Raw genomic sequence first — 244734 nt, 5'->3', positions numbered from 1 at the left:
TCTCTTGCCGATCTGTGGTGATAATGAAACACTGCAAATTCTTTTTGATAATCTGGCTTCTTTGTGTCTTAATCAAATAAATCATGTAAAAAATGCCTGTAGTCGATATCTGGACTTATTATTTTCCAATTTGACTGATGATTTTTGTGTTGTAGAAGCTTCAGATCCAATTTGGAAAAACGAGGTCTTCCACACTGCTATCGAATTCTCAATCATATGTCCTGATCAAAAACGTTTACCAGATGATTACGAGTTTATAGAGACGTTTGACTTTTTTCATGCTAACTATAATATGATTAAAACAAAATTACAAGTTGTTGATTGGCAAACAATATTCCGAGCTGAAAACTCAACAGACAATCAAGTGGAGATTTTTTACAAAATTCTTGGTAATATTCTCAATGAATACGTTCCAACAAAATTAAAGCGACGAACAAATAATAACAAAAATCCGCCATGGTTCACGAAAGAGCTTGTGCATTTAAGAAATAAAAAGCAGAAGGCACATAAAAACTGGAAAAAGAATCCATCATTAGTCACTAAGTTAGAACACCAAGAAGCCAGTAATCGACTAGCAATACGCTTAAATACTTCTTTCCAAGACTATAATATAAAAATTGAGCAAAACATAAAATCGAACCCAAGAAACTTTTTTAGATATGTCAATACAAAATTAAAAAATAATAGTTTTCCATCTCGCATGCACTTTGGCAGCATAGAAGGTCAAAATTCCGACGAAATTTGTAATCTATTCGCCGACTTTTTCCAAAATGTTTACACTAGTTTTTCCGAGCAAGATCGTGATACCTCGTTTTTTAGTTATCTCTCTGATTCAACGGTACTTACTGTAGTAGAATCAATTTCCTTTGAAGAAATATGTAAAACCATTTCTTCCTTAGACAGCACTAAAGGGCCCGGGCCTGATGGAATTCCTCCACTTCTTTTAAAAAATCTAGTAAATGAACTGAGTATGCCATTGTTTCTTCTATTTAACTCTTCATTGAAATCAGGTGTTTTTCCTCAAGTATGGAAAGAATCATTTCTTGTACCCATATTCAAGTCAGGAAAAAAATCTGACATAAACAATTACAGGGGCATAGCCATTTTATCGTGCATACCAAAACTTTTCGAAGCTATAGTGAATGCAAAAATATATAACCAAATTAAAACACTCATTACTGAAAAGCAACATGGATTTGTTAAAGGAAGATCTACAGCCACTAATTTACTCGAGTTTGTTACCTATAATATTAGCTGTATGGATCGCGGTAATTCTGTACAGGCTTTATACACGGACTTCAGTAAAGCTTTTGACAGAATTGACATCCCCATGTTAATTTTTAAATTAAATAAACAGGGTTTCAGTTCACACCTACTTAAATGGATAAGGTCCTATTTAACGAACCGCTCACAAGTTGTTAGATTTAATGGTTCACTTTCAAAAAGTATCTCCGTTACTTCTGGTGTGCCTCAAGGCTCCCATCTCGGCCCCTTATTATTTATTTTATACGTAAATGATATAACTTGTCTTCTCAAGCAGTCAAATGTGCTAATTTATGCTGATGATATGAAACTTTATATGAAAGTGAATAGCGAAGAAGACTTTAGAATCTTTCAAAACGAAGTTAATGTATTTAACAAATGGTGCATTAAAAGTCTGCTCAAACTTAACGTGGCAAAATGTTCAAATATTGTATTTACCAGAAGAAAATGTCAGTCATATGAAATTGTCAAATTGGGAGATGATCCTGTCGAGAGAGTCAACAAGATTAGAGACCTTGGAGTTATATTGGACTCAAAACTTACCTTTGTAGATCACTACAACTCAATAATCCAGAAATCAAACGGTATGTTAGCATTTATAAAACGTTTCAGTTATAATTTTAAAGACCCATACACAATAAAAACATTGTACACAGCTTATGTTAGATCTATTCTTGAGTATTGTAGCGTTGTGTGGTCGCCTTTTCAAATTTTACATAAAAACCGTTTGGAATCAGTCCAGAAACAATTTGTTCTATTCGCTTTACGAAATTTAGGATGGTCTCAGAACCAATTACCTAGCTATGAATCACGTTGCCTGCTTATAAACATGGAAACATTAAGTGTAAGAAGAGAGTTTGCTGCAATCTGTTTTGTAAACGACATAATTAATCAGCGCGTTCAGTCTGCTTATCTACTAAATCAATTAAACTTTTATTGTCCTTGCCGTCATTTAAGAACAAGAAATCTTTTCATTATAACCTCTACTCGAACTGATTATGGAAAATATAGTCCTGTTAATTGTTTAATGTATAGTTATAATAAACATTATGAGAATATAGCAGCTGAAAAAAGGTTTTTACGGTAACAGGCACCGAAGAACCTGACTTTGTAAATGTAAAGAAAAATTATTATTATTAAGCTTATTTGAACATTGTAATCTCTAGGTTTAAGTTATTATATATATGTAGCCTACACTGTTTGGCGGAATAAATAAATAAATAAATATCCCTTACGACCTTTCGGCCTTACAACCATTCGCCCTGATGACCATTCGGCCTAACATCCATTCGGCCAAATAATATTCGGCCAAATAACCTTCGACCTAATGTCCCATTCGGCCTATTGTTCTATTCGGCTGAACATCCGTCGGCCTTACAGCTTTCGGCTTCTCTCAATTCTGTGAATAAATTCTGTGTTCTCTGGCACAGATTCTGTGATTAAAAAATTGCTTAAAAGTCTGTGAAACTATAAATTTTTCTGTGATTTTGGCAGCCTTGTTCAGCATTACCATAACAATAGGGTTCAGTTAAGCGTTCTTTGAGCACGTTTTAGCTATGGTAATATTTTTCTATTGGATTTTTTAAGTTGCTTCCAATTGATGATGACTCAAATTTTTTTTTCGGAATCCTAGCAGAATCCCTTAAATGTATAGCTTAAGGAAAAAGTCAAATTCCAGATAAAAAAAAAGAACAAAACTACTGAGTAGAAAAAACCATGTTCAATCAAACAATGAATGAATGAACGAGTTCAAACAAAAGTATAAAAAACATGCTTTGGAAAAAGGCTATAGTTCAGCTACTTAATGCTCACACAAATTTTCACTTAGTGTCTATGATTTTCTTTGATTGATAATTTTTTCGGTGATTTATTTAGGACGAAATTAAAACTGCTGTTTTTTACGTTTCGGCCTACTAAGCTTCAGCCATCTTCAGAAAAAAAAACTTGTTTTGCTGCATGTTTCCAAGTTTTTTTCCGAAGATGGCTGAAGCTTAGTAGGCCGCTTTTAACATCAGCTTTCTTAGACATTAAGTGTTGTTGTTTGGTTTTGATCACCGCACTTTTCCATGGTTTTCTTTGATTGATAATTTTTTGATTTTTTGATTTATTTAGGACGAAATTAAAACCGCTGTTTTTTACGTTTCGGCCTACTGAGCTTCAGCCATCTTCAGAAAAAAAAACTTGTTTTGCTGCATGTTTCCAAGTTTTTTTTCTGAAGATGGTTCTGCAAAATTTTTAGGTAACGTTTACATGAGTAAATTTGAACTTCTATATTTATACAGGGAAATTGAGTTTTTTGTTCTGAAAATATCAACATAATTTTTGTGGAACCGAGCCTGCCAATAATGGTTTTTGAGCCAGTTTAATGAAAGTAGCTTTAAAGAAGATTTTCATTAAACAACTTTGAAGACCGTAACTTCGTATCTTATTAGGCTAAAAAGTTATTAGCCCTTGAATAGGGGTATGTCTTCTGGCATTTAAAAACAATCAATTCAACTGACATCACTGGTGGCGCCTAGCGAAGTGTTTCTTGGAAAGTATTCATGCAATATTCTGCTAGGAAGCAGCAGTGATGTCAGTTAAATTGATTGTTTTTCAATGTCAATAGACATACACCTTTTCAACGGCTGATAACTTTTATGCCTAATAACATACGAAGTTACGACAAAGTTTTTCAGCAGAAAATTTCCTTTAAAGAATTTATAAATTGGCTCAAAAACCAGGCTGGGTTCCAGAGAAGAAACAAAAATAATGTTGATTTTTCAGAACAAAAATGTCCATTTTCCCATGCAAACATAAAAATTCAAATTTTCTTATGTAAATATTACTTAAAAATTTTGCTTACAATCATGGATGAGTTTTGAATCAAAACTAAGCTTTTTAGACCCCAGGGCTAAAGAAATTCAAAAATGACCCCAAATCTACTCGGTCTAATGCAGCATCCTTATGATTTTTCCTCTTATTATTCGATACACTGCCACAAATAGTCCTCTGAAAAAACTGCGCATTGTTTTCCAAATAAGGCTGATCAAATGAATAAGCTCCGATCAATTTATTGCAGAGCGTTTTTTCAATCGAAGTGTGTGTGTAGACGTTGAAAGCGCTAATACAAAAGTTTAACAAACTTTACCGGAGAAAACAACCAAAAAGCCTTGCCAGGAATCAGTTCGTTCATTTTTTTCAGCTACATTCTACTTCTGCCGATAAAAATAACAAAAAATTGTGAAATTCAAATTGAAGCGACGGCTTGAGCTAAACGAAATGAACGGAAGCTTCGGAAATATGTTTTTTTGCAATCGAAATCCGATTTCAACCGGTTCTATTATTTTCTTGTCGGGATTTGAATGATCAGCCGTAGCCCCACGCGAGCTCAGGCTGAAGATGATTCAATCATTGGGGCCCCCATTCCGATACAGGAAATGTAAATTGTCACCTATCGGGCGCCAAGTTTCTGAACGAAAACGGCGATGTTTCACGGTTGAAGATAAATGGATAATGCTAATTACCTGCTTTGGAATATTGCTTTTTAAGCTTTTGACACCGAACCCGTTTTCGAATAAAATTCGGAAATCCAGCTTCAAAACTAATGCCAAAAAAATCGTTCTAACTTAAGAAGTTTTACTCAGCTTGCCTGACCTTTATCCTATGAAACTGTGTTCGGTACACATTAAACGATTTTTGAGATTGTGATCTTCATATTAAAACAAGATATAATTACAGTCAAGGTTCATCTGCAGATAAAAATGCATACCGTCAACTGCGGCCACATACTTTTCAACTCCAACGGCTTCTAAAAAAAATTATATCCACAGATAATCATATAGCTTGTGCATCAAAAGTTTTGAGATTGATTGGACATCAAATAGACGTAGTCAGCAGAGTTGGTGGTTTTGTCAGTTATTCTGAATTGTCTAAAAACACACGATTTGCACCTTACTTTGAAAAAAGGGTTTTTTTTTTTTTTTAATATGTCTTTATTTGTATCAATTCATCATTACATTTATATTACATTATTACATTAAATTAGGTGTTCAGCTCAATAATGAACTGTTCAGAGCCCTATAGTTAACTAGATAATAAAAAATTATTTATAAGATTTAAACTTGCTGAGCGCAATCAAGTATTTAATGTAGGAGAACATCCTGTAATGGCAAAAATATTTTAAACTTAAAACTAAACACTATCCTAAAATAAAACTAATTATAAAGAGAACGAATCTCTGCGATGGAAGACTGCATCGATTTGCCTCTGAAGTTGGAGATGATTTTGTTGGCCATCTCTTCGATCGATTCAATGCCCGCAATTCGATGAAGATCTTCGGTGCTGTGCCAAGGTGGAAGCCGCAAAATCATTTTCAGAACCTTGTTCTGAATCCTCTGGATGGCTTTTTTCCTCGTCGCGCAGCAGCTAGACCAAATCGGAACTGCATACATTATCGCTGGTCGAAACACCTGTTTGTAGATTAGGATCTTATTTCGCAGACACAACCTGGATTTCCTGTTGATGAGAGAATAAAGAGATTTAGTGTATTTATTACATTTAGATTGAATATCTTCAATGTGATTTTTAAAAGTAAGATTCCGATCAAGTGTGAGTCCCAAGTACTTCACGTGATCAGACCATTCTAATGAAACCCCATTAAAAGTTATGGAATGATTTTCATTAGGTTTTAAAAATTGAGCTCTTGGCTTATGGGGAAATAAAATAAGTTGAGTTTTGGAAGCGTTAGGAGAAATTTTCCACATTTTCAAGTAATTCAAAAAGGAATTTAGATTTTGTTGCAATCTACTGCGTACCACCCGTAAATTTCGACCTTTGGCTGAAAGCAAAGTATCATCAGCAAATAATCTTCTACCTTTTCCTTCTGGTACATCAGGAAGATCAGAAGTAAAAATATTGTATAAAATCGGCCCAAGTATACTGCCCTGAGGGATCCCAGCTCTAATGGGTGTCCTTTCAGAGCATGAATTTTGATAGCTTACTTGTAAGGTTCGGCTAGTCAAATAATTTTGAATAATTTTAGTGAGATATACAGGAAAATCAAATCGAGCTAATTTAGCTACTAAACCTTTGTGCCAAACACTGTCAAAAGCTTTTTCAATATCAAGAAGAGCAACACCAGTTGAATAACCTTCAGATTTGCTAGCGTTAATCATATTAGTTACACTCAAAAGTTGATGTGTAGTAGAATGTCCATGACGAAAACCAAATTGTTCATCAGGGAAAATAGAATTCTGATTAATGTGAATCATCATTCTATTCAAAATAACTCTCTCAAATAGTTTACTTAAAGAAGAAAGCAAACTAATTGGTCGATAACTTGAAGGCTCTGAAGCACTTTTTCCAGGTTTCAAAATTGGAGTTACTTTGGCATTTTTCCATTTATTGGGAAAATAAGCCAAGTGAAAACATTTATTGAAGATTTTAACTAAAAAATTTAAAGTGCTTTCAGGCAACTTTTTAATAAGAATATAGAAAATCCCATCTTCCCCCGGAGCTTTCATATTTTTAAATTTTTTGGAAATCAATTTAAGTTCATCAATATTTGTCTCACAGGAACTTTCAAATACATTTTGCTTAGAAAAAATATCATCAAATTCAAGGGAAATTTGAGCATCAATTGGACTAACAACGTTTAAATTAAAATCATGAGCAGACTCAAACTGTTGGGCTAATTTTTGAGCTTTTTCTGCGTTAGTTAAAAGAAGTTTAACCCCATCTTTCAAAGTAGGAATTGGCTTCTGGGGCTTTTTCAGAATTTTAGTTAATTTCCATAACGGCTTTGAGTAGGGTTTTATGTCCTCTACTGCTTTAGCAAAATTTTCATTACGGATGAAATTTAAACGACGTTTGATCTCTTTTTGAAGGTCGCAATAAATAAATTTCAAATAAGGATCCCTAGTACGTTGATATTGGCGTCGACGAATGTTTTTCAGTCGTATCAAAAACTGAAGATCATCATCAATTAAAGGTTGATTAAATTTATGTTTAACTTTAGGTATTGAAGCGGCTCTAGCATTGACTATTGAAGTTGTCAAATTTTCTACAGCCAAATCAATATCTTCTATTGCATTCAATGGAACGTTTACATCTAAATTACGTTCAATAAAATTCATATATCGCTCCCAGTTAGCCTTTTGAAAATTAAAAGTTGATTTTAAAGGGTTTTCAATGGGACTTTGGGATAAAGAAAATGTTACTGGAAGGTGGTCTGAGTCGAGGTCCGCATGAGTAACTAATTGACTACAATGCTCGCCTAAATCCGTTAGAACCAAATCAATTGTGGAGGGATTTCTAATTGAAGAAAAACAAGTATGCCCATTAGGATATTCAACAGTATAATAACCTGCAGAGCAGTCATTAAACAAAATATTCCCATTTGAATTTGATGAAATATTATTCCAAGATCGGTGTTTTGCATTAAAGTCACCAATAATAAAAAAATTAGATTTATTTCTGGTGAGTTTTTGTAAATCTCCCTTCAAAAAATTTTTCTGTTCACCGCTACATTGAAAAGGCAAATATGCGGCAACAATTATAATTTTCCCCATAGAAGTTTTTAATTCAATTCCAATTGTTTCTAAGACTTTTGTATTGAAAGAAGGAAGAAGTCTAAATTTGAGATGACTATTGATGACAATAGCTACACCCCCACCTTGTCGATCAAGTCGATCATTTCGTAAAATTTTAAAGAAAGCATTGCTTTTCAAGTTATTGTCTGGCTTTAAAAAAGTTTCAGTGATGGCAGCAATATGTATATTTTGGGTTTTTAAAAATAAAAAGAACTCATCTTGGTTAGCCAGCAAAGATCTAGCATTCCAATTCATAATATTTAAACATCTATTTGGATCCATGAGGGAATCGTAAAGTCATAATAATTTTGTTAGCATAATTAAAAGAAGTTTGGAAAGCTTCAAACATTGAATTTGCTTTCAACATAAGTTGCATCATTTCCATTAAATTTTGATGCAAAAATTTTAATTTTTCCTCAGTTATCTCACCCAAATCAACAAAATTGTTAGGATCAGAGAATGAAGGAGAAGAACAAGTATTTGAATTTCGGGGATTTTCCCAAGCCTTCGCATGAACGTTGAGACTTGGTTTTTTCCCATTTTTATTAGATAAACCTGAAGAGGGAAACCCATTTTCAACCACCTCTGAGAACGATAAACAACGAGTCTGGGGCGCAGATTCAGCACAGGTAACATTAAAATCACTTCGGGTATTACCCAGCCGTGATTCCAATGTAGGCCGAGGCTGACTGCGAACAGGCAGGTTGTTTGCCGGCCCGACGTGTGAAGACGAAAAAGAGGAAGGAGGAGAAGAAACTTTTCTGGAAACTTTGGGATTTTTCCTAGAAGCAATAATTTTTGCCCTGATGGGACAGTCTAGCGAATTCGAGGAATGATTACCTGCGCAATTTGCACACTTGAAGAATTCTGTTTTTGGTTTATCACCACCATAAAGGCATTTAGATTTTTCATGATCGAATGAGCCGCAAAGCATGCATCTGGCATTCATTCTACAATTTTTAGTGCCGTGACAAAAAGCTTGACAACGACGACATTGCGTAATATTTTGAAGGAAATTGGTTGAAGATTTTCGAAAAGGTTCGAATTTGACTCGACAATGAAACATAAGACGAGCCTTTTCAAGAATTTGCAAATTATTAACTTGATCCTTTTTAAAATGGATCAAATAAAGCTCAGGAGCAAAACCAACACTACTGATATTATTCGTGTTGGTTCTTTTCCTCATTTGAATTACTTGAATCGGAGAAAAACCTAACAAAGAATTTAATTCAGTTGTGATCTCATCCGGTGTCTGATCGCCGGTGAGACCACGAAGTACAACTTTAAAAGGACGATCACTTCTAGTATCGTACGTAAAAAATTGGTGTTTTTTATTATTCAAATAATTTAAAATTTTTTGAAAATCATTAAAAGATTCCGCCAAAATACGAGCAGTTCCCCTTCGACCGATCTGAAAAGAAATCTTCACATCCTTGACGGAAGTGACGATTTCTTTTCGAAAGGCATTGAAGTCGGGAATCATGACCGTAATTGGTGGAACCTTTTCGTTTTTAAGAGTATAAGAAGAAGAAGGTTTCTTAGTACTCTTATCAGAATTAAATATGAATATTTCCTCATCACCGATGTTATGAAGGACATCGAATGAATTGGAAATTTCAACTTTTTTGGCAGATGGCCCTGGATTAGGTTCAGCAATCCGTTTTCTTCCGGCCCTTGAGCCGGCCGAAGACTTCCCCATGCTGGAAAGAAAAGAGAAAAATATGAATAAAAGAAAATGAAAATAATTTTAGCACTGAAAAGTGCTGATTGAAAAACAGGTAAGGAAAAAATAAATAATGTAAAAATGTTCCTGCAGGTACACAGCAACGATACGATGCTCCGGCGTACGTGTTGACGGCTCAACGGTACAGATGGAAGTGATTTGAAAAAAGGGTAATGTTAACAAACGCATGATGAAAAACAATCATATTACAGCATATGAAAATGAGATCTAAAAGGTTTCTATAAGGTTCTGATCTGTACATCTGTTGCTCAAATTATTACATTTTCTATGAGTCAAAACCTTCATAAAACTAGCTCAAAATATTGTTCATCAGGTTATGTTGTGATACGGAAAACCATGTAAATAAAAAAAATAAATTCTATCAGCCATTTCCCAGATTGTCAAACGAACCGCTGATTTCTCATTGTTCACAGTTATGGTTATGGTCAGGAACGGTCGAAGCAAGATACATGAATTTTTCTGACTTCTCCTAAAATGAAAATCTCAGACCCGAATTATTGTTTTGATTATAAAATTAAAACTATTGAACCAATTATTAAAAAACACCACCACTTTAAAATTGTCCAAATATCTGCTATTAGATTCCAAGGAACAATATAAGCTTTATTATGGTCAGCACAACTTTGTTAGAGCTAAAGCATTACTCTTTATAAAACGCTTAAGCGCACATCACCAGAACTCTAATAATGGTAAAACCTGACTATTTGGCCCGGTTCTAGAAACGTCGTCATGATAATTTTTTAAATCTTCGATGAAATCATTATGGTTTAAAGTCTGCTTCATTTAATATTGGAACAAATTCTTTTGCTCATTGTGGCGCTCCTAGTGGACGGATTTCGAAACTTTTTTCACCCACGTGTCGGGAAATTCATTACCTTTCACCATGTATTTATGTCATATCACAAAACGATAGCATTTTGTAAACAACCGCCATGGAAGCCGAACGGAGAGAGCAAATTGTGCACAGTTTTCTTACGAGTACGAGTACGAGAATTTCTTCGAAACAGCAATGAATAATTTTTTAAATTTTTTTTTATGAAAGAGTTTTGCTTCAATGCTACATTTGTATGAAAAACAAATTATGAATTCGTTAATAAATGACTGAACTACACGCAATTGTTTGTGTTCCAATATTAAATGAAGCAGACTTTACATCCGTCGAACTTGGTCAGCACTTGGTCGTACAGCTTTCGAGCACGGATTCTGGCCACATTGTTCTGCTTCAGCGTCCGATTTGGCTGTTTGCTGGCTCGGAATGACCTTATTCCTTCCCGGAGACGAATTCGTCGCACCGTACTGTGAGCGGCCTGGAACTTATTGGCCAAATCGCGGTCTGAAAGATTGGGATTCCTCTTGACGGCCTTGATGACTTTCCCACGCAGTTTCCTGTCGAAAGTTCCACTCCGACGCTTCGAATGCGGCTTCCGAGCCGTCGTCAATGTTTCCTTGTACTGCTTGATAACACGCCATACGGTATTTCTGGGCATTTTAATCTGTTTAGCTAGCTTCGATGCCGACAACAATGGATTTTCAAGAAAACTGTGCACAATTTGATCTCTCCGTTCGGCTTCCATGGCGGTTGTTTACAAAATGCTATCGTTTGGTGTTATGACATAAATACATGGTGAAAGGTAATGAATTTCCCGACACGTGGGTGAAAAAAGTTTCCAAATCCGTCCACTAGGAGCGCCACAATGAGCAAAAGAATTTGTTCCAATATTAAATGAAGCAGACTTTAAATGATTAATTTGTTTTATAACAGTTTTATAAGAGCCATATAGATAGCTAAAATATAACGTTCATCTGGTAAGCCAACCAATTCCAGCCGTACGATGAGTTCCTTATTTCTGAGTTGTTAATCATTAGTACAGTGAATAAGGACAGACATTTTAGATGAAATAAATAAGGGATTGGTTATGAAGGTCCGGTGGAATGATACCACGAATTGAAGTCGAATTTGGTTGGCCAAGATGGCGATTTCCGCTTAACTTTAAAATGGTCTCAAGGACTTGAAATCGCATGAAACCACCACAATATGGCTATCGGGTGAAAGAGCTAAACTAGAAAAAGGCAAATTTGGTTATCTGACGCCATCTTTAAATCCATGATTTCGGCTTCCTCTTATTTTTAAGTGCTGTAAATCTCTAAAAATCGTATGAAACCCTTAAAATATTGGTATTATGTGAGAGGTCTAAATTTAAAAAAAAAGACGAATTTTGCTTTCTGACACCATCATGCAATCAGGGCTTAACTTTAAGAAGTCAAATTTTGCTTTTTGATGCAACCCATAATAATGACTTTCACTGATCTTTAAAATGCATTTTAAACTTAAGCGGAAGCCGCCGATTCTGCTTCTTCTTGTTTATCCCTTGCACCCAATACCCATACTATTTCAAGCTATTATCAGCATTATACAGGTTTGAAAAGAAAAGATTTCAAGATGGTGCCAGATAACGAAATTCGACTTGAACTCGTTGAGCCCTTTCTACTAATACCCATTTTTCGCTGATTTCTTGAGATTTTCAGCCATTTGCAGCATTTTTAAGATGAGCGGATGAAGCCATCTTGGATTTCATTATGGCGTCGGACAACGAAATTTGACCCCTACTCGTTTAGCCCTTTCACCCAATAGCGATGATTCATGAACTTTTCAGTCATTTAAAGCTTTGAATATAAAAGCGGAAGCCACCATCTTGGATTACTGATGGCGCCAAGCAAGATATTTTTTCTCCTACTTGTCCGTTGTTCACTCAATACTCAATTTTATTGAATAGATATTCATTCCACTTCCGGTGATTTGAAGTGTTTTAAAGATTTTTTTGATTTTACTCAAAACAACACACATGGCTTATCATAAATGTGTAAGCCTGAGCGTGTCCTGTTTTGACATCTTAATCGAGAACTGGCCTCTAATTTTATTACGATTTTAAAACCAAGCACTGTGTGCCTTTATAAAACATGCACATCTTGAAACAAACTTCTTATTTTATGTTTAATTGGAGTTTCAATAGAGCATTCAGAGCTCTCAGAGCAGTATATTTAGTAAAAGTTTTACTAGCATTTTCAGAACTACCTGAACAAAAATAGTTGAATCATGAATCAAAGCAGTTTCCATGACCAAAATAAAACAGTTATAAAACTAGTTGCATGTAAAATGCCATAATAAAACTATAATCAAACTTTCAAATGCTAGTTGGTTAAATCTTAGCTTAGAAACCAACTTTTTAATAAGCATCTGGGATGCTTCAAATTTGAGTTTTTAGTAAAATGGTCTTCAGAAAACGACCTTAACCCCAAAAAGTCCTTAAGAAATGGGTGTTTTGCATCAAAAATAATTCATTTTGTTGAAGTCGTATTGATATGGATTGATACGAATTCTAATAGATTGATAGCTTATTTTGAAATAATAAAAGCACTTGGTTTTACAGACCACAGGAGATATGAAAATTTCATTAAACTAGTTTTAATGATTTTATTACTATTTTTTCATGGGGATTAAGGAATTTTGATGAAAAAAATTGTCGTTCTGTTTAATTATATTGAATTCCGACCGATAGTGGCGAATTTATAACGAAGAAACTTATAGGGTGACCAGCATTAAATCCTAGAATTTCAATATACTGAGGACCATGGCCGTAGGAACGGGGGGGGTTTTGGGGGTTAAACCCCCCCCATGAAGGTCCAAAAATGCCAATTTTTCGCTAAACATAAAATTTGACATTTCTTATCAAATTTTGATGAACAATAGTGTAACAATCTCAACTCTGAAACCTCGAAATCTCATTCCAGGACCCCAATTCTTCAACAATTTTTCAACAAATTTCTCACTTGTTGATTGAGTAATTGAGTCCCAAATATTGAATCGCAACAAAATTAGACTAAGCCTACCAGATTGTCCGGATTTTAAACAGATTTTCTCACTCTATTTATTTGTAAAATCATACGAAAATTTCAGTTGAGTCCTTAAAATTTATATTTAGCGTCCAAATCATATTTTATACAAATTCTATCAAAATAAACATAAACAGTTTTTTGGTAGCTTAAATATGATTCTGTATCGGCCGATGTATTTCGATAAAATATCGATATCGATAAATAAATTTGCCTGCATATTGGCTGGATTTTGAGGAAAATTTTGAAAAAATTTGCCAGGTTATAATAAATTGCCTGGAATTTCCCAGCCCGAAAACTTGAGATAAAATATCTATTAAGTATCCAGTTTATTGTTTTTGTTTATAAGTTTAGATCAGTTTCAATATTTATAATTCAAACCATTTTTAAGATTTGGATTGGAAATTTTTATCCTCAATCTATATGCGGACATGAAACATGAGAAAAATTCATAAGTCCAGAATTAAAAAACATAGAAAAATTTCATCATTCACAATTTTATTTTAATTTACAAGTTCAATTACGAATTATTAATTGAAAAAAAATCATATTGAAAACCACAAATTCAGAATCAAATAAGAAATTTCTAGTTAAGGATTCTGATACTAATTTCGCTTTTTGGTTTTAAATTCATAGGATTTCTCATCTGGAATTTAGATTAAAGTTTTGAATATAGGTTCAAAATGCAGAATTCAGACTTGGAAAAAAAAAATCAAGATTGGCATTCAATTTAGCTCAAATTTAAGTTTTATAATCAGTATTTAAATAGCATTGTTAGAATTTTACTAAGGATTTAAATTGGAGGAAATGATGGAGTTTAAAATTAAATTAAATTAAAATTTTGAATTCAATCAAAATCAGTTTAGAAACCTGGTGAAAATTATAAGACCTTGATTCATTTCAAAGAATTTTTTGATGAAAAATCTAGATTTTAATTTTGAAAACTTAAATCACAGGATTTAAATTATCAAATATATGATAATTTTGAACTTGTTTTTAATCTTTAGATTTAAACTTCTGCTGAAAATTTTATTAAGCATTATTTAAATAAACTGCAGATTCTTTAAAATCAAAGATTTTAACTCAAATTTTAAATTTCAATGGAGTTTACAAGAGTAGAAAATAAACCTTATTTTACTTTTATTTCAGAATATTTGATACATTTTCACCCATGCTTACAATCGTTATGCTCGTGGTTCGAAAAAATTTGCTTGCTAATTAAAATGAGTAAAAAAAGTATCTTTCTAAATGAGCGTTCAAAATCCTTTTTTTTTTTTTTGTTTCGATTATAGTCGTTTCTATAATATTGTATCACTTGTGATTTTGATCAACGATGCAGTTGGCACACCAATCATTGAAAAACTTTCCGGAGGCAACTGACATATTTTTTAAAGCTTCATGAAAATTAATGGCAACTCCTAGAACTTGTTTTCAAAATTAAATAACTTTTAATGCAAAATAACTTCAATCAGAATGATTTATACTTAGTAAATATACATTTTTTCACTTGTACATATATTATTTAAGCAAAAATGTTCTAGGGAAAAAATTGTCATCAAAACCCCCCCCCCATGAGCTGGTTCTTCCTACGGCCCTGCTGAGGACCAAATCTAAGGTTTGTCGACTTTTACTTCACACCTTTTGTTACACTGAGCACAACTTCTCAAAAATGTTAATTTTTTTAATATTTTAAGAAATCTAATACGACACTTCAATTAACTAAAGAATTTGAAATCTGCACATTAAATCCATTTTATGTTAAAATACGACTCAGCTAATTTTTGAAATTTGTCATTGTATGTTTTATGGATTGAATAATTTATCAGCCCAGTTTTTTTAATATAAGCTTAATAGGCTTAAAAAATAATGCAAAATACTGATAAATAGGAATAAATCGCACAAAAGCTTATATGCAAAAAAATTGCATACTATATTATTTTATAAATCTTATGAATCAAGTAACTTGTTATCGAAAAATTCAATAAAATCAAGAATACAGAAGGTGATGAAACACCCATCTTCCACATTTTGAATTTTAGCTTTTGTAGTCTTTCGTATATTTGATAATTTCTTCGAAATTTCCATAAAAATTTCGAATCTATTTATTCTCACCTTCTGGTTTTTTGGTAATTTCGAAGGGGGTGACAAAAGAAGAATTTGATATTTGTTCCAGTCTTATTCAGTGAAAAAACAATAGTTTTCAATAAGAAAAGCATTGATTTATTATTTTTTCTTATATTTCCATTCATTACATATGACATCGGAATCTAAAAACTATTTTTACTTTAATTTTTTTATTTAATTAGCCCAAGTTTAGCTGTTACAGTAAAATTTCATTATTGCAACTGTAGTAGGTCACCACGGTGTACAATATAATAAGGTGATATCTTCCCGATAGTGTCGTCATTACTATCCATCTAGTGATCCTCGGTGTATGCAGCATTATCTTACGACCGCAAAACTTTTTGCCTGGCATGCTATAGACAGATAGTAATGACGTCACTTGTTTACATTCAAACGAGTTGTTTACTCGTGTAAGTAGCTTACCTTATATATTTATACCGTGGTAGGTCACGATCTTTGATAAAAAAAACGTCATCTTTTTTTGAACATTTTGTGCTTCTGCTCAATTTTCAGAAACCAAAAAATTATAATAATAGGTATATATTTTATGAAAATTGGTTAAATAGTTATAAAGAGACAGTCAAAATAGTAATCCAGGCCTAAATGACCCTAATCGGCTAGTTGTCCTCTTTTAACAGTAAACTTAGGTTAAAATGTAGCAAAAAATATATAAAAAATACCTCTGAATCAACACAACGCACAATCCATTAAACCTTGAAAGAAAACATAAGATTATTGTTTCCAATCTTGGCAAACAGTTTCGATCCAACTGTGAACCAGTGTTGGAAAATCAACAGAATTTTTTGTTTATTTATTGAGACAATTTTTGTTCTTGTCCTCTTATGATTTTTTTTTTTTTTTGCAAAACAATGGGATTCTTTAACCTAACATTCTTTAATAACGTACAGACGTTCCAAAATCACTTGTCAAAAATAATAGATCAAGCTTACTGAATCAAAGCAATCGAAAGATTCCTTTTAATTCAACCACGGTAAATGAAAAGTTCAAAGAATCTTTCGATTGCTCAAAGGCTCACAACACAACAGAGAGAACAAGCTTTAAAAAAAGTTAAATCCAAGCAAAGGAAATGCAAAAAACTAGAATTTGACAATCGCAATTTTTCGCAGTATTTTTGTAATAAAACCCATGTACGTACACATATAACTGATATAATTATGAAATTTTTCCCATTTTCGTAGGTGATGGAAAGAATTAGAGAAACATGAGGTATCAAAGAACGAACGAATATAAGCAGTAAATTTTTCGAAAATGATTCAACGTGATATTAATGGCTTATGTTCTTTCGTTCTTTGATACCTCATGTTTCTCTTATTCTTTCCATCACCTACGAAAATGTGATTATTTTCAGGTACAAAGATGTACCGAGCGATTTCATAACATCAGTATTGACGAAATTTTGATTGAAAATGTCATAAGTAAAGCGTTAACCCTGGAAAACTAACTGTTTTAATAAATCCTACAACGGCGTGTTTCTGATTAATGTTGACAATCTTTCACTCACTTTCATCGAAATTTCTTTCTTAAAAAAACAAACATACAACGATTATTTTCTAATGTTTATTTTAACTCTTTTCTTTTCTTTCAAGTTGTTAATGCTCTACAGTCTTCTCTCTAAGTTTTTGCGCCCTCGTCAAACTGTCATCTTAAGTTTACTACGGGTTTAGTTGAATGAAGGAGAATAAAAATAAGCAAACAATAAAGTTGGCAGCAACATCTTCATTAGAAATGAAGTCTAGTGAGGTTTACGCGCGTTTGTGTTACGTTTTTTTTTGTGCGTCTATTTTGAGGAAGCTGTACAAATTCGTTGACGGGATTTATTTTTTTCACGGAGGTTTTTAACACTGGCTCAGAGGATTGATACAATCGGTTGGAGTTAATTGATTAATTTGTCTTAAGATTAATAGTAAAACAGGACTTTTCTCCAGGAGGGCACCAGCCTGAGCAACACTCTCTGGTCGCTTGTCAAGGGTGGACTTTCTCCATTGAAGGCCACCAGGGCAACTGGTTGGTCTGGAAACTTCGTTTCAACTGGTTCATCGGAACTGCGGAAAGGGTCAGCGAGGCCTCCCAAAGGTAGATAAGGGTTGTTGAGAGCTACCAGCCCAGTGCGAGCTAGTTGGAGTTGTTGCTCTTGAGCTATGCTAAATAGAGGTTTTGGAACTAGATCCCCGTAGTTGAAACCATGCCCGAGATCTAGTTCGATCTTTTCCGGGAATTCTTTGTGGGGATAGTGGTGGTACTGTTCAAATTTGATTCCCTTGGTAGCTCCAACGTTGACTTCGTATACCCCCGGTTCCAGAAGCTTGATGCGATCAGAGGGTTCACCAGAACCGTAGGCTTTAAGTTCTTCAGCTTCGGTTTTGATGATGATCTGTTTAGCATCGGCCGGAACCTGAAGGATCACTTCGTAGCAAGATGAGGAAGGCTCGACGGTAGTTCCGGTACTGCCTGTTTGGATACTTACGGGTACGGATGTTCCACTGCTAGGTTGAACTACAACTTGTGGTTTCATGTGAGACGGTCGGGACATTGCGAGTACAGGCTCTGGGTCTTCCTCAATTTCATCGTAAATATCTCCTCCAGGGCCGACCGATGTTCCAAATTTGGGTGGAATGGTTGTCGAATCGGGAGTCACCGTGAGGGCTTGCTGGCTAGATATTGAAGGTTTGAACAAAGTTGTTGGGCGAGGGTGCATTGGTGGTCGTGGGGTTGTCCCGCTATAAGTTGTGGGCACGATGTTGTACTGTTGTGTCGTACGAGGAGTTGCAGGAAGACGCATGGCTTTCAGGAATTCGATACCTGGCTCACCATCTGATAAGGCATGTGCATCGGCGGCAGCTCGGAATGATCCAGGAGAAGGAACCTCTCCGGCAGATTGTTCATTATCGTTGCTGACACGTTCTGTCTCCATTGTTTCAAGTTCGGTTAAGATTTTGCCCACCGTTATTGGAGGTGATTGTTGTCTTACGCCAGGGACAATTTTTTGAACTAATGATCCCGGACTTTGCTCATCGATTATCTTCGAAGCCTGTTCAAGTTGAGCCTTTAACAACTGCTCGCTGACTGAAAAATCTTCATCATTAACCTCACCTTCTATAGAAGTTGTCGATTCGTTATTCGACATTTGACTATCGGAACGATTTTCGTCTTCAATTCCTGACTCTTCATCGGTTACTTCCTTGGAAGAACTCGTGCTTGAATCTTGCATACTATCAGCTACCGGAACAGAACTATCATCGTGAATTTGATCCATCAATGGTTTATCCATGATTTTGGAAACTCCCTCAATTTTACTTTCTCCGACTTTATTTAAATTGTTAGCGTAATGAGCATATTTGATTTTACCTCTGAAGGTTTTCACAGCATTAGGATTGTCAGGATTGATTTCATCTTCTTGATCACTTTGTTCAATATCTTGAGCCATCTGTGCGTCCATTCGTAAATTGTCCATACCCTCAGCTAACATCTCTTCATTACCTATAACCTTTTCTCCGGCAACTTCTTTGACCTTACCATTCGCTGGAGCTGAATCTTGCAGAGATCCAACGATAGATCTGTAAGCGTCGTGTAACGTAATGTCGTCGTTGATATCATCTGGACCACTTACCATAGGCAGGTGGGAATCCATTGGAACAGCATGGCCATTCGGATTGGAACTGTCTTCTTCCTTTGCAGAGTCATCCATAACCGGATTGTTGGTCTGCTCTTGGTCAGACCAAAGAGGTTCGGAATCCACGACAACGATAGGGTTTTCTTCATTCATTACGGCAGTCAACTTGTCATCTTGAAGTTGTTTCTCTGCGAAATCATCCAAGAGATCTGTGTCTGCCTTTTGGTCGTTCGAATCGTCATTCATAAGTACTTCTTCGTTATCCTTGGTAGGGTTGTCATCCAAGGCTTGCTTTGATTGCTCTAATTCTTCGGTTGGTTTCCGTTGATCATCCATTTCGATTTCAGTATTCATTTTATCTAAATCATCTTTTTCTTCGACAGGTGCTGACATTTTATCAATCGGAAATTCTTCATCAAACATTTGCTCATGTGGTTCCTTATAATGTTTTGAAGGACTTGTATTGTGTTCAATAACGAAATCACCACTGTCTGCTTCTTTGTTATCATCATTTACATTTGCGTCATGCTTGATGTCACCGACAAGTTTGGAGGAATCAATCATATCTGAACTCTGTTGTTTTTCCATATCGTCTGAATTGTTTTTCATCTCATCGTGAATCGGATAAATCATTTCAGTGCTCTTCATCCCAGTCGATTCCATCTCAGATTTTTTCTTCGGAACAAAACTAGGTTTTGCTGGAGCCTTCCTATCAGATGCATCGCCTTTGGTAGGTTCAGGTTGAACTACTGAATTACGTTCTGGCGTTTGTTTCGTTTTGTCTATATCGCTAGCCATCGATGCCTGCATCTCTTCGGCCATCTCTTTTAGAATCTTGATATCACTACTGTCCGACTGGCATTCGGTCGGGAAAAGATCCTGCAGATCAATGGGGTTATCAGCGGAGCTGCAAAAGGAACACACATATATTTTTATAACGTACACAATTCACAGTTTCTAAGATTTGAAGCATGGTTTTTTTTTAAGATTAACGAAATTATGCATCAATACTATAAATAGATTGTAACAATTTTTTATAAACACAAATCTTAGTTCTCTCCTTTCAAAAATTTAAAACATTGGAAGTCTCAAAAATTTTTAATTGATTTTGAAATGTTTTTTCTATAAACTTTCAAAAAAGCTAAAGTCTCAATATGTAGATATAATTTTTCACTGGCAGAAGTCTTGATTGGTTGGTTAACACTTTCATGAACATGACTTTTCACCTAATTTTATTTCAAAAAACTCAATCCATCCGAAAACTTATTCACCAGCATAAGCTTCTTGAAGATTCAATCTACTGGACGATTTTTCTCACACTGGATTCTGGATGGTCCGTGAGTTCTTAAACTTACGCAAAAAAAAAAATTGTTTTATTTTTTCAGTATTCAATTTATTAATATTTAAAATTATTTCCTTTTTTGCTATTATTGCTTTTATTTTTGTGCAAGGATCTGAGTAATAAAAATTAAAAATGTTCTTTAGGTGTAAAGAAAAAATATTACCATAATATGGTTTATTATGGGTAACAGTCTCTGGCACAACAATGCTTGATTATTAAATATATTGGATCCCAATTTTTACTGGAATTTTAAGAAAAGTGTATCAATCTTTTCAAATTGTATTAACCTCTGGATTTATGAAACCTTATTCGAGTATGGATGTCGAAGAAATGGAAACATTATATTGGGCAAAACATTAAATTTGCTGAATGAGAAACTTTTCTTTGATTTATACAAAAATATGGAAAATTTAATCAATGGGTATTTTGTTTGAATACTAGTTTCAAATGCATCTACTTGTCTTTCATCCATATACACAAACTAAATCTAATCTTGGACTGACGGAGCTGAGTTAGGTAGATATATTATAAAAGTATTTTAAATTTCTATTTTGTTCTTTTTAGATCATTTTTCAATTTTCAGTTGTCGTTTAGCCGATCAGCGCATTAAAGGAGATCGATAAATTTTCCTCAACATTAAGTGGTTTCATTTATCAATCGCTAATTTCCAGTTAGCGATTTAGAAAACTGATGGATAGGAACGAGTTAAAACACGTCTACTACGGAATGAAACTAGTTTCTCGGAAAGGTATTGTTTTTGGACGAAACGAGTGATTCGGGTAAGGCCATGAATCATTGTACTCTCGAAAAAAAAAATCGCATATATCTCTATCCTAGCGGATGCTCTGCAAGTGAGTTGTTCACGAAATTCGGGTAAGAGCTTCTGCAATACATTCAGATGTAATTCGTTTTTGATCAAAACTGCTTCTCAGAAAATAAAAAAAAATTCTTGATGATTTTCTTGCCACCCTGTGCCTCGTTACACTCGTGAAAAATAGAATTTCTATCGTCTTATAAACAATTAAATGATAGACGAATGGCTTAGCTCGCGTTCAAATTTATTTTACAAGCCAATTTTTAAAATAATTGCAAAAAATCGTTCCACATAATCATTTCTCGGTCGAATTTTGTTATTAAAACTACATTAGATCTCAACAATCTATGCATTTTAAGTCGTCTGGAACAAAAAAATCAATTTTCTAAATTTCATATACGATTCATAGAAAGAAATTTTTTAATGTAGTCTACGTAGCGAAAAAAAATTAATTTTAAAAGGAATTGTGAAAAAAAAATCTTAAAGGAATTCCATTGATTTTGGGACAAATAATTTCTAATGTTCTATTCCGTTGCGTTAAAGAATTTTGTACCCAAATACCTTGACATTAAGACAAATTTTTAGAATCTCTTTTTCCAAGTTTTCCAAGAATAAAATATGAATTCATTTCTGTAAAAAAAATTATTTTGAATCCAAATCATACATTTTTGTCTAGCAAGACAGGTGTAAGTTTCTACATAAGCATTTTTCAAATCCAACTCAGTTTTATTCTGTGTGTACACATTTCTCTGTGTGTATCTTAGACCTGCACTGCTTTTTGCTCCCAAATGTTTTTTCTTAAGCTTCATTTTTTGCTAACATGGCAAGCAGCTAAGAATTTCATGAAAAAAGTTATAACCATTTCAAAATAAAAAATCTGAATCCATTGAACAGTATTTAACAATGGCAGACTTTGCTTGCTAAAGCTGTTAATAAATTCATGCAACGTTTTTGCAAAGGTTATTTAAATCGATAAATTCTCTGGCAATGCAAAGCAGTTTTTTTTTAATTTTTTAATTTCATCCTACGGCTACACAGCTTTCTAATAAGCAGACAAAAACGTCAAAATTTAAAAAAATAACCCATCTCAAAGAAACATTAATATTCTTTTTTTCAAATATAGCTTTGATACCAAAATCTTGTTTTTTCTCGTTTCAAAACTAAATAGTTGTATTTCCTTAGATACAATCACTTGTTTTTCTGCCTTGAAGCTCTCATTTCTATGCACCGAGCATGGCTCTATGATAGCGTGAGCACTTCTCAACCTGCAGGTCGAGGTTCGAATCTACTAATTAAAACCAAACTTTTCTAGAATAGTTCAAGTTTGTAAAAAAAACGCATAAAAGTTTGAGTACAAATCGGGAGGCAGATCAACATTGCATACAAGTCATAAGTAAAAAAAATAATATTATAACAGAATTATATCAAGATTCGATTTTTTGATATTCATTTCTACCTATCAACAACAGAAAAAGTCCAGATTAAATTATAGCACCCTTTGATAGCATTATATCAAGATTAAAATTCAATTAGATAGGATGTTGATCACCAAAAAAGACAAAAATGTGTGTCTTGCCTTCAAGCTTTCAAGCAATGTTTGCTTTGGACCCAAGTACTTTTATGCAAGGTTAAATTGAATCCTGCCTTGCATTCAAGCTTTCATATATTGTTTAAAACTTTCACAACTTTTTAAAAGTTTGGGTATAAGGGTATAGCGTAACGGACCTATTTTGGACCGCTTTGGGAAGTGGCTATGCTATTTTCTTAAATAAAAAAGTACATGTTATAATTTTTGACTGCTTTAACCGTTCATTACGAAGATCAAGGCGTTATCTATCGAAACATATCGTGTTTGAAATGTTTTGAAAATTTCTGCAGCGCACTGCAATCTCGAAGAAATTTGCTCTGCAGTGCTAAATATTGGCCAATTGGCTTGTCTTTATGGTCAACTTTTAGAACGCAAATCTCCTTCAGGCGACCCAATGATAAGTTAAAAAAGTCTGACATCATCAACTCAGCGACATCAATTGATGCATTTTAAATTCCAAAACCTTAATGGATTTGGTAAAGCTTCAGTTCTGTAGAAAACATAGATTCAAAAATGATAAGAATATGCGAGAATTATGCGATAGTTTTAACTATCTAAAAGCAAAATTTCTTTCACTGAAAAATTAAAAAAAAAAATAGTTTTATCTTTATCTTTTGTTCTGCGAAAAAAATTAACGTTGAAGTTAATTTTTCAATTGTTTTTTGTTCTCAAAAATTGCATACGCACAAGGGGCTGAAAAACTAGATTTTGAGTACTTTTTCGCTTGTAATGTTTTCACATTTCAACATTTTTTTCCTAAGTTTAGAAACACATAAAGACTCATTGCTCATTTGAATATATTTTTTGCAAAATTTGTTCTACTATTAACTGAGATATTTCAACTGTTTCAAAAATTAAATTTATTACTTGTTGTATTGTTGTCGTTTTTTTCAACCCTTCCGGGGTTTATATTTTGTCTCTTCTTCCTAACCAAGTGTTTTTAATTCTTGAAAATCAACTCTGAATGGTTGTAAATTTTAAACCAAACCGTCAATAATGTTCCATAAAGCATTGATCTTATTAAAAGCTTGCGTATGTCCAGTTTTTTCATGTTTTTCAGCTCCTTTAAGCTGTAGCTTTTAACAACTGTTTATCAAACAGATGCCACTAATGTGGATTGTTGGATTAACGTAATTTAAAGCATAGTGCACAATTAGTAATTTAAACAGTGATTGGCTTGGTTTTATGCCGATTGAAGTGAACTTCGTCTAAAGGCGGGTTTGGGCTTTGCGAGTTGATTAAATAAAACAATGTGTAAATTCCAAATTTTATTCATTATAAGCGATTGAAACAGAGAGCGTTATTCTTTTCATATCGTCGCACAACGTCTTATTAAGTTCATGAACATTTAACAGCAAGTTCCTGGTTATGTTGAGTGGTCCAAAATACAGTGTCGGACAATAGAATAGGACCGCTCTAATGCAAAATATTCAAACCTTTAAACTGCCAATTTAAATATAATAATATGCGACACCTAGCGGCAAGCACTTATTGTGGTATGCGAACTTTGTATACTGCACTTTTGTTGCAATCAAAGCAACACGTTTGTTCTACTCGACCAGAAAGCTGTCAGAGGGTGAAAAAAGTCGCGTCATAAAATAACACCAGCTCATCGGTTCGGCTGTTCCGGCATTTTCAGCGCTCTAGATTTGAAGAAAAGGTGTTGTTTTCGATGTTGTTTGTTCATTTTCGTGTCCTGGTAAGTATTTCCCATAGAATTAATCATGTAAATCATGAAAACAAACAAAAAATAAAGATTTCCTTCTTCCTACTCTGTTTGCAGCGAAAAAGCGATGTGACGGGCACAGCACTGCACGGAGGTCCAGCGAGTGATCATCCGGAATCTGTACAAGGCTGGCAAAAGCAAACGCGAAATTGCCGACTACTTAAAAAGGTCGAAAACTTTCGTTTTCAACGCGCTTTACAGCACTGGCAAACGGGAACTGACCGGCCGCCCCCGCAAAATGACGCCGAAGGACGATTCGGCAATCAAGCGGGCCTCGCAAAAGGACCCTTTCAAAGCGTCCAAGCAGATCAGAGACGAGCTGAACTTATCTGTGAGTTTCCGGGCGGTTCAGCGACGGTTGGCGGAGGAGGGACTAGGAGGAAAAAGTCTCCGGAAGGTGCCGATGCTGACGCCAAGGCACTTGAAGGCGCGGCTGAAGAATGCGAAGGACCACTTCGATTGGGTCGGTCCGGAAAAGGAGAAACTATGGAGAAATGTGCCGTGGATGAGACCAAAGTGAACCTCATCGGCTCGGACGGAAAGAGTTGGGTCCATCGCCCACTTGGCTGTGCGTATATACAAATAAAACATTCAAACATGGAGGAGGTAGCATCATGATGTGGGGGTGCTTTTCTTGGTACGGGGTGGGTCCCTTGTACTGGATCTACCGGATTATGGGCCAGCAACTCTACGCCCAGATACTTCGGGAAGTAATGCTGCCACATGCCGAGTGGGAGATGCCCCTAAAGTGGCAGTTCCAGCAGGACAACGACCCCAAACATACCGCTAAAACGGTTAAAAAGTGGTTCCAGGATAATAAGGTAGACGTTATAGAGTGGCCAGCGCAGTCCCCTGATCTCAATCCCATAGAGAACCTATGGGAAATAGTTAAACGTAAGGTGTACACCGAAAAATGAAAAAAACAAGCAGCAGCTGTGGCAGAGAATCCAGGCGGTGTGGTACGCTATCCCGGTGAGAACGTGCCAAAAGCTGGTGGAGTCGATGCCGAACCGGGTGCGAGAAGTGATGCGTAATAAGGTTTATACCAACAAGTACTAACCCTGCAAATCGTTCACGGTATAAATTTCCTTTTTTTTTAAATTTTTTTTACCATGAATTCTTAAACGGTCCTATTTTATTTCGCGTTATTTTAGTCAGTAAGTATGCTTAAAACGCATTTTTAAATAAAGGGCAATTGTTTTAACTACAGACGATTTTAATTTCTTCGAAGAATGAATTTACAATTTGTAAATGGTTTGATGCATTTCAATGGAAACTTTTTTCTCAAAGTTTTGTCACTTTCTGTTTTGGATTGAGCAGTGATCCTATTCTATTGTTCGACACTGTAAGTCCCTAAGGAATTAAGTCGGACCTATTTTCGACATGGGCCATTAAAACTAGTTTTTTTTTTTTTGGTTCTTCGAGCTTGCAAACTAGTTTTCACGTGTTTTATCATAGCTGTGAACATGTTTGTAGTTGTTAAATTCATCACAGCTATGAATAAAAACCTTTTAAAAGTTGACTCCAATAATGTCACGTCCTCCTGAAATGTGCCTGATTCGACCCTACTGTGAAAAATCAAAACTTTATTTTCAATTTTCTCTCCCTTATCAGCTTATTTCAGTAGAATGTTAGATATGATTTGAATCATAAGAAGTAAGTTTAACTATATTTGTTTAAAATTTCCATGATTGACATGATTTATGAGAGAAATATTGGAAAAAAAAAGCCGCAAGGTGGTCCAAAATATGTACTCGGTCCAAAATAAGTCCGTTACCCTACACGGTCGATGGTATTGATGGCTGGATGGCCTCAGCCATAACCTCGAAACTTGTTTTGGATTTGGCCTCATCAGAGTTGCCAGGTTGTTTTGACAAAAATCGCTTTTTATTTCTCGAATTTTTTAACTCAATTTTCATCTATCAACATTTCCTACACATTTGATGGAACTTTGCAGATTTTAAAGAGTCTTACGTATGCAAAGATTTCATTCCAGTAGATTAAATAAATGTCAAATTTTTAAGCAGGGTATCGTTGGAAATTATGGGTTTTTATGTAGTAGTCAGTCTAAGTCAGTGACAGAGAAGCTGAAAATGTTTCATTTTACGGTTCAATCGCTACAAATTACAAGAAGTATGTGCATATTTCAAATTATTTGCTACAGGTTGTTTTCAAAAAAGAAACAATTACCATCAAGACGCCATTCACCGCCCAGATAAGCGGTTTTTCAACTTCAAACATGTGTAATAAAAAAACGACGGCAGATTTTTATTCGCTTTCTTTTCCAATACATCCCAAAACTGCTCTACTTTAAATAAAAAAATTAGTGGAATGCGAAAAATGTACGCTTTTCGAAATAATTAGCTAAACTTTTGGGTGTTCAACTGGCCCTATTACCGCCCACTCGACTTTTTCGGGTATCGATAATGTTTTCTTAAGGAAAAACTATCTGAACAACACGGAAACTGTTCTTTTTAGTATTTTCCATACAACGAGCTGTCAAAACCATATTTTGGCTCTTTAGAGAATACATTTTGTGAAATTTTTTCCGCAAATTTAGTACAAATTTTAACAAAGTGCGTTGACTGACAAAATGATGATTCCCGGCAAACAACCTCAAGTAACCGGTTATTTTCAGCGATAAAACATCATTTTCTAACATAATCAAACTAAATGCTTCTTACAATTTACACATTTGACACAATACATGCGTTAAAAACAAAGAAATTGTGCGTGACCGGTCATTAGGAACCCACACTTTTTTTTATACACCAATTACCGCCCATCACTAAACGCTTCAAAAAACAACAACTATTGAAAAAATCGAAAATTTTTTGAAGCAAATCTATTCTACGAAAATAAAACTATCGTTTCAAGTCGATTTTAGGTCCAATAGGTACTATCTAGTAAACAAAAACCCTCTTTGCCCTAGGAGTACAGTAATGCTTAGTTCGCTAACAGGCGTCGAATTCAATAATTTGACCGGAAACGAAAAACCAAATATTTTATTTCTGGCTATAGTTAGCATAATTGAGTGATGTTTTTTCAGTGAAATGGTCAAACAATGATGCCGACACAGAACACATGTCTTATATTTGGAGAAAACATCCCAGTTTTTTCAAAATACACACAAAAGGGTGATTTTGGGCGGTAAATGGTGTCTGGGCGGTGAATGGCGTCTTGATGGTACAAGTCTAAGCAAATTGAATACGGACTTGAGGAATGAAGTCACTTCTGAACATGTATAGATTTTCGTTTAATTTGTTACTTGAACTGAAATATGAAGAGGACTTTTCAAAATATTGTTAAATTTGCTTCAACTTATGATTTTCAGATGAGATTTAGAAAAATGAGTGCGAATATTGAAATTGAACCAGGCAAATTGAGGCAGGAAAAATAATTGTTTGTATCGAATGAGATATATGTGTATATATTTTTCCGAAACGACAATATCGAAGATTTTTGTATCAAAGCTATATCTGAATAAGATAATAATATTTCATTGAGATGGGGTATGAATAGAAATTTTGATATGCTCTCCTGATCGGGCATTGTAAAAAGAGATTTACAAAGCTGAATAACTTCAACAAAATCAGTTGTTTCCTTTTTATGCGACAAAACATAAATTCAAAAATAGAATTGTTTCAGATGCATGACATAGAAATGCAGAAACAATGCATATTCCGTATTATTCAAATTCATTTTCCTCATTCCCATTATTTGTCTATCTTCCGGAATCATGATTCCGATTGCTTTCCCAACTCACCCACTGCTCCTGATACTCTCCGCCAGCCGCCGTTCCGGATCTTCCATATTGACCAACCGGTAGCCCGCCTTATCGGCCAGATAATGCGTGATGAAGAGCTTTCCCTGGGGATCGACATAGCCGTAACATCCGTACATTGCGCCATCCAAGGAGCGCTGATGGTGGAACTGAGACTCGCCCTGCTTCACCGCATAGCCGTACTTGTAACGTCCTGGAACAAAAATATCAACAAAAAACAGAACGGAATTGGAAGCGAAGTCACGCTTAATGTTTACCTCCTGCAAGGAAGCTAACAAGCTTGATGAAATAACACTTACCTTCCTTGTGATTCCGTTCATTGTAGACCACGTCCGATCTCAGCTGACGACGACCGGCTGCTGACAGCACTCCGCAGGGAGCCACAATGACGACGATGATTATCTGTGGGCGGAAACGGAAACGAGACATACGAGATACCAGATGAAAATATGTTTCTGCAAATGTTTGGTAAACAGTTTAACATTTCTCGAGAAATGAATGCACCATTACGACACAAAAAAGCGGTTGAAAATAGTTATTTATGCATCATGTTGAAAAAAGGGGATTTTTTCAGCTCGAGTCGTAAAATTATTCAACGAGGATTGCCGATGGATGATAACGTCATTATTGTTATAACATCTATCTATATTCACTGTGGAATCCAACATAAAAAAGACCAGACTATACGCTTTTACTGAAGCACAATAAGATTGACCATTTTGTAAGTAGGACTAAGAATAAGCTTTTAAAACACAAATCATTACACTTTTCAAACCACACAAACTGTATGATCCCTGATGAAGGTGTTATGTGACTCCAAAACGTAGGATTAAAATAATTTTTTGAGAAAAAACTGGAATGATTTGCCGATAATAAATTCAACAAAACATTCAGTCGAAAACTCAACATAAACATTTTTATCAACTTGCACTTTTGACTCCATTCAAGAATCGCCTACTGCTATACTATTAAATTCTCTTTTCGATAGCTCCTCTTCCTATTCAAAAAAGGGCAGCATTTTAATCGCCTGCCGGTATGCAATAACAGTGCATGAAACTGACAGCTTGGTCCCGAAAACAGCAACAAAGATGATAGCGGTTAGTTCACATTCAGCCAGAGTTTGGTTCAAACTGGGGCCGGGTGTAAAACTCGTTCGATCCAATCAAACAAAATGAAACACTGTTCCATTTAAGACCCAAAATTGCTCTCTACAACCTAGTCTATAGACATTACCAATTCCATTATTTTTGTTGATGGACAGTGTCCAATCGGAGCAGGAAATTAATCTGTTTCAGGAATGTCGGAAAAGTTGTCGGTTGAGATCGTTGGAAATTTTCCGGTTCTCTACTGTTACGAGCATTGGGAAAGATTCTAGTCTGGCTGGAAGTTATTCAAGCAACGACGGTGTGGTACATTGCCTTTCGGAAAACTTTGGGTTAACAAACATTGAAGTCGTGACAGAAGAGATTTTTGCAGTAAAGGAAATGAATTACGTTCAACGAAAAGTTGAATTGCTGGCATTTATCTCAACTCATTTCAACTGTAGGTAAGAAATCAAAAACAATTAAATTATCATCTCAATCCGTACTAATATGATGAGAAAGTTAGGTTTTAATGTTTTTAAAATACCACGAGCAAATTGAAAAGGATTCAATTTGAATATGTGGAAGTTTTCACCGTAAATGGCACAGAAATAATCGAATTCTAACTGAAGGTTAGCTTCTGGTTCGAATGTTCAAACTCGAAAATGAAAACAAATGCTTGTTGGAGCGTTTATTCGGCAACCGAACTTTGTCCAACGCAGTTCATTTACATGCAGCTAGAGTTGCAGAAAATTTTCCTCAAACACGATTTACGCTAGACTTCAGAAAACGCAACGAAGCTTCCCCTAAAGTGGAGAACAAAATTTCTCGACGACACTGCCAGCAGCCGGAATTTAACAACTTCCGAAAGTTAAATCCCAATAGAAAATAGTCTGTACTTACTAGCAGAAATTGTTTGACTGATCCGGTAACTTTATTGCTAGTAGGAAATGTTGAATGGTGGTTTTTTGGGCGAACGGATAACGAAATTATGTAAATTCAGACCGGGAGACCGCAGAATGTTTCCGAATGCCTAGAGGTGAACAACAAAACAAGTCCTCCGAAGTTTGGCCCTACGTTCGTCGTCGTCGTTGTGATTTAACTTCTGAAGAATGTTGTGTATCCCAACAAATCCTCTAACCGAGACTTCTGTCTTCCACAAACGCAGAGCTTACCCATGCAAAAATGTCATCGCCCGGATTATGTTGAGAATGTGATTTATGAAGTTCAGTCGCTCTAGGAAAAAGCTTTTCGGATCTAGAATGATAAGGAAAGTCTTTCGAATCCCTATGGGGGTTTAAATTTAGATCTTGTAGCATTTGGGTATTTTTAACTTTCCTTCGATTCTACATTATGAGATATCTTCTGAAGTGCCGCTTTTAGAAGAAAACAAATGCATTCTTAATTAGTTGGTAATCTGGATGAAGGACAAAAAAATGCAAATTCAATAAGGATTAAAAATTTGAGTTTGCATTAAAAAACGACCACCCTAGTCAAAAATCTGCAGTATTCGACTTTTATTTTTGATAACCAGAATATTGAGAAGGTTTATCAATCTCATATTATGAATCCTTTATTTACCTCAAAACGCAAAACCATTAGGACAGGGACATGAATCGAAAACAAGTATTTATTTTAAGATTAATTGTCATTGTTATTGTTATAAATAACTGAAAACTGAAATGTAACAATTATCACGCTGTATGTATCCTGACATGTATAATTCTTCGTCGTACAAATATTAATAAGCTTTGTTAGTCAAGTAACAATAGAAAGATTTTCAAAAGATCAGGGGTGAATGGGGATACTTGATTTCAGGAAGAATGACCTTAATGGGTTGAATTCCTATGAAAAAAAACCCGATTTAATACACTTAACAGTGGATTGGAGCCTTTCTAACAGAGTTTAAATTATATTTGGAAATATATAAAATAATATAGAATATACATGATAGATTCCTTCCCTCTGAATCATATAAGTATGATTTCAGATATTCAAACACGAAAAATTCCAATCTCAATATAAAAAAATGATGCCTGATACGTTTTTTTGGGGAAAAGCGAACTGGTATGTAAGGAGCTCATTTTATGTATGGAAAGAATGGTATTTAAACAGTAGAATTTCCAAGATTTATAACACGCTGAAATGGTGCCGTGGTAGCAACCAGAACTTTCACGTTGCTGGTCACGGTTCGAATCTTACTGTTTTTTTATGCTTTTTTTTTACTGAATAAGTAAAACCAACTACAATATTGATGGATAGCCGTGACGCGTGCCCTAGCATGATACCTTTTTTAGAGCTCAACCATGCATAGAGGAAAAATTCCCACAAAAGGAGGGGAAAGTAATATGACTATTAAATGATTAATCTCATTCTGTAAACTAAATCTGAAATCTTATTCTGATTCTAAAGTTTGAATTTTGAGTTACAACACTTAGTCTAATATTTGAATATAAGTTCCAATTTCAAATTCCAGGTTGATCTTTAATCCAAATTCTTAATCAGAATTCTAAATCTGAATTCTCAATCTGAATTCTGAATCTGAACTCTGAATTTGAATTCTAAATCTGTATTCTGAATCTGAATTCTGAATCTGAATTCTGAATCTGAATTCTGAATCTGAATTCTGAATCTGAATTCTGAATCTGAGTTCTGAATCTGAATTCTGAATCTGAATTCTGAATCTGAATTCTGAATCTGAATTCTGAATTCTGAATCTGAATTCTGAATCTTAATTCTGAATCTGAATTCTGAATCTGAATTCTGAATCTGAATTCTGAATCTGAATTCTGAATCTGAATTCTGAATCTGAATTCTGAATCTAAATTCTGAATCTGAATTCTGAATCTGAATTCTGAATCTGAATTCTGAATCTGAATTCTGAATCTGAATTCTGAATCTGAATTCTGAATCTGAATTCTGAATCTGAATTCTGAATCTGAATTCTGAATCGGAATTCTGAATCTGAATTCTGAATCTGAATTCTGAATATGAATTCTGAATCTGAATTCTGGATCTGAATTCTGAATCTGAATTCTGAATCTGAATTCTGAATCTGAATTCTGAATCTGAATTCTGAATCTGAATTCTGAATCTGAATTCTGAATCTGAATTCTGAATCTGAATTCTGAATCTGAATTCTGAATCTGAATTCTGAATCTGAATTCTGAATCTGAATTCTGAATCTGAATTCTGAATCTGAATTCTGAATCTGAATTCTGAATCTGAATTCTTAATCTTGTAAATCTCATTTTGATTGTTTTGCATCACACGGTTTTCAACATTGAAATTTCTTTCATCCAAATTTTTTTTTATGATTTCGGATTTTACAACTTTTAATAGTATGGTTTTACCCCTAAAAGTATGCAGCAAACTTAATTTCAGAAAAATTGTGAAAAAAAGTTTTCACAAAACAAAATCGTGTTTTCATGCGTAATGATCTTTAAGTCATCGCAAATTTATCAAAAATTGTGCAAATTGGTATTCTTGGAGAAACAATTCCAGAATTGAAAATTGATAAAGTGAGGAGAAATTTTACGGATGATGAAAAGAGCGAAAGAACATTTTTGCAAGGAAAATTTATTAACGTACACCATACTTTACCTCGCAACATCCAGCTTCATCAATTTTTAATTCTGATATTCTTTCTCCATGAATCTAAATTTTTCACCGATATGCCGAAAATAAATTTACAAAAATTCTGAATCTGAATTCTGAATCTGAATTCTGATTCTGAATTCTGAATCTGAATTCTGAATCTGAATTCTGAATCTGAATTCTGATTCTGAATTCTGAATCTGAATTCTGAATCTGAATTCTGAATCTGAATTCTGAATCTGAATTCTGAATCTGAATTCTGAATCTGAATTCTGAATCTGAATTCTGAATCTGAATTCTGAATCTGAATTCTGAATCTGAATTCTGAATCTGAATTCTGAATCTGAATCTGAATTCTGAATCTGAATTCTGAATCTGAATTCTGAATCTGAATTCTGAATCTGAATTCTGAATCTGAATTCTGAATCTGAATTCTGAATCTGAATTCTGAATCTGAATTCTGAATCTGAATTCTGAATCTGAATTCTGAATCTGAATTCTGAATCTGAATTCTGAATCTGAATTCTGAATCTGAATTCTGAATCTGAATTCTGAATCTGAATTCTGAATCTGAATTCTGAATCTGAATTCTGAATCTGAATTCTGAATCTGAATTCTGAATCTGAATTCTGAATCTGAATTCTGAATCTGAATTCTGAATCTGAATTCTGAATCTGAATTCTGAATCTGAATTCTGAATCTGAATTCTGAATCTGAATTCTGAATCTGAATTCTGAATCTGAATTCTGAATCTGAATTCTGAATCTGAATTCTGAATCTGAATTCTGAATCTGAATTCTGAATCTGAATTCTTAATCTGAATTCTGAATCTGAATTCTGAATCTAAATTCTGAATCTGAATATGAGTTCTGAATCTGAATTTTGAATTCTGAATTTTGAATCCTGAATTCTGATTCCTAAACCTGTATCCTGAATTTGAAAACTGAATCTGAATTCTGCATCTGAAATTGAATCTAAATTATGTATGAGTATGTAGAAATGAAAAAAAAACATAAATTCATTCTTCAACACGAGTAAAAAAAACGAGGGTCATAAGATCTTCATATAAATTCCCCCCCAACGCAGTTTCCTGTACGGCTCTGCATTTTGTTGACACCCGGCATGGCTTTAGACACTATAATTTCATAAATGAAATTATAATGTCTATAGGCATGGCGGACTCTGAAGGAAACGCCCATCCGCCATTTGCTGCATTGAAAAGCAAGAAGTGTAAGATATAAACACTGTTGCCGTATTTGCCCCAGCAGACTGAGAAACTGCCCAGACCACGGTGCGTCTTAGTAATGCCTTTTACCTATTTGAGTTTGAGCCGCTTTCAATCAAGCGTGCCGATGGTTTATTGGATAGCGCTTGCAACTTGGGATCTGAAGGGTTTTGGTTCAATTCTCGAGTTAATAAAAATATTATTTTTTTATTTTGATTATCTTCAATTTATAAATGATTGCTGGTGCTGCTGCTTCGAGGCGCCACTAGCAACTTTTTTTTATGCCATAATAAGTATGATATGTATTTGGTAAAGAAAACGGTTTCAACTATTTTGTTTTTTTCCCGTTTTTGAAAGGGTTGTGTAGAAAAAAAAATGCATTCTTTTGAGACTAAAATCATTTTAATTGTGCAGCCCAGTTTCGCAAAAACGTTCTAGACATTTTTAAAATGGCACATACAAATCCACGGACATCAACAGAACTCGTCGAGCTGAGTCGATAGGTACCTATAAAGGTATGTCTAAGACCCATAATTAATGATCTCTCAAATCGACCGATAACCAAACCTTTCTGTTAGAAAGGCAAAAATGATGCCTGATACGTTTTTTTGGGGAAAAGCGAACTGGTATGTAAGGAGCTCATTTTATGTATGGAAAGAATGGTATTTAAACAGTAGAATTTCCAAGATTTATAACACGCTGAAATGGTGCCGTGGTAGCAACCAGAACTTTCACGTTGCTGGTCACGGTTCGAATCTTACTGTTTTTTTATGCTTTTTTTTTACTGAATAAGTAAAACCAACTACAATATTGATGGATAGCCGTGACGCGTGCCCTAGCATGATACCTTTTTTAGAGCTCAACCATGCATAGAGGAAAAATTCCCACAAAAGGAGGGGAAAGTAATATGACTATTAAATGATTAATCTCATTCTGTAAACTAAATCTGAAATCTTATTCTGATTCTAAAGTTTGAATTTTGAGTTACAACACTTAGTCTAATATTTGAATATAAGTTCCAATTTCAAATTCCAGGTTGATCTTTAATCCAAATTCTTAATCAGAATTCTAAATCTGAATTCTCAATCTGAATTCTGAATCTGAACTCTGAATTTGAATTCTAAATCTGTATTCTGAATCTGAATTCTGAATCTGAATTCTGAATCTGAATTCTGAATCTGAATTCTGAATCTGAATTCTGAATCTGAGTTCTGAATCTGAATTCTGAATCTGAATTCTGAATCTGAATTCTGAATTCTGAATCTGAATTCTGAATCTTAATTCTGAATCTGAATTCTGAATCTGAATTCTGAATCTGAATTCTGAATCTGAATTCTGAATCTGAATTCTGAATCTGAATTCTGAATCTGAATTCTGAATCTGAATTCTGAATCTAAATTCTGAATCTGAATTCTGAATCTGAATTCTGAATCTGAATTCTGAATCTGAATTCTGAATCTGAATTCTGAATCTGAATTCTGAATCTGAATTCTGAATCTGAATTCTGAATCTGAATTCTGAATCTGAATTCTGAATCGGAATTCTGAATCTGAATTCTGAATCTGAATTCTGAATATGAATTCTGAATCTGAATTCTGGATCTGAATTCTGAATCTGAATTCTGAATCTGAATTCTGAATCTGAATTCTGAATCTGAATTCTGAATCTGAATTCTGAATCTGAATTCTGAATCTGAATTCTGAATCTGAATTCTGAATCTGAATTCTGAATCTGAATTCTGAATCTGAATTCTGAATCTGAATTCTGAATCTGAATTCTGAATCTGAATTCTGAATCTGAATTCTGAATCTGAATTCTTAATCTTGTAAATCTCATTTTGATTGTTTTGCATCACACGGTTTTCAACATTGAAATTTCTTTCATCCAAATTTTTTTTTATGATTTCGGATTTTACAACTTTTAATAGTATGGTTTTACCCCTAAAAGTATGCAGCAAACTTAATTTCAGAAAAATTGTGAAAAAAAGTTTTCACAAAACAAAATCGTGTTTTCATGCGTAATGATCTTTAAGTCATCGCAAATTTATCAAAAACTGTGCAAATTGGTATTCTTGGAGAAACAATTCCAGAATTGAAAATTGATAAAGTGAGGAGAAATTTTACGGATGATGAAAAGAGCGAAAGAACATTTTTGCAAGGAAAATTTATTAACGTACACCATACTTTACCTCGCAACATCCAGCTTCATCAATTTTTAATTCTGATATTCTTTCTCCATGAATCTAAATTTTTCACCGATATGCCGAAAATAAATTTACAAAAATTCTGAATCTGAATTCTGAATCTGAATTCTGATTCTGAATTCTGAATCTGAATTCTGAATCTGAATTCTGAATCTGAATTCTGATTCTGAATTCTGAATCTGAATTCTGAATCTGAATTCTGAATCTGAATTCTGAATCTGAATTCTGAATCTGAATTCTGAATCTGAATTCTGAATCTGAATTCTGAATCTGAATTCTGAATCTGAATCTGAATTCTGAATCTGAATTCTGAATCTGAATTCTGAATCTGAATTCTGAATCTGAATTCTGAATCTGAATTCTGAATCTGAATTCTGAATCTGAATTCTGAATCTGAATTCTGAATCTGAATTCTGAATCTGAATTCTGAATCTGAATTCTGAATCTGAATTCTGAATCTGAATTCTGAATCTGAATTCTGAATCTGAATTCTGAATCTGAATTCTGAATCTGAATTCTGAATCTGAATTCTGAATCTGAATTCTGAATCTGAATTCTGAATCTGAATTCTGAATCTGAATTCTGAATCTGAATTCTGAATCTGAATTCTGAATCTGAATTCTGAATCTGAATTCTGAATCTGAATTCTGAATCTGAATTCTGAATCTGAATTCTGAATCTGAATTCTGAATCTGAATTCTGAATCTGAATTCTGAATCTGAATTCTGAATCTGAATTCTTAATCTGAATTCTGAATCTGAATTCTGAATCTAAATTCTGAATCTGAATATGAGTTCTGAATCTGAATTTTGAATTCTGAATTTTGAATCCTGAATTCTGATTCCTAAACCTGTATCCTGAATTTGAAAACTGAATCTGAATTCTGCATCTGAAATTGAATCTAAATTATGTATGAGTATGTAGAAATGAAAAAAAAAACATAAATTCATTCTTCAACACGAGTAAAAAAAACGAGGGTCATAAGATCTTCATATAAATTCCCCCCCAACGCAGTTTCCTGTACGGCTCTGCATTTTGTTGACACCCGGCATGGCTTTAGACACTATAATTTCATAAATGAAATTATAATGTCTATAGGCATGGCGGACTCTGAAGGAAACGCCCATCCGCCATTTGCTGCATTGAAAAGCAAGAAGTGTAAGATATAAACACTGTTGCCGTATTTGCCCCAGCAGACTGAGAAACTGCCCAGACCACGGTGCGTCTTAGTAATGCCTTTTACCTATTTGAGTTTGAGCCGCTTTCAATCAAGCGTGCCGATGGTTTATTGGATAGCGCTTGCAACTTGGGATCTGAAGGGTTTTGGTTCAATTCTCGAGTTAATAAAAATATTATTTTTTTATTTTGATTATCTTCAATTTATAAATGATTGCTGGTGCTGCTGCTTCGAGGCGCCACTAGCAACTTTTTTTTATGCCATAATAAGTATGATATGTATTTGGTAAAGAAAACGGTTTCAACTATTTTGTTTTTTTCCCGTTTTTGAAAGGGTTGTGTAGAAAAAAAAATGCATTCTTTTGAGACTAAAATCATTTTAATTGTGCAGCCCAGTTTCGCAAAAACGTTCTAGACATTTTTAAAATGGCACATACAAATCCACGGACATCAACAGAACTCGTCGAGCTGAGTCGATAGGTACCTATAAAGGTATGTCTAAGACCCATAATTAATGATCTCTCAAATCGACCGATAACCAAACCTTTCTGTTAGAAAGGCAAAAATGATGCCTGATACGTTTTTTTGGGGAAAAGCGAACTGGTATGTAAGGAGCTCATTTTATGTATGGAAAGAATGGTATTTAAACAGTAGAATTTCCAAGATTTATAACACGCTGAAATGGTGCCGTGGTAGCAACCAGAACTTTCACGTTGCTGGTCACGGTTCGAATCTTACTGTTTTTTTATGCTTTTTTTTTACTGAATAAGTAAAACCAACTACAATATTGATGGATAGCCGTGACGCGTGCCCTAGCATGATACCTTTTTTAGAGCTCAACCATGCATAGAGGAAAAATTCCCACAAAAGGAGGGGAAAGTAATATGACTATTAAATGATTAATCTCATTCTGTAAACTAAATCTGAAATCTTATTCTGATTCTAAAGTTTGAATTTTGAGTTACAACACTTAGTCTAATATTTGAATATAAGTTCCAATTTCAAATTCCAGGTTGATCTTTAATCCAAATTCTTAATCAGAATTCTAAATCTGAATTCTCAATCTGAATTCTGAATCTGAACTCTGAATTTGAATTCTAAATCTGTATTCTGAATCTGAATTCTGAATCTGAATTCTGAATCTGAATTCTGAATCTGAATTCTGAATCTGAATTCTGAATCTGAGTTCTGAATCTGAATTCTGAATCTGAATTCTGAATCTGAATTCTGAATTCTGAATCTGAATTCTGAATCTTAATTCTGAATCTGAATTCTGAATCTGAATTCTGAATCTGAATTCTGAATCTGAATTCTGAATCTGAATTCTGAATCTGAATTCTGAATCTAAATTCTGAATCTGAATTCTGAATCTGAATTCTGAATCTGAATTCTGAATCTGAATTCTGAATCTGAATTCTGAATCTGAATTCTGAATCTGAATTCTGAATCTGAATTCTGAATCTGAATTCTGAATCTGAATTCTGAATCGGAATTCTGAATCTGAATTCTGAATCTGAATTCTGAATATGAATTCTGAATCTGAATTCTGGATCTGAATTCTGAATCTGAATTCTGAATCTGAATTCTGAATCTGAATTCTGAATCTGAATTCTGAATCTGAATTCTGAATCTGAATTCTGAATCTGAATTCTGAATCTGAATTCTGAATCTGAATTCTGAATCTGAATTCTGAATCTGAATTCTGAATCTGAATTCTGAATCTGAATTCTGAATCTGAATTCTGAATCTGAATTCTTAATCTTGTAAATCTCATTTTGATTGTTTTGCATCACACGGTTTTCAACATTGAAATTTCTTTCATCCAAATTTTTTTTTATGATTTCGGATTTTACAACTTTTAATAGTATGGTTTTACCCCTAAAAGTATGCAGCAAACTTAATTTCAGAAAAATTGTGAAAAAAAGTTTTCACAAAACAAAATCGTGTTTTCATGCGTAATGATCTTTAAGTCATCGCAAATTTATCAAAAACTGTGCAAATTGGTATTCTTGGAGAAACAATTCCAGAATTGAAAATTGATAAAGTGAGGAGAAATTTTACGGATGATGAAAAGAGCGAAAGAACATTTTTGCAAGGAAAATTTATTAACGTACACCATACTTTACCTCGCAACATCCAGCTTCATCAATTTTTAATTCTGATATTCTTTCTCCATGAATCTAAATTTTTCACCGATATGCCGAAAATAAATTTACAAAAATTCTGAATCTGAATTCTGAATCTGAATTCTGATTCTGAATTCTGAATCTGAATTCTGAATCTGAATTCTGAATCTGAATTCTGAATCTGAATTCTGATTCTGAATTCTGAATCTGAATTCTGAATCTGAATTCTGAATCTGAATTCTGAATCTGAATTCTGAATCTGAATTCTGAATCTGAATTCTGAATCTGAATTCTGAATCTGAATTCTGAATCTGAATTCTGAATCTGAATCTGAATTCTGAATCTGAATTCTGAATCTGAATTCTGAATCTGAATTCTGAATCTGAATTCTGAATCTGAATTCTGAATCTGAATTCTGAATCTGAATTCTGAATCTGAATTCTGAATCTGAATTCTGAATCTGAATTCTGAATCTGAATTCTGAATCTGAATTCTGAATCTGAATTCTGAATCTGAATTCTGAATCTGAATTCTGAATCTGAATTCTGAATCTGAATTCTGAATCTGAATTCTGAATCTGAATTCTGAATCTGAATTCTGAATCTGAATTCTGAATCTGAATTCTGAATCTGAATTCTGAATCTGAATTCTGAATCTGAATTCTGAATCTGAATTCTGAATCTGAATTCTGAATCTGAATTCTGAATCTGAATTCTGAATCTGAATTCTGAATCTGAATTCTGAATCTGAATTCTGAATCTGAATTCTGAATCTGAATTCTGAATCTGAATTCTGAATCTGAATTCTGAATCTGAATTCTTAATCTGAATTCTGAATCTGAATTCTGAATCTAAATTCTGAATCTGAATATGAGTTCTGAATCTGAATTTTGAATTCTGAATTTTGAATCCTGAATTCTGATTCCTAAACCTGTATCCTGAATTTGAAAACTGAATCTGAATTCTGCATCTGAAATTGAATCTAAATTATGTATGAGTATGTAGAAATGAAAAAAAAACATAAATTCATTCTTCAACACGAGTAAAAAAAACGAGGGTCATAAGATCTTCATATAAATTCCCCCCCAACGCAGTTTCCTGTACGGCTCTGCATTTTGTTGACACCCGGCATGGCTTTAGACACTATAATTTCATAAATGAAATTATAATGTCTATAGGCATGGCGGACTCTGAAGGAAACGCCCATCCGCCATTTGCTGCATTGAAAAGCAAGAAGTGTAAGATATAAACACTGTTGCCGTATTTGCCCCAGCAGACTGAGAAACTGCCCAGACCACGGTGCGTCTTAGTAATGCCTTTTACCTATTTGAGTTTGAGCCGCTTTCAATCAAGCGTGCCGATGGTTTATTGGATAGCGCTTGCAACTTGGGATCTGAAGGGTTTTGGTTCAATTCTCGAGTTAATAAAAATATTATTTTTTTATTTTGATTATCTTCAATTTATAAATGATTGCTGGTGCTGCTGCTTCGAGGCGCCACTAGCAACTTTTTTTTATGCCATAATAAGTATGATATGTATTTGGTAAAGAAAACGGTTTCAACTATTTTGTTTTTTTCCCGTTTTTGAAAGGGTTGTGTAGAAAAAAAAATGCATACTTTTGAGACTAAAATCATTTTAATTGTGCAGCCCAGTTTCGCAAAAACGTTCTAGACATTTTTAAAATGGCACATACAAATCCACGGACATCAACAGAACTCGTCGAGCTGAGTCGATAGGTACCTATAAAGGTATGTCTAAGACCCATAATTAATGATCTCTCAAATCGACCGATAACCAAACCTTTCTGTTAGAAAGGCAAAAAAGAAAAAAAGGGATTCTTGATCCCCGATTCTTATTTTCATCATATCTTTCTGGGAAAATTTAACAACTAGCTAAATAGCTGTCTTTGGAAATTTCTGAGAGCCTGTAATTTCATGTTCATATGCTCCCAAAAGTATTTTCGTTAGACGAAAAAAATTGTGATATTTTTCATGTCAAAGGAGACATGCTCCTTAATTCAGGGTGCCTTGACCCTTGGCAAAAATTTAGCAAACTCCAAAGATAAATGGTCCGTTGACTATTTTTTATCATTTATAAGTTCTCATTTAACAGTTTGTAAGTATCAGTCAAAGCGAATTCTAAAAGTTTGTTTACTATACCCTAGAGTTATTGCATACTTTAAGGCGCAATTTTCTAGTTTTTAGATAAATACAGTATTTTGAGTCCTGGTTCCCAGATAATTAATAAACATTGGTTGGACAAATGTGGACAATTTCGTGATAACCAATGATCAAGATCCATTGAGAAAAAAAACATATCTTTTAGGACTTTAGGGATTTTTTTTTTTTCATTATAGAGACTTTCAGCCTCGGACTGGTTCGTCTGACTTTAGGGATCAATTAAACCCATAACATACTGTACATGTTACATACATGTTGGAAAACTTTTTCTCAAAAACGATTCTCTAACGATTGACAAATTGGGAAAAATGTTGTAAAAACTTTTTTTAAACAAGGTTTACTAGCTCATTTTTTTTATATTTGTTGAGTAACAGCATTGTTGTTTTGTTCTATTTGGCATATTTCCCTAGAACATTTGATATTTAAAAGACATTTCGGTTTCGAAATATAGTGAAGGAATCAAGTATCCTCACTCTCCCCTATCGAATTTGGGACTGTCTTTTATCTAGTGAGTATTTTATGTGCCAATGCTAATTGAAGTAAAGCGGGCCATAGACTACACAAATTGGCCTGTACAAATTCGATGATTCCGCGTCGATTGTTTGATCTATGCTCGCCCACACACTATACAAACATATTTTACGCGAACACAATTGATTTCTGGCGAAAACAGCAACAGCAACAAAAAAAAACATCTCCACCCCGGCTGGGAGAATGTTTTGTACAAAATATTTCGATCCCGACCGATTTTTCTCCAATCGTTTGGGCGCTCTTTCAAGCAGTGCCATACACTATGCAAATCGTGCTCACAGCGACAAAATTTCATCGAATTTCATCGCATTTGTACAAATGTTGTGTAGTCTGTGGCCCGCTTAATACAGTTGCCAGTGGACAGCCAAACGATACGGTTCGAATTCATGTGAGCTCCGTGCGCAGGTGTTGCTTTCGTGTTATTGGTGAAAAAGGACTGTGCGATGTTTTTTTTTGCCGCTAAGCAGGCCAGTGGGCTTCCGTGTGTGCCTGTGTTGGTGTAACCAAAGTGAACACATCTAAATAAGAGGAAGTGGTACAAGAGAGGGAGAGATATCGACATTCACGCTCTCGCACGAATGTTCGGTATGCGTATGAATAAATTCTTCGCCAGTACGAGATGGAACGGGCCCAAGCCAGCGAATGATGAACCAATTTGGTGAGATCTTTCCATATTTTTCATTTAACTAAAATTGTTGGTATTTGTGAGGCAGTAGTTTGCACTCAGTCCTCACGTGGAGAGAGGCGGGGGTTTCAGTTATCGGAATGGTGGCTAAGTATGAATTCCATCTGAATGGTTTCCAACACGTTTTGAACATTATTAAAGAAGTTCCTCTAGCATTTCGGGATTAGCTCGTGCGATGTCTGTAATCAATAATTGATATCTTGAAGTAACATGTCATAAAATAAGTTTTTAAACACTGGCTTTGTTAAGGGAATATTAACTTGGTTAACATTACTACTTAGATAACTTTTTTATTCACAATAGTTTTAGTGAAAAAGCGTACATTATTAGTGTAACTATCATGTAAGGGCTCGCGTTTGGCAACGAAATCGCACTGCAACTGATTTTTTGGTTTTATTGAGGTAGTTTTCATTCAAAGAATTCAAATGACAACAATTTGTAATTTATACAAAAATTAAGGTTGAGAAAATTTTTTTTAGTGAATAAGTATAAATTGCTTTAAACTCAAGTTAATGAGGTTTGATCATGAAAACTTGTAGCATTGTTCAATACGGATTAGTAGAATGACATTCGTGCAATTAAATTTACAGAGTTCCATTAACAGCAAGTTTTTTCAAATAGAAATAGTGTCAGGTAGCAATTTTCAATTTCCTTATTTCCAAAGCCTAATGTTTTAAAGGATATTTATTAATCATGCCTTTCAAGTATAAATAAAATTCATCTCACAATTATTATTAAATTCATCTCATCTACACCTTTAATCTCTTCATATATTATTCATCCGCCGTTATTATTCATTCATATTATATTTTTATCATTTTGATTATATTTCATATTGAATTAATTTTATATTGATTATAATTGACTACATTTAAAATTTATAAGATTTCATTTATATTGTTATATGTTTAATTATTGTAATTATATATTTACTAGAGAGAAAGCATCTGGGGATAACCCAAAGCGATTATTGCAAGCGGAGTGGAGTGCCAACCATTGTAGGTTTCTGAGGGTTGGATGCTTTCCCTCGACGAACCATCGGCCGTGGAAGCCCTAGAATTTAATTCGAAGGCCAAGCCACACAGACATAGGCTGGACCTTGCTACCGATGGGGGACCCATACATACATACATACAATGCTAATTGAAGTAATACATAAAAAAAATCTGTCTGGAAACTAAGATAATTCAAGTTCTTTAGAATCGTGGATCAAATTGACCAAATTTTCTGAATAACTTAATTTTAAAATGTTGTACAATTCATGATTCGCTTATTTTAACATACAATTCGAAGAATAAAACAACTTAAAGTGCAAACCTCGGTTTAGTTGAAAAGCTTTTAGGATGCAAAATGTGCAACTGGCTTGCAGTCAAAAAACCTGGTTATTTTTAATTATGAGATTATTTAAATTTTAAATGGTTAAATTGAACCTTGATCAAGCTTGTTTTTTAATTAAATACAGGATTAAAAACTCTTGCTGTTCTTCAATAAATTATAAACTCCAATCGTATATGTATAATTCAATCATTTCTTATCCTAGCAATCGATTCTCACGAAGGATAATTTACGAAATAATGAGAATATTTCTCGAATACGGAATGCGTATACGGAATGTTCTCTACAAAATGGTCATCTAGATTCTAACTGCTTTGTTGAAATTTTAAATTTAGGTTTGAACGGTTTCTTATGAAATGCACTATTTATCTCCAAATTTTGTTCATAACTTTTCAAATTTTGCCTGCACCACAAATTTGCATTTGCCAATTAAATGACTATGACTTGAAACATTTGACTTGAAATGGTTATCTGAGCTCTGAGTTTGTTATTTGTTCTCTGAACATTTTTCAACCCCTATTGTGTTAATACAAAACTAACTTAAACTCAAGTAGCTTGGAAAATCATGAATATTTTTAATCAAATATTCACAAACTATTCTTGAGATCAAAAGAAATTGGCACATGGTATTTAAATAATAATATCTTTTAAAATTATCTATGATAAATTTTTCCACAAGTTGCAAAAAATAATTTACAAAAAAAAGTATTTCTTAGAAAATCGCTAACATTTATGTAAATTTCAAAATTTGACCGAAATTTTTAGTTTTATTAAATAAGAAACACCATCCTGCATTTAACGATCAAAGTATGAAAGAAAATTACAAAACAAGCACTTTTTTTTGTTTCGATTATAGTCGTTTTTCCATCTTTATGGCATTCGCGACCTTATCAAGGTTGCAGTTGGCGGATCGTTATTGAAAAACTATCCGATACAACTGTGTTCGATGTTTACTCTTGGGCTCGAACTCGCGGACATCGGCTCAGGAGACAACAGACAAAACAAGCACACAAAACACCTATTACAGCTAAAATTTTCTTTAAATAATTTATAAACTGGCCCAAATCAACGGAAAATCATGTTGATTTTCGAGTACTAAATAATAAACTCATACCATTGAAGGTATATTAAATGTCTGTAAAAATCAGGAATTTTGAAACCAGGCCTAGAAAAAGTGAAATTTGATCCCAAATCTACTCAGTCCAGTGATCAGTTAGATACAGAATGGTAAACGAGTAGTCGTTTTCCAACTTTGACGATAAAAATGCATTATGTTTTTCATACGAGTATCGTCAAACATGGATATTTTTGCAATTTCTGCTCAGCTTCAAACTAAACGGCTTAATAATTAAAATTTAATTTAAATTTCCATGAAGTGATCTGCAAACCAATTCCTATGTATATGGGGTATAAGCGTGAAAATTATATATTTGAAGTTAATAATATCAAACGATTCTTCAACGATAAGCTGTAGCAGTCCAGGCCAGTTTACAATAAAACCTTAAATGTTAACCATGAAAAACAACAGGATTCACGTTGATTCCATTAATTCTTCTGTTTCTAAGAACTCAAGTCTTTTTTTAACTTTTCATCTGATAAATGATGCAAAAGCTTGTTTGCTACAATATAAATGAAGAAAAACATCCTTCGAAGCCAAAGGTTAGCGTTATTTTGAGAAAGAATGACATGGACCATCTTACCTCAATGGTGCGTCTTGAACAGTTTTCCCCTACTTCTATTGCCTAACTCCAGTAGGCGATCCATTTCTAAAACGTGCAAGGAAAATAATAAAAAGTTCAAATTTACCGAGATAGCAAGGTGAACGCTCGTGGAGGCCAAAAAAGTAACTTCCACTTCTTCGAGGTGAAGCTCACCCCACAGCCGAGATAAAGTGAGTCGAGCAGGAAAAAAATAAAATTCACCGAGAAAAAGGTGAATCCAAAAATAAGAAAACCTTACCTCTTAGCGAAGTGAAGTTCGCCTGAAACGTGCTGAATAAAAAGGTACAATTCACATAGAGAAAAGGTAAATCCAAAAAATGTTAAACTTACCTCGTAGCGAGGTTAAGTTTACCTGGATTGAGCTGTACAAAATGGTAGAATTCATATCCAAAAAAGGAAACTATTTGCCGAACCCGTTTATTGACGTTAAGATGTTTTGTCATTCAGGAACAAATTTTGCTTCGTAACCAGTATGTGAAAATCGGAACAGTACGGTAAATGTTTTCTTAGATTTCCTTTAGTTGTTCTGGCTCTCGTCATAATACTTTGCTTTTGTTACGGATTGGCCCACAGAGCTTCGAAGTGTTTTCCACGTTGTTTCGGAACAATCCCCCAATATCATTCCGGAAAAGCAGGACCTGACTGGATTAGTCGAACAGAGAAGGACATGAATGTGTTTACGAAATGCAGGAGGATTCAGCGGCCATGGTGGCTCGGAAGAACGCAGATATGATGACCGTGAAGAAGTAGGAGTTCGGCAATGTAGCAAAACGAAGATAACCCAGTCGAATTGCCACGGACCTGGCGAAGAAAGTTAGCCTGGACTTGCCTCATCAATATTTTTGTAAACACGGTAAAACATTCCTAGTTATAAGGTGAAAGTCCCTATTTATGTTATAAAAAAGTTCCTATTTATCTTTCAAAAAACGAAATTCATTCAAAAATTGATATTTAAAAACCAAACCAAGTAGCATTTACCTTTTAAACCAGTAAATAGGAAAACGGTATTATTTTTTTCCATTTTTCTAGGTGAATGCAGGAAGGGTTAAAATTCAAGTTTTTGCTTAGTGAATGAAAGAAAGGATAAAACTTTCCGGAAAGATGGATTGAAAAAAATCACCTATGCTTCTCAGTAAATTTAACCTCTTTTTTTATCATCCGAGCACATCCGAGTAACTTTAGATTACCTTTAGCGAGATACCAGTTAAAGTTTTGACGTTTTGTAATTAAGATAAAATGTAATAAAAATAGTGTAATATTTATGTGAATTTAAAATTTACATTAGGACTCTGACTTTTTCCTTCAGAGTTCTCTTAAAAATTAGGTGAACCTGTTTTTTGTCTTCTACTACACTCAAGCAAATTCTTATTATAATTTTCATAAGATTCGCCTTTTAGAGTGTCAATTTTCATACGAAATTGTTATTGAATTAAATAAAATAAAATTCTGTTCTACAGAGCTCATAAGTTTGTAGATAAAGTTTCTATCGAAAATAAAAGCGAGAAGGAATGTAGAGGTGAGATGAAAGATATGCAGAAGATGAATCAAATTTATTAAAAATGAAATAAAATAATAATGATATTCGGCAACACTGGAGATATAAAATAAAATAAAATTCTATGGCAATTGTTATTTTGGCAACACTAGTCAAAACATTTAAAACAAAGTCAGTCAGTCATTGATTTATTTTTGTGAACAACAGACGTGTCTGAGTGAATCTTCGAATTTTTTGAGATTCGTAAGAATCGTAAAATCTTGACAAAAAAATGAACACATTTAGTCCATCAGTCATTTTTAACCGTCAAAGTTGTCAAGTTATTAATTTTATTCGCCTTATTTAAAAGTTTGAATTGACCTTTTTTTTGTTAACGCTTAACATATTTGTAAACCCATTTTTTTTTCCAGCACGTTGACCGAGAAAAAAACCCAAGGTCAAAGGACCGACTGCGGCCTGACAACTTCTTTGGAACCGGGTATTGATGTGCTGCTGATGGTGACCATAATTGATGGAATTTCAAACAAATTAGCCGAAAAATAAATTGAAAGCTTTGAATATCAATTGTTTTAAATTATTGTTATCATACGAAACATATCCTGTTTTAATAAGACCCTCGTATGAAAAGCAACAACCTCTCATTGAAGTAAGTGTTAATCTGCAGAATTCAACCCTGTAATAACACAATCTTATTAGTTCAAATGATTTTTCTAATGGCGCCGTGATAACCATCAAGCGGTTGATTGAGTTTGAAAAACTCGAGTTCTTTTTGCCAATCAAAACGCAGTAGGCACAATTTTCCCGTTTGTTTGGATAACGTGCCGCTATCAAGCCTACCCCTTTTCATGTGCCATGTTACGTTTTGGAAAATGCACTTTTGGAATTTCTGCTTCTATGTGGAAGCTTTAACGTTGATTTTTTTATCATTGTTTTTCTGTCGGCATGTATAGTAAATACCTTCTAATGACAAAATTTTTGCTTAAGATTAGTTAAAAAAAATGTATAAAGGAGAGCCATTTTTCCTTTACTTTGGGTAGATGAGGGCAGAACGAGCACCCGGGGCGATGTGAGTTACGAAGAATAGTTGCGTAGTTCTTCATTCATTTTCTTTATCTTTATTGTTCCTATAGTATTAATTTTTCAAGGAAAAAAAATAAATCTTCTTTTAAATCTTACAGAAATATTTGAAAAAACCCAACTTGATTCTCACGTATCGAAAAAAAAATTTTTTTCAAGCGCCGGAAAATAAGCTTTAGGGATCGATAGATCATCTTGAAAAGTGCTAGAATTTTAGATAAAATCTAGATTAAGTTAAAAATGTAATTATTATAAATCTCCTAAGAGGACGAATGACCAAGTTGGTTAAAATCCTCTATAAATAAACAAAATAGAATAGAATAGAATAGATAGATCATCTTGAACAATAATGTACACACTGCTACATGATGTACACATTGTCCTCAATTTTTACCTTCATTTTTCACTATAATAAATTTTAAAATGCGTTTTTACTTTAACTTGTTGACTCGGGGCGAACAGAGCACTATTGATCGGGGCATCTTGAGCATTTTCTGTCGTAAAATCTAGTAGCGAACTCAATTCGATGAAGTCAATTCAATTATAGAGTTACAACTTTTCATCAGATTTCATCTGATGAGTTGGCGTAGAGGTAAGGTGTAGGAAAGGCAACTCAGAGGACTCGAGTTCGATTCCTGATCGAAACGATTTTTTTTTATTCATTTACTATTCATGATTGATTATTTTGATTGTTGCATTATACGGCTAGTCGCATAATCTGCCATACAAAGTACCTAAAAATAGTGTATGAGTTTATATAATTTTTTCGTCTTCTACAAACACACATATAATATTTTGTCGTTGCTTTGTTTGATGGATGATCATTCCAGGTGAGGTTTTTATTTTTGGAGTGGCTACTGGAGCTGGGCGATAGAAGTATGTTAACTCTTAACAACAGAATGAGCTAAAAAAAAATTATTGAACTTATCAATGACACAAAGCATGCTTCGATTAGAAATGATGTGCAATAAAATTGCCTTACATATTTGCAATCTTTCAAATTCAGTAATTATATGATGGCTCTCTGTATCATAATTTGAACCTAAAAATTACTATGTCTATGTCTTTTCAATGCAATGCAAAGTTCATTTTAATATTGGTTAAATTGGTATGGTAGCATATTTCGGTTTATTAATTATATTTAAAAAAAACTAAGTGTCTACAGTTTTGAACTCTTCCCTTAAATTATATACCTAAAAGGTTTTTCAACGAAATGGTAGATCGAATCAGGAGAAACTTCTGCATCATAAACAATCAAACTTTTTAATTGCATCATAATGTTTTACAAACTGTCTAACCCTTCATGCGTCGAGTATTGATCCAATAAATACAGTGCTATTATGGCGATACCTTACCTTGTTTAAAAATCACCGGCGATATCCACCGTTAAATTATTTCAACAAAAACATCTTCACCCCAACCGGCTTGAGAGTTCACAGATTGTAATTAAAAATTAATTTATCCCCATGATAGGGCTCTTAGAATGACCAGGCCGGAAAATTTAACCCGATCCTTCAGCAATTACCAGCCAAAATCTGTCTGTACTTACCAGCGGGAGAAAGTGCTTCATCATGACCCACTGAAACCCACTCTAGGTATCCGTGTTATGTTAATTCTAACCCCTTTTCACGGCTGCTGCTGCTTCTGCTGCTCGAATCCCACTCACTTTCCGGGTCAAAAAGTCAATCACATCACCGGCAAACAGCAAACGCGCCCACCCGAAAAAATCACAACGATCTGCTCGTCCCGGAACGTTTTGAAAAACTAAAACCCCTCCGAAAAAGTTTCCAATATTTCAAGCCGGCAGACGAGACTCAACGAAAGCAGCTAAAATCCTCACAGAGGAACACACCCATCAGAACTGGACCCCGGCCATCGGATCGTCCAGCATCTCGTGTTGTTTCCTGACCACCGCCGTGCTCCACCTGATTATGCTACCATGGGGAAAAAGGGAACCTGACAATGCCATCAACGCCGGGTGCACACCGGGCGAGGGTCACTAATTCATATGCCCGCCATCCTGGTTCCAACCCTTTCCCTGACCTTAGCTTTGGGAAATAAGCGACAGCAGAAAAAAAATCGCACATTCTAACGATAATGCCCGGTATCCACAGGTGGAAAATGCAGGAGAAAGAGATGACAAAAAATTCACGGAAACATCCCAAACATCGTACACCGGGACGCGATTAGATTAACTGAAGTAACAACAAACCTTTCTTGGATGCAAGAACACCGTGTATTGTTCAAATAATTTGGAACATAATCTATTCAGAATATCACCACACTTGTGTCAATTGTCTTTTTGAATAACTTTTATGAAATTCCAAAGTATGATTATCATGATTGACTTTGATAGGTTCCGCTTGACAATAGCCCAGTATTTCTCAATTGGGCGGAGCTCTGGCGTGTTGGGAGGGTTCTTGTCCTTGGGAATCACCTGCACGTTGTTGGCGGTACGCCGCTCCATGGCCTTTTTACCGTAATAGCAAGATGCCAAATCCAGCCAAAACAGTACGGAACAACCGTGTTTCTTCAGGAAAGGCAGCAGACGTTTATTCAAACACTCTTTCACGTAAATTTCTTGGTTGACAGTCCCGGAAGCTATGAAAATATTGCTTTTCAAGCCACAGGTACAGATGGCTTGCCAAACCAGATATTTCTTCGCGAACTTTGACAGTTTAACGTGCTTGAAAATATCTGCTACCTTTCCCCTTCCCTTTGCCGTATAAATAAAACTCCTGTCCCGGAAGCTGCTTGTAGTCGGCTTTGACGTAGGTTTCGACGTCTATTACCACGCACTCAAACTTCGTCAGCATCGTCGTGTACAGCCTCCGGGATCGCCCTTTGGCCGTCGTATTTCGTTTATCATCGCGATTTGGGGTCACTATCTTCTTGTAAGTCGATAGTCCAGCTCGTTTTTTGGCTCGATGCACGGTTGTAGACGATACACCCAGCTTATTTGCGGCATCTCGGAGAGAGGGGTTAGGGTTTAGCTTGAAACAACCGGCAACTCTTTTTGTCGTCTCTGCGGCTTTTCGATTTTCCCGCGATCCTGGCTTCCTGGCTGTCGACAAACGTTCCCAAACACTTTAATTACATTTGTAACGATTGATTTGGCAACTTTTAGCGTTTTTGCCAGCTTTGCGTGCGAGTAGCTCGAATTTTCGCGATGCGCGAACAAAATTTGATACGCCGCTCTTCTTTCTTGGACTGCGTTTTTAAAAGTAAAGAGTTAATTCCAAAACCAACACACACACACACACACACACACACACACACACACACACACACACACACACACACACACACACACACACACACACACACACACACACACACACACACACACACACACACACACACACACACACACACACACACACACACACACACACACACACACACACACACACACACACACACACACACACACACACACACACACACACACACACACACACACACACACACACACACACACACACACACACACACACACACACACACACACACACACACACACACACACACACACACACACACACACACACACACACACACACACACACACACACACACACACACACACACACACACACACACACACACACACACACACACACACACACACACACACACACACACACACACACACACACACACACACACACACACACACACACACACACACACACACACACACACACACACACACACACACACACACACACACACACACACACACACACACACACACACACACACACACACACACACACACACACACACACACACACACACACACACACACACACACACACACACACACACACACACACACACACACACACACACACACACACACACACACACACACACACACACACACACACACACACACACACACACACACACACACACACACACACACACACACACACACACACACACACACACACACACACACACACACACACACACACACACACACACACACACACACACACACACACACACACACACACACACACACACACACACACACACACACACACACACACACACATACACACACACACACACACACACACACACACACACACACACACACACATACACACACACACACACACACACACACACACACACACACACACACACACACACACACACACACACACACACACACACACACACACACACACACACACACACACACACACACACACACACACACACACACACACACACACACACACACACACACACACACACACACACACACACACACACACACACACACACACACACACACACACACACACACACACACACACACACAATAAGGGGTGTTCAGGTTTTATAAATGCAAAATTTTAAGAAATACGTCAAGTTGATATTGACCAAATTTTGACCGTATCACCCTACTCAACCCATCTCATTGAGATATTATTATCTTATTCAGATATATGTATGTAGCTTTGATATCAAAATATGCGTTATTGTCGTTTCGAAAAAAAATATATATCTCATTTGCTACAAACAAGTATTTTTTTCCCTGCCTGAATTTGCCTGCATCGAAAGTTTTTATTTGAATCCTGAAGCTCTACTTTCAATGCATCAGGCATGGTTCAGAGGTAGCTTGCGCTCCTGACTAACGGCAGGTCGAGATTCGAATCTCCTGGCTTATACCCAAATTTTTCAAAAGTTGCCCAAGTTAGAATCAATTCATGAAAGTTTGAATGCAATGCATGGTACAATGCAGCCTCGCATACAAGTAGGCTTGAGTTCAAAGCCATTGGTGATCAATATCATGATTGAGCAATAATTTTGATATGATGCTATCAAAGGGTGATATAATTTAGTTATTCTTGCAGGGACTGTATGTAACTTATATTTTGAGATATTTCAAAATCCTACGACTACTAAATTATAGGTACCTCATTTTGATTTGAAAAAAAAAATCTCATCTTAATATAATATTGTTTTTTCTCTTCTGATCGATTAGATCGATCAGATTAGGTGATAATGCAAGATATCTACTCAATAAGGATGTTTTTTAGAGTAACATATGTAGAAATACATATTCTTAAAACTTATTTTGTACGGGAGCTTCAATGTGTAGGGAAACATAGTTGCCTTAAGACATAGTTCAACGGCAAAATTGTTTTCCTTTACAAATGTAATCAAGGCTTTCATAATGAAAGATGAAGTTGGCATTTAAAATAAATTTGTTATTTATGTAGAATGAGAACATCAGTTGAAATCAATCATTTTTATGTAATGCAATAGCTTTACCAACTTGAACATTTGGCTGTTTAAGACATTGTATTGGTTTTTTGAGAATAAGCCTGAACTTGTACATCACATTGCAGAGTGGGGATTTTTAATCAAAAAAGGTACCTATTGCTGTGACGATCCCCTGAACTGTTACTAAATTTTGAAAAACTATCATTTCTGATGCAAAAAAACACGAGGAATCGAATGGTCTACACCGCTTTCTGATAAAAGGACTCCTAACGTCTCATTTGCCTGATTTCCCCTATTGTTTTGGATGTGAAGTTATAATTCCGATTATAGTCATCTACCTTGCGACCAAAACGTCATATAAACCATACTTATTTATGTAAAAACATCAGCTGAATCAATTAGTGTACTCCAATTTTTGTTTCCCCTCCGACAAGTGGCTCATTTAGCCTCTTTTCCCCTAATTTTACGATTTTTTTAAATAAATGCAGTCAAACAAAGTGTAATCCAACAAATTTTCATCATGAATGATCATTTTTGGTAGATTCATTCATATTCTAGCTTATAACGAGAGGCCCGACACGCTTCCGGTTTTAAGCAGGTGGCTTAAGCCCACTTCCGTTTGGAAGACCACCTACCCTTTCTTATCTTGCTCGGCTGATGAGACTCGGTCGCGAGTTCCTTTTGATTCCCGATTTTGGGAAAGAAGCGGAGGGGACCTTAAAAAGGGATCCGTACTTCGACCCGAAGTCGAGACAAAACCCGGGAGAAATCCGTGGAAATGGGAGTTAGCTGTTCGTTACGAAAGCAAGCTAGGGGTGCTAATCATCGGATGAGACCAAACCCCTTACCTGGATCAGAAAAGAAAGGAATCGATTGGATTCGCGGCCAATCTCCGCAGCAAAGAAACAAAAATAAATCCCGAACAACGAACAGCGTGTGACTCCCTTTCCAGTTATCCCAATCAGACTATCATATTTAGAACATTCGCATTTCGCTTACAATAATTATTTCGATTTATTGTATTTTCATGTGTGTCGTGTTGTGTTTACATTGTACTGTTTTAGGCCTAAACTATTTTTCCCTCTTTCAAACTTCTACCTAGCAGTGCATTTTGGTGGAGACGCTTGGTTTTTGGCAAAATTACTTAGCGATGTTGTGTCAAATAAATCATTTCATTTTCAACACTTCGCTTATCTGGCTCAACATAGATGGTAAAGCTGCAAAAACATAGCAGGTTGTATAACAATCGCTAGAGAATATGGGTGGGCTGATTATGACTACTCACTCAGGCTGCTAGTTGTTGGCGGGACTTGTGAAGAGTCTCGTTCCGGTCTGTCGCTCCTTTGTGGCTACCTATCGTCCTCCCGGCTGATGTTCGCTTGTCGAGGCCTATGCAGGTAGCTGAGACGGGGCGGTTGGAATCTTTTTTGTTAAAACGGTCTCCGCAGAGCAATTGCGCAGATATGTAGCGTGACTGGTTGGAAATGATGGAAAAATCCGGTGATGATTTGGCTGGTCGGCCACTCGCGGTGTAGGCGGCTGTTGTGCCGCGCTTCAAAATGGCCGGATGGAGGTTGGCCAAACTGGTGGAAGTTTATGTTGACCTTTGCTGTGGTGCGCGACGGACTCGGTGTCCGTCCTCTAGGGTGGATGCTGCGGCGAGTGTGCGACGTACCTCGTGCCTGTGGCTGATGACCGGATAACGCGTATGTCGGGGTTACATATTTGGCGGTTTTGTTGCAAATTTGCCCCACTTGGGTCTCCACTTACCTACCAATTAAATGCACCAATTAAATTTATTGCACTGCACCACTCTACGCGTCCTATCTTCTAACCTAGCACAGACTAAAGTGGAAAAGAGGGCTGATTAATGATCAGGACACCTGGTCACGGAATCACACACTGCACTTTCAATTACTTATCCGAGTAGAAGTAAACTAAGCTACTAGATCTTAACCCTTCTGATCACCGAACGTAAGTGAGCCCGGAGTCTCAATTGTCCTCTGATCGACCTGATCTAGCTTGACTTCGTAACCGGAACTACCCGATACGAACAAGTCTAATCGCGAAGTCAAGCAACTACATCCCAATTCGCGAATTCTTCGAGTAGTCCTCGTCTTCCCCTTCTGAACCCGAATTTAGAGGCCCAACTTTTGCTTCGCCAAAAATAGGTGCACAAAAGCTCCCGAAAGAGGTCATTCACCTGACGCCAAAATAAGAAAGTGGTCGGTGGCCTACAGAAGATAGCATCTAAAGTCACGTGCTTGCCGCCAGAATTGTGTCGGTCACTCAGTTGTGGTATTTAATGATCGATGAATGTTCATTTGGGGTGATGCTTCAAATGATATTTAGTGTTTGTTTCGTTCTTGTCTTTAGTTGTTTTAATAAGGGCAAAATTTCTATTGGCATGTTTGAAACCGTTGGAAATCATAATATTGAATTTATATTAGGCTGATTATTAACGTTGGGAGCAGGGCAGGTAAATGGTTACCATCAAGTAGCTGATGTCATGCGATAATGATATATTTGAAGGTATCACTGTCATGCAACACATGTCTCATATCACCGTCACATAAGATAGGATATCGCGACATTTTGAATTGAATGACATCCAAGCAGACGTGATGGTTATTTGATTTTGCTTTCTGTCAATTGTACCTTTTTTTTTTCAAGGGAGTTAAACAACCATGGTCATTCTTCTCAACCTCAATTGTACTGATCATAACATTGTTTAATGTCAAAAATACAAATGAGAAAAAAGCTTATTCCTAAAAATCTTATGCCGTTTTCGTTTTTCTCGACTAGCGCGGGGCAAAACTTTTTCTGAATAAACAAACAGAATCGTTACCCGGGACGATGCAAATATATGGTTGCTATACTCACCCTTATGTTTACCCCCAACACTGACAACTTTTACGGGGTGCAACCGCCTGCTTGAGGTTCAAATCTCGGGCAAAACTAGTGGACTTCTGAATTAATAAACGAACATAATAACAGCAGTTAGGGCAAAACTCGTGGGTAACTAGGTTGCCACTGCCAATAAACGAAAACACTATTATTCAATATTTCGATTATGATAAAAACTTTGCTTTCGAGAACATTACAACAAAAAAAAACAATCTCCACGTTCCAACGATGCACATTATTGTTTATGAATCCAATCTGATTTTTAATACTTTCGTTTAAGTGTAAATTTTTGCGGCTAGAACTTGCTGCAAAGTTCTGCAAACTTCTTGAAGGGGAGACTATCAAAGGTATAGAACTCAAACCAACATGTAAGAGGGGGTTTCGGATTTGTTATAAACGTATAATGACGTATCCATTTTTTACATTACATTATATATTACATTCTTAGAGGATTAAGGTTAGGAATTAGAAAAATTTGAAACCCCTTTACTCTGATTGTTAGCCGAAAAACGATGATGGGATCTGGAGCTGGTCGATGGCAATGAATGTAGACGAGTTGTAAACTGGGTCTTTGGTGATGATCGTTCCTAGACAGGTCAGTGGGATTGGCGTTGGTCTGGATCAGAGGTTGGTGTCTGTCGTAGCTGCAATTCCAAATTTTAATCTTTGGAACTCACGGATGGAGAACACATCTCTTCGGTCTAAAACTAGTTCAAAGACTGACTCGACCAACCGTCATCAACTCCCACCAAATTTCTCATGCACGCTTTATTGATGTAGTAGTGATACATTGTGCTGTTTCTTCAAGCTCACTACTACAAGCAATATACATATTCCGCCAATCATAAATTGAATCAAACGTGCTATTGCAGTAGTATTTCTTTGCCACAGTTCATTGCTACATATTCAACCGTTGTTCAAGTATGCGTCGTTCAAAGCATTGCCAACAAGGAATGTTAAGTCTGTTCATGATTTCATTCTCTAACATCTATCTACCACAGTGTCCTTGGAGGAGTCTTTGGAAGTCCCTGAACCGAAAACGTCTGTGGTACACTTACAGTTAGTGTAGAAGACCTTCTGATTACTGGGTCCGGTTAAAATGACAATCCGGGGACCTCTTGGACCGGATTGGGTTGGGAATGAAGCCTTTGTTTTATGCTCTACATCTATCCAAGATCTAAAATTTGAAAATCATTGTCCTTCAGCGCGATAGCTTTTGACGCTCATGCATTTTGAATGTAGCTATTATGTGTATAGCACCAAACCGAATAGCGACAGATTTACTAGCGACACTTTTTACTAGCGAGATTCATGTCACTCGAAGGTTTGTTATTCTTTGTTTCAGTCCAGTAGGCGATTTTCATGTAGTGCATAAACTTTGTTTATGTTATTTACTGTTGATTTTCCTTAGGCCACCAATCGCATACTCCAAGTCTCCTTGGAAACTCACTATACGTCGTTATGATTTTCAACGTCGCGACGTATGCGCCGTGTCGCTAGTAGGCAAAGCTGCTTCGATTATTAGCGCTCATATTTTGGTTTATATCTGCATGTATAATAAAAAATTGAAGTGGTAATCACCTGTTTTAAATAAGTATTTTATCGATACCAACCTATTTTAAGCTGCCACATTGTACGGAGTTTTTGGACACACTCTCTAAGCTGTTTTCAGTGCGTGTTTTAGGAAATCGCGATCCATATGCTCCCGGAGAAAACATTTTAGTTTTGAAAACTGACCGAAAACACCACACAAATCACCAAACTGACAAACGAACCAAACAAACGACATGTATCGCGTTTGAATGTCATGCAACAAAAATTTTTGTCAGCAACAATATAACAGAAAACATTGAATGCTTTGACCGTTTCGTTGGTGACAGGAGTGTAAAAAATATGACATTTACATATGCTACCATGTTACACTGGTTGGGAGAAATGAATGAATCGTTTGATAAAGGTAGAGAAATAAATAATGGATATTGCTTCGACTTCATGTACCCGTTACAAGCTAATCATGTCACTTTTTCGCACTAGAATGAATAGAAATGGCACAATATACCCAACTTCCCCTAGCTTTTTTAAATGTATGCATAAATTTCACTGTAAAAATCGAGCAAAATGAGACGTTAGGAGTCATTTTATCAGAAAGCGGTGTAGACTATTCGATTCCTCGTGTTTTTTTACATAAAGAATGGTTGTTTTTACAAGCGAGAAGTTCTTGCCTGAATTGGGTTCCTTTTTTGGCTCGAAAATCCCCACTGTGCATTGTTATGAATGTTCAATAATTATTGTTATGAGTACGTGAGTCTGTCAGTTAAAAACTATAGTTCAAGTTAAGGATTTTTTTTGTTGGTGATTTCAACGTTTATGTGTTCTTTATCCTCAAACCTTTATTTGTATGATTGAAATCCACTTTTAAATTATTAGTTTTCCAATAGGTATTCTTTTCAGTTCTTTTTTTCAATCCATCCGGTTTGACTAAGTAAACATACAAATCACAATACTTCTCAATCTTTCACCAAACATACGGTGTTCTAATGACAGCAACAAAGAAGACTATTTCGATATAAATATTTTTGGAAAAATGGAAAAGGCACAAAAATAATATCACCAGTTCTGGACACAAAGTGCAAAATCCTTCTTTCAGAATAACATGCTAAAAAGAAAGAAAAAAAACAAGAGGTGATTTGAATTAACGATCTGGGACCAGCAGCAGCGAGGAGTCATTCAACTGGGCCGCCGAGGCTTTGTCAGGTTGACGATAGCAGAGCTTCGTCTTTCGCTTGTTCACCCACAAATCTATGCTCGATATTTAAAGACTAACAGATGCAAACTTCCAAATCGAACGGTAGAAGCTCCATAGGCCACATTAGGAAACTTGATCAGTAACAAGAGTGTGCAAAAAAAAGAAGATAGGCGCGTATTTCGTCACCCGCTATAAAAACTGGAACTCCCGTTAGACCAACGCAAATTAGTAATATATTCCGATCCGTAGACGTAATATATCAGTCGTCAGCAAATGGCTAAATTTTTCGCTGAGAACGGGAGCTCCAATATTTTGACTCACGCGATCACTATCGGTGTAAATTTGAGCCAGCGGACATACCAAACAAAGGTAGAAACTAATGGGAAAAATTGCTGAAAACGTCCCTCGAGCATCAGTCAGAATCAGCCGGGTCACAGCATGGAATATGCTTGTATGCTAACTTTTGCATACTCGCACTGAGCTCAACCAAACCAAACCAAGCCTTCATCGGAACCGGTTTCGTTGGATGCAGTTCCTGGGACTCGAAATTGCATCGCCAAATTGCAACCTTGACCATGACAATGCGCATGAAGGGTTCTTCCAACCCGATAAAGTTTTTGGATAAGGACGGGACAGAGAAGTGCACCAAAAAAAATGATACCATTATGTCTGTCCAGAGATTCCTGGGGCTCGAAGGAATTACCGAGTCATTAGACAGATACTTTATTTTGATGCATATTTCTGGGAAAACACTAGCGTGTTAAGGGTTTGAGGTTCATTTCGAAATTATTTCAATTTTCTGATACATTCTATTTATATTTTGAACAGTTTCTACATGCTTTCTAGATATGACGCTTTCTATTATACCTTTATGAAGGAACTACCAAGCGGGAAGCCAATTTAATTTTAACGATGAACGGTGTAGAAGGAATGGAAATCCATCGCCGAATAAGTTCCGAGATTGGAAAATACCCCCATGGATGTAGCACATTGACAAAAGCTTCCATTAAATCGATTCGTCATACAGGGTTCCATGAAATAGAACGTTGGAAACATTCAAGGCGGGGAACAGGTTTCAGGCTTCTCAAACCTCCCGATCATCCCTCATGGGCGGAATCTCGATCAGTTTTGGTCCAACAGTAACATATCATGCTCGAAATGATGGACATCAGGCGACGGGTAATACACTCTCGGACGTAAACATCTACATTCATTGTCTCATTGGTCAAGAACAACTTGGAAAGCATGCAACACTCACATATGGCTTGCCAAAACATTGCCTTTTTACCATAATTTTTCGGTTAAAATTGATGCATCGGTCTCGTCAACTGTAGGCCGCAAATACTCCTTTTTCAAACTTTCACCGGTTCGCCGCCACTTTCTTGTGACCAAATCACCTTATTTCAGTCATCGCTGGTCCATGAAATGTGGTCCAGGGCCCACTTCAATCTTTTTTTTTTTCTTAAGGGATTTTAAGCTTCAGTGGCTTATTCATCCCAAATCTCTTTTTGATATTTCTTGCGGACAACTATGGCTTCTTAAGCGCTACTCTGCCCTTAAGACCTTTTTATGAAGACGATTTCGCACGGATTGTGATGTCAGTTGAATGGAAAATTCGCTTTTAATCTGTTTCGCAATTTTCGGAGCTGATAGTCCCGGTCCAGCTTTGCCTTCTTCACGATAGCTCTGTCAATTCGGCCTGAAGTCTTTGAAGGACGCCCCGATCGCTTAGCTGTTGAGATTGAACCACGCTGTTTGTACACCTGAACAATCCTAGCAACCGTATCTTTATTAAGCTGTACAATATCGGCAATATTACGGTAGCTTTTGCCGGTTTTGTGATGTTCAACAATCAAATTTTGGAAGCTGATTGGAATTTGTGCTTTTTTGGACATTTTGCCACCAAATATTTCCAATGTTGAACACGAAACACGAAACGAAAACTTCAAGAGCGCTAAATGACAGCTAGACACAATGTTTACATTCAAGAAAGCTGCAGGCTACACACTAAAACTTTGTAAAACACACTTGAATCGTAGTATCCATTTAAAGGTGGATACACTTTTTTGTGTATTTTTACCCTTTTTCATAATGGATCACATAAAACCCAGAGAAAAGATAAAAACGCCGTATTTTCAATGGCAATATCTTCTATATATATAAAAATGAATTTCTGTCTGTCTGTCTGTCTGTCTGTTCCCTATAGACTCGGAAACTACTGAACCGATTTGCGTGAAACTTGGCAGCTGGGGTTGTTGGAGGCAGGGGAAGGTTCCTATTATGGTTTGAGACCCCTCCCTCTCTCATGAAGGAGGGGGAGGGGCCTCCCAAACAAAAGACTATTTTTTGCATAACTCGAGAACCCATCAAGCAAATGGTATCGAATTTAGCATGGGGTGGTATTTGGGAACGAGGAATAGTTCTATGAATATAAGGTACCCCTCCCTCCTCTCAGTGGGGTGATAGGAAGGGGAGAGGGGGGCTACCTTACAATTTTTCATATAACTCGAAAACTAATCAAGATATTGGAACCAAATTTGTGCACGGGAAAGTTTTTGTATACGAAAAATACTTCAATTGTTATTTTATACCCCTCACTCTTTCCAGTATAAAGGGGGAGGGGCCTCTTTCATATTTTTTACATAACTCAAAAACTAATAAAGCAAATGGAACCAAATTTGGCATGAGAAGGTAGTTGGATGCGGAAAATATTTCTATGATTATTTTAGACCCCACCCTCTTTCCATTAGGGAGATATAAAGAGGGGAGGGGCCTCTTTATATAATTTTTTACATAGCTCAAAAACTAATTAAGGAAATGGAACCAAATTTGGCATCGGCGGCTATTTGGGAACGTGACATGTTCTAATGATTGTTTGAGACCCCTTCCTTCTTCCAGCGAGGAGAAAGGAAAGAAGGAGGAGAGTTTCATACAGTTTTTACCAGGCTTCATTTTGCTCATCTTGCCCAGAAGGAGACAGTGAACTTTTTCGATCCTAATAATTGTGAGGCGATTTTAAATGAGCATTTCATCATCTGCTGCTGAGAGAGCCAAGAGAATTTTTTTCTCTAACGAATGATCACTCTTCTACTGTCAGAGCACTGTTGGTTTGTGACTCTGAAAACACCTCATCAGCGCTACGTGTGATCAGTGAAATGAATTGCTCATTGAAGGCAAGGGCATAGTTTTACTATTCTCATCGCTCCTAAGAGAAAAAGAAATGCAAATTGCATATGAAATTTGGCCGTTTCACCAAATCACGTGGACAGCTTTAATGTGTGATTGAACCGTCCTCTTTCTATATGAAATTATGGAACATTGGCCCCACCAAGTGCTAAAATAAACCACAACCGAAGCATCCAGCTCTGTTCGGTCGTTGATTTCTCAGCCAGTAACTGAGAAGCTGATGAACATTTCTCCCTTCGAGAATGAAATTGGGTGACTGCGTTTTTGAAATGCTCTGCAACAAAACGTGGGCTGCTTGATCGGTTTAAGTGTGAGAAAGCATGTTTCTCTTAGGCGTTTGACAAGCAGATGAGAAAAATTGAGCAAAAATCAAGAGAATCGAAGAAGCCTGGTTTTTACTGCATAACTCAAGACTACAACAGCAAATGGAACCAAATTTGGCATGGAACGATATTTGGGTACGGTAATTGCTTCTATGAATATTTGGTATCCCTCACTCCTTCAAAGAGGTGGATGAAAGGGAGGAGAAGAGGTCTCCCTTACAGTTTTCAGTATAACTGGAGAGTTGATCGAGCAAACTGAACCATATTTGGCATGTGAGAGTATTTGAATACGAGGAATGTTTCTATTATAAATTGAAGCCCCACTTTTTTTACAGCGGAAAGATATTAATGGGGAAAGGGGGCATCCATACAATTTTTTTGCATAACTCGAGAATAAATTGAGCAAATGAAACAAAATTTGGCATCAAAAAGTATTTGAGAACGGAAAATATTTTTTCTATGTGACACAATTCCTTTCTTGCAGTAGGATGATAAAATTGGGAATATAAGAAGGGAAGAGGAAAGCTTACATTTAACTTTTTTTTACAAAATCCGAGAAAGAAAAAACTTAACTTTTTTTTTTTTTGTTTCGATTGTAGTCGTTTTACCATCTTTATGACATTCGCGACTTTAGCAACGTTACAGTTGGCGGATCGTTATTGAGAAACTTATCCGGTACAACTGTGTTCGATATTTACTCGTGGGATCGAACTCGCGGACATCGGCTGAGGAGACAACAGACTTGCCAACTGAGCTATATCACAAGCCCGAAAAAACTTAACATGGAAAATCATTTTGCTATGATTCTATGAATATCTGACACACCATCCTCCTTTCAGTGAGTAGGTACATAGAAGGAGAAAGGTGAGCCCATTACAATTTTGTTAGCATAAGTTTACAATTTATGCAAACGAAACCAACAAATGGAAATAAATATGGCATGGAAAGGTATATGTTTACAAGATATGTTTCTAAATTGTTAGACTCCTACGCTTTACAGTTTAGAGTGGGGAAGAAAGGAGGATGCTCCTAATAAATTATGTTGTAAAGCTTAAATACTTATCAACCAATGGAACTATATTTGATATAAGAGGATTTTTGGGAACGAAAAACATGTTTATTAAAGATTACAATCTCCATTCAGCAGGGGGTGAAGGGAAGGACAGGGGAGGCTCTCTTATCAGTTTTTAGCATAAATCCAGAGAAAATCAAGCAAAAACAACCATATTTTATAAGTTAGATTGTTTGCGTACGATTAATTTGAGACCCTCCTTAAAGAAGCAGATTAAAATTATCAGATCTTTAACACCAATTTATAGATCAAAATTCATAAAATTAGTTTAAGTCATCTTTGTGTTGCAATTCGAAACTCCAACTGCAGCTCTCATTTTAAATAGTTTTAAAATAATGTCAACAAAACAATAAAAGTTTGAATAATTTCTGAAAATATCATTTGTTTTGGAAAGGTGTAGCAAAGCACACCGGGTCAGCTAGTTATAAATAAACATAAAATGATAAATTGTGGAGGAACATTCATGAAATCAACTTGATTTTCAACAGAAAAACATTACAATTGTAAATTTGTGAGGTGGGTGGATAAACTTTTTTTGAATACTGTAAGTCAAAGCTCATTCTATGCTTCAGCACAACTACTTTGAAACTATCATATGGAGAAGTTGGCCCTGATCTGAACACGTATTAAAAGCTTATTCTATAAGCTATAATAAAACATCCAACAGAATAGTTTTATTCGACCTTGTGAACATAGCTTTAAGAAACCCTTCAGAGCTCTTCTAGGACTATCCATAGCTATTTTATAATCACGTCATGAAATCTAATAGGAACTTACAGGGTGACAAAAAAGTCCGGTCACACTTTTTTTGGGGTCGCCTGTAGCCTACACGTTGCATCTCTCTGGTGCCATCTATATGTCAAATGAAAGGACTAACTTTGCTGCCCAAAGTGGCAGAGTTTCGTTTCCGTGCAGTTTGTTTACATTGAGTTGTGAGCCATGGCAGAGTTAAGAACAGCTATTATCGCTGCTCGGTTGGCGCGCAGATGACGAGATTATTTTTCGGACGAGAAGCTGTTCGTTTTGGAGCAAACAGTCAATCGCCAAAATGATAGAGTTTGGAGTGTGAGCCTCAAGCAAGCTCCTGCGGACAAGTTGAACGTTTCCCGGTTCCAAAATAAGACGTCAGTGATGGTTTGGGAAGCCATTTGCAAGAGAGGTAAACTGTCTCTTATTTTTATCGATAAAGGGGTCAAAATCAACGCAGCGTACTACCTGGACACGGTTTTGAAGAAGAATGTTCTGCCTCAAGCTGAACTATTGTTTGAAGACGATTACTACTGCTTCCAGCAAGATGGCGCCACATCCCGCACCGCAAAGGTTGTTCAGGCGTGATGTGAGGAAATCTTGACCGATTTCATTTCGAAGAATGAATGGCCTCTGTTGTCTCCGGATCTGAATCCACTGGATTATTTCGTGTGAGGATATATGATGTCGAAGCTGAACGACTATAAAATAACAAATTTGGAGCAATTAAAGCGATTTGTCACGAAAATCTGGGACGAGATGCCGATGGAGCACTTGCGCGCCGCTTGCGACGACTTTCCGAGACGTCTGAAGCTGGTTCGATCAGAGAAAGGTGGTGTAATTCCGAGATATCGTCTATAAAGTATCTTCATGAGTTACTGAATAAAGCTTTGAAAGCCAGATTCAGATTTTCTTCTAATTTTTTTAAATATTGAGATTTTCCTGTGTGACCGGATTTTTTGTCACCGTGTAATTTTTAGAGCATTCTGTTCTGTTTTTTTGTTTTCTCGTGTTATTACCTACTCTCCCAGCATGTGACGATTGGTGTAGATTGTATTTGAAAAATTTTAAAAATATTTTCATTTATTTAAATCTTAGATTTCTGGTGAAATATATACGAAATAATATCAAAACATAAGCACGCCTCAAAGAACATCAAGGTTTACCACATTTTAATCATTTTTTTAATTAAAAAATATCAATTTACGGAACATAATAATTTGCTCAAATGATGCTTTTTTTTTGCATTGAAATTTATTACCTATACAACAAAAAGAAACCCCAAACATTGTCAAATTGGTTGAAAATGTCTAGGTTTCAGTATTATAATGTTATTTTCAGCAAGATTTTTATTTTTTTTGTTTCGATTATAGTCGTTTTACCATCTTTATGGCATTCGCGACTTTAAATTCAGCAACATGGCTTCAGTAATTTCGAATAAGTTTCACAACCAAAATGGCGTTTAGTATGTTTCTATTGTAAATTTCGTAATATTGGAAACAATTTCAATAAACAGCTTTATGAGAGTTTTAAGAGCGCTTGAATCACAGCTTCGTTTGACGTTTCTCTAATTGGAATACACGCTCATGATGGATTTGTCCATTTTTGAGTAAGAGAAGTTTGTCGCAATAAATGAGAACATTTCGATTTGTTGCTTGGCAAAAGGCATTCATGCAACTATTTGTTTTGTTTCCTTTTGACTGTGAGGATTGCCAATTATCTTTGAATAACAACTGTTTTGAAATAGATCATTCTTTGTCATTGAAAGCCTGGTCTCAAATCTAAATAATAAGGATTCGTATTTTCATCGTTCTAAAAAGATTTACCTTAGCCAGTATTAGTATTTGCTTATTATATTTTTTGAGGACACTAGTGAACCGTGGACCAAATAATCTATCAGTTTTTTTTTTTTTTTTGTTTCGGACTTTCAATTAAGTGGTCAATAAATGAGAACGGGTGTTGTTTGATTTACTGTTTCTGAAAGTTGCTAGTTTAAAAGTCAAAATTTATTGTAAATGAAATTATTGTCTTGATTGGATACTAGTCAGATATCAAATGTGTTTTAACATAAAATGTATCCAATCCAAGGCAATAATTTATTCGAACCAAAAAAAAATCAATCATTATAAGTTTTATACCACAGAATTCAAAAAAAGACTCAATCCGTTAGGCTTTAAGACTTCCGCATCATTCAGCAATGGTGCAATCGAATAGTGTAGCTTATGTCAACTGAGCTTATTATCGCTATTTTAAGTAGATTAAAATCTTCATTCTGACTATTTATATCATCTGAAACTTGTTGAGGCAGACGAAAGCTTTGAATGAGCATTTTCACTTGTGATGAAGCTCCATTTCTCCGTCTTTGCTGAAGAGAAGCCGATTGCTGCAGTCTTGTAGAAATTTTCTAGGGCGATTTATCCGGAAAAGATTTGTTAACTCTGGATTGAATGACGTAAATAAAGATACATTTCGCACTGAGAGACAGAGATTGATAAATAACTTTTTTGAGGACTATCCTGATGACGATTAAACTCCATTCACACTGGATTAAATTGCAATTGTAAGTCTATGGATATTGTCGTTATATGAACTACAAAAACTCATTATTATTTAACTGAAAGAGCATACTTAGAATTACTAATAAATATTATTCAATCAAGAAAAAATTAATTGTCTTATACATGCATTCTTATCGAATCACAAAAACGTTTATTCACAGTTAGTGCATATATTCGAACCCTAAGAATTCAGTGATAAATGGTGTTGAGTGATTATGCTATCTCAAAAAAAGGTGAAAAAGTTTAAGCGTGTATATATAAAAAAAATCTGTCACTTAGATTTATCATGTCTACATCCACTGTTCCAATAAAACGGTTTTTGCAACTTGGCTTGTACACTACTTTTAAAAGAAAATGGAGTGCTTTATTAAAAAAGGAACCAAAGCCATAATAAAAATTTCAAAGTATGTGTTTAATTGAAGCTTTAGCAATACTTTTGCAACTTTTATGTAACACACTTAAAATAGTGTTTTATTCAAGTTTTAGCAATACTCTTTTGAAACACACGATAAATGAAGCATTTCCTATGTTACAATAAAACCGTTTTAAAAATTGAATGCTATGGAAAAGTCTTCGTATGTTTTTCGCTGTCCTTAATGTCACCAAAAAATTTAATTAGTTTTCATTGGTTTTGATGTTTTAATAAAATAAAACATTTATCAACTCAGTTTTTTTTTTCAAATATAAACTGATTATTCAGTAAAGTCCAAGAGCTTTTAAAAAAATATCGATCATTTTTCTGTTTTTCTTATATTTTAATTCATGGCATATCAAATAGAAATCAATTATTTTTTAACTTAAAATAAATTTTCCAATTAGCTACAATTTTTTTAGCTACAATACAAAGTGAAATTTCATCATTTAAACCGGGATAGTCTTGATCTTTGTTCAAAAACGCCATCTTTGTTTCATCAATTTGTCTATTGGCTCACCTTTCAGACGCCAATAAAGTTGATTCACATTTTCACAAATCACGAAACAACGTAGATTTCAAATAACAACGGGTAAGTTCGATGCAAAAAAAAATGAAATTACGTAACAGAACTAAGCATCAGGTTCAAGATTGAAATATCTATAATTTCACAGAGCGGCATATCAATTTTTTCCAGTATCTCAAAAAAAAATTCTCAAATGTATTTTTTGAATAATCACAGATTTTGTATACGTTCTACATGTTTATCTTGTTTTGTATGATTATTTTTAGTTATTCTAAAAAGTTAAATTTAAGATAATCTTCCAAATGTTTTGTCTCGAAAAATTCGTGTAGCAGAAAAAAACCTTAAAAAAAAGTTTTTTTAGGAGTGATTTTTTTTTTTAATTCTTATTTGTTTATCTTCATTTCAATCAAATAAAAAACTATTTTGCAATTTGCCACGGATGAACTCTTAATCTATTCGGTTTATACTAAAGTAGCCTGAATTCAATTACTAGAATCTAATTTAAACTTAAAGACCCGTGAATGCTTCAAAATTTTTAAGCTGACTCATATTCATATTTCAAGAAATAATACTATTTTTTACGTTATTTCATCGGTTTGGCAGTAATTAATTTGTATTGTAATGCAAATTAATGATAAATATAGAATTATGCAAACAAAATTTTAAGATATATGATTTGATTTCAAAACAAACTAATCAATCAGTTTAAGTAATTGTCCAGAAAAATTTACGTAGAATGAAAAGTTTACTTGAGGTTTAATGCATTATGAGGCCCTCGAAACCAAAAGAGTATAAGTGCAAAAAAGCTAAATTCGGGAAAACACGCTTTTAAGTTATCATGATTAGCAATTTTCCATTCATATTTTAATGATTTTATTTTTCATGTTTCTTTCGAACGAAAAAGTATGTAGAAAAAATCGATAAATCTGAAAAGTTACGAAAGATAGTTTGAAATATGACGAATCGTTTGATATTATTAAATCAAAATCGACCATTTTTACACTTAAAACACTCCCTACCCCTTTGGCTGACATAAATTTGAATGATTTTTGAGTAAAAAGTCTTACATCAACATAAAGCCAAAAGCTAATGGTTTTTCAAAGATCCACATTATTATTTTTAAAAGAGTTCCTACAAATTTGACGAATGGTGCGTTGAGCTCGAAAATTTGGCGAAAAAGGGCGGTGAGTGGAAAAGGTTTGAAAACCACTGGTCTAGAACATCTATCTTTGAACTTTTTATGTCTAATGGAGAAGTTTCAATTCTTAAAGGTCAAAAGAGTTGCTGATAAAAAAAACGTAGATCAAGCTAATTCTGCCGCAGAATTTATAATGCACAACACTATGAAGATTCATCTAAAGAGGTTAAATCTTACACGTGATGAGAAATTTGAGCGAACTAAGATCGAAGAAGACCAGCAACAACTGAAAAATCAACTAGCCATGCGCAACGACACAACTTTTTCGAAAAATTCATAGCATAACGAAAGGCGTTTTGATTTTAAGGTATATCGATATAAATCGATATAAATAATCGCGATAATATCGAAACCTGAAACACGTGGTGCATATTTTTTAAAAGTGTTCTATAGAAGTCTCAATGACTCCTATGGTGAATTTAATCCTCTTCGGTGTAGTGAATACAGATTAAGATTGATGAAAGTGAGTATTGTATTGATTTAGAATACACTTTTACTCACTTTCATCAATCTTTATCTGAATTCACTACATTTGGAATTGTGATTAAATTAAAAGATTAAAGATGTGGATCATTTAGTAATAACAATTTATAGTGTTTTCGTTTATTAGCAGTGGCAACCTAGTTATCCACGAGTTTTGCCCTAACTGCTGTCATAGGCGATGGAAGCGCTGCCAAATTTGGTTGATGGTTTTCCATTAGTGCAAGTGGGATGCAGCTAAAATTTCATCCAACTTTTGACAGATCATACGGGTTTGTCTTAAGGAGAGAAAGAATAACTTTTCGATTCCATCGCCCATTGTGTTCGTTTGTTAATTTCGAAGTCTACCAGTTTTGCAAGAGGTTTGAACCTCAAGCAGGCGATTGCAATCCGTAAAAGTTGTCATTGTTGGGGTTGAGTATATCAACCATATACATATTTTGAAAACGGCAGTAATGATACGCCGCAATTTGAGTAACGTAGTAGCTTACCCGGTAAACTTCGTTTTACCTTTAAATAAGTAAATCGTTATACATATATAACTCGATCTACACGTCCTTAACTTCTTCGTGCTCGTGAATCAATTTTCAGGAAAATCGTTTTCAAATTGTTCGACTTGTATCCCAATTAAGTTGATTTTGTATAGGAGCCCACGTCCATGAAAAGTGAGATTCTTGAAGCTAATACACAAACCATCTCTGATCCAAAAAGCCCTCGTATACCAAATTTCACTTCATACTGACTCTCCGTTTATACGTGATGATGTTACAAAGAAAACGCCTCCATTTTTTATATTAGGTAGGTAGAAACGATGATTTTGTATGGGAGCCCCCTTCCCTTCTATGAAAAGTGAGATTCTCGAAAATATTGTACAAACCATCTCTGACCCGAAAAACTATCGGATACCAAATTTCACTTCTTTCCGATCGTCCTTTTATACGTGATGGTGTCACAAAAAAATGCCTCCATTTTTATTCATAAGATTCGAATGTGTTACGGATTTCGAAGAATAAACGTTCACACACATGTTTTCATTCAGCTCAAATTCATTTATTTCCTAGAACCTATAATAAATTATTGTATTTTCAATGCACTGACACACTTTTCGCTTTTTTATCTAAAGAGTTCCATCGCTATGAAGTTCCAGCTAAAGTTAGCAATTGATGGAATTGGAATTGAGTTTTTATAACTCGAAAAATTATTTTATGATAAAATAAGTTTGATTGAGATTTTCTTCATTTCATTTGTTTAAAGATCTACAGTGTGAGTTTGTACAATGAATTCTAAAACTGGATATGGTCGAAATGGAAGCAATGGAAGGAAGGGGTGTTTTTAAACTAAGCCAATAGGAAACCTTAAATCGATGAGTATTTTGTTCTCACATTCTTGTTCGGAGTGGAGAGGTTCAACCTTGGGTTTCTTCAATTCTCTTCACCGAACCAGTCTTACCCATGGGCGACTTGGTCGCCCCGCTTAGAGCGCTTCGATTTGCGTTTCCGCAGTCGGTTTGGAGAAAGGTTTTCCGATTAGGGGTGCCGGCGTCGTTGGTCGCCGACTTCTTAGCCGGCGGGAGCGAAGTTGTCGGGTGCGTGGTCGAGGAGCAGGTGCCGGAGGAAGCTGGAGTTGTTGCAACTGTTGCTGTTGCTGCTCAGACTCTGGTTTGTCTTGTTGAAGTTGCCAGTTGCCGTTTTCGTCTTGGACCAGTCGCTGAATTGGGAGGTCTTCGAGAGACCGACCGAGACCTTCTGGAGGTGGAGGAGCTGGCCAGTTTATGTGGGTTGGGAGCCCACTTTTCTGGGCGTGGCAGTTCGGAACGTAGATCACTGGAATGAACCCTAGATAGCCCGTTGGTTGATTGGGTTTGTTTTGATCTTGAGGACAGTTGCAGGGAACTTGAGCAACATTAGGTGGAGGAGCATAAGGATAGGGAACAAAGAAGTACGGATACTGGGAGACTGCAATCTGGTAGGGAGGATATTGGTTATTGTTTCCATTGGAAGGCGGGGGTCGATTGGGAGGTTGAACTCCACTGGCCGTGGAAGGATTTCCTGGATAGGGTGTCGTGTATTCAGGTTGTTGAGTTTGCGATGGTCCATACGGGTAATCGGTCGATGACACTAAAACGAATAGAACAATCGGTTAGCAAGTTATGTGGAAGAACTGGGTGCAGTGTGCAATTTGAACCTTGAGGGGGCCTACCAATATCTATACCACCACCACCGCCGATCGAAACGCTACCTTGCTGAGGGCCTAGGAATGGCGCATCAATACTGGCATTCGTTGCAAGCATCCCACTCACTTCGACGCCAAAATGGTCCGGTTTGTTCGATCCCACAAACGAACCACCGGACGTGCTACTTACGTTAACCGCGCCACCTGCTAAGGATTCGGTGTGATTAAGGGTGCCTGCTACAGTGACTTGACCTCCGCCAATTGAACCTTCAACAACGGTTTCGGTGGCTACCGATACGTGGCTACTATTGAAATTGTTTGATCCCGTGTGCATCCCCTGCACACCCTGTGCACCCAAGGATCCACTGCTAGTAGAGGTGTGATTATAGGAGGCACCCAAAACCGATCCGGAAGAATTGTGGCTCGTACTTGCCTGAATCCCGGTGGTCCCAATGGATCCACCGATCAGCGTTGCGCCCGAATGGGACGCCGAATTGTGGGATGACGATACCATACCATTCAATCCTGTCTGCGAAACGGTGGCCCCTACGGTTATACCACCTACGGAAAGCGTAGGCCCAACGACAACAAAAAAAAAACAAAAACGAAACAAAACAAAAGAAAGCAAACAGCAGAGAGAGAAAAGCGCATCAAAGAAGCGAACATTAGTCAAGCGGTTTTACTGAAGGATCAATAGAGTAGTCGGCAGGTATTTACCGTGTGGTCCACCTAAACTAATCGTTGCGCCAAGGCCCCCATTGCCTCCTACTTGTGGTGCGATGCCAATGTGTACTGGTGTGCGTATACGTGGCCATTTATGTGTTGGTTGAGGTGAGTTGTGGTTGTGCATTGTGGTTTTGTGTGTGTGCATGTTGTTTTGACGGTTTGTGTGCGTGGTGTAAGCGATTTATCGAATTTGGTTGTTTATGAAACAATAAAATTAGTGTTATTTTCTATATCTACGGTAGTTAACGAAACGATGTTCCTCAAGGTATAATTTTTCATTAGAAAATATGATCAGTAACGCTTACATGTTATTTGAATTACTTATGGATTTGATTAAACTCTGGATCGATTTACTTTGTATATGAGACAACCTTACCTCCAGCAGGTCGTTGAGTGGTTCCTTGATTTTGTCCCTGACCTTGCCATTGCCCTTGCCCTTGACCCTGTCCTTGGCCTTGTCCTTGACCTTGTCCTTGCCATTGTCCCTGACCTTGTCCCTGTCCTTGCTGTTGGCCTTGTCCTTGATTCTGTCCCTGCCATTGACCTTGTCCTTGGTTTTGTCCTTGGCCTTGTCCTTGACCTTGACCTTGGCCTTGTCCTTGTCCTTGCCACTGTCCTTGACCTAAAAATAGACTTTTAATAGAGAACTTTGTTAAAACATCATGTTACCTTGACCCTGTCCTTGTCCTGGTCTTTGACCTTGACCTTGTCCTTGCCACTGTCCTTGGTTTTGACCTTGACCTTGACCTAAAATTGACAAAAAAAAATTGAAATAAATGTTTTGAAATTTACTAGAAACTACGAGCTATTGCATGGTATTTCAATTCTGACCTTGTCCAGGTCTTTGACCTTGACCTTGCCATTGTCCTTGGTTTTGACCCTGACCTTGGCCTTGTCCTTGTCCTTGTCCTTGAGCTTGCCCTTGATTTTGGCCTTGTCCTTGACCTTGCCATTGTCCTTGGCCTGGAATTTAATATGGATGTAGATTGGATTGGATACAATCCATTTTAAACCAAGGGGCATGTATACCTTGTCCTTGATTTTGTCCTTGTCCAGGTCGTTGAAATTGACCTTGCCCTTGTCCCTGCCATTGGCCTTGATTCTGACCCTGATTTTGACCTTGGTTTTGTCCTTGACCTTGTCCTAAAATTTTAAACATTGGAAGCTTTAAAATATATCGAATACATAAGGTTAAATTACATACCTTGGTTTTGATTCTGATTTTGCCCTTGTCCCTGTCCCTGGCTTGGACCAGGTTTTTGACCTTGGCCTTGACCCTGCCATTGACCTTGACCTTGTCCTTGTCCTTGGCCAGGTTTTTGACCTTGGCCTTGTCCCTGACCCTGATTCTGTCCTTGTCCTAGAAGTACAACAATCAATGAGAAACAACTTCATTTTTTTTTTAATTTAATAATTTATACCTTGACCTTGGTTTTGACCTTGTCCTTGGTTTTGACCTTGCCCTTGATTCTGACCTTGGCCTTGTCCTTGATTCTGACCTTGGCCTTGTCCTTGATTCTGGCCTTGGCCTTGTCCTTGATTCTGGCCTTGGCCTTGTCCTTGATTCTGGCCTTGCCCTTGTCCTTGATTCTGACCTTGATTTTGACCCTGTCCCTGTCCTTGTCCTTGATTTTGACCCTGTCCTTGCCCTTGGCCTTGATTTTGGCCTTGACCCGGTTTCTGATGCCCCCAAGAAATTTGAACATTATGCTCGCTCATACCCAGCGGTCCCTGATGTTGTCCTTGATGCTGGAGCATGTGTTGACCGGTACCATTCTGATGACTTCCCTGATAGCTTCCCTGATGCTGACCAGAGCTAATGGGACCCTGGTGCTGACCTTGATGTTGGCCCTGATGTGATCCCTGATTAATACCTTGATGGCTACCTTGATGTTGCCCCTGATGTTGACCGGAGCCAAGTGGTCCCTGATGCTGACCCTGGTGTTGACCACCATGTTGACCCGAAGTTCCTTGATGACTACCCTGGTGCTGATTCTGATGCTCACTAGAGCTAATCGGCCCTTGGTGGGATCCCTGATTCTGACCCTGATGCGAACCTTGACTTATGCCTTGATGGCTGCCCTGATGCTGTCCTTGACCTTGACCAGAACTAATGGGACCCTGATGCTGTCCCTGATGTTGACCACCATGCTGGCCAGATGTGCCCTGATGGCTACCTTGATGCTGATTCTGATGCCCGCTCGAGCTTATCGGTCCTTGATGGGACCCTTGATGCTGACCTTGGTGAGATCCTTGATTTATGCCCTGATGACTGCCTTGATGTTGTCCTTGATGCTGTCCAGAACTTATAGGCCCTTGATGGGAACCCTGATGCTGTCCTTGATGGTGATGACCGGAATTGTTCTGCCCTTGTCCTTGGTTTTGTCCCTGTCCCTGATTCTGGCTTTGACCTTGTCCTTGTCCCTGACCTTGACTTTGATTCTGACCTTGTCCTTGTCCTTGACTTTGATTCTGACCTTGTCCTTGATTGGAACCAGGCCGTTGACCTTGCCCTTGTTCTTGATTCTGTCCTTGACCCTGGTTCTGTCCCTGACCTGGACGCTGCCCTTGTCCTTGCCCTTGGCCTTGACCTTGCCATTGGCCTTGCCATTGTCCTTGGTTTTGATTTCCACCTTGCCCATGGTTTTGTCCCTGACCAGGACGTGAACCTTGGCCTTGGCCTTGTCCTTGACCCTGCCATTGTCCCTGTCCTTGATTCTGACCTTGACCTTGACCTTGACTTTGTCCTTGACCTTGTCCTTGTCCTTGTCCTTGACCTTGTCCTTGACCTTGACTTTGTCCTTGACCTTGACCTTGTCCTTGACCTTGACCTTGCCATTGTCCTTGCCCTTGTCCTTGACCCTGGCCCTGCGTCTGACCTTGATTTTGACCTTGACCTTGCCCTTGTCCCTGTTCTGAACCAGGACGCTGCCCTTGGTTTTGTCCTTGTCCCTGAGTTTGGCTTTGATTCTGGCCCTGCCCTTGTCCTTGTCCAGGACGTTGACCCTGGCCTTGATTTTGACTCTGATTCTGTCCTTGGTTTTGACCCTGGCCTTGCCCCTGTCCAGGACGTTGACCCTGATTTGATCCACCCGAACCGCTCGGTCGTTTGGTCGTTGTCGTCGTTCCTCCGGTTGCTAAAAGATAGAATTGAAATGCACTCGCTTCGGTTGCCCCAAAAATGCACTAAAGCCTGAAAAGAGATTCGAAAATACCTTGAGGATTACCAACGCCAGTCCCACCGGAACCACCGCTGGGTCGTTGGGGTGCTGAACAGTGTAAGTGGTGCATGAAAAGTAAACAAACAAAACAAAACAAAACATTCCGCCGTGAGTCGGGTGCTGCATTTCACAAATCTAGGTGCTGATTGGGGTGCAATCCTGCCGTTCAACTAGCGCTACTTAAAAAAATCTCATCATTCATTGGGGCTTATCATTGCATACCGGACGTCGTTGGGGGTGGTGTTGTTACCGGGGGTCCATCCGGCCTTAACCCACCCGGGAACATTCCACATCCACGTGGGAGATATAGATCCTGCCAAGCAACAAATTGTCCCCGGTTGCGTACCAACTGATCCTCCTCGGATAGCGAACTAGCAAATATGATTTAAATTGTTTGTCAGAAAAGACATCAAACTGAAATTAGAGGACAAACGTTCATACTTGCTATACGTCTGTGGAGCATCGGTGAAAATTTCCACCGGACGGTTTGGTTCGACCACTCGGTAACCATGGGAATCGGCCACATAATGAGTTACGCGCAGTAGACCGTTGGGATCAATATAGCCGTAGCATCCGTACGTTACTCCGTCTGGGCCCCGGGTTTCGTGATGAAATTGACCGTTCGGGCCGACCTCGTACCCAAATTGATAGGCACCTGAAATTATAGAAGTTTTTAAAATATTTTATTTTGTTTCTCATCAAAAATCTGGATTTAACTTGAAAAAAAAATCTAATCACGTCGAGACGTTTAACCATAACCTTGAATTCCAGGACTTTACTTAGGGAGGATTCAATGTTCTTTCCTATACACATGCTCTGTAAGTAATATTGAAAGCTAGAATATGTTCCTTCAACAATTTTGTGCATAGAAAGTCGTCGTGCTAGTTTTGAATGGTGCGACGAGGTGAATGTTTTTGCTTCGAAGTTTTCCCCCCGGAGCCAGCTCATTCACCCGGGTAAAAACGACTGAAATTGACGAATAATTGAATTTGCATTTTCCCTTTTGTCGACTTGCGTCATGAAAGTTGTGCGGATAACTAGCGGGGGAGCCTTCGTGTGAAACGGTGTAACCAACTTTCTTCCAGCTTCCAATAGATTGAGAGGGTTGGCTAAAAAAAACAATGCTTTAAGGTTTTTCTTGGTTGGGCGCTTGTTGAAAGGATTTTTCCCCACTGAACCAGACATGACTGCTTTAAACCTATTAGAAAACTTCCGAGACTTACAAATTTTACGAAACTTCTAATTAAAATAGAGTTTTTTTTCCTTCCATTTAGTCCCATAGCCAGAACATAATAAATTGTTCTCCTATTTCAATTTTTCGATAATCGAAGCAGAGTTTACTGGTGTCCGGGGAAAAGTTTTCTTTTTTAAACAATAAAACCCACAGCCAGGAAATTATTCAATTGCTCGCACTCGGAAGTTCATAATAAGAATAGAAATTACTGATCAGTTTATAAGTGTCTAATTGCAATTTAATAATACTTTGAACAATTCTCCATCGTTAAAAATAATGCTTGATGTCGGACAAAAACTATCAGTTAAAAAGTTCCTTTTTTCAAAAGCACACTCAATGCATGTTTACTATAGGTAGTGTGTGCATCAACAGTTTCCAATGATCCGGAAATTGATTTTCAGATTGTTAAAAAAAAAAACATACAATACACCTACCTACATATGTATACTGGAAACGAAGCTATCAAAAACACAATATATCAAATCAACTCCCACACACATGTCAACGTTGGGAAAAATCTAGAATTACAAAGTGTTGTGTGGTAGTAAACTCACTCAATTTGAAGAATCAACTGTGAAAAATAATCAGCAAACGAATAATTGGAAAACTTATCAGCGGAAACCAACATCAGTTCGCTTTTGTATTAAGAGATTATCGTCGGACATCAATGGGTCGAATTCTTTCAATAAGATTTTTGGGCGAATGGGGAAAATAAACACTGACACTTGGCATTAAGATAGTCCGATCAATTTTTAGGGTTCTCTCTATGAACCACAGAGAATAGACGTAAAAATTTCAATGACCTTTTTGAGACAATATTAGTTTTTTGGTTAGTCCACCAGATGTCTCTAAACATACCAAAGGGAACTGTTAAAACTAAAACTGAGAAAAATAGCAAATTTTTAGTTTTGAACTGCTCATATTGATTCGAGAAAATTGTGAATGATGAAGTTTCGTTACACAAAAATATGTTAAAACTTATTCGCTATTTCTTTCTTACTTACTAAGTAGAAGTAATAAATTTTGAACAATGGGATGCAAAACTGGTACCTGAGTGTAACCCGCTTGAGATAGGTATCTGGAATCCATACTGCTGGATGAGACTGGTCTCTAAGAATGTTCCTATTTGACTTCAGGAAGTGCAAACACTTAGTCTGAAGCTGTTAGTTTTTTGAATGTCTCAGTAGTGCAAAAATAAACTAAGTGAAATTTTGTCCAGTGCCATTGATTGCATTAATCTATCAAAAAATTAAAGCCTTTTTACTTAAGAGAGGCATTGGTTTAGTTATTTATAAGTTCATAAATGATTTGGACTTTTTGAAAACTGAGCACTTGAACAGTTGATTTTAAACTTTTGAATGGCGCAATAGATATCACTATTTCAAGTTAATTTTTAGCGAACCTTTTTATGGTAGCTTTTGAAAGGAGAATGTGCAATTTGCTTTTCGGATGTACACGGATGAGCAATAGACTGAGTCGATTTGTTGTGATTTTTGAATTTCTCAAACCCTGGGGTCTAAAAAGCTTTGTTCTGGTCCAAAACTCATCCATAATTTTTTGTAGAATTTTTAAATAACGTTTACATGAGTAAATTTGAACTTTTAGATTTGTATGGGAAAATTGAATATTTTATTCTGAAAAATCAACATCGTTTTTGTTTTTTTCTGTGGAACCGAGCCAGCTGACAGTTTTTGTGCCAATTTATAAAATTCCTCAGGGAAATTTTCCGCTGAACAACTTTGTCGAAGACCATCACTTCGTATCTTATCAGGCAAAAAAGTTATTAGCTGTTTAACAGAGGTATGTCTCCTCACATTGATGAACAACATATTCAATTGATATCACTGCTGGAGCCTCGCGAAAAGTAGTCATGCAATACCTCGCTAGGCGCCCTGCAGGGATGTCAATTGAATTTATTATTTATCAATGCGAAAAGACATATTCCCATTCAACAGCTTATAACTTTGTTGCCTGATTAGATCAGGCGCGGATCTAGAGATTGCTCTTAGGGGGGGTGATTTAGTAAATTTTCAAAAAATATGGCCAAATTTTTTTTAGCAATTGGGAAAAATAAAAACTGTGACAGGAAATATGTTGATGATAAAAATTAAGAGAATTCAGCAGCATGTAAATAATGTTGAAGACAATTAAAAAAAAACTTTGTTCAAAGAATTCTGTACATCGGTTTGTGGCTGGTTTAGTCTTAGACAAAACGCAGACAAATGTTTTTTCAGTGGTATGAAGTTAAATTTACGTTTATTTATCTATAGATATAGTTGGGGATTTGGAATGATTATTTGGTTTTTTTATCAGATTAGAAATCCATAAGCAATTGAATTTGGAAAATTGTATTTTATTAATTTTCAGTCAATATGAATGTGTTGGTATCATTTAAATTTACTCAAATGGACATCTCTGGTTTTATGGTTAAAACTACGTGCTATTAATTTTGAAACTATGTCAATATTCGGATAAAAAGCCATTTACACAAGTTTCAATTATATTTAATCGAAATATTTTCTCTTTTGAGTTCCAATTTTAAACCATTCATTTCTTATCGAAAACCTTTAATATACTTATTCAACAGTTTTACATATTTTTCACTAGAAGTTCCATCAATTTAAAGACCTGAATCTCTAAAACAAATATTTAAAACACAAATTAGTAAATTGCTTATCATTATATTTAATTTTTTTTAAAGAGGTTTGCTGAATAGATTCGTCGTTTTATATATTATCGAATACTTACACCGTTTTTTTCGCTTTAAAATTCGAAAAACAAGTCTGTGGCTTAGAAACAAGATTTAACAATTGATCAGTTTTATTAACTCCACCAGTAATGTTCACTACAAAGAGCGGATAGACTTTACAAAAATATCCTGGATAGTTTTGGAAAAAACTAGCCAACTTTTGAATGTTTCCAAATGCTTTGCACTTGCGTATCGTTTTTCTTTTCCAGCACTTGGACTTTTCAAATGCTCGGAGAATGGAAACGAAAATTGTGGTGGAGGTACTCGTCTGGTTAAAATGCCTTTAAAACAGCACCTATATCTATTTCATAGACTAATGGATCTGCAGAAGATGCGAAAGTCTGATCATTCTGGAAGTCAGATAATTCTAGCCGTACATGGAACAATTATTGAAAATTTTCATCTGTGGACCCAATTAAACATTTTTTTAGAAAACTATCAAGTTTGGTAAACATGCATAAATAAGGAATCACTTTATGATAAACTTGAAAATAAATGTTGGCTTCTTTCAGGCCTTTTCAAGAAATCATTCAGAGTTAGTCACTATCAACCGACACTTCTGGTACTGGCACTTACAACAACTCTTAATATCGATTAATGAAGAAAACCAAATAATGACCAAAGCATCACCATTGCAATATTTAAGTACAGCTTTCCTTGTAAATCTTCTGTTTTTTTTTAGAAACCCCATCAAACATCTTTGACCCTCAATTTGTTTGATACCCTTTTTCTTTTCCATCTTAGAAACACTTTCTTCGCGCCAAACAATTCAGAATATTATTCCATAGCCATGAGAGTGAGAAACCAATAGTTTCACTTCAATTTGCACAAAAATCTGCTGTCATGCTTAAGAAATATCCTTAAAGAGAGAGGTGTGTAGTATGCGAGAGCTGGTGAAGCTCAAAAATGAGTTCAGTGTTTTCTCATAAATATATACAAAGAGAGATGACAGCATCAAGCAAACTGTGAACCTCTCACGATGTAACGATGTGTAAGAGCGGGACAGTAAGGTTGAAATTCAAGAATGAGAAGGTATGAACGAAATGCATGATACTGGGATGAACGAGCAACATCCATTCCTTGGTCATTCACTTAACGATTTTCGGGAAAGATAGACGCGCGGCTTTTCGAAAATATTAGTTTACCGAAGTAAGAATTGCAAAGTTACTACAAGGTGCAAGCTAAATCCTTCTTGCACGCTCGAAGCCAACACGAAATTATAAACGCGCATATTGTTTATACTCAATTCAAGCATATTTTTAAGCAGCTATAGAATTCTTACGCGCGCGTAAAAATTGTAAATGTCAATGTTAAGATATTTTGACACATGAAAAAGTTATATTTCATCTAAATTTAGTTAAAAACTGTGTGACCATTTTACTGAAGTTCTATTTTTTCCGCTTGGGGAGGGGGGTGATCACCCCCATCACCCCCTCCCCCCCCGTAGATCCGCGCATGAATTAGATACGAAGTTACGGTCTTCGACAAAGTTGTTCAGCGGAAAATTTACCTTAGGAATTTCATAAATTGGCACAAAAACTGTCAGCTGGCTCGGTTCCACAAAGAAACAAAAACGTTGTTGTTTTTTCAGTACAAAATATTCAATTTTCCCATACAAACCTAAAAGTTCAAATTTACTCATGTAAACATCATCTAAAAATTCTACAAAAAATCATGGATGGGTTTTGACCAAAACCAAGCTTTTTAGACCCCAGGGTTTGAGAAATTCAAAAATTCGAAAGATCTTGACGAGACAAAAAAATGTTACTATTGGGTCAAGAAAATCTACCGTTGGAGGAAAAGTAATGGATTGAAGAAGTTGTAAATATTATTTCGAAGAAAAGAAGTGACAAAAAAGCTTCAACTTCTTTTTTCAATCTCAAAATAAAGTTTGACAGTGGTTCAAAACATAGTTGAATTCTATAAACTTTATATAAAAAAACGGAGTTCAAAATTCGAATTCAAATTAAGCCCTTTTTCTCACTGCTAAAACCTCATCGTGAACGAAAAAGCTTTTTAGTTGATTTTCTTCATACGAGAAGCGGATCGACACAATAAAGTTTTGCTGGAACATTTGCCACTGTCCGGAAGAAACTTCGAGAAATCAGTCCAATAATATGAAAGAACATATTGTCCGGCAGTCTCACCATCTGCATAATATAAGATTTAAATGTATCTATGTTTAATTTATAAGGTTTTGTTTAGAAAAAAAATTGAAATGAAACTTATTTGATTTTGTTTTACCGACTCTTCGATCCAGAAGCCTGTAGTGGTCTTTGGAGGAATTCCCTGCACTGTTAGAGAATAAAGTCCTGGAGTTATTTTAATGCCACAATCAACCGACGGCACCGGGCGTGATGACATTATCCGACATAGGAACAACAGTAATCCTGTAATCAATCAGCAACATTCGGCCCGGGGTCGCGGTAGTTCCGGTTCCTGGGTTCGGAGTACTCCTCGATACATATAGAGGTTACAATGGGTTCCCTTTCGGTGCCCGCCGGAAATAGTTGCACGACTAGTCCCAGCTTGCGGATGTTCGGCAGCGAACGGAGGCAGTATTATTTTTTAAATTTTTTGTTGATCTTTCTTTAATGTTATCATTTTCTTTGATTGAGAAATAAACTATAAAATGCAAACGCTCGTTCAATTTCTTGCTCAAAATTCAAATTCAAAAATAAACTTTGAAAAAGCTTAATTTTGAGTTCGCCCATCGAATTTTTTAATATGCCTGTTCAAACTCAACTTTGTGAATGTCTAGCCAAAATCAAATTTACGGACTACTACCAATCTGCTGTTTTCAACCGAAATCCACTTATTTTTGAGTTTAAAAAAGGAGCGTGTAGCTGAGCATTTTGGCCACTATTTTCTTCAAAATAATGTAACTTCTTCAATCCATAACTTTTTTTTCTCCGACTTATATTTTCATGATCCCATAGTAACTTTTTCTTGTCTCATCTAGATCTATCAAGTCGTGTATTGCTCATCCGTGTATCTACATCTGAAAACCAAATTGCCCATTCTGGCCAATTTTCAAATCTTGTATTGATTTTATACTGAAAGCAACTTCTTTATTACAACATTTTTTCCCACTTGGCCCCATGGTAATTTTTTCTCGTCTCGTCAAGATTTTTCGAACCGTATATGTATTGCACATCCACGTACACCGGAAAACCAAGTTTCATACATATTTTCCAAATCTCCTTTTACACATTTTTTTGAAGATTTTTTTGATCGAGCTTGTACGTCTGTTTTTCTGTGATAATGCTTAATACACTCAAAATAAAAGCATAGTAAAATTACTAAATCCGTGGTTTAAATGAACAACACGCAACCATATTTTTGAGCCAATAATGTTTTGTTCTTGAAAATACTACGCGCATGGCTGTTGTACTATGTGTTGATTTTGGCTGCGCATAGTAATTTTGACTACGTTCATATTAAAATTGTCAATGTTATCATGAAGTCTTTTACATCGTGCATAGTAAATTAATATGTTCAATCTTCAAAATAGTATGTGTTATGATAAAAACAAGCAGATTAACATGATACGAATAGTAAAATTACCATGCAGCATGGTATGAATATCCCGTAGCATAATTGTTTTAATAATTATTGTGATATTTTGAGCCCTTTAATTAAAAATGCAATTTTTTCATATAACTTTTTTTATTTTATCACTAGTGTTTCACTAACATAACTTTTCTTCGTGTTAAACACAGTACGCCGGACTTAATCACATACGATGAGTAATTGGAATAATCTGAAAACAATTTTTTTTAAATCAATTACTGGGCATATTGATATTGTTTTTCTACACGAGTTTTTCTATATCATTTTGGCTCAAAAACGCATAGACACATACAGAATAGTACAAAAAATGTGATTCTAAGAGTATCTCATTATTTGGCATTAAGTACTGTTCAATAATTAGTTATTTTTTTAAAATCATGACTTTTGAAAATAAGTCCAAGAAGTGTTCAGATTGTTTTAAGTATTTAAAATTAAATGAATGATCTTCAAGCCTTCATTTCAAAGAAAAACTTGTTTGGGTTGAAATCAGAATGAATTTCAGTTCTAATTAACTCGATACATTCTGTTTTTAGTTTAAAATTTGTTTTATAAGTACCTGCATTATAAATAATGTTAAACAAGAAACCAATTAAATATACTTCCAGCTAAGTTTTCCTGAATTTAAAGATTAAGTACTAGATAATTATTTTTTCAACCATAATTTATCATTAAATTCATTACATTATTGAAATCCTGCGAAAAATAATTGAAATTCAAATTTAGATTTTTCAAAGTACCCATTCTTGAAAATGAGTTCAGATCTTATGTACACTGCCGGCCAAAAGTTTGGGATCACCCGCTAAAAAACATGCATTTTGATTGTTCATATTTCAGCCGTCTTAGGACATATTGCAAATCTTCTGATCTCATTTGAAAGATAATGAGCAATAGCTATTTCGGAGGTATTTTGCCCATAAATAATGTATTAGTTTTGCAGCTAAAACTTAACCTAAAGTTAGAACATTTTCAAAAAATCGCACTCAATATTCAAAACCGATCATCTTGGGATAGGGTGGACAAAAATGTCAAAATTTGAGTTGCATTAGAATCCTTATTGTAAACTTCTCAAAACACAATTAAAAAATTTTGTGCAGAAATTTAAGAATGTACTATTAATTAATAAAATAGACACTTAAGTTATCGTCCAAAAGTTTGGGATCACCCCTAGTATCCACATTATCAAAGTCATAAAATTTTCATCATTTAGCTTTAGAAAGCCTATCCCAAAGGTATCTGAATTTAATTAATCAAATTTAAGTAAAAAAAAATTATAATCAAAAATATAAACTGTAACATTGACAAATCTGATTAAAAATCTATGAAATGATTATTTTTTCATTATTTTCAAACCTTGGTCAACATCTCAATGCAATGATTTCATACGGAACTTTAAATTGAAAAAAAAAACTCTGTTGTGGTATGAGCCTACTTGGTTGAATGATTCAACTCAATCAAAACAATCGAAAGATTCCTTTTAATTCAACCACGGAATTAAAAATAATCTTTCGATTGCTTTGATTCAGGTGAAAAAAAACCCAATGGCTTCATGACAAAATTTAAATAAATTGTAAAAAAACTTTCCAAAAATGGGCAAATAAAAAGTCGCATGGTTAAGCCCCATTAAACTTTCAAATGGAAGTGATGACGAAAAATAAAATCGCATTGCTACGAAGGGGTGTTTCTCAGAAAACGTTCAAATCTTTCTATGAACCAAAGAAAGACTTCCACAATTTTTCGTTTTTCATAAATAAAAGTATTCTTTAAAAAAAAATATTCGCTAAACATTTCAAATCAATAAAAAAAACATTCAAACTATTGAAAAAAATATCAAGACTTATTGATGAAGCTATTCAATTTTGCCTGGTTTAATAACCCTAAAAAAATAAAAAAGTTAATGTACACACATGAATTCATTTGAATTAAACTTTTTTTGTTTTTGACAAAAAATGGTAGAAAAAACTATTACTCTGCAACCTGTTATTACCTTAAGTTTATTTTAATGCGGCCTGCCGAAAAAAAATTCTAACTAAAAGTGGCCCGCTGCTTCAAAAGGTTGCTCACCCTTGCTTTAAAGCAAAGTGTTGTTTGAAAACAACACTAATCAAAATCCAAATTTCTTCAAAACGTGTGGATATTTTTGAGTGCTGTATTCACAAAAAAAAATATTTTAGAGATTTAAAGAAATATGTCCATGATATTTTCATTGCGATATTGTAATGCATGTGAGAGAAGTCGTACAAAGTATGTATATGCAAAAATTGCAAAAATCAAATATAGTTTTTTTTTTCTTTTGAGAAAAGTAGTTTTTGGAAAATTGCTGTTATTTCTTCAGCTTTGCAATTTTCAAAAATTTTACTAATCTCACCTTCCTCACCTCACCTTTTTTTCCTGCTCACAAATAACAAGCTTTGCAAATTTGTAAAATTTTTTTGAAACGAATTAAGAATTCCAAATTATTTTTCAACTTTCATGGACCATAACTTTTATAACAACTTCAAACCCGTTGAGTTGGGTTATTCGAATTAAAATGTTATTATTTCACTAAATCAATAACTGCTATCCTCATTGAAAAAAAATCTTGCATTAAAAGGTTAAAACCCAATTTGTTGAACAATTATTTGGTGTAATGCTTCTAAAGAAATTCTACTCGCTCGTTTTCACCATCTTTCATTTCTTCTAACTTTCTATCCGTCTAAAAAAATCATTATCTAAAAATGTTCTTGTGAATGAGGAAATCACTTTTCACCGATAAGGCCGATAATCTAATAAACAAATATTCTCTTTTATTTCACCCATTTTAAAAACTATTTTCTAAATATTCAAAGTATCAATTTCTACAAGATTTGGGATTTTTAATTCGTTTTTAAATATCTTTTAGGGAAAACTTTAATTTTGAAATTGATATCTAAATTCTCAATAAGTATTATTTATTCTTTTCTGATATACATATATCCGATCAGCTTAAATTTTTATTGAAATTTAAATTTTCTGGGTATATTAATTTTTCAATGGTTCTTGCTGAATTCTGAATTGAAGCACCTTTAAAAATATTAAAATTATTCGCTTATCTTTCTGATGGTATTTTTTATTCCTATAAAAATGTCGTTTAGTAATGAATTTTTTTTATGATCTTCACTGATATACCATGTTTTAAGATTTGCGTCGACAAAATTAATGTGTTTTTTACATAGGTATTCATGGAAACATTTAAAGTTGTATATCAAGTTAGAGTCTAAGAAATTGTTTAAGCACACATTCACGTGAAATATTTATTTCGTCGAGAGCATTGTTTTACTTCCAATTGCTTACCCAGGTGCCAAGTTTATTTAGCTAACAATCTCATTGAAACTTTGATCCTATGTTATCATTAAACGCACAACGTCGTGAACTTTAGCAATTTGCCTTGCTGAGAAAACCTTCTCGGTCAAAAGTTGATCCCGGCCAAAATGTTTCGGCACTTATCCGGCCCGAGTAGATTAGGGAAAATTTAAAACAAAAACCTGAAATAATACTGGCATTGATTTTCAAATAATGAAATCAAAACAGAGCGTTATCCGATCAAATGTAGTCAAAATTCACTTGTTATAAAAACAAATTAAGAACAAAGTGGAAGGTAAACACCTGAAACAGTAATTTTTTTTTTTGCGAAGTACATTAGCAGCGATTAAATTGTATTTTTGAAAACCTATTCAAAAAAAAGTTTCGAATTTATTTTAACGAATTAAGCTTAAAGAAATATCCACGTTTAACGCCAAATATGTGTAAAATTACATAAATTTGATTTTCTTTTGTAAAATTTTTCAGAAAAAAAATAATAATAAATCCTGCAGTAACGTGCACTTCCCCAGATTTTGCTATGAAAAATTCAGACAAGCCCAAAAAAACGAGAAATCTTGAATTCTTACTCTAGCCTTTATTGCTTTGGGCGCTTTGCCTAGTTAAAAATAAAGAGTGATAACGTTTGTGTTTTCGCATTTTAAAAACGATTAAAAGGAAAGGCTTCAAGCAAGTTCAGTTTAAATGAACTTTTTATGTGGAATTCATCCAATTTCTCGATAAACCTCAGGGATTTTATCTCAGGCTCCAAAGAGCGACACTCAATACGCTCGATCAGTGAGTCTCTTATCCAATCCTATTTTAAAGGTGTTTTTTTTTCATTCGATTTTTTTTTCTAATATTCACCATCCGAGCAGGATTAACTTTGTTTATGGTTTTTTTGGTTGCAAAAGTTTCACATGTCACAAGTGGTTTTAAAATTGAAAAACTAATTTGCTCTTTCAAAAAGCAAACAAAGTTGTTTCGTGTCTTCAACTTCCTTTTACCTTAAAATTTCTGGGGGAAGATATTCCTTGTATGCTATTAGGGCTTGCCTTCAAGATAGTGCTATGAACCGCTGTTGTTGCTTTTACAAGACAGGTGTGACTTTTGAAAAAATAAGTAAAACACTATAACCTGCGCACAAAAGTGCTGAAATCACAATAGTCAAAAACACGTTAAACTAGTTTTTGATCAATGAGCATCAGAAGCTGCAAACGGTGTTTAACTCTAATTCAAGAATCAAGACGTCACTATCTTGATTCCTCAGGCGGTTGTGCCGACAAGTGAGTTGAAATATTGTAATCGTGTTGATTATTGACTTAACAGTGCTACCAACTCAGAAAAAGGCAGGGTCAGTTCCAATCCATTGGATAGTGATTGCTTTTTAATCGCTGGATTTTATTGATATTTAGTCACAGTATGTGGGAAAATAATATATAGAATTCAATGTTTCTGTTGACTAAGCCGGTTTGTTTGTTTTTGAAAATCTAAATTATGCAGAAAATTAGATCAATGATAAAATTTCACTAACCATCATCTGATATTCTGTTTACTCGGAAAGTTCCCACAGTTTACTAGTTGGTAATGTTTAGTGTTATCTAGCTTTCGCCCGTTTTCCCGTTGAGAAGGCCAACTTTCTCCTCATAATTGAAAAACTTTATCAACATCAGCATCCCAGGAAGGAAGCTGAAAATCCACACTCATACTCACTGGTGTTGAAATTCGCCTCATGGTACTGTGTTTTTCCTGGTTCATCAATTGCAACTAGAACTTCCTGCTGCGCGAACACGGCTCCATATAACTGGAACGTAATAATCTGGAATGAAATTAATGAAAAATATTATGAATACAATACCCTGGCTCATATCAAAATAAAAGAAGTTCTTCTGTTCGACATTTCACGTTTGCTCGCTCAACGTCTCAATAACTTGTAAAACATACTCTAGAAAGTTTCTCATCACTTATTCAAACATACGCAAACGCCAATGCAGCAATTTTCCAGGAAAATAAACCCAAAAGAAAAACTTTTCACTCACTCCCAGATACAAAGTTTCGAATAAAAAGTCACGACCGTGTGTATAGCATACATATATTCCGGAGCGTGGCAAAACGTGAGTAGAAACAGAAATTAATTTGGGTCGGAATGCCTTCTGGGACAGTTTGTTGTTGCCCGAGATCGTAATCAGCATACAGCAAAGTGAAGAAAAAAATAGAATGTTTTCATCAACACCATGCCGATGAAGACGCTCAGCTCAAAACTCATCAAAGTTAAGTGAAATTTATTCGGAATATGTCGCTCCAACTCCCGAATTATTCAGTTGTTACGGATCAGTTAATTTAGATAACTTGAACCGAAGAAAACACACTTAGCGGAACTTTCGGGAACGTAGAAAAAAAATACTGCTACAATTTTATGTAGGAATCAAAGCTGATTTATACCGATTTTTAATAAATTTTAACCTTTAATTTTGTAGCAAATACAGAGCTATAGTCAATGGAAAAAATCAATCGACAAATCAAAACCTTGAGGCAGTTCCTTGGCCTCCCAGAAGGCCCCATGCCAAATTTAAGTCTTTTTTTTTTCTAAATCCATGAAACACATTTCACGCGCTTGTACCGCTCTAAAGTGATTTATATTCGTTCGCGTATCAAAAAATCTCAAACTTGTCTATAATTTTGATAATTCAAATCAATCAAATCACACAAAACCAACGGAAAAAAGAGACATTTTTTTTTACAGATGTTTTATATGATTTTGAAAATCAATTTTTTTGTTGGAAAAAGTGGTCATATTGACAATTTTTATGAAAATAATAATTAAAATATATGGATGAATTTGTTTAGGATTTTTTAGTAGGGGAGAATGGGGTAAAGTGGGCCATGGGGAAACGTGGACCACTCTAAATATCTCAGCTGTGTGTGGTGATAAAAATCTCAATCCAACTGTCATCGTCGTCGCTTTTCGTAGGCATGTTTTTCTGTATGTTGTTGACTTATGTACGTATCATATGCTTCTTTAAAAATTTAAATAAGCACCCGCAAAATTGCATCCGTTGGAGACCTCAAGTACATAATAAAAATATGCTCATACGCTTATGATCTTCGTTTTTTCATGTTCTTTCACGTGGAAAAAGAATTTTTGATGAAACATAAATCAGTGACACAAACGCGGGAATCGTGGGCCACATTTTGTGGGGTATCTTTGGCCACCTATATTTTGGTGTTTTTATACACATTCAGAACTTAAAAAACGTTTTTCCTATCTGCAAAGATTTCTTATACCAAATAAAGAGTTGTGAAATGTATTTTGTCTATTTTTTCCAATGCGGTAGAGACGAACAAAAATCCTATATAAGGAATTTTGCCGAAATGTTCGCGAGCCAAGAATAATGAACTATTCGATCATAAACAACTCTCTTTTATATTTCCTAATCTGAAATTACTTTAAAATTACTAAAGGAATTATGAAATTTCAGTTTTGGGTCAACTGATAAACTTTGCACGTTATCTTGTCAATTTGGGTTTGGTGGCCCACGTTTCCCCACAGTTTTTCTTCTTCTTCTTCTTCTTCTTCTTCTTCTTCTTCTTCTTCTTACACCAACATGGCCAAAACATGTAGGCATCCTGGAAAATGGAAGACTTGCGTCTATAATTTTTCTTTTCAGCGTATTACCTGTTACATATTCCTATGCATTGCAGATATTACTACGGCCAGGCCAACCATGTGATGAAAACCGCGAAAGATACAGGATACAGGGGAGGAATGAAGCGTGGAGATCCCTACCAAACGCTTCATATAATATTTTGAATATATAAAGACCTAAATACGAATTTTTGTCCTTGGGGAAAGTATATATGGAATATTGATACAATAAATGCTGTTAAGAAATTAGGTAAAACTAAATAATAGTAATAAATATATAAATATTTAAAAACTAAATAAATATATAAATAAACTAGCAGACCCGGTAAACTTCGTCTTACCATGTTAAACTTTGCGTCCATTTTCAATTTTTCCTAGTTTTTTACATTTCCCTCCTTTCCCTTTACTCGAATCGTCCCGCTTAATTCTATCAAAATTAAACCTAAGAATTTTAACTCAACAGGTCTTTTAAAATCCAATTTCTGTAACTTGTTCCATAAATAACTGTATGTTGATAATATGTATGTATGTTCCATTTGCTGTATTCCATTTAGTGATTTATTCCGTTTTGTTCGAGTTCACAATAAGGTTTAAACCGAAATAAAAAGTATCTCATTTATTGGAATATATTGCTTATGAATCTTTGGACAATTTTTGAAGTGTTTTCCGAATATTTTGCCTAACGCAGCGCTGTCAGCTCCCAATTAGCTTAAGATGGTGTATTTTTTAGAGCTGAAAAAATGATTTTTTACTTACCATTTTCAAACAGCTTTTTATTTATCATCCTCATGCTTCAAAGCAGTTTGAATTAAAATCCATATTTTCACTAAAATCATTTCCAAAAATTTTCGCCTGATACTTAAATTATAGACTTTACACATTTCAACTTAAAATGTTCCCAAACAGCATTTGTCATGGCATTAAATCTAACGATTTTGTATACTGCAAATTCCTTTTTTTTTTATTCAAGCAAAAAAAGAAAATTAGTTCATTTGATTTCATTTAGGATTATGTAATATTTTTAAGATTAGAAACATTAAATTGAAATGCAGATTTTTGAAAACTTAATAGATCGAAATGAAATAATCTGTTCAGGTTTCGATGGTTTCGTGAGTTCATTTCTAAAACGAAACACAGGGGCAAATGCAAACGAATATCACCACAGTTCAACTTTCATATTTTCTGAAAAAAAAAATGATATTTTCAAAAAACTTAGTTATGTTGACAAAAAGAAATATCATTTGTCCTATTTATTGGGGCAAGTGATAACACATAGGTCTTTTTCAGATGCGTCAGTGAAAAGACTTTAAAATGAATTTAATACTTATTCTTGTTTGTCTGTTTTATCAATTTTTATTGATATATACTAAGTTTTCTCCGGAATAAATTAATGCTTGGTACTTCAATTTCACTGAATGCTGTTCAACCAAAAGACCTTGATTTACAAAGACCTTTATAATAATTTTGAATATCCGCTTCAGATTTAACACTCGGGATATCCTTTCAGGCCATTTTGGAGATAAAATTCTTGAATTATAGATGTTTCATTGCTAAATGGCGCGTTTTCACTTTTTCCACCTAAGAAATTACAGGAATTTATATACATATCTTTTTACACTCTCAGGTCATATTAAAAGTTCATCATAAAAATCTGCTGCCGCTGGAGTATCAATCACAAAAAAAACTTTTCAACAAAAAAGTGAATCAAAAGTCTCTTCTATGTAGCCAAAATATGTTAAACAAAAACATACTTTTCATGTTAAGTTCATACTTGAATTGTGTGTAAACAAACAGTAAACGTGTAAAAAGTTTTTTGATGAATGATTGAAAAAAAAAAAAAAGAGTTTATTTAATCAGATAGTTTTTTTGGGCCCAACAATTTTTAGATGCAGAAATAATGTATACATTTTTCGTAAAAGTTGAAAGTTTGCACTTGCTCTAGTTTACTTTCTTAAGGGGGGCGGTAGGGTCTAACGGGTATAAAAAAACACCATTTTCACGATTTTTTTCTAGAGCTGTCGTTCAAACAAATGTATTAACATTTTTTGCATTATACAAAGCATTGTTAAAAGAACATTTAGTAATTTTTTCGTAGAAAAATATTGAAAAATGAGCCGGTGACGGAGCACTTTCAAGGGTGCCTTTTAGAAAACACGATTTGCGGTGGACACTGTATCTCAGCACAGAATCATCTGAAGTAAAAAAATCAGAGCAAAATATTTTTAATAGATGTTTTTCTGGACCCCAACGTTTTTATATAACTTAAAAATATTTTTATGAAATTTTTGTGGCTGTTTAAAGTAAAAACTACGATTTTTCTCTTAAAAATCCGCCATTTTCACCTGTAAAATCTCCCCAAAGTAAAAAAATCAAAAAAGAAAAACGTTGGGGTCTGGTGTTTTATATGTAGAATATATGTTCCAAATTTGAAAAGAATCGGATAAGTAGTTTTCAAATGACGATGTCCACGGATAAAAATGTGCTTTCGAGAAAAACGCGTTTGAAGTTTTTGCTCTTGCTTTCTTGCAGTATTAGAGGAGATGAAGGCCTATAACTTCTACAGTTTTGCTTCAATTGACTTGAAAATTTGACACATCATTCTTGAAATGTTTTACAATAAGAAAATTAAAAAAAAAATCGATTTTTTTAAAGTGTTAGACCCTACCCCCCCCCCCCCCTTAATTAAAAATTCTTCCGGAAAATGCATATTCTCACTTTTTGTTATTGAAAAGTAGATATTTTATTGATAACTTCAACTTACGTTTGCAAAAAATCAAAAAGTTCATTCGGCCTTTAAAAACTTCAATCCTATCTAATCTATCTCAAAGAACACACTCTCGTTCAGTTTATGTGTCCAGCGTTCTAGGCGTATCGGATTATACGAAATTGAATATAAAGCTTCCCATTTCTTATTTTCAAACGTCCGTAAAGTGTCATTATTTCACATCTTTTGGCAACAATTTACTACTTAAAATTAACACGAATTAAAAATGGTGTTAATATTTGAAATCGTTCATATGGCTTTGATTCTATCGATAAAATATCAATCCGTGTCACATCTAGGTGTAATTTATTACCATGTGCTGTGTACAAATAAGCAAGGAAAAAACCCATCTATGGGTTGCATATCGTCCCCACGTGCATAAGACATATAGGTACTTGGTTGAGAAACAGGCGCCTAATTTTTAAATTTTTCCAGCGATCGATGAACAGTATGCTTTGGTTACTATTATCTTGCAACGACGTTTGCTAGCGACGCCTCGCCCATGGAGACGAAAAACAAACCCCTCGAAGAAAAGAAAATTTCTAAAAATGGTTGCATGATTTTTCAATTTCAGATTTTGGTAAAATAATTTTTTTTTTATTCGTTGGCAAAATGTCAATCTGAGTCACATCTAGGCGTCATTCATAACCATGTGCTGTACAAATGAGCTAGGAATCAAGAAGAAAAAAAATCACATCAATGCTTCATATCGCAACCACTTGCATGGAAAATTCTTGGTTAAGAAATACGCGCCAAAATATTCTCACTGATCAGTATGCTATGCTATGGTTACTATCCTCTCGCGACGTTGGCTCGCGACGCCTCGACCATGGAGACGAAAAACAAACCGCCCGGCGCCCAAAGGAAAGAAAATTTCTATCTTAAAAATGAAAGCCATGACTTTTATTTTATTCCGATTTTTACAAATTTAATTATTACGGACAATTAATGCGACTTTTTGTTATTTTTATTCAATATAAACCGATTCGCATGCCTACAGAATATTATAAAAATAATTTCATTTGAATCGTTTGAGTCATTCTGGAGGAGTAGTACTACAAACACCGTTACAAGAGAATTTTATATAATAGATAAAAATATGAATACAAAAAATAAATAACTGAATAAAGTAATAAATTGTAAACTGTAACTAAACTATAAAATATTTAATGTAATGTAAATTAATATAAAACAATGTAATATTGTACACTATAAAATAATATAACACAATATAATAAATATGTTCAATGAATTATAAAATTTAAAATAATGGAGGCATTAATTTTCGACCCTCTAGTTGGTTTTAATTCTAAAACCGAGAGACAGAGCCCCTGCATATCAACCTGTCTGTAGTTTGGATGAACGTACAGTAAAATTTTGATTGGATCTAGTTTCATATGATTACAGTAAAATACGGAGAATTCTTATAAGGTAAGTAGATAAGTTATTTTGTCTGGTGAAAAAAAAAGATAAATAAGTTTAACAAAGACTTCGTCATATATTATTCACTTCGATACTGATGCAGCTGATTTCCACACTGTAAATTCAATTTTGCATCAAGGAAGATCATTTAATTGCTAATCATAATTAATTTACAACAAACGAGATAATGCTAGAATGGATTGTTGAAATCAGATTAACATGATATCCTGGAACCTGGTATTCTATCCTCAATAATGAAAAAAATAAAAATTAATACGGCAGTGCGAATAATTATGTAGATAAAAGAATGGATTAAAATAAGAATTATCAACCAATTATTATAAAATCTACAGTTCAAAATTTCACAGCGGTGATACTTTTATTTGGAAAATCTATACAGTCTGCTACAGAAGCTGAAACGTGTAATTTTCTAGTATTAATTTTTAACATCAGTGTCACTTACTTTATCAGGTCTTCTATATATTTCATTTTAAATTGATTGAAGGTTAAAAGGCGGTTAAAGATGTGTATCTGAAAAACTATACCCAGTATATAAAAATAAACAATTTCAAATTTATGACGAAAATCTTAAATCTATCATTGAGAAGATGTCTGAACGTTATTACAATATCTCGATTTCCAAATCCCAGCTCTCTTATTTACAAAACTTGATAATAAACATTGATAACAGATGAAAAATAAACAAAACATTTAAATAAGTCATGCGGGACAAGAACCTTATAGATAATCTGGAACACGTAGATCCAATTGTTGAAAATTAAAAAAATATTTTAATCGGTAAAATACAATTATATAGAAGCTGAAACTAAGAGTATCATAAATTATTTAAGTTATTTGGCATGAAGCGAACTTAGTCTTCTTCTAAAATCCAAAATTCAGTCAAATTATGGCATTTAAAGTTAAGCTGCATGTTTTATTTATGTAAAAAAAATTAAATAATTACAATTACATTTCTATAAACCCATATTCCTACCAAACTGGATCAAATTTTTATTAGGATGAAAAGAAAAATAAAATTTGAGCCCACTCACTGTTCTCGCAGTTATAACTTCTTGAAATGCGAGAGACAAAAATATTTTTTGCAATTAAGAACATGATTTTCCTCGGGACTGCCAGCATTGACAGCATACGCTCCGTCAATTGAGTGAGTACGTTCCTCGTTCTTGAAAATATAACAAGGCGAAAGTTACGAAGAGAATAAGTTGAAACGGGCTCACCATAATTTGCTGCTTGTTATATAGTATGTGTAGAGGCGTCCATCACCTGCTGCGATCCGCGAAACGCATATTCAATTTGTTACTTCCCTTCACCTGCAACACTTCCCTACCACCACTATTCTTTTTTTGAAGTTAACTTTTTCGCTGTTTTACAAAACCGCACTGCATATGATAATTTTTAACGCCACCATATTGCATTCCCAGACGCATATAAACGAAAAGCGCTGGAATAATTTTCCACGCGGTGGCTTTGGAAACCTTCTATTCTATAACAAACACGCACAACGATCCTTCTTCAAACAGGTCAATTCACAACAAATTATGCATTTGAATTACAACAAACTTCTTTCGCCGAACTTCCTAGAGCACATTTTTCCCAACCCGATTGACCGATGCGCCATATTCACTGCATGCATATACCTACACATCAGAAAAAAAACACAAACGCGACGACTGATTTTGCGACCGTTCTCGACAAAGGCTCACACAAGACTCCGCAGTTCTAAATTCGCACAACTTGTCTAAATAAAAACACTCTTAAAATCCTATTTTTCGAATTAATTTTTCTTCCCCACAGTTTTTCAAAAACCAAATAAAATACTTTTTTTGAAAACAACCAGAACTCCGGAAATTCATGTATTAAAAAATAAACAAAAATGCCTAATGACACCTTAAAAATGTTGAAAACTTTTCCATTATTTTTTTTCTTTTTATCTTTTATAATAAAGAAGTTATGAAGCAAAGAAAAAAAGTGGCCCATGATACCCCACTCTCCCCTACGTTTTGATGCCAAAAAACACTGCTTCATTTTGTAGAAAAAGAATTTGTTTATGTCCAATGTAGTTGGTTTGAAAAGCGAACAAAAACAGTCTCAAATGAATGAATTTACGTCACAAAAAAAGGGAACTTTTTCATTTTACGAGAAAACTATGACATTTCTTTAAATAAAAAAATAAGATTTTCTTTGAAAATGATAAGACGATTCTAAAACTCTAAAATTTATAGAAATTGGTTGGAATCTAGTTGAGTTACAACAGCGCGAATGAGTGAATTCACGTCACAAAATTTGATTTTTTGTTAAATTTTATATAAAAATACGCTCTGAAAGCTGTTTTACTCTCCAGATGGTCGGATTTGTACAATTCAAGCATAATTTAGTTGATTTTTTTTAATAAGTTCATTATTTTCAAATAAAAATACAAAAAGATTGAAAAAAAAATTTTTTTTTGTGAATTTTTAAATAAAGACAGTAGTAATTTTAACATATAGTCCTTCAATATGTTGCTATTCCAGTGCCAATCAAAATAAGGAAAAAGTTAGATCCGGATACTGAAAATTTTTGATTTTAAAAGACGAAACAACAGAATATCGTTTTTAAAAGTGTACATAAAATTTGAAGGCTACAAAGAATGGTTCAGTATAACCACAGGTATAACTTTATATTCGTGACGTGAATTCAGTCAGCTACCCTGTTCTGTTTGAACTGAGTGAATTCACGTCACAACTTCAAATAAGCATAACTTCGTTCGTTGTTGTTCAATCGAAAAATTACGTACATCGAATTGTGGGTAATTGTGTTTTTTACAACTTATTTGAAGACACTGATATTCCATTTCCACAGGGAGAACAGGATATCAAAGTTGTATGTACTAAAGTCCAAAATGGTTAATTTTAGCGTGAATTCACGTCACAAAAGTAATCAATCACAACAAAACCAACTTAAATTTTACAACGACCAAATTATATTCATTTTAAAAGAAATTCAGTTTGCGACCGTTTGCTGCAATTTTTTTTTATTTTCAAGTAAATTACACAATTAACACACGACGTATTACAGGACACGACACTTAACGTTCTTACAAAACGGAAAAAGGATTCAAAAATTACCTTTTTTGTCGACCGGTTTCGGGCTCGATGTTGGCCATCTACAGGACGGTGTCCGACTGATCACACAAAGAAATTAAAAACACTTGTAGCATCCTACTATGTCGTAGTGTTTGTCGGGAGGATGGTCAAATTTATAACAATTTCCTTTTAGTAAGGGAGAAGAGTGGCGACGTAACCGGCGCCTCGTGTTCGTTCATTAGCGGATTTTCGGCCGTGCTAATGAACATTAGCTTCGTTCAATCGTAAGTAGCGATTGGTTTCGACTAGTTTCTGTCAAGTGGTCGTTGTTCAATGGGCTCATGTTTTGGTCGAAACAGATCTGGTCGTTGTTCAACGGAGCAAGTTGAAATCGGTCGAAACTAGTCGAAACCGATCCAGCTCGAAAGCAGGATTCATTTCTACCACACTAACACACATGCAGCGTGTGTGTCAGACAGAGAGCACGTTTTTGTTTCGTTTTCGCCATTTCATTTTCGTCAAGTGCTCTGGATGTTCGGATTCAGTCGGCGTTCGGTGGCGATTAAGTGCGGTTTTGGATGTTCGTTGCTGGTGGTGCTTGAGGTGGCCACCAACTCCATGACAAAATGGTAGCTAAATCAACACCGGATGCTTACAGGTAAGGTCCGATTCAAAAGTGTACAGATTTTCCGAGTTTTAATCGAATTAATTGTTTTTTTTTTTCTTTCCAGGTTGCAACCGATGGCAAAAACGTCGGGGTTTTTTTTTTGCAACAGTCCGGAAACGAACAGTTGGAATTTGAACCCGCTGCTACCGGAACAACCCCGGTGCGATCGTGGATTAGGATTGGTCATTTGGCAGTTCACTCGCCGGAAGGTTTGTTTCCAGGAATGGAACTTATCAACAAAAAGTGTTTCAAATGATGTTTAAAAAAAATAAAATAAAATCAAAATGAAGTTATTTGTGTATTTTAATGATATATCAAACATTCCCCCATTTAAAAAAAAAACAATAAATTTTGAAATTTCAGATCTGGAACTATTTTTTTCTCCGGGCTTTGCTAGAAATATTAGTAAAAATTGCAGCGGCTAACTTTTTTCTTGTTTGCTCAAATTTTAGTTAAAAAATATTGCTAAATTGATTGCTAAAATTCTAGCTGGTCAAATTTGAGCAAAATTTTGCTAATTTTCAGACTCGAAAATGTTGTGTGTAAAGGGCTTGATTTAAGAATTTGTTAACCTAAATTAAATTTTCCCGTGATCTGTTTCGGTCTGTCTAGAAATTCGTGTGTAAAACACACAAAGCACGCATTAGTATTGGTGTAAGTATGTTCAACAGACGACCTGGTTGAAATCGATCGAAGTCAATTAGAAAGAGACAGATTATCAACTGTCAAAATCCATTCCTACTTGTTTCGACCAATTTCAACCTGTTTCGACCAACTTTCATTGAACACACATATTGACTCCCATGCGTTTAAGTGTGAGGTTTTTCTAACGCATTTCTTGTACCTCACTTTTTCCCAATCTATGGCGTGATCAAGTTCTGTTGCGTGGGAAGCTACACTAGATTCGTTGATTCTTAGGTTTTCTACTGCGTTTCTATGTTCTTTTAGTCGAACTTTGAACTTGCGCCGTGTTTGGCCAACTTGTTGATAAAGGGAATGCCGTCGTGATCATGGACAAACATGATTACGACAATAGGGTCCGGAATATGATTGCAACTGGGCCATATGAGGAATACATGTTTAAAAACGGTAAGCCGAAAGACCCACTTAACATGATGATTGAAGAGGCAAACACAGTCCGGCAGAAAGTCGCTCTCTTAATGGGGGACACTAAACTGGAAAAGAAATTCCTCGTTCCGAATTCGAAAGTCGCGTCACTTTACTGCCTGCCAAAAATTCACAAAAACCCGATAGCAATGCGTCCCATTTCTTCTAATATATGCACGCCAACGGAAAAAATGGCAGCATGGTTGGTAGAAGAAATAAAAAAGTATCCAGTGAACCACGGGAAGAGCGTTAAAAACTCCGTAGAATTGGTAGAGCACCTCAAAGGATTCAAAGTGCGTCGAGGCGAAATCCTGGTTTCGTATGACGTTTCTGCACTTTTCCCAAGTGTGCCCACCTTGGACGCCCTCCGTTGTTTACGGAGACATTTGGAACGCCGCCGAGCTCCCGATGACTTAAGTAGCTATTTTAAATATTTTGAGTAAATTGCAAATTTTTCGCACACATTTAAACAAATGTTCTTTAATAAATATGAAAAATAGATTCGAATGCAACTCGAATTTTGAAATTTGGTTTGAATTTTAAGTTCGGTTTTTGAAAAATTTCCCAACATTAAGCTGAATTTAAGTCATATAAGCTCTATATTAACATTCTGTCAAATACAAACAAAGAAGGTTTTGCTCACGATCTCTTGAATGAGAGTAAAATAATTCCAATACGTCATAAGATGGCTGAGATAGGGCTGATCAAAATTTTAATGTTTTTGAGGATGTGATCCCAAACTTTTGGTCGGCAGTGTTTGAAAAATTTTGTAGCAAGCTGTTAAAGAATGTAAACACGGGTAATCATTGACTGAGCTTTAAAAATATTCAAATCCGTTCGATAAAATTTGAAAAAAAAATTGTTCTGAGTAAATTTTAAAATAATAAGTATTTTAAGTATGTTGAAAACATACTTTTGCCAGGTTTTTTCACTGTGAATTGGCGCGCCGGACCCTTAGGTAGGTACATACATATATAGGCAACATTTCCTGTTCAGACAACTGAATACAAACATATCTATAATAAAATCTATTTTTTTTTCTAAATGTGAAGTTATAAAACGTACAATATTAAATGGTATCAATAAGTAGGACTGAACTAAGAATTCAATTATAAAGAAATACATTTTCAACTGCTTTTTTGCTATTCGTTGTATCTATTGGAATACACTTATACCTCGTTATACGGCCTAGATACGTTCCAAAAAAAAAACGTCGTATAACTGTTATTCATACAAATCCATATAAATTCAATGAGATCGGTTCCAAATTGGTAAAAAAAATAACAAGCTTTACCAGAGATTGTATCCTTTTATTGCAGTTATTTGAATCTAAAATATAAACTAATCAAGTACATTCGATTGTATATTAAATAATAACAGACTTGAAAAAATTTTTTTTTAAAAAACTTCAAAATCCCATGCCTATTTAGCGAATCTCTGTGCCGAAAATGTGCTCAAAAGTCAAAAGTGTCCTGTACCTTATAAGATTGGAAAAGCAAAGTGTGGCATATAGACTCAAGCTCCCAAGTAAAATGATGCATGAACACTACATTCAAGCGAATCAAGAAAAACATTGTATGGGATCCTATTAAATAATTCATCCCAAGAAAGTATAGTGAGAAATGAACTTACTGCATCATTGAATGTCGGCTCCGATATTTTACCCAGTGCACCATCTGAGTCGTTTAGCAAACGAATGTTTATTGTAATAATCCATCTGCCACCGTCGATTCCCCAAAAACGCACTGAATTGGATGTCTTCCGTTTGGCCGGTATATTTTTATCATCCTCCTTCATCATTGATGTGAAAGGGATGAGAATGAGAGGGGAATGTTGTGGCCAGTTATTACAATAAGCTTACCAGACCGGTTTTATCCGGGTTTGTCCGGATATTTAATACAAAATTTGGGAAAAGTCCGGCCCTACCTAGTTGTCCGGATTCACTCACTCTATTTGCCAAATTTAACACACACAGAAAAAAAATGTGTTGTAAATTCTTTTTATCCTTGCGTCCAAAACGAAATTATTTGAACAAGTTTTATAAAAAAAAAGTCATGAAAGTTTTTCGGAAGCCTGATTACAATTACAATGCCACTGGTAAGTGTTGATGAACGAAATTTATTTCAAGTTTTTTTTTCCATTATTTTCGTGGAGTGATTACTGGGTTTTGACCAAATTTGCCAGGATTTTGCCCGGATTTTTGATCAACAATTTTGAAGTCAAATGCCCAGATTTTACCAGGTCCTAAGATGTAATACCTCGGATTTGTCCGGTTCGGATACGTGCTGAAAAAAATCTGGCACCCTTTTATTAGAAAACTTGTTAATGCCGGTCAAGCACAGAATCTTATACTGTTAATTCTACCTCCAAGGAAGTTCAATATTGGAGTAGAGTCTGATTTGTGGGTGAACAAATAAATTGTCAACTACGACCCATCAAACAGCTGTGCTTGTGCATTAGAAAGTATTCATTGAATTTATGGAAGAACGAAGCATATCGGTTCGATGTCAAAATTTGTAGAATGGTAAAATATCGGCAGTCCAAACAAAGCATGATAAGTCAGCGATCCTTTCTGTTCATTTTAACAATTATGACCTGCTGACACTAGGAATCACGGACGGACATGGGATCTATAATTAAAATAATGATGAATCGAACCATATTTCACACACTTGTTACCTTGGAATTCTCACGTCAACTCGTTTCGTTTCGTAGGAAAAGTAAACAAAATGATCGTGGATGGACAATCACTGCCCGTAGCAAATGAGGCACGTTCTCCCTGTTGGCATCATAAACCAGCAGCAACAATCATTATCTTACTCATTGACAAAGCTTAAAATTTGCGATAGCGGTCTCATCTTTACGGGAGGCTACAGCCTTAAATAATTGTACGGAACCTGTGTCTATGAAAGAGCAATCGCTTTGAGAGATAGAGAAGGAAATGATCGATACAACAGAAGCAGCACTAAACCAGTAGACTGAGTCGATTTGTGGTCATACTTGAATTTCTCAAGCCCTGGAGTCTGAAAAGCTTCGTTTTGATTCAAAACTCATCCAAGATTTTTTTGCAGAATTCTTAAGTAACGTTTACATGAATAAATTTGAACTCTTAGGTTTGTATGAGAAACTTGAATTTTTGTTCCTGTTTTTATGCCAAATTATTAATTCTTTGAAGGAAATTTTCCGCTGAACAACTTTGTCGAAGACCGTAACTTTTTATCTCATCAGGCAAAAAAGTTATTAGCTGTTTAACAGAGGTATGTCATTTGGCACTGAAAATCAATAAATTCAATTGACATCACTGCTGGTGCCTTGTGAAATGTTGAATAAAAAGTAGTCCTGCAATGCCTCGCTAGGCGCCGAGCAGTGATGTCAATTGAATTTATTGTTTTTCAATGCCTAAAGACATGCCCCCATTCAACATATAATAACTTATTTATCTAATAAGATACGAAATTACGGTCCTCTAAAAAGTTGTTCAAGGGAAAATTTACGTTAGAGAATTTATAAATTGGCACAAAAACCATTTGCAGGCTCGGTTTCACAGACGAAACAAAAATGATGTTAATTTTTCAGTAAAACTTATTCAATTTTCCCATACAAACCTAGAAGTTCAAATTCACTCAACTTAAAGTTGGATTACTTAAAATCATGGATGAGTTAAGAAACCAAGACGATATTGTTTACACCCCAGGGTTTGAGAAATTCAAAAATGATCCCAAATTGACTCAGCCTACTAAACCAGTGATCTTTAACAGAGTGGTAACATACAGGTGCCTTAACGATAAGTGTTTAGTAATCAGCTGGGACACATTCAAGCTAATCTGAGGGCTCCCACATAATCGGCAGCTATGCATGAAGCTTAAATGGTCATCCCAGAGTGTTATCTTCATAAAGTTCAAGTCCATAAAGCGAATCGTGCAAAAAAACTTCGTTTCTTTCCATACCTTTTCAAATAGTGCGCAAATAGACTGACTGAATAAAAAACTAGGCTCATTACTGGTTTCATCCGATCCGAACCCCAAGTTTAGAAACTGAACGCTTCTCCGAATTGGATTTGACATGTGTGATCCTTACTTGGAAACAACTTTTGCCCCGAAGCACGCTGGAGAGATAATTACAAAAAAAAATTAAAATAAGCACTTACTCTAACGAATTCGGACTCATCTTTTTATTCGATGAATGGCAAAAAAACCGTAAACCACGTCAGCTACCTGGAGACGGTGTTCTCTCTAAGTGATAAAAATAGCTTTCTTCGAATGTGGGTCGGGCTAAGTGATGCTTTCATTTTAATTTAATCTATTGCAAATGGATAAGTTTTTATGTATTTTTTTTTCCCAAAAGCTGTGCCTCAACAAGCTATGTTTGTCCAAAAATAATATTTTCTCGAGGCGGCTAGCCTAAGCTTAACAGAAATTTTTACATATAGTACTTTTGCGGGGTGACTCAAGTTGATACGATTCTTGGAACAAAAACAAGAATAAACCGAAATTTGTGGCTGGAGCATTTTGGAATAGTTCAATGGAAGCACATTCCCTAAACCAATTTAAAACCGCTATTCTATTCAGCGAATCATTTAGCCAAATTCTAAAAGTGAGCGAAAGCCGATTGCGGGATTTTCTCATCCGGTACCAGACAATTACGTGAATTACTATCTGTGGTAAAATCCAGCTTCACTACATGGGAGGGTGTATTAGTTTATTTGTGTTAACCAATCTTAGTATTTTGGGTGTAAATTACTCAAGAACTGATTCCGAACAGTATTTACATGATATCGAATGAAATGGACATTGATTTGATATATGCCACACGAGAACGTTAGACTGTTGCCGCGAAATGTTCCCAACCGGTCTCATTGAGCTATAATTAAATCGAAATATTAAACGCATACAGAATCTACATGTCTACCTTCATGCATGCAAATTTTTAATAAGCAGATTTCTCCAACCTTTAGGTGTTTTTCCTGAAATATTTTCTAAAAATGAAACTGCACCCATATTTTCATTTGAGTAACACTTAGTTAACACTAATCTATGACTCATTTACAATTTCATCCAACAACCTGCTTTGTTTTTGCCCCATTTTCTATGAAAAATTGTATCGAAATTCTGATTCAAATTTGGATTTGCAATTCATACAAAATTTGATTCATGATTTTCGAAACTCATATGCCTTTTCAATATTTGGACGCTAATTACCGGCTAGGAACAAATTAAATATACAAGAAACCATCCTTTTTTTTTCTTTTTTTTACTCTTCATTTATTGAGGGATTAACCTTTAGTTTTCACCCTTAGTATTAATATATCAATACTGGACGTTACAGAGTTTCTTAAATTTGGTCGTACAGTGCACTTTGCTTAAGGAATTTTAACACTTTCTTTGTTGTTTTTTGGTTTGTTATTCAGATTCGAAATTTTGTTTGCACTGATCACACAAAAAAAAACCTTCAAAATGGCGATCTTGAGTTTAAAACTCATAATCATCATATTTACTTGACACGAATGTCAAAGCGTTGGTAAAGTGTCACAAATAAACAAAAAAAAAATCATATTTATATTTTCATGAAGTTTCACGAGTCGGATTAAAAATAAATAATTGATATAATGAGATAAGATTGAAACAAAAAACTTCGAAATTTTAGTTTTCTAGAAATATTTTCGAACGTAGCCAGATCAGGAAATTTCGGGAACTTATTTTTTTAACCTTGCAAAAACCGGGTTATTTTGATTGAATTTAACATTCAAAAACCCGGATAATATCCGGGCAAGTCTGAGCAAATTCCAGGTAATAATCAGAAATCAATAACAAAAAAAAGTGAAAAAATATATTTGAAATTAAATTTTTGGCCGATGCACATTACCAGCGATCAATTCGTTTGAGGCATCCGGTTCGGTTTTTTTTTTGATAAAACAAACTTTAAGAAAAAAACTTCTTGGAGGTATACATTAAAACTTAATTTGAGATTTTTTTTTAATGTACCATAATTTGTGAATAAAATTCGATCAGTTTTCTCCACTATGCAGGCATGCCTCAAAAATTTCATTGCAAAACCGAGCAATTTGGAATGCTTAATCATAATTGAGTCGATTTTGGAAACAAACTTCGCTTCTAGGTTGTATTTTATATATTCTGAACTGTAATTTAGAATTAGAAACAATATTAAAATTCGAAAAAAGTTCCAAATCAAAAACTTCAATTTAGGTTTAAGATTCAGATTAACATTTAACATTCAAAATTTAGACTCAGATTGGCTTGTAAATCAAAATAAAAGTATGAAAATATATGAACTGTACTTCCTATTTTTCTATAAAGTGAAGAAAATCATTGGAAAACCCGAGAAATTTATATAGGCTAAAAGTAGGACATTTTTGACCGAAATGTTTCAATTTTGGACCTAACATCACCAAAACTTTGTGTCAATAATAATAAATCAGTTAAGATGCGAATTTTTGATTGGGACAAAATTTAGAACCTTCAATGAGCATTTTTAACCTTTTTCGGCAGCTTGGTGCAAATAAATTACAAGTAAACCCTTGAAAAGTTCTAAATACTGTGCTACTGCTAGGGCGGACTGGAAGTGAAAATGTTTAAGAAATTCAAAACATTTTGTTATCGTTGAACTGCTAAAAAGCTGTAATACTTTCTCATGACAAAATTATATTTTAAACAAATTTTAAAAAGTGAATTTGTGGATTTTTTTTCGAAAGATCAAACTTTTCAAAGATTTTTTATATCTAGATCCAAAAAAAGGCACCAGTTTAGTACCAGAACAGGGACAGTTGGAAAATTTGATCATCGTATCTTTGTAAACCTTTCTATAACGGTGAAACCTATGTTTGAAATGCTTATTGAAATTTGCAGATAAGATCATTAATGGATTTTCGGAAAGGTGTTAAATTTCAGTACATTTATGAGAAATACATGGATTCATAACAACAACCGATTAAAGGGTCCAAAGCAGGGCAACTAACCCTATGTCTTGTATCTTAACACCCTTGACAGATCTTTCTAGGATATACTGTAGGGTAGGTAGGCCTAGATCAATGTGGTGGAAAGAGAGGTGATGAGAAAGTAACGTTGCAAAAGTAGAATTAAAGTTTTTTCTTCGTAAACATAGTTACCATGACAGAAGTGACGTCACTACCGACCATTTTCGTGACGCATTTTGCCAAGGATAAATGAAGCTCCCTGACAACGACGCGTCGCGACGCAGGGCTTGTTTATGTTAATTTTTCTTTTTTCTCGCCGACGTGCAATAGCGTGCGTTCCTTTGCGCCACCTTAGTAAAAGTGTACCTCATTGGGCCTAGATATATTATCAGGAAGATTAGGAGGCCAAAGATGATTATGTCAGATGTTTTAGGTGAGCCAAACAAAAAAGACGTGAAATTTAGAAGCATCTTTTAATCAACCGGCACTCTGCAGTTTTTCAGAAGTGGGATAAGAGAACGCCCTCCAACATGGTGCTGGGAAGATTGAACGACGGAGACGATTTAAACTTCTGATCCGGAGGCACCTCAACTGGAAACTCTGGGAGGATTTTGAAACGTTCCGGATGCTCTGGTAGGAACTGAAGTTTGCAGTTTTCCAGGCACTGGCGCTGTCAAGATGGCAGGCAGTAGTGTAGCTAGAGATCGCGGATGACTTTCGGTCCTCAGCCAGATGATGCGAGGAGCATCCCAGTACAAGGTAACGGAGCTTGAAGTGACGGCGCGAAGAGTGTTAAAGTTTTGAAGCATATGACTCAATGTTAAAAATATGATTAAATTGGATACTCATTCTAAATTGTATGTGCATTTCGTATTTGTATTAATATTTTATTAAAACACAGATTGTTGGTACATCGAGGACGATGTATCTGTCAGAATGGCCGAGCTGTAGGGATCAAGTAGGCCTAGATATATTATCAGGAAGATTAGGAGGCCAAAGATGATTATGTCAGATATTTTAGGAGAGCCCAACAATAAAGACGTGAAATTTAGAAGCATCTTTTGATCAATCGGCACCCTGCAGTCAATCTGAAACCTTCGAGTAATAAACATGTAATTTGGAATCTCGTCTTTCAATCCGGTAGTCTGCATCAAAATTCTGAGGATTTCAAGAACCTGCATACAGATTTAGGACGCGGCTGAAGCTTCTGATCCAGGCAATACCTGAACTGAAAACTCTGGGAATACTAGAAACGGTTCGGATGCTCTCGTAAGAGCTGTTGAAGCATTTTTCCAGGCACTGGCGCTGTCAGGATGGCAGGCAGTGGTGGAGCCAGGAATCGCGGATGTCGTTTGCTCTTCTGCCAGACGATGCGAGGAGCATCTCAGTGTCAGTTGACGGATTCAGCAGTGGTGGTTAATCGTGAAAAAGGTTCAAGAGTGAAATAAATTTGTTTTCAGAAGCTTCAAGACAGACCTAAAACAAGTAGTATTTAGTTCGAAATTTAAGGTGTAGGCACAATGAATATGAAATCAATATGGACAAATGGTACATAGTGATCGAGGTCGATGAAAATGTTCAGGATGGCCAAGCTGTAGGAATTTTGTAAGCATGTTAGAGATTCAAGAACAAACAAGGAGGCTACGGTTAAACATTATTCATTAGATCAGAACTTTATATCGGTCACAACTGGAACATTGTCTTTCAATCTGACCGGCTTCAGTGGGATCAAGAACCAATAACCGCCTTGGAGAATGGAGATCGGGTTTCGTTAGCTGGACAATATGGACAAATTCAATTCAATTCAATGATCCGGTGATTGCAGAAAATGAATTCTGGAAGAGGATTACTGCCGTCGTCTGCTGCACAACTGTCAAGGAAGACTGAAAATGATCCGGATGTCAGTAAGAGCTGATAGTGCAGCTTATCCAGGCACTGACGTTGTCAAGGTGACAATTAGGGCTGGATGCCGTAGATCGCGGAATTGCGATGTGCCTTCAGCTTGACTAAGCAAGGAGACCCAGAAATAGCGCTGGAATAATCGATTTTCTAACCATGAAAAAGCAAAAGCAGAGAATCAACAAAAATAGAAAAAAATATTCAAAAATATAGTTCAGGAAAACGGTTTCGTTTAAGTAATGGTAGAGCAATTGATTTGATTCTATGTAAATTTGTGTAGACAATGTGAATTTCGAAAGCGAAATTATTTTTGAAATTGTGATTGAGATCTGTAGAATTTATATTTTATTTTTTTATCTTTCTAAGAAGTACCTAACACATTGAGGACAATGTTCTTGGTCAGGATGGCCGAGTTGTAGGGATCTAGTGAGCATATATGATTTTAATAAGAAGGCCTCGATTGATTGTACGACTGTAGTTCCATCATTATTGCTCAAGATGTCAAACAATAAAGTTGTATAAAACCCTAAGTCTCTCACTTATTCCGGCCCCTGCAATACCACCAATACCTAATGGCTAGCATAAGTTTACCCGATTTTTTTAGGAAGTATCCGGGCCGGACAAATCCGGGCAATTTTATATTAAAACCTGGCAAAATCCGGACATTTGATTACAAAATTGACGACCATGAATATGGGCAATATCTGGGCAAATTTTGTCAAAACCCAGAGGTTACTAAAAAAAAATCAAGAAAAAAACTGAAAAAAATGTTTCATCAAAATTCATCGACAGATTTCAAGTGCTAAAAGCTGCGACTCACAGAAATTGTACTATGTTTGCCGTGACCGGGATTCGATCTCATGACCGTTTTCTCGGAAGACTTGAATGCTCCACGCCACTAGCAGTGGCTACTAGAAAATATGTTTCCATATGCTCCATTTAGTTATGCAAAAAATGTTTGAAGCTCCCCTCCCCCATTCCTATAGTAGTTAATACCTTCCTATGCCAAATTTAGTTTCATATGCTTGATTAGTTCTCGAAAATTGTAAGGGAGTCCCAATTCCTTTCGCCTCAATGTACCCCCGGCTCCCAAATAATCATGTAATATTTCTCTTACCTAAGTATCTTCCAATGCCATATTTAGTTTCGTTTGGTTGATCAATTTTCGATTCACGTATCCAAAATGTATGGAAGCATCCTTCCCCTCTTTTTATCTCCTCAATGTAAGGAAAGAGGGGTTCTAAATAATAACAGAAAATCAAATTAGGATCCTATGGCTCGATTAGCTATAAAATTGTGGAAAAAAAGTGTTGGTAGACTATCTATGGACCCTAACCACGATGCTGCGATGGTCGATAATCGAAAACCCACGAAGCAGAAGGTCTTAAGGAAAGGCGTTAATGACGAGCGAAACAGCTGATTTTCGAACCGTAGTTCGAGAAGATAACAAAAAAAATGAAGAAAAATCCCGAAGAAAGTTCACCATTTTCCTAGTATTATATCCAGTAGTCTTAAGAGCGATTTGGCACAGGTCAAGTTAGACCCAGTTTAGTTAAGAAATTTGCCGTAAAATATATGTTTAATGTAGTTTTGTAGTAAATAAATTTCGTTTAAAGTAGTGTGTTTTTGAGCCAAATAAACGTGTACTTCTTGCTTAAATAAATGTGTGCCTAATTTGTGAAACAAGGAGTTTTACTTACCGTTACCGGAGCAGAGATTGAAACATCACAAGGGACAACCCAACACCCCCCACGGAAGACCCGACCCAACCATTAGCCCAAGGTTTGCCCCCCACCGGAGCAACTCCCCCCATACAGTCCACTGCGAGGTCCAAGCAGGGTTTGGACCGCACCCCAACATTTTGGTCCTTCGAGCCGGATCATCAGCATCGCTCAAGCAATCTCTGCAGCACACCGCCATTGGGAAAAAAAAAGGCACACATCAAAATTCATCGCACCGCCAAAACTCATCCAAATCACCGTCGCTCATTACCCGCAGCTCACAGTTGAGTTGGAAAGTCTTCGTGCTCACCATCAGCCTCCCCAGAAGCATCTAAGCTATCGCCAATTACTGATTAATTGCAGCGTTTAGCAAGGCACTTCTCAAAACACAACCCGTTCAGTGAATGTGGATCAACACTAGAACGCTTCCAATCAACTGTTGACGTTAATGGTCGGATACATTTCGGAACTTTGGAGGATTCTTCACCACAGCAGCAACTGACAACATAGATTCTTCGCCGAACCAACTGGTCTCCCAGGTAAATAAACACTTATTGGTCTATGTTCAGTTGTTGCATGGACTTCTTGATGATTACTACACCATTTGCTTCCACCTTCCTTTCGTAAACATCAACCCGTTTCTGAGCTGTATTGTTACGCCAACCAACCGAACACACACTACTAAGAGCCGAAACTACACGAATACGATCGCGCAAGATCTCCACCGTCATCACCACCACCAGTTGGGACTGGAATTAGTCACAACTACCGAGACCATCCGTGACGTCATAAACTTTTCGGAAGTTAGGACTTCTGCTGGCTACTTTGATGACGTCATCAATTCGAACCACAAAATCATCACTTCAACAATAAATCAACATCAAGTGTTGATTTTGTGGGAAATTTCACCGCCTTTACGGGATATTTTCCACTGGTTTCCGTACGAATAATCCGAGAGGTCTGGTCGAAAACGATCAAAATCATCGATCGTAAATCCATTGGAAGCCATCATCGTCCACGCAAGGTCAAGGCCATCAGCTTCCAAGATCAACAGCTGATACTCACCGGTTTGAGGGTTTCCCAGCACCATCGACTTCGTTTCACAATACACCGAGTAAGCCACACGCACGAAACTAACCTGAGAAGACGATTCCCGCCGCGCCACAACTTTTTCGGTCAGGTTAGTGAATTTATGTACTACCGCTTTAGTATATGACCGGCCGTTGCTGGACTTAGCAAATACTGATCCCTGCAAATCTTACCTTACAAACACAACTGTATGGTGCAACATATCCCAATTCGAACGAGATGTTTGAATGTGCATAATTGTGCATTTGCCTATTTATTTGTACTGCATTGGATCCGCAAGTACACCGTTCAGCAGAATTATTGGATTTTCTGCTATTTGATTTTTATGCTGCGCAATAGTTTTTTCGGTTAGGTTAGTAGAACCGTTAGTATACGTCCTGCCGAAGCTATATTGAAATACAAATACTACATCCAATCATTATCCTTGCCATAACACCCTGCTAAACTGATCAACCCGAGTCAACCCGAAATATTTTGGAAGAAACCGAGGCGCACCAGTTTTTATTTGCGTGGTTCGAGGAGCAAATTTACTCCCACGCATTTTGAGCTTCATTTTCCGGATTTTGGATACCTATACCTGTAGAGGGGCGCAACTGAATTTTCTTGAAAGTAAGTTAAGCTCTACAGAGTATATGTTCTAGTCGAAGCTTTAAGAATTTGGAAACTACAACATTATTATTTTGCCCACAACACCACTTGTCTGATCGATACCGAGGTTAATCATCAATCTTCACGCGTAAACGAGGGCTTTTTGGAAGCGTTACTCCAGGCGCTAAATTCACATCGCGCACTGCCATTCAAGTTTTGGATTGGGAGGAGCCTACCTGTAGAGGAGTGCAGTACTAAGTTTTTTAAAGTAAGTTAAGCTCTACAGTGTATGTTCCTTGCCGAAGCTAGAGTCAGAATTGAATCCTAACACCGTGCATTTTCTCCTGTGAATTTTGTGTGAGTGAACTACAACCATGGCTACGACTTCCGCGTCAAGTTTGTCATCGAAGATTCCACCGCTGCGCAATCTACAAACAAAGGTGAAGGCGTTGATGGAGATGTTTAAATCGATAACCATTTTCGCAAGCACTCTGGGGGAAGTTACTTCAGCTCAACAAATCCAGGTTAGGCTGGAGAAACTGGACGATTTATGGGATCGGATCAACGACACGCTGATCGAGGTTGAGATGCACGAAGAGTACTCGTCGAAAGAAGCAACATGTTCCAATATACGGCAGGATTTCACCACGAAGTACTACAACGCCAAGGCATCTATGTTGGAACGCATCAAGGAACTGGAAGGAGGTGCCAGTGTTCTACATTCCACCCGTATGATGGACTCGTCAATTCAACCAACCATCGAGCATGTCAGGCTACCGCAAATTAAGTTGCAAACTTTCGACGGTGACATCGACCAGTGGCTGAGCTTCCGGGACCTGTACTTATCCCTGATCCATACCAAGACGGACTTACCGGAGGTTGAGAAGTTCCACTACCTGAAGGGCTGTCTCACCGGCGAGGCGCGGGCTCTCATCGATCCGTTGGCGCTTACGAGGGCGAACTATTCAGTAGCTTGGGACATCCTTATGGCCAGGTACAACGACAGCAAGGTGTTGAAGCGCAGGCAGGTTGGAAACCTATTTAAACTTCCCAAGGTGGCTAAGGAGTCGGCCGTCGATATTCAGGCACTACTGGAAGGTTTCGAACGCGTCGTACAAACCCTGGACCAATTGGTGAAACCGGAAGAATATAAGGACCTGTTGTTGCTGGAAATGTTGTGCTCCAGACTGGATCCAATTACACGTCGTGCATGGGAAGAGCACAGTGCTCAGCAGGACCAGGACAAGGTGGTAGATTTAACCCAATTTCTCCAAACCCGCGTGAAAATATTGGCATCGCTTCCACCTAAGGCTCACGATAACAAGCAGGAAGGTTTTCAATGGCAGAAGAAACCCAACGTCGCCAGAACAAGTCACAGCGCAGCACAGATGATGGCCGGAAGTTGCATCGCTTGTCCGGAATCCCATTTGTTGTACACCTGCCCTACGTTCCTGAAGTTGAGTGCTTCCGCTCGAGACAAGCTGCTGCGACAAAATTCTCTCTGCAGAAACTGTTTTCGGCGTGGTCATCAAGCTTCGGACTGCAGATCGAACCAGGTTTGTCGCAAATGCAAGGGAAAACACCATACGCTAGTCTGCTTTCGCGGCGACAGTGCAGGAAACAACTATACTCGCCCATCGCAACCTTTCGCATCTGCTGTCAACAGTAATCAATCCGCTTCAGCAATCACCTCAGCCGCCAACTCAGGATCCGTTTCATCGAACATGGCAAGGAATCATTCCTCAACCGTTCTGTTAGCTACAGCTGTCGTCTTAGTGGAAGACGATGCAGGCAAGGTGTTCCAGGCAAGGGCTTTATTGGATTCAGGCTCCGAATGCAACTTCATGACAGAAGGGCTCTGTCAACTTATGAAGGTGTCTCGAAAACGGTCGAACATTTCTGTTCTTGGAATCGGTCAATCAAATACCACGGTCAAGCATCAGGTGTCAGCGGTCGTACGGTCAAGAACATCGGACTTTTCTCGGCCGATGGATTTCTTGTTATTACCCAAGGTTACCGCGGATCTACCGACAACAAACGTGACGGTTTCTACGTGGAAATTCCCGCAGGGCGTGGAACTAGCAGATCCAGCATTTTTCAAATCAACACCATTGGATATGGTGCTAGGAATACAGCACTTCTTTTCATTTTTCCCGAGTCAGACCAAAATTCCGTTGGGCGAAGGTTTACCCATGCTGATTGAGTCAGTGTTTGGCTGGTTGGTGACAGGTTCGGTAGAAAGTCAAGCTTCTTCGTCGCGCATCATCTGTAATACGGCCTCCAAGGTGGATCTGGATGAACTTCTTACTCGTTTTTGGTCTTGTGAGGAGATTGGGTCTCCGAACAATTATTCCCCGGAAGAGCAACGCTGCGAGGCGCAGTTTGCTCTAACCAAGTACAGAAGTTCTACTGGGCGATACACCGTTGCACTACCGAAGGACGAAAAGATATTGGCAACCATTGGCGAGTCGCGGGAGATGGCTTTCCGTCGACTTCAGTCCCTGGAACGTAGACTGGAAAAGGAACCAGAGCTACGTCAACACTACCACGGTTTTATGGCGGAATACCTGGAGCTCGGGCACATGCGCAGGGCGAATGTGGGTCCCGAGAAACGTGTTTATCTTCCTCATCACCCGGTCATAAAGCAGGCAAGCACAACAACTAAGGTGCGCGTTGTGTTTGATGCATCATCCAAAAGCAGTAGCGGTATATCCTTGAACGACGCCTTATTGGTTGGACCCGTAATCCAGGACGAGCTTCGAGCTCTCATCATGCGTTGTCGGATGAAACGAGTCATGATTATAGCGGACATAGAGAAGATGTTTCGACAGATTGGTATATGCGAAGCTGATATGCCCCTGCAAAGCATCCTTTGGAGAACGGATACGAAGAAGGAGGTTGAAACTTACGAGTTGGCAACCGTGACGTATGGCACGAAACCGGCGCCATTTCTAGCGACCAGAACGTTGAAACAGCTGGCGAGCGATGAGTACAATCGATTCCCAAGCGCATCTAAGGCGTTGGTAGATGACGTCTATATGGACGATGTTATCACAGGCACCGATACAGAGAGTGATGCTATCAAGTTGTGCGCAGAACTTATCAAATTGGCAGACAGTGGTGGTTTCCGTCTTAGGAAGTTCGCATCCAACTCAGCAGCAGCTTTAAGAGAGGTGAAAATCGAGGATCTTGCTCTCCCGCAAACCAATGAGATAAATTTGGATCCTGATCCATCGGTGAAAACATTAGGACTGGTCTGGCAGCCACATAAGGACTATTTTCGCTTCAACTTCACCATTGAACAAATTGCGGCAAAGGAAAGGTTGTCTAAACGAAAAATCCTATCAGCTATCGCTATGCTATTTGACCCCCTCGGTCTCGTAGGAGCAGTTACAACGAGTGCAAAAATTTTCATGCAGCGTTTATGGCGGCTGCAGGAGGAAGGGAAAACCCTCGGTTGGGATCATCCAGTTCCGATTGAAGTAGAGGAAGAATGGCGAAGTTTTCATGGACAGTTATCAATCCTGAATAACCTTAAAATCCAGCGATGTGCAGTTTTACCAGAGGCGGCCAATATAGAGCTGCATTTCTTCTCGGATGCGTCCGAGCGTGCGTATGGAGCGTGCGCTTACGTCAAGAGTATCGACAAACATGGAAGGTCTCTCGTATGTTTGCTAGCAGCGAAATCGAAGGTAGCACCGTTAAAATCCCAATCCATTCCGAGGCTAGAGTTGTGTGGAGCGCTTTTGTCGGCGGAATTATCTGTTAAGGTACGCGAAGCGTTGAAATTGGAGATCGACATGCATTTCTGGACAGATTCTACGTGTGTTCTTCAATGGTTGAAGGCAATTCCTGCGACGTGGTCCACTTTCGTAGCTAACCGTGTTGCGAAAATACAAACGATTACGGAAAACTGTACTTGGAGACATGTTCCTGGCTTGCAAAATCCAGCAGACCTTATCTCACGGGGTATGGACCCAAATCAGATAGAGGGATGCAGTCTTTGGTGGAAGGGCCCTGAATGGTTAGGGCAAAATCATTATCCGGAGCAGCCAGGCACCTTGGAGTCTCAAATAGCAGAAGAGGAAATTCGTCGTACCGCACATCCAACCACCAGTCGAGTATCAGACTTCAGTGAAGACTATGTCCGAAGGTTTTCGTCATTTACCAAACTAATACGCAGTACCGCTTATTGGATGCGGCTCATGCGTATTCTTAAGAAATCTGAAGAAAACTGCAAAAACTTACTAACCGTCGAAGAATTGGAACAAGCAGAATTTTCTATCATCCGCTGCATCCAGCAAGAATCATTTCCTGCTGAGTGGAAGGCGTTAATGAAAAACGAAAACGTACATCGAAGTTCACCACTTAGATGGTTTTCCCCACGAATATCATCAGAAGGACTAATTCGCGTGGGAGGCAGATTAGGAAGATCCATGGAATCGGAAAATACGAAGCACCCCATTGTGCTACCAGCTAAACACCCGTTTACTAAGATGTTATTCGAGTACTATCACATCAAGCTACTTCACGCTGGTTCTCAACTACTGCTAAGCACAGTGAGACTAAAGTATTGGCCACTTGGTGGCAGAAATGTTCCACGACAGGTTGTGCATAATTGCATGAAATGCTTTCGAGCGAAACCCAGCCCAATTGAGCAGTTTATGGGAGAACTACCTCAAGCACGTGTCACCGTAGCTCGAGCATTTCTAAGGACAGGCGTCGACTATTTTGGCCCAGTATACATTCGGCCAGCTCCAAGAAAACCAGCGGTTAAGGCATACGTGTCAGTCTTCATTTGCCTGTGTACGAAGGCTGTACATCTAGAACTCGTGTCCGATTTATCCACAGAACGTTTTCTCCAAGCTTTACGACGATTCACCGGTAGAAGAGGATACTGTTCAGACATCTATTCAGACAATGGGACAAACTTTGTCGGAGCCCGAAATTATCTGCGAGAGATCCTCAAACTGCTGCGCAACGATCACCACAAGGAAGCAGTTTCGAAGGAGTGTGCGAACAACAATATCCAATGGCACTTTATACCCCCAGGAGCACCTCACTTCGGAGGACTCTGGGAAGCAGCAGTCAGATCAGCCAAAAAACATCTTTTGAAGGTGCTAGGAGAGAACGCGGTTTCATTTGAGGACATGACTACGCTTCTGGTGCAAGTAGAAAACTGTCTCAACTCCAGACCAATTACAGCGTTAACGGATGATCCTGACAATCTCGAGCCTCTAACACCGGGGCATTTTCTTATTGGGGAACCCCTACAACAAATACCCGAGAGAGATGTTCGCGAGGTACCCTTGAATAGGTTGAACAACAATCAAACGCTGCAGAAAAGAATCCAGCACTTTTGGGATCGTTGGAGAGTTGAATACCTGACGCAACTTCAAGGGCGGTTCAAAAGATGGAAGACACCAATTGAAGTAAAGATCGGGCAGCTAGTTGTCATCAAGGATGATAACTTACCACCAAGCCGTTGGAAGATGGGACGAGTAGATCGAGTTTTTCCAGGACCTGATGGAATCGTAAGGGTCGTCACTTTGAAAACTGCAACAGGACCTTCTACGCGCCCAGTCGAAAAGCTTTGTGTTTTACCGGCGTCGTCTCAACCAGATTACCAGCAGCCTAGTTCCTCGGAGAAAGATCAGTAGCACCAACCCGTTGTGTTCGCGAGGTTTTCTTTTCTTTCTTTTCAGAAATACGAGCTATTTCAGGATGGGCCGGGATGTTGGTAGACTATCTATGGACCCTAACCACGATGCTGCGATGGTCGATAATCGAAAACCCACGAAGCAGAAGGTCTTAAGGAAAGGCGTTAATGACGAGCGAAACAGCTGATTTTCGAACCGTAGTTCGAGAAGATAACAAAAAAAATGAAGAAAAATCCCGAAGAAAGTTCACCATTTTCCTAGTATTATATCCAGTAGTCTTAAGAGCGATTTGGCACAGGTCAAGTTAGACCCAGTTTAGTTAAGAAATTTGCCGTAAAATATATGTTTAATGTAGTTTTGTAGTAAATAAATTTCGTTTAAAGTAGTGTGTTTTTGAGCCAAATAAACGTGTACTTCTTGCTTAAATAAATGTGTGCCTAATTTGTGAAACAAGGAGTTTTACTTACCGTTACCGGAGCAGAGATTGAAACATCACAAGGGACAACCCAACACCCCCCACGGAAGACCCGACCCAACCATTAGCCCAAGGTTTGCCCCCCACCGGAGCAACTCCCCCCATACAGTCCACTGCGAGGTCCAAGCAGGGTTTGGACCGCACCCCAACAAAAAGTATGGAAGTCCCTTTCCCCTATTTCTTTCCTCGCACAGGAAGAAGGTGGATACCGTGAAACGGGGTAAATTTGACCAACAATAAACTTTTCTACATTATCATCAATAACTCAGTCTGTAGTTTAAATTTTTGAAAACTGTTTTCTGAATTTGAAAGCCTATTGGTTAAGTATCAAATAGACAAAATTTGGTTAGAACTTGAAAATTTTTACCGTTAGTAAAAATCAATTTTCTCAATCTTAAAATATTTACTTTTTCCAAGGCTTGAAACAAACAGCTCTCCTGATGATATCAAAAGCATTTAGAAGCAAACGGTTTGTTTAATGTGAAAGATCAACTTTTTTTTCTTTGTATGTAAACAGTTGTAGTGCTATTTTTATAGTCCTTTAATGATAAATTTTTTATATTTAAAAAATAAGGACATTTTCCAAGAGTAAGCCCGAATTGAATAAATGGATAGAAACCCTATCAAATCGTTAAATTTGAAGAAAAAATTAGAATGAAAATAGTGGGAGGGCCTAGGGGAATGAGTGAATGTAAAAATTCATTTGTATTTTGAAGCTCAAACTTTTAAGCAATTATTAAAATTTTGCCCCTAAATGTAGGCAGCATCTTAGTTATTTTTTCGATTATAAATATTTTTAAAATAAAACGCTAAAAACCCAGATAAACTTGATAAATTAGCATATATAAATATTATGGAGGTGTTTTGTATCCTTTATGATCGAGAAAATTCGCTAAAACCGTCAGAATAGAGAATGATCAATGTCACCCCTAAGCATCATATTCTGAACAGAGACGAAAACGATTTTTTAATCATATTTAAAGTAGTCTAATAAGTTTCTGCATCCATGTTTTACGTTCATAGGAGTCCAGTACTGGTTTAAAAAATATAAAACATGCCACATTCTACTTCAGAGAAAAAATAATCGAAATATATTGAAAAAAGTGATCAATATTACCCCGGATTACGGTACCAAGATTGCCGAAAAAAATTCTGCGTTTTTGTGAAAAATAAATCTGACTTTCTGTGATTTTACCCGAAAGTTGTGTGATGATTTTCTGTTATGGTTTTTTTCATTAATTTCGTTAAAAATGCATAAAAATTTGCGTCTTCATTTCACTTAAGTTGAAAAAAATAACACTAATCTTTTAATTGCTTCCAATTACAAGATTGATAAAAAAATAATTGTTTTCGAAATTCTTTAAAAACTTCAAACATTTGTGAATATTTCTAAAATTCTGTGTTCTGTGACACAGATTTTATGATGAAAATTCGCCCGAAGTTCTGTAAAATTATAGTTTTTTTTTTCTGTGATTTTGGCAACCTTGGTGGTCTCAAACCTTCCTTGAAATACTTCACATACCAAAATATCTTCGCATACCAAATTTGATTCCATTTTTTCAATAAGTTCTAGAGTAATTCAAACATGTTACTTTGCTTACGAGACATCCATAGAGGAGGAAGGATATCAAACTATTATAGGAACCCTCCTCTGTCTTTATTATTTCAAACTCTCAAGTTTTACACAAATCGGTTCAGTAGTTTCTGATTCTATAGGGAACTGAAAAATATTAGGCAATTGTCAAGCAGAAAATGAAGAAGAATGATAGGACGACTCGAGATACAACAGAGATGAAGGGATTGCGGAATAAAATGGCCGCTTAAGTCAGCGAATAGGGTGTCCAAACTATGATGAGTGGTATACGCCGAAAAGTTCGAGATTTCATCAAAAAAGAATCGGAATATTTTTTTTCCTATCAAGTGCAATAAAAGACCTACATTTTAAGTACATAACATGTTTATTTCGTTTACATAGATTCGAGATAGACACGGATGCGTCCATATTTAAGAGAAATTATGCTTTAGTTCCCAACTTCATTCCAATTGTATTGACACGATCAACATTTCTATGACTAAAAGCAGGGGAAAACTTTGATAGGGATTTCCGTCTTCACGTTACGAACAGAACGTTCTAGAAACCTAATCCACAATTGTCTCGGACACTTTCTCAATCAGCACCGGAATTCTAGGAATCGTCAAAATTATGTACATACCAACCCAAAAATCACCCTGATGTTTGTGTCAAAACAAAAGCTCCAAATCAAACTAGGTATATCACCAAATTCCTGCCAGAAAACGAAATGGCACAAATATTCCACAGTCAGTCAGAAGAACACATTATTTCCCCGGAGGAATTTGTCAGAAAATTTAGCTCTCGAAGTAAGAACCCACGTCAAGCCACGGGATCGAATGCGGGGATGTTTGTTGTGTTGTTATGCTTTTCATGCGCTTGACTGTCAGCTGAGGAATTGATTTAGTAGTAGGTATTATTATTTCCTTCCTTATTTGCCCTCCTCACATCGGGGAAAATTTCCTTTAAACAGTGGGTTTGAGTGGGTATTAAAAGTGGTCAATGTTCGTTGGAGTTTCTTTTCTGTTTTCAGATCAAAATAATTCCATTCAACCCACTGTTCACTTGAAAGATTTCCATAGACATCATCGTCATCCAATCGATCCTGACAGCTGTTAGTAACATACCTACATACATCCACACCATCTCCAGGAAGAAAAGCTCAACAAGACTAGCGTCTCTTGTAAGGTGAATGACTTTCGGCTTTCAATCGACTCCTGCCCGGATGTTTGTAGTGAATCTCTACACCCCCACACATGATTTGAGCAAAACGAGAGCTTTTCGGGGAAAGCATTGTCATTCGTGAAAAAAAAATGATAAAAACTGAACTAGTCCAATTTAAGAGTTGTAGAATTTTCCTTGGAATGAGCAATATTGGAAAACATTTTGCTTTCTGCTGTTTTGTATGTGTCGTAGATTGGATCAGAATATAAATAAATGGACATTTTTCTTAATGGGAATTCTCAAGAAAAAAAAATCCGATTTAATACACTTGATAGTGGATTCTTACAGCCTTTCTTACAGTCTGTAAATTATGTTTGGAAACACATGATACAAAATTGTAAACAAATGATAAATTTATAAATTTTGAATTATGATTAAAGAGTTTCGAACGCAGTAAACTAAAAATGAAATTAAGAAATTAAATTTAAAAACTTTTTATAGGATAAAAGTATTTTGAAATCATCATAATTTTCATAAAAATAACATGATCCGCAACTAATTGGAGGATTTTACTGAAATCTGGAATATCCCTTATGGTCACGATTTTATGACATTATAGTCTCACTCAATTTACTCTTTTTGGAGTCACAGCAGAGATAACTTTAAAATAGAAGATGTACAAAACTAAAGATTACAATTTAAAAATAAGTTGCCTGACAATGTGTTTCAAATATTTCAACCTCTCAAGTGAAGGAAAAGAATATAGGTATTGAAAAATAATTGGGTAAAATTACAACTGCTAAAGTAAAATACGATGCGAAAACGTAGGATACAATTATCGATCGAATCAACTATAGATATAAAAAAAATTTTTGACAATTTTGACAATTTTGTCAATTTAGACAATTTTGTCAATTTTGTCAATTTTGTCAATTTTGTCTATTTTGTCAATTTTGTCAATTTTGTCAATTTTGTCAATTTTGTCAATTTTGTCAATTTTGTCAATTTTGTCAATTTTGTCAATTTTGTCAATTTTGTCAATTTTGTCAATTTCGTCAATTTTGTCAGTTTTGTCCATTTTGTCAATTTTGTCAATTTTGTCAATTTTGTCAATTTTGTCAATTTTGTCAATTTTGTCAATTTTGTCAATTTTGTCAATTTTGTCAATTTTGTCCATTTTGTCAATTTTGTCAATTTTGTCAATTTTGTCAATTTTGTCAATATTTTCAATTTTGTCAATTTCAATTTTGTCAATTTTGTCAATTTTGTCAATTTTGTCAATTTTGTCAATTTTGTCAATTTTGTCAATTTTGTCAATTTTGTCAATTTTGTCAATTTTGTCAATTTTGTCAATTTTGTCAATTTTGTCAATTTTGTCAATATTGTCAATTTTGTCAATTTTGTCAATTTTGTCAATTTTGTCAATTTTGTCAATTTTGTCAATTTTGTCAATTTTGTCAATTTTGTCAATTTTGTCAATTTTGTAGATTTTGTCAATTTTGTCAATTTTGTCAATTTGGTCAAGTTTGTCAATTTTGTCAATTTTGTCAATTTTGTCAATTTTGTCAATTTTGTCAATTTTGTCAATTTTGTCAATTTTGTCAATTTTGTCAATTTTGTCAATTTTGTCAATTTTGTCAATTTTGTCAATTTAGACAATTTTGTCAATTTTGTCAATTTTGTCAATTTTGTCAATTTTGTCAATTTTGTCAATTTTGTCAATTTTGTCAATTTAGACAATTTTGTCAATTTTGTCAATTTTGTCAATTTTGTCAATTTTGTCAATTTTGTCAATTTTGTCAATTTTGTCAATTTTGTCAATTTTGTCAATTTTGTCAATTTTGTCAATTTTGTCAATTTTGTCAATTTTGTCAATTTTGTCAATTTTGTCAATTTTGTCAATTTTGTCAATTTTGTCAATTTTGTCAATTTTGTCCATTTTGTCAATTTTGTCAATTTTGTCAATTTTGTCAATTTTGTCAATTTTGTCAATTTTGTCAATTTTGTCAATTTTGTCAATTTTGTCAATTTTGTCAATTTTGTCAATTTTGTCAATTTTGTCAATTTTGTCAATTTTGTCAATTTAGACAATTTTGTCAATTTTGTCAATTTTGTCAATTTTGTCAATTTTGTCAATTTTGTCAATTTTGTCAATTTTGTCAATTTTGTCAATTTTGTCAATTTTGTCAATTTTGTCAATTTTGTCAATTTTGTCAATTTTGTCAATTTTGTCAATTTTGTCAATTTTGTCAATTTTGTCAATTTTGTCCATTTTGTCAATTTTGTCAATTTTGTCAATTTTGTCAATTTTGTCAATATTTTCAATTTTGTCAATTTCAATTTTGTCAATTTTGCCAATTTTGTCAATTTTGTCAATTTTGTCAATTTTGTCAATTTTGTCAATTTTGTCAATTTTGTCAATTTTGTCAATTTTGTCAATTTTGTCAATTTTGTCAATTTTGTCAATTTTGTCAATTTTGTCAATTTTGTCAATATTGTCAATTTTGTCAATTTTGTCAATTTTGTCAATTTTGTCAATTTTGTCAATTTTGTCAATTTTGTCAATTTTGTCAATTTTGTCAATTTTGTCAATTTTGTCAATTTTGTAGATTTTGTCAATTTTGTCAATTTTGTCAATTTGGTCAAGTTTGTCAATTTTGTCAATTTTGTCAATTTTGTCAATTTTGTCAATTTTGTCAATTTTGTCAATTTTGTCAATTTTGTCAATTTTGTCAATTTTGTCAATTTTGTCAATTTTGTCAATTTTGTCAATTTTGTCAATTTTGTCAATTTTGTCAATTTTGTCAATTTTGTCAATTTTGTCAATTTTGTCAATTTTGTCAATTTTGTCAATTTTGTCAATTTTGTCAATTTTGTCAATTTAGACAATTTTGTCAATTTTGTCAATTTTGTCAATTTTGTCAATTTTGTCAATTTTGTCAATTTTGTCAATTTTGTCAATTTTGTCAATTTTGTCAATTTTGTCAATTTTGTCAATTTTGTCAATTTTGTCAATTTTGTCAATTTTGTCAATTTTGTCAATTTTGTCAATTTTGTCAATTTTGTCAATTTTGTCAATTTTGTCAATTTTGTCAATTTTGTCAATTTTGTCAATTTTGTCAATTTAGACAATTTTGTCAATTTTGTCAATTTTGTCAATTTTGTCAATTTTGTCAATTTTGTCAATTTTGTCAATTTTGTCAATTTTGTCAATTTTGTCAATTTTGTCAATTTTGTCAATTTTGTCAATTTTGTCAATTTTGTCAATTTTGTCAATTTTGTCAATTTTGTCAATTTTGTCAATTTTGTCAATTTTGTCAATTTTGTCAATTTTGTCAATTTTGTCAATTTTGTCAATTTTGTCAATTTTGTCAATTTTGTCAATTTTGTCAATTTTGTCAATTTTGTCAATTTTGTCAATTTTGTCAATTTTGTCAATTTTGTCAATTTTGTCAATTTTGTCAATTTTGTCAATTTTGTCAATTTTGTCAATTTTGTCAATTTTGTCAATTTTGTCAATTTAGACAATTTTGTCAATTTTGTCAATTTTGTCAATTTTGTCAATTTTGTCAATTTTGTCAATTTTGTCAATTTTGTCAATTTTGTCAATTTTGTCAATTTTGTCAATTTTGTCAATTTTGTCAATTTTGTCAATTTTGTCAATTTTGTCAATTTTGTCAATTTTGTCAATTTTGTCAATTTTGTCAATTTTGTCAATTTTGTCAATTTTGTCAATTTTGTCAATTTTGTCAATTTTGTCAATTTTGTCAATTTTGTCAATTTTGTCAATTTTGTCAATTTTGTCAATTTTGTCAATTTTGTCAATTTTGTCAATTTTGTCAATTTTGTCAATTTTGTCAATTTTGTCAATTTCGTCAATTTTGTCAGTTTTGTCCATTTTGTCAATTTTGTCAATTTTGTCAATTTTGTCAATTTTGTCAATTTTGTCAATTTTGTCAATTTTGTCAATTTTGTCAATTTTGTCAATTTTGTCAATTTTGTCAATTTTGTCAATTTTGTCAATTTTGTCAATTTTGTCAATTTTGTCAATTTTGTCAATTTTGTCAATTTTGTCAATTTTGTCAATTTTGTCAATTTTGTCAATTTTGTCAATTTTGTCAATTTTGTCAATTTTGTCAATTTTGTCAATTTTGTCAATTTTGTCAATATTGTCAATTTTGTCAATTTCAATTTTGTCAATTTTGCCAATTTTGTCAATTTTGTCAATTTTGTCAATTTTGTCAATTTTGTCAATTTTGTCAATTTTGTCAATTTGGTCAAGTTTGTCAATTTTGTCAATTTTGTCCATTTTGTCAATTTTGTCAATTTTGTCCATTTTGTCAATTTTGTCAATTTTGTCAATTTTGTCAATTTGGTCAATTTTGTCAATTTTGTCAATTTTGTCAATTTTGTCAATTTTGTCAATTTTGTCAATTTTGTCAATTTTGTCAATTTTGTCAATTTTGTCAATTTTGTCAATTTTGTCAATTTTGTCAATTTTGTCAATTTTGTCAATTGTGTCAATTTTGTCAATTTTGTCAATTTTGTCAATTTTGTCAATTTTGTCAATTTTATCAATTTTGTCAATTTTGTCAATTTTGTCAATTTTGTCAATTTTGTCAATTTTGTCAATTTTGTCAATTTTGTCAATTTTGTCAATTTTGTCAATTTTGTCAATTTTGTCAATTTTGTCAATTTTGTCAATTTTGTCAATTTTGTCAATTTTGTCAATTTTGTCAATTTTGTCAATTTTGTCAATTTTGTCAATTTTGTCAATTTTGTCAATTTTGTCAATTTTGTCAATTTTGTCAATTTTGTCAATTTTGTCAATTTTGTCAATTTTGTCAATTTTGTCAATTTTGTCAATTTTGTCAATTTTGTCAATTTTGTCAATTTTGTCAATTTTGTCAATTTTGTCAATTTTGTCAATTTTGTCAATTTTGTCAATTTTGTCAATTTTGTCAATTTTGTCAATTTTGTCAATTTTGTCAATTTTGTCAATTTTGTCAATTTTGTCAATTTTGTCAATTTTGTCAATTTTGTCAATTTTGTCAATTTTGTCAATTTTGTCAATTTTGTCAATTTTGTCAATTTTGTCAATTTTGTCAATTTTGTCAATTTTGTCAATTTTGTCAATTTGGTCAATTTTGTCAATTTTGTCAATTTTGTCAATTTTGTCAATTTTGTCAATTTTGTCAATTTGGTCAATTTTGTCAATTTTGTCAATTTTGTCAATTTTGTCAATTTTGTCAATTTTGTCAATTTGGTCAATTTTGTCAATTTTGTCAATTTTTCAACTTTTAATTTTTTCAAAATTTTGTCAAGTTTGTCATTTTTGTCAAATTTGTCAATTTTGTAACTTTTGTAAATTTTATCAATTTTGTCGATTTTGACCGTCAACACCATGTGAGAACTGTTTGGGCATTTTCGTAAATTTGTAAATATAATTATTTAAAATTGACATGAGGAGCTAGTTCGCTTTTAATCATATGCCTGTTTTCAAAAGCTTCCCAAATTATCTAAACTCTACTATGGAAGACTTGGTGCAGAGAATTGTAAATTTGATACTCAATCCAACGCACAGTGGGGAATTATGATAAAAAAAAGGTACCTATTCCAGTGACGATTGCCTAAACTGTATTAAATTCTGTAAAACTATCCTTCCTTTTTTCAAAAAAAACACCAGGAATCGAGTCATCTACACCGCTGTCTGAAAAAAATACTCTGAACGCCTCATTTTGCCCGATTGCTATTTTTTGAGTAAACAAAATGGTATATTTCCGTTCGTAAAATGCCGGCTGAACTGATCGGTGTACTCCAATTTTTTTTTACTACAAGTGGCTCAGTTTGCCTCTTTTCCCCTAATCTTAAGAAATTTCACATAGAAATGCAGTCAAACAAAGTACAATCTAACAATTTTTCACCATGAATGATCAGTTTCGGTAGATTTGTTCATCCTCAAGCTAATCTCATCGCTTTTCGCTCTAGAAAAAAAAGAAACGGCTAAATATCCCCAATTTCCCCTAGCTTTTTTTGAATTTGTGTATATATTTCACTGTAACAATCGAGCAATCCAGCTACGAAATGCAAAAACCAAATGATCTAGTGTTAAATTTTTCGCTGAATCAAGTGGTGTACACCGCTTATTGCTCGGCTCTTTTCGTCAACTTAACGCTAAGCGGTGTACATCATTCGATTCAGCAATGAATTTTTCACCTGATTCTTTCCATTCTAGTGCGAAAAAGCGACACTGCACTAACAGTGCATCATGAAATCGAGCACGAAGACAGCAAAACGTGCACTATCGGTAGTGCACCGGTGCAAACCTGAATGAAAACGAATACGGTGTAAAAAAATGTAAGAAAGTGAATTTGATTTTTTTTTAAATTATTGTACTTCAGTGTAAATAAAAACTTAAAACCCAAATTTTTTATTTAAATTCTATCTCGTCACCATCTTAAAAGGTACCGACGATTGTCATCTTAAATCGTCATCCGAATGCGACTTTTCTCACCCGCGTTGACTCCTAGAATAGGGTAAGAACTCACAAAGTTCATCCAAAGTGACGTTCCTCACCTAAAGCAACTCCTGGAATCGAGTGACTAGGATGACTCGACTATCGTCACCACACGCGCGGCGCAGAATAAGGGCCATTTTCGGTGATCACCAGTGAGCCGAGATAGAAAAAGTCCTAGACTGTCTCCAGCTCGTCGCCGTCGATCGTAACTTTTTTTAGTTATATAAATTTACATATTTTTCCGCCTCACGAATAACTAGATGAATATAATTCCTAAAATTTAAACGTTCTTCAAAGTTCTTTAAATTTTCGATTTCTCATACATATTTTAAACATTACATTTTTTTTTAATTCGAACAGTTCAATCGAAAAAGTGTTGAAAAAATCATAAAAAAACATAGTTTTGTGCCAGATGTAGATTGAGATATGAAGAATCTATTGGTTAACTTTACTCAAAATTTATGAATATGGCACTTACATCCCTCTAATACTGAGGTCCTCAGTAGTCAGACGTTGAAATGAGAAAAAAAAATCAGAACTGAAAGCATCATAATCCTTTTCCGAAAACGGTCGTGGCCCTGTGCATTCACAAAAAAATATTCCAATGGCACGTGCCACTGAAGGTTTTTAGGGAGCAGCTATTTAATCTTGACCAGTCAAATCCAAGCCCATTTAAGACTTAATGCAACCGTTCTCTTGCCCAAATAATTTCCCCCTTCTTTTGGACCTGTCATCAGCAGCAGTCTCGTTCCTTCGTTCTCGTTCCAAAAGTTGGCGCTCCCGAGAGTCACTTGACTCGACGAAGTTTAATCGGCTTCTGGTCCGTAAAGATCTATTATTTCCGAATGGCATTTAGTAGTTGCAGAAGTGAGTACGCAATGTCACTGCGTTTGCCATGGAACGGAACCATTTGATTGAATCTTTAGAATCGGTTCGAATTAAACCACACCGACCCAAGGCTATTTTCGCAGATGGAATTGCTGCTAAATACTTCACCCAATTTGACTGGCAGCTTCAACTGAACTTAATACCTACAATGAGTAGAAGTGACCCGAACCCAGACTGTGCTGGCTCCTTTCTCTATGAATTTGGGTTGACGGCTAAGACGCTACCGATTAGAACAGTGAGAACGGGGATCGGTTTGATTGGCTGCAGACGACTTTGACAATGACCGAGTGAGAATTATGCTATTTGATTTGCTCTTAAGATAGGTACGGCGGCAACGTGATTAGCAAACAAGATGCCATTCACTGGCTGAGACCGAAACGTTTGGCGATAGGTGATTAATTTTGGCAATTGCTTATTCCACCTTCAATGGCACACAATCGCTCAATAGTTTAGTTTAGAGCGGATCCAACACGTCATGTGAGTCATATGACAATGACATCGTTGATCCAGATCAAAACAGTTGCAACTTTATAGGAATATGCTAGAATGTGGTCAACACTTTCAAGCAACTGCGTGTGAAGGATGAGAAATCTGGACGACTCAGCCTGTGACTCTTCTCGGAATCATCAAACGTTCCCCATGAGCGGTTTTGTTTCGCTCGATTTGTTTATATTCGCCTTAAACATCCGGAGTGATTGCATACAGATATTAACCACCGGAAATGGGTCTCTCGCAGGCATAATCATTTCCTTGGATCATGGACGTTGCTTGAGAATATTCATCTTTTAAGTCACATTTTGAGCTGTAAGACGGTTCAAATTAATTTAAGGAATGGGAGGTGTATCCATTTGAACATCACCAGTGTTTTAGTAAACACTAGCGAATTTTCATTATATTTTCGATGAAAATTTACCAATTGCACTCAAACGACCGAGGAAGAAAACGAAACGCTTCAGAACACTCTTCGTGTTGGTCCTCCCGATCCAACGTAATTACATAAAGTGAACCTTCACTCACACACTCTTCATGTTGGTCCTTCCGATCCAACGTGAATTCCAAAGTGAACCTTCAGAACACCCTTCAGGTTAGTCCTTCCAACCTAACGTAAATTCATGAAGTGAACCTTCAAAACACTCTTCATGTTGGTCCTTCCGATCCAACGTGAATTCTTCAAGTGAACCTTCAGAACACCTTTCATGTTGGTTCTCTCGATCCAAAGAACATTCCAAGGTGAACCTTCATAACACTCTTCATGTTGGTCCTCTCGATCCAACGTAATTAGATACAATGATCCTTCAGAACACTCTTGATATTGGTCCTCCTGATCCATCGTACATTCTTCAAGTTAACCTTCAGAACACTCTTCATGTTGGTCCTCCCGAGCCAACGTAATTTCTTGAAGTGAACCCTCAGAATACCCTTCATGTTGATCCTCTCGATCCAACGTAAATTCTTAAATTGAACCTTCAGAACACTCTTCAGGTTGGTCCAACGAAAATTCTAAAAGTGAAACTTTAGAATATTCTTCAGGTTGGTCCTCCCGACCCAAAGTAAATACATGAAGTGAACATTCAGAACACTCTTCATGTCCGTCCTCTCGATTCAATGTAAATTCTTAAAGTGAACATTCAAAACACCCTTCATGTTGGTCCTCTCGATCCAACGTAATTAGATACAATGATCATTAAGAACACTCTTCATGTTGGTCCTTCCGAACCCTACAAAATTCTTCAAGTGAAACTTCAAAACACTCTTCATGTCAGTCCTCCCGATCCAACTTTCATTGTTAAAGTGAACCTTCAGAATACCCTTCATATTGGTCCTCCCGATCCAACGTATATACCAAAGTGAACCTTCAGAACACTCTTCATGTTAGCCCTCTCGATCCAACTTATATTTTGAAGGTGAACCTTCAGAACACCTTTCACGTTGGTCCTTCCATCCTAACGTAAATTCATGAAGTGAATCTTCAAAACACTCTTCTTGTTGGTACACCCGATCCAACGTGAATTTTCATCCTTCAGAACAACCTTCATGTTGGTCCTCTCGATCCAATGTACATTCCAAAGTTAACCTTCAGAACATTCTTCATGTTGGTCCTCCCGAACCCTAGTAATTTCTTGAAGTGAACCTTCAGAACACCTTTCATGTTGGTCCTTCCAATCCAACGTAAATTCCAAAGTGAACCTTCAGAACACTCTTCATGTTGGTCCTCCCGATCAAACGTAAGTTCTTCAAGTAAACCTTCAGAACACTCTTCATGTTGGTCCTCCAGATTCAACGTAATTTCTTGAAGTGAACCTTCAGAACACCCTTCATGTTGGTCCTCTCGATCCAACATAAATTCTTTTAGTGAACCTTCAGAACACTCTTCAGGTTGGTCCTCCCAATCCAACGTACATTTCAAACCGAACATTCAGAACATTGTCCATGTTGGTCTTCCTGATCCAACGTAAATTCTAAAAGTGAAACTTCAGAATACTCTTCATGTTGGTCCTCCCGACCCAACGTAAATTCTTAAAGTGAACCATCAGAACACCCTTAATGTTAGTCCTTCCGATCCAACGTGAATTCCAAAGTGAATCTTCAGAACACTCTCCATGTTGGTCCTCCCGATCCAACGTAAATTCTTCAAATAAACCTTCAGAACCCTCTTCATGTTGGTCCTCCGGATTCAACGTAATTACTTGAAGGGACCCTTCAGAACACCCTTGATGTTGGTCCTCTCGATCCAACTTAAATTCTTTTAGTGAACCTTAAGAACACTCTTCAGGTTGGTCTTCCCGATCCAACGTACAATTCAAACCGAACATTTAGAACATTGTTCATGTTGGTCTTCCTGATCCAACGTAAATTCTAAAAGTGAACCTTCAGAACACTCTTCATGTTGGTCCTTCTTATTCAACGTAAACTCCAAAGTGAACCATCAGAACACTCTTCATGTTGGTCCTCTTGATCCAACGTAATAATATACAATGATCCTTCAGAACACTCTTCATGTTGGTCCTCCCGAACCCTAGTAAATTCTTAAAGTGAACCTTCAAAACACTCTTCATGTTGATCTTCCCAATCCAACGTAAATTCTTAAAGTGAACCTTCAGAACACCCTTTATGTTGGTCCTCCCGACCCAACGTAAATTCCAAAGTGAACCTTCAGAACACTCTTCATGTTAGTCCTCTCGATCCAACTTATATTCTTAAATTGAACCTTTAGAACACCCTTCACGTTGGTCTTTCCATCTTAACGTAAATTCATGAAGTGAATCTTTAGAACACTCTTCTTGTTGGTCCTCCCGATTCCACGAGATTTTTTCATCCTTCCGAACAACCTTCATGTTGGTCCTCTCGAACCAATGTACATTCCAAAGTGTACCTTCAGAACATTCTTCATGTTGGTCCTCCCGAACCCTAGTAAATTCTTGAAGTGAACCTTCAAAACACTCTTCATGTTGGTCTTCCCGATCCAACGTAAATTCTTAAAGTGAACCTTCAGAACACCCTTTATGTTAGTCCTTCCGATCCAACGTAAATTCCAAAGTGAACCTTCAGAACACTCTTCATGTTGGTACTCCCGATCCAATGTAAATTCTTCAAGTAAACCTTCAGAATACTCTTCAGGTTGGTCCTCCCGATCCAACGTACATCCCAAACCAACTATTCAGGACATTGTTAATGTTGGTCCTCCTGATCCAATGTAAATTCTAAAAGTGAAACTTCAGAATACTCTTCATGTTGGTCCTCCCGATCCAACGTAATTACATCAAGTGAACCACCAGAGCACTCTTCATGTTCTTCCTCTCGAATCAACTCAAATTCTTTATGTGAACCTTCAAAACGCACTTCCTGTTGGTCCTCTCGATCCAACGTAATTAGATAAAATGATCCTTCAGAACACTCTTTATGTTGGCCCTCCCGATCCAAAGTAAATTCTTAAAGTGATCCTTCAAAACACCCTTCATTTTGGTCCTCCCGATCCTAATTTCATTTTTAAAGTGAACCTTCAGAACACCCTTCATGTTGGTCCTCCCGATCCAACGTATATTCCAAAGTGAACCTTCAGAACACTCATCATGTTGTACCTTTCGATCCAACGTAAATTCTTAAAATGAATCTTAAAAACACCCTTCAAGTTGTCCTCCCGATCCATCGTTAATTCCAAAATGAACCTTCCAAATACTCTTCATGTTGGTCTTCTTGATCCAACGTTAATTTATAAAGTGAACCTTCAGAACACTCTTCATGTCGGTCCTCCTGATCCAACGAAAATTCCAAAATAAACCTTCGAAACACTATTCATGTTGGTCCTCCCGATTAAAAGTAAATTCCAGAGTGAACCTTCAGAACACCCTTCGTGTTTGTCCTCCCGATCCAACGTAAATTCCATAGTGAACCTTAAAGTGAACCTTTGGAACACCCTGCGTGTTGTTCCTCCCGATCCAACGTGAATATATAAAGTGAACCTTCAAACTTCTCTTCATATTGGTCCTCCCAATCCAACCTAAATTCCAAAGTTAACCTTTAGAACACTCTTCATATAGGTCTTCCAAGTTCAACGTAATTTTCTCTATTGAACCTTCAGAAAATTCTTCCTGTGGTCTTCTCGATCCAACGTAAATTCTTAAAATGAACTTTTAGAACACTCTTCCAATTTGCATTTTTTTATGAAACATTATTATGATGATTTTTTCACAAAGTTGAATCTAGAATAACTTTTCTGATTGAATCATTTTTTGCAGTTTCTAAGACCAAATTCAATAATCTTTGCGGTTTGCCGAGACTTGATCGATTTGCTGCTCGATTGCTTCTTTTCTATATTATACATCAGAATGGTAACACTAGTTATCTGATAACTTATTAAAAAAAACCTGCCCGGCTTCGGAATCGAGCCTCGACCTTCGTGGTGACAATGGAAAGCACTACAACAAGGCCATGCCTAGATGTTGCTCTAACCAGAACTAAAACTTGAAGTGATGATATTATTTCTTAGTATTCCTGCTGGCGCACCTTCTCAACCAGAAAGCCAGCCAGCCAGGAAGAAAGCACCTCAATGCACTTTTTGTGACTTAGTAAATCCAGTTAACAGTACTTTTGTGCCATTTTTGTAATTTGAGTCCCTTACAACGTACATATATATGAAGCACTTTTGCAGCTTTCAAGTTCATCATTGAGTACATTGTATACTGGTTAGAAAATATGTAACTTTCAAAGCCTTCTTTTAAGTGAATGAATATGTTACTTTTGGTTGCTTAGGATTTTTGTCAAGACAATCTCGGTTATCGAACGTTTTTCATAGTTGGTCACACCCTTCGTTCTCAACAGCATCCGATTAACGAGTGAGTACTGTATTTGAAATTATCTTATTCTGCCATTTTTTTCAAATTATCTGAATGACATATTTTCATTTCAAATTAAATCTTTCTACCAGCTGATGTTCAAACAAAACAAATGATGTATGCCATCTTGAAAAACCTTGTATCCTAATCAAAAAAAATCCTACACACACCAAACATCGAATGCGTTTTATTGTTCCTAGCACGTGCTTCCAAGCGCGAAAAAAAACCCGCCCATCCATCCATCCATCCATTCAGCGGATCGCGCCACTATAATCCACAGCTCGTTGACATTAAACTGTGCTAATTTGCATAAACAAGCCGCATCGCGCGGTTTCTTTCCATACATACATACATAAATATGTGTGGTGTAGCCAAGTTAATAACATTGTTGGCGAAAACATATGATTCGATTCACACCATTCTCACCACAGCACAGTCATCAGTGCTGGCTGATGGAAATGCTTACGCACGTTTCATGTTTCCTCTCAACATGATAAATCGCAAGTAGCAGTTAACGTAGAAGAGCTCAACATGTGGAAGTTGCCTTCCCGAAACAGTCAAAACAAACCGCAATTGCGACGACGACGCGTCGCGGGCACTCATTCTCTCGCCCGGGCAAGACGCGTCTTTTCGCCTGAACGAATCCGTTAAAACATTGCCGCCCCAACAAACTCTGAGCTGAAGCCATGTCTCCCCAATCTCTCATATAGGCTCCCTTGCTGACGATCATTAACTATATAGGAGGCTGAGCCGGGAATGTTTGATTTAAAATGTTGATGCTTCTAGGTCGCTAGGTTAGCGGTTAAGGTGCGATTATGCTAATTTCATGCGATGGGAGCCTTTTAGGGGATGCACAGCTGAGCCTCAAATGCGTATCGCCGTATGCGTATCCGATGATTTGCACGCCAAACAAAGCGAAACGATATCGAAATCATGATGCCATTGGACGCGGAATAAATCGAAACTATACAAAATGTTCAAGCCCATCGTAACACCCACAGATGATTGTTTTATTGAAGTCAACATAAGACATGTCTTGAAAATTCATTACTAAGTGGAAACGCACAAGATAAATCATGCATGATAACTTAAACAACAACAAAATAACTTTTCTGTGATTTTCATACTATTGGATAATTCATCCCAAAAAAATGTAGTGAGAATCGAACTCACTGCAACATCTCATCTCGGCCTACCAATCCAATCTTACTCAGTGCCCAATCTGAGTCGGTTAGCAATCGATTGTTTATCGTCATAGGCTTTCTGCCACCGCTGGTGGTGTTTTACCGTAGGTTGGAATCGAAGTTTTTTTTTCTAAACCCGGTTTACATAGAGCTCGCTACATCATTCGACAATATCCTTGCAGGCTGATCCTACTGGCCATCCTGCTTTGCCTTGTGATAGGATATGGGATACGTTTTATTTGTTTTCTTTCAGACATATGCAATGCAGTTGCGCTGGGAGAACAATGCCAGTTATTAGAAAGCTTGTTAATGCCGGTAAGGTTTAGAATCTTTTAATTAGAGGTGAAATTCCAAGAAAGTTCATTATTGGAGTAGAGTCTGATTTGTGGGTGTACAAATTATGTTACCAACAGAAACGAAACGGAAACACACAACTGGCACCAATGAAGAAAAAACTGTTTTTTAGACTTTTTAAACCTCATTCAGAATCACTCTTATCGAATCTATGTAGAAGTGTTTTTTTGTTTCGATTAGAGTCGTCGAACATCTTTGTGCCATTCGCGACTATATATCAAAGATGCAGTTGACAGACAGTTATTTAAAAACTTATCCAGTACAACGGTTTTCGATGTAATCTTGGTCTAGAACTCATGGTTATCTGCAGCACAATGATGTACGCACTTGCTATCAACATTTACAAATCCCTGTTTCTTTTGTCACTTAGGAATATCAACTCAAAATATTCAGATGAACTGTAGTATTTTTGATACACTATAGAGGAAGCAGGCGAGAGTAAAAAATCTGAAATAACCGATGAAATTCTTTAGAAGGGGCTTAAAATCTATATTTTTACCATCTGGATGATGCGTAAAAACACTGAAAACAATGTTTTGGAATAATATAATGGTTTATGACTACATAGATCATTGATTCGATATGACGACAGATTTAATTACTTTGTATTCAGCATATAATTTTGGCTCATTTTCATTACACACGCACCAAGCGCCGAGGAGGCCTAGTGGATAGGCTATCGCCAGTTTGGTTTTGGTATGCCAGGCTTACAGGGTTCGATTCCCAATATCGGCAAGAAAACTTTTGGGTTCGAATCCCATAAGTTGCCGATGGTAACATGTGTTTCATTGTACAAATAATTATATGTTATCAATATTTCAGAGGGAATGCATCTGGGGTACATCTGAAGAGACTATTGCAAGCAGCACGGGTAGACGGCGGCGATTGTAGGTTTCTGAGGGTTGGATGCCTTCCTTCGACGAACCATCGGACCGTGGAAGCCCTAGAAGAAATTCGAAGGCCAAGCCACACAGCCATAGGCAGCACCTTGCTACCGATGGGTAGCATACATACAAAACGACAAATGATTTCAAATAAAAAAACACACTGGGGAAAATTGGAATGGTCCATTTTGCAACAATCATTTTTTAGTTTTTCCGATTCGGTCAAAATCATCGGCATAAAAATTACACTTTTTGAAACAAATAGGCAGTTAGATACCTAAGAATTTACGAAGGAATAACCTTAAGTCTATCCAACCAACTTAGATCATAAATGAAATATCTTTCACAATTTTGTCAATTTTTTACAGCAAGAAGTAGTCAGTATCGTAGGTTGATTTTCTTGTTCACATTGTTCACATTCTCCCCAGACATATTCCCATTCATCACTTAATAACTTCAGCAAAAAATTTCCTTAATGAATTTTATAAATTGGTACAAAAACTGTCAGCTGGCTCAGTTCCACAGAGGAAACAAAAATGATGTTTATGTTTCAGTACAAAATATTCAATTCTCCTATACAAACCTAAAAGATCAAATTTACTCATGTAAACGTTACTAAAAAATTCAAGAAAAAATCATGGATGAGTTTTGGACCAAGACGAAGCTTTTAAGAACCCAGGGTTTGAGAAATTCAAAAATGTCCCCAAATCGACTCAGTCTAGTGAACAGGCTTTAACTCTGTGAATAGTTTTTTTTTAATAATCAGTATTTAAATTTGTAGGTTTACTTACAAATTTCGGTTAAGATAGTAGGTTATCTACACAGAAAAAAATGTAATCCTACTTTACAAGTGATTTTACGTTTCCGCATCATTTTTGAAAAAATTGTGAAAAAGAGTATAGCATTTTGGCAATTGCAAAAATATTTACATGAAAATGCATGCGAAATTTGCATGCATTCAATGGGAATGCATGTTCTAGGACATTTACCTACATGAAACTGCATGTCCTCCAAGTTGTCAAAACACTTAGTTGTTTTGATTTTGTATCAGCCCAATTCCAGTGGGAATTGGATTCGGTTTTCAGCAAGGTAAGTTCCGAAATAAAATCTATCCAACTGTATGTAAATCGACGTTGTTGAATAGCTGTAACCATTCGTCACCATTTTTCGGCATCGCTAACTGAAAAATTAGCGCCACTAATTAAATCGCTAACTCATGCAAAGTTAGCGATCGCTAATTAAAACCACTAATTGTACTGAAAAAGTTATCGCTTCAACCTTGAAGCGCTTATCGCTAACTGTTACCTAACAGTATTGTACACCGAAAAATCATGTATATATTTTTTTATTTCTTGTTGGATTTACAGTACACATTTTACTATTCCTGTTTAGTGCATTTATAAGCATTAGGGCAACTGAAGCCTTGGTCCAAACAGCCAGTTTAGACCAAATTCGTTGATACATTTTTTGTGTAAATTAGACCCAAATCAGACCACGGATAAAGTTGCTCATATAAGCATTTGGATTAGTCTATAGACAGTTGTTAACTTTAGAAGTCAGATTTTTAGGTTTTAGGTGACACTTTACCATTTTGTGACACGAATGTCGAGGCTCAAGATAATGATTTAACAAATGAGTACGTAAAAAACACTTCCACACTTTACATAACAAAATTTAAAAAAAAATAACTAAAACTTCTAACAACATCACAAAATATCAATTATTTCTAAGAGCAAGTTCACTGGTGTTGGAGAAAAGTGGAAGAAATTTTGACACTCACTGCACATTTTGAAAATTTCCCCATGCAAAATCTGTGGACTTCTAGTGTTTTTACAACACGTGTTGTATTTTCGCATGCTGTGATGCAAAAATAGCAATATTTCTATCACATACGGCTGAAATAGAAACTGTGTTGTTAAAAAATACAACGCCCCAAGATCTTGAAAACATTTTTGCATGGTAAAATTTTGAAAATGTCAAAATTTCTTCCACTTTTTCCCAACACCAGTGAACTTGCTCTAACATGGATAATGGTTGTATCTCAGTTTCTTTGACTCAAATACTTTACAATCATAGTAAATATTGTATATGCAACTCAAAATCTTTAACCAGTTTTCTTAAAGCTACATTCCTGAAATGCAAAATTCTTATGCTAGGAGCCAAACGTGAATCGTTTTATTATTTCCATTCGAATTTGAAACAAAGGCCAAATTAATTATTTGTAGCTTTTGCCAATTCATTCTACGACAACAAATACTTCAATCAGTAATAATTCGTGAGTTTGAAACAAATATATAGAGTTAGCGGTCTTCAATTACCGGAACCAAAAAATAGCGAAACTTTGTAATTTGCTAGCTCGATCAAAATTTAGCGGCAAAATCAAACCCCTTACATAAACTTAGCGGACTTATTATCGATTAGCGGATTAGCGCTTTTGTGCCGAACACTGTTCGTCACTAATTTTTCACACCGATTGATTTTTTTTTTCAGAAACCATAAGAGCCAAAAGCAGCGGAAAATGTAGCCATGGAGTGGTTTGAGTTTTATAATCTGCAGTCCAATTCCCGCAGGAAGTTCGAACACTAATGGACAGGTGTAAATTTCAAACATAAAATTTGATAATAAAGTTAGAATTCCTGGTCTCACTTGTGTTTCGGAACTTATTTCGAACATTGCAATCCAAAAGGAATCTTGATTTGATGTAACAAAATCTAAACTTACAATAAACAAAGCAGGTTGATGCCATTTGGAATTTTACATGAAATATGCAGTATCATCACATGTTAAAAGTCGATTCCCTTCTACCCATGTACTTGCATGTAATGCTACGTGGATTTTTCTAACTGTGTAATTGTAGAATAACGAATGGGAGGATAACAAATTGTAGATATTTGATAATTAGAATGACAACGATTTTAGCAAACCAATGAACTTATATTAGTCCCGCACAAGTCGGAAATAACCCGCTTTTTTGTTGAATGTCCCGCCGCCGTCCCGCTTTTTCTTCAAAATGTTTCTTTTGTTTTTCATGAAAAACATTTATAAAATTCACTGACATACACTTGAAGAAATAAAACTTTATCATCAATTTAAATTCATTGTTCCAACACAAAAAAAAACTTTCGAATACGTCTTTTTTCTCAAAATAAGCAAAACTACACGAAAAATATTTCAAATATTTCTCAAAGTAATCACCAATTTTTCAGAGTTGAACATAAACAATACTGAAAAGCCCTAAAGTTAAAATAAGATGATTCAGTTAAGCGTTCTTGGAGCGTGTTCAACCAACGTAATGTAAATAACTTTGATGTGGAGAAAATATTGTTTAAGTTGCTTCAAAATGATTATAGAATCTTATTTTTCGAAAGTATCTTAGTTTAATTGCCTTGTACACATCACCTATTTCGACTCAATTGTCCAAAACATACAATGTTGGAAATTACCTTGATTTTTTTAATTTCCAAAACAAATTTGAAATATAAATATTTGTTACTGCACAAAGGTTTTTTACACGGTATTTAATCCGCCCGTTTGCATGATACAGGATACATGTTTTTTCTATCGTCTGGCGTCAAATCGCTAATCGCTAACTAGTCCGCTAATTTTTGTTGATAAATTTATTTTCTCACGGAATTTCTGGTGGAGTAACAAATCCACTAGAAGAAGTTATTCAAGCAAGAATGATGACAAATGTTATTTTCCACAAAGTGATGGAGTTTTTTTAGCTGTAAGTTCTCCAAAAATTAAGTTAAAAAAATATATACACACAAATGTAGCGGACTAACTAGCAAATAGCGTTTCAATGACGGCCTCTGCATGTAGAACTTAAAATATTTTTCTCAAATAACGTGTTTATTTGCAAGAACCCTGGGAAATAACCGTTTAAATAGAAGTCATGCAAGAAAAACTGTGCAAAATCAATCCGCATTAAAAAAAAAACCTTAGTGTTCCTTCTATGAATAGCTTTAGCTGAGGCAGGGGCGGTCCTAGAGCTGGCTCTTGGGGGGGGTGATTTTCCAAATTTTCAAAAATCAGTCAATAACGTAAATATATTGCGAAAAATGTCATTTGAAGAGTGCGAGTGGGTAGTAGGGAGGGGAAGGGGGGAGGGGCTGTGTATAGTGACTGTATATTCAAATGAGACTTTTATATTTGCTGAGCACCAAACCCACGATGGACACGTGGGTGGGGGGTTTCGAATTTAATTTTTTTTTTTGGCATTCTAACAATACCCAAAAAAAGGACAATAAATAAGCAAATTTGTAAAACCATATTTAAACCCATAATCATCACACAAACTCTAAAAAAAAGATACTGATTCGAATCAAAATAAATCAGAATCAAAATTTTAAATCAATCTTATGTTCGGTTAGTAATTAATAAATCATTCGAAATGTTGATTTTTATTTTTAATAAAAAAAAATTAAAGCAAGTATTTTCAAAACATCAGAAAGCCAGAATTTTAAGCTTTGGACATAACAATCACTGCACAGAAGGAAAAAAGATCAAATACAACACCAAATTTGATAAGAAATTAAACTCAAATTCTTACAAAAAATCAGATCAGGTGAGAATAATTGATAATAATGTAAATTATCAAGCATATTAATTTACATTTCTTTTCTTCAATTTCAATTGTAGTTTTGTTTGAAAAATTCCTCTGTAATGTCATCCATTTGAAATACTTTTCAATCACAACTTGAAATGTGAATTCTCGATGAGGAAAATATATCCATTTTGAACTTCAGAGAACTTTTTCGAAATAAGCAGATGATTAATTTAAAAATGAAAATAATTAACTCTATCAAGTTATCAAGTTATTAAGTTATCAAAGATAAAATCCTCAATTGATATTCAAATTCTACCAGTAATCATTATAAAAGGCAAGAAAAGTTAATTTTAGATTGTGTTATAACTTTATGTATTTAAAATACAACAACAATTCATCACCATTGACAAAGTACAATTTGGGAAATGGAAGAGTTCTTGAATGATCAAACACGAAACTGATCCCTTTTATTTATTTATTTATTTATTTATTAATTTGTTTATTTTTTTATCCATAAAGAATGATTTGATGACATGTGATTAAAATGCTTCTTTTAAAATTCTTCTCTCTCATTTTCAATATCCATTCATTTCTTCCTTTCTATTTGACAAGAATTTTCATAATGTTGAAATGGTCTTAGTTGTGTTCATTCAATTTTCATCGATTAGGTCGATACATAAAATTAACAAACAAAATCACGGTAATTAACTCTTCATAAATTTAAATATAATATGAAGATGAAAAAGATTTGTTTTTAACATTTGAAATGATTTTTCCTAATAAAAACGTCTTACCAAAATAATGCAAGAGATAGCATTTTGGTGTCTATGTTTTACAGATTGATTTAGTAGACTTTGGTGCGCTGAACTCGAATCTTCAACTAGATTTTGTTTATCACCTCTCGTTTTGGTAATATGGAGTTTATATGGAGTTTTAAAAAGAATCAGTTTTGAGTGAAATCAATCATTGAAAACTGATGAACTTAGTTGAAGATAACATAAAAAAACTGATTCTGAACTTGTTTATTATACTTTATTCAATTAAGGAATACTACTTTCATGATGATGAATGATCTTAAAAAAATCTACAGTGTTTAAAAGCTCTGAAAGAAAAAAAAATTCTTACATTGCTAAAGAAAGTTTAGAAAAAAAACAAATATTTTATTTCATTTAAAAATTTTGCTGAAGTCTGAAAAACGATTTGATTTCTGCTTTGAGAAATATCTTAAATTGTATGTTGTCATTATTTTTATAATCATTCGTTAAAAGTCTATTATTTAACAAAATAGGGAACAGTAAATAAACAGAAAACTTCAATAAAAAAAATTTCACAGAAGTCAAAATTACTTGCGTTCTTGCGGAAAGAAATGTGATATGAACCATTATTTCGAATTTTAATTGTAATGTTTTAAAGTTTTGTCAGAAAAGTGCAGAATTTTCTTCAATAATTTTTAACCTATTTGAAAATAATTAAGGGCACCAACATAAATCGAAATTAACTCCTTAATTATTTGCATCTAAATAAGTGTTAATTCCGTGGCCATGTGAATTTATAAAGAAATTCGAATGTGCAACATAAAAAAATATTTCATATCAGCATAAAATTTGTAATGATCCAAACAATTTTTTTATCTCAGTGATTAATCATCAAAGTTATGGATAAATTTGATTAGATATACTTCTTTAAAAAAAAAAACAATATTTCACGATCACGATGCACACTGCTTCTCCTCTCCCCTCCAAATTTCGTTTAAATTAATAAGAGGTTTATATTTAAAAAAAATTGAAATTCTAGAAGTTTGACAAACTATCTCTACATACTTATTTTGATATCCTTGTAAACAGCTTATTCATACTTTTATAAAACAATGCGAATCATTCACTGCGAACAATTGTTGACAAAAAGGTAATTTTCGTCATTTGTTTATTGAGCAGTTTAAAAATTATCAATTGAAGAACTCTTTAAAGAATCTACCTGTCGTGATTTTACGAATCTCAATTCAGAGATTCACCTTAACACGTCTGTCGCTCGCAAGAATAGATCAATGACTGACTTTGTTTTGTTTGTTTGTCAAGTGCTGCCAAAATAGCAAATGTTCTCATAGAAATTTATTTTATTTTATTCATCTACAGTGTTGCCGAATACAACTCTTATTTTATATTATTCCTAATTAAATTTGATTTATTTTCTGTATATTCTTCATCTCATCCCTACATTCCTTCTCACCTCTATTCTTAATTAAAACTTTTCACACATCAACATTTTTTTTTTCTTTAGTGCAAAATTTTATTTACCAAATATCCTCAATTTTTATTCCATATTCCACATCTTTATTCTCCATCCTACAAATTTTATTTAATTTCTGCTTATCCTTCATCACATTTCTACATTCCTTCTCAACTCTATTCTCAATAGAAACTTTTGTTTTTTTTTTAAATAAAAAATTTTATATCCCAAATATCCCTCATCTCAATTCTACATTCCATTCTCTGCAAAAGCTTTTCAAATCTTTTTTTTTTTGGCATATTCTTCATTTCATCCGAATATATTCTTCACAAAAGCCTTCCCAATTTGTGCTTTCTCTGTCGCTCTGCTTTTATTTACCAGAGCCGGAACAATCCGCAAAAAAAAACATTCTTAGCAAGAGCTTTCTCAAACTGTGCTTTCCTTGTTACTCTGTCTCTGTTTACAAGAGCCGGAATAATTCGATAGTATTCTAAGAAACAGCCTGCCCAACCAGAAGGCTTATTCAAAACAAACAATCAGCAGCAGCAGCCTTAAATATCTGTGCTTCTAACGGCAACTCCGTCTTATTTCCACCGGAAGACCAAATCAAAACAATCAGCAGCAGCAGCCTTAAATATCTGCGCTTTTCAGTGGCAACTCCGTCTTATTTCCACCGGAAGGCCAAATCAAAACAATCAGTAGCAGCAGCCTTAAATATCTGCGCTTTTCAGGGGCAATTCCGTCTTATTTCCACCGGAAGGCCAGATCAAAACAATCAGCAGCAGCAGCCTTAAATATCTGCGCTTCTAACGGCAATTTCGTCTTATTTCCATTGGAAAGCAGCCTTAAATATCTGCGCTTTTCAGGGGCAATTCCTTCTTATTTCCACCGGAAGGCCAAATCAAAACAATCAGCAGCAGCAGCCTTAAATATCTGCGCTTTTCAGGGGCAATTCCGCCTTATTTCCACCGGAAGGCCAAATCAAAACAATCAGTAGCAGCAGCCTTAAATATCTGCGCTTTTCAGGGGCAATTCCGTCTTATTTCCACCGGAAGGCCAGATCAAAACAATCAGCAGCAGCAGCCTTAAATATCTGCGCTTTTCAGGGGCAATTCCGCCTTATTTCCACCGGAAGGCCAAATCAAAACAATCAGTAGCAGCAGCCTTAAATATCTGCGCTTTTCAGGGGCAATTCCGTCTTATTTCCACCGGAAGGCCAAATCAAAACAATCAGTAGCAGCAGCCTTAAATATCTGCGCTTTTCAGGGGCAATTCCGTCTTATTTCCACCGGAAGGCCAGATCAAAACAATCAGCAGCAGCAGCCTTAAATATCTGCGCTTTTCAGGGGCAATTCCGCCTTATTTCCACCGGAAGGCCAAATCAAAACATCAGTAGCAGCAGCCTTAAATATCTGCGCTTTTCAAGGGCAATTCCGTCTTATTTCCACCGGAAGGCCAAATCAAAACAATCAGTAGCAGCAGCCTTAAATATCTGCGCTTTTCAGGGGCAATTCCGTCTTATTTTCACCGGAAGGCCAGATCAAAACAATCAGCAGCAGCAGCCTTAAATATCTGCGCTATTTGTGCTTATTCTACCAACCACGCCATTGTCGTGATTTTACGAATCTCAATTCAGAGATTCACCTTAACACGTCTGTCGCTCGCAAAAATAGATCAATGACTGACTTTGTTTTGTTTGTTTGTCAAGTGCTGCCAAAATAGCAAATGTTCTCATAGAAATTTATTTTATTTTATTCATCTACAGTGTTGCCGAATACAACTCTTATTTTATATTATTCCTAATTAAATTTGATTTATTTTCTGTATATTCTTCATCTCATCCCTACATTCCTTCTCACCTCTATTCTTAATTAAAACTTTTCACACATCAACATTTTTTTTTTCTTTAGTGCAAAATTTTATTTACCAAATATCCTCAATTTTTATTCCATATTCCACATCTTTATTCTCCATCCTACAAATTTTATTTAATTTCTGCTTATCCTTCATCACATTTCTACATTCCTTCTCAACTCTATTCTCAATAGAAACTTTTGTTTTTTTTTTAAATAAAAAATTTTATATCCCAAATATCCCTCATCTCAATTCTACATTCCATTCTCTGCAAAAGCTTTTCAAATCTTTTTTTTTTTGGCATATTCTTCATTTCATCCGAATATATTCTTCACAAAAGCCTTCCCAATTTGTGCTTTCTCTGTCGCTCTGCTTTTATTTACCAGAGCCGGAACAATCCGCAAAAAAAAACATTCTTAGCAAGAGCTTTCTCAAACTGTGCTTTCCTTGTTACTCTGTCTCTGTTTACAAGAGCCGGAATAATTCGATAGTATTCTAAGAAACAGCCTGCCCAACCAGAAGGCTTATTCAAAACAAACAATCAGCAGCAGCAGCCTTAAATATCTGTGCTTCTAACGGCAACTCCGTCTTATTTCCACCGGAAGACCAAATCAAAACAATCAGCAGCAGCAGCCTTAAATATCTGCGCTTTTCAGTGGCAACTCCGTCTTATTTCCACCGGAAGGCCAAATCAAAACAATCAGTAGCAGCAGCCTTAAATATCTGCGCTTTTCAGGGGCAATTCCGTCTTATTTCCACCGGAAGGCCAGATCAAAACAATCAGCAGCAGCAGCCTTAAATATCTGCGCTTCTAACGGCAATTTCGTCTTATTTCCATTGGAAAGCAGCCTTAAATATCTGCGCTTTTCAGGGGCAATTCCTTCTTATTTCCACCGGAAGGCCAAATCAAAACAATCAGCAGCAGCAGCCTTAAATATCTGCGCTTTTCAGGGGCAATTCCGCCTTATTTCCACCGGAAGGCCAAATCAAAACAATCAGTAGCAGCAGCCTTAAATATCTGCGCTTTTCAGGGGCAATTCCGTCTTATTTCCACCGGAAGGCCAGATCAAAACAATCAGCAGCAGCAGCCTTAAATATCTGCGCTTTTCAGGGGCAATTCCGCCTTATTTCCACCGGAAGGCCAAATCAAAACAATCAGTAGCAGCAGCCTTAAATATCTGCGCTTTTCAGGGGCAATTCCGTCTTATTTCCACCGGAAGGCCAAATCAAAACAATCAGTAGCAGCAGCCTTAAATATCTGCGCTTTTCAGGGGCAATTCCGTCTTATTTCCACCGGAAGGCCAGATCAAAACAATCAGCAGCAGCAGCCTTAAATATCTGCGCTTTTCAGGGGCAATTCCGCCTTATTTCCACCGGAAGGCCAAATCAAAACATCAGTAGCAGCAGCCTTAAATATCTGCGCTTTTCAAGGGCAATTCCGTCTTATTTCCACCGGAAGGCCAAATCAAAACAATCAGTAGCAGCAGCCTTAAATATCTGCGCTTTTCAGGGGCAATTCCGTCTTATTTTCACCGGAAGGCCAGATCAAAACAATCAGCAGCAGCAGCCTTAAATATCTGCGCTATTTGTGCTTATTCTACCAACCACGCCATTGTCGTGATTTTACGAATCTCAATTCAGAGATTCACCTTAACACGTCTGTCGCTCGCAAGAATAGATCAATGACTGACTTTGTTTTGTTTGTTTGTCAAGTGCTGCCAAAATAGCAAATGTTCTCATAGAAATTTATTTTATTTTATTCATCTACAGTGTTGCCGAATACAACTCTTATTTTATATTATTCCTAATTAAATTTGATTTATTTTCTGTATATTCTTCATCTCATCCCTACATTCCTTCTCACCTCTATTCTTAATTAAAACTTTTCACACATCAACATTTTTTTTTTCTTTAGTGCAAAATTTTATTTACCAAATATCCTCAATTTTTATTCCATATTCCACATCTTTATTCTCCATCCTACAAATTTTATTTAATTTCTGCTTATCCTTCATCACATTTCTACATTCCTTCTCAACTCTATTCTCAATAGAAACTTTTGTTTTTTTTTTAAATAAAAAATTTTATATCCCAAATATCCCTCATCTCAATTCTACATTCCATTCTCTGCAAAAGCTTTTCAAATCTTTTTTTTTTTGGCATATTCTTCATTTCATCCGAATATATTCTTCACAAAAGCCTTCCCAATTTGTGCTTTCTCTGTCGCTCTGCTTTTATTTACCAGAGCCGGAACAATCCGCAAAAAAAAACATTCTTAGCAAGAGCTTTCTCAAACTGTGCTTTCCTTGTTACTCTGTCTCTGTTTACAAGAGCCGGAATAATTCGATAGTATTCTAAGAAACAGCCTGCCCAACCAGAAGGCTTATTCAAAACAAACAATCAGCAGCAGCAGCCTTAAATATCTGTGCTTCTAACGGCAACTCCGTCTTATTTCCACCGGAAGACCAAATCAAAACAATCAGCAGCAGCAGCCTTAAATATCTGCGCTTTTCAGTGGCAACTCCGTCTTATTTCCACCGGAAGGCCAAATCAAAACAATCAGTAGCAGCAGCCTTAAATATCTGCGCTTTTCAGGGGCAATTCCGTCTTATTTCCACCGGAAGGCCAGATCAAAACAATCAGCAGCAGCAGCCTTAAATATCTGCGCTTCTAACGGCAATTTCGTCTTATTTCCATTGGAAAGCAGCCTTAAATATCTGCGCTTTTCAAGGGCAATTCCGTCTTATTTCCACCGGAAGGCCAAATCAAAACAATCAGTAGCAGCAGCCTTAAATATCTGCGCTTTTCAGGGGCAATTCCGTCTTATTTTCACCGGAAGGCCAGATCAAAACAATCAGCAGCAGCAGCCTTAAATATCTGCGCTATTTGTGCTTATTCTACCAACCACGCCATTGTCGTGATTTTACGAATCTCAATTCAGAGATTCACCTTAACACGTCTGTCGCTCGCAAGAATAGATCAATGACTGACTTTGTTTTGTTTGTTTGTCAAGTGCTGCCAAAATAGCAAATGTTCTCATAGAAATTTATTTTATTTTATTCATCTACAGTGTTGCCGAATACAACTCTTATTTTATATTATTCCTAATTAAATTTGATTTATTTTCTGTATATTCTTCATCTCATCCCTACACTACCGATATAAATGTTATTTAACAAATGAAAAATTACACACATGTGAAAAAATTCTCAAGTTATCTACTATATTTTTATATCACCGCAAAACTCTCACCAAAATTTTGTGATTCTCGTTTTTCAACAATACCTTTGGAAATCCAAACATTTATTTGAGAATGTGTTAATGATTGCTATGAAATTAAAACTGAATGTTTTATTATTTTTCTGAAGTATATTGCTGAATCGTGATTCGGAAAGGTAATTAATATAAACTGTTGTTTGCATTCTTCAATTTCTAAATAAAAATTTAATTCTGAAACAAAATAATTAAAATCAAATTCTTAGGTATGCAGCTTTCGGAACTTTATTTTTATTTGTTTTCTTTTTAATTTCAAGCTCTCATAGATTTTAAAATTTATTGGAACTGAATCGAAAGATATAGTTACAAATTTGAAACGAATGATTTTTTTTAAAAAGTGAAAAATTGTATTTTTGCTTCATGCATTCAACATTTTCAAATATCATGAAATTTAAAATGAAAAAAAAAATTAATACAGGGTTCACTTCTTATAACTGATAATATTTTCCAATGAAAAGTCCTTTTTCCGAGAAAATAGTGGAGTTATGACGGGATATTATTATCACTGGTTTTATCTCATCTGAGAAAAATTAATATTGGAGAGTGGGAAATCATGGGCCACTTTTTTTCGTTTTTCCATAACTTCTTTATTATAAAAGATAAAATGAAAATAAAAAATGGTATGGTTTTCTACATTCTCGAGGTATTTTTTTTAAATTTTTAGTAAGTTATTTTCCCCAAATTCTGGCTGTTTGAAAAAAAGCAATATTTTTTGGATTTTGAAAAATGGTGGGGAATCGTGGGCCACCAAATATAAATATGCCAGTTGGTTTGAGATTTTTATCTCAACACACATATGTGGCCCACGTTTCCCCATGGCCCACGATACCCCACTCTTCCCTACATATATATTAATACATTTGACCGATTTTTTTTTCAATTTTAGGAATAATAAATTAATAAATTCTTTTATTTAACAATCACCCCCACGGAGTGGAAAATTTTGAAAACTCCGAAGAACACCCACTAGGAAATGTTCGAACTTTTCATAGAAATTCCAGCGTTTGCGAGTATTTTGTAACGGTTTTTTGCCGCTTGGGGGGGGGGTGATCACCCCGATCACACCCCCCCCCCATAGGACCGCGCCTGAGCTGAGGGTATACGTTTAAGTGAGCAATATAATTAAGCTTTATTTAAGAGTTTCTTAAATGTCCGCTTTTTTCGGCGGTGTCCCGCTTTTTTGTCGTGAATGTCCCGCTTTTTTCTGAAAGTATCTGGCAAGCCTAACTTATGCTGTATTCGTTTTCGTTCAGTTGTGCACCGGTGCACTTGGCTGGCTTGGTAGGCGAACAACTGGCTGTCAAAATGCTTACACCCTAGCTGTAGGCACCCTGATTTTCCGAACAATAAACGTGGCGATCCGCTCAGATGGAGAACAGAAGTGCAAGAGTGTCATTTGTTTTTCATAGCATACCGTTCCGAAACTTCAGATGCATTCGACAGTTGTTTTCCTAAGCTGTTTATGTGTCCTGAAATCGTTCTGAAATTTTCAGCTGTTGAAAACACAGGACGAAATCTTCCCGGAGAAAAGATTAAGTGTATACTTTATATCTTGAGCGTAATTCAGATTTGTGAAGAATTCAACAGTATTTTTATGCTCCAAAAATTTAAGTAAATAGATATTAAAAACGCAAAAAAATTACTAGGTTTTATTTACATTATTCAAACAATTACATCTGTTGAAGTTATTGTAGTTTTAAGGCTTAAACTATTTGGTTAGAAGTAAACAAAGTTAAAATCCAACACCCTCCCAACAATCGAAGCGAAGTGATTAATGGCATCTTAAAAACTTAAAAAAAAAAACATCGTACATATATACGATCTTTAAGAATATGTATACGGTTTTAACAAAAATCGAATAGCCTCTTTTGTAGATAAATACATTGTGTTATAACAGCAAATATAAATCGAATTCCCAACAGAAATTGGGAAACAATTATCACAAAATTCTCAAAGCGATAAAATAGGTGGAATTTTTTGGGCGTTTTGACTTATTCCACAACAATATTAAGATATACGAAAGGTTCTTAAATCGTGATTTAAAAATCTAAGCACAGATTATAAAACACGTTTCTAATGGTTATTTATGTTTATTACTTCAGTTTTATTGTAAAAATCTTCATTAAAATATTATTTGTATATTTTTTAACATTGCTGGGACAACAAATACGAAATACAAATATGCGGGAAAGTCGGGTAAGACGGACACAGCGGGTAAAACGGACACTTTCAATATTTCGAGAATTACAATGTTTAGCACAAATCAAATGATGGGAATATGTTCGCCTAAGTGTATCAACACTTTCGAGAACCTTTGTTTATATATAGCAAGCAAGCTCCCATCATAGTAAACAAAACAAACCAAAACTTTGAGGATCCATTATATGATGTAATTTTCTCTCCTCATTAAATAGTTCATAACTCGAAAAATTTTCGAAAGTTTCAACCGTTTTCAAAGGTAGAGTGTTTATTAGGCTTCTTTCTAACCGTCTGGAGGAAAATCAGGGAATTTCCGTCAAAAGGCTTGAATAGCAAACGTTTTGAAAAAAAAAGTTGCTAAGGCGGGTAAGACGGACACCTCAAGGTCGGGTAAAACGGACACATAAGTTTCTCCAGGTATTTTAAATTCTTCATCGGTTTGATCCTCCATATGCCTTCAAAAGACCTTGGCGAGAGCAATTGTCGGTCGAAAAGCACTCACCGTCTCAAACAGGCCATAAAAACTGTAAAAATAGGATCTCCGGTGAAAAAAGCGCCTATAAAATATGGAATTCCGCAACCACACTGATTCGCTTCTGGACTTCGACCAGTTGGTTCCATTTTGGTTTGAAAACGTTTTCAAATACTTAACTCACAAAAATATCTACTTTTACAGCAATTTTCGCGGAAAAATGTACATTTTCTGAGCAGTGTCCGTTTTACCCGACCATTTATGAAAAGTGTGATTTGAAGGCATGTTTTAGATAGCGATAAAAACTGTCTTGATGGATGAAATTAACTTATTCCAATGGTTAATACGATAGCAAACAACCTAAACTGCCCATCTGCAAGCAAACTGCGATGAAAAAAGCAATATCTGATTTTCTATTGCGATTCTACCTTAGGGTGTCCGTCTTACCCGACTTTCCCCTACTTGAGTTTTGTTGTAAATGAGTTCCAATAACCCGGTTAACAAAAATGTAACAAATAAAGATAGTTTCCTAGTATTATTGTAAAAATAATGTGTTTTCTCAAAGAAAAACTGAAATAAAATGTTTTGTGTGCTTTATTTATTTATTATTATATTTTATATGCCGCCTACAAAGTGTTGTCCCGAATCCTACTCCGCCGCCTCACGCCACAAGCAAACAGATTCGTGGGAAGTCATCAGGCCGGCTTCATGGAGGGACGGTCTACGACGGACCAGATATTCACATTACGGCAAATCCTCCAAAAATGCCGTGAACACCAAGTCCCTACGCATCATCTATTCATCGACTTCAAAGCCGCATACGACACGATCGACCGTAACGAGCTATGGAAAATCATGGACGAGAACGGCTTTTCCGGGAAGCTTATCAGACTGATCAAGGCGACGATGGATGGAACGCAGTGCTGTGTGCGGATTTCGGGTGAATTGTCGAGTTCATTCGAATCGCGCAGGGGGCTTCGACAAGGTGATGGTCTATCCTGCATGATGTTCAACGTGGCGCTAGAAGGTGTTATTCGACGAGCGGTGGGCGAAATGCGGGGCACGATTTTCAACAGATCCAGTCAACTTATCTGCTTTGCCGATGACATTGATATAGTCGGCAGATCATCTGCGGCGGTGGAGGAGATCTACCGCAAACTGAAACGCGAAGCAGGAAGGATTGGGTTGATGATTAATACGTCCAAGACGAAGTACATGCTGGCCTGCGGATCCGAGACCGACCGAACCCGCTTGTCCAGTAATAACAAGGTCACGATCGACGGCGACGAGCTGGAGATAGTCGAAGACTTTGTCTATCTCGGCTCACTGGTGACTGCAGACAATGACACCAGCCGTGAGATCCGGAGGCGAATTATCAGCGGAAGTCGTGCCTACTATGGACTCCACAAGCAACTGCGGTCGAGAAGACTTTGCCCTCGCACGAAGTGTAACCTGTATATGACGCTTATTAGACCGGTTGTTCTCTACGGGCACGAGACATGGATATTGCTCGAGGAGGACCTGCGTACACTCGGGGTATTCGACCGACGAGTGTTAAGAACCATCTTTGGCGGCGTACAGGAGAACGGAGTGTGGAGGCGAAGGATGAACCACGAGCTCGCGCGACTCTACGGCGAACCCAGTATCCAGAAGGTGGTGAAAGCTGGCCGGATACGCTGGGCGGGACATGTTGCGAGAATGCCGGACGACTGTCCTGCAAAACAGGTGTTCGCTACGAATCCGGTAGGAACAAGACGAGCGGGGGCGCAACGAGCGAGGTGGTTAGACCAAGTGGAGCGTGATCTGGCGAACGTGGGGTGCCCGAGAAATTGGAGAACGGTTGCCATGGACCGAGTGAATTTTAGGAATTATGTTCGTCAAGTTATGTCGTGAGACGGAATACTATGTAAATAAAAAAAAAGTGTGCTTTATTTATTTGTTTAGATGATGCTTATTGATTTTGATAAAACTGTTCAACTAAACTCTTCATTAGTTGCACTGAATATTCGATATGTAAATTGAAACATTTTGTGCATTATCAAGAGTTTAAGTTTCTTCAGAATATCAGTTCAAAATGATTACAGATCTTCAAGGCTTTAAAATTCTATTTTTTTCTAGAATTTGTTTTCTTTGCATTCCACACGGACCATGATTCAATAAATTACTAAATATTAATATTATAACAATTCCTTCATTAATTCCATGGTATTTATAAATAAAATAATAATCACGGCAATTAACATTGAAAATCGTTCCCAAACAGCATAGTTAAAACGGCTTCAGATAAATTTCCTCATCCGACAGCTTAACGATCTATCAAACTTAGTTTAGTCCCATTAAAATCGCTAAAACGGAAAAGGTTTCAATCGTACTGATGCTCTGTGTGACTTGGGTTATTTATCTTTGGTTGGCCCAGCCAGACCCAGGGAGACGAAATTGGCGGACTGTTTTGTTAAAAGAACGGTCCCGGAACAATACATACGAGATGAATTGATTGATGAAAGATGGATGACGATGATGATGATGGTGGTGATGCGACATTAGAAATATGTTGGAAATCAATGGCAGCAACAGTTCGATTCTGTTACCTATCGGGATCGTTCTTTTGTCAGCTTATTGTTGTTGCAAAAAGCAATGACACGCATTCAAACGTTCGTTGTACCTAACTAATTCTGTACCTACATAGAATTACGTTCAATTGAAGGCACTGACTGGAATTTGTTGTGGCACCGAGAGACATTCTCCAATTGTTGCTCATTGCCAAACGCCAGAGGCCAACATTCGCTGGAGGGTTCAATTAAAAATCGAGCTAACTTCGAAATCGCTTGTGATTAATTGTGCTACAAAATGGAATTGAAATATTTTTAGGCAGCGACAAAAAAAAACGACAACACTTCCGTGCGTTTTTTTTTTTCTTCTTCTGTGGACTCACTCACTGTGGCGGTTCCTTATTTTCTTTAATCAACGAGCCCCCCTTTGGAAATGCCAAATCTGTTGGATAAACACTTCAGATTGCGTATTGGTAGTAGAAGAGACGTTTGCCTTGGAGAACCTAGCCAACTTGGAGATGAGCTATGAATGCGCAAACTTTAAGTTATTCAGCTATGTGGATGAATCCGTTGGAATTTGGCTTTTGAGAAAAAAAATCTACATTATTTAGGAGGGATACACAATTTGAACGATGATAAATCAATCGAATCCACTGTTTTTCGACGGGCTGGACATTCAAACTTATTCGAGTTGTTCTACTTAACTTATCGTTTTCTATAAACAACCGAAGCATTACAAAAACACTTGTTTGTGTTCGTTTATTAATAAGAATGTCTCTATTCAATACAAAAAAAGGAAATGATTATGAAATGAAATAAAATTAAAATTTCACCAAAAGCATTTCATACTGATAGCTCATAACTTTTGAGATCGCTTTTGAATTCTAGTAGATTTCATCAAAATATCTTTGCAATAATTCAAGTTATTCTTTTATCGCCCGAAAAAGTCTCACATATTTCGGCGGGCCAATTCGAATCTAATATCAGCCTGCCCTAGATCCATTAAACATCACCGAGGACAAGTTACCGAGAAATTCATGAGAGAGAAGCCTTGGTAGATAAATTGAAAGAAAACCCTACATCGATAGATTCTTTTCATTCAATATTCTTCAATCACATCCCTCCATCCATGGCAACAATCGAGAACAACTGCACTGCAGCAGCACGCAATCGGATGTCCTTGACTCGTTTTTTCGTGTAGTTAAGATACTGGTTCACTAGTTCTCAGCTCCAAAATCATACCTTTCAACCTGCCATTGTGTTTAACTAACAGCAACCAACGATGATCGATTGATTGCCGAGAAGTCTCAATTGAAGCAAAACAGCAAGAATGGGGGGCTGGGTCCCTGGTCGATATGACCCAACTTGATGACAGTCATTATAAAATAATCAAACGAGTGATTTATCGGTGCTAAGTGTTGGGTATTTGATTTGAAATCAGAACACGTTAACATTATTGGGGTATCAATTTATGAGAAGCTCTCTAGCATAGAATGTTCGAAAAAGTTTCTTCTGAGTGAACGTGTAGGTAAGAGGGTTCTTCTGAGTAAATGTAAGTTTCATAGTTATTGCATTTTTAGCTAAATCATTTCAAACTACGCAAAGAACTGCCAAATTGTGGCTCGTATAGTTCATGTGTGTAGCATAAAACTTTTCCAGGAAAGTCCTAAAATATCAATTGAAACCCCTAAGCCCTTCAACAAGAATTTTTCATTCGCTTCGTCGGATGAAGTTATTTCGGGGTGCTATTGATCTAGCATTTGAAAAAGCACTCTCTAACTTTTGGCTTTTGTTGACAGTTTCCCGCTCAAACATTTAATACTGTTGCGAATTCGATTGCTGCTCCCAGTGGGGTTTGATGAAAGTTTTCCAATAGTGTACGTTTCGATTTTTCGAGTAACCGTTTCCGTTTGCTACAGTCAGTGCAGTGGTTACATACAGTATCCTGGCGAGGTTCATTACGTTGTGAATTGTTAATGGGTTATTGTTATAAATAACTTCCAGTGAACTAAATTACGTCGATTGAAAGAGCAAAAATATTGCGTAATGTGCAATGGTGGTTTATGTGCTGTCAAAGCTTGGTTTCGGAAAAAAATCTCTATTAAACCAATTTTACATTCATTCAAACGTAATTTGAAGCAACGAAAAGGTTGTAGCCATGTAACAGATTTTTTTTTCAAGAAGTCAGAAGAAAAAGCATTAATAGTCTAAAATCAAAGAACCAATAATTTACATAAAACAACTTGAAAAAATTAAAAAGAACAAAAAATAAATCAAAATCATGGCAAATTTTCGATTGATTCAAAATCTTTCTCGGAAAAACCTTTAGATTCCAAATTAAATATTTATTGTTAATCCACACTCACACCCTATCACCTAACTCTTAACACACCTTAAACATTGAAACACCTTACAAAAAAAAGAAATGTCAAATTTAGCGGAAAATAAAGATCAGTTCGTTGTTAGATTCCGATTCGAAAGCGTCTTTTTTTAAAGTGTCCGAAAATCGCGTCGTGTCTGAACCAAGTTCAGGCAGCTTAACCAACAAAACCATTTCGCTTAAACTTTAATATTTTTTCTTCTAAATTCTCTATTTAACAATTAAAAACTTAATAATAAATTTTATTTTAAGAATAACTTTTGCTAATGTATGATGGAAAATCTTGAATGACTAAAAACTAATCATTTAGACTCTATTATGTGTTGTGAGCCTACTTGGTTGAAAAATTCTACTGAATCATACTAATCGGAAGGTTCCCTTTAATTTAACCACGGTATATGAAAAGTGCAGATACCAGTATTTCGACAGCAGCTTACTATCTTCTTCATTGATATTGATATCGAAAACGCTCAATAATAATAGAGTAAGTTGTTATCTAAATACCGGTAGCTGAACTTTTCTTATACCGAATCCTTCGATTGCTTTGATTCAATCTTTTTGAATTTCGTATTGACCCCCAAGAACCTAAATTTTTTTCACTTGAAAATTCACAGCAACTTAACATTATAAGAAAAAAAAATCCTGCGAAAATCTTAATAAATGAGAAAAATTTGTTCACAATTTTTAAACTGTGACTCAGAGATGGGTCTTGACTCAAACATTCAGTCAGCTAAACTTTTTTGTAGAGAAATGAATCCAACTGTAAGTTGGAATTTCAGGGACTAGACAAGATGAAAATTAATGTTGAAAAACATGCGAAAAAAATTCGCCTTGTCTCCCGGTAGGACTTGATTCATTTCTCTACAAAAAAGTTTAGTTGACTGAATGTTTGAGTCAAGACCCATCTCTGAGTCACACAGCGCATTTTCGGCACAAGATTTGCTAAATAGGCATTGGATTTATATAACCTCTTCTATGAGTGTATATTGTTATATAATTTTTATTGAAGATTTTCCACCAATAACTGAGATATTTCAACTTGAATGAAATGTGAATACTGTGCATGTTTTTCAGATTGTTGTCGTTGTATTCCAACCCCGTCATTAGACGGGTTTTATGTTTCATCTCTCCTACCTAACTTGAGATTGTTTTCTCAAAAAAAATCACTCCAGATTTGCGATAATCCTTAGACCTAACTGCCAATCATTTTTTTTGATCGATAAACATATGGATCAAGGATTTTTGAGGCCATGGAATTAATGATTTTTTGAAAAGTTGTTCCATTTTCGGTTTTCTAATGTTTTTAAGCTTCTCTTAGCTGTGGATTTTGACTACTGCTTATCAAATTGTTTTCATTTGTATGAATTGTTAGATTTACATATATTTTGAATCATTCTGTTCAAAAAGTAAGTAAAAATTATGATTGATATTGGTACTCTGCCGATTGGACCCCGTCTAAGCGTGGGGTTGACTACTAAAGGCTTAGTATAATTTTTTATTAAGTTGTCGAAGTTTGAAGTCTTGTTGTTTAAATTTTCTTATGTCATTTCTAAGTGTTTTGTGTTTTTCTCAGTTCCAATTTTTTGTGTGTTTCAAAACACAATTTTTATTGAATTTTATTTATCTATTTTTTGAAAAGTGTTTTTTGTACCTTTTGTCCTTTCCAGGACCTCCAGGAAGCTCTAGCTTGATATTATCAACTGTGAAATCTATGCTTTCAAATATTAATGCGTTTTGATTTTTTTTTTTTTATCTTTTTTTTTAATTTGTCATAATTGTGGAATAAAGCTTTGAAAAGTCCTAAAAAATAGTTTTGTTATTTACTTTATTTAAATGAGATTATAGCAAAGAAGTTTTAAAAAAACTGTTGCAGCTACCATTTAGGTGAAACTTTCGGAGCGAGTAACTTAATATAGCTTGAAAATAACAGTTTCACAATTCAGTGTTTTTTTTTGTAGATATGCCTGGTGCGATCATTTAGAGAATACAAAATGTTTTCATAGCTATATAAATCTAAAATAAGGCTTTAGACGTATTTAGAAAGATCTTGAATATCAGAAATTTTCAAAGGTTTTGAGAATTCATCTTTCTTTAAATAAACAAATCCCTAACTGAACAAAGCTAATTAATTTTTTTTTAGTTATTGAATTTAACGACTTTTTTAACAATTTAAAAGCTCAAACCTGTAACTTGATTTTTTTTTGTAAATTCTAATCAATCTTACAAACAACTCTTCATTCTAGAATGAAGTTAATCAAATGAATAGTTATTGAATTTCGACTATCTGAACTGAGAATCTAAGCTCTAATCTTCGATATAAAAAAGTTAATACTGACAATTTTGGATTTTTTTGTTATTATTAGATATTAATGACTTTTTTTAATTCTTGGTTAATCATAAGACATTTCTTATTAATTCTATATTTGGAATCCAAACTATTTGGAATTCAAACTTTGGATTATTTTTCTGATTAAGAAAATTGTGATTAAAATTCATTTTGATTCTGATGTTTTTGATTTTTGTAAATTGAATTTTTGTCCTGAGTTCAAATTCTGATTAACATAAAAAATTAACTCTGATTATAATCATATTTTCATCTTCTGGTGATCCTAAAATATTTATTTCTGATTTGTTGGCTACAATCCTTTAAATTCTTTTTCAAGCGATTTTATAACCTCAAAATAAAGACATCGATTTGAACTATGACTCTATATTTTTAATTTTGCCTTAATTTATTTTATATTTTTTTCTGAGTAAGTCTGTACATTTTAATTGTTTTCAGCATATTTAATGATGTATATATATTTTTTTAATTTGATGGTTTTTATCATCATAAGTAGGAAGATGACTTAGGCAACAATTTCGTTTCGTCAAGTGTCAAGTTTTGTTCGTGTGATTATTGCTCGCAAAATTTGAATTTCGAACTCTTCATTTTCCCATCATAAATGTCCTGACTTTTCACTTGAATTAATTGTAAACCCGATTTTTACTTCAACTTAGTGACTAGGAGCGAAATCAGCACCTCAAGTGAGGCAAGTCGGGGACCCTCTAGCGTATACACAAACAGCAGATTCATCTAGGAATGCTTGTAATTGTTTTTTTATTTCGCCTGTTCTTCTTTTGATTGTTGTTTCCAACAACAGTTTGTGTGTGTGTATTTGGCAGATTTAAAATTATTTCGATTACTTCTAAGGTTCCAACTACCTTATAACTTATTGGAAATGAGCTTATTTCTTCATTCTCAGCTTATTTTTTTCATTCTAATTCACTGCATTCGGCCAAGACAAAGTTGAGAATTCCTCCGAGAAATCGAGATTTTTGGCTCAGCTTCTCAGTGAAAATATTTTAGTACCTCTAATGCTCCAGGACAACTGAAAAGTTATGAAACTTACACTCAAATCATGTTTTAAAAAAAAATCATCTCGGAAATTTCATGCCAGTAGTCACCGAGAACAAGCATGTAAAACTATGGAGATTTTTCCGTTAATATTTTTTTGCGGTCTTGAAGAAAAAAGACGACTGTTGTTGCAATTATTTCAGCTTTTTATATATATCATCAAAGTGTAGTTGATTTTTTCGCATTAAACTATAAATTTAATAGACTCAACTAAAATATGCAGATTGACCTCCAGCAATCAACTATGAATATAATGGATTCATCTGTAATGGTATAATTGGTTCAAGTGTAAATATAATAAATTCAACTTCAATTGTATGATTGGTATAAGGCTTCCAACTATAAACATGATAGATTCAACTACAAACTGTTGTTTGGCTTTACGCCATCAACTATGAATATAATACTGTGCAGACATGACACTTCGAAGAAAAATCTAATTTTTTTTCGCAAAACTGCTTGCATTGCCATCTGGTGTCGACATTGCCTATTATGACAAAATGCAGCCGTGAACCGGTTAGGAAAATGTGAAACCATCATGATACCCATGAAATCATACTTTTCATAAAATAATGTAAACAAATAGATTTGGATTATTGTTGACATCATGCATCATAAGTCCAATTTACAAAGTGCTTTTTACTACTTTTTAATACCTAAAATCTTAACGGTGCTCGGAAATTTGTATTCGCGTAAGTGCTGGAAGCCATTAAAAAATTATTGAAGAAAAATACAATTCTCTAATTACCCCATTTGTGTCATACTCGTCATCTATTATCATACATCGGATTTGATTTAATGATACTCCGGTTAGAACTTTACAAAGAGTGACAATCAACTGATAAAATACGTTCACCAATGAAGACTTTTCCCTAAACACTATTTTGGTATAAGAATTTATCTTCATAAAAAAGCTATTGGACGCTGGACCTCCAAAGAATCTTTTCTTAAATTAAATAGAAAATAATTTACATGATTGTTTTTTTGTTGGTTCCGGGCAGTTGCTCAATCAACAGAATTCGGGATCAACAGGAGCTTTTTGAGTCTTATTTAGTCATGTGTCTAAAACAAAAATAAACAGCCTTACAGAATAGGTATTTGGTTGAAGTTTATTTCCACAGAAAAAAAAGTCATTTGCAGTAGGAAACTTCCTTTGTTTTTCTTTGCAAAACACCTCAGATAATAATGATATTGGAAACCGAATTATTTTGTCCCTTATTATAATCCTTATTTGCTTGAGTTGAAATATTCCTTCTTCAACTTTTGCCAATTGGACATAAAAGAAATCACGGAACTGGTTCAAACACTCGGCAGCTGTTGACGATTTTTCTTGATTCCTGCCTAAAAAAATGAGCAATCGATTGTTGAGGTATCAAAAGAAACACTGCAGCAGCACCTATCAGGTATCACCTCTTTCGTATCAAATCAGGATCCTTTTGAATGGAAGGTACATGGACACTGGAAGTGAAGTTTCTTTGGGGTTTTGGGTATTTTAAACTAAAACACTTGAAACACTTTATTATATAGATACGACGTGCTTTGTTTACTTCCAAGTTTGATGTGTTTGAGGCTCCATGGGAATATTAAAAACAAACTGCTACTATGATGCGAAAGTTCATTCATATTCATACTAGTGCACCCTGGTGGCGACATTGTCTAGCTTCGAGAAATCTTGAACCGGTTTGCAAAAACCGGAAACAGAGTGTTCCGTCTGTTTGTCTGTGATAATAGATTCACAGTACTCGTATAATTGATTCAACTGTAAATATGATAGGTTCGACTACAATTATATGATTGATTTTAGGCATTCAACTATAAATATAATAGATTCAACTCAAATCGTATGGTTGATGTTGTGCATTCAATTATAAATATAGTAGATTCAACTTTAATAGAATATATCTAGAGTTTGTTTTGATTAAGTCGTATGAACCATTATAAACAGAATGGGGTTTTAGACTGCAAACGATTGTAAAAAATGTGTTCTATGTTTATTCGATCGAAGCTTTACAACGACGCTTTATGCGATATGCTCTACGCCATTTGAACTGGTCTGACCCGTTCCACCTTCCAAGCTACGAGAAACGCTGACACCTCATTAGCCTAGACACGCTACAAGTCCGCCGAGCTGCCACACGGGCCTTGTTTATCTCCGATATCCTGGCCTCGAGAATTGACTGTCCTTCGCTTTTGGAATCCGTTAATCTAAGTGTTCGACCCCAAGGATTACGAAACCGCAATCTTCAGCTCTACACTCCTCTTCGTTCGAACAACTACGACGCTAATAGTGCACTGATCGGCGTTATCAGGGCGTTCAACCGATTTTCTGAACACTAGGATTTCGATGCATCGAGGGATTTATTCAGAAGAAAATTTTTAATAACGTTTAGAACAGTGTAGTTTGTGTAGTCTTTTTAAATTAAATTTTAATTGACGCGTTTTTTATACTATTAATCATTGGGATCAACATATGATTCGTTAATTTGTTATCTAATAAATAATTATAAATTAAAAACATGGATTCATTTAGTCATTAATTAACTTCAACAAAACAATTTGAATTTTAGACGTATAATGACTTTCTCATTTTTTAGTGAAATTTGGTTTTAACGACTTTTTGCGTAGCGCTAAATTTCCGTGCATGCAAAAGGACCTAAACAACAGTTCGGCTGATTGGTTGTTCGGTCCTTTCGTTTTTTCGAAGGAAGTACATGAAATTTTGTAAAAAAAATGCTAGTTAATCAGATGAAAAGCTGTTGTGAGAGTGTGTGAGCTGGCTTAGAAGAATGACTGGCTTAAAATTTTGCTGTGTAAGTGAGATAATATCATATTATGTGTTAATTTTTACTAGCCTACTACTTCAAATTTTTTTTTACTACAACAGATACATTCTGAACAATTTGTTAGCCCAGGACACTTTTACGCTGTACTTGCTGGATCAACTGAGATCACAGACATACGACTTAATCAAAACAAACTTTAGATATATTCGATCTCACTTTTACAAAAAAAATACAATGAAACCTTGTTGATGCCTTGTTTTGTTTCCTTAGAAAAAACAAACTCACAAAATGCTTTTATTTTGCTCTCACTGCCTTATTTAGGTATTGGTCTGCACTCTAATTCTCCTTGACTCAGATTTGAAGGAAAATAATTCAAAATGCGCCAAAACTGGGAAAACTCAAATTTTGATTAGAGCGGTAAAACTCAGAAATGAATTGTAGGGGTTTTCGCGAATTCTGAGTTGTTTTTGTTCAGGGTGGTTTAGGCTTGTTCATGGATCGACTGAATGAAAATTTATGAAATTTCAAAGCGGTTTTGAATGGAATTTCTGATTGCAAAAAGAAAAAGACGATTGTACGGTGTATTTAGAAGATGGATGCGTGCTTTTTATCCGGTTGGTTTAATTTTTACCACAAGTTAGTGCCACCGATTCATTTGACCGCATCCAGCCGGTGGAGCTTCGTGCTGTCCCACTTGGCACGCTCACCCACCAGCAAACTCTGTCTAATTTGAGCTGATCTGAAAAGACAAGAAAAAAAACACCATAGGTGAAAATGATTTACACTTCAAAATTATGAGAAAATTATACTTACAGTTGTGAATGATGGCTTCCGTAGAGATTGCTGGAAGAAAAGATAAAATTGTTCAATTTTTTATTTCCTTTCGAAACCACTTAATTTCTAATAGAAAATGTAATTAAAACTCACCTTGATTATTTCGTCAACTGTTTCCGACCATCGCATCCAAACAATCAACAATTGTTTTTGGAACTCTCTGAGTTGTTTTCATCTATTTTGTTCGAAAACGTATGCGTCTTCGCTAAGTTCCAGGCTTTGAAAGTCAATAGATGAAAACAACTCAGAATTTTGATGGATTTCAACTCAGTTGTTTTCATCTTCATACATGGTGCGACCGCTGAACCGAAATTAATCAGTCTCTGAATAATCTAAATTTACCGTGTGGTATTATCTTTTGACATATCGATGCTTCAATGAACAGTAAATTGTTCTATCATTTTGACATGAGCTATCAATTTTTGTAACTGTTTGCTATCAATTCAGGCATCCAAGTCTTTCTGGGATATAAATCATTCGCTCAAATCGTAATCGATCATTGAACAATATTCTCTATTTAAGTATTTACGAATAATTATTACCCAGAAGCAAGCTTTAAAAGGTTTTAAAAAAAAGCCCTATCAAAATTAGGATGACAATAAAAACAGTTGTTTAAACATTTTTTATCTACTCGTATTAAAATTGAACAAATATCCCCTAAAAGCGCTTGTTGATAATTTAAAAGTTTTAATGGAAGTTGATTTTTATAATACTTACTCACGAGCTTAAAACTTCAATGTAACTTTCGACTCACCTGAAATGAAAAGAAATGATAATTAAAAAATTGCGTATTTACTGTCAACTAAAATTATAAAATGTATAGTTTTCGTGGAACATAATCAGTAGGCACTAGGGAAGTACTTCATATTTAAAATACAGCAACTTGTTAGGGTCAACATAATTTTTTTTTTCAAGAGTTTATCTCTTAGGAACGATTCTGAGCCTTTTTTTAATATACACAGTGGGCCACAATTCCACCTGATAACTTTGTCATTCAAACGTACACAAATGACACCCAAGTCCCCAGAGCAGTTTGTTGACACGAATGTGGGTGCGTGTGAAAAGCTTGACGCGGAAAACCGTAGGAAATTGACTGATTTCTGTGAACAGATACCGACTTACGTACCTACTACCTACAGCATTGAAAGACTTTTGAATGGAAGCTGTCTGCGTTTGATTTGGTTCTGCTCGTTTTTCACCCTTCGTCGTCACCCACAAGTTAGCAGAATTTATTTAACTTCTATTGAAAATTATCCAAAGCGTTGGCTAGATTGGAATTAATAATCAGCTGCTTGACTGCGCTAACGTTTGTGTAAACAAGGAGTTTGGATGGAAAAGAAAATTGGAGAACCTCAAATCTGATGAGAAAAGACGACAAAGGAAAATGGTTAAATATCAATTCAAACTTACTGTTTCCAATTGTCTCAAGTTTTTGTAGGGTTCAAACAACCTTGTTTTACTACTTCGAATTTGAATAATAACATTCAACAATTTGTCAAGAAAAAAAATGATAATTTAAATCAGATCCACTGTCAAGGTTGCAACCTTTCGTAGTATGATTGTTTCCTGTGCCGGCTTCAGAGATCCCATCGGAACATGTTCCTCAACCCGAACAGAGACTAGTACATATGAACATGTTCAACACACGATTAATTTGCATACGATTTTAGCCACCGTTTTAAATCGTGACTAAGTCTGCTGCTGTATGATCTCCTTTAGCGTCATCATCACCGTCATCAGCAGCACCTCATCCCTCGCACCACTTTTGACGAGAGTGTGTGTGAGTGTGTGGTTCAAATTCGCGGAACACTTCGAGGGATACCACTAAATGCTAATTGAATAATTTGAAGATTCTCCTCGCATCATGGCCCGATAATGGCAGCAGATATTTAGGTACGAGATAGCTCCGACAACAAAGTCAAGTAGCTATACGTTTGAAGTTGATTAAAATTAGGTCTGTTTGAAGACGGATTCTGCTCCAACTAGTCAAACGAATAGGGCAATTAATTTGCAACGTGTGTGGTAAATGTATTCTCTGTTCTGATGGGTAAAGAATTTGTTTCATTTGACTAATTTGTTAGAACTTCTCACTTGAAAGCTTGTCAAGTAATCAGCGGCGCGGTTTGGGAGCATGTCAACAACGCTTTCAAGATAAAATGATTATGATTATCGGAAATCAAGGGAGTTGAAGATGATTATCTATGAATATAGGATAATTTGATATTTTTTGTATACTTTAGAGTTTCTTCAGTTACGATCTTGAAATTTAAAACCGAGCTAGAAATTGCGTCAAATTTAAATGGGCTTGTATAAGTCTCTTTTTTCTTTTTTTTTAATATGTCTTTATTCGTACCAATTCATCATTACATTTATATTACATTATTACATTAAATTAGGTGTTCAGTTCAATAATGAACTGTCCAGAGCCCTATAGTTTATTAATCACTAAAATTTATTTATTGGACTTAAATTTGCTGAGCACAATCAAGTTTTTTTTTTGTAGGAGAACATCCTGTAATGTCAAAAATATTTTAAATTTACAACTAAAAACTAAAACTATCCTAAAATTAAACTAATTGTGAATCTCTGCGATGGAAGACTGCATCGAAGTTGGAGTTGGAGTAGGAGTTCTGAAGTTGGAGATGATTTTGTTGGCCATCTCTTCGATAGATTCCTTTCCGCAATCCGATGAAGATCTTCGGTGCTGTGCCAAGGTGGAAGCCGCAAAATCATTTTCAGAACCTTGTTCTGAATCCTTTGGATGGCTTTCTTCCTCGTCGCGCAGCAGCTAGACCAAATCGGAACTGCATACATTATCGCTGGTCGGAACAGCTGTTTAAATATCAGCATCTTATTCTTTAGGCACAGTCGGGATTTCCTGTTGATGAGAGAATAAAGAGATTTAGTATATTGATTACATTTAGATTGAATATCTTCAAGTGATTTTTAAAAGTAAGATTCTGATCAAATGTGAGTCCCAAGTACTTCACGTGATCAGACCATTCTAATGAAACCCCATTAAAAGTTATGGAATGATTTTCATTAGGTTTTAAAAATTGAGCTCTTGGCTTATGGGGAAATAAAATAAGTTGAGTTTTGGAAGCGTTAGGAGAAATTTTCCACATTTTCAAGTAATTCAAAAAGGAGTTCAAATTTTGTTGCAATCTACTGCGTACCACCCGTAAATTCCGAACTTTGGCTGAAAGCGAAGTATCATCAGCAAATAATCTTCAACCTTTTCCTTCTGGTACATCAGGAAGATCAGAAGTAAAAATATTGTATAAAATTGGCCTAAGTATACTGCCCTGAGGGACACCAGCTCTAATGGGTGTCCTTTCAGAGCATGAATTTTGATAGCTTACTTGTAAGGTTTGGCTAGTGAAATTATTTTGAATAATTTTGGTGAGATATACAGGAAAATCAAATCGAGCTAATTTAGCTACTAAACTTTTGTGCCTAACACTGTCAAAAGCTTTTTCAATATCAAGAAGAGCAACACCTGTTGAACAATCTTCAGATTTGTTAGCGTTAATCATATTAGTTACACTCAAAAGTTGATGTGTAGTAGAATGTCCATGACGAAAACCAAATTGTTCATAAGGGAAAATAGAATTCTGATTAATGTGGATCATCGTTCTATTCAAAATAACTCTCTCAAATAGTTTACTTAAAGAAGGAAGCAAACGAATTGGTCTTGAAGGCTCTGAAGCACTTTTCAGGTTTCAAACTTGGCACTTTACAGGTTTCAAAATTGGAGTTACTTTGGCATTTTCCATTTATTTGGAAAATAAGCCAAGTGAAAACATTTATGGAAGATTTACACTAAAAAATTTAAAGTGCTTTCAGGCAACTTTTTAATAAGAATATAGAAAATCCCATCTTCCCCCGGGGCTTTCATATTTTTAATTTTTTTGAAAATCCATTTAAGTTCATCAATATTTGTCTTACAAGAACTTTCAAATACATTTTGTTAAGAAAGAATATTATCAAATTCAAGGGAAATTTGAGCATCAATTGAACTTACAACGTTCAAATTAAAATCATGAGCAGACTCAAATTTTTGGGCTAATTTTTGAGCTTTAACTGCATTAGTTAAAAGAAGTTTATTCCCATCTTTCAAAGTAGGAATTGGCTTCTGGGGCTTTTTCAGAATTTCAGATTATTTCAAAAATGGTTTTGAATAGGGTTTTATGTCCTCTACTGCTTTTACAAAATTTTCATTACGAATAAAATTTAAACGACGTTTGATTTTTTTTTTTTTTTGAAGGTCGCAATAAATAAATTTCAAATAAGGATCCCTAGTACGTTGATATTGGCGTCGACGAATGTTTTTCAGTCGTATCAAAAACTGAAGATCATCATCGATCAAAGGTTGATTAAATTTATGTTTAACTTTAGGTATTGAAGAGGCTTTAGCATTGAAGTTGTCAAATTTTCTGTAGCCAAATCAATATCTTCAATTGAATTCAGTGGAACGTTTACATCTAAATTACGTTCAAAAAAATTCCTATATCGCTCCCAGTCAGCTTTTTGAAAGTTAAAAGTTGATTTTAAAGGGTTTTCAATGGGACTTTGGGATAAAGAAAAAGTTACTGGAAGGTGGTCTGAATCGAGGTCCGCATGAGTAACTAATTGACTACAATGCTCGCCTAAATCCGTTAGAACCAAATCAAATGGGGAGGGATTTCTAATAGAAGAGAAACAAGTATGCTCATTAGGATATTCAACAGTTTTAACACTAGAAAGACCGCACCAGTCAAAATGACTGGTTGGACACTTTGTTTGTTGAATATCTTTTATATACTTCGCTTTAAAAATTCGCAAAAAATACGACTTTTCATGAATTTTGAATCTCTACAAAACTGTTTTTTTTTTATTCCACTAGCTCTTTCGATAAGCGAAAAAAATTTCGCCATGGACACTCGGACCGTGACCAGTCAAAATGACTGGTAAAATTCATAACCCTATAACTCAAACAAGATAATTTTTTTTCGCTTGCTTTTGGTTTCGTTTGCAATCTACATTCAAGACAATTAACCCTAGTTGATTTATGGTGGGCAGAAGTGTGTCATTCGTTATAAAATTATTGATTTTCGATGCGAAGTCATGAAGATTTGTAGAAAAAGTTCTCGGATTGGCCGCAGTGTGGCGCTTCAAGCACATAACTTCCAATTTTTTGGTCTGTTTTGTTGCTCAACTATAATCAAACTTTCTGTCAAAATTTGGCGAAATTTGATCAAGATTTGTAAAAGTTATGTTAGATTTAATACATGTCTATTCGAGTAATCGAGTAGTTTTAGGTGATAAATATGTTTTATACTAAACTAGAATGAGTTTAATAATTATGAATTGTGTACTCAGTTATTCAAATTTGAAGACATCAGCTATGAAAATGAATAACTTGAATGATATTTCAACGTGGGTGCACGGAATATTTTTTATATGTTGGTTATCTACCATGGGTTCACGGATTCACCGCAGTTTCTGCCCAAGTATGTATTCACATGTATTCTTGGATTATTAGGTTCGACAAATTTCCAATGCAAGTTCACTTACAGGTATTCCGGCACCCGTGGAAATACGTGGCCAGCTGGCAACATATTGAACATTCTTATTGAACATTATTATTATAAGAGGAAACACATCTTACCTGTCGGCAACTTATGGGGTTTGAACCCAAGAGTTTTCTTGCCGATACCGGGAATCGAACCCAGTACGCCTGGCATACCTAGACCAGACTCGCGCAAGTTTATCTGACGCTAAGATATTTCAACATGCACGGAACGGCTGTAAATACGCCGTTGTAAATTATATAGAAATAAATAGTTTTCAACTTGCTTCAGAACACAACATATTTTTGAGTTAGATATGATAGGTATTTGAAATGCAATACACCTAGGTTTTTTTTTACACGGTTTTTTTTACGCGGTTTTTTTTTACACGGCTTTTTTTACACGGTTTTCGGGAATTAACACGGTTTTTTTTTTACACGGTTTTCGCAAATTAACACGGTTTTTGAGAGAAAATATTCTAAGTCCTTTTCAAAGGAAAACACTTAGAATCTTTTTGAAGTTTTTGAAAATCTTATCTCTTAGACTAAGAACATGATACATGAGACCTGAGACCTGGGACCTGAGACCTGAGCCCTGAGACCTGAGACTTGAGACCTGAGACCTGAGACTTGAGACCTGAGACATGAGACCTGAGACATGAAAAATTAGAAATTAGACATGAGACCTGAGACCTGGAACCTGAGACAAGGGATATTAGACTTGAGACCTCAGCATGAGACATGAGACCTGAGACCTGAGACCTGAGGCATGAGACAAGAACCATGAAACATGAGACTTTAGACCTGAGACATGGGACATGAGACATGAGGCATGAGGCATAAGACATAAGACATGAGACCTGAGGCATGAGACAAGAGCCATGAAACATGAGACCTGAGACATGAGACTTTGGACCTGAGACCGGAGACAAGCTACTAGGATTAGTACCGCGAGAAATTAGTTTAGCTCCGATTTCAACATGCGACCCCTCTAGTGGAAGGGTTTGACTTGTAGGTGACGAAAAATAGTGTCGCGACTTCGCTAGTACAAGCTACTAAGATTAGTACCGCGAGAAATTAGTTAAGCTCCGATTTAGACTTGCGACCCCTCTAGTGAAAGGGGTTGACTTGAAGATGACGAAAAATAGTGTCGCGACTTCGCTAGTACAAACTACTAGTGTTAGTACCGCGAGAAATTAGTTTTGCTCCGATTTCGACTTTCGACCGGTCGAATGAAAGGGTTTGACTTGTGGGTGACTAAAAATAGTGTCGCGACTTCGCTAGTACAAACTACTAGTGTTAGTACCGCGAGAAATTAGTTAAGCTCCGATTTCAACTTGCGACCCCTCTAGTGAAAGGGTTTGACTTGTAGGTGACGAAAAATAGTGTCGCGACTTTGCTAGTACAAGCTACTAGGGTTAGTACCGCGAGAAATTAGTTAAGCTCTGATTTCAACTTGCGACCACTCTAGTGAAAGGGTTTGACTTGCAGGTGACGAAAAATAGTGTTGCGAGTTCGCTAGTTCAAGCAACTAGTGTTAGTGCCGGTAGAAATTAGATTAGCTCCGATTTCAACTTTCGACCGGTCAAGTGAAAGGGTTTGACTTGTAGGTGACGAAAAATAGTGTCGCGAGTTCGCTAGTACAAGCTACTAGTATTATTACCGGTAGAAAGAAGTTTCACTTACGATTTCCCATCTCGGTACTGGAGTTAAATGTTAATCTTAAGTTTTCAACGTAATTAATTCAGTTTGCAACGCCTAAATCGGCTTAGACGATGTATGTATTTTAAACAGAGATACCGTCTGGTGCATAATGCAACAGTTTTCAACTTCAATGGCCATTGAAAACATTATTTCCGCAGATAATCATACCGTTTGTACATAAAAAGATTCAAAGTTGATTGATTGCACATAAAATTGAGGTAGTCAGAAAAATTATTGGTTCCACTAGTTGTGATTTATTTGTAATGTCGTAACGCATGAAGCACCAATTGCAGTAGTTTTTGGCTTTGTTCGAATTAAATTTTATATTTTTGAAATCATAAATCTATTATATAAAATTCTCTTGTAACGGTGTTTGTAGTACTACTCCTCCGAAATGACAAAACGATTCGAATGAAGTTATTTTTAGAATATTCTGTAGCCATGCGAATCGGTTTATATCGAATAAAAACAACATAAAGTCGCATCAATTGTCCGTAATTATTAAATTTGTAGTTTTTTGAATGAAATGAAAGTCATGGCTTCCATTTATTCGAGATTTTTTTTTCCTTTGGGTGGTTTGTTTTTCGTCTCCAAGGTCGAGGCGTCGCGACCTGACGTCGTTAGAAGATAGTAACTATGGCATAGCATACTGATCAGTGAGAATATTTTGGCGCGTATTTCTCAACCAAGCATATTTTCAATGCAAGTGGTGGCGATATGATGCCTTGATGTGATTTTTTTTGTTCTTGATTCCTAGCTCACATGGTTATGAATGACGCCTAGATGTGACTTAGGTTGACATTTTGCTGATCGAATAAAACATATAATATTTGTTTTGCCAAAATCTGAAATTGAAAAGTCTGGCATCCATTTTTAGAGATTTTCTTTTCTTCGAGGGGTTTGTTTTTCGTCTGCATGGGCGAGGCGTCGCTAGCAAACGTCGTTACAAGATAATAGTAACCAAAGCATACTGTTCATTGATCGCTGGAAAAATTTGAAAATAAGGCGCCTATTTCTCAACTAAGTACCTATATTTCTCATGCACGTGGGGGCGATATGCAACCTAGATGTGTTTTTTTCTTGCTTATTTTATTTGTACACAGCGCATGGTAATAAATGACGCCTAGATGTGACACGGATTGATATTTTATTTTATCGATCGAATCAAAACGATTTCAAATATCAAAACCATTTTTAATTCGTGTTAATTTAAGTAGTAAATTGTTGCCAAAAATATGAACTTTGTAAAGATAAATATGAAATAATGTTATGAAACTTTGAGGACGTTTGAAAATAAGAAATTGGGAAGCTTTACATTCAATTTCGTATAATCCAATACGCCTAGAATGCTAGACACATTAACTGAACAAGAGTCTATTCTCTTCTAATTTGTTTAATTATAGAGGATTTTAATAAACTTGGCCATTCGTCCTCTCAACAAGAGTCTGTTCTTTGAAATAGATTAGATAGAATTGAAGTTTTAAAAGGCCGAATGAACTATTTGATTTTTTGCAAACGTAAATTGAAGTTATCAATAAAATAATCTACTTTTTATTCACAAAAAGTGAGGATATGCATTTTCCGGAAGAATTTCTAACTATCAACTATCAAACTAATTAAGCAAACTATCAACTTTTACAAAAAATGTATACATTATTTCTTCATCTAAAAATTGTTGGGCCCAAAAAAAATTTTGATTAAATAAACTTAACTTTTTTTTTTAAATCATTCACCAAAACTGTGTACACGTTTACTATTTGTTTACACACAATTCAAGAACAAACTTAACATGAAAAGTGTGATTTTGTTTTACATATTTTGGCTATATAGAAGAGACTTTTGATTCACTTTTTGTTGATAAGTTTTTTTGTGATTGATATTCCAGGGTCAGCAGATTTTTATGATGAACTTTTGATATGACCTGATAGTGTTAAAAATAATATTAATTCCTGTAATTTCTTAGGTGGAATAAGTGAAAACGCGCAATTCAGCTATGAAATATCTACAATTTAAGAATTTTATCTTTAAAATGGCCAGAAAGGATATCCCGAGTGATGAATCTGAAGCTGATATTCAAAATTATTATAAAGGTCTTTGTAAATCAAGGTCTTTTGGTTGAACAGCATTCAGTGAAATTGAAGTACCAAGCATTAATTTATTCCGGAGAAAAACGTAAGATATAGTAATGAAAGTTGATAAAACAGACAAACAAGAACAAGTATTAAATTCATTTTAAAGTCTTTTCACTGACGCATCTAAAAAGACCTATGTGTTTTCACTTGCCCCAATAAATGGGACAAATATAAACTTCGATATTTCTTTTCGTCAACATAACTTATATTTTTTTTGAAAATATTACTTTTTCCTGAGCATATGAAAGTTGAACTGTGGTGATATTCGTTAGGATTTGAAAGGTGTTTCGTTTTTGAAAGTTAAGATTTAAAGTAAAAAAGACACATATTTTTTATTAAGGTTTTGTTTATATGATAACTTCCAGGAAATAAAATGAACTCATGAAACCATCGTAGCCTGAACAGATTATTTATTTTCAATCTATTATATTTAAAAAAAAATCTGCTTATCAATTAAATGTTATTAAATCTTAAAAATAAAACGAAATCCTAAATGAAATCGCAGATCACCACCAACAATGTTCAGGAAATTCAGAAATCAGTACTGTTTGAATTAAAATCTTTAAAATAATGGGTGAATATATCAAAACATATGTTTTCCTCTTTTCAAAACCAATCGTTTCTTTGATTCATTGGGTTAAAGTTCAAAGGAATTCATTTGCATTTTTTGCTTGAATAAAAAAAAGGAATTAGCAATACACAAAATCACCAGATTTAATGCCATGACAAGTGCTGTTGGGAACACTTTAAGTTGAAATGTGTAAAGTCTATAACTTAAGTATCAGGCGAAACTTTTTGGAAATGATTTTGTGAAAATATGGATTTTAATTCAAACTGCTTCGAAGCATGAGGATGGTGAATAATAAGCTGTTTGAAAATGGTTAGTAAAATTTTTTTTCTTATGTGTTTCATTTCTACAGCTCTAAAAAATACACCATCCAAAGCTTATTGGGGGCTGAAAGCGCTGCGTTAGGCAAAATATTCGGGAAATACTCCAAGAATTGTCCCGATATTAAAAACAATATAACAAAACAGAATAAATCTACTGAATGGAATACAGCAAATGAAACATACATATTATCAACATACCGTTATTTATTTAACAAGTTACAAAAAATTGGATTTTAAAAGACCCGTTGAGTTTAAATTCTTTGGTTTAATTTTGATAGAATTGAGCGGGACGATTCGAGTAATGGGAAAGAAGGGAAATGTAAAGAAAACTAGGAAAAATAGAAAATGGACGCCAAATTGAACATGGTAAGACGAAGTTTACCGGGTCTGCTAGTGTTTTTATAAAAAAGCATGAGGGTTCTACAAACATTTAGGGGTGAAAAATACTGCAACAAATTCTACTAACTGAAATCATTTAAATTCATGATTGGATGGATAAAAATTTTGAAGTTATATTTTCATTAACTGCAAATTTCAAAGAATGCGATGTTTGATAAAAATTTTCGAAAATTTGTAGCATCTTGTTCAAGTTTTCAAACAATCAAAAAACGAACGGGCTCTCAGCTCTCTAGAATGATGATTTTACTCAATTTTTGACTGGGTACTGCAGTTTCTGCTTACGCGTTTTGATTTATTTTGCCAGTTATTAAAACAAAACATGATACAAAATATAAAAAATACACTTGAAATACCATTCAATTCCCCGAGTTCTCAAGAATACCCCCTGTAACCAATATCACCAACAAGTCAATCCCTTTCACTTGACGGGTCGAAAGTTGAAATCAGAGCTTAACTAATTTCTCACGGTACTAACACTAGTAGCTTATACTAGCAAACTCGCGACACTATTTTTTGTCACCTACAAGTCAAACCCTTTCACTAGAGGGGTCGCAAGTTGAAATCGGAGCTTAACTATTTTTTCGCGGAATTAACACTAGTAGCTTGTACTAGCGAACTCGCGACACTATTTTTTGTCAGCTTCAAGTCAAACCCTTTCATTTAACCGGTCAAAAGTTGAAATTGAAGCTTAACTAATTTCTACCGGTACTAACCCTAGTAGCTTGTACTAGCGAAGTCGCGACACTATTTTTCGTCACCCACAAGTCAAACCCTTTCAGTAGAGGGGTCGCAAGCTGAAATCGGAGCTAAACTAATTTCTCGCGGTACTAACCCTAGTAGCTTGTACTAGCAAACTCGCGACACTATTTTTCTTTACCTACAAGTCAAACCCTTTCACTTGACCGGTCGAAAGTTGAAATTGGAGCTTAACTAATTTTTCGCGATACTAACACTAGTAGCTTGTACTAGCGAACTCGCGACACTATTTTTCGTCATCTACAAGTCAAACCCTTTCACTAGAGGGGCCGCAAGTCTAAATCGGAGCTTAACTTATTTCTCGCGGTACTAATACTAGTAGCTTGTACTAGCGAAGTCGCGACACTATTTTTAGTCACCTACAAGTCAAACCCTTTCAATTGACCGGTCGAAAGTCGAAATCAGAGCTAAACAAATTTCTCGCGGTACTAACCCTAGTAGCTTGTACTAGCGAAGTCGCGACACTGTTTTTCTTTACCTACAAGTCAAACCCTTTCACTTGACCGGTCGAAAGTTGAAATTGGAGCTAAACTAATTTTTCGCGATACTAACACTAGTAGCTTGTACTAGCGAAGTCGCGACACTTTTTTTCGTCATCTACAAGTCAAACCCTTTCACTAGAGGGGTCGCAAGTTGAAATCGGAGCTAATCTAATTTTTCGCGGTAATAAAACTAGTAGCTTGTCTCAGGTCTAAAGTCTCATGTCTCAGGTCTAATCTTTCATGGCTCTTGTTTCATACCTCAGGTCTCATGTCTTATGTCTCATGTCTCAGGTCTCAGGTCTCAAGTCTCATATCTCATGTCTCATGTCTCATGTCTCAGGTCTCAGGTCTCATGTCTCAGGTCTCAGGTCTCAAGTGTCATGTCTTAAGTCTCATGTCTCAGGTCACATGTCCCATGTCTCAGGTCTCAGGTCTCGTGTTTTATGTCTGAGCTTTCTAGTCTCAGGTCTAATGTCCCATGTCTTTGGTCTCATTCTTCAGGTCTCAGGTCCCTGGACTTAGGTCTCAGGTGTCAGGTCTAAAGTCTCAGGTCTCATGTCTCTAGTCTACATTCTCAAGGTCAGGTCTCAAGTCTCAGGTCACAGGTCTCAGGTCTTAAGTGTCAGAACTTCAGAGCTGCAGAATTCAAATGGTCTTTTTTTACACGGTTTTCGGGAATTAACACGGTTTTTTTTTACGCGGTTTTCGGGAATTAACACGGTTTTTTTTTAAACGGTTTTTTTTACGCGGTACGTATATCAGTGTAAAAAAAAACCTTACTGTATTGGTCAATCGAAAAACTTTTAAGGAAGAACAAATCAACGTGTACATTTGACAATGTTGATTCAATGTTTTATTTTCACTGTTTTCCGTCGCACGACATAAATTGATGCATATAATTCCTAAAATTCACTCGGTCCATGGTAACCGTTTTCCAATTTCTTGGATGTTGATCAGATCTTATCAGATAAATATACGATTGCAAAAACCTGTTTTTTAATAATAAATAAATAAATTTATTATTTCAAGATATTATTGAAATATTTCTTTTCCGGGAATGAAAAAACGGAACTTAAAATTAAAATCGTTATTTAAATCATTATGACTCAACATGAAAGACATGGTTTCGACTTTGGTTTAGTTAAGATTTGTAATAATAGACTGAGTCGATTTAGGGTCATTTTTGAATTTCTCAAACCCTGGGGTCTTAAAAGTTTTGTTTTGGTCCAAAACGCATCCATGATTTTTTGCAGAATTTTTAAGTAACGCTTACATGAGTAAATTTGAACTTTTAGGTTTGTATGGGAAAATTAAATATTTTGTACTGAAAAATCAACATCATTTTTGTTTTTTCAGTGGAACCGAGCCTGCTAATGGTTTTTGTGCCAATTTATAAATTTCTCACAGAAAAATTTCCGCTGAACAACTTTGTCGAATATCATAACTTTGTATCTTTTTAGACAAAAAAGTTATTAGCTGTTTAACAGGTGTATGTATTTTTGGATTGATAAACAATGAATTCAATAAACACCACTGCTTGTGCCCCACGAAGTATGGCATGAAAAGTGGTCTTGCAATACTTCGCTAGGCACCCAGCAGTGGTGTCAATTGAATTTCTTGTTTATCAATGCCAAAAGACATACACCTGTTAAAGAGCTAATAACTTTTTTGTCTAAAAAGATACGAAGTTATGATATTCAACAAAGTTGTTCAGCGGAAATTTCCCTGTGAGAAATTTATAAATTGGCACAAAAACCATTAGCAGGCTCGGTTCCACTGAAGAAACAAAAATGATGTTGATTTTTCAGTACAAAATATTCAATTTTCCCATACAAACCTAAAAGTTAAAATTTACTCATGTAAACGTTACTTGAAAATTCTGCAAAAAATCATGGATGAGTTTTGGGCCAAAACGAAGCTTTTAAGACCCCAGGGTTTGAGAAATTCAAAAATGATCCCAAATCGACTCAGTCTATTGTAATAATGCTTTTTAAAAAATTCCAAAAAGTCCAATATTTGATTAAAACGCGGTGAATCCGTGCACCCATAGTGAAAAACCATGTACATAACACACATTTTCATTTGAATCTTTAAAAGTCTTTATTTTTTACCTTTAACATGCAAAAAAATTGATTTTGGATGAATGGCGGTGAATCCGTGCACCCATAGTAAATTGCTCTACATATATAAAAAATATGCTTCGAAACCTTCAATATCAGGTATAATTTATAGGCATCGGGTTGAAAAATTTCAGAGCGATGGATGCTAGAAAATATCTACTAAAACAAAACTGAAGTGAAACCGTGCACCCATAGTCAACACCCATAGCCATCTAAGATGACAATTAGATTGATAATGTGTTTTAATTTTTTGGGTGTTATTTGTTGGGTGCACGGTTTCCCATGGTCAATACCCATAGCCATCCAACATGTTTTTATAATTAGATTGATAATGTGTTTTAATTTTTTGATAATTATTTGACATATTCATTTTATGACATACACGCATTCGTCAACTATGCCAAAATGAGGTGATTCCGGGCACCCATGGTGAAACAATATTTCCATTTTATAATAAAAATGTTATCGAATTAATAACAAAATAATTTCAAAAGAAAAAAGTTAAAAATATTTTGATAGAAAAAATTTTCCATTTACCAGTCATTTTGACTGGTCACGGTCCGAATAGGTATATTCAATTTGCCGGTCCTTCTAGTGTTAATAACCTTCAGAGCATTCATTTAATAAAACATTCCCATTAGAGTTTGATGAAATATTCCAAGATCGGTGTTTTGCATTAAAGTCACCAATACTTAATAAAAAAATTTGATTTGTTTCCGGTGAGTTTTTGTAAATCTCTCTTCAAAAACAATTTTCTGTTCACCGCTGCATTGAAAAGCAAGTATGCGGCAACAATTTTCCCCATAGAAGTTATAATAAAATTCCAATTGTTTCTATGACTTTTGTATTGAAAGAAGGAAGAAGTCTAAATTTGAGACGACTATTGATGACAATAGCTACACCCCCACCTTGTCGATCATTTCGCAAAACTTTAAAGAAAGCATTGCTTTTCAAGTTATTGTCTGGCTTTAAAAAAGTTTCAGTGATGGCAGCAATATGTATGTTTTGAGTTTTCAAAAATAAAAAGAATTCATCTTGGTTAGCCAGCAAAGATCTAGCATTCCAATTTATAAATTTGGCCGCAGCCCGTGGCGTAGAGTATAGCCTTCCAGTCTTCTAAGCCAACGGTCATGAGATCAAATCCCGGTCACGGCATACATAGTACACTTTCTGTGGGTTGGTGGTTTTAGCATTTGTAAGATGCTAGTCATTAGCCATCATATCGTCGAAAGATGTACGCTTAGAGTTAAGTGAAAGGAATCTCTTCGAGGAAACATTAAGTTTCATTGAGATCCTGTATGTGTTTGTGTTCGTTCTTTAAAAAAAATTGATGCGAAAAAAATATTTTTTCCTCAGTAATCTCACCCAAATTAACAAAATTGTTAGGATCAGAAAATAAAGGAGAAGAACAGGTATTTGAGTTTGAATTTCTGGGACTTTCCCAAGCCTTCGCATGTACGTTGAGACTTGGATTTTTCCCACTAGTTATACCCGAAGAGATTTCGACATTTTCAACCACCTCTGAGAACATTAAACAACGAGTCTGTGGCGCTGAGTCAGCACAGGTAACATTAAAATCACTTCGAGCATGATCAAGTCAAGATTCCAATGTAGTCCGAGGATGACCGCGAACAGGCAGATTGTTTGCCGGCCTAACGTGTGAGCAGTGATGTCAACCTTCCAGATTTTGTCTGAATCTTCCAGACTTTTTGGACTTTTGTGAGACATTTTTCCAGATTTTCAGACTTCTAGACTTTTGACATTTCTTCCACACAATTCCAGACTTTTCGTTGCGAGAATGCCGGACGACTGTCCTGCAAAACAGGTGTTCGCTACGAATCCGGTAGGAACAAGACGAGCGGGGGCGCAACGAGCGAGGTGGTTAGACCAAGTGGAGCGTGATCTGGCGAAGGTGGGGTGCCCGAGAAATTGGAGAACGGTTGCCATGGACCGAGTGAATAATAGGAATTATGTTCGTCAAGTTATGTCGTAAGATGGAATACTATGTAAATAAAAAATAAATAATTCCAGACTTTTGGGTGTGGATATAAATTTTTCTCAGAAACTATGAAAATTCAAATTGATCATAATGTAATACGGCAGAAAATGATTAGATTTAATGAATAATGAAGTCAGGTTAGAGTCAGGTTACTAGAAAGTAAACAAAAAAATTCTAATATAAACGTTGTTTTTCGTAAATTAAGCAAATTTACAATTACATCACTTTTAAATTACACGTCTGCAAAATTTTACAGATGTGTAGTATCCAACTCGCACTGGAAACTCCGTTTTATATGATGCTTCTTTTTTATTATCTACATCATTGGTGATAAAATTTCACAGATTTTTTGGTAGTGTGTATTTCTCGGTTTCTTTAAACAAATGCTAATGTTTACCGAACAAACTATAAAATGACTACTAATTCTGCAACCATAATAACGATGTCTATAAGGAGACCCCATAATGCGGCAACTGTAAATACCATTGAAGCTTTCCACTTAACAGGTCATACAAAACTGGGATTTTTACAAATCTTTTAACGTTACTCCTCTTTTAAATAAACGGTCAATGGCCTTAAAAAATGTTGATATTTTTTATTGAATCGGCAAAACTAATTTCATGCGATTGAGCAAAACTTAGAAAAAATCGACAAGTAGCAACTATTCGCAGCGAATCTGAAAAAATGGCAACTTCGCTAGAACTGTTCTCGCATAAGGAAAGCTCAGTAGGCCCATGGGTTGCTACGTTTTTGCTCGTTTGAAGTGTGCGTAAAACACGCTCTCAAACCACTGGGCTATACATGGGAATTCTCTTTCTGAGTTTCTCATGTATATATCTCTCTCTTTTCATCAACATGCCCTCTAGCCTAAAATTTCAACACCTATCAAGCTTTCTGCTATTGGCGCACTAATGCCTGTTTATCCACCTTTCTTTCAAATTTCTATAAAATAAATTCTCTATAGTTTTCATTCCGCCGCACATGCCATTCAAATTATAGTCATCAAAAGATAGAAAAAAATCTTTATTTCTATATTCTGTCGTAGCTTCAAATCAAAACCCCGCTATGGAATCTCCCGAATGGAGAAACACGTCACGTCGGTCCAAAACTCGTTTAAAGACTGATTTGACCAACCGTCATCCAACTCCTACCAAATTTATTCATCCACGATTTACAAATGTAGTAGAGATTCCCGCTTTTTGTCCAAGCTCACCACTACAAGCAATTTACATTCCAACCAATCATTAATTGAACGTTGCGCTCCATCACAGTAGTTACATTGCCACAGTTCATTAACACATTCATCTACCCTCAAAGTATGCGACTTTCTAAACACTGCTGACTTTAACGTGCGGATTTTGACACCATGAACCGTGTCCTGTCTGAAGTTGACTGGTCGGACATACAAAGTTGTACTGACGTAGATGTGGCTGTTAGTACATTTGGCGCAATTTTGGATGGCGTTTTCGATGAGTCCGTACCCCTGGTGCGACCTCCTCTTCAACCCCCTTGGTCTGATTCTCACCTGAAGCGGTTGAAACAGACGCGTTCGAAATTGCTACGGAAGTTTAGTAACTCCAGGTGCCCATTCGTGAAAATCAAATTGAACGCTGCTACTAATCGGTACCGGATATACAATCGACTTTGCTATCGCCGTTATGTGGATCGTACCCAGAGTGAGCTTCGTCGCAATCCGAAAAAGTTCTGGAAACTTGTGGACTCGAAACGGAAAGAGTCCGGGCTTCCAGCTATACTTCAATTAAACAACCGTATTGCTATGTCACCTTCTGAAAAATGCCATCTTTTTGCGGCGCACTTCGCCAGTGTTTTTTCAGACGCATCGCCAACTGCCGAGCAATTAAACTCCGCCTTATCACGATTACCCATCGATGTGTTGGATCTGGATGTTTTCACCGTTAGCGAGGAAATGGTTTTAGAGGCCATAATTAATTTGAAGAACTCCACTTCAGCCGGGCAGGATGGAATACCGGCGTGTGTATTGAAAAAGTGTCGCACTTTACTGGTGGAACCTCTTACGCGTATTTTTAATCAGTCTTTAGAGCAGCATAAATTTAAAACCATCTGGAAAAAATCGTTTATGAGCCCAGTGCACAAAAAAGGTGACAAACAAGATGTTGTTAACTACCGAGGTGTCACATCGCTAGCTGCCTGTTCGAAGGTATTTGAGAGGATTGTCAACGATGTCATGTTTTCGGCCTGCCGGAACTGGATTTCTGAGAACCAGCATGGATTTTTTCCTAAACGTTCAGTAACTTCAAACCTTATGCTTTTTACATCCTTATGCATATCAAACATGGATGGCGGCAAGCAAATTGACGCGATTTATACCGATATTTCGGCGGCATTTGATTCTGTAAACCATGACATTCTACTGAAAAAATTGGTTAGGTTGGGATTTTCCGAACGATTGTGTGCGTGGATCAGAAGCTACCTAACGGATCGGCGATTGGCTGTAAAAATAGGTTCTGCTGAATCCTCGGACTTTATTCCGAAGTCTGGGGTACCCCAAGGCAGCAATCTGGGTCCTTTATTGTTTACGCTCTTTTGTAACGACATCAACTTGGTGCTGATTGGATGTGGAGTTCTCCTGTACGCGGACGACCTGAAAATATTTTTAGTCATAAACAGCCAAACTGATTGTTATGAATTGCAACGCTTCTTGGACGCAGTCGTGAATTGGTGCCGTAATAACTTACTTGTTTTGAGCGTTGCGAAGTGCTGTATTATCACGTTTGGGCGTAGGAAAAATCTTTTCATGCATAATTACGATATTCTGGGCGAGCAGTTGCAACGTGTTGAGGAGATAAAGGACATGGCATTTTGTTGGACAGTCATATGACTTTTAAGCGTCATTACTCTGTGGTACTCGAAAAGGCAAACCGAATGCTGGGATTTATTATACGTTTGAGCAAAGAATTTACTGATCCAGTGTGCTTGCGAGCTCTGTATTGCTGCCTGGTGCGATCGATTTTGGAATCTGCGAACCTAGTATGGTGGCCTTTTGAAGCTTCATGGAAAGCGCGTTTTGAAGCCATCCAACGTAGGTTCGTGCGTTACGCTCTTCGTGAGCTACCTTGGGAGAATCCTTTGAATTTACCGCCATACGCTCATCGTTGTGCCCTGCTTGGACTTCAGACGCTGTCGGATCGTCGTTGCATCGGTCAATCGCTGTTTGTGGCTAAGATACTTCGTAACGAAATTGACTGCTCCTGGCTACTTTCTCGCTGTAATATTTATGCTCCAGAAAGAACCTTGCGTTATAGAAACTGGCTCTCTCTGGAACCCAGAAACACGAGCTATGGCAGCAACGACCCTCTTCGTTCCGCAAAAATGTGCTTTTTACGTTATTATAATGTCTTCGACTTCAATGTTTCTACTCCAACTTTCAAACGCCGTATTGAATCTTGTTTAAGTGACCAATTAAGAAATTGAGAAAAGTATCATGTAATGTGCTAATAATATTAAGGAGATCATTAAGACACCTATGTCAGATGATTTTAATTCAAATAAACAAATAAACAAACAAATACACATCCTTTTGATAAAAAGGAATGTTACGTCTGTTCATTGTTTTCATTTTCGTGCATCTATCTACCACATATTCAACAACATATTCCTAGATCATTGAACCGTTGAACAAAATCAATAACCACAATGCCTTCCTGGTGTTTTCTAAAGCCAAACAGCTTGAACTTTTTTTTCAACTGTAGCAAAACTTTTCGATATTCAAATAACGGATAGATGAGCTTTTTGCTTATCCCTTAAAAAACACATGAAGCAATAGAATGTCTGGGTGGGAGGCTCAACAAGAATCTTTCATGTTCTCATGACTTGGTTTACCTTTTCGAAAAAGTGTAACAATCTAAGGCAGCGGGTTGAATCATTTTCATCTCCAAGAAAGGGTAAACTTTAACAAAAGTAGTTCTTTGTGAAATCTCGACAAGAGTTTCTTTCTTCCTTCATTTTGCCATACCATGTACCGAAGTTAACTACCACGATTGACTGTTGCTCAGCTATGAATAAAGCTGCAATATGAATGGGTATATTGAATTTTCAAAACCAAATGAAAGCAGCCAGCTCCAGACAAAGTTTGTTCGGCTGCAATAGAAACTATTCTTTCCTGAAAATTTAAATTTCATTATATTGACTTCTAAAATTACATACAAAATAAACCCTCATACTTCCAACTAAAATAAACTCTGGATGGGAAATCGTTGGGAGAGAATCAGAAACGGTAACCGAAAAGCGCAATCCTAACTGGATTTTTTTCCTCACAACTATTCTGAGATGCGGAAAAATTTTACCACTTAATACGAAAATGGTCAACGTAGAGCGAAAAACAAGCTCATATTGCACAGAATGATTACAACGAACAGAAAAACCTGCAATAGCTAGCAAGCAACGAAGAGTAATTGAAAAATGCTTGCAATTCTATAGCAATTATGCCGTATCCTTCTACGCTCCAGTTCATGAACAGGACACTCGCCAAAACGAGCTTTTCCCATTTGCATTGAATTTAATCCAACTGAGTAAGGGCTCTCGGAATTACTGCACATTACCGACTGACAGGGAGTGATGAAACTTTTTTTTTCGAAGGATTGTTTTTAGAATCTGATCAAACAATTCAATCAGGACAGGAAGGTTATAACACGAATTTTTATACATAACGACGTAAATCTTAAAGAAAATCCTAAATTCTTTTCTTCGATTTTCGACGTGAACGATTTTATTCTGTCAAATTCAAATCCTCCCGCTTCCATTCGTCATGCTTGTGAGCTGAGCAGTGGAATAATATCAACAATGGCAACGTCATGTCAGCGTATTTACACATCATCACCTGTATATCTTACATTCAACGCGCACAGGTTGAGCATTTATTCTAGGGTAGTCTGGGGCGATAGACTCTCTGGAATAACGCAAGGCTGATAATCCCACCCGACAGAATAAAAGTCGTGTTAGGCGTCAGAAAAATTCTTCAAATTCGATCTGAGTTTCAACTTTTCAAACGCAGTCCACGTAATCTTATAAGCTTCATATCCTAGAAAAGTCAGGAGCACACAATCTTTTCGCTATAACTCATCAAAAGGCGATTCAACGGGAAAACATCTCCAACTAAACCGGAACCAACGAGCACTGTTATCAAATTCCGCGAAGCTCAACTTGCCCTGCCCGGGCCGCATCTTCCGACTCTAGAGGAGTAGGAACGAATTAATGAATGGATGTGGAACAGGAAGCGCCATGCCAGCCAGGCAGCAGCAGTGGATTTATTCGAAACTATGTGCGATGATGCTTCGTGGAGCAGATAAATGTGAAGGATAAGCAGCTCAGGCAGTGGCAGTGGGAAATATTTAGAGAGAAGAAAAAAAGCTCCACCAATCTGCAGATACGTACGTTGAGTGACGTAAATATGAGCGAGGGGCTGGTTCCCAGTTTCCGTTTATCAATGGATGTAGTTTTTGTTTGTCTCTTTCAATTAGATAGAGGTACGTTGTTTGATTTCTGAAACTTTCAAGCAGTCTTTTTAATTTCTCTGAATTTAAAAGATAATAATCAGTAGCCACTACCCTAGAAATAAATGCAGACAATAATTTCAATATTAATAATTTCTATAATATAAGTTTGAATGCGTTCAGATTTTTTGTCTAAGTCCAGGAAAGGACCGAAGTTTTTTTTTTTTTTTTGACGGCAATTCGATGAAATAAAAAACACAGATAATCCTTCTAAATACTCTGCCGTCAAAGTAACGTATATACCATTTTAAGTTTTCGCCAATAAGAGTGTTTTTTCTCTTTTTCCCAATTTCCCACTTTTCGAAAATTTTCACGAAAAATGATATTGTAAACAGATAACACTCTTATAGGCGAAAACTTAAAATGGCATATTCGTCACTTCGGCATATCAGTAATGTGATGTTAGCTACTAATATTTCAAACGCGAAACAATATAAATGTTTACAAGAGTGCATCACTCAAAGAATTTGCCCTTTTCAAAACCATCATTTGCAAAAGAGTTCGTCCATACTACCTGTGTGAACGGATTAAACCAACATCGCGTGATTGATCATTAGCGTGCAGGAGGTCAGTCAGTCAGTCGGCGATCAAGCAAGAAAGCCAATAAGTGTGTGTGTGTGTTCCCCTGGTAGTTCGTGCTCCAGGTCGCCGGTGTTGCATCCGAGCTTAGGAACTCCGTACTAGTCTGCACATTTATCGACCGTGTCAGGTAAATTCTTGTAAGCTTAATTAAACAAGAAATTATAAAAAAAAATCGAGCCGAAAAAGAAAAACAAACGGTTTACGTTGAGTAAATTATCATCAAACTTGCTTAGAAATCAAACACTTTATTAATTACTCATTACGCAAAACACGTGGTAAAATGTGTTATTCAAATCCTCATTAAGCGAGAAGTAGTTGAAGCAGAAAAACTAATGAAGTCTGATGATTTTTTGAAGCTATTTGGACTGAAGTGAAAAGAAATGAAAATATGTGCGTATTTGATAAAAAAAGGATTTTTTTTTGGTAATGATCGGCTTACGGAATAATTCCGAAATAAAATTCAAAATAAAATATCAAACCAGTCGAAAGGACAGCTTGATCATGTTCACAATTTCAAGCGAGTTGAGAGGACAGCTTCAAATTGGAAGGCGAGTTGAGAGGACGGCCTGAACGTTTTAAAAACAATTATGCGAGTTGAGAGGACAGCATAAGATTTAAAGGCGAGTTTAGAGGACAGCCTGGGTTATTGATGAGAATCAAGCGAGTCTAGAGGACAGCATAGAATTGGAAGGCGAATTGAGAAGACAGCCTGAGTTATTGATGAGAAATCAAGTGAGTCGAGAGGACAGCTTGAATTCTAAAGGCGAGTTAAGGGGACAGCCTGAGTAATTGATAAAAAAACATGCGAGTTGAGAGGACATTTTGAATCGAAAGGCGAGTTGAGAGGACAGCCTGAGTAATAAATGAGAAAACAAGCGAGCTGAGAGGACAGCGTGAAATTGAAAGCTGAGTTGAGAGGACAGCTTCAAATCGAAAGGCAAGTTGAAAGGACAGTCTGGGTTATTGATGAAAATACCGAGTTTTGAGGACAGCTTGAAATCGAAAGGCAAGTTGAGAGGACAGCCTGAGTTATTGATGAGAAATCTAGCGAGTCGAGAGGATAGCATAGAATTGGAAGGCGAGTTGAGAGGACAGCCTGAGTTATTGATGAGAAATCAAGTGAGTCGAGAGGACAGCTCTAAATCGAAAGGCAAGTTGAGAGGACACCCTGAGTAATTAATGAGATAATAAGCGAGCTGAGAGGACAGTGTGAAATTGAAATGCGAGTTGAGAGGACAGCTTCAAATCGAAAGGCAAGTTGAGAGGACAGCCTTGGTTATTGATGAAAAAGCGAGTTTTGAGGACAACTTGAAATCGAAAGGCGATTTGAGATAACAGCCAGAGTCATTGATGAGAAATCTAGCGAGTCGAGAGGACAGCTTGGAATCGAAAAGCGAGTTGAGAGGACAGCCTGAGTAATTGATGAAAAAAACGAACGAGTAGAGATGACAGCCTAAGTTACCGCGAATTGAGAAGATAGCCTAGGTTACTTATCAAAGTGGAAATCAAGCGGATTGAAAGAGCAGCTTGAGATAAAAACAATCTATGAAGCATTAGACTGAGTCGATTTGGGGTCATTTTTCAATTTTTAAAACCCTGGAATCTTAAATGCTTCGTGTTGTATGATGTATGATGTATGATGTAATCTTCCATCCTATGTAGCGTGGCACAGCCCGTTTGCAGCGAACTATCGTACATCAAAATTTGATCCGAATAACCTATTTTTTAACTATAAACTGCCTTTGAGTGAACTATTCCAAGGGAGTGAAGGTACAAGTAGAGTAACTAGTACGATTCAATGGGGGTAGGGATAATTTGTCTCCACCGAAAGAACAGTTAATTGCTAAAAAATAAGAAATTCAGCCATTTTGATGCGGAATGTTCCATAGGATGTGTATAGACGAACCCGCCATCTCTCCACGACATGTTAAGAAGGTAACTGCCCAGTGCACTCTACCTTCCACATCGCTTTGATATGGTGTCCGGATGGCCCTCCCTCATCCTCTTTAAAAATGACAAAAAAATAAACCTTCTTAAAACAATTGCAGTTATTACAGGATTAAAGAAATAAGAATTTAAGGAAAAATAGGAAAATATGTGAAGAAATCCTGAACCTACTTAATGTATTGATATATTATAGAAATATCTAAAAGCTCAGCTAAAAACGATTTAAAAAAATCATAATAATTAGACTGGGATAAGTTATCATAATTCAAAAATATCAAATATTCAAAAATGTAGAGTGAATCTAATTGAGTTTTTTTTTTCATTTAATAAATATAAAACACTAAATAACTAAATCTTTCTATATGAATCAAGAGATACATTAAACTTTTGTAGTGAGCATTTCTATCAAGATTACAGTTTGAAAAAAAAAAGGTTATTTTAAACAGATGACAAACCTAATCAAATTTGTGAACCATCCTAATCATTTCATGATTCTTGTTCTAACAGCACAAAATTTACAGCTGCAATAATTTTCTGTATCTTGCACATCCTTTTTTTAATTCTTACGATAATGAGAAAACAAACAAGATAGAAGTAGAAAGGAGAAAGTGAACTTAGAAAGGTAAATTAAACGATTGGAACTGGCTCACCGGGATTTAGCTGCTATTTTTTCCATTTCTCCGAGAAAGCATTGGACACGCCGTCCAGATGGGGGATCAGCCAATTATCTACAAATTACTCTTCCATCATCACATTCACTTCCAACCAATTTCTTAACACCACTTAACAACTAATCTCAATATCATCCGTTCGGAAGGGCGCTCACACCCCACCCCCTTTCACACAAGAACATCGCAAGCGAAACCAAGTAGGCCATGCAAATTTTAAAAAACATCGAATATATATTGCGGCACACACACGCTCACGCGCAAGAAGACCGAAGGATTTTTTTGCACTCTCCTTTAACTATTCCGGGGAAAACTTCGGAAACTGTTTAAAAAATCCTTTTAACTTTCGGAAATCACACTTTATCCTCCAGAGTTCACTGGACTGACCATGAAACAATTTACACAACTCGGTACAAAAGAATAAAACAACCCACACAAGCTGGTACACAGAGCAAAACCTTAAAGAAAAAAAAACGCGTCTGCACCCGACGAATGCCAAACTCGGTCTGGAATCTTAAATGCTTCGTGTTGGTCCAAAACTCATCCATGATTTTTTGCAGAATTTTTAAGTAACGTTTTCATGAGTATGTAAATTTGGACTTTTAGGTTTGTATGGGAAAATAGAATATTTAGCACTGAAAAATCATCATCATTTTTGTTTCTTCTGTGCAACCGAGCCTGCTAATGGTTGTTGTGCCAATTTATAAATTTTTCAAAGGAAATTTTCCGCTGAACAACTTTGTCGAAGACCGTAAACTTTTATATTATTAGACAAAAATGTTATTACCTGTTTAACAGGGGTATGTCTTTTGGCATTGATAAACAATAAATTCAATTGACACCACTGCTTGTGCCCCGTGAAGTGTTGCATGAAAAGTAGTCATGCAATACCTCGCAAGGCACCTAGCAGTGGTGTCTATTGAATTTATTGCTTATCAATGCCAAAATACATACCCCTGTTAAACAGCTTATAACTTTTTTGTCTAATAATATACGAGTTTAGGGTCTTCGACAAAGTTGTTCAGCGGAAAATTTCCTTTGAAAAATTTATAAATTGGCACAAAAACCATTAGCAGGCTCGGTTTCACAGAAGAAACAAAAATGATGATTATTTTTCAGTACAAAATATTACATTTTCCCATACAAACTTAAAAGTCCAAATTTACTCACGTAAACGTTACTTAAAAATTCTGAAAAAAAATCATGAATGGGCTTTTAACCAAAACGAAGCATTTTAGACCCCAGGGTCTAGAAATTCAAAAATGAACCCAAATGGAGTCAGTCTAATGAAGCATGCAAGAGGATAGTTTCACAGAGTTGTTCATAATTCAAATGAGTCAAAAGGACAACTTGGTATTTTGAAGCGTTTTGAGAAGGCAGCTCTTCTAACTATTTATTCATCAAGCTGAGCCAACTGAACAATTGAAGAATATCAAAAATGAAGAAAACTCCTTAAAAATGGTCACAATTTTCTAGTTCTATATGAAGAAGTAGTTTTAAGAGCAATTTGGCACAGGTCAAGTTAGATTTAGTTTAGTTTAAATTTTCAGCACGTATCCGGGCCGCGCAAATTCGGCATAAAACGTGGTAGAATCCGGGTATTTGATTTCAAAATTGTCGACAAAAAATCCATGCAATATTCATCCAGGAAATTTTTAAATCGTATTTAAGGCTTTCAAAAAGCATTTCATGATTATTTTTGTAAATATTGCTCAATTAATTTTTATTTGGAAATATTTCAACACAATTTGGTTACCCGGATAAAACCGGGCAATCTGGCAACCTCATGCTAACCTAGGGTTGCCATCCGTCCCGCAAAAGCGGGACATGTCCCGCTTTTTTGTTGAATGTCCCGCTGTCCCGCTTTTTCATCAAAATGTCCCGCTTTTTTTCTTGGAAAACTTTTACAAAGTTCACTAACTTACACTTGAAAAAATCAAACTTTAGCCTCAATTTGAGTTCATTGGTTCAACACAGAAAAGATTTCCAAAACTTTTTTTTCTCAAAATAGGCAGCATTTTTCATATTTCATACAAGGCATTACTGAATAACTCTTATGTTCTTAGCATTGCAGAAAGATTTTGATTCAGTATGAAGAAAATATTGTGTGGGTTGCTTTCAAATGATTGAGTACCTTAATTTTTCGCCGGTATCTTAATTAGTATACAATGATGGAAGTTTTCTTGAGTTTTCGAATGTTTAAAACAAATTTGAAATATTTTTGTTATTACACAATGGTTTTATACACGGTATCAAATACGCCGTTGACCTGTAGGGCTTATATTCTAAAATATTTTCTCTTAAATAACGTGTTAATTCACGAGAAACGTGAAAATTAAACGTGTGTATGACAAAAACCAGGGAAAATAAAAGTCATGTAAAAAAACTGAACAAAATCATTCCGCGTGAAAAAAAACTTAGTGTACAATGAACAACTTTGGATGATGTTTGGTTATACAATCAAGCTGTTTTTAATTTTTTTAAGGAATAAAAAGTTGTTTTAAAGAGTTTTTGAAATGTCCCGCTTTTTTCGGCTGTGTCCCGCTTTTTTATCGTGAAATGTCCCGCTTTTTTCTGAAAGTATCTGGCAAGCCTATGCTAACCCCATTTTTAATACCGCACACCGTTAACTATAACCAATTAAATTTTGTTGGTCATACAATTGATTTTCAATATTATCACGATCAAATAAAATGTTGGCGTGAATTTGGCGAAACAGTAAAACATTAATTTTTATGATGAGAAATGATAATTAATCATTTCTAAAGCAATGGATATCTATATTTCTAATAATGAAAAGTTTTCGAAAAAAAAAATTTTATTTCGATTTTTTTTTCAATTGCAAGATTTTTTCTTAGAGCCAATATAAATGCCATTGAGTTTATCAATTTCTTTCAAAACGAAAATTTCACTTTAGCTTACGATCATTTACTAGGGGGTAGAGGGGTTTCCAAAAATCTTACGTAAGAAATATTATGTTATTTATCTTTCAATATCTTTGAAATACTAAAAAAATTCAGGTTCTATAAAATTTATAGAGAATCAATTCAATCCAAAAATACTAAATAACATTATTAAAAAAGATCGTTACTTTTCGCTTTTCATCTTTTCAATTGAGAAATTTATAGAAACAACAAGAAAAATGGCGCGTTGTGCCACCACGATTTGTATCCATCATATTTCAAAAATGACTTTATTCAGAAATCTTTAAAAATCAATATAATGCGCTTTAAATGATGAATTTTAAGACAGTTTTTTCAGTGATAGACACTACCAACTCTAAATTTTACAAAAGAATTACCAAAAAAAACCTTAAACTTTATCGCTTACCGCTGAATGAGTCTGAGCTTTTAAGTTAGTTGACATCGTGATTGTCGTTGAACATTTTTGTCCCAACTGTAGTAATATAGAATGGTATTTCTTTTAAAGATTTTTATGATTTTATGGTAAAAAAACATAACAATTTTTTATGGTACATTGTGCTAACCTGATCTCTCTTTTTGAAATCGGAATTTAGATTTTATATCGTTTATTCGATTGTGGAAATTTATTGAAAATTATTGTTACCCCAAACATGTCTTGAATAATGTTTTCTTTAATCGTTTATGACATTTCATCTGTTGTTTTGTATAGATTGTGCTTTTCAAATACAGTTTTTTAATTTTACTTAAAAAGTGCTTTGCTTTGAAGTATGTATGTCACATTTTTAATATTTGCAAGCTATTTTCGAAAAAAAAACGTGTCAATTTCTCTGACACGAATGCCATAATGCTGGAAAAAAGTGTCAAAAATAAAACCTAGTAAAAAAATTGTCATTTGTTCAAAAAATTTAAATCGTAAGATCTTACAAGGGGGGGAGGGGGGCTTGAAAAATCTTACTTTAAATTTCCAAAACCGTGCTTACGTAATTAGTGAACGCGCCTAAGTAGATATTTCAGAAGATTTTCTCCTTAGCTAATTAAAAGTTGAAAAGTTGAATAAAACCAAAGAGAAATGCATTATTTTTCACCAAATTATGCAAACAAACTATATGGAATAAAAAGTTATCTATAGTGATCTATTCTTGATTATATTACATTCAGCAGTCTAGCATAGGGTTACCATACGTACTCTTTTAAGAGTACATGTACATGTACTCTCAATTAGCGTACTCTTCATTTCATGAAAATTCACGAAAAGTACTCTTTTTTGTTGAAAACCATTTTTTTTTAGATAACTAACTGATTTCTTCCATTTTTTTGGGATTTTAGTCCTATTGGATGATTCATACCGTAGTCCCGAACCTTCTTCCAATTTATGAAGTTTGTAATCTCATACATATGTGCAAGACGTCCAAAGAAAAAACTAATATTTTACCCATTCATTACATTGGTTCAAATCTCTAAACGATGGATAAAAAAGGAAGCAATACTTTTCTATAAGTAAAATACAGCAACTAAGGTAATTTTGTTTTATATCCGGTGTAGATCAGGGTTTCTTCCAGACGTCGAAATAAACTGCAATCAACGCCTTTAAATTTGTTAAAATGGCCCAAACAGTAGGCAATACGCACAACAGCATTTTGCCTTAAAGCAGGCATGTCAAACTGGGGGTTCGCGGGCCGCATGCGGCCCGCGGTTTTGGTCAATGCGGCCCGCGTAGCCCCGTCTTAAATTTTCACATAATTCCCTACTACACAGAAGTACGCTGGCTTTCCAGCCACAAAGTATTAAAAAGATTTTTTTTTGCTACGAGAGGAAATAATATTATTTTTGGAAATGAAAAGTGAACCTGTGAACGTTTTCAAGCAGACGACTGGGTTCAGGATTTGGCATTTGACGTTGATCTCACTGGCCACCTACAAGATTTGAACTTAAAGCTTCAAGGAAAAGAAAAAAAAAATCATAACTGCTTGTGATGATTTAAAAAAACTTTCAAGCGAAGTTACGGTTATGGATCAACCAAATTTCCAAAGAAAACCTTGTGCACTTCTCTACGTGTCAGGAACTGAAAAGATCAAATGAGGATGCATAATTTGGTAAATACGTATTTCACCTAGAATCGTTACTAGATGAATTCAAAAGCCGAGGGCCTAACTGGGTGAAACTTGAAGAAAGTAGATATAAATTTCGGATGGGAAATGGACAAGACACCTTCTCTTGTCGATGACTAAAACTTAAGAGAATATTTCATTGTCTTTGCATAACGATTACAATTTTTACCACGCAAATCTTAGCGAATAAACAATATGCTTTGATTCCTGGCAACATTATAGCGATAGTCCAAACAAATCAATCAGCTAGTATACATCCAGGCGTTTTCACTAACATCTCAGGGTGACCAATAGTGTTGAGATTCAACAACGTTTAAAATGCATTTGAAATTATTGTGCCGAAATCTGAAAATCCGTCACTGTAGGGGCAGTATAAAGACCAGCAATCTGGGCACGATGGGCATTTTCTACCGAAGTATCTAGCAGTTTACTGGTAAGGTATCGGAGAGATAATCAGAAAACTCGAGTTCGATTCCTAGTTGAGCTGATTTTTTTTTTCATTTGGCATTCATGATCAGTTGAAAAATAATGTATGAAATTTCAAATTAATTTCAAATTCTGAATTGAGTGCATAAAGGTGTTTGTGATTGATTAAGATTAAAAAAATGCTAGAATTCGCTAATCTTAAGAAATAACAGTTATTATTCAAAAATTACGTTTTTCATTCAAAAAAATTGATTTTAAACTTTTTTCTGCTTATTTTGTTTGATATCTCTTATATATATTAAAAAAATCTTAATAAAAAAATACCTTGAAATTTTTTTTTTTTTTAAATTCGTATATATTTCTTGTCAGTACATTACTTAAAAATATCAAAGCGTTTCCGAAATATTTGGATTTTGATTAATGTTGTTTTAAAACACTAACTACGGTTTACCTTTCATAAACTAAACAAATTTGAAATTTTGTTTATCTTTTGAATATTTTTAATAAAACAGCAGGTCACTCTTCTTACAAATGTAAAAGATCGATTAATCGGAGATCGATCTTCAAGCTCCGATTCCAGAACCGTTCATCTGAATCGATCTTTGAGATCGATCTTTTCCCAAAGATCGATCTTTTCCCAAAGATCGAACAATCCTAATCAGCGGTCTTCTATTCCGCTTGAGGGACCAGAACCATTTTGCAGTATTTCCAAATGCTATTTTAAATTAGAAATGAAAAATAAAGCAAAAAGTATAATTGCAAACAATTGGAAAAACTCTGTTGTAGGGCAACAGGCTAAAAAATTTATCCAACCAAGTATTAAAAAATCAGAAATAGCTCTAAGCTTATCTAAGAAAGACCTTAAAATGTTTACAGGGCTCGTTACAGGTCACTGTGAATGCAGATATCACATGAAAAAAATTGGCAGATTAAACTCTGACGAGTGTCGTTTCTGCAGTTTGGAGAAGGAATCGTCAGAGCATCTTCTTTGCGAATGTCCTTCTCTTATATCGAAACGGATTAAAATAATCGGCTGTGGTATATTAGATCCCTCCGAAGTTTTTTCAATTGGTCCTAAAAAGGTGAACAGCTTCATAAGAGCGGTTATACCAGATTGGGAAAATGCTAAATCTCAAGATAGGGACACTATCTAATATATGAAAGTGATCTTCCTTGACTTAGCATACATTAAACAGGGGACATATTACAATAGATCAACTAACTGGTCGCAGTGATAGGTACCCAACAAAAAAAAATCCTAATCAGGACAATAGATATAATGCATTATAATATAAGAATGTTAAACGTTAAAAGCTTATATACAAATTTAACGCAAAATTTCATTCCAAGTTTACTTATAACTATATCCCATTTTATTGTATCTAATCTCCGCGAAACTAATATGTTATGCTTTCTAACTGATTTTGGCTGCGGCCCTCTACGTCATAGAAATTTTTGAATGCGGCCCGCACACTTAAACGAGTTTGACATGCCTGCCTTAAAGAAACGTCAAAAATTGACCGATCGGATAAAACGTACCACGATATATAAAAACTCTTTTTAAATGCACCACTTTATGATGTTTTATCAGAATAAATCAAAAACTTCTCTCCTCGAATAATCCAACCAAATTGAACATTTATCTTTCCGCTAAAAAACTAAATGAAATTGAACGAAAACATAAACTGATTATTGCCAGGTAAGTCACATAACTGGTAATTAGTTGACAGTATTTTAATGGTTCAAAATATCCTAGTTTCTTTAGTTTCTCCTAAATTTTTTGAAATGTGAATTAAATGCACTCTTTTTGGCATTGCAGGATATGGTAACCCAGTCTAGCAGTGCCATCGGTCATTTCTAAACAGCCTACAAGAATAATTTTCATATTGTTTTGAATTTGATATGTAATGTATCTATAAAGTTTTTATTCAAATCAATTTCGGTTCTAGTTGTTTACCGAAACCCGAACTTTCGACGAGAATCTTGACTGGGATCAAGTGAAGACGTTAGCTCCGGATCGCCAAATTTGGTTAACATCTTTCGACGATGTATAATGCAAGGAATATTTAAAGAAGGTAGTGCCAAGGCAGCCCTGCTCTAGTATTGGTACAGACTGAGACGTCACAATCACGAAAAATCTGTTAATTTACTAGGAAAATTTTCTTTTTCGATGATAATTCGAAGAATCTGCAGGAAATTTTCCACTTTGAAAACATGCTATTGTAGAAGGATTCTTGCTCTTCAAGATGGGTACAAAAAAAGTTTCATTTTCAAATAATTTTTCTATAAAATAGATCATCCAATTTCTAAAAAATGGTGGATTTTCACCACTGAAATTTGCAAAACTTTAAAATTAGTTTCAAGTCTTCCATGAAAATGTTCAAGTCAGTGCATTTTAAGCTCCTCATTACAATAAAGTGTTCAAAACACAATTTTTTATACAAAAACAGAATCTTTTATTGGCATTTTAGTAAACTGAGTTAACAATCATGAATTAATGTTAATTGTTCTATACATAAGAATTGTATATGGTAAACCGGTTGGATTAAAATCATGACAATCAGTTGAACACTCAATATCTACCAGCTAGACCTTTTTGAAGTTGATATTTTCTTCATTTTTGTACGTTGTAGCTTCAAGGCGACATTGCATTCATTAATAAATTAAGAAAAAACCATGATGCAATCTTCAAAGGACCAAAAAACTCCATTACATAATCAAAGAGAGGCCCTACAACAAAATAGAAATGAAATTGGAATTCGATTTCGTTTTAAAACGGGTTTTCTTTGAAATTCCTACCATCCTCACATAAATTTCCGATACAATCGTTTTTGTGACGTCACAAAAAAATCCAATATGGCTCTCGACACTACCTTATTTAGATATTCCTTGGTATAACGGGTATATTGAAGGGTGTCGCCAAAAAATCAGTAGTCCATTAATAATTTTTATTTGATGGACTACTGAACTATTATATGCACAGACAAACAAAAAGTAAGAATAAATGTTGAGAATCACCTAATTCGCATTACTCCCATCACTCACATGCAGCCATGATGGGTACCCATCATCAATTCAAGTCAGACAATACGCCAAATACAATGGAATGCCCAGAATGTATCACAAGACAAACGCACATACACAAACACATACAGAGACATTCGCTCTCTGTTCCACCCAAACAAAACTTATCCGAGTAATCCGAAGGCTTCGCTTAAGTGCACGATCGTATTTAGTAAAGTTGGACTTTCTGCTGCTTTGCTACCTATTTAGTTAGTAATGTAGGCGAATCTCGTTTTACGTTCCAGAACGAAACCGAATAAAATCCTCGGGCTGCAATAATGGGAACACAACACATGTTGTTTGAATGCATGATAAAATAAGAAGGAATATTTTTTTAAGAGATTACACTGGAACTTTTTTACACAGTGAAGTCGAAAATGTGGTCTATTTTCTGACATACATAGTTTGCACTTACTATATGGCATGTGCCTTATTTGAAGACTTAATGTAAATCTCGGAAATGTTTAATTCTATTGTAAGCTTGAGCTTCATTGACTGAAATCTGATTTTCGCAGAAACCTAAGAGGGACAGAGAAATAGAAGGATAGCCTATTCATTTTTATTTGCTAATGTTTTGTCAGAAGCCCAAAGCTATTTTAACTGTCTATATTAAACTGTTTATGAAAAATAAGTACTCAAGGATGTCTGTTGCATTAAATATATTGTTTCGTAACAACCCAGGTACTCAACTATGTATCATCAATACAAATAAAATAGAAAAAATCGATATAAAGCTATGTAAAGGTATAAAAAAAATTACAATCAATCACTAATCCCCCGAAAACCAAAGTGAAACAAACGGTCGGAAGGGGATTTCGTTAATAACTCATCCACACTTGGGGGAGCCCACTCATTTTAATTTGGTGCCTCTTTCTATCTGAAGGAGTTGAACTTGAAAGATGGCGCTCTCAAATTTGATGATGGTTGCAACCGACCCCAGGGGGAAGCGAACGATGTTTGTTGCTTGCCAGAGTTTTTTTTTTATTCCATCTAGCAGCAACTATCATTATTTTAAATCAAGAGCTTTCGGGTGCCTCAAGTGTTGCCGCATACTTTTCAGTACTTGACGCAAATTGAAAAAGCGACACCCAGACAAACGTAACCAGCACAGAAAAAAAAAATGTTTAAACTCTGGGCATCTGATTTAGGAATTTAACTCGGCGACGACACCGACCGACCGACCCAAGCGATTTTGGTTTATTAAAAAGAGTGGCGATGTTGAGCTGAAGATGTTCTTAATTAGGATAAAAGGTAAATTACTGGCAACCTGATAGACGGTGTCTGGTTTTAAAATGGATTTGCGATTACGTTGGCGGGAGGATTTTGAACTTTCAGATGAACTGGTTGACTCCCACACTTTTATTTATTTAAAAATTGCATAGGACTAAAAAACAAAATTTGATTTAAAAATATTACAACAGCTTTTGAAGTGATTCATACTTAAATTTGAATTATTCAACAATATTTTCATGTAATGATGAACTTCTCAACTCTTATCTAAGGAATTCAGATTTTTTTTTGAATCTTTTGCTATAAGAATTTTAAATGACAATCGAACATTTTGTGTAGCATTCACTAACAGATAGAACAGCATAGTGCATATATTCTAGTATGTTGCTTCTTGAAAGAGCTGGATGTTTTGGAATTACCCACTCTGAAGCAAGAGGATTTTTTCTTGAAAAATATGAGCTTAATCATATCAGCACCAACATGTGGAAAGGGTATAAAAGACAAAGTAAACAAAATCCGTTTTCAGTGGATGCAAATAACCCAATATGAGCTCTACTTAACACAAAAACCGTTTTTAGCTTTTCAGTTTTCGTAAGATTTATAATGCAGTTTGAGCAAAGGATCTAAAAAATGTAGAGCCATAAAATGACATTTTCCTCACACAGATTGTTTTATACACCCTTTACTCCACAACAAAGCAAACGGTCTAGATGCAAAGCATTAAAAGGGGAAGAATGCGGAAAGCTATTCACTCACTCCTGTAGCGAGAACTATAAGCCTTTGTCAAAAAATAGGGGAAATTTGATCTCCATCTCACTCACACATATGAGACATACAGTACGAAGCATAGGGTGTATAAAACATTTAGACGAATTTCCCACTCCACCCAGGGTCTATAAACAATTGCGAGCTATTTTTCCATGATAACACCGTCGTATCAATAAAAACATACTTAGAATGGTCCTACGCACCGTTTTGACCATATAGACTTGGAAGATTCCTCGTGAATTGTAATTAGCGATTTAAAAAAGATTGCAAAATTTTCAAACGCGTTTTTCTCGAAACGTCATAAATGAACATAGACCCTTTTCTCGTGTTGATGCTGATGGTGAGTCAAGTTTATATAACGTACGGTTGACCGGATAGATGTTTGTAAAGTCCGAGAAGAATTAAATTTTTGGTGTCTATGTATTAATAACTGATTTTGGAACATTTTGGCGTCTTGAATTCAAATCAGTCGTCGTTTGTATGTATGTATATCACCTTTTATTTTTGTGATATGGCGTGTTTAATTTTAAAAATTTATTAGTTTTGAGATAATTCGATATTTGATTACTGATGATCCTTACTTCAATCAAGGATACAGATCCTGCCTAGATATTTAAGTTTCAGAAATACGACGCTTTGAAAAAATAAAATTCTACAATTTTTAAAAATATTAATTAATATGATTACAACTAAATATTTCTAACCTCATTCAAGAAAGTCTTGAATTATTTGATTTTAAATTTTTGTAACCTTTTTAATAACTTTGTTGAAGACTGCAACACAATTTAAAGTATGCTTTAAAGTATATCAAAAAATCCATTTGACTAAAATCTTCTTTAAAATTTCATCAAAACACTAGGATTAGGCAGAATTGACAAAAAGGAAAAAATCAAAACTTTTTTGTCAGAAGTACAAGTTACTCGCGATCTTTAGAAAAGTCCATCAGTGAATGAAAACTATTATTTTCAAAATTATATTTTTATTGTCCTTAGTTTTGCCAAATAGTGCACAAATTTATTAAATGAATTTCCCCCTTTTTTCAAAAAATGTCTTCAAAACTAGAGCTGATATAAACTAACGCCCAGACAACCAATTGATGGGTATTTCGAATTTGCAACGAAAATATACGTGCAAATATACGTGTAAACAACCAGTATATACATATCATTTTGGAGGCCATATAGGTACATTAGCACACATATTCTTGATTTGAATTATATTGAATTTTGATTTGCACGATTTGTCATGCGCATCATTTACGGCTACCCTAATTCTTTTTGGAATATACTATGACAATTTACATCATCATATAGATGATTGAGGTTGTAATCTTGTAGGTCTTCGCTCAATATGCAATTGGGAATATCTTTATATTCGACATTTTTCGTAACAATATGGAAAGTTTGACGACTTATTTGGTCGTTTTTTGCAACTTGAGGGCAAAGCTCTCATTTTCCGTCAGTTGAATAAAAAAAAGATTTTTTTTTTGGGGATTTTAAACCAATTGGTTTATTCACCCCCAAAAATAATAAAAATAAGATTACTTCAAAGAAATGCGTTTTCGCTGTCAAATTCAAATTTATCGTTAGAACCTGGACTTGATCCCCTGACGATACGATCTGCAGCTCACGATGGTTCCTCGACGCCATCTGGAATATATAAATTCAAGGACATTTGCTTCAAAGGCATTAAACCAAAAGCAAATCGTATATTTCTATAACTAAAATCTTTTAAATCGTAGAACACGTCATCGATTATCTAAAAATAGATCAACATTTTGAAGCCTCCTTAAATACGATTTTAATCATCGATGTATTATTATCATAAACGATTTTATTGAACTTATTTGTATTCTTCGATTGCCAGCAAATACGTTTTACGAAAACCAGACATGCGAATTGATTTGCATAGGTATACGATTGCATGCACATTATTAAGAATCAATGCAGTTATATCCGATTTTATAGCATGGCAAGCAAAATTGAGAGCTTATTTTATTTCTGCTAAGCTCTAACACCTGGTTTTTATGATTATATAAATCGTATTTCATGTCAAAAAAAAATTTATTTCGAATTATGCATAGCACGACAAACTCTATCAATCGTGGCAGATCATCGTCCCAGACAACCATTTGGTGGGTATTTCGAATTTGCAACACAAATATACGTGTAAACATATCGTATATAATGCTGCAAAACCAGTATAAACGTATTCTTTTGGAGGCCATTAGCACACATTTTCTTGATTTGGATTGTATTATCGTGAGAAAATCATGCAATGTATTCAAATACGATAAATAATATGCATGGGCCGCACATTGTAGGTGCAGATATACGAAAATGAGTTTAAATAAAATTCTATACGATATAATCTGTAGAATAAAATACGACTTCTGGTCGTCTGGGGTATATAGGTCGTTTCACGGATTTTTTTTTTGCGAATTGTCGTACACAAAGGTCGAGTTCATATGCACATGAATACGAGTCTCTCTTCTTGTCGTAATAAAATCATGCAATGCATTTAAATACGTTAAAGAATATGCATGGGCCGCACATTGTAGGTGCAGATATACGAAAGTGAGTTTGGATAACATTCTATACGATAGAATTTGTAGAATAAAATACGACTTCTGGTTGTCTGGAGGCTTATTTGGAAACAACGCTCCCAAATAATTCAAAATTAGCTCTTGAATTCATTGCACCTGATGTTTCTTGCCTTTATAATCCTAAAATTCAAAACAAGACCACTTGAACTTAGACAATGCTTTAAATAGCGATCAAATTTGGCATGCATTGATGCTGAGATCGGTCAAAGATGAATCAATAAACGGTATTTATAGGCAAAATACTCAGAAAACACAAACACGAAAGAAATCAACACTAGATAGACGACCTTTTGGGAAGGAAAACCTGTAGATTACAATCAACGAAATTGTTTGTTTTTATTATCGACTTTTTTCGGCGAATAAATAACTACAAAATCACTTGCCAGTTGGTCCGGACGTTTCGAGTTATTTTTGGCTTTTCGCTCCTCTTCAGCGGACCTTAAATTAAATTTATTGTCTAATAATTTACCACTTTACTATACTATTATAAACTTACTTGATCTTGCGATCGTCGATACTACTGTTTGTAGTTATTTGTTTACTTTTGTTGTTATGTTTACGTTTGTCCGTCAGTGTTTTGATCTTAGGTAAAATGGAGTAGGCTGAATTAAAATTTATAGAGTCCTTCTGTTTATTGACTAATTTTAATGTGGAACATTTTTGCACAAATTCTTGAGTTATATTTTGAGACTTTTTCAAGAATACTCGTGTTTTTAAAGTCGAAAATATGACCATATTCTGTGCTATGTTGGGTTAGTTCTGATCCTCCAACCGTTTTGTTTTTAACATCGTTTTATGTTGTTCTAATCTTTTATGCAAAAACTGACTTGTTTCGCCAATATAAGATTTTTTACATTCTCCACATTTTATGTCATAAACTACGTTTGCTGTTTTTTCTTTTGAAATTTTATCTTTAGTTTTTGTAAAAATTGTGTTTTAAACTTTGTCTAAGGACTTAAAGGCATCGTTGATGTCATATTGCTTAAAATAACGAGCTAATTTTTCCCCTAGACCTGTACAATAAGGTATTTTAATAAAGTTTTTGGCTTGTTCGATTTTTTCTTCACTTAAAATGTTGTACAGTTTATGCGTTCTCTCTTTTACAATTTTTGCTACAAGTTGATCGGGATAGATTAAAATGTTTTCTACAGTTTTAAGAGTTCGTTCCCTATAGTTTACATTTGTCAATTTCAGCGCTCTATCAACTATAGTGTTTACTTTGAGGATACTTTGAGGGCTGTCCGAATTAACCCGAAAAATCCTATAATAAATAAATACATTACTCTTGCCTTTTTATTGAATGAAGAAAACATTCCAGGACTTTGCAGCGAATAAAGCATGATTTTATGAAAAGAGAGTATTTTCTCCTCATATAGAAAAAATGTAACGACTTTTACAGTAGGATTCAATTTTTTTTAGATTTGTCAAAATTATAAAAAATACAGATATTATCAGTTTTCAGAAGAAAATAAAAAAGGTAAAGAAAGTGAAGAAAAACATTTAAAATCCATTTCAATTGTAGTTTTTCTCGGTCTTTGTTTAGAATGAAATCAATAAAAATAGGCAATCAGGGTTGCTTACTTCATAAGCATAAGTATGAGTAAGAATAATGCAAAGTTAATCTTAGTTTTTCGATCATTATTGACATTTGCGTTGATTTATACACTCTACACCCATTTTAAATTCGAAAAAAGGTAACTTTAGTTGTCTATAAAGAATCAATCGACAAAACTGAGTTCCGCTATTGAATTTAAGATTTGAAATTGTAATTGAAACTTTTCCAACAGATAAAGCCCAAATTTCATACTTTTGATTCTGATGTACATTTTTCTTGATTATCCTCTACTTAAGGAAATACCCTGAATTCAGCATATCGTTCTCTAAACTGCCTCTAATTTGCCGCCGACCGTGGCCTAGAGGATAGCGTTTAAGTATTCTAAGCCAGAGTTCATGAGATTGAGTCTCGGTCACGGCATACATAGTACTCTTTCTGTGGGCTGATGGTGTTAGCAATAGTAAGATGCTAGCTATTATATCCTTGAAAGATGTACGCTTTACTCTGAAGTAGAATTTAGATCTCTTCAAAGAAACATGAAGTTTCAATGAAATCCTATAAAGGACTTACACAAAATTATTGCGACACATTCAACAAAGCACAACTTTTTTACCATTGGGTAAAAATCAATCAAATGTTGCACACTTTCTCATTTATGTGTATTGTTTACATGCTGTCAAACTCGAAGTCGTGTTTTTCGATTCAACGAAAATGGAGGTGAACCAACGCAAGTCGAGAAAACAAATTCTTTCCAAATACATGGAATTTTCTGACCTGTCGCACTGGCAGTTGGGAAAAATATTGAACATTCACCATTCAGTCGTCTCCAGAGTGTTGAAGCGTTTCTAGGAGCAGTTGACGTTGAACCACGGCAAAAGAGCTGGAAGAAAACCGGGACCGGAGAACAAAAAGACGGATGGCAAGGTGAAGCGGACGATTAAAGCAAATCCCAACGTCTCAAGCCGTGATTTGGCTGAAAATATCTTCATGTCGCAGAGCTACGCCAGAATGCAAAAAAGAGAGCTGGACTACATACATACAAGGTACAGAACTTCCCAAATCGCGATGAGAGGCAACAATCGACGGCTAAAACTCGGGCACGGAAGCTCTACGAGAAGATGCTGACAAAATATGGCTGCTGTGTGATGGACGACGAAACGTATATAAAAGCCGATTTTGAGCCAATTCCGGGGTTGGAGTTTTGCACCGGCAAGAGCAAGTTCGATGTGGCCGACAAATTTAAGAAGAAGAAAATGTCGAAGTTCGTCTCCCAATATCCCGTTTGGCAGGCCATCTGCTCTTGCGGACTGAGGAGTGAGCCTTTCATGACAAAAGGCACAGTAAATGGCGAGATCTACAAATCTGAGTGCCTCGAGAAGCGCCTTTTTCCGGTCTTGCAGTAGCACGACAAAGCTCCGCTATTTTGGCAAGATTTGGCATCATGCCACTGTTCTAAAATTGTCCTGGATTGGTATGAGGTCAATTCTGTCCATATTGTTCCAAAGGACTCTGCCCGGTGGAGCAGTACTGGGCAATAATATAGCGGGAACTACGGAAGAGCAAGAAGATAGTCAAAGACGAGAAAACATGTTAGGAAAATGAAAAAAAAACTGAAAAACTGGTACCGGATGGAACTGTAAAAACTTGATGGTGGACATCGAGCGAAAATGCGTTCAATTTTGCACTCAAGGTTACATCGACTAATTTTTTCTTTTGATTTTTTAAGTAAATTTATGTATAAAACTACCCCAAAATTTTGGTTTGATTCTAAACATTATAAGAAAATTGGCATGAAATTTTCAGTGTCGCAATAATTTCGTGTTCGCCCTTTATGTATGTGTGTTCGTTTTTCAAATGACCATTCTCAAATTATTGTTATAAAAAAAAACGCTCTCAAAGTTTAATTGCAAAATTTCATTGAGCGATTCTCTAAACATGAATACTTCTATATTTCCAATCTCAAATTTATGATTCTGTGTCTTGACCATTTAATTTCTATTCTGAATAATTCTTTTCGAAGGTAACTTTTGTCACATTTCGAAGAACTTTTAAACGAACACAAACACATACAGGATCTCAATGAAACTTGATGTTTCCTCGAAGAGATTCTTTTTTTTCTTTTAACTCTAAGCGTACATCTTTTGAGGATATGATGGCTAGCATCTTACAAATGCTAAATCCACCAACCCACAGTAAGTGTATTATGTATGCCGTGACCGGGATTCGATCTCATGCCCGCTGGCTTAGAAGACTTGAAGGCTATCCCCTACGCCAAGGGCTGCGGCCCGCAACTTTTGACAAAAGCTTTTTCATTTTTCTATGGAATTTTGTTTTTTTTTTTTCAAACAATTAATAAGAATATTCAATTTCTAATTTAAATTCGCATTAAATTTTAAAAATTTCAACACAATACATGATCACATTCTTTTGTGTTTTAAAGATATGAGAGTTTAATAAAATAATTGCTCTTCCTGCTTTCCTCTGATTATAACTAGGATTCTGAATTTTGTATTTGAGCTTTATTTGGAATTTGATGGTACGATTTTTATTTTTGTCTTCGAAATGTGGTTCTGGAGAAAATCCGATTTTAGGTTTTGTATTAAACTGTTGAACGGTCTGTATCTCAAAGGAATTTGAATTTAGTTCTGTTGTTTTTTTTTTTTAATTTTTGATTCTTTGTCTGAAGTTTTAATGTAGCCTCCCAATAGTCATGTGGTAAAAATTCATTCTGCTTCCGATGAAGCTTATACAAAGTAATATCTATCTTGGAATTTTTCTAATCCAGAGGTTTTTGGGTGGTGATAGATTCAGAGCCGTGAGTGAAACGGCTCATAGAGGGGGTTTTGGTTACAACATTTTTCCTATAACATTTTTGTTTGAGCAATGCATACATAAAGAATATTAAAAAGTTATTTTACAATAAAAGTAGGGTATTTATTTTAAATCCTCACTTTCAAAATGAAGTCCAAAAAGTGGAATTTTTTTTTGTATATAGATTTAAAAAATAAATAAATAATTTTCAAGATTTCATTTAAGAGTTTTTTTTTGTAAATACTTAAATTAGCATAAAATAAGCTAATTCGTTTCAATCACGAAATATTCAGAAATTAAAGTAAAAGATAAAGTTTTCAGTTCAAATAAGATTTGTTTCGTACGTTTGAAATCTCGATTAAAATTCAAGATTTTAGTTTGAAACTTTGTTTCTCAATAATTTGCAATAAAAATAATGCTAAACAACAAACCAATAAGATGAATTTACAACTTCATTTTTGCTTCTTCTTATGCCAATTTGCAAGTTCTTTTGCCGATAATAATTCATCATTTCTAATATATTGCAAAGTAAGAATCCAGTGAATATTTTTTTAAATAATTAAATCTGAATGTTTCAAAGAACAAAATCTTCAAAATGAATCCAAATTTTATTTTATGTTTGTGGTTTCTTCTGGCTTGTTTTTTTAATAGAACTTTGTTTGAATCTAAAATTATAACTTGGAATTCTGAATTGATACTATCAAACTGCGATCTCCTGCAATTTGAATCATTAATAAAATTATCACATAAACAAGTGGTTGTTAATTTAAATTTTGAGTACTAAACTTAACTTCTAGCTGACTCTGAATCTGAATTTTGAAGGATCTGAATTCTGAACCTAAAAATAAGTTTTTAATCCAAGTTCCTTATAACAATTTCTTTTAATTATAAACCATAAAGTGAAATTTGTATCACGACGCTTGACAGGAATTATCTTATTTGACTTCAGAATTGTTGGCTTTTAATATGATTTTTTTCTCCAGTTGTTCATTTGAAATTCAATTTGTAAATCTAATCGAATATTGCGAATGATGAAACTGTTTCAGATTTTTCAGTTCTGGGTCACCATTATGAAACTTTTTTTAAGTTCCAATTCAGCAAGAGAATAAAAATTTCTAATGTTGTAATTTTTTTTCAAATTGAGAAATTATGAGTTTTGAATATGGAAAATGCAACTCAATGACTATCCAAACAAGAAAAAAAAAGTGAAGAATGCAAAATCTGATCAGAAATATCGAATTTAAATGTTTATAATCGAGTTTGAAACCACAAAATCCGGAATTATTCTAATCTAAGCTTACCAGATATTTTTCCACCAATACCCGGGCCGTGCAATTTCGGGTTATTTATCCGCCAATATCCAAATTATTCAATAAAAATCATGAAGAAACTAACTAAAACTGAAAATCATATTCTTCACGACAGTCAATTTGAAATCATAATTTTAGTTTTCAAAAAATCGTTTATGTTATTTTTGATGAAATTTGTTCAAAAAAGTGAGCTAAAAAATTTAAAAATTTAAAAATGTAGATGATTGATTCCTTGAAGGTTTTATCAAGTGCAATACCAAAATTTCAAAAGGAATAGATTTTTTTAACCGTATCGTCTCTAGTCTCTAGTGAAAAGTCGAATCTGTTTTTTTTTGTGCCGAAGGAGGACAGCAAGCTTCAAGGTCAAGCTTCAGGAAACAGATAACGAAATCAAAATAAGTCTTGATGAAAAAAAAGATGGTTCATAGTATACATTATAGAGGGCGCAAGAGGTGCCTAAAAATCATAGTTGAAAGATTTTTTTCATTGGACGCTATCTGAAAAACCACTTGACAGAACGTCACAAAAGTTTGCAAATGCACACATTACATTACTGCTTCACTGAAAATGTCCGATTGAGCCGCATTTAAAATCTTACATAAAACTTTTGTTCTTTTTTGTTGGCTGTGTCTTTTGTGGAAATTTAGCTTGTGTATAAACTATTCCTTTAAATGTGAGAAAAATTTCTTGCCTGAAATACTGTAAAATCAAAAATAAAAGTACCAGTTCAAGAATTAAAATTTTCTCAATTGAAATGAAAATACTCAAATATCTGCTAAAATAAACATACGCTATCTTTTTTTAAACTATATTAATAATCAAATGTTTTTTAAATATTCTAATACTGTTATGAATAAATTTCACTTCGAAAAATTGACTGCTTTCTTCTATAGCTGATTAACCCGTTCTTGATAATGTATGGTAGAAAGACCGGCCCAAGTCAGACGTAAATTATGCAACTCTTCGTCATCAACCGAACGCTTTACACTCCTAGATTTAGTAGGAGAGTAGGTTCCACCAATTAATACACACTGCCGTTTATAGTAGACCACGAGAGCAAGCAGCCAGTCAGACAGCTTCAAGAGGAACAACAACAACCCGTTTGCCCGTGAAAACTTTTTCTGTCGGTCAGTCCGCGGATGGTCCATAGAGCCGGTTTTTAGTCGCCGTTTGACCGTGCAATATGAGAGCGCCTGACGACTTCAGTGTTTAGGCACTAATAAGCCATTTTTTGTTTGTTTTGTTTGGCTCTTCAGCAGTTTTCGGTAAAAGTCAACCCCATCGTTCGGTTTGCTTGTATTGTTAGAAATCAAAACCCCTGTATAGGAAACATACGATGGATGCATCTAGATAGCAGCTCGGCTTATTTGCGTCTAACAGAAATCTTCGAACGGTTCGGAGGTCATCATGTCGAAGAATGACTCCGATCGATGAATTAGCTGAGTGTATCGAATGAAAGAAAGATTTATCTGTTTTTCGAAAGACCTTCCAAGTGATAGCTTCATGGTGATATGAGCATTCACAATTTATATTTTAAAAAAATCCCCATTGCTTTGTGTGTTCAAATTTCAATGTTGAACGTTTCGGTATTTAGATATCAAAATATTGTATAGAAAAAAAAGGTGTGGTTGTTTTGAGTCTAGATTGAATAATTTTTATTGTTGTTTTTTCAGATTCCTATGAAACTTTATATAAAAGAAAGATCTTTATTCGACTCACTGTAACTGCCAATATGCTCAAGATTTCAGCCTCAACAGCACATTCTAAGCCATTCTTTTCCAAAATGGGGATAACATCACAATCGCTCGGCTTTACGTGGAAGCCCCTTAATGTCAACCTTTCAAACCTATCTCAACAACTTTGAGCCCCGCACAATCATCAACTATATCAACATCACAATAAATGACAACAGTGGCGTCCGACTGGAGGCAAAAGCCGGAGCTAAGAAACATCAGTTGGAGGGTCTCCGGTCGGGTATGGCGAAAAAACCTGAACATCTTGTACATGACCTCCACGCATTCGGCTGATGGGGATGATAGAGGAGACTTGTTCAACCGTAGAAAATGAAAGATGAAAAAAGCACCAAACGACGAACGCCGCGACTAATGCCAAAAAAGATGATTCTTTTGTTGGTGTGAATAAAACCAAAGATAGAGAAAAAAAGAGATCCCACAGTGACTGGCTGAATTATTATGATCACCGGTCTGCGGTTTTGTCACATTCTAAACTGTTTTATTTCTCTTTTATTGTACCAATGATTGTTCTCATAATTCGATTAAATAAATAAAACTCGTTTTATAAAATCATCAACTTCCGATCATAATAACTTCTATCTAATACACGTATGGGAGAGTGGGGAATCATGGGCCACTTTTTTTCGTTTTCCATTACTTCTTTATTTTAAAAGATAAAATTAAAATAAAAAATGGTATGGTTTTCAACATTTTCAAGGTATCACATGGTATTTTTTTAAATTTTTTAATAAGTTATTTTCTCTAAATTCTGACTGTTTTAAAAAAAGAAATATTTTTTTGGATTTTGAAAAATGGTGGGGAATCGTGGGCCACCAAATCAAAATAGACCATATAACATGCAAAGTTTATGAGTTGACCCCAAACTGTGATTTTGTAATTAATTTTGTTATTTTAAAGCAATTTCAGATGATGAAATAAAAAAGAGAGCTGTGTATGATCGCATAGATTCCAAAACTTGGCTCGCGAACCTTTTGGCAGAATTTCTAATATATGATGGACAAAATATTGTTCATAACCAGTGATGGTAAATTTCGCCCGTCACGCTTGACCCGACTAGTTTTGTTTCATCAAACGACTGGCACTGTTCTCAATTGACGGAGCCTCACTACTCGCATGACGGATAAAGCACGACAACAATCAACATTTCTACATCATCGACTGGCGAAGCTCCTACACATGGTCAAAATTTCTCCTGACAGTGACTGGCAAATCTCTTCACACTTCGATCGGCTGCTGACGACAGGTACAACTAATTGAACGACTTGCTGGCAGAGAGCAACAATAGCAATAAAAAACTGAAAACGACCTTGCTGGCAGGAGCAACAATAATAATAAATGCTTTTCTTGTTCCTCTTCGGTCGTCTTCGGCTTGCTGGCAGGAGCAACAATAATAATAAATGCGTTTCTTTTTCGTCATCGGTCGGTTGAATGCGATTGCTTAACTAGGTTAATATTTTAGCTTCAAATGACTGGGGAATGAATGACCGGCAAACGAAGTGACTGGTCGTTAAGGAACAGTCAAATGAGTTTGACGGACCAAGAGGCTCAACAGTCACAGTCATTTGACTAATGACGTTGAATTATGCCAACCCTGTTCATAACTGTTCATTTGGCATAAGAAAACTTTACAGATAGAAAAAAACATATTTTAAGTTCTGAATGTGTATAAAAACATAAAAATATAGGTGATTCAAGATGTGTGGCCCACGATTCCCCACAAGCTATGATTTGCAAATTGGTTGCGTTTGTGTGACATATTGATGTTTCATCAAAAATTCCTTTTCCACGTGAAAGATCATAACAAAACTAAGATCATAAGCGTATGAACATATTTTTGTTAGCACTTTAGGTTCCCCATTGATGAAATTAGCGGGTGATTTTTTAATTATGTAAGTAAAATTTTCTAACTTTTTTTAGATTGATAAATAAAAGAAGCATATGATGCGTATTTCAGTCAACAACATATAGGAATATATACTCACGCAAAGCGACAACGAAGACAGTTGGTTTGAGATTTTTATCTCAACACACATCTGAGATATTAAAAGTGGCCCACATTTCCCAATGGCCCACGATACCCCACTCTCCCCTACTAAACAAGTTATTAGAATATTAAGTGCTCATTATGTCAAGCGCTAGATCCTTAAGGAAAAAGTACTTACAACGTTAAAACAAAAACATCAATTGAGATAAAATAAGCTTGCCAGATAGCCCGGTTTCATCCTAGTTTGCTTGGATATTTGAAACAAAATTAGGAAAAAGCCCGGTCCGGCTGCCGGATTCCATTGAAAAAATGCGCGGATTTTGTCCGGATTTATACACTTTATTTGCCAAATCGAACAGAAAAAGAATATTTTTTAATTTTTTTTCATCAAGCGTCCAAATAGAAGTTTTATAAAAATAATTATGAAAGATTTATGGAAGCCTAAAGTACGATTTTATATCTGCTGAAAAGTTTTCATGAAAAACCTATTTTTTCAAGTTTTTTTTTCTTCATTGTGAAGAAGCCCCTCGTCAGTGACGCATTATAGGTTCACCAAAAGTGATTCAAGCTTAGTTGTCAAAACGAACGGCATCATAGCAGAAAAGAAAAGCAAAATTGTGCTCAAATCGCCGCATCGTTGAATTATTAGTTCTTAAAATTATTATGTTTCTTAGTTAGAATTGGTGAGTTCTTACTATTCAAGTGCCTTAAATTGCACCCTATAAATTTGTTCATTGTATTTACTCAGTTTAGAGCTCAGTTTCCAAAACGAACTTACAATTGATTATTATCAATTTTTATATATATTAAAAACAGTCCCGTATCGCCGATAAAAGTGGTAGAATGCAGGATCCTTTAAACACTAAAAGTGTACTAAATGTAGTAATAATTACAAATTTACACTCCTCACTCTTGTCTTACTCTTACATAACCCATATTCTAGGAATTTAAAACTCACTTATAAAAAACAGGAGATTCAAAGTTCAGAAAGCTGTACATTCATTTCCACCTGAAATCACATTGATATTTGTTAAGTAACTCCCTGGTTTTCATCAAATTTACCCGAATAAAGCACGGATTTTTGGTTGACAATTTCGAAAACAAATGCACGGTTTTGCCTAATTTTTAGATGAAATAACCCGGATAAGTGCTGGAAAAAACTGGGACGGAAGAAAAAAAATTGCAGAAATATTTTAAAAAAAATAGTGAAAAAACTGAAGGACCGACTATTATTTTTCATTAGATATTACAAAATAAAAACCATTGGATAGGTTATTTTATTTCTTGAGCTTGATTTTCCACCAAAAGATTTTCAGTTACTTTATTTAATAAATGAGTATGTTATCGTAGAAATTTAAAAATTTTAAATGAGTATGTTATCGTATGAATCTAAAAATTATAGTAAACAATTCAAGGGGCTTTGTTATAATGAGTAATACACTGAAAACAGGGTATGCAATTATGATCGAAATCCATCAAAGTTTTACATGTTTTATATAGATTTGAATATAATTTTTTTATGGATAAAGTGTAAATTTTGACAACTTTTACCAAATAATGAATTACAAATATATGAATGAATATTTTCGCAATTTGCATATCACGTTTTGAATCCAACAAATACTTTTAAGTTTTACGATGACACTTTTACATTTATTAACAAAAGGAATTGAGATCTTCTTTGAAAATGACGAGACGGTTCTGAAACACTAAATTGTATTGAAAAAGGTTGAAATCCAGATGAGTTACAACAGCGCAAATAAGTGAATTCACGTCACTAAATTTGATTTTTTGTAAAATTTCCAAAAGAAATATGCTCTGAAAGCTGTCTTCAACCAGGAGATGGTTGGAATTTTACAAAAATAAAATAATTTGGTACATTTTTTTTCAAAAATTCTGTTGTTTTTTTTAATTTTATCACCCATTTTACAAACAAAAAATCATTCAATTCACCCAGAATAGGAAGGCGCCAAAATCAATCAAGGCTTACTGATGCTCATAAATCTTTATATATGAAGTTTTGGCGCCTACTTTCATAGCCAATGTACTCTACACACTATGTGGTTCATCTATAGGTGGGGACAACCAAAAACTTTAGTATTAGTTCGTTGTATCCATACAGTTGTTTATGAACGATTGTGACGTAACGCGACGCCATCACCGAGTCAAGTATTAGGCGTCCAAATGTAGCCATAGAAACTTATTAGGAGGGATGTTTGGGACGCAAATAAAGTTGTTTATTATTTAGAACTCATAGCGTCGTCGTACAAGGCGTCAGGAAGGAAAAGCGTAAATAAATGGGTGCTTTGATTGTGATTTTTTATACAACATGAAATGATGCATGTCGTCGATGAATGGCGACTTTAACGTCGAGACGCTCATGAACGTTTGTGACGTAGCAATCAAAACATTAAAAAAACTGATTCTCACACTCGTGCAAGGGTAATCTTGTCCCCACCTATAGATAAACCACATAGCTCTACACATGGTACCAGTGAAATGGATGCGTGGATGCGATTGTTCGGCTTCCGTATGGGGCGAAAAAAACGCAATAAGCCGATAAGGAGCATATTTCCGAAAATAGTCATTTTTGCTTCAAAATCAAGGCAACTTTAAATTTTTTTTAAGCTGTTTCACCTGGAATTGCCCAGATATTTGATAAAAAAAAATTTCAAGGGCTTGGTCCGGCCGTCCAGCCCGGTTGTCCGGATTCCGATAGAATAGCCCGGTTTTTCCGGATTTATTCACTTTATTTGCGAAATCCATCAAAAATCTCTTATTAAGTCAATATTCTTCCTGAGCCTATGTCCCTGAGTTCGAGCCCAAGAGTAAACATCAAGCACAGTTGTAACAGGATGAGTTTTTCAATGACTGACCGCCAACTGCATCGTTGATTTAAGTTGCGAATGACATAAAGATGTTAAAACGACTATAATCGAAACAAAAAAAGTCATTCTTTTTAACTTTGCGTATTAAAACGAAATTTTTTGAGCGAGTTTTAATTATTTATATATGGTTTCTGAATGTTTAATGTACGATTCAAAATCTGCTGATGTGTTTCGATGAAAAAAAAATTGCTAAATAGCCCAAATTTGCTTGGTGTTGCCTGGATTTTGGATTAAAAATTTTGAAATAAAATGCCCGGATATTGTTAGGTTTTTAGATCGTAAAGCCCGCATTTGCCTCCGGGCCCGAATAATAACCTCAATATTCCCCGTATTTTGTTTTGTTAATTTTTCCGGCATATTGAAGAATCAACTTAAGGAAAATAGTATTCTATGATATGACTGTAAAAGTTTTGACATATCCGAAACAACTAAACAGATAACCATGAAATATTTCATTATAAAAATCTTCTGATCATATTTATGGTAAAACACTAAGAGAATATCTTATTTTAACTTATTAAAATAAGACAACCATAAGTTGATTTACTAAGATTTTCTTAAACGTTTAGAATGTATTGAGTAGGTTAAGAATAGAACGATATCAACTCTGTGATTCCAAGAGAATTTCATCAATGTAAAAAACCTAATTGCAAAATTAGTAGACGTTACATAATCTTCACTTCATCCTTTCACGAAATTTAAATTATAAATAAAGTTAACTTTGTAGAACTTAAACTCATAATTTGATCCAACACTCAGTATCGGAGGTCAGAAATAGATATTTGATTCAATAACATTTTCCAACACAAGAAGCTAAGAGATTATAAATTTTAGTTTCGAGAAAAATATGATCCTAAATTCAAAACAGAAAGAATGAAAAAAAATTATTATTCGCAAAAAAAAATTAATATCATTTTTGATTTTGAATTCAAGATCACAATTTAAAAAATAGATTCCAATATCCTTTGATTTGAAGATGCTGTAAGTAAAAATTCGATGAAAATATTCAATGTTCTAATCTTCTTTGTTCAGTGCTTAAGTATAAACTTCTTGATAAATATGGTAAAGATACAATTGTAATAAAAAAAGACGATAATAAAAATCAGAGTAGATTTTCTAATGCAGATCAAATGCATAAAAGATAACTAAAAACAGAATGGAATCTGGCTCAAACAGATTAAAAAATATATATATTAGCAGCATAGAAAATCGCGAAATTTCATACCTTGGGAAGTGTCGTTTAAAAACACTGCAAATAGTGGTGTGCCATGTCTGCAAATTTGGTATACGATGAAGATTACTGAATTGATGGAAACTGCTTCAAATGACGATTCAACTCAGTTTATCCCAGAAGATATTCGCTTTCAGCTTTGGCTGAAAATTAATCTTCTTCGATAATTTTTGCCTCTGGAGGTAGGCACTACATTTAACATTTCTTTGAATGTAATTGGGTGACGAAAACTATAGAAACGGGGAATTGTAATAATAAAAAAAAAGGGGAAAACTTAACCTTAATGGGTTGAATTGCTATAAAATATTGGTTAAGCGAAAAACAATGCACTGATCCAGTTGTATAATATGACAGAAATATTAAGAAAATAGCCCAAAATCTGCCTCGCTTCGCCCTAAAGATAATTAATTACCTTCTTTCTGCTTATATACATGTACATTATTTTTGCGAAGTTCAAATGCTCAACAAAGTTTGCCGGGTCAGCTAGTATTTAAAAATATATTGTGAAAAAAGTAGTAATTTAAAAGCTCCTAAATATGATGTTGTGTAAGTGCTAGTCAAAATAAGGAAAGAGTTCGAAAAAGATACTGGAAATTTTAGATTCAATAAGTCGGAATAACATCATATCTCTTTCAAAAGTATATCAGAATAGCTTGAAATTTTGTAACGTGATTTCAATGTTCAACCCTGTTGTGTAACAACTGAGTGAATTCACGTCACAACTTTGAAGAGGCATAACTTTATTAGTTGTTGTTCAGTCAGAAAGCAACGTATATCAATTTGTGGGTAAATAATTCGTTTACAACTTGTTCTACGACCATGATATTCTATTTCCTCAGGGAGAATAGGAAATTCAGATGATATGTACTGAAGTCAAAAATGATCAATTCTAGTGTGAATTCACATCACAAGAGTACTCGAGCACACACAAACACATTTTTTTAGTGACCAAATCATGCTGATTTCAAATGAAATTAAATTTTAGATCGTTTGCTTCATTTTTTTCATTCTACAGTAAATTGGTAGACTTCTAGAATGGTAACAGTTTAGAAAAGTTCGAAAAAGAGAATTCACGTTACGGTGGAATGTATCAAATATAAATATATCAAAAATAACGCAAGGTCTCATGCAAAAGTTGAGCCAGATTATACTACGGAAAGGGATCGCGCAAAAAATCTGAAGTTTGTATGGAATTATGTGGATTTTATCGGAATGATCGAAAAAAACAGTTTCTTACCAATAATTTTGGTCATTATCAACCGATTTTTTCTTTTAATTTGAGTGCGTTTAAAGCTTAAAGCCTAAAGCTGACAATCTTTCGAATAGAGTTATCATGCAATAGTTATTGCGCTTCAAAAACGGGTTTAAGCGTCGATTAACGACCATTCATGTATTTTTCGTAATTGACCCTTCGTGTGCTAATTTTTAAATTCAATACCTTTTTTATCGTACCCTTATCGAAAGCTTCGGGAAAAACTCAATGAAAAGAAATCGGCCGATTGAGACTTAAGAACATTGTGTAAAGCTGAGTTTCTACTTTCTTTCCATACCGAATTTCTCATAATTCCATACAAATGTCAGGCTCATTGGACCATGTCTTTCCGTGATCTGATCCCCCAATTTAGAATTGGACGTTTTGATAGGCCTAGAATTAATTTGAGCTTGAAACTTATAAGATTTTCTTAAGTCAGCTAATTTGGGCACTCTAGTGTCCTTTAAAAACAATTTAATAGATCGAAGGCTTTTGAAATTATCATTTACTTTTCCGATCCTTTGCAATTAAATATTTAAAAAAACAAAAACACATTTAAATGCTTTTACGAATGAGTTTCTCCTAGTATTGATTATTATTTATATTTATATTCACGTGGTTCACGTGATCGCACAAATAAATAACGTATAAAATTTATGTCACAGTGTTGCAAACCTTATCTGCTTATATGGGACGTTTTGAGTTCAAAGCACTTAATTGTTTGGGGATAAATGGATCTATATTATCATCAAATCACATTATTTGTTAAGTTTCTTAGCATTTTCAGTAAATTATGCATTGATTTTAAAATTATACGTTGATTTATTTCATTCAGCCTAACATGAAATTTCGTGACATCAAAACGCTTTGCAAAACCGTGTTTCAAAAACAAAAATGGCGCGTTGTAACGTCACAAAACTGAATCGTTCTAAAATAAATTGAAATCAAAGTTTAAAAACAAAATCAAAAACACGGATTTGATAGTTGTAATTACTTTATACTTATCTGAAATTTTCATATCATAAGTTTGATTGATAGAAGAGAAGAAAAATACGGTTTGTAGAAAAATCAGAAAAGTGGCGCGTTGGGCCGTCACGATTTCTATTGCTTATATTTTGATAACTGATTTTATTTTATTCAGTAACTTAACTATTTCCCATGTAAGTGCGGCCCAATGAAAGTTTTAAGTGTCCATTTTTTGAATACCCTATTTTAAAAATGATCACTTTTTCCTCATGTTTTTCCATAAATTTTTAAATTGATTTCTTGAACCGTCTTTGAGAAGATTGTACATCGTTTTTAAGATACCTTATCAACCTTTTTCACGTTACGCTTGTTTTTCTTAACTTTCAGATCGTATGCTTTCAAATGATCAATCATGAGTTTTTGGAAAAAAAATTAAATAAGTAGATTCATATTTGCATGTAAGATTTGATATTGTTTGTTTCTTATAGCCATCACGTTCTTATCACAACCATTATTTGAATTATTCGATAAAATAAAAACATTTCACATATTTGAACGCACAATTGAAAATATTTACAAATCATGTTATCTTAAAAAATAACAAAATCACAAATTTTTACTCATCAATCAAAGGATATGTGTGAGAATCATCGGCACTTTCCAATAGAGACAAAAGCACTACAAAGTCAAATGGCTAGCTTAAGCCGGAGCACCCCTTTGGCCATGTTAGATAGACCGCATGTGGTAGCCTAGTCTTTTCGCAAAACCAACCAGCCAACGATTCGCGGGGGCGTGGAGACGAATCACGATTAAATAGAATCTCAACATCCCCCTGTAGCCTTTGGTGGTTTTAACTTCTCTTTTTCGCAAAATCTGCCACCGACAGGCTGGAGGTTGTTTTGCGCTCAGAGTTTGATCACTGAACTTTTCAGCTTGTCCGAGCTTGGGGCGCTCAGACGGAACTTCACAGCATTAAAATATTTTCGTTTAACACGGAGATACAAGAACAATACAAATTAATTTGGTTGAAATGAATGGTTAAAATTGAGAAAAGTAGAAAGATTTCGTTTTAATTTGATAAAACCATAATTAAATTTTCATAATTATCCTAATTTAGGGGATTTTAAGCATTCCGTGTATAACTTTGCTAGAAGATGACTAATCATGGCACCATCATTCTTACTAAACACCGGCCAATTTTGGTGGGTGAGTGATTGAAGTTATTTGAGATTCACCAAAAATATTCAAGGTCGATCGAAACTGTTGGAAGAGTAGGGGTATGTGAGCCGATTATGGTAATCTAGTGTATTTAATCACAACATTTACACTGTAAACTGCTTAGCTATCAAATGGAAATCGTTGCCCAAAACTATTAAGTCTCGCAATAGCTGAAAATTCAATCTATCAATTATTCATGAGAGTGGGAACCAAATCTTCGGCAAACTTATTATGAAAGTAAATAATTTAAAGAAAAACAATCCAAACAAAGCAATCGAGTGATTTCGAAACCAAAAAAAACATAGAACATAACTCAAAAAAAATTTCCAAAATGACAGGCCTAAAAGAACTAAGCTTTAGGATCAAAAATGGACGATAAATCCAGGAAGTCATTGAAAAATATTCAAAATAATGTAATTCACGTTATGTTGCAAATATTGGAAAAAAAAAAAAATTTCAAAAGCATTGAAATAATCATAAATCGATCCTAAAAAAATCAGGATCAATTCAAAACAGATGATTTAAAATAATGGAAATGCGTGAAACGTTTATATACTTTCAAAATCATATCGTAATGTTTAAAATTTCAAGCCCTGAATATTTTTTTCGCTGCTAATTAAAATATTGGATCTTGACAATGACAAAATGTAGAAACTGTGTTTTTTTATTGAAATTTATAGAACTTTTGGTTTTCACTGAAAACTTTCCAAAATTCAAAAATAAAAAACAAAGACAAAATTATTATAAAATATGAAATAAAATTAAAATAGTTTACTAAGATATGCGCTCAGTTTATTTGAAAATTTCAAAACACTATACTATGAAATTCGGTGAAATCATTTGAAAATACAAACAAAATTTGAAAAGCATAACGACAAATTTTTAAAAAGAAATTTTTTCAATAAAAACTTCTTAACATTTTGAAAATTTGTTCAAAGAATTCAACTGATAACTAAAGAAAGCACCATTTTGGAGCCTAAGTAAATTTGGAAAATTTTGAATTTTCCTAAAATTTCCTGAACTTGAATCTTTACACATATTTTGTCTATCGCTTCTAGTTTTGCTGAAAAAGAGTTTATAACTTTGAAAATTATTCAATGTTGTGTGAAATCAATCATAGATAATAATAATAATTATGATAATTGTACAGTTTTTAAAAGTTGGAAAGATATCATAAAAATATTGTTGACATTACTGTAGAAAGTTTAAAAAAGAGTTTCATTTAATGAAGCTCATTTGTTGAAACTTGCAAAATAATTTAATTTGCGCTTTTAAAAAAATCAAAAAAATCAATTTTAGTTGAGACTTTTTTAAAAGTTCGTTGAAATTCCCTTATAAAACAGAATGGAGAAAAAAAACTAATAGATAACTTGTCCAACTTTTTTCACAAAAGTCAAAATAAATTGCAGTCTTTAAAAAACGATAAATAAATGAAAAACTTCATTGAATTTTTTTTTTTTGGAATGTTTCAAAACTTTGTCAAAAAAGTTCCGAATTTTCTTAAATGATTTTTACATATTTTTGAAAGTTATTATTAAAAACAAAAGCTGAGAGAAAAATTATTGCATATTTGGATTTATTGAATATTCTAAAAAATTGCTCTACAGTTCTGTGTAACTCTGAAATTTATGAATTAAGTGGCCCTGTATTATAATAAGTAGAAAATATGCAATGAAGGTTTTGAATAATTTAAGTGATTGATAATAAAGTATAGGTTTTAGATTGTCTCATGGCTACCAATTTGTTGACATGCAAAATAAGTATTCGATGAATGAATTTTGAAGTCCAAAATATTAGCTCAAATTATAAATTTGGTTCGTTACATCTTTTTTTAACGAACACAAACAGGATCTCAATGAAACTTGATGTTTCCTCGAAAAGATTCCTTTTTTCTTAACTCTAAGCGTACATCTTTCGAGGATATGATGGCTAGCATCTTACAAATGCTAAAACCACCAACCCACAGAAAGTTTATGCCGTGACCGGGATTCGATCTCATGCCCACTGGCTTAGAAGACTTAAAGGCTATCCTCTAAGCCACGGGCTGCGGCATTTCTTAATAAGATTCCATTCTAAATACAACCCAACTTTTGTGTCAAGATTTGAGTTTCAATACAGATGGTCTATTGAATTACAAACTGAAATTTACAATTAGAAATAAGTATCATTTTTGAAATGTCTAATAACGAAATGTAAAAATGAATGATTTAGGACTGAATTCCGCCAGAAGCGAGTTAATTTTCAGACTTGTTTATTAATACTTATTTTTAAACACCATTTGGATCAAGTTACTTCCCATTACTATGGCGAATGTCTTTATTTTAACTAGAAATTTATTTGGAAAAAATCTCCATGAGGGGGTCAAACCCCTTGAAAACAAACCTTCACATCTCAATATATTTAACTTTATTTCTAAGTTCGAGAATATCTTGAAATATAATATTTTCAATATGCTTTCTTAGTTTAGCAATATAGTAGTTTTTCGATTTAATCACAGTCAAAAAAAAACTATGGCAAAACCGTGAATTTGGCGAAACGAAAAATTAAAGTGAAAAAAATATTGTCTTTAATCAATAATTTATAATGTTTTCAGTAGTGGAAACGTTTTGTATCAATAAATTTTCATCATAAGATGTAATTATCAAAGTTTACTAAACACACAAAATGTTCTTCTCTATAGCCTTTTGAGAATTTTTTCTTGAAATTAAACCATGTAGAATATCAATTTGTTAGTTGTAGAATATCAATTATTTAGTTTTTATGGAAATTTAAAAGTCGTTATCTCTTATGTCGATTTTGAAAAAGAATTTAAAAAAAACTGCATCAAAAAATTTGCTTCTGCAAATTTCAAATTTCAATATTTTAATCTCCACATCTTTGATTAATTAAACAGTTTACCTTTTTGAAAAATATTTTGAAATTTGCTAAATTTAGACTTTTTAAGTGTGTTTCTCGAAATTTTCTTTGTGGCAGATCATCCTTTCTTTTCCATATGTAGAAAAACAGAAATCTTAGTCCTTTTTACATTTTTTAAGGTAAAGCTAGCAGAATTTTATTTTGACCAACCAAAGTTATCAATTCAGACAATATTAAATGCTGTCCAATCAGGATTGCGCACGCCACCCTTTTAAATAATTTTTTTTTTTTTTGTAAAATCATATACATTTATCTCTTTTCAAAAACGCTTAAATTCACCCTCATTTTTATATGATTCGCATAACCAAAAAAGTTTACTTTTAAGAGCGGCTGACCAAGCACAAATAACAACACAAGCATCAGCGTGATGTCAAAACACTTATGTCGATTATTAAAAATGTTTTTAAAATCCGAATAACGATTTTAAATACTATACAGCTTAAGTAAGTAGTTCAATGACATTTCATATTATTGAATATCTATAGACCATAACATAAACCATAAAAAAATATCATGAACAAAGACGCTCTATGCAATTGAAAGAAAATTAAGGTCCTGGAAACGGTTTCTGAATGATTTCTAAAAACCGTGATAAAATCGAAACAATATCCGTGATAAAATCGAACGTGAATTTGGCGAGTGTTGAAAAAATCGAATAGTGAAAAAATTGAAAAACTACTCTATTCAAAATTGTACTCTCAGATTTATTAAAAAAAAAACCTTTGCAATTTGTCATATCTAAGAACTTGAAAGTCTAAGAAAAATAATGTTAATGACATTTGGTTTAAATATTAAAACTTCACGAACATGTCAGGAATTGCACACCTTCTAAGTTCAAAATTCAGCATGGTTCTGTGTTAAGCGAATCAGGAAAACCAAAGGTTAGTGTGGTTTCTTGGAATAATTTTATCTTGAAATAATAAAAAAAAACAAAAAAATTTAAAGTCTCTAATATCCATTTTATTTTGCATATTTTTTACCATTTTTTAGATTGAAAACTCTAATCATAAAAATCTTAAAAATAACAGACTACACATTGTAGTAGGTAATTTTTTAAACATGCTCCTGACCAATTTATTAACTTTTCCTGGAAATATTATTTCACTTTGTTTGTTGTGAAAGGATGAAGCAAACAAAATTGTTACAGTGTGAAACATGAACAAGTCGTTTAAATTAAACAAGAAATTAAAAGTTCTGAATATTAAATCATTATTTCAAGTCTTCCATATGAATTTTTAATTCTAAACTGGGGATATATACTGGCGATTTTTCAATTTGAAAGTCAAGAACTTTCATTTTTTTATTCCATCTTGGCATAAATTTGCAAATTTATTAGCGAAATTATCATTATTTGAGATAAATTTTAATTAAGAATTCGGAATCAATCATTAATGGTCTTACTAAATGAATCAAATATTTTAGTGTTAGTTGCTCTTTTTCGGACTCTTCAAGCGGTTTTTTTAAATCCATGTTTATATCATAGATGGACTTGAGTTTTATGTTTTTTAGGAAATCCTTTTCTTGTTATTTCTAAGTTTCAATGAGAATCTTCAAGGATTCAAGGATATGGATAATCAAAATTTCCATCTTTGATCCTGCTGTTCCTGTTTTGGTACTGAACTGGTACCTTTCAGTGGATCTATGTAGATCTAAAGTACCTATAAAAGTTTATTTCTTCAAAAAAATAAATAAATAAAAAAACTTATTGAAATCGTAATCTTGAATCGACTATGATCATCGAAATGCTTTTAAACGATTACATAATATTTATATTTCTGTAAAGAAAATCTCAAACCTTATCACTCCTAGACAGCTCTATCATCAGCACAATAGTTAAAACTTTTCTGTGTTTACTTGTAGTTTATTTGCATCAAGTTGACAAAAAAGTAAGCAATGTTCAATATAGGTTCTAAATTATGCCCCACTTGAAAATTCGCACTTTACTGATGTAAGGTCAAAAAATAGAACATCATAAACGAAAGCATCCTATTTTTGGACCCTAATAAATTTTCCAGGTTTTTCATTGGTTTTCTTTTATTTTAATAAAAATAGGCAATATGGATCATATCTATCACAGTGATAGCGTTTTCCCTTTAAACTTTTTCTTGGACAGTTTTTTATATTCACTTTGATTTCTCAAAATGCTTTCCACTCATTGAGCTGTCTTTTTTACCACTAAGAAGAAAATATAATTTTTAAACCGTAGATTTTTTGTTATTAGTATTAGTTTTTATGGCAAAAAGCGGTATGAGCATCTCAATCCTATGCCAGCGAAACGAATTATTTCCTATTTTTGGCATTTTAGGACTACATTAGGCTCTAGGCCCGAAGTAGATCACATACCCTATGTTTTTTTTATGATTATGATGAATTATGATCAAAAAACAAGTCTAAGTATAATGTTAACCCTTCGTTTAAAAAAGTAACAAACTTCCAACAATTAATGTATGGAAAAAGTGAAAAATCGTAATTTATGTAAATTTATTTTTCGGCATATCGGTGAAAAGTAGTTATGAAATTGATAAAGATGGATAGAGAAGTGAGAAGAAAATTAACAGATGTTGAAGAGAGCGAAAGAGCATTTTTGCGAGGAAACTTATTAACGTACACCATACTTTACCCTGCAACATTTCATTATTTAGGAGAAGTAGTACCGGGATAGAGGTGGCACTACCTTAACCTATACAATGAAATCTGGTTGGTCCGAAGTCTACATGTGGTGAACACGTATACTCCGGACGGGCATCACTTCTCTATCCATCTTTATCAATTTCATAACTACTTTTCACCGATATGCCGAAAAATAAATTTACAAAATTAATTAACGGTGGTTAACTTATCTTAAAAATCGTAATTTATTTTAATTTTTTTTTAGTGTACTCATAATTTCCGACTGTTTTGAACGATTTTTAAGGAAAAATAAAAAATCATGAAATGAAGGATTAAATAATTTGGATTTTTCTTAAAGCTAGGGAAACGAAAAAATGTGAATGAAAATGTCAAAAAATATCTTGAACACAGCTCAAAATTAAACGGTGGCCAATATTTAAAATAAAATTACCAGAAGCAAGCATGGTAGCATTTTTTTAAATAAAAATTAGTGTTGAACTAAGATATTTTTGATAGTCAAGAAAACAACAACAAGATAAAAAAAAATACTTCTATGTGTTTAAAACCAAATGAGCTGCAGCCGTAGCGTAGAGAATAGCTTTCAAGTCTTCGAAGCCAGCGGGCATGAAATCGAATTCCGGTCACGGCATACATAGTACACTTTCTGTAGGTTGGTGGTTTTAGCATTAGAAAAATGCTAGTCATCATATCCTCGAAAGATGTACGCTAAGAGTTAAGAAAAAAAAAGGAATCTCATCTAGGAAACATCAAGTTTCATTGAGAACCTGTATGTGTTTGTGTTCGTTAAAAAAATCCAGAAGGTATAAGCAATAAAAAAACAATGTAATAGTTAAAAACGATCATATTCAAGAATAATCAAAAGCAAATTCAGAAAATATGACATTTTGAGTTGAAATTGATTCACATTTCAATTCTGGGTGACCCACATTTCAATTTTGGACAATTTTCAGTCTCTAAATTATAAAATAAAAATTTATTGTGCAATCATTACCTCCATATTTTCAAAAAAAAATGATCAACTTTGAGTATGTATAGATCTCAGCAAAGATATTTTTACAAACATAAACAATTTTATGAGTAAATTTAAAGTCGGTATTTCATTGCGCTGCTAACCTAGTTTGTAAAAAAAACGAGAAAAACTATATAGAGTTTGTGCTAACAGTTTAAAGTTGTGTTTATTCATTTTTTTTCTGTTCTAAAATAAAAGATATTTTGCAAAATCTATTTTTCTAAATACAGGAAAGATGAAAACTCAGAGATTTAGTATTAATTTTGCTTTAACACAATAACATTAAACAAAGACTTAAAGTTAAATAATTAATGGCGAATATTGAGTAAATTAATGATTATCAATCATGAAATAATTTTGGAATTCAAAATCTTCATATCAGAATGAAGTGTACGGCCCAACTTGATTCTTATTCTTGAAACTTGAAAAGAAAATACACTCTTCCAACTGTTTAACTTTACATTGACCGGCTTCCTGCATTGCCTTTCATCACGACTTCATCTTTTCAATCAAATACAGGAAACAAGAAAAATTTCCATAGAACAACATCTAATCAATGCTCCCCCTTCTTCATAAATGGCTGTAAATTTTCAATGTTCACCAATTACACGACAAATCACTTCGGGTCATTTACACGCCTTCATATACCCAATGGGTACTAACTACCGGTAGCCCTTCTTCTTTCATCAAAAACGCTCATCAACAACGGCGCCCATCATCAACAATGTGTCGTTTGAAAAATTATGTATCATTCTTTCTCACCGAGCCACTGAATAAAGGTGGAGATGCTGGGAGGGCACCTGCCATTCATTGATTACTTGCTTGTTTTCTTGCTTACTTACCGCTAGTATCACTTTCGGAAGATTTCCCATCGCTCTGCTGCTGTTGCTGGCATAAAAATTACCCAGCCTGGAGAAGAGGGTCGTCGGAGGTTCGTCGCTGCCGCTTTAATTGGTCGCTCAAGTCTCCGATGTAGCACCTGATAAATGCAGATTCTCGGATATGAGGAATTGTTTTACGAAACTTCCCGGCTGATTCGGAATGATGTCGTTGCAATTTTTTCAACTAGCGTGTATTGTGTTTTGCGATGTTTACTTGTTCATTAACACCACACTTCAAATAAACAAACTATGACAAATGGCGGCGCGGCGAGATATCTTGATGCGTCTCGCGTTGGATTGTTTCTTTGCTTCTGACTTGGTAAGCAAGCGCGATTCTTACGAGTACATTTCTAAGCGATGATCAAAGCCGGGGAACACACCTTCGCACCACTAAGTTGTCACTCCAAATGGTTCTATTCTATCGGATTGAGAAAAAAAAATCTTTTGCTGAGGAATGACGAACCTTACACGAGTGAACAAACGCGATATGAATTATTAAAATGCTAAGTCTGGGAATAGAATCGCCGAACTATTGAGGCTCTCGTAAATCTTCACAATTTACTCGGTTCCGATCTGAAGGCGTTTCAATCAACAATTAGGGCGTAAAGTTCATGGCAGCTTCCGCACTATTCACAATTCCAACCGGATGTGATGAGGAGTTTAGAAAATCAAACACTTGAAAAAAATTAAACTTTCAAAAAACACCATCGAAATCCGCCTAAGTCAACAGTCCATCTGCCGGAAAACTCACCGGGAATAATCGGATTCCCACAGGATTTTCTATCCTACAGATTTTGCACAAATCTTCCACGATCCTCCAAGAACAAACCCCGAGATCCGCACCGGTTGAGCGATTCCAAATAACTGGAGGAGCGGTTAGCAAAAACCTCATCTTAAATGCAGGGTAATTTAACATGACAAACTCGTGGCTTCGCAACGCGCCTCGATCCGATCGCGCGGCGGCTGATGCACAGCATCCGGCGAGGTAGATCATCTACCCAAAACGGCACCTTCTTCGAAGCAATCTCTCATTCTCACCAAGCGCAAAGCATAGCAAATTTCGCCCGATCGCACACCCCCAACTTAGTACCCGAAGCCTTTTGTTTATAACGGTGAGTGACCCGAGCGAGCACGTGCTTTTCGGCCGAAGTTTTCCGACAGCATCGTTCGCGTGCAAATCGGTTCTGATAAGCGTGGCGTCGTCGTCGTCGTCTGTCTGGCTTCGATCGGAGCCATCAAAGCAAAGAATCATTGAACTTTTGGAGCAATCGCCCCAGTGAGTGACTTATCAAAAGGGACGACGAACCTTTTGGGTTGCACGTATAAATAGGAGTCCTGGAGGAAATTTGCTCCTTAGTTTGAGTTAGATGCTTCTATGGAGTTGTCGGGTTTTAATGAACAGTAACAATCCAACCTTGGAAGAATGTTAAAAAACAAGTTAGGGACTGTGTTCATGAAGATGTAAATATATGTTTCTAAAATATTTCAAGTTGAATCAAAAGAAATGAATTTTGACTAAGTAAACAAATAGCTATTTCAATATGACTGAATTTGCAATTTTGTTTTATTGCAGCATATCCAGCATTCCAGGTAGAAGAATGAAAAAATAGAGGTTTATTCTGGAGTTAAAATCAAGTAAAGCGGTACACCAAAATGTTTTTAAGCATGCAATTTTTACCTAAAAAACTAATTAATCGAAACAAAATAAATTAAATAACTGATTTTATTTATGGCAGAAAATTCAGTTTAAAGTTAACATAATAAAAATTTGTTATATTACTACTCAACAAAGCAGAGAAAAATTTCATTCTTGAGAAATGCATATTGTGCAAAGTTTTACATGTAGGATTTTTTAGTGTTATTTTAAGTCGTTTCTATGAATTTTAAGCTTGATTTTGAAAGCTTAAAATTGGAGCAAATTGAAAAGGAATTGCTATTGTGTAAAATTAAGAGAATTTGTAATAATGTAGAAACAATATATTTTTCCTCCAAGTAAACACAATTTTAACCTACATTTTGCTGCGTGTTCGAAAAAACTATCGATCTGGTGAGCTTTTTCAGAAGTTTATGTTTTGGGCTTTATCTGGTGCCTAGACTGAAATCATTAAAATTAAACTTTGAGTTAGATAAATTACTTTTGGCCGATATTGTACGTAGAGCTCAGATAGAGACTCAGAGACATAACTCTCGCCTAAAAATAAAAATGAAAATTTGTACAGAAAATAGAATAAAATAGAAATGAAAATCAAAATAAAAATCCAGAATTGAAGTTAAAAATTCAAGTTCAATTTAAAACAAAACATTCAAGAAGCAAAATTAGGTGTTAAAATTAAAATCAAGAATTACCATAGTCAAGTTCAATAGTTTGTCATTTTTCAATTAAAAAAAAATATTTTGAAAAGCCACTTTGATTCTATTTTTTTTTATTCGTAAGGTAAAATTCTGGTACGAACATTTGAAATATTAAACGAAAGGTAAAAACTGGTAATATACAGGCCAAAATTCCAAACGTATTGAAGTCTTCTAAAAAGTTGCCAGTAAGATCTTAATCTTAAACCTCAGTTTATTTAGAAATAGGACAGTTATGAAGGCGTGTATCTTGAAAACCATTCGTTTGATCGAAAAACTTTCAGAGAAGGAAATGAAGGCACCTCTATGATCGATCATGGAAAAATATGTTTGAAAAATATTTTTGTTTTTTTGTGAAGATATTCATACTCTGTTTTTGGTAACTCCCATTGGACGGCATACACTTTTTTCAGTAATGAAATTGATAAGTTTTTATCACTTATCGTTTAATCTGCATTTTAGATGACTTCATAATTCATTTTCAATTTCCGCTACTTTTTTGGCCCATACTTCTTATCTCACAGAAACTGGAGTCAATTTGGAGACAAGACTTGATTATTTTTGAACCACAAAACAAGTTTGCCACGGTAGTAGCAGTTGCAAATGAGGCTTGTATTTAGTAGGTTTGTATACTTGTGGGTTTGTAATTTGAAATTAAAGAAAAATAGTGAAAACTTTTTACACATTCCCTCATTATACTTATTTCGATATCTTTTTAAAAAACAATCTGCGAATCTTAGATGTTCACTGCAAAAAAAAGTGTTGATACAAAGATAATTTTCGTAATTTTACATTTGGCAGTTTGAAAATTATAACTTTAAGAATTCTTCAAGAATTTTCTGGTATAAATGGCATTTAACAAATGAAAATTAAACACACATTGTCTGAGCAGAAAATGTAAAAAAAATCTTCAAGTTATGCACAATATTTTTACTGGGAATCTTCACAATTCCAAAATAATTATTTGAGAAAAGTGTTTGTTAATAATTTGCTATGAATTAAAAACTAAACATTTAATTATTTTTCTAAAGTATTTAGCTGAATCGTTGTTCGAAAGTATCGAATTATTATTAATTCTTGTTTAAAATCTACAACTTTTAAATATAAAATTAATTCTAAAATAATATCATCAAAATCATATTCTTAAATATGAAGCTTTTGAAACTTCATTTTCAATTGTTTTTTCTTGAGTCTCAAGCTCTCATACTAGATTTTTAATTTTGTTGGAATTGAATCCAAATAAAAAGTAACTTATTTGCAACAAATTATTAATGAAAAAAGTGAAAAGTCAATTTTTTTCTTCAAGCTCTCAATATTTTCAAACTTTTTTATGATGTTTGAATAAAATGAAAGAATATTGAATAAAGAGTCAATTTCTGAAAGTTAAAACTATTTCAAAATATCAGTGTAAATTAATAATCAATTCCAATTGAAATAACCAAACTTCCAAGTCAGGGTAGATTTTTTAACCTAAATATTTAAGCTGGATTTCTTCTCAAAATTTTAACTATTATTGTGTAGATGAGCTAAAAACAGTATCGGCGATATAATTGGTGTGAATCCTGAAATCCAGCCTGGTTGGTCAAAAATTAGCAAAAATGTCTTTCGAATGTTCAACTTGTTTTGTCTTGTTTCCGAGAAAATAGTCAGGGTATTCGGAATAGTTCTATCTCACCTGGTAAAAATTAAAACATGGGCAAGTTTTTGAAGCCTATGTTTAAAAAATTGATTTTGGAAATAAATTTCTGAACTCGATTTCAGATTCTATCCATCACCTCTAGTTTCAGAAGTAGTAATTTCAGTATTTTTCGAAAATTGAATAGATATCATTAGAGATGTACCGAATAGTGCGAAGGCCGAATACCAACTATTAACCCTTTTCAAATATTCGGTAAAACGAATATTCTGAACATGAAAAATCGACAATAAGCTTAAAATGTGTTCATAAGTACCGTCTGCATCACCGAATATTCTGCAAAAAAGAACCATTGTGAGTAATATTTTAAAAATGGTGATTGGATTTCAAAGCAAACGTACTATTCAAAGCAGGTGAAAAACACTATTTTTCGTGCTTTGTATAGAATTTGAAGCTCATGTAACTGATATCAAGTTTCAAACAATAATTTAAATTTCACTTTTTGATGTTATGTTTAATTTCTATAAAATCCCCGTAATTGAAATTTATTTTTATTATTTTAATCATAATTTCGTCTCAGAACAACTTCATCGTGACCATTTATTACTTAATTAACTTAACTTTGATTAAAACTTTCAAAATTAAGTTAATTAAGAAATAAATGGTCACGATAAAGTTGTTCTGAGACCAAATTATGAAGAAAATTATAAAAATAAATGTTGATTATGGGGATTGTATAAAAAATTTCATAAAAATGTGAAATTTAGATTGTTGGTTGAAACTTGATATCAGTTATGCTTCAAATTCCATAAAAAGCACGAAAAAATAGTGTTTTTCACCTGCTTTGATTAGTAGTTTTGCAATGCAATTCAATCATCACTTTTAAAATATTACTCACAATGATATTTTAAATAATTGATTTTTTTTTATAAAAACTATTGATCATTATTCAAATTGTTAATTATGATAATGGCTCAAATTGAATGAGGCCCTTCAAGCTAAAGTGATAAAAAAAGCATAAAATCAAATGAAAGACGTAAAATGTCACAGGAAATAAGCCTTGGAAAGAAAAATAAATGATTTATTTAAAAAAAAAGATACTTATTTCGAGAAAACACATTTTTAATTTGATGTGTTCGGCCATTTTCCATATATTTATCTAAAATTTTTATTTCTTTTTAAAACGTAAAAGTATGAAGATTAAAATTCTATATATCTGAAAATAAATTGAATTATAAAGAATCGTTTCATATAAATAAATTAAAATCGATCATTTTTGCTACGTCGAGGCGAATACAATCAAAGCTCATTTTTTACAAAAACGCTCCAAAAAAATAAATTATTTAAAAAAAAATTATGAAAATTAAATGTATCTTTTTTATTTAAATTGTCTAGGCAGTGTTAATATCTTCTATTCGGGAAACAACATGGGCTTTTGAGAATCTCAAATTGAGATGCATTCTGTAAATCGGAGATTGCAATGAAAATTAAACCAAGAAATGGAAATGTAGTGTTATATGTAGGCAACAAAAATCTAATTTGTCCAAGTGGACATCTGGAGAAGGGGGTAGGGGTTGCCAAATGTCCACATTGTGCACGGAGAGGGAGAAGGTGGTAAAAATCTCATTTTTCTGCCCACGTGGTATCTGGACGGCCCCAAAGGTAATTTAAAACTTAAAGGCTCAAGTCTTATTTACTTCTAAAAAGGATCGAGATATGTTGATCTATCAAACATGGAGCCAAACCGATCTGCAATAACTCGTAAGATAATTAAGTTATGGTCTAAACAAGTTTGCAGGCATTTTTGTAAATCCCGGCTATTTGGTGAACATTATCAAAAAATGATCAAATTATGGCTAAAATTTTAACGAAATAAGTCTGAAAAAACATTTTCACTAGATATTCAAAAAGCGAAATAACTCATGAGCATTTAATATAACTTATCAGATTAGCGATAAGTTGTTTGATGACAAAACTTTTACACCATATTGAGGGTTGAGCTTAAACTTTTGATCGATAACTTAAATAGCTATTTTATCTGTTTAAAGCACTATGCAAATTTTTAGCACAAAATTGAAAAAAAAGTATTTTGACATTTATGAAAAAAGTTTCAAATGCAACTCGATTTTTTAAATTCGGTCCACCCAACCCTGAACTGATCGGGTTGAAATATAAGGTGCGATTTTTTGGAAATTTTTTAACTTTAAGCCAAGTCTAATCATATTAAGTTAACATATACATTTGCCAATACATACGAAAAAGATTTCGATCATCGACTTTAGAATAAGATCAAAAGAAATGCAATATGTCATAAGATGACTGAGATATACCTAAACAAATTTTCTTGTTTTTGAGGGGGTGATCCCAAACTTATGGCCGGTAGCGTATATGGTCATAAAATTCTAATTCAACGCTGTAAGTACCTCAACAAAAGTTATTTGATGAAACTCGTTCCAGGGAGTTGCAAGTTACAGCTGTTTTAGTTTGGTGGACCGATTTTTTTTTTTCAATTTTAAGCTATTAAGTGAATAATAAATTCTTTTATTGAACAAACACCCCCACGGAGTGGAAAAATTTGAGAATTCGAAAGTACACCTACTATGAAATGTTCTTAGTTTTAATATAAAATCCAGCGTTTTCGAGTATTTCGTAACGATTTTTTGCCGCTTGGGGGGGGTGATCACCTCGATCACCCCTCCCCATAGGACCGCGCCTGGTTACGAGTAATCTAACGCTGTCAAAGTTTTGCGTATCCTATTACTAGAAACTTAGCTGTCACCAAAAGAAAGTGTTACATTTCTAAATAAACTAAGCTTTAGATATCAAATGATGCCAGTAATAATTTTGAATTGTGTATAGATTTTTAATTTTTTTCTTTAATGCTTCGGCAGAATCTAAAATAGATTAAAATTAAGCACAATAAACTGATTCGTAATCAGCTTTCGCTCTGGTTTACTTTCATGCAAAAAAGCAAAAACGTTATCAGTCTAGACTTATGATTTAAAAAAAAGAGAGTTCAATAATCTGTAGGGGAGAATGAGGATACTTGATCCCCTTTTCTTATTTTCACCATATCTTTTTGGAAAAATTTAGCAACTCGCCGTCTTTGACATTTTCTGACAGCTTGTAACTTCAAGTTTCTATGCTCCAAAAATTAGAACGATACTTGAACCCGTTGATGAACTAGAAGCATTTTCGTGGGAGTAAAAAATTGCGATTTTTCTGAAGTTAGGGGAGACTTGATCCCCTATTGAAGAAGACTTGATCTTTTATTCAGGAAGCCCTAATTCTTGTATAAAAATCAAACAAAACCCCAAGATAGAATGTTAATTGACTATTTTGGTCATGTGTGTTCTCATTTCACAATTTATAGCAGACATAAGAAGAAAATTCTATAACTTTGTCTCAACGCTAAAAACATTGCATAATTAAAGGCGCTTTTTTTATAATTAAGAGAAAATTAATCATTTTTGCTCTTTTCTTCAGACAATTGTTTGAAAAATATTAGTTTTTGGATGAATATTAGTAATTTCGTAATCAGCAATCATAACGATCAATTCAGAAGAAAAATATGCCGTTTGGAAGGGGGATCAATTGCACCCAACTCTAGGGGATCAATTGTACCCATAATCAACATTTTAGAAAACTTTTTCTGAAAAAAGTTGAGAATTTTTCATTACTTTGAAAATATGGCATTATGAAGTTCATTTTACGCTCGAACGATTGATATATTGGAACAAATATTTTTTTCATAATTTTCCCATGTAAGGAATATTTTAAAGTGATAAAAAAGATCTTCAAGTAACATTTTGTGAAATTTTTCAAACAAAGTTCAATTACTCAAACAATTATTTTGTAAAAAAAATTTTAACTTCAAGCATTGATATTTTGCTCATTTTGACACATTTTTCTAGAACATTTGATCTTTGTAAGACATTCCAGTTTCGAGATATAGCCAAGGAATCAAGTATCCACAGGTATCAAGTATCCTCATTCTCCCCTACCTATCTAGTAATTTTTGAAAATGCTAAAATCACTTACGAACTTTAAAAAAGCCGATGCTTGGTTTAAAATCTTCATTTTGAACTATAGACCACATTCAATTTAGGCAACATTCAATTTTAACAACATTCGATTTTGGTGCATCTGTCTTATATCGAACCTTATATTTTCCGGGGCTTGTGATATAGCTCAGTTGGCTAGTCTGTTGTCTCCTGAGCTGATGTCCGCGAGTTCGAGCCCAAGAGCAAACATCGAATACAGTTGTACCGGATAAGTTTTTCAATAACGATCCGCCAACTGCACCGTTGATAAAGTCACGAATGCCATAAAGATGGTAAAACGACTATAATCGAAACAACAAAAAAAAAAGAACCTTATATTCTCCGCTTTCACCGGACCTATATAATATTGACAAACACCATAAACATGTTTTAATGTTGATAAAAAATAACAAACATAGAAAAAATTATAAAGCACTCAAAAATGACAAAAAACATAAAAATTCATAAAACTCAAAACAAATACTAGCAAAAACTAGAAATGACAGAAAATAACTAAAAAAGATGTAAAATGAGAAAAATAACAAGTATGTTAAAAATAAACATAACATAACAGAAAAAGTTCTCAATATGTCTAAAACATGGAAAATAACCAAAAGAACTACTACAAATTATCAAAAATTGATGAAAAACGGCGTATACAATAATGCAAAAAATATCTGAATTCTATCACCCTTTGGTAGCATTATAACAAGATAATAAGTACAACCATAATCTTAAAGAAAATATTGGAATAATAACACTAGTTTACTGCATTTTTGAACTAAGTAAACTGAAGCTAACTTTTAATATGAAATTGGGCGCTGAATCCGAAAATGAAATTTTAAAAATTCTCAGTAGAAAAGTTTTTGAGTTATGCTCCATATATGAAATTATGGAAAAATTAAAAAAGTACTTGTACTCAGATTCGAATATCCATCAGTATTGTTGATATTAGTGAATTTATGAAAGAAAGAATAATATAAAACCCATAATGTTAAGAAAATTGTGTTTAAGCAAAAGTTTAAGACTCAAAGGTAATATTTAAAAATCTGATTATCTATTGGCCTTAAATATAAATCCAAAACAAAGATTTGATTTGAATCAATTGTTCCTGACGGTTTCTTGCTTGAGGTTTACGAACAGCCCTTAGTTTCATCGGTTTTACAGGGAATTAAATCCTTTTTGGCTTATAAGAAGATGGAACAATTTTATTAGCAGAGAAATAGCGATCTGTTCAGGTTACAACGAGTGAGTTCTTCATTTTCTCCATGCGTTAACTGACTTTTGCTACAACTTTGCTTACGTGTGATGAACATATGCCATTTTTCGACAAATTTTTTTCACTAGTCGATAGTGTATCAAATCATCAGAATATTTTGAGATGATGTTCTTTATAATCGAACACAAATACATACAGGATCTCAATGAAACATGATGTTTCCTCAAAGAGAGTCCTTATTCTTAACTCTAAGTGTACATCTTTCGAGGATATGATGGCTAGCATCTTACAAATGCTAAAACCACCAACCCACAGAAAGTGTACTATGTATGCCGTGACCGGGATTCGATCTTATACCCGCTGGCTTAGAAGACTTGAAGGCTATCCTCTACGCCACGGGCTGCGGCAAAAGATGTGACAAAAGATACAGGGACTTGAAAATGTTGATAGCAAATACGTTTTTCATTTTGTCTTGTACTGCACATTTGTTTGAATACAACAAAAATCTAGCTCCAAACTTTAGCTTTCTTATGCACTAAAGAGAATTTTTTCAGGCATTTGAAAGCTGAACAATAGATTTTTTTGCAATTTGCAATTTATTGCATGAGATTTATATATGTTTCATCTATGTTAAAAACTTTAGCTATTTCAACCGAAAAGTGTCAAATTGACAATCGAGATGTCATTTTATAAGAGCCGTTAGGTAGCGTCCATTAAAAATTGATAATGAGCTCCAAAAGAAAAAAAAAAGTTTTTGATGCGCCTAAAGACAGTAAAAACAACACAAACTAACTAAGCGCATTCCAAAAAAATGCAACACTTTGTTTTATGAATGACTTTTGATTGCATAGATTAAAATTGATGAAAATTTCAGCAAAGTGATCTGGTAATGTAATATTTACATATGCAAATTTTTATGATGTTTTGTTAAGGGGTTTTGAGATAGCGTCCAATGAAGAACTTCTTAAACAATTTAACTTTTAAACTATTTATCATGTGAACTTTGGCCGAATACATAATTGAATTCCAGCTTATTATTGGTCTCCTACTGGTACTTTTCTGGATTTTTCTTGATCTTGCCCAAACAATTTTGTCAATGAAATTCAGTATTGGACGTGATCTCGAAAACTACTTGACAGATTGTCACCAAATTTTGTACACGTACACTGAAAATTTCATCAATTTCCATCCATGCATTTAAAAGATATTCACACCTCTTGCATGACAACATGGAATAAATAATGATATTTAGTATTTGTTAACCTTTAACCTAAAATTCTCCTTTGTTCTACATCGGTCAGTTTTGCAGTTAACAGCTCATGGAAAGATTCAATTTTATTATCAAGATAAAGTTGTAAATAATAAAGATGTTATCAGTTACCGATGTAGTTTGCAGATATTACTTTATGCTTAGCAACGTGTTTACACAAAAACAAGAATATATAATAAATTCTTGGCCCCACAACAACAACGACCTATGATTAATAGTCCTCCAAGATAACCGATTAATTAGCGCTGTCCTATTAGCTTCAGCTTCGTACGCAACTATAACCTATCTCTGGTCTCTCCCTGTTCATAAACTATGCAGAATTGAACGGAACACGCCTTCTTCCTTTACGAACGTTGAATTTATTCCCACTTCTGAGATATGTACATCTTCTCTGTACATTTTCTGAAGGTAGGTACCTACATACCTCGATAGGTTTGTTCCGTAGACCACGAGGATTGTCGTTATCGAGCCATTTGCTGCGTGTGTCCCAAACGTGGGATTTCCATTCTACTGTATTAAATCGAGCTCCCGCTAAGCGAATCCGGATTCTTAACCCAACGACCATCTACGGTTTCAAATGAGTTAATTTGAAGGAAAAATTGCCACCGTTTTCGAAAATTAGCCGTTTAAGGAATCCGGAATATCCCGGAACGGTGACCCTTTAATGGAGCTATTAAGCACAATTACCGGTGTAATGTTGTTGCGTTTGCACATGCCAATCGACGCCATCAGCAACTAAACAACACCGTTCGTTCCATTGTAGTCAATCAATGATGAAGGAGGAGGATCCTGGATTTGTCAGCATCACACCGATTGATATCGGTGAGCTCAATGAATTCATTATCCATCGATGATGGGTACAGGTAAATAAAGTGGTACTGTTTAAATGCAAGCCTTAAGGCTGGCGCTCAGTAACGAGCATCTATAGGTAGTAGATCGCAGTAATTGCGTGTTAAATTCAATTACGTAATAATTGGAGCTTGATTGGCGAGCTGATTGGGGTCGATTACAAAGTTCTCAATTGCATTGGCAAGCATACAGTTACAAAACTAATGACGCATACGCACGAATTGGATAGTTTAGTATTGTCTGTGAGGATTGAAGTTCATTGGTATCCCATTAATGCAAAAATCATTAAATTAACGAACTTTACAAAAAATGAAGAATTTAGAATCAAACATTTCATATCTGTTAAAAATTCTCACTAATAGGTACATGATTTTTCTAAAAATATTCGATTTGAATACAGATTGATAATTGTTCTTACAACGTACGTATTTCGACTGAAGGTAATTGGACATATTCATTATGTCATAACTTCTTAATCATTTCATTTGTCATTTGCTACGGAAAAATTCCCCATCGTTTAAATACCTCCAGCGTAACGAAAGCATCATCAATTGAAACAAATGTATCAAACTTGGAGAATGATCGGCCGTCTGTTACTCCCACTCATAGCCTAAGATACCAAAGCTGTGTGGTGGGATCCAATCCCCCAGTCTAGACTTGTTCTAGCTTTCAGGAGATAGTAAACGGATGACAAAGTGGAAGAAAAACCAGAAAAAATGTAGTCAGCTTCTACTCCCTGTTCCTTCTTCAACCCATTCTGGCACCTCTTCGAGCTGAAAACATCTTAGTTTTCTGATCCTGAATTCAATGCCATCAATCAATGGCTCTGAAGTGTGGAAGGGTCTTATACGAATGATAAGTAATAGAAACCTTCACAGGTTAGAAACATGAAGTCACCATATGGACACAGATAAAACTACTATCTTTAAAATGCAGTTTCAGTCTCAAATGTTATTAATTAAATGATCATTTCGAATTAATTTCATTGTTAAATTAATTCTCAAGTGAAATAAACATCGATTTTCGAAAATATTTCAAACTTCTGTTTTAAGTTTTCCATTCTCGCGTTCTAAGTATACATGAATGAGAATTGCATTTTAACTGAGCTAAAAATTGGTTTTTTGAGCGGGATAATTGGTTATTAAAATGGTACTCTTAAACGATTTTTCAAAGCCTTTTAAAAAAATCATTTAGCAGTTAAAATAGCATTTTGATAATTATTATTTTGCGAAAATTTTATTTACAAAGCTGATAAAGTTCCAATGCGTGAAAAAGTGAAATCATGCAAAAATGGAACGCATATTTTAGTTCATAGATTTTATAGTAGCCCAAACAGCAAGCAACAGCTACAAAAACTTAAAAAATATGGCTTTGCAGCTGGCTCTTTTCCATATTTTACAACGAACTCTTCCATAAGCCTCATACAAGATTTAATGAAAAATCAGTTTGGTGGAACTAGGCTAAACTTAGCTTGTAAAAATTATGAAAATTTTTATTTTTGACTGTACTGTTTTATCTAGTCTAACTTTCGAAATTTCAATGAATGCTCATGAAGTTATGAAAGTTTTAAGTCTACTTTGAAGAACTAAGTGTGTTAGAACGATTTTTGAGATAAAATGAAAAATTATGAAAATGCATATGGGACAGTCTTGCGAAAACCGGCAGTATAAAGAATGCACAAAAATTAGCATAAAGCTGCGTTTATTTATTATAAATTCGAAGGCTTTTTTTACGTTATTCATATTTGAAAAAAAAATGCTTAGAAAATATTTTTTCAGGGGGGAGGGGTGGTGTGGTAGAAGAAAAATGAAGAATTGCATTGCAAATGTAAGGTCAGTCTCATCTAAACTATCTTATTTTGATATGGGGAAGAGCCTCCTTGTCACATCTTCCAAAACTTCAGACCCTACAGAATAGATGTTTGAAAAACATCTTCAGACTACCCCTGCTTTTTCCTACCCAACAGCTATACTCTCTGGGAACGCACAACATTCTTCCAATAACCGAACTCTGTAATTTGCAAACTGTTATATATGTTCATGATAATATACACTCGAGTAGCAATAACCAAAACCTTAATTTTACTACGGGATTAAGAACCCACAATACCCGTCAAAATAATTACTTGCAACGATACCGATCCATGACATCTTTAGGGCAAAAAAGAATTTCTTTTATAGGACCTACAATATACAACGCTTTACCTACTGAAATAAAGACCATCAACAACCGTTCCATGTTTAAAGTGAAAGTAGTACAGTTATTAAAAGAAAAATTGAATCGTTAAAAAAGTCGATCAACAACCAGTTTTTTTAAATCAAATTTTGTTTGTTTTTGTAGCATCGTAGTTTTCTTTTGTCGTACTTTTAACTATTAATAAGTAAACTTAAGTAAATGTAGCATAATATTTGATTAGTTAACATTATTTAAAAAAAAGAAATGGATCTCTTTAAAGGAAATTTTCTTCCATTGAGATCCTTATCGTAATATTGTTTAATTATAGCATACATTTCCTCGCAGTAAATAATAAACTTTTGTGTTCTCAGCATGATTAAAATTTTGTTCGCGTTGATATTTCTTTGTTTTGCTGCCAGACGTGCTGAGAACAGTAGCGTCCATTACTAGGGGGCTCAATTGAGCCTCTTGGTGTGGGGGAGTGTGGTGGTCCGCTACAAAAAAATTTAAAAAAAAAAAAAGGTTTTCTATTATTAGAAAATGACCTTATGTGGAAGAAATTTATCATTTTAAATTCTTGATTATTCATTTGTTAGAAAGCTTTTGGGAAAACGTTCTATTTTTGGAAATAAAGTAATATCCCAAAAACAACTTTATATACCTTAATGATGCCTTGTCTCGATATCATTTGAAAATCAACACATAAAAACTATCATTTTGGTGTCGATACCTCATTATAGAAGGATTTTGCTATCGATTTAAGCTTCGAAGTCTTCTCGAGATTGCTTGTGATCTAATACAGTTGGCAAATCAATTGCCTCCTGAGCCGATGTCTGTGAGTTCGCCAACTGCATCGTTGATAATTATGAAGTCGCAATTGACATAAAAATATTAAAACGACTATAACGAAACAAAAACTTTTTTGGAGGAAAATCTGCAAATTTCCGGCGCAGAACATTCGATAATCAATAAAATCTTCCTTTATTCAGTAAAAGTTTGGACAAGAGTTATTATTTTTGGGTTTTTGATTTTCACTGTTTTTTAAGCATCAGTATAGTAATCAAGGTTAAATTTATTATAACCCGTAAATGCAAAGAATAACTTTTTTTTTAAACAACAAAAACTTGAACAAAATTATTTATTTCCAAAATATATGTAAATTTTTGAATAAATCGAACACAAAAGTTGAGCTGCAACTAACAGGAAAATCAAAGTTTATCATCAAAAAAGTAGTTCTTAGACAGCCTCTGTTGTGTTAACAAAACAACGTAACCTTCATCAAATTTGATACTTTTTGCACTCGCAATCACTTTTTGCCCTCTATGAAAATTGATCAGTTGAAGTTTCCAAAATTGTACTAGAATTAATCAACCATTTTGAAAAAAAAATTACAACTTTGACGCGTAAAAACATAAAAATATTAAAAAAAAAAAACACCTGAATCCTATCTTATTAATTTGAATTGAAAATAATAATTTTTATGTATCTGAATATAGAAAACTCATTAGCATTACAGATTGCCCGGTTTTAATCGGGCTTACCTAGATTTTGAAATGCCCGGTCCGGTCTGGTTGCACGGCTATCGAGTAAAAAGGCCCGGTTTTTTTCCAAGATTATTCATAATTTTTGCGAAATTCCAAACGCCGCTGATGTGACTTGGAAAAATCATTTTCGTGTGTTTATTTTACAGCTATTCTCTTGCCCTTTTTATAGAAAATACATAGATTTTGGCTGAATTTTCCCGGATATTACCCGGTTTTGAGTTTAAAGTTACCTGAAATGCCTACTCAATAAATATTGTCCATTTATTTAAATGAAATTTTTAGAAACGTCGCTGGTGAACTGGCTGAAAAACACAAACTTCCGACAATCTAGCACTTCACTTTAATTTGGCGGAGGTACATCGGAAGTCCGGACTTGCGAAGTAAAATTTAGTGCTGGTGCGAGAATTACGGGTTAAAAGTGAATAGATACACGAAATTCAAAGGCAAAATTCAAAAAAGATGATTTGAGAATTACAAATAAAAGTTTGACAGCTTTTCAAACTCGAATCAGCATTTAGAATGAATAAAAATTTCCCACTCTGAAAATCTACTTGCAAACTTAATCACAGGCTAAATACTTGTAATCAATAACTAAATTGACCTTTACACTCCGAAGCAGTTTTTTTTAATAATTAAATAGTTTGTATATAAAAAAGAGTAAATCTTTGAATCTTTGGACTCATTTAAAATTTCAAGTGTGATGCCTGTAGCCAATAATAACCAAAAACATACAAATTTTCAACGAAGTTTTCGTAACGGACATTTTTGTTTAAGTTTAACTACCCTTTGTATTATTTTTAAAAATTTTGTTATGAAACTTGTTGCAAGTATCCTTGCACTGATTTTGCCAGTTGAATTAACATTATTACAGATTTATACTGGTCGAACCACAGATTTTTTTTCAGTAATCTAATCTAAGATTCATAAAATTCTGAAGACAACTTCGCTTGATGTCATGAATCTGGAAAAATTTACCTGTTATCAGGAGCATAATTATTGAAGATTGAAATTTTCGGCTACATAAATTTAATTTGAATTTGACCTTATACTTCTGGATTTTCAAAAGAACCAGCTTAGTTTAGGGAATGTCAATTAATAGCTTGATAATTTTAGGAAAATTTATTTCCCTTTACTTTGTTATTTGAAAAGCTTTTCTTTGCCGAATAAACCATAAATATGTTCAAATCATTCACTTCACATAATGCAAAGTATTCATTTAAGCTTTATATGGATTTCAAATTTGTCGGCATTTGCCAAAGTTTTAAAATTGATATAGAAAAGTTGACAATCCAGAAGAAAACCTATGTATTTAATGGTAATCGGAAACAGATTTGAAAGAAAAATCTTAGAGTAAGAAAAAAAAAACTCAAAAGAGTTTAAAGTAATTTTTGTAAAACTAATGTTCAATGATGATTCATATATTTTGATTTTTTTTTATTAAAAACATACACAATAAATCTTCTTTTTGGATCTTTCAAACATCGAAATTTTATATATTTGAAGTTTTTGGCTCTTTCGACTCAACAGGTTGCCGACCACTGGTCTAGAATAAGGTTGCCAGAAATTTTTTAAGCACGTTTCCGGGCCGAATAAATCCGAGCAATTTCATCTAAATTTCTGACAAAATCCGAGCATTTGATTGCAAAATTTTCTACCAAAAATCCAGGCAATATTCGGGCGAAATCAGTCAAAACCCAGGAACTATTTTAGAAAATTCAAGACAAAAAAATTAATTTTATTTGTCATCGAAACTCATCTGTAGGGCATTATAACTTGATTCAGGATTTCAAGTTCACACGATGTTGAAAATATTCTTCTCATTTGCCTACCTCAGGGGTGAGCAACCTTTTGAACCAACGGGCCAAATTTATAATTTTCCCGCACTCGAAATTTCACTTGTTGAAAATTTTAATATCTCATTGGCAGTCTTCGAAATATATTTAAATTAAACGTAATTCTTTTAAAATAACAAAAAAAAAGAGCCCTAATTAGTTTTTATGAAATTTTGAGAATAATTCAATATTTTTTGTTGATTTTAACTTTTTGCCAAAATTTGTTTTTAAAAAACATCATTTGATTCAATTTTCTTAACAAAACTGAAAATTTTTCGAGGCTTTTGCATTAATTGTAATTGTAATAATTGAAAAAAAAGTCACTTTCAAGTCTTCTGGAGCTATTCTACAGTGATAGGTTTCAGTGAGAAAAAAAATCTTTTTTTATTTGAAAATCACTCTCTTTTTAGCGTTAGATCTTGAATCTTTTTAAAATTAATTGACTGATTTTTTTTAACGTTTATTTAAATTTTTCTGTACTTAAAATTTTTATCGAAGACATAATTTATTTTCACTACAAACGGTGGAAACTCTGTTTTTAACTTAAAATTCCGTTTAAGATTAGACGTTGAGAAAAGTTGTCGAAATTCCAAAACAAATAAGTTTCGCGAAAGTTCTAGTTCTCAATCGTGATTTTTCCCATCCCAGGTAAACTTCTTCGCTATTTTTCCTTGGAAAAACCACCATCAATAACTTGAGCGATAAGATACTTTATCGCCTTTGGAAGGGTTTTACATAGTATCGAAAGCTTATTTATATTTCTCTCTCATTTGTTCATCTTTATTTTATTAAAAAGTAATTTGTTTTCTAACAAACAGTGAAAAAATTGTCTTTTTTTATTAAAAGATTCGTATAAGTTAGGCTTGCCAGATATTTTCATAAAAAAAAATGCACAGAGGAAAAAAGCGGGACATCTAAGAAACTCTTAAAAAAGATTAATTGTATTGCCAAATTTATACGTATTCCATCAGCCAAAGTTATTCATAGAAAGTACACTAAGGATTTTTAACGCGGATTAATTTTGCTCAGTTTTTCTTACATGACTTCTATTTACGCGGTTTATTGCCATAAACACGGTTATTTTCCACGGTTTTCGCAAATTAACACGTTATTTGATAGTGAAAGGTGGTGTATAAAAGGCAATTCAACAACGATTCTGTCGAAAAACTAGGATCTATTATAATTTGGAAGCAACTCAAACAATATTTTCTTCATACCAAAGTTCTTTACATTGCATTGATTGAAAGTACTCCAAGAACGCTTAACTGAATCAGAATCATTTTGTAAATTCAGGGCTTTACAGTATTGTCTTATGTAAACTCTGAAAAATTCTTGCTTTTTTTTAAAAATAACATGTATTCGACAGATTTTTTGTGTTGAACCAATGAATAAAGGATACAGTTTGATTTTTCTAGTGTAAGTCAGTGAACTTTGTAGAAATTTTCCATGAAAAAAGCGGGACATTTTGAGGAAAAAGTGACGGCGGGACAAGCAACAAAAAAGCGGGACATGTCCCGCATTTGCGGGACGGATGGCAACCCTGTAAGTTCATTGCATTGAGATGTTTAGCAAGTTGCTTAAATCACAGAAAAAATCAAAATCTAGGAAATTTAAAAATTTCATAAATTTCGAAAAAAATATAATTTTACAGATTTTCAAATATATTTCGTCAAAAATTAAATTCTTAACTTTATTTTTAAGATACCACTGGGATACGATTTCTAAAGCTTATCTAACTTTAATTATGTGGATTGTTAATTTTATAGTAAAGTTACTCAGTTTAGCGATGTTTGACACAATTTCGCAATTAAATTTCTAAAAATTATCGTCCTAAACTTTTTCAGTGAAATCGAAGATACATTTTTTGTCAAGAACTCATGTTGAGTCATGTAGATAAAAATCTCAAGTTTATGATGTTGATAAGAACCCTTCATATTAAAGAACGAAAATTGTTATTTTTTGCCAGTACTTGAGTAACAGACTTAGAAATGCTTGTAATCATCTCTACCCTTTCAGTTTTTTGTTTATTCTTCCGTCCCGGTTTCATGTATTGTGAATTTTAATGTGCTTTATGAACAATAAAAAAAGTAATCTGAATTGAAAAAAAAACCAATAATATTTTTTGCAAATTTATAATATTACACTTGTTCTTTAATAAGAGCACAATAAATGCTCTAAACGCTTGAAAATAAAAGTGATTCAGTTGAATAATTGTGAGTCAAATGCATATTTGATCACGTTACTGACATATAATTTCTTTAGGTTAAGTATGGACTAGTATATTGTTATAATTTATTTACGATCTATCGAGCAAAAAAGTCGAAAAACAAATGAAATTTTGAAAAGGCTTCGCGGGCCGCACAAGATTCTCTCGAGGGCCGCGCGTTGCTCATCCCTGGCCTACCTTGTAAATATTTAATGTAACAGATATTTTCAATAGACTTGCTGCAGAAGCATATGCAAATTTTTAAAAGTTCCGAAAAATTAAATGTTAAGTCATACATACAGTGGGAATAATTATTCAATACACTTTAACCTTCTCTTTTCGTTCGCAAAATTTCCGTTCAATTTTCTGTCGCATCTATCTGACCCGGAGTTTGTTGAAACGACAACATGGCCAAACTTATCGATTCTGATGATATTGGATCTATTTTGTACGTAACTTATTCTAAACTCAAACATTCAAAACTAGATCAATGTATTTCAGTATTTCCGATTAAAAAACATCCCAAAAAACACACGATATTCTTCTAA

The 244734-nt window shown here is 34.8% G+C and overlaps 2 protein-coding genes across 7 annotated transcripts; both read right to left on the bottom strand.

Annotated features, from left to right (window-relative positions):
* Positions 1–17216: 17216 nt before the first annotated feature.
* Positions 17217–50573, bottom strand: LOC129746884 (uncharacterized). 2 transcript variants are annotated; one of them, XM_055740809.1, is made up of 4 exons: positions 50461–50573; positions 28779–28881; positions 28462–28672; positions 17217–20132 (listed from the first exon to the last, which is right to left on the bottom strand). In XM_055740809.1, exons 1-4 carry the CDS (start codon positions 50482–50484, stop codon positions 17513–17515), a joined length of 2958 nt encoding a protein of 985 aa, XP_055596784.1. In that variant the 5' UTR covers positions 50485–50573; the 3' UTR covers positions 17217–17512. The 2 variants fall into 2 exon arrangements, with proteins under 2 accessions (XP_055596784.1, XP_055596783.1); XM_055740808.1 differs by lacking the exon at positions 50461–50573 and having other exon boundaries at positions 28779–28926.
* Positions 50574–71344: 20771 nt separating this feature from the next.
* LOC129746496 (uncharacterized) lies at positions 71345–225922 on the bottom strand. 5 transcript variants are annotated; one of them, XM_055740163.1, is made up of 15 exons: positions 225815–225908; positions 225025–225481; positions 89020–89125; positions 76877–77090; positions 76658–76806; positions 76430–76483; positions 74636–76351; positions 74419–74574; positions 74244–74357; positions 74046–74177; positions 73884–73961; positions 73591–73836; positions 73206–73280; positions 72501–73049; positions 71345–72433 (listed from the first exon to the last, which is right to left on the bottom strand). In XM_055740163.1, the coding sequence occupies exons 2-15, from the start codon at positions 225052–225054 to the stop codon at positions 71790–71792; spliced, it is 4263 nt and encodes a 1420-aa protein (XP_055596138.1). In that variant the 5' UTR covers positions 225055–225481; positions 225815–225908; the 3' UTR covers positions 71345–71789. The 5 variants fall into 5 exon arrangements, with proteins under 5 accessions (XP_055596138.1, XP_055596137.1, XP_055596140.1 ...); XM_055740162.1 differs by having other exon boundaries at positions 225025–225922; XM_055740165.1 differs by having other exon boundaries at positions 72516–73049; positions 225025–225922.
* Positions 225923–244734: the final 18812 nt, after the last annotated feature.

The sequence above is a fragment of the Uranotaenia lowii genome, chromosome 2 (assembly GCF_029784155.1).
Source record: "Uranotaenia lowii strain MFRU-FL chromosome 2, ASM2978415v1, whole genome shotgun sequence".
NCBI classification, from domain to species: Eukaryota; Metazoa; Arthropoda; class Insecta; order Diptera; family Culicidae; genus Uranotaenia; species Uranotaenia lowii.
Note: the sequence above shows the minus strand (reverse complement) of the source record. Positions and strands in the feature narration are given on the sequence as shown.

Bases quoted from the DNA above. Each gene is read 5' to 3' on its own strand.
- LOC129746496 (XM_055740162.1), bottom strand. From the start codon at position 225,054: ATGGGAAATCTTCCGAAAGTGATACTAGCG. The intron at 73,050-73,205 runs GTAAATACCTGC...CGCTTTCCGTAG, and splicing joins TAGTTTAGGTGGACCACACG to GTGGTATAACCGTAGGGGCC. The intron at 72,434-72,500 runs GTTCAAATTGCA...TATTCGTTTTAG, and splicing joins TATTGGTAGGCCCCCTCAAG to TGTCATCGACCGATTACCCG.
- LOC129746884 (XM_055740808.1), bottom strand. From the start codon at position 28,908: ATGTCTCGTTTCCGTTTCCGCCCACAGATAATCATCGTCGTCATTGTG. The intron at 28,673-28,778 runs GTAAGTGTTATT...TTTTTGTTCCAG, and splicing joins TGAACGGAATCACAAGGAAG to GACGTTACAAGTACGGCTAT. The intron at 20,133-28,461 runs GTGAGTTGGGAA...TTCCTTTTGCAG, and splicing joins GAGAGTATCAGGAGCAGTGG to CTCCGCTGATAACCCCATTG.